Source organism: Lissotriton helveticus, chromosome 7 (genome assembly GCF_964261635.1).
Source record: "Lissotriton helveticus chromosome 7, aLisHel1.1, whole genome shotgun sequence".
Classification (NCBI taxonomy): domain Eukaryota; kingdom Metazoa; phylum Chordata; class Amphibia; order Caudata; family Salamandridae; genus Lissotriton; species Lissotriton helveticus.
The window spans coordinates 1,839,535,121-1,839,823,478 of NC_136068.1; the positions used below are offsets into that span (position 1 = coordinate 1,839,535,121).

At 45.6% G+C, this 288,358-nt stretch overlaps 1 protein-coding gene across 1 annotated transcript; it reads left to right on the forward strand.

The window, feature by feature from the left end:
* Positions 1–132,640: 132,640 nt before the first annotated feature.
* LOC144767755 (C-type lectin domain family 2 member B-like) lies at positions 132,641–216,826 on the forward strand. The gene is made up of 5 exons (XM_078651142.1): positions 132,641–132,886; positions 133,504–133,623; positions 139,029–139,258; positions 156,694–156,797; positions 216,575–216,826. The coding sequence occupies exons 1-5, from the start codon at positions 132,778–132,780 to the stop codon at positions 216,675–216,677; spliced, it is 666 nt and encodes a 221-aa protein (XP_078507268.1). The 5' UTR covers positions 132,641–132,777; the 3' UTR covers positions 216,678–216,826.
* The last annotated feature ends 71,532 nt before the right edge of the window (positions 216,827–288,358 follow it).

Here is a 288,358-nt window from a genome sequence, read left to right on the forward strand (position 1 = left end):
CAGATAGCTCAATAAAATAAGAGTCAAGATTCGAGGTAGTAGGAGTTTGCAGGTTTATTACAGCATAAAGGACAGGAACAGGACAACCTGCACAGGAATAGGATGGCAAGCGCTTGCCTGGGGCAGGAAAAGGATAAGGACAACTTTTAATAACAGTACATCAGCATATATACATAACGCAAACACATAGCATTACATTGCAGTAGGCGTAGCAGTGGGTGGAGCAGAAGGCATGACGCGTAGCAATCGCGAAAGATAAAGGTGAAAGTGGGTGTAACAGGGCGTATACATAGACATGTGATGCAAACGTAACGGAATATGTCATGAATGGGGCGGAAACCATGGAGGGGGCTACCTGAGGAGCCGGGACCTTTAACCTGGTGGTGCGCGCAAACTGGCAATGACGTATCACTAGGAGAAGCTGGGGGCTATGAACTCTGTGCTAGGAGCAGAGACTGAAGTCTGGAGAGTCAGGGCGACATGTACCTAAACAGTATCTAGTATCTGATGTTTAGAGAACATGTTGATATAAACTAGAAGTCAGGAGAGGAAAGGCTAACTTGATTCTAAGACTGGACCATGCATTATTCTACATGTAGTGCGTGATGAAGAATATTAAATGACCATTAAATGCAGTATTTCTCTAACGTGGAGACGTGAAGGCTAGACAATGACGGAAACTATTGATGCAGTTCAGTAGCTTAGGAATGCAGAGGAGGAGGACTGAACTGATAACTGGAACTATAACATACTTTTGGCAGACTCAGAGGCTGAGCCAGGGTGAGCCGGGCACTGCGAGGCAGGAAGTAAGTGAAGGGTCGAGGATACAGGTGGGGGCTGTATCGCTCCTCAGCGAGGCTGTAGGAGACAGGAGCTGAATCTGGTGTCCAGGCCCTTTTGAGGCCTAGAAACGGGGACTTTATAATAGAATAACGTGCACACTGAGAAACGTGGCAACGTAGCTTTACATAGGCCTGATATTCGTAGTATTCACGAGAACTGGAAACTGGCATACTAGAGGTGGACACAACTGTAATTGCGTCATTAATCGGACATGGGGAATGCATATGCATATTTAATCATGCACACATAACATATGATGGATGACACGTAGGGACACAGAACATGGCAAAATTTACTTTTCCACACCTGGGCAGTCAAAGCGCTCACAGGGCACTGTAAAGCAGGCAGAATAGGAGTGTAACACTCACAAAGTGTTCTTGGGCAGACAGATAAAGCGCTCTTCTTTTCCAGGCGGTAGCCAGCAGGCAGGGCACAGTTGTAGCGCTCACGAGGCGCTAGGTAGGAGAGCAGCAGGCACTACTGGGCAAGATCAGCAGTCAGTGGGCACTCATCAGAACAGGGCTGCAGTTCCTAGGAACCGTCATCCTCTGTAACGTGGCACTCCTCCTGGTACAGCAGTCTTTACTCCAGCAGCGGGCTCTCACTGGCCCTGTAGACAGCAGAGGGGGAACAGATGGGCACAGGGTCCATCACACAGGCCCTTGCGGCGGTACCTCCTGGAAGTGTGTCCCCTCTCATTCAGGTCCACGCTCAGTCTGAGCACATGGCATCCCAGCTCTGCTATTTATACACCCCTCACCCCACCTACCAGAAAGGGCTAGAACCTAGGGCACTATGTCACTTAGAAACACTTCAAACACTAAACCACCAACCCACCTCAGGCAGGCGGCACAAGCAGACAGAAATGGTGTCCATTTTTAAAGTGACATTTAACAAAGGTGCATTCCTACAATGGTGGAAATACAGGTGCGTACACCATTGCACAACATTTATTATTTTCAGTTCAAACACACCTTGTCTGTAAAAAGGCTAGGGGGAAAGGCGAAAAATTTTAGGACAATAAGGGCCAAGTCCAACATGGTCCATGTCGTTATTCCTTTGTTTGGAGTCAATTATTTACTTTTTTGAAATTCAAAGAGAATTTCAGGAATACTCCCCAAAACCTATGAAATAAGCAAATTCACAAGAGAAATTCTGGAACTCTTGGTGAATTTAATCTTACTTATATGCAAATGCATGTCTAGTAAGTGTACATTTGCATATTCATAAATGAGCTTCCGTAGTAAGATTTTCTCTTGCTAGCCCTTTTGCTCTTCTTCAGAGTACATTTTATCTCTTCTCCAAACATTTTTAGGTCAAGCGTAACAGCACATGCAGTCAGTTAGCAACCTGTTGTAGATGATTTGTGAAGTTAAACTCCGCTCACTGTTTGCCATTGCTTTTTATTTGTCGTGCTACTGTCCTTTGGAAGTCCTTGCTTGGATGTTCAACCCTTAGAACTAGGAGCATCATCCAATAGTGCCTTGAGACCCTCACGGGTGAAGCCGCTGTGCTCTACAAATCCTGATTGATTGATTGATATTGGGCAATCATTCCTCTTTACCCTCCTTTGTGTTTCCACTTTCCTGCTATGCTTCGCCGGCCAAGTACTGTCTCCTGCTGCTTTCAGTGTTTAGGTATTCCTCTGAGCACTACTTTGTTTTTTCTTGGACCAAGTTTTGTATCTAGACAACACGCTGTGCTTTGCTCTTTCACTTTAAATATGGTGGATGCCTGCTTTTGTTTACTTCTGCATATCAGCGCAGCACGCCGTGCTTCTTTCTTTTTCAGCTTGCAAGCTCTTGTTTTTTCAGCCAATCTTCATTTAATTTCCAAGTACTTGTGTATTCAGAAGATCCTCGTTTAGTTTGCAAGCACTGTGTTTTCACCCGATCCTTGTTAGTTTGCAAGCACTCGTGTTTTCAGCCGATCCTCACCCCCTTCCCTCCAGCACCTGGTTTAGTTTGTTTTCAGCAAGCGCGTGTGTTTTCAACTGATCCTCGCCCCCTCCAGTCCCTCTCTCCTGGTGAAATGCTATCCTGCATTTACAGGTGCTTAAGACCTAAGGACACCAGCGGTTGTCTGCTCTCTGCAGAAACACCTACTTTACAGGCGAGTACACTACTGGCTGCTTGCTTCCCGTACCCCTACAACTGACCCATGGCAGGTGTGAGCGATTAACTCGACCATACCCATTTCATTGCGCTCTGTGTCTTGGGGCTTTCATTGCTGACGTAAATCCAGGACTACATGCCCCAGAATGCAAATAGACATTGAGTACTGTGCACTCTGCTGACACCGCTCAACATGTGGTGGCACTCTCGGATATTAACTACTCTCTGTAAGGTACACTAAGTTTGTACTGCACTTAAACTGCCTTTGTAGGTACCAGAGATTATTGTGTTTGCCAGCTATAAACACACCTAATGAACCTTTGCAATTCCAAGGTTTCACAGGTTAGCGGCTGCTAATAGTTGTGCTGAAGTCTTGTCGTATTTCTCTTTCCATGCTCTATTGTAAGTACTCACTGCGGCCTGGGAAAGAAGGGTGGAACATCAGCTGCATCCAGCCACAGCCTCTCTATCTTAGCATCATGTATTACTGCAATGGGGACAACTGCAACCTGACTGACAACGCCAAGGTAGATGACCCTGGTTATTTCTGTCTGAAAACTCCACACGAGAGCTGTGATTTTACAAACTTTTTCCCACCCATCTAAGAGGTCTCTCCCTGCAGCTTCCAGAAAGTTTGCCTGTTGTGCCCTCCCTCCCCGTCTTCCCCCCTCCCCGTCCTCCTCCTATTTCCTTCTCCAAGCAGCTTTTTGTTTCAACCTGTGATAGTGTCCCTGCTCCTCCATGACCACCACCGCTCCCGTCTCTGGCTGTCTGTTGTCTTGCTGCCATTTGGGGAGTATGATATGTGGAGGGTGACCAAATGTTGTAAACCAAAAACCAGGACAGGTCACAAACATAGAGGTAGAACTAATTATGCATCGGCTCATGGGCACAGAAAGTCTTAAATGACAGTGCAAACAAATATAGGAAAGACAGACAATAGGTACTACAGGGAATTAAAAACAACTTTTACTCACAGTAATATCTGAACTAACCAAATTGCTTTCTGATAAGGGTTAATAATTCTGCTCCAAAATACATGAACACTTTCCTCCCTTTGTACTATCTATCCTCTTTGAACTCCAAGACATGAGCTGAAACTTGCAGGGAAATTTTGTGAGTACACAGGCCTGCCTCACCAAATCCTGGACACCAGGTCACACTAATTATAATGACTTCACGTATTGCCATGGAAGGACTACACTGGCACCTCCCATAAACCATTTTGTTAAGCTTTACCTACCTAAAAGAGGACATTACAAAGGTCTAAAGTTGCCTCAGAGTAAATCATTGAACCTGTTGGCATTCTGGGACTTGTAGTCTTGGCTGCACCTATAAAAAGTGACTTTAGAAGTTGTACATTTGCAATTTTTCCCTCCTTTCACTCCACTTGTATATATAACTCTAACCACTAGTATGTGTAGTAGACCTTTGTACTTACTACAACTCCTATGTGATTTTAGAGTTTATCTGTTTGTATCTCTTCCTTCAGTGACTTTATAACTTGTACATTTGCAATTTTTCCCTCCTTTTACTCCACTTGTATATTTGCAAACATTGTTTTTTTCTGTTTGTATCTCTTATGTAACTCATGTACTCCAAAGTCCTTATGTAACGCAAATGGTTCTTTTGTAAAGTGCTCTGACACCTTTGGGTAATGTTTGCGCTATATAAAATCGCATAAAATAAATAAATAAATGAAATAAACAGAGCTGGAAGTGAAAAAACAAATTATTAAACCAAGACTTGATGAAAGAACAGACATGCCTACAACATCTAACATGGAGATGCACACCGATTCTTAAAAATATATATATTTGCCTTTTCTAAAATAAAGAATCAAAAATAAAACATGCATAGTTTCTTTTTGAAGGTGCAATAGCATTAAAGTTGTGCCCACGTCCAACAATCCAAACAAAAATATTGTAAACAGCGTATTCATTAAATAACCCATTGCCTTCCTTTCCAAATGTTGTAATAAATCTAAGGGGACAGCGCAAAAGCTTGGGCATCAACTGAGGGTCTTTTCAGATTCTGGTGTGCACCTCTGTGATGCTTCAGTGACACCTCAGCAAAGCAGGAGAGTCTTTAAAACAAAAGGAAAACAGTTAACGTCAAATGTGCATGCTGCCTGGCCCTCTCCTCAAAACCAGGACATTAGTCAGTTTTAATTTAAACTGTTGGACGCCGGGACTGTTCGGGGAAATCCAGGACATCTGGTCACCCTAGTTATGTGCCCACAGCAGGCTTTAACACCCCCCATGCATCCCTGCCCGGACTAATGCAGGTTCCAGAACACACACACACACAGTCCTTGAGCTGCTGTGGGCTCCATCACCATTATCTGGGTCTTATCTCAGCCTCACCTGAGTATTTCCCAGGTCTTTAAAAGACCATTAACATCCCTTTGGAACTGGTTAACAAGGCTTTGTAATACATTTGGTGAACATCCGCAGCCTTTTAAAATGATGCTTCTTTCACAATGCATGTTTATTTTGTTTATTAACTTTCTGCATGTCTCTGCATTCCCTAATTCAGCATTGCCATTGCTGCTTCCGTTCCTCCTCCACCTGCCTCCTCCCAGCTCTTTCCGCTTTCTTTCGCACCCACTCCCATAATCCTAGTAGAATGTTGAGATCCAGCACAGAACACATGGTTCAGATCCCGAGAATTAAGCGATTAAAATGGGGCTGGAGGACTTTGACATTTCAGGGGGAAAGTTATGGAATTCCCTCCCTCTGGCCCTCCACTCCCAACAAAACCTGCAGCTGTTTAGAAAGCAGCTGAAGACCTGGCTGTTCCCGCCGATTTAGCCCTAACGTCTGGTGACTCACCTTCCTGGTTGCTGTTCTCTCCTTTCGTCTTGTTCCGCCTAGTGCTAAGACCCACTTGGGTATTGCGTGCTTTACAAACTCAATTCAATTCAATTCAATTCACTCCCACACCAGTGCTTTAAACCGAACAAAATAAGTGCAGGTACTCAACAAATTGAGATGTTAACTAGGGGGCGGGGCTTGGGGTGGGTTTAGGGGGCGGGGCTTGGGCCAGTGTTAGGGGGCGGGCTATTGGCAGTCCTATGGGTGCTACAAGCGCACCCTTCCACCTCCTCTTCAAGTGCAGAGTGTGGTAATGTAGGGCTTATCGGGCTTGCAACTATATTTCTGCCTTGCTGGACACTGCAGCCAACACTCACTCATGCAAGAACATGCACAGTGACATAACATAATATAACATAACATAGAAGCACTCGTGCACGCAGACAGACAGGAGCTTTGGTACATGTTATAGAAACGCTTACAATCGCTCTGGCACACATTACTAAAAAACCTTGATTCCCACGTGCTGTGCTATAAGCATCACTATCACCACTTTTCTCCTCACTCTGGATTCAAACAAGTGCTGCCCTACTCTGATATGCCAGCAGGAAGACTTCTCTTAGATTTCCTGAGACACACGAGATATGCCTGTTAGCAGGCCCTGTTCTCACACCTAAAGTGCTATGAACTACACAGAGCCTGAGTGCAGTCCTTCCAAGTGTTACGCATCATGCGTAAGCCTAACCCATTTGAAGGCAAGTCCCCGCATTGCTGCATTAAAAATAATTATCACGCATATTGCGCCTCTTGTACTTAGATGTAAGGCTGGAGGACTGCAATTTTATAATTAGCACTCTGAGCAAAGCCGCTGTTCACGCCAGTCCGCACTGCTGGCGGAGGGGGGCTGGCTCAGCTGTGGAGATACATTCACCCTCAGCATTTTGGATCATGTGCGCACGTCTGGAGAGTGGCTGCAATGATTCGACCGATGGCTGCACAGCCGAGACATGGCACTCAAAGGCGGGCCGGGTTGGCGCTAGTTATGTGCAGTTTGGTAGCAGCAAGTAAATCCTGCCGCTGTAGTGCTCGCACCGTTTGTGTTGTGCGTTGTGATGTCAGTAAAATATATACCTTCCTTTATCCAGCCGCCTGTCCGATTTATTGCCTGCAACCATACCTCTTGAGAATGCAGGCAGCGCAAATCTGACCTTACCGGACCCTACAGTGATGATTGCACATGCTCTGTGATTTAAAGTAGGGTCAACGTATTTTCCTCCTTTGACACACTTACTTTTTAAATCAGAATTTCCTGCTCGCCCTACCTCCAAGAGTTCATTGCCGCCCCTGTGCCCAGTTAGATAATTACAGGAGTAGGCCGGTGTTCGGCCTGTCACCTCCTGACCTCGACACTTCCTGACTTTTTAGCCCCTGTCGTGGGGATCCCTGAAGTTTGTGTCCCACACAGCGTGAGTCTGAGAGCAGGTGCTGCGTGTCTTTAAAAGACACCACAAGCACGGCTCTCGAGACAGCGGTGCCACTTAGCAGATTATCTCACAGTCATCACTACCTGAAATGGGCACTGCCTCAGGCATCACAGTGTGGGTCTGGCCCCTTCCATAGTGCCAATATCGGCCCATACCCCGGACCGTTCCTCCTCCAACTTTCCCAAATAACAGACACCACACTCTAAATTGTTGGAGAAAGTTGTTGCAGCTTTATTAGCACATACATTATGCCAACATGTTGGGTTATCTTACGGGTCGATCCAGAGCGGGCGCCTCTCGCGACCCGCCCACCTGATGAGCCATAACCCCCCGGGGTGTTACCCGCGGGGGCGTTGTCTGTTTTGGGGGAAGGACTAACTCCTCCCCTCGGCGGACCTCTATTCCGCCCCTTGCTCTCGCCCCTCCTCCTCCGGGGGGGCAGAGCGTTGTTGGCAACCCCCGGTTGCTCAGGTCTACAACCGCCCGAAGGACTAACGGGGCGCCGTCACTCCTCCAGGATCCATCCCAGCGTGGATCTCCCTGGGGATAATTTGCTCTCGCACCCTTCCGGTGCTCCTGTGGAGGGTACCCCTCTGTACCTTCCTGCATTGGATCGCCCTGTAACTCCACCATGGCTCTGGGTGTGGCAACCGCCGTCCCAGAGTCCCCCCACATACTAGCTACCTCTTAATTACAACCGGCTGCTACCAGTGCTTCCGCTATATCACGCAGAAAGCTCGCCATCTCTACTTTGGATACCGCCTTCATCAAAGCACCCAGTGCATTTAGTATGTAGCAAACCATGTCTTGTGAAACCAAATCCCCTTTGCTACAAGGTATACCAATGTATGTTGGGCGACACTATCCACCATATCCTCGTCGCCTATAGACCTCGTGACCTACAGCCTGTGCATTCCCAGGCCTCCCTTGGCTCAAGCAAGGACATGTCCGCTCATCCTCAGGACAGCAAGGCTATCCCGCAACCAAAATCCCTATCAGTTCTGCCCCTCCTCCGAGCTGAGAACTGTAACGTAATGTCCCTGAACCTCTCAACTAACTGCAAAATGTGCTCTGGAGATGGCCTTCTTCTTGCTCCATCCCCCCCAGTCCTTTCCACTCTGGACAGCTGTGCTCATCTGCAGCCAAAAGCCCCTATCCGGCCAGCCGTTCTACTGCCTGTGTAATTGTGTCCCCTGTCTGGCTCCTGGACTCTCAAACCGTAACTTTAGACATACCGGGGTTAATATCCCACCTATAAAGGGCCAGCCAGCCAGCTCACTCCTAAAAAGCCGACCCTACTGTTAGCTGACCCTTATCATAATGCTTTGCCTAACTGAAGCTACGGGTAACATTCAATCCATTTCGATCAGGGAAAAGAGTAAACCTATGAGTAAAGTCCCTGCACGTCCCAAATATGCCTGCAAACTGCAACCTGGGGTTGACTGAAATGGAACCCTGTCCCCTCCATTTCTGCCCTTACAGGCAAAATCGCCCAATCCTGCACATAACTAAGTCACACCCCTTTTCCAAGAAGGCAGATATTATGTTTAGCCCAGAACCGGCATATATTCCATAAACCAGGGTTCTGCAGAAGATTTGCATGCTTGACTGCGGAGGTTGCATTGCACCTACGCGGCCATGAATTTCTTCCAGTTTCCGGCCGCCAAGCTGCTGACCTTGCCCGCCCTATCCCTGGGCGAACTAACAGAACCACACTGCTACACCTGTGCGCATCCGCTACAGCTAATGATGGTTCCCTACTGAACCAGTGAAATAGATGCTGTACTATGCCTTTATTCATGTCGCAGCGCCCATTGACCCATACAGAACTTGCCAACTCGCAACGTGCTCGTTTGAGACTGTGTTATTACTTGCCCACATGTGAGCCCTGCCAGTAAAGCCTAGGCAAATAAATCGCAGGCCCTCCTGTTACGCACCCTAAACTGGGCGTAAGCGCGCCAATAAGTGTCCCAGTTAATCTGGGCACCAGATTTAAACCAACCGACAAAATAAATGCGAGGTCACCTGTGATCTTGGCTTACTCCGTGGCTGAGTAGCGGTCCTCTCTGAAAGACAGACAGTGCTGAAAATGACAATTGAGGGACGGTGTCGCGCACCAGACACACCACCCTATAAAGCCAAAGCGCAGGTGCGCTAGCTGCTGAAAATGGCAGTGGCGGGCCATAGCCGCACCTCCGGACGTTAAAGGGGGGTGTAAACGGTACCAGTTTGACAAGTGTGTACCCCGCAACTAACTAGGTTGGAAAATTACTGAGGGCCCCTCCCCCTTGTGTGACACAGGTGTATGCCATGACAGAAAATTTAACCAAAATTTGTTGTAAGTCCAGGTGTATTTCCGCACAGCAAGTTGCGGAGTTCAACAATCGCTGAATTGAACAAATCCAATAGCTTCTAACACAATTCTACAGCTGTCCTTAGTAACGTAAGCATTCCTACGAGCCCTATCAAGTGGATGCAAAAGCGTTGCCTGCCAGTACATGTGCATGAGCTAGTTTGCCACTTATATCGATGTAACTCCCCTTTAGTCCATGTCAAAAGGACATGCCCCTTAACACTATAGTGCAATCAGTTTATATCATGCCCTCATAGTGAGGCTCCCTGGTGCAACCGGGCCAGAGCAACAAACTATTTTGCTATACAGGAAGCTGTAACTAACGTGAATGGTTCAAGTAACACAATGGTGTAATGCTGGGTCTTACAAGGCAGGGGTAAAGAAAGATTGAGTCTCTTCCCTGCAACATTCAAAATCATTAATTATCGCTGGAAATGCATGATTTGCCCTTGCTCTGCCACTGCATCCCGAGAGAACGCCCCAATTATTACACCGTAAAACAACAAATTGTCCAGACTCCACAGTAAGAGAGAACCTTCAAATACTGCACAGGGGCCACCTAATGTGCCCCGGCTCCCAGTTAACTACCCGATGTATTACTTTCATGAGTGAAACCAGCGCACAGCCCACACCGCGGATAGTAATGACCACTGTTGAGAACATGAGAATCCCGGACCCTAGCACACTGCCCCCAGTGTGCTAAGATCCTTATACCTGTTGATAATTCGGGTGGCCCCCCATGTAGGTAGGGCGGTTCTCCAGCACGGTTCCTGCATGTGATACAGAAAACATTAATTAAAAGCTCACCCCCCCTATGTACCAATCTGCATTCCCTGCCATATGACAGGGCCTTCACTGCCCCACAAGCTACTCACGCCAGGCCTGTTATGAGTTACAAGAAATAATTTGCCCGCATTAGCTGCACACTTCGAAAACTAATAGGGGTCCTCTCTATTGTCTTGAAGGAAGACCTTTCATTAAAGAAATACTATTCTCCTTGACTCAGGAAGTCTTCCCAATGTGTTCAAGTGAATTTAAAGTCTGCCCATTATTGCAGTATTAGCCCTCTAACTGAGTTTGGTCCTCTTTTGTAGCCTGCACCCTTCACCAATCACTGGCAACGCAGTTTGCTACCGCTTACATTCTGTTTGGTTCCGGTACTTGCACGAGTTGCACCAATGCATACATAACTAATTGTTCTTATGTATGACTGTCTGCCATGATTGTACTAATTTACCTCACTTGTACTATATACGCTTTAGTAACTTGCACAAGTGCCCTATTCTCCTCCTGTAATGCCCAGTTACCACCTCTTGTACTGTCTGCTCATGTTCGCCACTTTGCTTCACGTAACTTAGCGTTTGCTTTTGTAATGAGAACACTTAACGTACTACCGTGCCTCAGTTCAGTCCCCCCAGTGAAGCGCACTGACACCATCGGGTAAAGTCCGTGCTATTTACGACCTGGAGCAAAGAGCTGCCGAGACCTATCAACAAGGTTCCTTTCACCTCTGCATATTAAACTAACCAGTATAATCGACTGCGGTCCTCTAAACTTGCAAGGTTAGTTCAGTCATTCAACGCTTTACTGATTGGTTTTGATCTATGCTTGCCCCCAAAAGAGTTTCGGCCTCAAATGGTTATGAGTTCTTGCATTAATATCCTCATGCCAAGCAAAATATATCCTAGTAAGCCCGCATTTTTCTGTTTAAACTTTTATTCATACCTGGCGTGGTTACCATAGTCCCAGCACTTCCTGGCAGAAAAGAGGATGCTGGCCACTATTTCCGACACACTAGTGATAGCCTTTTAAACTGTTCACCGATGATAATAACCATCGGTTATTAACGCACTAATTCATAAGTTAGGTCATATACAAACCACCTACACAGAGTTTGTGAGGACCTTAAATGCTATGAAAAACATTCAAGCTAAATGAATTGCAATAACAAAGTCATGCACACCCTCGATTTACCACTTGGGACGCATCCCATACCACAAAACGGGTCACTCCCGTGACCAGCCATGAAGTGAGCCACGACGTCCTCACTGACCGATTGCCTGCATGGATATAAAGCACAACGTCAGCCAAGCCCGACCCCTCTCCTCCCCCTCAACAAACAGGCCCTGGGGGAGGCTGGACAGGCTCGAGAAAATTGCACAGGATAAAACCCCATGGTAATGTGTTACCTTTGGCATCGTAACCGTATAATTGCCACATGACATCTCCCCCACATGCATTGATTCATAAGGCATGCCTAATGCCTATTTATTTAATATACACCAACTAGAAACAGAGTAAAAGCATTTAATTGTTTCCTTAAGAGTGCAATACTAATCACAATGAGCAACAATAACCACTGGACTACAATTAACATTGGGTGCAGCAGCAGTGTGTCGCCTGGTATAAAGATCTCTACCTAGTGGCAGAAGCGCTACAACTAGAGGCTCCTGACATCCTACCGGCGTTGTGGCAGACGTATGTAGAAAATGAATATTTTCTCCTCTCTCCTATGTCACCCTTACTGAATGGTTTTCAAAATTGTACATTGTGAAGACTGGGGAAGCAATCGGGAGATTCCAGTTGTTGAGTATAGTAGGCTGCACTGTCCACTGTACGAAATTAGCTCTCCATGCGTAAATATGTTATGTGAATCACCAACTCAACAGGAGCATAGATGCTTACTTCGACTCAACCTATTTGTTATGCTCCCTAATTTACACCTAACCTACTCGACTCCCTGACCCCTATAGAGCCCCGTCGCAGTAGGAGAAATAAGTATGTTTAACTCAACCATCAACTACCTCATCCTTGGGTCGAACATCTAGGCTACCTGACCAATACGCGGGGTGTACCGCATTAGCTATCCATAAAATTGACACTAAATATGTACTACTACTTGCAGTTGTACCAATAATATTGCCAATATTTTAATTTATTTATTGTTATCTTTTAATGTACTTTTATAACTCACGGATTTTACTCAGAAGTCAGGGCACTGTACAATTATAACCAGTTCCGTTACATGAAAGAACTGTTACAGGAATAGCACCAACAAAATTATCAAGCCATAGAGTCTAAGCAACGCAGGCAGAAGTTACCCCATCTCAAGCACAGCAAGCACGGACTGTACAAGCAAAAGTGAGAATAAATATGACAAAATGTACAATGACAAAAGAACTTGCTGGTGAACAATCATGCAGCAACTATTTCCATTATTGCCGGCCCACTGACCACAGTGGGACAAACCAAATTACCCATGCGATTTCCTCCACGATGTGTGATCCTACTTACTCCTCTTGCTGTTGTCCTGCAGTAATGAAATTAAAGATATAAACTCCTTATGGCCGCGCCCCACAACCCAACCCTGCACAGCTAATTATCGTCCCAGATCTGTTCCTTAAATTAAGCATGATATTTCTTGTGAAGTCCAACTCCTGTACGTTTTTAATTACATAAAAGCGCTACATTGATTAACTTTGCTGCATCACAATTCATGCTCCACATCCAGTGTGAGCTAGCATCACGCGTGTCGACCTTCTCTGTTGCATCTGCCCTGCAGTAAGACAAAACCAAAACATAAAAATTCCCCCAAGCCCCCCCCCCCACCCATCATCATTGCACCGGTAAATTTCAGTACCCACCTCTGCAACCACAAGCTTATCCCCCCATGTCAAATACTTCTTCATGTAACATAACGTCGGTTTATGTAAACTGTTTACGTGCAATGTTATCCTCTTGTATAACTACTGCACCTAAATGCGCGCTGACGCCTTTGTGTAAAGTTTGCGCTAATAACATTGCCAAAATGACAATTCTATGCGAATTGCTAATCCCACAAGACCATCCATCGCTTCGCGAGAGGGAAAGAGTGACACCCCCCCCCCCCGCGGTTAGCGCTGAGGGGAAGGCGGGGAGTGCAAACGCAGCCCCCGGCCACGTTGCACTTGCAAAATTTGAGACGTCCTGCGTGGGCCCCAACCACGAGGACAGCGACACCAGCGCGTCGACCCAGAACAACGAACGGGCACAAGTCACGAGGCAAGGAAGCCCCAGAGAGGCCCAACCAATGACGCGGCCCCCCCCTCCCAGCCCGGGGCCGAGGGAGGGAGCAGGAGGTTCAAAGCCCAGGCTGCCCCGGCGTCCCCCCAACCCTCTGACAGACCCCAGATCAATGACGGAAGCCAGGGGCCAGCACGAGCAGCCGCAAGATCCAGGCAAGTCCCCCCCCCCGCGCGGTACTGCACAAACGCTCCTGGAAGCCTAAGCTCCTAAGCAGCCCCACCCGCAGCAGAGGACAGTGGTGCAGGGGGACAGCCGCAGGACCGAGAACACCCTCCCGCCCGCTCGCAACAACAATAAAGCCCCCAGGAGCCACCAGGCCCTCTCTCCCCGGGCAACGAACTAGAGACCCGCCGCCTCAGCCGCTACTGCGCCTCCCTCACCCTCTCCTCCCCCCGCGACAGGAGGGTCAACAATAAAGTACAGGGCGCCCCAGGGCAGCGACCTCTTGTCCCCAGCATAAAGAAAAGACCCCCGGCCCCATGGAACGTACCCCCCCTCCCCGCACTATACCCATAAAACCAACCAGCCCACACACCACGACAACGAGCCTCCTCACCAAAATGCGCACGGGCAGCCACCCGTCCGAAGTCCACGGGGGAGGAGGGGGGCGAGGGTCAGCTCGCCACTGCGTCCAGAACAAAGAGGGCGCCTGGCCCTCGCCCCCCTGGGTCATATAGCCTAACCTGCTCCTCCCCCCGGACGAGGAAGTGACATCACAGGGGGACCATCTGGTCCCCCAAACACTAGACCGCTCATGGGTCTGTGCCATCCTATGGCACTAAGGGTGGCCGCCCTCGTAGGTGGCCACCTTTGGTGTCCCGGGGCAGCCAGTCAAACTTCCTGCCAACTCTGAATGCCTACGGGCCGGCCGCGGCTCTATTAGCACATTGAAAGGGGAGAGATTAGCACTCGATTAGAGTGCTTCAGGAAAACGGACCCACTCCTTGTCAGCTGAATTGCTCTTCTTTTTTGTAAATGTCAATATCAATGAGCTTGGCTTAAAGCCTATGAGTACCGGTACTCTCATTGGACAAAGAGAAGTTCCGGCACTCAAGCGCCGAAAATTTAGAAGTGCCGGTACTCAGTACCGGTGACTACCGGCCCATTTAAAGCACTGTCCCTCACCACCATCAGTCCTGCTTTAATTACCACCAACATGCCTCCCTCGTGTTACTTGTTTAGTTCTTTGTGAAGGTCAGTCGAAAATGAGTGCCTGTTCGGCCTCACACATGAATGGGGCTCGTACATTCAAATTCAGCATTCTCGTGTTCCTGTTGACCTTCTTTTTTGTGCCAAAGGTCCCTTGCTCACTGTGCCACTGTTTTCAAGCTAGCCTGGCTGCTGCAGGGTGACATACCCTAAAACCAGTCCCAGGATGCTTGTTTCTGGTCCAGGGAGAACCTGGCTTGTCAGTTCATTCTGGACTGTTCCCATGAGGCACAGGGCCAAGACTGATTTGCATATGGCTTGGGTCCAAACTGGGGTGGCTAAGTGGGTAAAAGAACAATGTATTTAACCCAGATCTCTTGACTGGGGGAGAATGTCTGAATCATTCAACTTCTGTCCATTATTTGTTGCAGTTACAAAAAGGTCGGGCCCAGCATGGGGAAGCCGATGTGAACAGTACAGCATGGCTGCCCCTCAGACACACATGAGGAGTGGAGTGCCCCCACACCTCTCTGTGAGGCTCCCTGTATCTGCAGGGAGCCACATTGTCTGCCAGTGCTGTTATGGTTTTTAGGTCGAGCCTGGGCAGCGCATGCGCTGTTCTGCAAGGCATGCAGTCTTGGAGTATGCACTTGAAGCCCCACCCACTCTCCGCCCTTATTTGTCATTGGCTTGTGACATTGTACTTCATGAATGCTGGCTTCTTATTTGTAAATACGCTTGTTAGTCCCTCCTTAGTACTGCCTTGTCTTCATTTCTGACCTCCCTTGAGGACATCACCTTTTACATGTGTTGTTGCTCGGTAAGCCTTAATTACAGCCTCTGAGCACTATTTTGTTTAATGGTTTTCGCATGCCTGCTGTTGCAGGCAGGACACACTCTCTCAAAACTGCTTCATTATTTTTTTACATAGCATGGCACGCTATGCTGATAGTGGCGGCCGTGCTTTTGTTTTACATGCCACACCAAACGCAGACGCATTTAAAAAAAAAAAAAAATGTAATTGTTCAATGCTGCACTTACACTTTTAATGTTGGCCGTGCCCCTTTCCTTAAATGGCGCACAAAAGGAGTTAGGTCCTTAGCGGGGCCGAGGAAGGGCTGGACCGTTATACAATGTACACACTCAAAAATGCCCCCCTCTCAAACTGCTTCCAATATGACTTTTACAACGACCGCATAAACACATTCATTGTATCCGGTCTGGTATGTTTATTTATACCTTCTATTCATATATTTTTAGAAAAGTTTTTCAAATGGCAGAGAAAAATACACATATATCAGAAAGTATTTACATTCTTATTTGATTAGCAAAGTGCATTACGATCTAACATAAACATACACAAACATAATTACAAACAACTCGAAAAATCTAAAACATCCAACAAACATAACAATTCATCAATTTGCAATTTTTGCAATTCACTAAATCAATTAATAAATTCCAATTCCTAAACAGAGAAAAATTTCATCACAAGAGCTACAATGTCCATTTCATTCAATCAAAAGGGGCACTGAATGCGATACTTGGCTCTTGATAAGTATGCCGCATTACGATCTAACATAAACATACACAAACATATTTACAAACAACTCAAAAAATCAAAAACATCCAACAAACATAACAATTCATCAATTTGCAATTTTTGCAATTCACTAAATCAATTAATAAATTCCAATTCCTAAACATAGAAAAATTTCATCACAAGAGCTACAATGTCCATTTCATTCAATCAAAAGGGGCACTGAATGCGATACTTGGCTCTTGATAAGTATGCCGACGCGTTTCAGGTTCGGGTCATAAATCTCCAAACCCTCATCAGGGCTCTGTTAATCATCTGTTGAGGATGCAGAAAAACATAAAGTTTTAATGAACCCTTAGTTCCCTCAATCCTCTACTGTTCCATTCCCCATGCAGGTTGCTTCTCCCACCCAGTCAGGGCGTATCTTTGTATAAGCTGCTGAAGTTCCATGCAGCCCAAAATACTTTATTGCTCTCCCACCTTTTAGCCCCTCAATGGCTACAGCCCATTCTGGCTTTGACTATGTCCACTGCTCCCATTTCCGATGGCACCCCAGCCCCTCACTGTTGGCTTCTTTAAATAAAGAAATAAAGAACATATTGCCTGGATTCTAAAGGAAGTTGAAGGTGCCAGTTCAGTAAAGCGAATGCAAACAGAGCCCTGGTTCCGCTCAAATAGCGCTTAGTTAAGAAATGAGAGCCTATGTGCTAAAGGTGGTGATTAATGCTCATTTTAAATATATTCTCGTGTTTTGTGCCAAATATGGTAGCTCGAATTGAAGGCTTGCAGAAGATTACTTTTGACACCACTGAGATCCGTATCCCTGCATCTGCTTCTCTAGAGAAGTCACTGTGTGTTTCAGATCATGAGGCATCACTACACTCAGAGCGCGGTTTAATATACAACATTCCCCGTGCCTTGCAGTGTCATAATTGAACTGCAAGTAATATGGGTTATAGTCCAATTATTGACTTCAGAAAGATGAAAACCTAAGTCAGATAATTGAAATGTGAACAGACACCTCCAGGCTACAAAGGAGTATCTGCAAGGATGTATTGTTACACTTTCTCTGAGCAAGCCTGCCGCCTAAAAGGACTACTAAGGGGCTTACAGGCTGCCTATTGCAGTGTAATGTCCTTGCTTCTCTTTGGTCAGTGCGTACAAGCTTCATCTTCTCTTCATGTGTTTGTCCCTCCCCCGGAGCGTGACCCAAGAACTGCTTCCTTACCGAGTGACATTCCACTGCTCACTCTTTTGGAGCTACTTTTTCATTAAGTTGCAGCACTACATAAGAGTGCCTATGTTTGCTAGCCATCTCTGTCTAGCTGTACATTGCTGCTTACCCCCTCCCATCCTGTCCTTGCTTGTCCATTCCATCCAGTGCTGGTTCCGTCATGTTGCTTTTTTTATAACTTGACTTTTAGCCATGCCGCACAGCCACGCGGCTCTATAATAATGCTAAAAGACACTGGCAAAGCCAAAAGCTCTTGCATTGGCAAAATAATTAGATTTGCCAATGCTTGTTGTTGTTTGTTAACGTCCAGAGAACGGCACCTAAAAATAAAGCTAAATACAGTTTTCTTTTAGTAAATGTCTTGAACTTTTCTGGATAGTTCTCCAGTGACCCTGTCCCCCAAGGCAAAGTAAGTATGGGTTTTCTAACACAGCGACCCCGCCTCAACAGTACCGGTCCATCCCATCCCACGCAACCGTCATTAGTCCACTCAGGATCCAGTCCTCCAGCAGATATGCTTTCTTATTATGGTAAGCCACCTCCTTTGGGCACACATGACCCTTTCTAAGCCGATGTTACAAGAGGAAAAATCCTGCACGGGATATACACTAATCACGGTGTACAAAGGTCCAAATATCCCTGTCGAACACTGTAATAAAGATGAATGGTAGGAACTCCAGACGTGGTCATGAGGTAAGCTTCATGTAGAAGTTTATTCAACTATAGATTGAAGATAGTATATTCAAGTATATTGAGTAATTGAGCAGCTAAGAACCTGCTCCTGGTGGGGCCTTGAATTATACTTGAATATACTATCTTCAATCTATACTTGAATAAACCTCTACATGAAGCTTACCTCATGACCACGTCTGGAGTTCCTACCATTCATCTTTATTACAAACACCTCTGAGGTTGACCTGTGGCAGCCCTGTGAAAAGTTGGGTTCAATTGAGGAATTTAAAAGTTTGGTGTGCCTGAACCCACATTTCTTCTCACATGTGCAACAGGAAAATGTGCGTTTCCTTTACTTCAGGTTTTGATTTTGGGAATTGTTTTGTGGGACCTTTTGCAAGAAAAATAAAACAAGCAATTGGATTTGAATAACTAGAAAGAAAGTGCAAACATAATTCACGCAACAACTACTTCAAATTTCACAGCAAAGTGTTCTAGCACAATTCCCGTAGTATTTGGTTTTAGGCAGTCTTAATCTTAAACAAACTTCTCAGAAAGATTGTGAATGTAGAGAAAAGTACTCATTGGGAAAGAACTGCCTTCTAAAATATATAAAAACATCCAGCATTCAAAATGCTCCCCCCAAAAAGTACAAATATTTTTTCTTTGTGGAAGGGTCTGGAAACCTATAGGTTTCATAGGATAATGAACCAGGAGGAAAACTGGCATTTCAAGAATTCTGGGTGATCAAAGTCATATAATTCCAGTGGTTCTGTTGGATTTATTACCGATGGGGATTAAATACAAGGAGCTATACTGAATGATAATTCCAAAAGGATATGAGGCAAGTTGAAGACACAGAGGACCGTCCAAAGTAAATATAAGACAATGAACTGAAGAACACTATTTTTGGTAAGTAGAATCGAAACAAGTGCTAGACATTAAAGTGCTGCCTCAGTGCGCATGTGAGGTGAATAAAGAGTGAAAACTGTTACTCAAACAGAGAAACGAAACAAAAAAGCAGAAATACAGCTGTTAATATCTGTTGAACATTGGAGCATTATAACATTTCAATAATTCCATTGTAGGTTTAGTAATTGAATACAATCCAAAACAATTCAATTATTTCGACACAAGGGAAATGACTTATGAAGGGTCTTCATCAGGGCCAGTCTCAATGGGCTTTTGCCTAGCACCCTATCAATAAAAGGTCAAAATAGTTTGTTCAAGACAGTTGATGACCAGGTACCCAATTTTTAGCACAAACCCATGGGCAGTTCATTATTCACTACAAGCCGGGCGTCTGATGAAATGTTTGAGACTGGACTTAGTCTTAGACTCAGTCTCTGGGCAGCCTCAGAACAGGTGGTAAATGTGACCATTACAACACATAGAGGAGAGAATTCCATGCAGAAACGGGTCAGCATGGTTATTCTCCATTTCATGTGGATTAACTTGTAGCAGCCACATTTATGGTATTGACAGACATAAATCACCATGAATTGTAATTGAGGAGACCTTATGTTAATTGGCATTTTGTCATTCTTGGCTCAGTTGCTCTGGAGGACATGTAGCAGCTGCAGAAACATGTATCTGCCCACTTGTCATCATCCTCTATTTGAATTAAAGTAAGAGCCTTTGTTGTACGTTGTGCTTGTTGCATTAGTTGCCTTCTTCAGGGTAGTGAGTAGGACAGATAGGTGTGTTTACAAGCTGCGGTCTCTTGTCTTCAATGAAATGTAGTAGTATGGTGATGTGCACTGCAGAGTCTGACATGGTGCTTGTCATCATGAGTGGTGAAGCATCTCTGTGGATTATTGAGACAAACATGCACAGTGCTGAGTCTGCATGTGGCCCTTGGGAAAGCAGGGGAGGAGCATCCAGTCAGTATGGATTTCTTGTTGGTTTTGTTTCTTGGCTGGATGTGGGGTTTGCAGATACTTGTTTATTTTGGGCTCTCATGGCAACGTCATTGGTATTGTTGGAGTATTATAAGCAAGTCAGTGTTTAGGGTTCTTAAATTTCATAACTTTATGGTTGTGCTGTTAGTGTTGGTTTGTTGTGAGTAACTGGTGTGTCGCCCATAGTTGCATTTTGCTCTGTCTTTGTTTGGTAGATTGAATTCCTGGAAGAGTATTAGTGATGGAGTTTTGAGCTAGTTCTAGAAGTTGTGGTAGCTGACAACTAGTTGTGCCCTGGTCTTTGGTAATCCTGGGCATGGACAACTGTATTAAATGTATCTATCTACAGTGGACTGTCATTGATTGGGATGTTACTTCATGTTTTGGGGGGAACTTGACTGGTGGGTTTCAAGGCAGGCTGCGGTCCTAATGTAATCTGTCAGGAGGTAGATTAGACTGTTAGTCATAAGGATGCCATTCCTTGTTTTTGGAGAGGGGATGTTGGGTGAACGTGCGCAGCTGGCTGTATGACAACAGTATGGCTTTCATCATGACAAAACAGCAGCGATTATTGTGCTGCTCTTATTTTTGGAGGATGATCCTGCTGTTGCTGATGAACAGTTTTTCTGTATAAGGTGAGAGTCACTCGGTTGTTCTCAGGATGTGTGGTTGAATGTAGCTGGCTTCCTGAGGAGAGATCACGGTGCAGAGTGTGTGAAGCAAGTGAAGTGTTGTAGTTTGGTTGTAGGTGTTTTATAGTCATATTGTTAGCGTTGCGCAGAACTTATAGTGTTTTACAAAGCGGAATTTCGGGGAATAACATAAAAACTTTGCAAGATTTCATGGAATTCCACAAGCAGGCGGAAATTTGCACATCACGCTGCTTACACTGTTTTATATTGCTGGGAGTTTGTTCTGTGCTGTAAAATAAGTGCGACTGGCACCATGCGGCATGCCAGAGGGCGCTGCATCTTTCTGCTGCTCGAGTACATATACTGCTACAGCGGCAGCTTTCTCAAAGTGAATGGCCGCAACCTGCCACAACGCCCCTTGCTGAATAAATATCTCGCAGGGTAGCATTCTAGCTGTTAAAAGTTGTGCTAGGAGACACAAATTGTCAAGTGCACTCACCAACTTAACATTGCACTCGTGAGTAAACGGTCTGCCAGTCGCCCTTTGTGGAGATTTGCTGGGACACCGTGATACCTGCGTAGTACGGAGTGGGCAAAGCTCCGTAAACTCTGCTGGTGGAGTGGAATTTTCCTTCCACCCCTACATATTGTATGGGGAGTATGCCAGTGCTTTTAGTGCTGTTAACTTCCATAGAATTCAGACTTATTAATCATCTATCAATTCACAAAGGGAATTCACTGAATACATTTCCAGATTGCTAGGTATGTTCCATTTCATGCACATTATTTGGAGCATCTGAAAGCACGTGATGCAATGAACCAAGTCCAGGATCCACACGACGAAGCTCCAAACTTCCAGATCAGCTTTGAAATGTTGGAAGTAAAAAGACTCACTGTGGCAGAGAAAGTGACTCACCGGGCAGCTTAAGGTCGCCTCAGGGCCAATCCCTTAGGTAGCCTTTTAGAAAGAAAGCTGTTTAGGACCACAGCAAGCCTTTATTTTGGAAAAAGTATTGAAAGCACCAAGGAGGGCTGTCAGTTGTGAGATGAATTCTCAAGGGCTTATAATTATGTGATGTGTTGGAGAGGGAAAGAAAGGGCTCATAGGTATACCCACGGAAGCAAGGATTGGATTCTGTGGTTCACTGGGCCACAAATGGTGAAACACGAGAGGGCAGGATTAGTAGCTGATGTGTGAATTGTGAAAACATAAACCCTTTCGAACTGTTACTGGCTCGGAGTACAGTATCCATTTACAAGGAGGATACCATTACCTAGGAGAAATATTATTTTTCGGTCATTTAGAAGTCGGGTGTGCACGTTTTAACAAAGAGAGTCCAATTGTGCAATTGAGATTACCCACATTGGATCTGGCATGATGAAGAGCTAACAGGTTTATTCCACTTGTTGATAAACATTGAAATAGATGAGTGGCTGGTGATTTCTGTAAATTTTCGGTCCTGCCTAGCAGACAGCGCAAGTTGTCTGGTTACAAAATAACTACTCGAGCATACCTAGAACAGGGGGTTTAAAGCCTGCCTATTGCTTAGCTTTAGTGCCTCTCTCATGTCCTTGCTTCTTATTTGATGGTTTTCCTTGTCCATCTTGTTCCATCTTGGGATCGTTTCATCTTTACCATTCTCTTGATTTGCTGGCTTGTGTCCTTACTGGAATACATTTTTCTTTTTGGTTAAGCACTTTATTAGAATACATGTGTTTTGCAGCCGGCTCCCTCCTGTGCTTCTTTCATCCCCACTCGGTGTCTTGTACTCTCTTGACCATGTGTTTCTCCTCGACCCACACGGCCCATGTTGCCCTCTCCCCACCCCAGTGAAGCTTTCGTCCTTATGTGCTTCTCCCCCATCCTCGTGTTCCTCTCTTCTTTGTGTGCTGATTTCCCTTCTTCTCCTTCTTTTATTTTCGCTTTAACCCCCACCCTCCCCAGATCCACTTTCCTGTTGCCGCCTAATGCATGAAGTCTTATGTTTTTTACATTTTTGGGGTGGGGAGGGGGCTGGCAGCACTATCCTGCATGGCTCATGCAGGATAGTGCTGCCAGTCCCTCTGATTTTAAAAACGAAAGCTTCGTTTTAATATTTTGAATTTACTGATCCCTCACAGACCATTAAAATAAAAACAACGGCACCTATGTTATTTCATAGGGGCGTGCATGTTTGATGACACATGCAAGCGCATACACCACCATTCATGCACGTGCTTACAAAGTGAGGCAGCCACACCCTTGCTCCTTTTTTTGGTGCAGCATTGTCAAAAAATGTTTTTGGCCAATGCCCTACAGCACCATCAATGGGCATTGTCAATGCCACTAGGTCCCAAGGTGATGCCTACTAGCTTTGCTAATGTTTGTTTGATGGATGTTTTTAGGCTCTCACACAGCTTGTGGTGCCACCATTTCCACGGTCTTTGGAATTTTCGGGTTACCAATCTGAACCCGATGGCAGTGAAATCCCTAACAGTGGATAATGGGTGGTGGGATGAGGTGAGTATCGAATAAGTGTGAATGGAAGCTTTTTGTACGCATATAATTAGGCACATTTTGAACCACTAATGGTAAGCAACATTACAGACCCCACAAGGAATCTAGTTGCAAATGATCCAATGGAATCAAGCGATTGCAGGCTGAAGGAACGCAGAACAGGATTTACGATTCCAATCTCTCACTTTGAAAAACTGGGGAAAGGAGTGCCTTTGTGAAACTGGAGGCTTTGAATGACTTGGGCACCAATCAACTGCGGGTACTTTATGAGGCAACATAGAGCACTTATTCACAAAGAAATCCAGGCACTCACATCCACAGTTTTACTAGCTAGTATATGATTAATGGGAGTTCACAAAACCATCCAGTGTTACACATGTACATTTGCACCAATTGCAGCTTTTCGGGCATAATAAAGGGACAGTGTGGCGAATTCCTAATTTTTTGTTGGTGACATTCAACCAGCGTAGGATTGTATGCGTAATGCAGTTGCTCAATTTGCAAAGTCAGCACCTGGGTTCAATGGCACACTTTTGTTTCATTAACCTATGGGAAAACTGCTCTCCACCTCTTCTCCTATAGACTCACTAAGCTTAGGAGGTTCGATTGCCCTTGTGAAAATTAGAGTATGGAGTTCCTCAGCGGGTCTTGGAACACAAATGAAGGTGATGTATGGTGAAAGGTTGTACGGAGATCCTCTGTGTAGGGGAATTCCTCCTTTCTGAACTACCGCCCTCACACACCCAGCAAGCTAGGTGTGATGCTTCATCATATGGGCCTGCTTCTCATCGGGTCGGTGCTGCGATACCCGACGGGCACCCATAAAGGGGCTCTTTGGCGAAGATCTTTTGTTCCTTGCCATATAGGTGCAGTGGGTGTAAGGGACCTAGTATGTGTAGTTGCCACAGTGAAGTGTGCAGATTAAAACAGGGGTGGTATTCCTCTAAATGATTTTATTCAGGGAGGACCCTAGCCTGATTAAAAAGAATATATGAGAGGCGACAATCTGGCTACAATGTGCAGGAAATGCGCTCTAATCCTAGGTGGTTGACATGTTTCTCGCCTGGTAGTCACAAGGGATCTGTGGCGATTCCTCAGGACCGTGTGTGAAGAACTATCTACAAATGAATGGTAATGTGTGCAACTACATACCATACAGTGGTTCTACGGGAGTATTATCCGCAGGTAAGAAGCCAACCTTTGAAGGAGACATAGGGAAAAAAAAGATGATATGGTATTATGTGCATAAATCATCATACATCAGGCAACAATTCATTAAATGTGTCATGACCTCATTATCAGTCATATACGGTGTGATCAATATGGCTTTATTTTATTTATTTTATTTTTATTTTAAAGGTTTTATATAGCACGAACATGACCCTTGCGGTTATCAGAGCGCTTTACAAGTAAGGTAGTTAAACAAAAGAAACAATGTACAAAAGAAACATCGTTTTTAGAGATAAAGACTTATGTTACAGCTAGTTGTTCCAAGAGTCAGAAATAATGTTCATGTGAATTTCATCATGAGAAGAGATTTAACTTCTTTTTTGAAGGGGGCAGATGATGGGTTGAGTCTGGTTTCTGGGGGTAGTGCATTGAAAATCCTTGGAGCAATTCCAGAGAAGGCGCAATTATATGCTTTCTTCTTGGCAAATCTTTGAGGCTTCAAAAGAAGGTTTTTGGCGCTCCTGGAGGATCCATTTCCACACGAGAGCTCCAGTTTCTGGACCAGGTACCTCGGGGTGTTGTGATGTAGGGCTTTCTGCATCATGCAAGCAATTTTTTGTTGAATTCTTTCTTCGAAGGGTAGCCAGTTCAGCGTTTTGAAGGCGGGGAAATGTGGCAATGTCTTTTGGAACCTGTGATGAGCCTGGCCGCTAAGTTGAGTAATGCTCTTAGCGGGGCAGTTGTCGATCTAGGGAGTCCACATAGAGTTGCACTACCATATTCTAGTCTGAGAAGTACTAGTGCTTGGACTGCCAGTTTGAAGTCATTTGCTGGGAGGAAGGGTTTTAATTTTCTCAGGGTGTGCATCTGAAAGTTTGCTCCTTTTGCTGCAGCACTGATATGTTTTTGCATGTTTAGGTTGCTGTCCAGAGTTACTCCCAGTGATTTTGCTGTATCGATTATAAGAGGTTGGCAGTTAAGCTGTCGTAGTTTGACAACGATTGGGTTAGCATTTGCTTCAGCTACACGAATTTTCCACTATTAGCTTGACTATACTCTGGAGGCCATTTTGTATTCCTGGCTTCCATTTTGAGTGAATGCGCTGCCTCGTGGTCAGTATGCCCTTTTGTCCTTCCTCTCTCCCGATGACCACTTGATCTGCCCAGCAACAGGTTATTTTTAGTACTGGTCAAGCTTGCACATGCGCATTTAGGCCTTCAAAGTTAATGATCGGTCACTGCTTAGGAATGTTCTCCAAACTGACCAGTGGTACTAAACTCCTCCCACGAGTTGGCTGTGTTCCAAAAATGCCCTTATATGTACCTAAAGTTGTATAAAGTGTATACCGCCTACTTTTCAAATTCCAGTAAACTGTATAAAAGAAACTACTTACTCAGTGTTCGACGTGATACTCCTTGCATTGCCGAAGGGTGCTGTAGGATGGTATCACCACCCCATGGGGTCTTAATAAACTTGTCTTTTGCATTTTTCAGTTTCCGTGCCAACTTCTAATCTAAGGTATCAAGAGTTTATGCAGAGTATGTAGGTCTGTTGAAACCCAATACCACAAATTGGCGCTGGAATAGGGACTCATCGGCGACTCGGATAGCCGAAGGATTGGCCGTGACGAAGGATTGGAAACTCGCCCTGGACGCGCGTTGCCACTAAGTGACCAGAGTCTTGGCACCCACGGTGTTTTTCCTTTCTTCCGATCTGACCTTCCAGGTGATGCCGGTCCTCGACTGAGATCCTGATCGTTGGGTTGCCGTGCAGTGACCGTTTGGCCGATTCAGGAACTTGGCAGTTGGAACCTGGACATTTGGAATATTTGGTAAGCTTTGGATTGGTAAAATAGTCTACGGACACTTACTGTGGCTTTTTGGATTTGTTTGAGTTAGCTAAGATTTGGATCTATGATTTGTACTATATGTGAAGTGCACCTCACATAGGCAGGTAGGTGGAGATATTTCTCTGACTTTGTATTTGTTTGAACGACACACCATGTGTAAAACATTTTAAGTGCCACTTAGTGTAATATTACGTTTTCGTGATATTTTTGACATGTCTGTCTTAGCACGCTTCGAGGGATGTGCTGTCTTGGCAATGGTACCAGTTATCGATTAAATGAATCTCTGCCGGCTCCCCCAGAGGGAACACCTAATCGTGAAATGTATATAAAATTTGGCCTCCCCCCTATTATGCATAGTACATTATGGCATAAGTATACAAAGGCCGATTGTGAATTGCAATGGCAACTACATTGGTCGTTTGATTTACTAAAGGTTCAGTATGTGGAGCAGTGTTTGTTTCAGCACAGGTCTAGACAGGATATGTTTGATTGTGTGCGTATGTGGGAGAAAGCGGTGCGTTAACGACTGAAGCGTGAACAAGCCTTGGCGGACAAGGAACAGCGAAAGGCTGCCCAGGTTAAAGCTTTACAGCTACAAGATAAGGAATTGCAGGATCAGAAAGATAGGGAGATACGAGAGCGTAATTTACAAATTAATGGTCAGTTTCCTATTTGACGTCCTCTTTATCCTGTCCTCAATAATGAATCTGATGATTTTTCATTGCTAGATCGTTGCCCGCCTCCATACATTATGCCTACGGTTCCAGAAGTGGATCCTGATTCATCTGACGATCAGGATAAACAGAAGGATACTCGTTCTAGGCTTTCTACTGCTCGATCTGCGGACTTACGCGCCCTGACTTGTAAACTTAATGTTAATGTTATTGATATTTCCGAGATTGACGATCATATGCATAAGTGGTCTGAAAAAGAGCGATTGTATTTTCTGGAACATTTTGGAGAAGAAGTTGTTGAACGGTTTAGAAAGTATTCACCTGAGCTGGAATCTAAAGATATAGCAGTTGGTTGTGAACATTTAGGTAAAGGTGTTTTTGTTCTCGCAGACGCAGATGTTTTCTTTCGGCGTTTGGTTCAGCTACGGGATGAGACGTTACGACTACGGGAGTTGAAAAAAGCATCGGGTTCGACTACGTCTGGATCGACGGCTGAGTTCAAAGAGTGTCCTATCTTTGACGCAGATAAGAGTGATGCAGTTCACGTTATGCCTATGCGAGAAGCTGCGCCTTTGTATGTCCCTCCCAAAGGTCAAGGTACAGATGATAATAAGTTGTCTGCGGATTCGAAGGGCTATTTTATATATAATTGGGTTTATACCCCTTGGAATAGAGCGGATGTTATGCGCTTAAAACTGCTCTGCCTGACCCGCGCAAAAATCCGGCAGCTTTTTATGAGGGAGTAGACGGAGCTATTTCTTCATGACATTGGTTGACATTGATCTTTTCTTTGGGTTAATATTGCTTCCCGATATGTGGAGGGCAATTCGTAAGTTTGATGATCGTCAGATATTAGGTGCAGATTGGAGGACCCTAGCACAGGCCGATTTGGATAGAGAACCTGCGTGTAAGCCATGCCAATTAATTTTAGACCTCCCGGCGGCTATTTTGAATACATTAAAAACGCTTATTCCACCTAAAAAGGTTGATTGGACGATGTTGGCTTCTTGTAAGCAGAAGCCAGACGAGTCAGTTTCTGATTTCTTTACACGCTTCAAGGAAGCGTTTCATGATTACAGCGGCCAATTATTAACGATGGACACGGGCAGGCATTTGTTTGTTGATAAGTACGTGGCTAATCTCCTACCGGAGATGCAAAGCGTTTGAAGGCTAGTGAAAGTTCATGGACCACTGCAACTCCCGCTTCCCTCCTAACTATGGCTCAGTATTATGAACGACAGGAATTGGAGGCTAAGGAAAGTAGTGATAAAAAGGCAACGCAGCCGAGGGGAAATGATAGGGGTAGACGTGGGTCTTATGGCCCGCCTTCTTCCCGCTCTGATCTCTCTGCAGATCAGTGTGCATACTGTAAACAGTTTGGACATTGGCTTGCAGATTGTCCGGTACTTCGAGAAAAGCATATTCAGCGTGGTCGAGGGAATAATAGGTTTCGGAATAGTTATTCAGGGTTAAGGGGAGAAGCGAATGATCGTGGTAGGATTGAAGCTAGGGGTCGTGGTTCAGACTGACTGCAATACTTGTGATCGTCGGAATCAGTATCAGATAGTTGAGGGTGAGTCTTCTGAGTTTCAGGACAATACGTATGCATAGGATTGCGTAGGATGGGGTATGGAATTGGTTGAGGTACCAGTAGATCAAAGGGGTCCATATATTTCAGCGCATGTTTTGGGTTCTACTGATCAGTTATGGTCGATACAGGATCTACTCGTAGCGCTCTGTCCAAAAAATTGGTTCCAAGGGCTCCCCTGTCTTGCGAAACGATTACATCAATAGAGTTCGATGGAACACCTTCCCTTAGCCCATTGTCTCAGCCCCTTCCATTTCATATTGATAAGTTCACTGCCCCATGTCCATTTTTGTTGTCTCCAAATACACCAGACAATATTGTGGGACTTGATATGCTCAAGTATTTTCGAGCAACCATACGCTGCGCCCCTGAAGGGGTGTGAGTTATTTTTTATGAGAATTACCCGGAGTTTGAGAGGTCGTGCCTCCTTCAGGAAGCCGATGCGTTAGCCTCCCTTCCAAGCACTTTATGGGCCACTTCTGATACTGATGTAGGACAGATGAATATCCCTCCTGTACACATCACTGTAAAGGAGGGAGTACTTTTGCCCCGTGTACCGCAGTACAAAATATCTAGAGAAGGAGATGCTGCTTTGACCCATATCGTAAATGACTTAATAGTTGTAGGAGTGGTGGAGGAAGTTCCCTATAATGTTTGCGACAGCCCTATTCTTCCGATTCTAAAGAAAGATACAGATACCAGGATTTATCGTTTTATTATTGATTTGAGGGAAGTCAATAAGATAGTAGTGCCCCAATACCCTGTAGTGTCCGATATTACCACTTTACTCACTTTGGTCCCACCCACAGCCACCACCTTTTCTGTAATAGATTTTAAAAAATGCTTTCTTTTCGATTCCCATTCATCCTGACAGCCGGTATCTCTTCGGCTTTACTTTAAATAATAGATCATCCAGATTTTGTCGAGTTCCTCAAGGCTACACAGAAAGTCCCAGTATTTACAGTCATGCTTTGAAACGACAGCTTGATTCTTTTGACCTACTGTCTGGAGTGGCTCTTATTCAATATGTTGATGATATTTTGTTAGCAGCAGACACGCCTGAACAATGTGAGGAGAGTACTCTCTCCTTGCTTTCTTTCCTTGCCAAGAATAATCACATGGTGTCCAAAAAGAAATTGCAATATTGTAGACCGAAGGTGACCTACCGCGGTCATCTTCTGTCTAAGGAGGGGCGTGCACTGACATCAGATCGAATTCAAGCAATTTTAGACACACCAGTTCCTTGCACTCAGAAAGATGTCCGTGCTTTCATAGGCCTGACGTCCTTTTGCAGGCAGTGGATATTAGGATTCTCATTTGAAGAACAGACACCCGTAGTGAAGCAAGGCTACAGCAAAAACAGGGGATACGACTATCCAAAATACCCCGTTTTCAACTAGAACAAGGCAGCACACCGCGCCTTCGTAAACGTTTTTTTGACAACAAGTGGTCCACATATATTGAATGGTTCACTTAGCCCATCCCCAGAATTGGCCCAGCAGCACTCCCTGACGTTTGCCAGATATAACGGTCGGCTAATTATACAAAAACGTCCACAGATCGACGGACCTGAACTAAATTCTACAATCGTTATTGGATAGGAATGACTATAATAGTCCGCAGATGGTAAAAACATCTTTTGATTACCTGAGAATCACAGCCACTACAACTTATAAGAAACAATACGTTAAAGAAACATACAGGAGACCTATGAGGATCCAACTGTATGACAGACAACGAAAATTACAGTCTTGATAAAGGTGGCACCGAATCAAACGCAAATCCACCGAAACGCGTCGACGCAAGCTTAAGTACAATTCATGTTGTTCCTCCCTGATGCATATAAGATTGTGAGGTTATAACACCAGGGCAGTTTGAAACTTTTTCTGTGAATGTATGCCTTGTAAAACTTTCAAATTTTATGATTTACATTTTAGTTTTGTCTGTCCTATATTTTTGTGCAGGTCACAAAAAGATATATCTGTTTTCAATTGTGTGTTTATACTATTTTATAAATGTATTGTAAGCTTTTTTAATATCTCAATAAATTGTTATGTACTTTGAATGTTGTTTATATTCTTAATTTGAGGAGCAAAATTTCACTTTGTTATAGCTAATGTTTTAGCTTTTTATGCACATTACCCAAGGGAATCAATCTGTTTCTTTATTAGGATTTTCACACATTATAAAACCTTTGTTAGCGTTGTTATCCAAAAATACACCGACTCCCCTTGAATGGACAGATGAATGTCAAAATGCTTTTGAACAATTGAGTCAGGCCCTTTGCTCTGCACCAGTGTTAGGTACACCAGATTATACAAATATTTTTACATTATATGTACATGAGAAGGATGGGTGCGCATTATCAGTTTTAGTGCAGACACACGGAGATAAGCAGCGACCTTGTGCGTACTTCTCAGCAATACTTGATCCTGTAGCACGAGGATTACTGGGGTGCTTTCGAGCAGTTGCAGCAACAGCAGTATCTATACGACAGAGTGAGGGAATAGTTTTGTCGCACAAATTGTTGGTGTTAGTGCCCCATGCAGTAGACGCCTTATTGAACCAAACAAAAACACAGCATCTAACTAGTGCTCGTTTGACAGGATACGAGTTAACGCTGTTGGCGCCACATATTACACTAAAGAGGTGCACCACTTTGAACCCTGCTACTTTACTGTCATATCCTGTTTCTGAGTCCCAAGAGGGAGAACAACATGATTGTGTTTTCCTGACTGAGGAACAAACGAAGGGTTGTATCGACTTACAGGATACGCCACTTCTAGATGTGGATGGGGAACTGTGGGTTGATGGATCGTGTTTAAAGTTGCCAGATGGTACAACTTCCGCAGCCTATGCAATCACGACGCTTAAGACAGTGGTAGAGACAGCTAAAATCGGGCCAAGCAGCTGAATTGATTGCTCTAAGGAAAACATGTGAGCTAAGCGCTGGATTATGTGTGAATATTTACACTGATAGTCGTTATGCTTTTGGAGTGGCGCATGATTTTGGCCTACTCTGGAAGGAACGAGGGTTTTTGACTTCGCATGGAGTGCAAATTATGCATGGAGAGTTAGTACGCGATCTCCTGAATGCACTATTATGTCCAAAGAAAGTAGCGATAATCAAATGCAGTGCACATAAAAAGGTGACAGATAACATAGGGCAAGGAAATGCCTTTGCAGACCGTACAGCGCGAGAGACTGCAATGTTAAAGAATGTCTCTCCCATGTATGTGGTGAAATCACAGGCCGAGCGATGGCATGACGCCAGAGACTAAATATTAGATATACAGAAATCAGCTTCTGAAGCAGAACTTGCAAGTTGGGCAACAGAGTGAGTGTTGGATGATGAGGGCTATTGGCGTAGCAAAGATATGGAGAGATGGAAATTGCCTGCCGCTTATTTGCAAGCAATGGTTCAAATGACACATGGGCTGGCACATGTTGGAGCTCTTGCAATTACTAAATTGCTTACACGAGTTTGGGAGCATCCTGAGATTGCCAGCACGGCTAAGAGAGTAGTGCAGACATGCTTGATATGCTTACAGTACAATCCTGCCAAAGGGACGTATACTCCTAAAGGAGGGTTCGCTCCACCGATTGCACCATTTGAAGTACTACAGATGGATTACATCCAGCTTGAGCGCTGTAACAATCTCAGGTATGTCTTAGTGGTGGTGTGTGCCTTCAGTAAATGGATAGAGGCCTACCCCACGAAGGACAATACAGCGCTGACAACAGCTAAGGTGTTACTCAAGGAGTACTTCCCGAGATATGGTGTTTGTAAATTTTTATGGAGCGACAACGGTCCCCATTTTGTTGGGAAGATTGTGGAGTATGTCCTGAAAGGATTGGGGATAAACCAAAAATTCCATGCTGTGTTTCATCCGCAGTCAGCAGGTTTGGTGGAGAGATACAATGCTACTTTGAAGCTGAAGCTAGCAAAGATTGCGGCATCCACGTCTTTGAAAGGCCTATGAATATTTGGGGAGTTCCTAAGCCCCGCCCAGTACATGATGTGCCTTGTGCAATGATGAACGATTATTTGGCGCGATTAACAAATGATTTACTTTCTATTCATCAACAGGTTCGAGAAGCGCTTCCAGATAATTCGTCAGGAGAGGCTCATGATCTCCGACCTGGGGAATACGTGATGGTCCGAGCATTTGAGAGATCTAGCAGCCAAGAGCCAAGGTGGCGTGGCCCTGAACAAGTGTTACTTGCAACCCGAACAGCAGTCCGGATCACGAACAAAAAGCGGTGAGTGCATTCTACTCATTGTCGCCGTGTCTCTCCGGATCTGGTGAACCCTGCTGTGCTGTCTGATTATCGGGATATTTTGGATGCAGAGAAGAGCCCAGCCACTACGCTCAGCGAATCTGAGGAAGCGTTCCTGGACCATACTGTCCCTGGTGCAGCGAAGTATAATCTGAGATCGAAAAAAGCTGATGTTTTGTGCGAGACTGGTTGAGTTACCGCCCTGAGGTTTGTGAAAACGGAAGCCGAGAATATCAAGGGGGGAGCGATCAGTTCTGTCCAGTGTAGAGACACCCGTCTTGAATCTCGGAGAAGAAACCAGCGGCTACCTCGGGGCTCAGCACTCATTTTACTTTTAGTTTTATTTTGATTATTTTGTTTTTGAGACTATGGCATTTAATACGATGAGAAACAAGAACATTTTTGGTGCTGTGATTTTTGTTGCTATAATAGTGGGGACAGCTATAATAGCTTGGGTTGTAGAACGAATGGCCCAGGCGAGAGAATATTTGCTGCCTACTACTCCAGTTCCATCTGAGCATTTTCATTTTACTTTGCCTTATCATGAAGAAAGTCATAGACAAACTTATTTGAATAATAGTTTCATCCAAATTCTACACCACACCCACAACATGACGAATACTACAAAGTGTTGGGTATGTGGAATGTTGCCTGGACATCAAAAGAGAGGAGGATCGCCACTTATTCCTCTTCCATTTTCTCATAATGGTTCCTGCAATGCCTGGTACACTCTCCTCTTCACCTTGAGATGGCCTACAAAAGGTGGAATTCTTTTCCAGCTTAATAAAGTTTGTCATAATGACAAAGATGGTTACCCATAAGCAGAAGGAACTAAACTTGAATGGGAAGAATATCGACCGGACAATGTGTCTTCACCTCGTATTTTTACTAATCAAAGAGCTGTGAATATGTCTAGTTTATTTGTGATTATTGAAGCAAAAGCTGATCTTTGTGTAAGAAATAAAGGTACTATTCCGGTAGGGAAGAGCGAATGTGCTACTACTTTGGCATTTGATACACCAAATAATATTGCTTTTGTAGCATCATGCAACACTTATTTTATTTGTGGGAATAAGGGCTACCACCGCCTTCCGATTGGGTGGTTAGGAACTTGCTACATATCTTTTGCATTACCTCCTGTATTTATTGCCCCACCAATGTACCATAACAATTTTGTGTTATATCATGATTTTATATTGAATAGAGTAAAAAGAACATTACATATTGAGGATGTTGATCAGACCGATACTGCTCTGCAGCAATATGTTGATTTCAATTTAGGCCTGTTTTCGTTTGTAGGAGCAGCTCTAAACAGTAGAAAAATAAGACGGCTAACACGTGTTGGGGAAGCTGTTGCTAATCAAACTGCCTCCGCTTTAGGGAACTTAACTGAGGAGCTACAAATTACCAGAATTGTGACGCTCCATAATCGAATGGTTCTAGACGTAGTATTGGCTGATCGTGGGGGTGCATGTCGCATTATCGGTAGTAGTTGCTGCGTGTACGTCCCAGACAATTCGCCTTCTGTATATGATGCTATCTCTAAATTACACAAAATTGCTGCTGAAATCCACCCCGAAAATGGTACATGGAAATTCTCAAGTTGGTTCTGGACTTTGCCTAGTACCTGGGGTTGGAAACTCTTAACTATTCTTTGTATTTGTATTGGAACACTCTTTTTCCTTTGCCTATGTATTCAATGTGGCCCTACATTATGTTCCGTATGTATTACTGCTTGTATTCCATCCAAACGAATTACTGCTAAAAATGAACAAATGATTAGCAACGAAATAGCAAACATAATGCTAATTAATGTTGATGGCGAACACCCTGATTACTCCAGATATGAGGTAGCTTCAGCTAAATGCTAAAAGGGCCGTCTGTCGTAGTTTGACAACGATTGGGTTAGCATTTGCTTCAGCTACACAAATTTTCCACTATTAGCTTGACTATACTCTGGAGGCCATTTTGTATTCCTGGCTTCCATTTTGAGTGAATGCGCTGCCTCGTGGTCAGTATGCCCTTTTGTCCTTCCTCTCTCCCGATGACCACTTGATCTGCCCAGCAACAGGTTATTTTTATAACTGGTCAAACTTGCACATGCGCATTTAGGCCTTCAAAGTTAATGATCGGTCACTGCTTAGGAATGTTCTCCAAACTGACCAGTGGTACTAAACTCCTCCCACGAGTTGGCTGTGTTCCAAAAATGCCCTTATATGTACCTAAAGTTGTATAAAGTGTATACCGCCTACCTTTCAAATTCCTGTAAACTGTATAAAAGAAAACTACTTACTCAGTGTTCAACGTGATACTCCTTGCATTGCCGAATGGTGCTGTAGGATGATATCACCACCCCAAGGGGTCTTAATAAACTTGTCTTTTGCATTTTTCAGTTTCCGTGCCAACTTCTATTCTAAGGTATCAAGAGTTTATGCAGAGTATGTAGGTCTGTTGAAACCCAATACCACAAAGCGCTGTAAGTTGTTTAAGCCATTCTTGAATGATGTCTATTTGGTTAGGGGGGGCGCTAAGTAGGAATTCGTTTTTGAAGGACTTTAGTTTGAGGTGGTTATCAGTCAACCAAGACTGAGTTTTTTTGTAGAGTTGAATTGAGAGATTTGATGTTATCCAGAGAGTTTATCTTTAAATATAGTTGTGTGTCGTCAGCGTACATGTGAAAGTGCATATTTGATGAGTTGAGGATCTCAATGAGTGGCTCCATGAATAAGTTGAACAGTGTAGGTGAGAGGGAGGAGCCCTGCAGGACTCCTAATGTGACTGGGACGGTCCTGGACAGGGATTGGTTGACCTTGAACCTTTGTGATCTATTTCGGAGGAAAGAGGTAAACCAATTTAGAACTGACCCTGATAAGCCCATTCTGTGTTGCAAGAAGCCTAGTAGATTGTCGTGTTTGACGGTGTCAAATGCCGAAGATAAGTCAAGTAGGATAAGTAGACAGGCTTCGTTCTGATCTAGGATTTTTAGTGCATCATCTACTATGTGGGTCATGGCGACTCCGTACTATGCCCTGCCCGGAAGCCAGATTGAAATGTATTACTTCTAATTTATCAACATGTGGAGAGTAAAATAGTGCGATTGTAGCACTACCGTGACTTAAAATATACTAAATCCAGCAAAAATTATGAATAAGCTGTAGTGTTGAGAGTTGTCTAAACCTCACCTCAACTCTGTGAGAACGTGTTTCATCAGTTGCAGCAGAAAAAAGACACACGTAATGGTGTGTCTAAGCAAGAAGAAGTTTAAAGGTAGTTATTAGCAGGTAAGTATAAAAGAAGGCTAACCAACAATTCTAGAGGCCCATTGGGTCGCCAGTCATGCCATGCAGTGGCGATAGGTGGGCATGGGAGTGTGCATCTTTGACGCCCTGTCCTACTCGTAAAAAAGCCCCCTGTATATCCTATTCTGGGGCTTCAGACGGTAGCTCAGAAAGCACTGCAGCAGGGGGGGGGGGCGTCTCAACAAGGTCGGGCCCGGAACAGCAATGTAATAGAGGGCCCTCTTGAGCTTGTATGAATAAGCGGGAGGAATTAATAGTAGTCAGGACTAAGATAGTTTCCCAACGGCACTGCTCTCCACACCCGATTACCTACGCTGCTGGTAGGAGATGTGGGGCGTTTCCTACCTTAATTGCAAACGGGGGTGGGGTGGGCACTCAATGGTTTTCATCTGTGATTAGCTGGTCAGGTGGTGAACAAAAATAGATGGGTGGATATTATTTATATAAACCAGCCCACACCGAGGGACATTACCATCCCGGTTGCAGAGGAGCGGTGTAGGTCAACCACTGGGCGAGTGCACGCAACGATAGTCGTTTTATTTATTTTTATGTTTACTTACTTACATTTGCCAGTATTTCGTAGTTCACTAGCCCCCGCCCCACTTCACTGGCAGGCAGCACTGCCAACACCGACCGCTACTGGTAGGGTGATTACATTTTGTAAAAAAAAAAATGGGATAGGTCACAAACATGGAAGTAGGACTATAATTTTGCATAGACTCACGGGCACAGAAAGTCTTGATTGATAGTGCAAACAAACATAGGAAAGACAGGCAATGGTTAGTACAGAAAATTAAAAACAACTTTTACTCACGGTAATATCTGTGGTAACTAAATTGCTTTCTGATAAGGATTAATATTTCTGCTCCAAAATACATGAAAACTTTCCTCCATTTGTATTGCCCATCCTCTTTGAAACCCAAGACATGAGCTGAAACTTGCAGGGAAATTGTGTGAGTAAACAGGCCTGCCTCAGCAAATCCAGAAGGTATGTAGAAAACATTACATGAAAGAAAAGGAGACTCTGTGTTTTTTTAGGAATGTGCACATAGCATCATATATTTGGGTACAAATTACAATAAAGAGAAATACAGTTGTGACAGCACAGTAGGTTAAAAATTCAGTGAACAACCCGAATTGGACTTGGTGCAAGTTTGTGTACGTGACACAAAGGGTGGCGACGCAAGTGACAATGTGTGATCAACAAGGAACGGCGCAAGGTGCAAACGTGAAAAGATATGTACAGTGAATAGGGTGGTTCAAGTCAATGATTCACAATCTTATTAGACAATTTGTTAACAGTTTCTTTTGAACCACGAGAGGGCTGCGTCATCAATTGCGCTGACAGGTCGACGACGTTTCTATCCAAATACGTAGGATCATCTTCAGGACAGGGTTGAACTGTTTGGACGGTGCTGGATGGAAATTCAATTGCTGTAGGAAGGCCGTGCCTCAAAAGACATCGGCGAAGTAGGAAGGTGCAGGGTAAGCCACAGTCAATTATGTGGGCTCCAAGTCTGAAAATGCGTAATTGCCGAAATGAAAGCCGTGTCCCGGAGGACATCGACGATGCGGTAGGTATCTTGAAGACACTATCAATAGTGTGTGCTTCGGATCTGGGTATTATAGGTGTATCCAGCACGGGACGGCATGGTACTCAACCTAGACGGTTGAGTAATGTTTCCTACATACGTATATAACTGTGCTGCCGAATGATACAGGTTGAGATATTGTTGCTTTCTTAATGTACCTGCCCAAATCTCAACTTGGTTTATGGGTTTTACTCCTGTTGTCTAATACAAAATCAGCAAATCCAGGACACCAGGTCACACTAACTATAATGACTTCACTTATTGCCATGGAAAGCCTGCACTGGCACATCCCATAAACCATTTTGCTAGGCTTTACCTAGATAAAGGATGACATTACAAAGGCGTAAAGTTGCCTTAGAGTAGATCGTTGAGCCTATTGGCATTCTGGGACTTGTAGTCTCGGCTGCACATATAAAAGGTACACACAGAGCTGAAAGTGCCAAAAGCAAATTATAAAACCGAGACTTGATAGAAGGGTGCGGAGCAATAGGAGTTGCAGTCAGGGGTGGCAGTGCACCATAAAAGAGAACAGGGCGCAGGAGGTGCAGTCAGAAGGGGCTGTGCACCAGGGAATGGTACAGGGCATAGGAGTTACGAGGGGCAGTTTACCGGGGAAGGGCATGGGAATGAGGAGGTGCAGTCAAGAGGGCAGTGCACCAGGGAAGCAGATGGGACATAAGAAGTGCAGTCAGTAGGGGCAGTGCCCAAAGGAAGAGTAGAGGGCACAGGTGTTGCAGTCAGGAGGGACAGTGCACCAGGAAAGAGAATAGGGCATAGGCAGTGCATTCAGAAGTGGCACTGCACCAGGGAAGGGTACACAGCACTGAAGGTGGAGTCAGGAGGGGCAGTGCACTGGGGAAGGGAACTGGGCATAGGAGATGCAGTCAGCAGGGGCAGTGCATCTGGAAGGGTACAGGCATAGGAGGTGTGGTCAGGACGGTCAGTGCACTGGGTAGGGTATGGGGCATCAGAGGTGCAGTCAGGAGGGCAGAGCACTGGGAAGGGTATGGGGCATCAGAGGAGCAGTCAGGAGGGCAGAGCACTGGGAAGGGCACTGGGCATACGGGGTACGATCAAGAGGACCAGTGCATCTGGAAGGGTGCAGGCATAGTAGGTGTGGTCAGGAGGGGCGTTGCTCCAGGGAAGGGTACAGGGCACAGGAGGTGCATTCAGGAGGAGCAGTGCGCAGGGGAAGGAGATGGAGCATCAGAGGTGCAGTCAGTAGGGGCAGTGGCCCAGGGAAGAGTAGTGGGCACAGGAATTACAGTCAGGAGGGGCAGTGCACCATGAACAAGTGTAGGGCATAGGAGGTGGAGTCAGAAGGGGCTGTGCCAGCCGCGGCCCGTGGAGGGAGTTCCGGTGGGGCGGGAGAGGGGCAGGGTGGGGGGTGCTAAAAACCAGAATATGGATAATTGGAGGTAAGTAAACAATTTAACAAATAAAACGAATTTCGTAGTGTGTCCTTCATCTTAAAAGGGGAATGCAGCACGCGCTACAAAATTCGTTTTATATGGGGCATAAGAAGTGCTGTCAGTAGGGGCAGCACCCTGAGAAGGGTACAGGGCAATGGATGTGCTGTCAGGAGGGGCAGTGCACTGGGAAGGGTATGGGGCATCAGAGGTGCAGTCAGGAGGGCAGAGCACTGGGAAAGGGCAACGGGCATACAGGGTACAGTCAGGAGGGCCTGTGCATCTGGAAGGGTGCAGGCATAGTTGGTGTGGTCAGATGGGAGGTGCACTGGGGAAGGCTACAGGGCACAGGGGTGCAGTCACCAGGCGAAGAGCAGCGCGCAGGTTACAGGGCATAAGAGGAAATGAAGACAGGCAATGCACTGGAGAAGGAGCAGATAGAAACAGATTCAGGTTGGGAGCAGGCCAGGACAGATGCTGCTTGGGATAGCTGCATGCAGTGACAGGCACAGGCAGGGTTAGGCTCAGACAGGTAGCGATACAGACAGGAAAAGACGCAGGATGGTTACAGGCTGGGAGCGGCTGAGTGCTTAAAAACCTGTTTTTTTTAAAAACAGGAAGAAAACTGTCACAAAAGTGGAGGCTAAGTATTAATAGCGCTGACAGTGTAACGTGCTACTGGAACACAGGTAATAGCATTGTGTGTTTAAGGTGTAAATCCAACAAAATATTATCATGAGACCAAAGTGAAAGAAGCCAAAGAGCGAGGGAGATAAGTGTTTAGCGCTGCTAGTGCTTAGTACTTTGAATTAAAAGATGCGGGTCACATCCCACCTGCACTCCAATAAAAGCACCAAATGACACCCCACCCCCACGATCGAATCTAATAGGAACACAAATGCAGCGTAATGCACATATCCTCAAAAAGCCTTGGCTTTGACGGATATCCTACCCAAGCATTTTCAAAGCACGGAGAGCACAGAGGCATCAGTGGTCAAGGGCGTCTGACAGAAAGCCTACGTTGTCAATCTTCTTATTGGAAATGTATAGAAGAAATAACACCATGAGATCTTGCACACAATTACCGCCGCCTACAGGCAGACCTAAACTTTGCTAAAGGGACATTAGACGCCGAAGGAAGCCCACCCTCCACCGTCTGGCCCCCAGTGCCAGCTGTGGTTTGTACACTGGCACCTGTCCCTCGCTGACATCTCACACTGTGCAGCTGGTTACTGGCTGAGAACTGCAGTCAGTAATCTCTCAAAGTTTTGAGATCATGCGAGCTGTCAGAAAGCATCAGTAGAGCGTTTAGGAACCACAGTCTATGGTAGATGCCTCTCTGACAAGCCCTGTTCCTTATTCCTTGAAAAAAATGCAATATTAAGTATGGAAGGTTCAAAAACACGTATGACTCGCACGGTTGCCATGGCTAGTCAATTGTTCTGCTTTGACACTCCTGAGTCCTCAAAGACCGTTTTTGAAACATCTCGAATATCAACATTCCTCGGTGCAAGCGGAGCCCCGGGTCAGAAAGAGCCGGATACTCTGTTCAAGGAAATCTCAGGTCCTGCTCTTGTACTAGCTGAACAACAGCGACTTGTGCGGTTCTCAAGTGTCATTTCCCTGGGGTGGCTCCTCCCCTCCTACTGATGGTGACATGTTCGGTGCTTTCCGCTCAGGGTCATCTCTGCAGTCGATCTGTGCTCGTGTTGTGAAGGCGGCAGGGGCAGGGCTTTCTCTCCACTCTGTTCCCACGGACAGCAGCCAATTAAACCTACTCCCGCCTTCCTTGGAGCCCCCCCTCCGCCCCCTGAATGATGTTATGTTCAGCTCGGCTCAAAAATGCCCCGGGGTTTGGTGTCTGCTCCGGAAGCAGAGACACGTCCGCGGTGTTGTGCTTTACAGAATTTGCTGCGGTGAAAACCGCTCTTTCTGCAGAAGCACTGAGACCACACAGTATGACCCCAAAGGCCTGTGATGTTTAGTGTTAGCTGTTTCAGGCCTCCTCTCCTCTTTACTCCTCATAAGAGGTGTCTGTGGGAACCAATGTGGGGCCCGTGTCCCCTGGCTCGCGTTCACCGTGAGAGTGGATTTATGCATACAAGTCACTCCACCAGCTTGAGAGGCCTTGAGCTCAATCCACTCTAGGGCGGCTCTAGGCTCATGGCGGCCCTGGGCAGGGAGCGTAGGTAGGGGGCCCCGGAATGGGGCTCCGGAAGAGGAGGCACCGGAAATGGGGAGGAGGCCAGTGAAGAGGGGGGGGGGTCAGATTGTTTGGAAGTGGAACAGAGCCGGAGGCTGCCAAATCCCTGCACTGGAGCCGCCACACAAATAGGATTATTATATTAAGCAGGGCACAAGTCCTAAAAAAAAGAAGTGGGGGGACGCTGACGTCACGACAGGAAGTGATGTCACAAAAGGTGACTTGCACCCTCAAACTCATTGCCTCCCCTCGCTCACCCCTTAGATGCGATTGCATCAGAGAAGTCATCGCGTGAGCAGCGTTCTGAATGGGCTCCGATCTCGCCCCAGAGAGGCCAAAGAGTGAATGTGCGGCTCCATTTGCTCCAGTAATCGAGCTCCTGGTAAAATAAGTGGGGGGACGCCGTCCACCCGCATGGTACCCCGACTCGAGCCCTGATATTAAGGATATATATTGGCGTGGCTGCCCCTGGGGTTTGGCAGCCCTGTGCAGGTGCACAGCGTGCACATGCCTAAAGCCGGCCCTGCTCAACCCGTTTCACTGTGTGCAGAAACATGTGACCTAAACTTTCCAGCGGGTAATTTGAACCGAAAAATCTGATGGGATTTTGGCTTCAGAAGCAGCAAAGGCTCATTCTTCAGATGTGATCTTACAAAGGTTAGCAGCAATGCCCCCTGCTACAAAAACCCTTGGCCTTCCCTCCACAGCTACCCCCACAGCCCCCACCTCCTTATCCCCATCCCAACCACAGGCCAGCGCATACATTTAACATTTGCTCTTAGCAGGTGGTACATTTATGCAGTAAAATCCCTCGGAACGGCAAATTCCGTCCCACCCAGTAATTACCCATTCCATCCGGTTTAACTCACAATTGCGCTGTACAGCATGGTAATAGTAATATTGTGGTGCGTTTTACTCTTACACCAGTACTGTGCAATTTGCCATCAGATCCAAGGTGTTTTAATGTCTCCACAATATCGCCTACCTACACATTGTCAAGGTAAGTAGGTGTGGTGCTAAGAAAACTGAATCTGTACTTCCATACATATCCTTAACTTGATGACATGGACGTCATCAATATTGTGGAGCCAATATATGTACAGATCAATTATTCATCTTGATATTGTTTGATACAACCTACAGAACCAAAATCTGCAGGAAACATCAAAATGAGAATAGTAAGTTATTTCCATGAAGATACTCAAAATTTGCAAGTCAAAGTCATGACTGTCAGGACCTGTGCCCTGTATCGAAGGCTGGTTAGTGACTCTAATCCTTGATGGTGGATTGTTGTTTACATGTAGCATCTGAACAACCTCTATAGCCAGTTATTGCTCACTTCTGGTCAGTTCTAGCCTTTTTGCTGGGTGATTGTTTTTTTTGGTAAACCACAAGATAATTATCTTTCCGGAACCTCTATAATTGAGACCTTCTGGATGGTAATTTTCTTCCAGTACATCTAAACAATCTACGGGGCTGGGTGAGTTGGTGGGGCAAAGCTTAGCTGCTACTGCAGCCCAAACCTAAAGCAACCTTACTGGCTGGATTTCCCAGCCTGTAAAATTGTGTCAGGTGTTCCCACACCAAGGAATACTGAAAGTGTAAACACCAGCTCATTTGTGATTAGGTGGAAGGGAATTCGAATCCCCCTGCTCAAATCATGGTTGTGCCGTAAGTGGAGACAATTGAAGAGATGCGGGCTCACAGTGTGAGGAGTGAAGAATCCCTGATTGGGCCCAAAGGAGGTCGGGCATGCTTGTTTATCTAGTGCACTACAGAAGGACCCTGATGGCAAGGTCTCCATCATGAACGTCAAGTCTCTGCCGAGTTCCACCTTCCTCTATGCCTGAACAGAAGTTGGAGAGACACCATAGTCACTCAGAGGTAGGGTCACACTTCACAATGCGGTTCAGGCCCCCAAAGCACATACCCAGAAGTCACCCTACGACCGCCCAGAGGAGCACAGCCAATCCATGCATCTTGAGCACTGATCACAAAGTTCATCAGGGAACCAAAGGATGGACTCACCAGCCTGTGCTCAGGATCACCAGCACACGACAAAAGGCCAAACATGCTTTTTGTCTTCTTTGTTTCTTGATCCTTTGTGTTTGGAGGAAGTGCAGCTACACACACTTCATGTCAAAAGGGGTTAAATACATCTGACCAGAATGTTTTCTTTCTGTCTTTGGTCTTCTCTTACTGCCCCCTTTCAGGAAGCAAATGATGACTCAAACTGTCAGTGATAACTTTGATCAGTGGCATGGTTAGAATTTTGAATTCAGCACACTGACATTAGAAAGTAACATATTTAGTATAAATTAATTTTTGCTCCAGAGTATAAATCAAACATTAAAAATTCAACGGAGACGAGTGGGTTTTGCCATCATTAACTTGTTGCTCTATCTCATCCTTAAGGCTGCCAACATGTATTTTGGCCCGTACTTGTGAGGAAAATTGAATTTTGCCCTGTTATGTGTCCCTACGTGTTCCCCTTCATATGTTATATGTGCATGATTAATATGCATATTTCCCCCCCTGACCGAATAAAGACGCATTTACAGTTGCGTCCAACGTTAGTATGTCAGTTATCCAGTCCTCCTGAAAGCAACGTGAATTAGGCTTTTAGGCCTATGTTGCCAACGTCTTTACATTGTGCACGTTAAATCATCGAGTTGCACCCGTTTCTAGGCCTCACAGGGCCCGGACACCAGATTCAAGCCTCAAGTCTCCTGAACCACTCCGAGGAGAGATGCAGCCCCGCCCGCATCCCTGACCCTTCACTTACTTCCTGCCAAGCAGCGCGGTGCCCGGCTCGGCCTAGTCTGCCTGCCTGCCAAGAATATGTTATGCCTACAGTTATCTGTTCAGCTCCCCGGCTTCACATTCCTAGCTAACGAACCGCATAAACATCTTCATCTATAGTCTAGTCTCCCTGTCTCCATGCAAGTGAATTACTGAATTAATATCCATAGAAGATCCATAGCACACGCAATACATGAAGAAATATATGCATGCCCTAGCCTTAGTGACAAGTAGCCTTTGCCCTGATGACTTTTAGAATCAAGCAACATGTACTCTAAACACAAGATATCAGACATGCTATAGGTACAGGTCGTTCTGACATCCCAGACTTTAGTCTTCTCTTCTAGTGCTAGAAGTCAGAGCCCCCAGCTCTCCCCAGTTACACGTCATGACTCGTTTGCGCGCACCAGTAGGTTAAAGGTTCCAGCTGCCCATGAAGCCCCCTCCATGTATCCACCCATTTATGACACTTCTGTGACGTTTACATCACATGTCTCGGTGCACGCCCTGTGCACGCCTTCTTTTCACGCCCATATGTTCTTATCTTCCGTATGTCACTTGTTACGCCTACTGTATTCAATGCAATTGTACTGTTTTACTATATATACTGTATGATGTTAATAAAAGATTGTCTGTCCCTTCCTGAACCTTAGCAGGTGATGGAACCCGATGTCCATTGGCTCGAGCCACTTAATTAAAGCCCGTAGGACTCAGATACCACGGATTCTGCCTCTTATTTTTGAGCTATCCTTTTCAGTTAACGCATAGAAAAATAGTACCGGTAATTATTTATTTATTTACCACATAATGGCGCCCGAATAGGGACGAGCCCCTTCCCCACGCGCCGGAGATGTAACGCAGGCCCCCTGACCCTTCTACAGCCGTGACGGACCCCTACTGTGCACCTGCAGATATTTCTGCTTCAAACTCCCTCAGGCCCACAGAGGAGACGGAGACTGCGGTCCGGCATCCAGACGAGGCGGTGAGGAAGGCGGATCGTCCCGACCAGAGCCCAAGCCGAGAGAGCAAGGTCCGAGGTATCCTGAGGCCCACCTGTTTCCAAAGCCCGAGGCGCATGCGTAGTGCGTAGCAGTAACCAGACGTCGTAGCAGTCCAGTCCAGTCCGAGGCCTTCAGTTTTGCTTCCCGGTGAGTACCATTGCTGGGAACGCATCTAGACGGGTTCATTAATTTGTGCCCGGTCCGACGGGTTTGGGTACACAGATCCGGTCCGACGTGTTCACCTAGGTGGATACGGTATGACGTGTCTCTTTATGAGACCGGTATGTTCTGTACTGTTTTAGCAGTGCATCCAGTAATTTCAGTAACTCTGTTTCTAGTATCGTTTCTCGAGAAGTTCCAGTATTATGTTTTCGAAGTATTGTGTTTTCAATGTACTAGGTAGTATCTGTTCGAACTGTTATTAATGTGTTTTTGATGTTGTGGTATGAATGATTTGTTCGCTATTGCAGTACTGTGTTCATTGTGTATTGTGATCAAGTTCAAAGTACGTTCCAATATGCCTCTGTTTTCAAAGTTACGTCAGATAAAAACCAGAAAAGCGTTACTCGAAGAATCAGTTCCTTTCCCTCCCAGGGACAGTCCTGGACATTTCATGTATCATAAACATGGCTTAGATGCCATACTGTATCTAGACTTATGGGTAGATTATACCAAGGATCTCGAAGAGAAATATAGATGGCCTGTTTCAGGAACATGGGATGCCGAGTGCATCATGAGAGTAGAGGAAGCATTATGGAAAAAGAAAGCCAGACAATCCCAGAAAGATGCCATAGAATTGTGGCGTAAAGAATCACATAAAAGAACAGAAAAATAATTCAGAAAAGCAGAACTAAGTAGGGAATCCTCAGAAAAAGCCCAAGAAAGGGAATTACTAGAAGAAGGTGAACGAGTTAGAGCAGAACAGTCAGACAGACAAAGAAATGCCCTTATTAAAGGTATGTATCCCCTTCTCGCCGAGGGTTTGCCGAAGGCGACCCCGGAAACACCCTGTAATTTACCGCCACCATTGGTCCCGACTAAGCTACGTCATAAACCGACCGCAGCTGAAATATTCTTTTCTTCCTATTTAGACGATACTGTCCCAGAATATGCTAATACGAATCCTACCCCACCTGTTCAGCCTCAACACCCTGTTAATAACGTAATTACTGTGCCTCCAGTCGTTGGTCCCGGGAATCCTCCTAATCCGCCAGTACCCCAGGACCAACCCACATTACGTACGCCTACTTTACCAGTCACGTTACCAGCAGCCGCACATTCAGTATTAATTGACGATTCTAGTTCAGGAGGAGCAGGGGGAGGTATTCCTATCACCCCGCCTCAAACAAAACGACTGACGCTGAGAGACGCAGCATTACAGCGTACGCCAAAAGTGGCTACGTACGAAGCCCTCAAAAAGTACCTTACTGATTGTAGATATGATCCAGTGCCAGGCGAAGATCACATGATATTATACTCCGTACGTTTACGACGAGTTGCAAACTTTTTGACTACCATGCCAGATATGAAGGAACACTTAGACAGAATATATCATTTCATCCGAACGGGGGAGAAACCAGAAAGTATTCACGAGGCTATGGCACAGAGGAAAGTCGAGATTCAAAGTATGATTTTGCAGTTTTTGATAAATTGTTTAATAAGAGAACAGGATCATCCTGATAAAGACAAAGATGAGATGGAGGTCCTGACAAGATGGAGTGATAATATAGCAGAAGGAAAACACCGTAAACAAGCTTGTATAGAAACCATGTACAGAAAGATTCGTAAAGAAATTCTAAGCATACACGAAAAGGAGAAAGCAATGAGGGTAGCCGAGAAAGAGAAAGACTCTTCAGACGAAGATATAGACAGCGAGAATCCAACCAGAATAGCGTATGTAGGTAGGACGAGACCTTTTGACAGACACACACGCCTAGACTACAAGAAAGCTTTTCCTCCTCCCGTACCAGAACAGTGTTCTCTTGAACATTTATTTCAGGCTACCGATAAAGTTCTGAAACTACGAATAGGTTACAGTGAGCTTGGTACCATGCATGAACAGGAACTAGCCCGATCAGCAGTCCGATGGACTAGTGATTCTACCACGTATTCAGACGAAGTAGTGGCTCAAATGTTTCTGAAACTTCCCCCAGACGAACAGCGACTGGTGGGTATGTACATGATCCAGCACCTCATTACACTGTATGAGGATCAGCATTCTGATCCAGGTCCCTTATATAACGTATTGAACGAGTTACTCCTAAACAGATGGAAAGGTCTAGGTACCGATTTACTTAATGTCATTTTAGAACAACGCCACAAATACAGAACGTTCCTGACTCCACATTTTGTTCCTGTTCCACCCCCATTCTACATAGACAGACAGAATCCCTTGCGAGAAGTGCATCCTGTTAAGGGAGCGGGGGGTGAGCTCGAACGAGTATTTGTTTACACCCCTATAATGAAAATAGAACTACTAGAAATGAAAAAGTTAGTGCCCTGTCACGATAAAGATCCAGCAGGGTTCCACCGTGAATTAAAAGACATGCTCCGTATGGGAGAATACACGTATCCTGATATCATTAAAATGTTAAAGGTCCTGCTGCCTGCGGGCATATATGAAAAACTCAAAGAAAAAGAATGGGAGGTGGGAGAGAAAAAGATTGACTGGACAGCGTTAGAGAACGAAGATAACACACGAGTTCCTGGTACTGGTCTCGGGGAAAAAGCCAAAGAGTTGCCCGAGTTATTAATACAAGTCTTGCCAAGATTACTAGCTACGAAAAAGGAAGACTGGGATGCCATCTCAGCCTGTAAACAGAAACAAGACGAAGACACTAGTGATTTTTATTCCAGATTTGAGAAATGTTTTATTATTAATAGCGGCCTGAAAACAAGTAGTGAGTCGTATCCACATCTTTTTGTTACCAAACTAGTTGAGAATTCTTTACCACAAGTTAAAAATCGAGTACTAAAAGTCGAGAGTACCTGGCAAGCTAATACCCCGTCCCAAATGCTACAGATGTTACAGTATCACCAGAATCGAATCAGAGAAGAACAGGAACACGAAAGGAGACGTATGAAAGACACGAAAATGAAAGTACTAGTTGCACAGTCTGTTCCAGCAGATGGTCAGAAGAATGGTACGAATCAGACTAGTCATTCTGCAGCTCCCGTTAAAGGGACATGCAATTACTGTAAACAGCCAGGTCACTATATAAACGAATGTGCCGTTCTGAAACACAACATAGCTACTGGTAAGACGAAAGAGAGACCGCGTCCTCCTAGACAGGAACAGGTTCCGCAAAACACGCAACCACCGCAGAACGCACAACAGACAGTTACAGTACCGCAGCCTATAGCTGCCACACAACACGTTACACAGCAGATGTACTAGTACGCACAGTCAGATTATCCAGAATATCAGCAGTATTCATGAAACAGCCTAGAGAGGGAGGTTGGCTTGCCTCTCATCGAGGTTCCTGTAGATCAAGAGGGTCCCTATATACACAGTCAGGTATTAGGGAAAGACAGAAAGTTTCTAATTGATACAGGGGCAAGTAGGACTACCATCAGTCATGACGAGGTTCAGGGGTTCCTCTCTCAGGCTCAAGAAATGTTTCCCTGGGATTTTCAGGAAAGCCTATTGTTAATGAAATATCGAAACCAGTTTCCCTAGAAGTTGGTCCATTGTCCCGAACTACAGACTTGTTACTTACGAAATCATGTCCTGAAAACTTACTTGGTATTAAAACATTGAAAGAATTGGGTGCCGTAATATGCTGTTCTCCGGAAGGAGTGAGATTGTTTTTACGTGATTTTAAAGGACATTATGTGTTAAGAGATTTTGATCCAAGATTACTGAATGTACCACAGCATTTATGGGCGCAAGGTCCAACTGATGTAGGTTGTATGCACATTACACCATATCGTGTCACTCTGAAGCAAGGTGTTGTATTACCCCGAATCCGACAGTACAAGTTACCCCCTGAGGCTGTAACAGCCTTATCGAAAATCATTGACAAGCTCATTGCTCAAGGAGTAGTTGTAGAAACTGACTCCAATGTATGTAATTCTCCTATCATTCCGATTCTTAAACGTACTGACCCAAATGCACCTCCAGTTTATCGATTAGTGATTGACCTTCGAGAACTTAATAAATGTATCATACCCCAGTACCCAGTGGTTCCAGATATCTCTTCCCTATTGACTGCCATTGATTCCGAAGCTACGTTCTTTACTGTTATTGATCTCAAGAACGCATTCTTTAGTGTCCCCATTCATCCAGACAGCCAGTTCCTTTTCGGATTCTGTTTAAATGGACGTAGCTATAAATTCACACGTGCACCTCAAGGTTTCACAGAAAGTCCTAGTATTTACAGTCAAGCACTTAAACGACAACTAGACAGTATTCACATGCCAACTGACACTGCCCTGCTTCAGTATGTCGATGATCTATTGATCACAGCCCGTACAGAACGTGACTGCGAACGTGCGTCACTGACAGTCCTGTATTTTCTGGCAGAGATGGGGCACAAGGTGTCCCCTTCGAAACTGCAATTCTGTGTCCAGCAAGTGGTATACCTTGGACACTTGCTGTCCAAGAGGGGTAGACAGTTGACACCTGACCGTATCCAGTTAATTGCACATCTTCCACAGCCCAAGACACAGAAGGAGGTACGAGCTTTTATCGGCCTCACTTCTTACCGCAGACAATGGATTCCTCAGTATGCATATCTAGCCAAACCACTGATACAGTTGACAACACAGGAGGCAGCCGCATCGACTGTCCTCCCTTGGACCCAGGAACATACACTTGTTTTCAATGAGTTAAAGAAAGCTTTATGTAACGCACCTGTATTAGCGACACCAAACTACAGTAAGCCTTTTACACTTTTTGTCACTGAACGTGATGGTACAGCATTATCTGTTCTCACACAAGATCAAGCAGGACAACACAAGCCTTGTGCTTATTTTTCTAGCACATTAGACCCAGTAGCCCAGGCTTTGCCTGCGTGCCTCAAATCAGTAGCAGCCACAGCTCTAGCTATCAGACAAAGTGATTCCATAGTGTTAGGACACTCCCTGACAGTACAGGTCCCACACTCCATGGAAGTTCTTTTAAACCGAACACAGACTCAGCACTTGACAATTGCACGATTAACAGGATATGAACTGACACTGTTCCAGCCACACATAGAAATCAGACGCTGCAACATATTAAATCCTGCTACACTGTTACCCTCGATTACCTCAAATCCTGCCACACATGACTGTGTGGAAGTTATTAACACTATGACGAAGCCAAGACAAGACTTGACGGACATTGCATTACCTGATCCAGACCTGACACTTTATGTGGATGGTTCATGTATGAGAACAAGTACAGGAGAGTTAGTAGCTGCATATGCAGTGACTACTGAAACTGAAGTTATAGAAACACATCGTATTGACACCCTGTCTGCTCAAGCAGCAGAGCTCATCGCTCTGACCCAAGCCTGCATACGAGCCAAGAACCTGAAAGTAAACATATATACAGATTCACGTTATGCATTCGGAGTCGTACACGACTTTGGAGTCCTCTGGCAAGAAAGAGGTTTCATGACCTCTCATGGAGCCAAGATTCAGCATGGCCCCCTCATTCAAGCTCTGTTAGAAGCAATACATTTACCGACAGCCATTGCCATTATGAAGTGCAAAGCACATACGAAAGTCACTGACACCATTTCCCAGGGTAACGACCTGGCAGATCGAACAGCTAAGCTTACAGCTCAGATTCCAGACATTCCAGTTAACACGACAAAGACAGACGTTCCAGACCAGACGACTTGTATGACTGTTAAGGACCCTACACAAGATGTACTAGACATACAGACACATGCTACCCCAGATGAAATCAAGAAATGGTCCGAACAAGGAGGGTCCAGACAGATCAGGGATGGTTGACGAAGGGAAAAGCCACATGGTTTCTCCCCGACTCTATGGTTCAAGCCATCATTAACACAGCACATAGTCCAGCACATTTAGGAGAAAAAGCCATGTTAGACAGCATCCAGAACCTCTGGTTTAACAAGCATTTACGAGCAGCAGCGAAGCAGAAAGTGCGTACCTGCATGATCTGTTGTCAGTTCGATCGAGGTAAAGGGGTTCCGGTGGAACAAGGTGGATTCCATCCTCCTGACCACCCTTTTGAAGTCCTCCAGATGGATTATATCCAGATGGATCGATGCCGAGGTTTCAAGTATGTCCTCGTAGTTGTGTGCGCTTTGTCCAGATGGACAGAAGCATATCCAGTCCCAGATTATACTGCCGCGACCACTGCCAAGCAGCTGGTTCGTGAGTTCTTCCCACGCTATGGTTTGCCCCGGGTCGTGTATTCAGACAACGGACAGCCATTCTCGTCCGAACTCATGAAGCAAGTATCACTTCTGCTAGGGTACCAGTGGAAATTCCACTGCGTACGACATCCCGAGGCAGCTGGCCTCGTCGAGAGACATAATCAAACTCTGAAAATACGAATAACGAAGGTCTGTGCAGAGAAAGGTGTAGATTGGATGGTAGCCCTGCCGGTTGCCCTCTTCTACATGAGAATGGTCGCTCACTCCCGATCAGGTTTGTCACCTTACGAGGTAGTGTTCGGTCGTCCCCCAAACATGTGGGGTACACCTATGCCACGTAAAATCACCGATGTTGACAGTAATATGCTGACAGATTACCTAGCTTCCTTGATGTCTGCACTACTCTCTTGTCGTTCACAGGTCGCGGCTGCCTTTCCAGACAACACCCAGGTGAAACCGCACGAGGTCGTTCCGGGGGATCTTGTTCTCGTCCGCAACTTTGATCGTTCAAGCCCTCTGGAGCCCCGCTGGAAGGAGCCGAAACTTGTTCTGATGACCACAAGGACCGCCGTAAAGCTGGAAGGACGCAAAGGCTGGCTTCACTCCAGTCACATCAAGCGTTTCCATGGACTGCGTCCAAAGACTTTTTTCAAGGACTGCCCCGATACTGACTCTAAACTTCCCCTGTTAGAGAAAACTCCGCAGCAGGAGTATAAACTTAAGTTGAGGTCTAGCAAGTCAGACAGCGTTTAATTGTTTAAGTCCCTCTCGGGTGAAGCGGTTAGACAGGTTCCTGACATGTATAAGATAGACCCACATAGTGAGAGAGATAGACGAAACTCCAAGAAAATGAGATACTGTAAAAGTCTGCGAAGCAGATGTGTTGTTACGTTATTGTTTATGTTATTTCTGAGTCTTATGATCACATGTATAAGTTATATGCTACATGTATTTTTTCCTCCTCTTGGTTCGCATGTACAGTTTTCCTCTAATGATACTGTAGAGCACACATTTAGTGAACTACCCCCTCACGAGTTATCCTATCGACTGGCAATGCGCAACAATACTTTTATTCGTATGTTACACTATTCACACCAGACCAGCAATGCCACTAATTGCTGGGTGTGTGGTCGACTCCCCCCTTACCAGACACCGAAGGGAGTTCTGCCACTCTTTCCCTATCCGTTTTCACACAATGGTTCGTGTGGAGCATGGTTTACATTGACATCATCCTTAGACGATAAGTCCCTTCTGAATAGAACATGTTTTCCAGACAAGGAAGGTCTTTCCCATAGGACAGGGTTAGATCTAGAAAATGAAGTATATGATCTAGGTAATTTCTCCTCCACCTTTATGGTTTTGAATGTTCAGTCCGAGACTACTCCAGATTTGCCTTCTATAACAGTTCTACCAGTGAAAGGCGAATTATGTGTTAGAAAGAATGGTTCAGTACATCTAGGACACAGTGATTGTACTACTGTGGTCGAGTATGGTGACAGTGGGAAATCTACTTTCAAAGCCTCACGTCATTCCTATTTTATATGTGGTCAGACCGCATATGTACGTTTGCCCCTAGATTGGGATGGAACATGTTACATTGCCTTCCTACTGCCACCAGTTTTCCTGGCCCCATCCGATTATCACCGAAATACACATCTAGTACACGTCAGACATAGGAGGGAGATTGAGTCCCCAATTGTCGATCAAACTGAAACTGCCTTAGAACAGTATACAGATTTCAATAAAGGTTTCTTTTTCTTCATAGGTCCTATCCAGAATAGTAAATTAATACGCAGGTTAACCAGAACCCTTGAAGCAGTAGTGAATGAGACTACTTCCGCCCTAGGTAACTTAACAGAAGAGCAGTCTGCTATGAGACTTGTTGTTCTTCGGAACCGCCTTGTTCTTGACGTCATACTGGCCGATAGGGGAGGAGCTTGTAGAGTCATCGGATCTAGTTGTTGCGTTTTAATTCCTAATAACGCACCGTCCGTGTATACAGCAATAACAAGACTTCATAAAATAGCCCATCAGCTACACCAGAATCCAGGCACCTGGACATGGTCCGGTTGGCTCTGGGGTATAATATCTGCCTGGGGATGGAAAGTACTGTCATTCCTGGGAGTAGTAGTAATGATCATATTCAGTTGTTGTCTCTGTTTACAATGTGGCACTGCGATTTGCGGCTTGTGTGCTACATCTTGTATTCCACATCCAAAGTCCTATTCCCAAAAGATAAAAGACGAGCAAATGATGCTGTATGAACAGATAGATGGTATCATGAATATTGATGTTTCCTGAAGGAAACGTAGGGAACAAGGAGGGAATGAGGAAAATTGAATTTTGCCCTGTTATGTGTCCCTACGTGTTCCCCTTCATATGTTATATGTGCATGATTAATATGCATATTTCCCCCCCTGACCGAATAAAGACGCATTTACAGTTGCGTCCAACGTTAGTATGTCAGTTATCCAGTCCTCCTGAAAGCAACGTGAATTAGGCTTTTAGGCCTATGTTGCCAACGTCTTTACATTGTGCACGTTAAATCATCGAGTTGCACCCGTTTCTAGGCCTCACAGGGCCCGGACACCAGATTCAAGCCTCAAGTCTCCTGAACCACTCCGAGGAGAGATGCAGCCCCGCCTGTTGCGTAGCCCTGTGAGCACTCCTGACGTTTCTTCCAAAGCTGCAAACTCCCAACTCCCTCCGGATTAAATCAAAGCAGTCAGGAAGCCAACACTGACCGATTTACCTTTCCCCGAAGGGAAAGGGGAAGTGGACCGAGAAAACAAACATACAACAAATAAAGAAATGTTGTCTTCGGTAATTGTTTTCTCTTGGTTGTGCTCCAGGCCGTCTACTGTCTACTTGGTACGAGCTACTAGTTTTGCATAGTTCCTGAAGTTAAAAGATTAACCATCAATACATCAATAACTTGCTAAATTACCTCCTTAATGCAGAGATGATCTTAAAAGCTCTATTACTGACCATAGACTCTTGCGGCCTTTGTTCACACACTTTTATAACTGTATTGCTCAGCGTCACTCTCTTGACCCTTGAAAATAAGATTTATGTCAAAATGTGACCTCTCTTAAAAAACAATGCGTTAGTTATTTAACTGGTTAGTGAACTTAACAGAAAATCTTCATGCAACACTTGTACCTGAAGTCTTCTGCAAACTCTTCTACATATGGATATCTGCAGTAGGATGATAAGAAGGAAAGAAAACCCCTCCACCACTACTTTACAAGTTGCTCAAGGTTAAAACCAGCAATCAGTGATAAACAGTTTGTTATTTGTTCATACATTAAAACTCTCTCTCTTAATTTACACTGAAGCTTCAGGTACCACCTATTGAACAATTGTCTTCTTAGCTTTGCCAAGGTTTGTTTTCTACTCAGGTAAGAGTCTCAAGTCTCTTGGCTTTCTACTAACTCCCAGGCGCATACCTTATATTCGCAAATGTCTTGTCTTGGCTTTACCAAGGTTTGATGTCTAGCCAAAAAACTGTGCGCCTTTTTAAAACTCTAACTTGTGACTTCTGCTTTTGTTTTAAAACGTTTGTTTGCTGAGTAATTGTTTAATTAAAACAAAACATAAATATCAAGAATTGTTAAGGAATAGAAAAATCTTACTGTCCCTTTTTAAAATGTCTGAGGAGACAGGAGTCTCGAACTGCCTTCCGACATCAACGAAGGAAAATGCTCTTTCCCGACTTCTAGCCGGTGAAGATACGGAGCTTCGTTCTTCAAAAGCTTCCGCGCTGAAAATACTAGGACTGGAGTCCTGAACTGCCCCCTGGCATCAGGGAAGAAACAACGCCACCCCAGCTGGCCTGCCGGTGAAGACACGGAGCTTCGCTTTTTACCCAAAAAGCCTCCGCGCAGATACACGTCGTCTGAAGGCTAGAAGCGCCCGCAGGCGCACGGAAGGAAATGCGGTGACAATTACCGCCGGGTCTGCTGAGGGGAAAACAGAGCCTCAATGCTGGGAACAGGAAGGCAACACTTAGGGATGGAGGGCGGGAGAAAACAAGAGCCGAAGGCTCGAAGGTTTGAAGAATCACCCGATCACAGGCTGAACACCCAAAAGGACTTTCTCAGCTGAGCGCGATCAGAAGCGCTCATCAGGGGAAACAACATGAGACGAAGCAGTGACAGTTGGGAAAGGCATCTATTTATAGATGCTCTCCTGTCACGAGAGCCAGCCACGAGGAGTTGCGCGAGCCCTGCCCTCAAGGGGCTTACAATCTAAACCTCTCAGCAATGAAGTCTGTTAAATACTTAATTACACAACAAACATTGTCAAAATCAATTTTAACACTCTATTTTCACATCAACAAGATTTACTGGATTAAACTGGAGTTATTAACCCTTTGTTTTGAAATTAAATATTTAATAATTTTTCTCCATGCTAAGACTGCCATAACTACCTGAGTTAAGTAAGACGAACTGTAACACCCCTAACAGTTCCTCCCCCCAAAGGTCGTCTTACAGGGCGAGGTTTATCAGGATGTAAAGCATGAAAAGACCTGACAATTCTAGGAGCATGAACATTCCTTTCAGGCTCCCAAGATCGTTCCGAAGGATCATACCCCTTCCAATCAACCAAGTAAAATAAGGTACCCCGAATTCTCTTTGAATCCAAAATAGCTTTTACCTCATACTCAACATGATCACCTATAACCACAGGCGGGGGTGGATTATCAGGTCGAGTAGATGGTTCAAAAGGTTTCAAAAGAGATACATGAAATACAGGATGAATAGTATATTCATCAGGCAAAATTAACCTTAAAGACACAGGATTCAGAATTTTCTCAATTTGAAAAGGCCCAATAAATCTAGGTTTCAACTTTCTGGGACCCTCCAACTGAATATTCCTTGTAGACAGCCAAACCCACTGACCTTCCACGTAAATAGGTGAAGATCTACGATGAGAATCAGCAGTTCTTTTCATAGTTATTTTGCTTTTAATCCATTGTTTTCTAGCCTTTTCCTGAATATTCAACAATTCTGTCAATCTATCAGACACAGCAGGCATGAATTGCTGGTCTTCTGGTAAAAGAATAGGAAGAGATCTGGGATGTTGACCAGTGAGAAAATAAAAAGGGGAACAACCCAAAGCAGAATGGGTGGTGTTATTATAGGAAAATTCAGCCCAGGGCAAAACTTCATCCCAATGACCAGAGGAATTAGCTAATAAACATCGTAACCCCTGTTCAACATGCTGATTAACTCTTTCAGTTTGACCATCAGTTTGTGGGTGAAAAGAAGAAGACAAGGCCAACTCAATTCCCAGTTGTTTGCATAATTGCGACCAAAATTTTGATATAAATTGAGGGCCTCTGTCAGAAATAATCTTAGAAGGAAGACCATGAAGCTTAACGATGTTTGATAAAAACACAGTACTAAATTCAACAGCTGTGGGAATTTTATGTAATGGAATAAAATGTCCCATTTTTGACAACAAATCAACTACCACCAAAACAGTAGTAAAACCATTAGATTTAGGAAGATCAGTAATAAAATCTAAACTGATGGTATGCCAAGGCTGAGGAGGAATCGTCATTGGACGAAGTAAACCCATAGGAACTGCATGTGAAGATTTTTGTCTTGAACAAACTGGACAAGATTTTACAAATAGCTGAATTGCAAGAATCATTTTTTCCCACCAAAAATGACGCTGACATAGATCTAACGTTTTATTAATGCCAGGATGCGCAGCAATAGCCAAGTCATGATTCCAATGCATAACTTCATCTTGCAATTTTTTAGTGGGAACAAATAATTTATTATCATGAAAAAACAAACCTTCTCTGACTGAATTTCCTTTTTGAGATAACCATTCTTGAGTGTTAAATTTTTTCAATTCTACTTTAACAGACTCTAAAAAACTTTCAGAATGAATTTCAGCAGCTATTTTTTCCTCAGGTAAAATACTTGGTGGTTCATTTACAAATATAGAATCTTTCTGACAAACTAACCGTGACAGAGTATCAGACAGCAACTGCTTATTCCCTGGCCGATAGGTTATCAGGAAATCAAATTCACTAAAAAACTGTAACCACCTCATCTGTCTAGGAGTGAAAGCCTTCACAGTGGAGTAAAACTGTAAGTTTTTGTGATCAGAAAATACTGTGATAGTATGTTTAGCACCTAAAAGATGATGTCGCCATTCCTGAAATACATCTTTAATAGCTAAAAGTTCTCGTTCAGCGATAGTATAATTCTGTTCCGCTACTAAAAGTTTTCTAGAAAAGAAAGCAACCGGGTGTAAATGACCAGAATTTGAATCCTTTTGAAGCAACACACCACCAATAGCAGTCTGAGAAGCATCAGCCTCAACGAAAAAAGGCCTATCTGGATCCGGATGAACTAAAATTGGTGCTGAAGTAAAAGCCTTTTTTAACAAGGAAAAGGCTTGATCTGCTTCTTCAGTCCAAGAAAATTTTCTCCCTTTTTTCAATAACTGAGTAATAGGAGTAACGATTTCAGAAAATTTTGAAATAAATCGTCTATAAAAATTAGCAAAACCCAAAATTCTCTGTGTATCCTTAATAGTAACTGGAATTGGCCAGGTTATAATCGCCTCTACCTTTTTAGGATCCATATGGATACCTTCTGGAGATAAGCAATAACCCAGGAATTCCACCTTGGAAGCATTAAATACACATTTTTCGAATTTAACAAACAGGGAATGATCTCTTAACCTCTGTAAAACAGCTTGAACATGTTGCACATGTTCCTCAGAATTTTTTGAATAAATTAAAATGTCATCAATATAAACTATACAACAGACATCCAATAAATCATGTAGAACCTCATTAATAAAATACTGAAAGGCAGCAGGGGCGTTGCAGAGACCAAATGGCATGACAGTATACTCAAAAAGACCAAATTTCGTACGAAAGGCGGTCTTCCACTCATCACCTTCTTTAACTCTAATCAGGTGATAAGCACCTCTCAGATCGAGTTTGGTGTAAATGCTGGAACCCTTGATTTGGTTAAGAAGTACAGGAATTAATGGTAATGGGTATCTGTTTTTAATTGTTGCTTTGTCAACAGCTCTGTAATCGATACAAGCTCTCAAATCTCCAGACTTCTTAGCTACAAAGAAGAGCGGAGACGAGACGGGAGAAGTGGAGTGCCGAATAAAACCTAACTCCAAAAGCTCATCTAAATATTTTCTCAAATAATCATTTTCAGGCTCCGTTAAAGCATATATCCTGCTACAAGGTAGAACAGCTCCTGGAACCAGATCTATTCTACAATCATAGACTCTATGAGGTGGGAGCTTAGTTGCTTCAACTGGATCAAAAACCTTAGCAAAATTCTTATACTCAATAGGGAGACTACTAATTTCCGCATTAAGAGTAGCACAAAAAAGCGGCATTACTGGATCTTTAGTTTCTTGATAGCAATGTAACTTGCAAAATGAAGACTCTAGGGTAACAGTTCTTTTAATCCAGTCTATCCTGGGATTATGTAATTCCAACCAAGGAATGCCCAAAATGACTCCAAAAGTCGGTGCATCAATTAAATCAAAGACTACCTTTTCCGTATGACCATTGTCTGCCACTAAAGTCAATGGTTCTGTGTTACATCTAATCATTCCAGAAGATAAAACTGAACCATCAACAGCCCTCACAGGCTCTGGTTCTTTCTTGGCAATGAATTTTAAATTCAATTTCTCAGCAAAACCAATATCAAAAAAATTTCCAGTGGCCCCAGAATCCAATAGAACAGGAATACTATGTCTCTGAAGAGTAGTTAAAATAAACACCATCCGAATAGTGAAATGTTTAGGAATATGTGTAGCAATATTAGTAACAAACTGAGAGATCTTAGACGAAGAATTTCTCAAGGAAACGACCTCGGCTTTCCTCGAGAACTTTAGTTTTCCGACGGATTTACCACAGAAGTTTCGATTGCTAAGATTTTTTTCTTAGTAGGTTTGACAGTACAATCTTTAGCAAAATGCCCGGACTTGCCACAATACAAACACAAATTACCCTTTCGCCTACGTTCCTTTTCTTCAGGAGTTAATGGCCCCTTAAACCCACCCGATAGAACAGGTTCAGCTAACGTACCCTTAACTTCTGACTCTTTTTTCTCCACTCTAAAAGAACTTCTTGTCTTTTCGTTCTTACGTTCACCCAATCTGTGATCGAGCTTCACCACCAGATCCTGAAACTCTTTAAAATCCTCAGGTAGATTAACTATGTGTGCCAAAGAATCCTTTAATTCGTCTCTTAAACCTCTATAAAATAAAGAAATTCTTTTTTCTTCAGGCCAATGAGTTTCAGTCAGAAGTCTATTAAAAGTAGTTATATAGGAGATGAGCTCCTTTGACCCTTGACGCAGACTCAACAACTCATTATCAGATGCCTGAACCAAGGTATGTTTTGCAAACAAATTGGACATGGCTAGCTTAAAATTTTGCAAATTATGAAGTAGCGGATCATTATTATCAACCAAGGGCATTGCCCAATTTGCAGCTACCCCTCCAAGATAAGAAATTATAAATGCTACCTTAGAAGAATCTGAAGAAAAAATTTGGGGTTTACACATGAAATGCAATTGACATTGACTAAAGAAGGTTGCAAACCTACTGTTATCCCCAGAAAACCTTTCTGGATTTGCCAACGGAACAGGTGTAGGAGTAACTACAGTGACCTGAACAGGTTGCCCTTCTAACTGATCTCCCAAGGGATGCGACTGACGAGCATCAGCTCCAAATCTTGTAGGCGCTAGGACTGGTCTTTTCTCCTTAGAAGGATCTCTCCAGACTGAAAAATCCGCTTTAGTTTTTTCCAATTCCTGGCGGAGCGAAAGATTTTCCAATCGCAAATTCTCCATTTCCCCAGTCATCTTTTGCACTAACTGCGACAACTGTGAAACATCCATGAGGGTGAGTTTGCAGGCTCTGAGAGAAACGTTTTTTTTTTTATTTATTTTAAATTTTGAGGCTTCGTCTTCTGTTGCGTAGCCCTGTGAGCACTCCTGACGTTTCTTCCAAAGCTGCAAACTCCCAACTCCCTCCGGATTAAATCAAAGCAGTCAGGAAGCCAACACTGACCGATTTAACTTTCCCCGAAGGGAAAGGGGAAGTGGACCGAGAAAACAAACATACAACAAATAAAGAAATGTTGTCTTCGGTAATTGTTTTCTCTTGGTTGTGCTCCAGGCCGTCTACTGTCTACTTGGTACGAGCTACTAGTTTTGCATAGTTCCTGAAGTTAAAAGATTAACCATCAATACATCAATAACTTGCTAAATTACCTCCTTAATGCAGAGATGATCTTAAAAGCTCTATTACTGACCATAGACTCTTGCGGCCTTTGTTCACACACTTTTATAACTGTATTGCTCAGCGTCACTCTCTTGACCCTTGAAAATAAGATTTATGTCAAAATGTGACCTCTCTTAAAAAACAATGCGTTAGTTATTTAACTGGTTAGTGAACTTAACAGAAAATCTTCATGCAACACTTGTACCTGAAGTCTTCTGCAAACTCTTCTACATATGGATATCTGCAGTAGGATGATAAGAAGGAAAGAAAACCCCTCCACCACTACTTTACAAGTTGCTCAAGGTTAAAACCAGCAATCAGTGATAAACAGTTTGTTATTTGTTCATACATTAAAACTCTCTCTCTTAATTTACACTGAAGCTTCTGGTACCACCTATTGAACAATTGTCTTCTTAGCTTTGCCAAGGTTTGTTTTCTACTCAGGTAAGAGTCTCAAGTCTCTTGGCTTTCTACTAACTCCCAGGCGCATACCTTATATTCGCAAATGTCTTGTCTTGGCTTTACCAAGGTTTGATGTCTAGCCAAAAAACTGTGCGCCTTTTTAAAACTCTAACTTGTGACTTCTGCTTTTGTTTTAAAACGTTTGTTTGCTGAGTAATTGTTTAATTAAAACAAAACATAAATATCAAGAATTGTTAAGGAATAGAAAAATCATACTGTCCCTTTTTAAAATGTCTGAGGAGACAGGAGTCTCGAACTGCCTTCCGACATCAACGAAGGAAAATGCTCTTTCCCGACTTCTAGCCGGTGAAGATACGGAGCTTCGTTCTTCAAAAGCTTCCGCGCTGAAAATACTAGGACTGGAGTCCTGAACTGCCCCCTGGCATCAGGGAAGAAACAACGCCACCCCAGCTGGCCTGCCGGTGAAGACACGGAGCTTCGCTTTTTACCCAAAAAGCCTCCGCGCAGATACACGTCGTCTGAAGGCTAGAAGCGCCCGCAGGCGCACGGAAGGAAATGCGGTGACAATTACCGCCGGGTCTGCTGAGGGGAAAACAGAGCCTCAATGCTGGGAACAGGAAGGCAACACTTAGGGATGGAGGGCGGGAGAAAACAAGAGCCGAAGGCTCGAAGGTTTGAAGAATCACCCGATCACAGGCTGAACACCCAAAAGGACTTTCTCAGCTGAGCGCGATCAGAAGCGCTCATCAGGGGAAACAACATGAGACGAAGCAGTGACAGTTGGGAAAGGCATCTATTTATAGATGCTCTCCTGTCACGAGAGCCAGCCACGAGGAGTTGCGCGAGCCCTGCCCTCAAGGGGCTTACAATCTAAACCTCTCAGCAATGAAGTCTGTTAAATACTTAATTACACAACAAACATTGTCAAAATCAATTTTAACACTCTATTTTCACATCAACAAGATTTACTGGATTAAACTGGAGTTATTAACCCTTTGTTTTGAAATTAAATATTTAATAATTTTTCTCCATGCTAAGACTGCCATAACTACCTGAGTTAAGTAAGACGAACTGTAACACCCCTAACACCGCCCGCATCCCTGACCCTTCACTTACTTCCTGCCAAGCAGCGCGGTGCCCGGCTCGGCCTAGTCTGCCTGCCTGCCAAGAATATGTTATGCCTACAGTCATCTGTTCAGCTCCCCGGCTTCACATTCCTAGCTAACGAACCGCATAAACATCTTCATCTATAGTCTAGTCTCCCTGTCTCCATGCAAGTGAATTACTGAATTAATATCCATAGAAGATCCATAGCACATGCAATACATGAAGAAATATATGCATGCCCTAGCCTTAGTGACAAGTAGCCTTTGCCCTGATGACTTTTAGAATCAAGCAACATGTACTCTAAACACAAGATATCAGATATGCTATGGGTACAGGTCGTTCTGACATCCCAGACTTTAGTCTTCTCTTGGTATTGGTATTGTGGTATACTTATATAGCGCACCTGTCACCACCAAGGGCATCCTGGCGCTTTTGACCCATGATCCAAGCAAAAGCATTAGCTCAACCCGCCCTAGGGAAAAGGTAAGTTTTCAGATCCTTTCTAAAGGCTGAAAGATCCTCAAGACCTCTCAGGGATAGGGGCAGGGAGTTCCAAAGTTTGGCCGCCGCTACTCGGAACGAACGACCACCCATCCTCACTCTCTGGAAACGCGGGACAACAAGTAGCCTGGACGACGAGGAACGCAGAGCTCGAGATGGAAGATACCAGGCAAACATTCGCCGCAGAGGAATTGGGCCCAGGCCATGAATCGCCCTGAACACAATACACACTGCTTTATAGCGTACGCGTAAATGGACCGGCAGCCAATGGAGTTCCTGCAGCGCTGCCGTGGAAGAGCTGTGGTAGGAGCGGGAAAGGGCGAGTTTGGCAGCCATATTTTGCACCCTTTGAAGTTTGGCCATAAGTGTTAACGGGGCCTCCAGAAGCAGTGCGTTGCAGTAGTCGAGTCGACTTAAGATGGTACTTCGCACTACTTCTGGTCTGGCTTGCTCAGGGAGAAGGGGTAGAACCTTACGCAGCATGCGGATCAGCATCATATACGTTGAGGTGGTCTTATTCACATGCAGATCCAGCTGCAGGTTGGGCCCAAAAATGACGCCCAGATTGCGCGCCGATTGTGCGGCTGACACCGTCTCTGAAAAGGACGGGGGCCAAAAATCAACAGGGAGATCTCGGGGAACTCGGTCAGTGGAGCAGTGCAAGACCTCTGTCTTGGTTCCGTTGAACTGTAACGAATTCAGACGGAGCCATTCCGCTGTAGCCTGCATGCACCGGTGAAAAGTCTCCAATGGGACTGCATCCTGTCCCTCCAGGGAAAAGACCAGCTGGGTATCATCCGCATAATTAAATGCGGAGATACCAAATGATTTAATGAGCTGGACTAGAGGGCGGAGGTAGATATTAAAGAGTATGGGGCTGATGGCTGAGCCCTGAGGTACTTCTTGTCCCACTCTCCGCTCCTCTGAGCTGAAGGGAGGTAGCGAAACCCGTTGCTGACGGCTGTCCAGGTAGGAGACTAACCAGTCCCTGGCCTTGTCTTTGACCCCGCATTCTTCCAACCTCGAAATCAAGGTAGGATGGCTTACCGTGTCGAACGCGGCCGACATATTGAGCAGCACCAGAAATGCTGCCCGACCACTGTCGACACGCGCCCGCAGATTGTCTAGTACGGTCACCAACGCGGATTCCGTCCCGTGAGCAGGGCGAAAACCGAATTGCGTCTCATCCAACCAGGTGTTCCCTTCTAAGAAGCCGGACAGAGTGCGGGTAACCAACTTTTCCATGATTTTAACCGGAAAAGGAAGCAGGGAAATTGGCCGGTAGTTAGAGAGGCATCCAGGGTCGAGCGTAGGTTTTTTTTAAGAGCGGAGAAACCACTGCCTTCTTCCAACAGCCTGGTACAGTCCCTGTTTCAAACGACTGGCAGCAGATGGCATGCAAGGGCTGAAAGAGATCCTCTTGGAACACCTTCCATAGTTTTGAAGGAAGAGGATCCAGAGGCGAGCCAGATGAAATCGTGAGGGCTAAATTGCCAAACTCCTCCAGAGAAGGGAGGGGAAAACTACTCAGCTGGGGTCGACTGGCCTCCATCGCCGGAGCTCCCAAGTTGAGGGCCGAATCCAAACGAGGGGAAGGGGAGTTACTCCGCTGGGATCGACTGGCATCCAACGCCGAAGCTCCCAAGCTGGAGGGCTGATCCGCTGGACGGGGTCGACTGGAGGGCGTGGCCGGAGCTTCCACACAGAGGAGAGCGGCCCTCTGCGGGGGTCGACTGGCCACAATCGCCGGAGCTCCCAAGCTGATAGCCGGATCCAGAGAGGGAGAAGAGAGGCTACTCAGCTGGGGTCGACTGGCCACAGACGCCGGAGCTCCCAAGCTGATAGCCAGATCCAGAGAGGGAGGAGAAAAGCTACTCAGCTGGGGTCGACTGGCCACAGTCGCCGGAGCTCCCAAGCTGATAGCCGGATCCAGAGAGGGAGGAGAGAGGCTACTCAGCTGGGGTCGACTGGCCACAGACGCCGGAGCTCCCAAGCTGATAGCCAGATCCAGAGAGGGAGGAGAAAAGCTACTCAGCTGGGGTCGACTGGCCACAGTCGCCGGAGCTCCCAAGCTGATAGCCGGATCCAGAGAGGGAGGAGAGAAGCTACTCAGCTGGGGTCGACTGGCCACAGACGCCGGAGCTCCCAAGCTGATAGCCAGATCCAGAGAGGGAGGAGAAAAGCTACTCCGCTGGGGTCGACTGGCCACAATCGCCGGAGCTCCCAAGCAGAGAGCCGAATCCAAAGAGGGAGAGGGAAAGCTACTCAGCTGGGGTCGACTGGCCTCGCTGGCCGGAGCACCCAGACTGAGGGCCAACTCCAAAGCTGGGGGGGAAGAGCCACTCAGCTGGGGTCGACTGGCCTCCATCGCCGGAGCTCCCAAGTTGAGGGCCGAATCCAAAAGAGGGGAAGGGGAGTTACTCCGCTGGGATCGACTGGCATCCAACGCCGAAGCTCCCAAGCTGGAGGGCTGATCCGCTGGACGGGGTCGACTGGAGGGCGTGGCCGGAGCTTCCACACAGAGGAGAGCGGCCCTCTGCGGGGGTCGACTGGCCATCTCCTCCGGAGCTCCCGCCTCAGTGGTGGGATTAACTGGATCCTGCAGACCCGCTAAGATTTTACAGATTTTCTCCTCAAAGGCATCCACAAGTGAGTCACAAAGAGTTTGCGATGCCGGGACTGCACTAGCCACACACCTAGGGTGGGCAAGGTCTCTAACGATTTTAAAGAGGGCCTGGGCCTTATTTGGAGCCTGATTCAAGGTAGACTCAAGAAAGGTCGCCTTGTACAGGAATTTATATAGCGCAAATCACCAAGCGGTTTCTAAGCGCTTGCTTAGGGAACCCGTCCTGGTATTCCCCTGTGAGATAACCCCGGCAGGGTATCCGCAAGGTGAAAGCCAGGCATCCCGCCGCGAGGGGCCGGTGTGGAGATTAAGCAAGCTATTGCCCAGAGTCGCAGAGTGTGAACCCGTGAATCGAGTAGGCACCGGAGCGAGAATTGTCAAGTCCATGGACATTTTAGGACTCAAGACCCCGCCGAGCCGGGAATTGAACCCTGGTCCCCGGCTGACCTCTGCTTCCAGGTCTGCCTCCTCTAACCAGTGAGCCACACTTCTCCACAGCCTTAGCCATCTTGATTTGAGCCTTGTATTTTTGCATAGCAGACCTAAACACCATCTTCTCAGAGTCCAAATACTGTTTCCTCCAGACCCTTTCTGTGCGTTTACAGTCAAGTTTAAGCTGGCGTAATTCACTCGTGTACCATGGGCTGGCTCGGTTCACCCTTCCTCGTGACTTCCGAAGGGGTGCCAGCTGATCCAGCGAGCTCGATATGGACTGGCAGAAGAGGGTATAACTCTCTTCAGCTGTGTTGCCGAGCTTAAAATCCTTACCTAGGATGTTCGGTAGTGGAGAGGTTTTAAGGATTCGGGACCAAGGTCTCTCTAGCTTAGCTAGGGGAAGTCCGGCCTTACGCGAAGTGAGGTCCTCAGAGCAGAGGGAGAACATAATCAACGAGTGGTCTGTCCAATACTGGCACTTGATGTCGGCTAATGATACCCACTGTGGGTCCGCAAACACTAAGTCCAGGATGTGGCCTTTTTGATGCGTGGAAGCGTTCACCAGCTGTTCTAAATTGATATCTGTACAGGCTTGACTAAGGGAAAAAAATGCCTTGTCCAGCGAGCTACCTGCCCACAGATTAAAATCTCCAAGAACCAGTAGCTTGGAGTGGGAGCTAGAGAGTTCATAAATCAGATCAATGAGAAGAGATATGGAGGGTGCCGGTCCCGGGGGACGATAACATAAAACACCCGAGCAGCATATCACCTCCTGCTGTTTGACTGAAAAACCCATCAGTTCAAATCCCGGTACTTCACGATCTTTAGCTGGGAGAGGGTCAGCGAGTCTCTATAGATGTACCCGATTACCCCTCCTCGATTGAGTGGGCGCGGAGTATGGTTGATTTTATAGCCTGAAGGGCAGGCTAAGCCCAGCTCGACCTCACAATCCGCCCGCGTCCACGTTTCTGTGAGAAAGAGGACATCGAGTTTTTCCGAATCGATGAGGAATGCTATTTCCGTGTAGTGCTTGCATAGGGATCTGACATTAAGCAGGCCACAAGAAATTGGCCTAGAAATTAAAGGCCTGACCGGGTCCTGACATGGTCTGAGTCTAAGTAGCTCAGCCCGAGTATAAACTATGCGAAATGGGCCAGAGGGGCCAGAGGTAGCGGCCCTAAGCGCGTCCGTTGCGCGAACGGGCGCAAACGGGCTTACCTCTGGCGCACCTCCGGCGCCCCTACGGCGCCCCCGCTGCGCACCGTCGCTGCGCACGTGTCTAGCGGCCATCTTATATGGCCGACGGGGTGTCGCGTGGGTCCTGGCAGGGCGAGTGTCTCTCCCTCACCCAAGATGGCGCTCAGAGTGGAAGGACCTTCTCCCCACTCCAAAATGGCGCTCGAAACCGGCGCGATGATACTATAGTGCCCGCGAGTCCCTTCTGTCCCACAAAATGTGGGTGTGCAGCAGTTACAGTGCAGGTGAGAGCTCCCTTATTTCCCCCTAAGCGGTACTAACAATATAATGTTAAAAGCGCGAAGCGCTCGGCGCAAACTAGATAAAAAACGAAGTAAAGCAATATTTTAAAAATTACAAGGCAGGAGGAGCGTTATGCACGCAGCGCTAAAGCAAGGGTTAGAATCAGACTGGGACGAGGTGGGAGGTCCTACTATTATTACCTCCTCCTCCAATGCGTGGGTCCTGGCAGGGCGAGTGTCTCTCCCTCACCCAAGATGGCGCTCAGAGTGGAAGGACCTTCTCCCCACTCCAAAATGGCGCTCGAAACCGACGCGATGATACTATAGTGCCCCCGAGTCCCTTCTGTCCCACAAAATGTGGGTGTGCAGCAGTTACAGTGCAGGTGAGAGCTCCCTTATTTCCCCCTAAGCGGTACTAACAATATAATGTTAAAAGCGCGAAGCGCTCAGCGCAAACTAGATAAAAAACGAAGTAAAGCAATATTTTAAAAATTACAAGGCAGGAGGAGCGTTATGCACGCAGCGCTAAAGCAAGGGTTAGAATCAGTGCTAGAAGTCAGAGCCCCCAGCTCTCCCCAGTTACACGTCATGACTCGTTTGCGCGCACCAGTAGGTTAAAGGTTCCAGCTGCCCATGAAGCCCCCTCCATGTATCCACCCATTTATGACACTTCTGTGACGTTTACATCACATGTCTCCGTGCACGCCCTGTGCACGCCTTCTTTTCACGCCCATATGTTCTTATCTTCCGTATGTCACTTGTTACGCCTACTGTATTCAATGCAATTGTACTGTTTTACTATATATACTGTATGATGTTAATAAAAGATTGTCTGTCCCTTCCTGAACCTTAGCAGGTGATGGAACCCGATGTCCATTGGCTCGAGCCACTTAATTAAAGCCCGTATGACTCAGATACCACGGATTCTGCCTCTTATTTTTGAGCTATCCTTTTCAGTTAACGCATAGAAAAATAGTACCGGTAATTATTTATTTATTTACCACACTTGGGTTGCAGATTTACAAGCCCTTTGCACCACTTTTGCGTCATTTTTAACATGGAAAAAGTGACGTAAGGGTGGCGCAAGAGGGTTGTAAATAAGCCCCTCGGTGCGCAGGCCCAGGGCTTTTTCAAAGCAAAGAAATGCTAAAAAATAAGATTAGGATATGAAGTAAATGATGAGGCAGGATACCAAAAAGGTATGGCAGCTTGAAGATTTATTCTTAGAAATCAGCACCCACAACTGAGGGCTCCCGCTGCGTACCAGGATCTCTGCCAACTGACAAACGTTCGCAGAGTCCTGGCGCGCATCGTTCTGAACCCGATCGTGGAATCGCAACTAAACAATGCCTTCCATGCTAACAGGTCGGAGACATCCACGCGCTGGGGACACCATGAGATGCCGCCACAAGACGCTACATACCACAACTTTTCCCTCCCCAAAAACAACAAATCCCAGGAGTGAATGAAAAGTAACAATGTGAACAAAATGAGAAAAACATTGAACATGTTTCAGCAGTGGTGAGCATAACTTGTGAGTAAATGTGCCGATACCTATGGTAGGTCTAGGTACAAATTCATGACAAAACATAATCATTAAATCTGGAAGGTAATCTTCTTTGTCAGGTACCTAAATCACCAGCAGCAGCAGCCTTTGAAACAGGACTGTCGTGCTGACTGACATGTGGGCTTAAACACTGAGAGACAGAAGTTTTTCCCAGTGTTACTTTCTTTTTCAGGAAGTGGCACACTGGATGAAAGATCACACAACCAGCTAGTTCTGTTATAATGTTCAACTTCCTGTTTGGACAATTTCAGCAAGAACTAACCTGAGAATCAGAGAGATGCACCAGCACCGCATTGTTAATTTTTATCCACTCTCAGGCTCGAGGGTGACCACTCCGGCCCCGGCGGTGGGTGCAGGGGAGGCTATTCAGGCAACTGCCCAGGTAGGTGTTGGGTTGGGGGGTGTCACTTTGTTAGGTGGGGGCTTGGCGCTAGGGGGGCCACATGAGTGGTTATTGCCACCTGGAGGTGGGACCAGGGCTATTGCCCACCCCCACCCTGCCGAGCTGGGGGGGACTGGCGTCTGAGGACAGGATCTGAGAGCAGCGTTTGCTGGTGCAGCTGAATGAGGCAAGATGGGCTGAACAGACTGCGGCCCGGGTTGGCGCGGTTTGGGGGGATGAGTTGGAGGGGCCCCCCACTCCTACATCTGAGGAGGAGCAGTGGGCAGAGCAGGAAAAGGCGGACAGGGCGACGAAGAGCAAGAAGGGGAGCGTGGCGCTCAGCAAGGTGCAGCAGGCGAAGCTAGGGACGGCCGGGATGGCTTTGAGGCCCAATGCTGACGGGACCCACTCAGGTTGGAGCGACCTGGGGGGTGGGTGGGGTCCCAAGCCGGCGGCTGTCGGCAGAGTCTGGAGTGGCATGGCGGGGCACAAACCGGCTCCGGGATGCTGGCCTGAAGCAGCAGGGCGGTCCGCGGCGGCCATCACTCCGGCGCGGCAGCGGGCATCGGCAGCGGGCATCGGCAGCGTGTGTGTCTGGGGGATGGGGAGCGACTGCTGTGAAGAGTAAGGGTGTGAAGAGGGCTGCGAAAGAGGTGTTGTGGACGCCTGTGGACATGAATCCTGCCGTGTAGTTGGACTATGAGGATGAGATTGAGGAGCTTGAGGACGGGGAGGTGAGGGATGATGATCACTGCACTGGGGAGTGCAGGACAAAGTGGCATTGGTGTTTTACAGGTTCGTGGGCCATCGAAAGGCAAGGAGAAGGCGGTGGTGGCCAAGGTTTCTACACCCAGAGGACAACCTGGAGAGCTGCACTCCTCGCTATCAGGTGAGGGGACTTGGTGGGCAGCGTGGGACGGTGGGCCAAAAGGGGGTAGGAGGAAGGAGTGTAGGTCAGTGGGAGTTGGGGATGGGTCTGTCCGGGATTTCAAAGGGACGCCTCAGGGCGGGCTGCCGCTGGGGGGCAAGCAAGTGGATGGAAAGTCTGTTTCTACTGCTGGGGCCCAGACTGACAAGGTGGATGGGAAGGACGATAAAGGGGACAAGTCGGATGACAAACATCAGAAGAATCTCCCCTACATGGGGCTGGCTATGCCTCTGGGGTCTCACCTCTCGGACAAGATCAAGGGTAGGATTTGGAGCCACGAGTATGTGGACGCATTTAAGTTGTTGCATCAGGAGGTGCAGGCGAAAGAGGGTTCCAAGGAGGGCGAGTGGGAGTTGACTAGACGGCCTAGGGTCCCTGTGACTATGGATAATTGGACTTCGGTGTTTCTCATCTACGCTAGTATTTACTGCGAGAAACACCTGGATAGGGCCATAGCTTTAATGAAGTATATGGACATAATAAGGAAGGCTCAAATGCAGTTCGGAGTGTTCGCTTGGCTGAGCTACGAAGAGGAGTTCATGGCCAGGGTTAGCACTAATCCGGACAAGCATTGGGGTAAGGTGGACCAGGAATTGTGGCTGCAGTGGATGGCATCCACGCACTCGTCAGCATCTACCCACACGGCCAGCAGTTTACCCGTCGCTTATCGGTCCTTTCCGCCACGTCCCCCCCACGGTGGGGCGGGGGAGCTGCTGCCGGTACAGTTACCACTGGTCAAGTCACCAAGCTGGGTAGTTATAACAGAAGGGCCTGTTGGAGCTACAACCGAGGCTATTGCTCACGCTACCCTTGTAAATTAAAGCACGAGTGCTCCAAGTGCGGAGGGAAGCATGCCCTTACCCAGTGTCTTACCCTGGTCACCCCCTCGGAACAGTGGCAGGACGCGAAGGGAAGGGGACATGCTGGCCAGAAGGGCGCCTACACCGGTTAAGGTGGAGGCGATGGCCCCGTGGCTCTCGAGTTACCCGGATCAGGAGGGGGCGTTGCGCATTCAGTGGGGTTTCACAGAGGGCTTTAGGGTGGGCTATCAGGGCCTAGAGTGAGGAGGCGGGCAGAGAATTTAAAGTCAGCTAAGGAGTTGCCAGGAGTGGTGGCTGCCAAATTGAAGAAGGAGGTGGAGGAAGGGAGAATAGCTGTCCCGTTTAGCGACCTGAAGGTCAATCTGTGAATTATTTCATTGCCGAGGAAGACTCGAGGGTGCTGTATGTGTCGGTGGATGATGTGATCCGCCTAGTGAGGGTGTGTGGGCCGGGGGCGGAACTGGCAAAGTGTGATTTCAAGTCAGCGTTCTGCCTACTGCCTATACACCATGTGGATTTCTCACTCCTAGGTATGCAATTCGGAGGGGCCATCTATGTGGACAAGGTTTTGCCCATGGGGTGTGCTATTCCGAGTGCGCTTTTCAAACTCTTTAGCACCTTCTTGCAATGGGCCTTCACACGGTTCAATGGGCATTGGGACGTCACTCACTATCTGGATGATTTCCTGTTCTTGGGGAGGCACACTCTGGGGATTGTGGCAGGGCTCTGTCACGTTTCGGTGTTCTCCTGGCCCCAGAAAAGACAGCTGGGTCCAGTTGCAGCCTGACTTTCCTTGGGATTGAGCTGGATTCCATACACTGGGTGGCTAGGCTCCCTAATGCGAAAGTGGCGGAAATTCAAGCGTGCCTGTCGTGGGTGATCGTCGAGAAGAGGATTGCTTTGAGGGCGGTGCAGCAGCTCCTGGGTTTCCTGAAGTTTGCATGCAGGGTGGTCAGGGCGTGACAGACAGTCTGCAGGCGGCTCGGCATGGTCATGTTGGGGGCAGTGCTTCCACACCACAGGGTCCGGATCTCCAAGGGGGTTTGGGCGGACTTGAGGACATGGCTGACGTTTTTGACGGATTTCAACGGGGTGCCACTGGAATTTGATGATGAAACGGTGGTTTGGCAATGTCAAATTTATTCTGATACAGGCCGGGGCAGCTGGTTTGGGGACTTTCTGGGATGGCAGGTGGTGCGCAGAGAGCTGGCCGGCTCATTGGGTGAGGCAGGGGCGGAGCATTGCTTTTCTGGAATTCTTTCCCTTACTGGTGGTGCTGGAAGTGTGGGGCCCTGAGTATCAGAACAGATCTGTGCTTTTCCACTTGGACAATATGACTGTGGTTGAGCTGGTTACCCGACAGAGGGCCAGGGACCTGAGAGTGCTGAGAAGTTTCATGCTGAAGTGCTTGCGATTGAATGTGGTTTTTAGAGCCAAGCATGTCCCTGGAGTGAATAATGACATTGCGGATGCTTTGTCTCGTTCGCAGTGGCAGCGGTTCCGGCATTTGGCACCAGGAGCGGATCAGTGCAAGACCGATCTGCCGGTCGGCATCTGGGCCTTGGGGAGTGAGAGTGATAGGCCTGGTTGAACATTCTTATGCTGATACCACGAGGAGAACAAACCAACTTGCCTGGGCGGAGTTTGGCTCATTTATGGGTTGGTGTGAGGATTCTGTTGTGGGGGACCGCGCTTCGGTGGAGCAAGGTGTCAGGCAGTTTCTATTACTTGCATCGATAGAGGGTTGACAGCTGCGACTATCTCTGGAAAATTGGCAGGAGTTTCCTTTTACTGTAGCTTGTTTTTAGGTTTTCATCCTACGCAGGATGTGATTTAAAGTAGGATGCTCAGAGGTTGGGGTAGGGAGAGACAGACGGGTGGTGGGGTGTTGAGGGAGGCAATAATGTTTGAGTTGTTGGTTCGGCTGGTTGGGGTTTTGCCATTTTGCTGTTATGACTCCGTTGAGGAGCGGGTTTTTCGGTTGTGCGTGGTTTGGTTGTTTTTTGGGGCCTTTCGAGTGTCTGAGTTGTTGGGCACGCGGTCGCGGTGTGGCAGGCTGTACGAGGAGATCAGGTTGGATGGCTTGCACCAGGGGATTTGGTTGGGGCATTCTAAGATTGATCAGTTGGGCCGAGTGGGCAAGTGGGTTTGGCTGTGCGAGACGGGTGGGGGTTGTGTGTCTGGTGTCTGAATGGAGGATGTTCTTGGCTGCATCGCGGGGCGCGGCTGGCGAGATCTTTTGCCACAAGTCTGGGTCGAGGGTGACGTCTGGACAGTTGTTGGCGGTGTTGCGTATGGCTTTGCGGCATTTGGCACTGGAACTGGCTGGTTTTGGGACTCATTCTTTCCGCATTGGGACTGCGACAGCGGCGGCCCATTTGGGGTGGTCCTGGGCTAGGATTCGGCAGATTGGGAGGTGGAAGTCTAGGTGCTGTGAGCGGTATGTGCGGAGGTGAGAAGTATGGGGGTGTAGGATAGCAGTTTGAAGTTTGTGTTGCTTTTTGGCTTTCTTCTAACATATTTCTCTTTTGTAGGTTGCGTGGGTGGACCGGGGGCCAAGACAGTCACTTGGATTGTGGGGCATTCCTTCGTTCACTGGGCATCCAAGTACGCAGAGCAACAGGTGTACGGCCGTAGCCTGGGACTCAAAGGACAAGAGCATGAGGTGCATTTGCCGGGTAAAGGGGGGATGCGATGGGAGGCACTATTGCCCTGGCTCGCAAAGATGATTCCCCAGAAGGATGCCCGGACTTACTGATCATACACTTAGGGGAGAATGATTTGGCCCGGCTGTCGGGTTTGGCGCTCTTACAGCTGATGCAGAGGGACTTGGAAGTGCTAAAACACAGGCTTGCAGGGACTTGCATTGCCTGGACTGAGTTTGTCCCCAGGAAAGTATGGAGGGGTTCGATAAAACATGAAATTGAAATTGAAATTGAAAGTACTTGATAAAGCGCACTGTGACCTAGCAGTTTCCTGGCGCTAATGTAGGCAGAGGAGGGGAATGAGTTTCTACTGAGGAGGTCAGAAGGAGTACGCTTGAGAAAATAAGAAGGTCTTAAGGGCCTTGCGAAACAGGGAGTAGGCAGGGGTTGATCTGATGGGCAGTGGAAGACTATTCCAGAAGCATGGGGCTAGTACGGAAAAACGAGTGCCTCCAGTCTTGGATCTGCGAAATCGTGGAACACTTAGGAGGGCTAGGTTAGAGGAACGGAGGGCACGGTTGGGGACATAAGGACAGATGAGAGAATTAATAAAGACCGGGGCAGTGCGAGCATGGGCCATGAAGGCTAAACAACCAATTTTAAAAAGTGCTCTCTGGCGGATAGGAAGCCAATGGAGAGATTTCAACACAGGAGTGATGTGAAGGGACTTGGGAAGGTGAAAAATGAGACGGGCGGCTTGATTCTGAATAGCCTGAAGACGGCGAAGTTCGTAGGCTGGAATGCCTACGAAAAGGCTATTCCCGTAATCGAGACGGGACAGAATCAGAGCCGAAATAATAAGTTTGAGGGCATCAGATGAGAAAAAGCGGGACACTTTCCGGATGAGCCGGAGGGAAAGGAAGCAAGAGGATACCACTGAACTGATCTGGGCATGCATGGAGAGGTCCCGACTGACTTTAATACCTAAGGTTTTAGCAGAGGCCGCTGGCGTGGGCGGGGGGGCCAAAGGTGGAGGGCCAAAAAGCAGCGGACCAAGGAGAGATGGTGTGGCCAGTCAGGACCAACTCCGTCTTGTCCAGATTCAGTTTGAGCTGGTTGGAGTTCATCCACCCGGAGATGAAAGCTAGGGTGGAATGAAATTTAGGTAAGGAGTCGGAGGGGGAGGAGAGATCGAATACCAACTGGAGGTCATCCGCATAGTTATATACGGAGACCCCCATTTCAAGAAGAGAAAGAATGAGGGGGTGAATGTAGAGATTAAAAAGGAGGGGGGAAAGGGAAGAGCCCTGGGGGACGCCACAAGGGACCAGGCGGGAGGGGGCAGAAAAACCAGAAAGCTGGACCGCCTGAGTCCGTTCGGTGAGAAAAGAGGTGAGCCAAGAGAGGGCAGTACCTCGGATGCCCGCTGCGTAGGCACGGTCAAGTAGAATGAGATGGTCAACCGTGTCAAACGCAGCGGACAAGTCGAGGAGCACCAAGGCTTGGGGCAGATTGGAGTCAGCCTTGCTCTTGAGCTCATCTAGAACGGACAAAACCACTGATTCTGTGGAGTGGGCAGGACGTAATCCCGCTTGGTGTGAGGCCAAAAGATGATTTCCCTCGATGAAGGTAGAGAGACACGTTGTGATATGGCTCTCTAGAATCTTCCCGAGGTATGGAAGGAGGGAGATGGGTCGGAAGTTAGATGGGAGAGATGGGTCCAGGCCGGGTTTTTTCAAAATAGGGAAAACTATAGCAGACTTGAAGAATTTTGGTACTAAACCAGATGAGATGGAAGCGTTGAGAAGAGAAAGGGGGGGAGCAGGACAGTGGGTAAAGAGCTCTCTCAGGATACGAGCTGGAACGCAATCGGTCAGAGAGCCCGTTTTGACTTTCTGAAGAAGTTCAAAGAAAGAGTGCTGAGAAATGTGGGAAAATTGATGAAGAAAGGCAGAGGGTGGGGGGAAAGCAGCAGAAGGGAGTGTCATTGCGGTTGAAAGGATGTTGGATTTAATTTTTTGATTTTCTCTAGAAAAAAATTATTCAGGGAAATGCAAAAATCCTGAGAGGGGATGGGGTTAGGGTTGGCCCTATCCGAAGAAACTAGGTTGCGAATAGTGGAGAAAATCTCCTTAGGCTTGTTAGCTGAAGAGGTGATTATTTCAGAAAAATAGGTCGTTTTGGCAGAGAGGATGGCCTTCTTGTAGTTGGCTAGTAGGGACTTATATTTAGCCTGCAACAGAGGACAATAGTTGTGCCTCCAGTGGCGTGCAGAGCGCCGAAGGTCCAATTTGAGAATTTTAAGTTCATCTGTGACCCATTTTTGGGCATCGTAGGGGCGGCAGGCCTTAACTTTCTTTAGGGGAGCGACCAAATCACAGGAAGAGGATAACCAGTGGTTCAAGGTGCCTACTTGCGAATCAAGGCAAAGATTCACCAAATCAGGAGGGGAGAGAGCGAGGGAGGCCCCGAGAGAGTTCAGATCAACTCGATTCCAGTTACGGGCCGAGATGTTCCTGGGTATGAAGGGTCTCTCAGGGGGTACAAGCTCAACGGAAAAAGAAATCAAAGAGTGATCGGACCATACACAGGGAAGGACAGTGGGGCAGGGTATAAGACATCTGGCCGACCAAATTTGGTCCAGTATGTGGCCCTGGACATGAGTGGGAGAGAGAACATGAGGAAGGAAATTGAGACACTGAAGGGTAGCTGAAAAGTCTTTGAAGAACTGATCTTCCCTAGGATCACCCGGCCAATAGTTGAAATCGCCTAAAAGGATGACAGATGAATTGTTGACCACGAGCGTAGCCAACATTTCCTGAACGGTAGAAACAAAGGAAGGCATGTTCTGAGGGGGCCGGTACATAAGGACTATTGTGAGGGGAGTCAGAAGGTTAGCTGAACGAGCGACTAGGAAATCAGCACCAGGAATGGGAGGGTGAGGGAGAAGCGAGAATTAAAAAGTGGAATGAATTATCATCGCCACCCCCCCACCGGATTTACCTGCTGGGCGATCCACCCGAAGAGCATAGTAGGAGTCAGTAAGGTGGATAGTAAATCGGGAAGAGAGTCGGCGGAGAACCAGGTTTCTGTTAAAAACAGGAAGTCAGGAGTCTCAGTGTCCAGTAGGTTAAAAAGTTCGAGCTGGTGCTTACCGGCCGATCTGGTATTTAGCAGGTAGGCAGAGGCCGCAAGAGAAGGCAAGGGGGGAGAGTGGGCAGAAGAGGAGAGGGTAATGGGCCGGGAGATGACCGGCATAGGGCTGGGTAAGGGGGGAGGAAAGACAGAAATACCCAGAGAGATAATACGCTGAAGAAGGGGAGAGGTGATGGGCTGCGGGTTGTCATATGTATATAGCTGGGCAGAGGTGTAGGTTGGAGCAGGGGCAGGGTGCATGGCCCCTGGTCCCGGGCGGTCGCGGGCGGTCGCGGACGGGCGCAGACGGGCGCAGACGGGCTTACCTTTGGCGCGCCTTTGGCGCGCCCGCTGCGCCCGTCCGCTTTGCCTCCGTTGACAACACATCGTTATATAGATAGGGGATGGGGGCGTGGCCTAAGATAGTGGGCGTGGCCTACGCTCCGGGGATGACAGGGATCCTCCTGCGACCCGCTGCAGCACCTTACTCGGCTGCGCGGGGAGAGGGATCAGGGGATGTCGGTGCCTCAAGAGGAGGTAAGAGAAAGTGCCACAGGTTGTATTTTAAAAGCACAGAATACACAAATTACAATTTTTTAAATAAGCGTAAAGGCTCCCGACTTCCGCCTCAGGAGTTCGTTGCACCAGCGTGACAGCGAATGCGCGGCTTAAGTAGGGGATGGGGGCGTGGCCTAAGATAGTGGGCGTGGCCTACGCTCCGGCGATGACGGGTATCCTCCTGCGACCCGCTGCAGCACCTTACTCGGCTGCGCGGGGAGAGGGATCAGGGGATGTCGGTGCCTCAAGAGGAGGTAAGAGAAAGTGCCATAGTTTGTATTTTAAAAGCACAGGATACACAAATTACAATTTTTAAAATAAGCGTAAAGGCCCCCGGCTTCCGCCTCAGGAGTTCGTTGCATCAGCCTACAGCGCGTGACAGCGAATGCGCGGCTTAAGTAGGGGATAGGGGCGTGGCCTAAGATAGTGGGCGTGGCCTACGCTCCGGGGATGACGGGGATCCTCCTGCGACCCGCTGTAGCACCTTACTCGGCTGCGCGGGGAGAGGGATCAGGGGATGTCGGTGCCTCAAGAGGAGGTAAGAGAAAGTGCCACAGGTTGTATTTTAAAAGCACAGAATACACAAATTACAATTTTTAAAATAAGCGTAAAGGCTCCCGGCTTCCGCCTCAGGAGTTCGTTGAATCAGCAACATGGGGCTATTGAAAAGGCCCGGAGGAAGCTCAACAGAGTGATGAGACAGTTTTGTGGGGACAAGGACATTAAGGTTATTTCTCATGCTGGACTACGACTTGAGGAACCATTACTGTTCAGGGACGACGGAGTGCATCTTTCAAGGCTAGGGAATGCGTACTATATGATGGAGATGAGGGATGTGGTCAGTAAGTTGTGGAATGAGGTGATTTGGTGTTGTAGGAATGTGTGAGCGGGTGGTTGAAAAATGCACTGTATGGACCCCAGAAGCGGGGGCAGGTAACTGCCCTAAAGGGGGTTCCCTGGTTGGCGATACTTTGGAGGTAGGGGGGTCAAGAGCGGGCGCACCCATCCCTCGGGGGGGGGGGGATTGAATGTTGTGGGGAGATGAAGGCATGACTGGAATGCCGGAGGATGTCGTGGTAGGATGCTATGCGTTTTCTGGATATGGATGAGGTATGGAAGGGGCATGGAGTGGTTGGAGACATGAGTCAGAGTGGGTGAAGAGAGGGAAGCAAGGAAGAGTTGATTTGGGGGTTGCTGTTATTGATGTTGATGTATTGTGTTTACTGTTCTGTTGTGCAGCCTGGTCCTAATAAATGGGCTTTTACGCTTCAACATCTGCGTGGTCTGTTTATTGTGCGATGCCGGGCCCCGGGGGAAGCAGAGTCGCAGACTATTTTTTCCCCGGGGTCATTCGCGCGAGGGTAGGACCAGGAAGGGGGAAGGGGTGGAGTTAGGGGGTTGGTATAAGAGTGCAGGGGAGGAGGGAAACTTCCTCTTCCTGCGCTGGGCACGATCGGGAGGGTCATTTTGAAAGGCCACCCACCCACCCTTCAGTTACTAGGGTTTCAGGGTAGGGTTGGCGTAGCGTGCCAGTTTAGGCCGGGCTGCGGGTAGACGATACTTTGGAGGGGTAGGGAGGTCAAGAGCGGACGCACCCATCCCTCGGGTGGGGAGATTTAATGATGTGGGAAGATGGAGGCATGACTGGAATGCCCGAGGACGTCGGGGTAGGATGCTATGTGATTTCTGGATATGGATGAGGTACGGAAGGGGCATGGAGTGGTTGGAGACATGAGTCAGAGTGGGTGAAGAGAGTGAAGCAAGGAAGAGTTGATTTGGGGGTTGCTGTTATTGATGTTGATGTATTGTGTTTACTGTTCTGTTGTGCAGCCTGGTCCTAATAAATGGCCTTTTACGCTTCAACATCTGCGTGGTCTGTTTATTGCGTGAAGCTTAATTGAAAAGCTAATTTCACAAATCAGGGAGCAGAGTCCTCTTCCAGCAGCCTCTGGCAGGAGAAGCAAAGTTGTGCGTTTTACAATGAAGGAGGGGCTTCCGGTGCTAAACAACAGAGCTACCTTGCTAGCTTCCGGGCGAAAGGTGAAGGGGCAAATACTGGAAGCAGGCATGTGGAGTTGGGGCGTGAAGTGTAGAGGTAATACCCGTGACTTTAGTGCACTAGAGAGGAACAAATGAAGGCTTTAACGATGGGATGGGAGGGGGGAGGGTTTCCATTGCTACATGAAAGGGCCAATCAATGGGTTAATTGCCCACTGTAGGCAGTTGGAAGGGGCCCTAAAAACAAGCATTGAAAATGCAATAGGTCTCACCTTTTATTTATTTTTAAGGTTTTATATAGCGCTGGCTAGTCCCGGAGGTATCAGAGCGCTTTACATGAGCATCAGATCGTAGTTATAGGTTACATAATTACACAGTTATTAGAGCATGGCAACATAGTTACTTGTAAGGTCAAGATAAACAATAAGCACAAATACGAAAGGGTAAAAGCAAGCAGGGGGAAAGATTCAGGGAAAGGCGGAAGGAGCTGGGGAAGTAGATAGGTAATGAAGGCGGGAAAGAGGAGGGGAGGGTGAAGGACACAGCATGGAGAGAGGAGGGGAAGGGCGACGGGGACACAAACCGATAGACGAGTCAAAGGAACGTCCAAAGTCCAGTAAGCTGTGATCCCAGGGGAAGTGGTATCATTTCCCTATCTCTGTTGCGGGAGGCTCCCTTTACGCAGTGGACTCTTTCAGAGGGGTCTCTGAGACTCCAGGCCTACATATTGGATCCTTCCCCAAAAAGGGGAGAGGGAGTGCTTTGGCAAGGGGTGCCATACCATAACTCAGCTGTGAGTGGCTCCGTTGGCGCAGTGGACTCCCTCAGCGGGTTCGCTGAGACTTCAGAGTATAAATATTGGATCTTTCCCCAACAAGGGAAAAAGGAGTGCTTAGTCAAAGGGCACAAAGGACAGTGGACTAGGCAGACTAGCAGGTACGGTGAGAGATTCAGGGAAGAGAGGATAGGAGCTAGGATCTAGGGAGGAAGACAAAGGGAGAAAGAGTACTAAATGGGAACAAATTTAATTAATGAGTTATTATATAGCGCTGGCTAGACCCGATGGAATCAGAGCGCTTTACATGAGGGACAATAATGTTGCAAATTACACCAGTTAAAAGTTACATAAGTATCAACAAAAGCACATTTAAAGAACATAGGGGAACAAGGTGAATGGAGCAGGAAGGGTAAGGGGATAGGGTAAAAGGGTAGGAGGAAGACAGGACGTAGAGACGAGGGGAAAATAGTTAAAAAGGATACCAGAAAAAACTTTTTAGGAGCATAGAAGAAAAGGAAAATGGGGTGAGGAATGAAAAGGGGGTGAGGTCAATAGGGGTAGTCCAAGGTCCGGCTGGGAAGGTGACGGCCGAGGGGGAATCCTCGGTCAATCTCCTCTTCAGCTGTGAGGTGGGTCCACCGGGCATCTGTCAAATGGATAGGTCTCAGCAGAAAAACATTAAAGGGGAAGAGGGCGAGAAGAAGGGAGCGTAGAGAGGGAAGGAGGTGGGGTGAAAGAGTAGGAGGCGGAAACGACAGAGAGACGAAGGAAAGTAGATGATGGCCGAGGTTGAATCCACAACCCATCTCCTCTTCAGCTAACAGGTAGCTCCACCGGACATCGGACAAATAGCAGGGTCTCTATGGTCGAGGGAAGGTTCAGAGTACATGTCCAGGAGGGAGAGCAGGATCAAGGTCAGGTGAGGGATGTGGTTAAGCTCAGGACGCTGACCAGTTCTATTGTCCGGAAGCATTAGAGCATCGTGGAGAGACCGACTGAGGCTGCTAACTTGAGGTCAGGCAGGTGGGTTGAGACCTTGGTGTTAAGTTCCGTCGGTCCCCAAAATTCCCAAAGCATAGGGGGTGTAATCTATGTCGTGAAGCGGCAGGAGGAAAGGGCCAGTGTCCGCATGTCTTCAGAGGGGGTGAGTGGCAGATCTGGCGTGGAGACTCCAGAGTCATTCTGCAATAATCAGGGAGCCCTCCCGTTCTGCAGCCCCATCGAGCATACCAGCTACTCGTGTGCATAATTACATCGAAGAACAGGCACAGTAGCACATAAGGCGAGAACTCTATTCTGCACTAACCTCATAAGCCTAAATCTAGTAGACCACAACTCCTAAACATTACTTACATTAGGAAATAAACTTAAACTTAGTAACATAACATGCAGTAGGGAATAAATCAAACCTAGACCACAGTAGAAAACATAAGACAGTAGGTAAAACCTAGTAAGTATAAAAGCACATCTATAAGCATAAATCAAGGTGCATAAATCACACTACAAACATTAGATTTCCTAGCGCCTATAAAAAGTACAGTAGGGCCTTGCGCCCTACAAACCTAATAGTCCCCCGGGCCTACTGGCCATCTATAAGTGGCTCAAATGCCCTCTGTCCAAAAAGTCAGGGCGCGCTGCCAATGCAGGTCATGCCAGGTGATCGTTGTAGGGGGGGGGATATCCAAGCCATATCGTCAAGCCATAGTTGCTGCTTATTTATCTTATGCAACTAACAACCATTGACAAAGCCAACAGTCCTGACTTGTTGTAGGTATGATGTTACTTGTGGTATCATATATCTGGATGCAGTGACAGAAACAGCAAAATACAAGTCAGGTGGTACAAGATGCTAAGCACAACTGTTTATAAGCCACGTCCTTAATTACAATGGCCATGCCCCTTTGAGAGACCCCCCGTTTTGTTGTCCCACTTAAAGCCCTGTGGAATACGATCGCTATTCCACCTTCTGCCAGTCCCCACCACAGACGTGCACAGGTTGGGGAGAACACTGCTCTAGAAAGAGGTGGATTTTCAGGTTTTTCTGGGTGGGAGGGGGCATCGTTCCTCGAGATGATGTCACTCATGATGAAGGGCTATTAATGGGACATCTCACCCCTTCCCCTCGAGACAGATGTGCTGCTGAGGAGCCTTCCTGAAAGTATGTGGAGCTCATTGTTACAACCCCCTGGGCTTGTCTCTCTCTGCTTTGAGTATATGTTGGTTTTAGTCTCGTTTCCTCAGAGCTGCCGCTAAAGCGGTGATGCTAGACCTGCCTGTGTTGTGTTGCTTTCACCTTGTACTGTGTGCTTAGTGCTTTTCCAGCCCTGCCCTGTTTGTTGCTGTGGTTTCTGCAGCTCCTTCCTTCCTCCCTGGACGGCCTCCAGCAGAGCAGGTTCTCTCATTCTGTCTCCAGAGAGAATGTGGTGTGACGACTGCAAGATTCAGACTGCTACCGATGTATCTGGTTTCACGGGCGAAATGCATCGTTGGCGCTGATGATCGTTAGCATATTGGACAACAGGCATCGGTAGAAAGTCTTTACGTACGTTTCACCTATGTGTGTGGGTGGGCAGTGCACTTTAGTGAAAGGCGACCCTCTGCTTGTATAATTGCCATATTTTGCATTTCACACCGAAGAAGGTACAGTTCATGCTGTAATTTCATGTTTGATACTTTTTTTGTGGAGTTTTAAATAGCGCGGCCATGGCCCGAAGGTCCTGGTGCGCTTTACATGAGCACCAGTTGTTACCCAAGGATGCCTTCATTTTTTTGGGAGACACGGGGAGATTGAGTTGCCTAGAATCACAGGATGTTGAGCCGAGACTCGAACCTGGTTCCCCAGTTCCAACGTCGGCAGCTCTGGCCGTTAAGCCACACCATCTCCCTTTTACCGAACATTCTATATATTGTATTGTGTTATATTATAATTGCAATTATACAGCGCTTACTACCCCTGACGAGACGTTGAAGCGCTTTTACGGCGAGTAGCACGCTACTCTGCCGCTGCCCGCGTCCCCCACAGGGGGACATCAGCAGGGCAGCTCCCTAGTCCAACTAGTCAGAGCCCCCCCCCTTCCGTCAGTCCTCGAGGAGGGGGAGGCTTGGGCAGTGCACCTGCCCCTCCCCCGGCCGGGTGCACCAGTGACGTGAATCCGGGGGAGGGCCCGTTGGGGGCGGGCCGGGTACTTAGGCCCCTGCAGCCCTGCATGCGACCTCTTTTCCGGTCGTCTGCCCTCCCGGCGGCCCCTGTCTGGCCACGGTGCTGGTCATTCTGCGCCTGCCTGCCTCGCTGCACCCACCCTGTCCTTGTACCCAGCATTTAAGTTATGCAACTAAGAAGCATGCAGTAAGCAAACAGTTGGCCTGGTTGAAGATGTGTGCTCCGGGTCTAGATGTGGGTAGGTAACAACAACGGTCTTAATGCGAACTGCAGGGTCCTCAAGCTGTGGAGGGTCCTGGGCTAGGTGCATCAACACGCGCGCAGCCTGAGTCAGATTTAGGTTTGATTATTCAGGTTAAAGTAGGGAGATCTCAGGCGGTATTTACATGCTCGAAGGGGCATAGGGAATACGTAATAGTGTCCCTAGTTGCCCAACTGGTTTTTTCATCTGGACGGGGTGCTTGTCAAACAGCCGCCTGGGATCCAACGAATACCCATTAGGGGTTACGGGTCACGTGACGGACATACCAGTCACCCTGCACGGTGAACGTGAAGGGAGATTGGCTAAGTAGTTCCCATAAGAGGCTTCAACGCATGATGGGGACAATTAGTGACATGCCTGGAGTGGTAAGCCTGGTAGCTAGGGGCAGGACGCCTAGGGAAATAGCTGGAGGGGCGTGCATAGGCAGTTTATTTCAATGGGGGCCTTAGCCAAGCTTGCTGCCAGGCTGGGGGCCCACACAACTAAGGTGATTCCCTAAGGTTGCAAGCATGCACCAGGAAATGGATGCTCAAGCACAACGCCAGAATGGCGAGTTAGTCCCCAAGGTGGGAGATGGCCATTGTGCGCCTCACTAGGTCAGGGACAACCACTACTGAGGGCTGATAGCAGGGACATGACGGGTCCTCAGCGAATTCTGGAAGCCTATAGCTAGACATGTGACCTACTCTAGTAGTCAATACCAGTACTGGTATAAGTATCCAGGTTCACAGGTGTATAACAGGGTCCGGCCATCGGTAGGTTTGCACCCCACAAAATGTGCAACGACTTAGGTGGGACACCGTGCTTTATTCCTTCATCCTGTGGTGACCCCATTGTCAGGGCGCCAAGGATAACGTGAACATAACTTGAAAGTGTCTCGTCAAGGTGGCAAAGTCAGGAATGATATGTTTCTCCTTGACGTGCGGAAGGCACTAGAAGCTGCGAGACGTAACTGAGGAACTCTGAGGTGGGGGGCTCTGTCATCGACGGTAGCCTCCGCCAGAGCTGTGGCGGAGTTACAAGGCGATCTGGAGGCAGAATGGTACAGTAAGGGTACCTCTGCGGCAGACGGGTACAGTAAGGGTACCTCTGCCTGGCACAGTAAGGGTGCCTGAGCCAAAGACCTGGAGCCGCAGGGAGGTTCCGGGAAAACCACGACGGCGCCCCGTTAGTCCTTCGGGCAGTTGGGGGTCCTTACCAACCGGGGGTGTGCCACACCACGCTCCGCCCTGAAAGGGGGGGCGGGAGTATAAGACATGATCATGTGATCCGTAAGGGGATCAGCAAAGGCTGCACTGTCTGGGCGTCGACCCACCGTGCCGGCTGGCTCATAAGGCGGGCGGGGCAGCGAGGGGCTGCCTGCCCTGGATCGCCCGTAAGATAACCCACAAAAAACTTCATACTTTTTGTTGTATGAAAATAAACCTGCAGCAGTTCTTTACCCGTAATAATGTGTCTTGTGTAATCATTACATGGGCAAGTGTATAAAATGCAGGGAGGAGCGGATGACGGTGTGGGCACTATAGGACCCATAGAGGATTAGTGTTGGATTAGTATAGTGAACATGCAAGTACATTTTAAGTGGTGGATAGGTCAATCAATCAATCAATCATGCCATTTGTATAGCGCACTACTCACCCGGGAGGGTCTCAAGGCGCTTGGGGGGAGGGGCATGCTACTGCTCGAACAGCCAGGTCTTGAGTTGTTTCCTGAAGGCGAGATGGTCCTGGGTCAGCCGAAGGTGAGTCCGTTATTTGGATTTGGAATGATAGCAGAAGGACAGAGGAGGAAAAAGGTTTGTATTTATATAGCGCTTGTTGACGCACGCTATTCAGGAAGCCTATAAAGGATTAGTGGTGAATTAATATGGTGGAATATGAAGTAACTTCAGTGGTGGATATTAGTCAGTTCTTTGGAGTGAGAAGGATAGTGGAGGGATAAAAGGGAAGAAAAGTTTGCATTTATAGAGCACTTGTTACCCCTGATGGGTGTTGAAGCGCTTCTCTGGTGAGTAGCACGCTACTCCGGAACCCATAAAAGATTACTGTTGAAAACTGTATATATACAGTGATACCCTGAGGCAAGCAGCACTCCTTTCAAGCAGATTCCTTGCTTCCACGTGAAACCTGTAGGTGAACAGCACCGCAAGTGTAACCTATTTCAGAGCTTCAGGGGATTTCCTATCGAGTGCACCGCCGCCTGCCCGAGTCGTGCGAGACCGGAATTAGCAGAACGGGCTCCCTGCCACGTCGAGCCGTATTTACTGTGTCCTGTGTGCACTCGTGAGTTGACTTGGTCTGCTCAGCTCGCCTCTTCCTATTGGACGGCCTCCAGCAGCCAGACTCGCTTCTTTCATCGACTCCTTTCTGTGTCTCCAAAGAGAAGCTGCTGCTGAATAACCTCTGTGACCCGCTCGGAGTGGGCTCTACCCCCGCCTGCGCTAGCGCTTAGAAGCCAACACAAATTGGATAGGTCGGCTTTTCAATTAGCAGCAGAGTGTAACTAAATGGTGGGGGGAGGGAAGGGGGCAGTTTGGGAAACAAGCATTGAAAATGCAATAGGTCTCGCAATAGAAGAGTTTGACCTTTTTTGTTTTGCAAATGGATGAGTGGCGTTGCGTGGGTGAGTGGCGTTGCGTGGGTGAGTGGCGTTGCGTGGGTGAGTGGCGTTGCGTGGGTGAGTGGCGTTGCGTGGGTGAGTGGCGTTGCGTGTGTGTGAGTGGCGTTGCGTGTGTGTGAGTGGCGTTGCGTGTGTGTGAGTGGCGTTGCGTGTGTGTGAGTGGCGTTGCGTGTGTGAGTGGCGTTGCGTGTGTGAGTGGCGTTGCATGTGTGAGTGGCGTTGCGTGTGTGAGTGGCGTTGCGTGTGTGAGTGGCGTTGCGTGTGTGAGTGGCATTGCGTGAGTGGCATTGCGTGAGTGAGTGGCGTTGCGTGTGTGAGTGGCGTTGCGTGTGTGAGTGGCGTTGCGTGTGTGAGTGGCGTTGCGTGTGTGAGTGGCGTACAGTGCATAGAGTGGTGGATAGGGTGGTGGCACATAGAGTGGTGGCGGATAGAGTGGTAGAGTGATGGTGGAGAGAGTGGTAGAGTGGTGGCGGTAGAAGGCTGTACTGTGTGTGAGAGAGAGTGTGTGTGTGTGTGAGAGAGAGTGTGTGTGTATGTGAGAGTGTGTGAGAGAGAGAGTGTGTGTGTGAGAGAGAGAGTGTGTGTGAGAGAGAGAGTGTGTGTGAGAGAGAGAGTGTGTGTGTGAGAGAGTGTGTGTGTGAGAGAGAGTGGGTGTGTGAGAGAGTGTGTGTGTGTGTGAGAGAGTGTGTGTGTGTGTGAGAGAGAGAGAGTGTGTGTGTGAGAGAGAGTGTGTGTGAGAGAGAGTGTGTGTGACAGAGAGTGTGTGTGAGAGAGTGTGTGTGAGAGAGAGATAGAAAGAGAGAGAGTGAGGTAGTGAGAGAGAGAGAGAGAGATAGTGAGGTAGTGAGGGAGAGTGAGGTTGTGAGAGAGAGTGAGTTAGTGAGGTAGATAGAGAGAGTGAGGTAGTGCGATGGCAGTTAATGCCCATTGCTCGTAGGACCTCAGCTTTGTGCGGATACAGTGAGTTACTTAGACATGGAGAACCGCACTGGATAATTAATGTTTCTGCTGACAGAAGGCAAAGTGTTGTCGAATATATTCCGTTTCTTGTTTGGATTGTTTCTTGAATCTGCAGCTATAAACTGGAAAAGCTTTATGATGAGTCCTGTGTTAACAGTGGAAGAAGGAGAAGTGAGGCCACTGCATCTTTGTTATATTCATAAGATCAGTTCAAAAAAGATTTATTGTTTTCTCTGTATGTAACACACCTGCGCATGGATGTCAGTTTTCAGGACCTGGTCTTACTCAATATTCACGCATATGTTTGAAGTAAACTGTTTAGCCTCCTTTTGCCAAGATTTGCAGGAATTACACAAAGTGGGGCATATTTAAAACTGTTTTCACATAATCCAATGTAGCATTTCAGTTGTCTGGCATTACATGTTATATGGCCATTGACACAAATCGTGGAAAATTTGCTGGTGACATGCAACACCAGAGAATTCCATGGACACCAGCTGAAGCCGATACAACAAGGACATTAATATGGGATTTTCCTATTTAGGGTCAACAATAGGGTTATAAAGACCCAGATTTAAAAGTAGCGCAATAGAAAACCGACACAGACTGCGTGTCCCTTTTTCTGTAACCATTTTGTAGCAAGTAATGCTCCATTTCTCAGTGAAAACTCTCCAAGCTCTAAGGATAAACGTTTAAAAATTAGCGAGGGGCACGACAAAGGCTGCTATAATTAAGCAGGTGAACTGACCGCCAGTATTGATTAAATTACTCAATTGAACTCATGAGATAATGCAAATATGGGTGCTGTGTAAAGATAAATTGCCTGAAAGTAATTATATATTAGAAAATGTATCTGGCCCCAAACTCAACGATTCTTTGGACGGACTGTTTCTCTGTTTGCGTTTTTGCAATGTGAAACGCTGTTTATCTTAGAGTGTTTAAATTTACATTTACCGTACTCAAATAACATTTAGAAATAATTGATGCAGCCTGCAAGAGGGAAAAAAAATCAAACCTTAGGAAAGGGTCCCAGGAAGCACGGCGTGTCTGTCTGACTGTAGAGCAGGGAGGAAGTGTTTTTAAAAGAGGAAATATCTACAGATGCTGGAAACAAGAAACACGAGGGAGGAATGTTGGGGTAATTAAAGCAAGACAAAAAGTGGAGTGGTGTGCCAGGGGGTGGTAAAGCAATCAGAAACAGCTGGGAGGAGGCAGGGGAGGAATGAAACCAACACGAGAAGGAGCAGCAACGGCAGGGGTGAATTAGGAACTGCTGTGTTTGGTTGCCGATAGAGTAAACCAGGCTAGAGGGGCTGGGGGGAGGGCCGAGGATAGGCTGAAAACAAGCTGCAAGCGGTTGGGATTTCAGATGATCCTCATTAGTTTAAAGCAGTTAACGCCGATCCGCTGAGAACACAAGCGCTAATTAAGCAAACACACACGTTTTAAAGCCTTCTACAGTTATTAAAATAGGGACTGATTTCCTCACCCGAGCCACAGGGATGTTAACAGTGACGGATCCTTCCTTTCCCTCCTCATGGCCGGGGTACTATGTGAAAGAGGCGAAAGCAGCTGCCGGGAGCAGCTGATGGATGCTTCCGCTTTGATATGGCGCACTCGCACATTTCTTTTGTTGTGTACTCGGCACGCAAACTTTGACGGCGCCTGTGTTGTCAATTTCAATAAGAAAACATGTTTGTGCGCCGAGTAGGTGAAGGAAGAGGCACAGAACAAAAGAAAAGACAATGTGAACTAGAAGGGATATAAAATGTGAGACGGGTCAGAGGCATAAAGAAGGGCACAGTAACAAAGACGGGCGTTGAGAAAAAAAAACAAGAAATCTTTAAGTCCTGTGGTTGAAAGAAAACCGCCAAATAAAAGCGTGGCTGGTGCATCCAGTTCAGAAGCTTACAAGAGCACAAGCCTCACTCGTTGCAGACTGGCAGTCTGGGCCAAAGCGCGCACTCTGCAAGTTCAACCCTTCTGAACTCTACGGTCCAAACAGCTCAACAAGAAGCCCATGCCCCCTTTCGGGTTATGTGGTAAACAAAGGCTAAACGATTTAAACGAAGCCTGCAGAACAGGCAACTGAGGAAGGGCTTCAAGGCTGTGGTGAGAGCCTCAGAAACATAAATTAATGAGACGACCCGCAAGCAAAGGAAAGCGGCCCGAATCAATACCAAGCAGCAGGGAGGAGCTGCAATGTTGCACTACAGGGACAATGCTTATCAACAAGCAGCAGCCACAATGTAAAGGACCCAGCAAATTCAAAACCGATGGCAAGCTCTTGAAAGGTTGCAATAGAGGGAGCCTCTTAGCTGCTCATGTCCCCGAAGAGACTGCTGCGTGCAGGATCTTTATAATGGTAGTCGATAAACACTACATATGCGAGGCTTGTAATGGACGGGGATTAGGACCCGAGAGAGAAAAGGAAACAAGCAGAAACACGAGAGACGGCCTGCGGCCGTCAAAGTGAAGCGAACACGGCGGGCAGGGGAGGGGGCGGAGCGGGGAGAGCGGCATGAGGGTGTGAAGAAGCCGGGGCCTTTGAAGTGAAGCTAAGCTTCACTTCAAAAGGTGTCGGAGGAATGCGGCTGAGGGAACAGACGGCGATTGCGGCTGAGGGAACTGATGTGCACGCGCTTTTAAGCTCAATGCACATGCGCATTGAGCTTAAAAGTCACGGGCACTGCAAGGAATCACCACGATTCCTTGCAACTTGGTTAAAGACTGTTTAAGCCGCAATAGGCTCGCAAGCTCGATGCGCATGCGCATCGACAGGCGAGACCTAAAAAGTAGGACCAGCACTGAAAGACAAAGTCCCTACATTTGTGGATAATGACCTTTCACGAAAGGCTGCTTACAATTAGGAGTACTTTTGGGAGAAACCTCTGATGAATTAAGCTCTCTAAACTCGTGGGGTCAATGGTATTGGCAAAGACTAGACACACCACCACACTCACCATTATTCCACTGCAGCTCGCACACAGGTCGCCTCACCTAACCTTCAGGCCAATACATTTCTCTGCCTCGGGTACCTGAATTTGTGAATCACATATTGATCCCTTAGTCTGTGCCCCCCCCCCCCCAAAGATGTATGTCCTGCCGTATATCCGGCCACGAGTCAGAGAACCCTGCGCATCCTTCGCGCCTCGAGGCTTCTGTTCACCCTCTAGCGTTCGTATTCTCGCTCCTCTACCTTTTCTTTCTTCCTCCCTTGATTTACTTTCCTCTTCCAATAGTTTTGTCATTCTTCCCCACTCTGCTGTCTCACTTCTCCATGTCTTGCTCCACATTGCTCTCCTTGCTCAATCCATTTTGTTACTCTTTTACCATGTCTATTATTCTTTTCTTTTCTTATTTTGTCCCAGAATGAACGATTTTTGCAGTAATGTTTTTTTTAAGTAGTTTTGCGTTGGGAATTTTTTTTTTCTGCTTGCTCATTTTGCTTGTTCGCATTGTTTCTTTTATTTCTTGTTCAGTGCTGAACTGGAGTACCCTCCCAGTTTAAGTTGATAATGAGGGGCTCGTCTGTCAGCTGCTACAGACAAAAGTAGGGCCTTTCAGATGGCCACCACTTATATATAATCTGTTTCACTGCACAGGCCCCTTTCACCCCACCCCCAGGTAACATTACTGCAGCTGTGATGCTCAAAAAGCTGGCCCTGGCCCAGGCCAGTGAGACTTTATCTACATCTCAGGCCCCTCGGGCTATGACCGAGTGCCCCCTGTCAATCCGATGCTGGGGGGGCGGGGGGTTCGACTTGTTAGGGGCCGGGGTGGAAGGCCAGGAGTAGATGTTTTATGTCTCGGGACAGACCCGTGTAAACCTGGAGGCCTCGCAACGGTGAAGGAGGAGACAGCCCTGCTGTGCAGCTGCTCCCTGCTAGCTGCTGACTCCGCCCCGAGAAAACCTCTTTGATTCTGCCCAGATTGTGCTCCGCCTGCACAGTCCTTAGCCCGGGGCCCAGAGCTTTCCTTGCAATCACGTGCTCTGGTTGCAATGACACTACTCTCTGGGCTCTGGTTGTTATTGCAGTGGGGAGGGCGGGCCTTTGACACCACACCTTCTCACCCTCCTCCTCTTCTCTTGTGCACGCCACACTAACTCTCTTTGCGCTCAGAGTTCAGGATGCTGAGATCTCTGCAGACGCCGAAAGGCAATGAAAGCTCAACAATGACTAATTCCTGGGACTTTGACCGCCCGCTCTCTGGTCTCTTGTAACCAAAGACAACCTCAGTTGTGTTGACGTGATGTCAAAGGACCTCATATTCTCTGTTTACTTGCTCAAGGTGTTATGGGGCAGGTCATGGCTTCAAATTCCAGCAAAACACCTCCACCGTTAGCGCTGCTTCTTACATCTGTGTATATTGTTAGAAATACATTTGATAATCAATATGATTTGCATAAGCGTATTAGAATTACAATTTAGAATGCAATTACAACTGCTGAGAACGGCATAAATAAATCACACGTAGGGAAAATGCGTGTTCTTTAAACGTGTAGGAAATTAACGTGAAGTGTTTTGACGTTTGTTTCCATGGTGGATGGAAGTAAGGGCTGCTGGTGAAAGACGTGCAGAAAGAAGATGTTTTTAAAGCAGCCCCACAGTGTACGACGCCGGTAGAGCCTACCTCCAGCTTGTCGAGGCTCTCCTAAGGCGTGTTGGTTGTCTTCCAGGACTGAGGGGCGGCCGGGCTTTGCTCCGCCGCTGCAGCGTCCCACCCTGCACTTCCGGCTGGCTGGGCTTGGCTCCGCCGGTCGGGAGCTCGCCAGACTACAGCCCCCAGCAGCCCTGTGGTCAGGTCACCTCCCACATCGTCAGCACGCAGCGCCAGGAGGCGCATAAGGCAGCAACTCCTGCCGAGGACCGAGTGGCAGCCCCAGAGTGTACGACGCTGGTAGAGCCTACCTCCAGCTTGTCGAGGCTCCCCTAAGGCGTGTTGGTTGTCTTCCAGGACTGAGGGGCGGCCGGGCTTTGCTCCGCCGCTGCAGCGTCCCACCCTGCACTTCCGGCTGGCCGGGCTTGGCTCCGCCGGTCGGGAGCTCGCCAGACTACAGCCCCCAGCAGCCCTGTGGTCAGGTCACCTCCCACATCGTCAGCACGCAGCGTCAGGAGGCGCATAAGGCAGAAACTCCTCCCTCGTCCCGCGAGGACGCGCGCGGGACGCGCTTGGCCAAGGCCGGGCCCTCTGAGGCCCTCAGAGACCGCAGGAGACTGGACTGGGCCACCTCTCTTGGCATTGCCATTTTTTGTTCTATTAAGGTAACCCCATATTGAGCCTATCTTAAAAGTCCAATAGCTTGTACTATTCCTAATGGAGGGCAAAAGTAAAAGTAGAGCGGTGGTAAGAAAAACGCCTATGCATACACGTTCCGCTTCGAGAAAACAAACTCTGATGCCAACTCCTTTACCTACCCTAACCGCAATCGATAGAATCCTGCAGCAAACAATTGGGGTTGTTGTTAACGCTATCGAAAACACAGAAAGGAGACTCTCTCTACCAGCTAGTATGTGTTTAATTACTCAATCACCAAAAGTTACCAACACACATGTTAGCGTTACAAACGAAACAACAATATCACATGATTCCCTCTTGTTAGAATCTTTTGCAGGTTTACCAAGTTATGACCCAATCAATCCTGTTGTACCACAGCCTTTAGAACCCGCTGTGTTCTGCGTTAGGGAGAGCAGACTGTCAATAACACCAGACCTGTCAGCTAGTGTAACACCTCAGCCCCTAACGCAGATTGATGTGCCTACTGATATAGGGGACTTGGATGGTTGTGACACTAATGGTATTAATTCAATTGAACAAACTAGTGACATCAGTGTGTTAAGTAGTGAAATCGATTGTGGTTCTGCCCCGCCTAAAAGTAAATGTGATAGAGCGCGCGAGGTCACCCAGCCAATGATTCCGCCGTTTCCGGCTTCAGGGCCCATATACTTTCAATTCACACTATTCATTGACCAGGCGACTTCACGGGCTGCTACCAATTATGTGTGTTCCCTACTTGTTATGACTCAGTGTACCCGACTTACCATCCACCGACACGGGTACCTATGACTTCAATGGATCAGGGGCCTAGCTGTAAAAGGAAAAGGTAGCAAATGCAATTTTCAAAAATGACATTCAATATTGTTTAAATGACCACGGACAACTGGAAGGTTTAAAATGTTTATCTAAAGTTCGTTATCATCAAGCATCAGATACACAAGAATGAGGCAATCAATAACCAAGATAATGTAAATTATATAGCTATAGAGAAATAACGACAGGGTAACCATTCAAATGCAATATGGAATGCAAATGGGAAAAATACTAGAAATGTTTAAGCATGGACAGACTATGCATGGGTAACTATAGGAGGGCCTATAAAGAGTAACACGCTAAACTTAAAGTGAAGGGGCCTTTGAATAGTCTAGGTAAGGAGGTTCTAGACCATATTAGAAAATGACAAACTGCAATGCAAAATATAATTTCTAACAAGTGAGAAGACATAGGAACAAAACTTATGGAAAAATACAAATGACTTTCAATAGTTGCGGAAAGACATGGAAAAATAACATATGCAATGGGAAACTTTATTGAAGCAAAAGTTAGAAATTCAGAAGGTGCAAGATTTAAGAGTTTCAGGACAGTATTTACCTAGAATGGTGTGGAAACCAAACCCTGGCCACGGGTCAGTTAAGGACAGGAAACCCTCAAGGAAGGATACCCCTCAAAGGACAGCAGGTGCAGAATGGACACCCAAGACAGGACAGGATACCCTCGGAATAGGAATCAGGACAGGACCTCAGGACAGGACAGCAAACCCTCAGGACAGGACCGCTCAGGACAGGACCGGAACCCACAGCTCGGAAGCAACGCCTGCGCTCCACCCGCTCTGCAGCTATCGATCAAGACCCCGATTGGGTCAGCGAACTCCCAGCAAAGTGCTTCGCCAGCACTTTAAGGTTCAGTAGAACCTTAGTCTATGGTTAATTTCGGACAGAGTGCTCCGCAGCTCTCTGTATCTTCAGTCACCTATTGAGTGCGATGGGTCAGTGACAGGTCAGCTAAACCAGACAAGTCGGACGATTCCCTAGGTGAACCCAGGGTAGATATACGTTTTAGGGCAGTGTACCACCCCCCAATGTTGCAAAGTGTCAGAATCCTTCAATTCGGATTGGTCCTAAGGTAGGATTTGGGTAACTGTGGTCGTGGGGTGTTCGCGGGCCGGTAAAGCAGGCAAGGAGGCCGAAGATAGTGTGCTATATTTAGGGTTTTTATTTGTAGTACAATAGTCGCGCAAGATGTGAATACAGCGGTCTTCTGATCTTTGGATTTGGCGTCTGTGGGGCGTAGCTCTCTTCAGATGGTCCTTGCCGGGCTCCTGGTCGTTGCTGCTGGTGGAGGGACCTCGGAGGGCAAGAAGAGAGAGAGGGACCGTTAGTCCGAACAGGGACTTGGCAAGTACGCCACTACCAACACCGGGAGGTGAAAGGGCGGAGCGGATGGTGGTGAGGGAAGGAGGGAACGGGGAAGAAGGACGGCAGGCAAGGACAAAGATAGTGAATGAGAAAGGGTGTTCAGGACGTGACGAGGACCGGGACAGTGCACGGTGAAGATGCTGTACAAAAAACGTTACAGTGCTTATTCACAGTGATTAGTGCCTATAAGTGCGGAGACTATGTACAATATATACAGAGAGCACCTAGCGCGCTCCAGGGGCGGTTACAGGTACTCACGCGGTCTGCCGTAGCTCTCCAGGTGAGCTACGGCCGCTCTTCAGCTTCCTCCTTAAGGGTTCCACCACTCCTCCGACCACTCGTCTACTTCGGTTAAGTCGTCTCCTCCGTCTCCCGCTCCAGCCTGAGTATCCTGCCACGATTCTCCGACGCCGACTCCACTGGTCGAATGGCTTTTCACTATTTCCGACGCTACCTCCGAGGCGGGACTTCTGGGTTCACGGCGTGGTGCTTCCGGTGCTTGCAGGTCTGTGATTGGCTCCTGTATTGGAGAGAGAGGCGGGGGACTGTGGGTCACTGTTATTGTTCCGGTTCGGGGGCGGACCCGAGGATTTGACCGGCCTGAGTCCGTGTGGACGACCCCGGGAAGAGGTAAAGGCGCAGGGGGACAGTATCCTGGGGGGGCGGACACCGGGACACCGTCACATCAACACACCAATCACAATACAATATTTCAAGCCTGTATTTGCATACTTGGGTACCGCCTATTAAGATTGGGGTTCCCATGAGAAGCTACACGGCAAACAGTAGCGCAACATTACATTGTATCATATAAGGAGCCACATTCGCTGTTCTCGCGGGGCAGAGGTGACTTTCTCAGGAGCATCTTGCCCATCACTGCCAACTGGCTGTGTTCCATCAGTCAAGGTCCACTGTGCCGCAGAGAGTTGCGCAGGCGCAGAAGGGACCTCCAATATGGCTCTCCTCTCCCTCAGACCCCCATTCCCCGCGGTACATGAAAAGTAAGCGAAAACAAATTAATACATAATAATGTCATCATGAAAACACATCACAGGGTTTGTACTTTCTACTTATCATCATAAAATATACTTATGCAGTTTAAATGTTAGCTACATGGATACAGGCACAAGAGCAGTGGCACGAGCAGTACCACATGATGGGCACAGCTATGCATTACGCATGCGCATAAATTTCCCTCCACTTCTGCAGACGCGTCAGGACACGTGAGTGTGGCTGACGCATGCGCAGTAACTAAAATACAAGCGGCGGCCATTTTTAAGTACACGGATTAAATGCATTAGAAATACACATAGGCAAGCTTCGTACCTTTACTCAAAACTTAATATAAATGTTAGTAAGACGTACATTTGTTACCTTATTACACATACACGAGGTTCATGACTTCAGCAAGTCCGCAAAATATGCGAAGCTTTGCTTCATCAATCCCCTCTTTGATGATATTTACTATCATCACAAACTAAATGGAACCAGATGCCAACTTTCTTTCACACTTTATACAGCTCTATCTCTTCCAACAATCGTTCCAACTTCTCTCTTTCAGTTCTGGTAGGGTGAGAAGTCTTCACCTTCTTGTATATCTGATCATTCACTTCTTCCAATTCAATCTCATCCACACTCCGTTTCAACCCTCTTGCATTTACCTCGTGCTTCTTAGTGCGCTTGCGGCATTTACAACAGATAAAAATGAGAAATATGATAAGACCTATAATACCAATTGGCATCAGTATTTTGAACAATAAGCTTTTACCTACGCTAGCAAGCCAATGACCTACATTTGAGAGACCATCTACCAGTCTCTTCCAGGCACTATCAACTTCGAGTGGTTTGAGTTCCTTTGTCAAATTAGTAATGTTTTTCACATATCTTTTGATCTGTACACTTTTGTCCGGAATATAAGTGCAACAATGTTGCGCCTTCAACATCCGGCAGACTCCGCCCTCTTTCGCTAATAAGGTGTCAAGAGCAAGTCGATTCTGCAAAACCATTGATCTGATCGCAACCATTTCGGTATTGACCAGCAGAAATCCATGAGCTGTTTCAGTAGACAGCACATCCACTATAGTAGACAATTTGCAAATTCTGTGAGTGTTCAGAACCACTCCCACTCCAGGTATCAGTGCACTGAAAATACTACCCATAATTTCACCTATACTTTCTCTTTTACTACGCACTAAGCCATTAGTATTTTCATTGCTTCCAGCTTTTCCATTCACATGGTATATTTTCGGGAAGACAATGCCAAAATAGCAGCTTCCATACCAGTGATCCGGCAATTTGAAATAAGCCTTGTCCCCACAAATATAATAAATTCCAGGAAACACAGGCTCTGACCCATTTTTGAAACCCCAACCCCCAATTACCTTGTAATTGTGTTCGCATTCACTGGAACCAATGAAAACATTATTATAATAGCTAGTCTTCTCGCGGTGAAGACATAGCTTGCCTTTCTTTTCAAAATCCAGCAACAGAGCAGGTCCCGCCCCACCATTTGAGGTGCCTTCCATGTTCTCAGCCCACTTTGGCTTTTTCTGACTTTCGTCATTAGCCTTCTTTTGTATTTTAATTCTTCTTTTCTCTGCCATGTTCAGGAACATCTTTTCCTGCTCACGCAAAGAACAAGTCAAGTTATCTTTGTGTGCATCAGCTATGTCAATGTTACCTATAGTCAAAAAGTAGTCTCCCATATATCTTATGGTGTCGCTTTTGGTATGTACAGGATTCAAGTTCCCACGTATAGGAAGTTCAGAAAAGATCACGTCATTATTAGAGTAATAGTACTGTAACGGTCCTCTTTTGTAAAATAAACTAGCTAAAATGCTACAGCAGATTCCATATGTCAATGGCAAGTGATGGTATGTCACGCCTTCAGCCACAGAAGTAGGTAGCTTCATGCAGACATAGCAATCTTCAATTTCCATAGTCTCTACGTAGTGTATTAACAAGTTTGCAAAAACATTTAAGTGTGTCCTGTTCTTAATCCCATGATAATGTAGTCCTCCCTCATCTGATGCTTCTAAGTCTTGTTTTGTTTGTCTCAGTGCTCTCTCATGTCTCGCTACACTCTGTGTTGTCAACTCCTCACTGTCAGTATTTACAATTTCAGTAGGGACAATGTTAGTATCTTTACTTACAGTGAAGGGTATAAAGATTGTTAGTCCTATCCAAATTACTATCAGCACTACTATACTGCATATACACACCTTGCAGCACGTCTTGCAACGACTGCAACTAGGTCTACCATTCACAGTTGAATCAGACATTTCGGCTCAGAAGAAGTTTCTCGACCCCTCTTTGTGTCTTTACACAGCTGGCTTACTTTGTGCAAATTCACGGTGGTTCGTCTTCTTCTTCAGCAGAGTACTCAGGGACGGGCTCTCCGTCGCTTACGTCAGTTATATCAAGGTCTTCAAGTTCTTCCAAAACGAGTGTCCATTCAGGTGCCTTGTATTTTTTGTTTTGTCTTTTTATTCGTTCACTCCTTCTTTTGGAAGAGTTTTCTTCTTGCTCTGCTATCCGTGCACTTCTCCTTGCTTCTGCACGTTTTTCTTCCACCGTCTTTATCCTTAGCCTCAATTTCTTTACGAACCTAGGCTCAAGGTTGTTTCTTTTCTTGAGTCTCTTAGTTGGTACTTGGACTTCGCTTTCCTCTCTTATCCTCTTGTTCTCTTTAGCTTGTGGCAATTCTGCTTCACTTTCTTCTTCTTCCCCTATCTGGCTAGTTCCAGGGCTAGCATCTAGTTCTTCTGCCTGGTTACTAATCTGGCCTTGTTCAGGAATATTTTGTTTTTGGCTTTCGATTGTCTCTGTTTCTGTTTCTGTTTCCTGAACCCGTTCTTCTAACTCTATCTGATCCTGTTCAAGCACTTCGATCTCTTGATTTTCTTCTGCTCGAACTATTATTCTATGTCTAAGCTGTCCCTTATCCACATCAGGAGTTAGTGGAGGTGTATCGAACACCTGTTCTGTTAATATAAATGTTAGTAAGACGTACATTTGTTACCTTATTACACATACACGAGGTTCATGACTTCAGCAAGTCCGCAAAATATGCGAAGCTTTGCTTCATCAAATGTACCCAAAATAGGAAAAGGTTGATAATTAATAGGCAGGGTAAAACATATAGAAGGAAAAAGAAGAGATTAGTACAAACCCCAGTAACATATGAGAGAGAGGGTGAGATACACCAGTGTAGCAGAAGTATACATCTAAAGGATGCACACTTAAAGGAAATATTAATTCCAACTAATGTTGATGTACTCGTAACATATCTGGATAAAACGATCAAATCCTACATTGTACCAGTGATGGAATCTCTAGAAATTTTAAATAAAAAAGTAGAGAACCTAGAAAAATTGGGTATAGCCAACTTGGATGTCCTAGAACATCTGGGCACACATGCCAGACCCCTTTTAACTAATGGACTTTCTGAGAGACCGAGTAAAAATACATCAAGTACAGTAACTCGAACCCCAAGTATGCCAACCATGGTGGCAAATTTGGTAACAACCAAAAGTGGAACACATAGGCCAGCAACCACTGCCTCCTATACAACAGATGGGCAGAAAGTAGTTGGGGGTCAGAGGAATATCAGCGACCGTGCCCATAACAATAAGAGTTTGCTAGTATCAAAGCGTCACACTAATAACATCCTTCCAGCCACAATCAATTTACCTCCAGAATGCAGACCATATGTAGCGATTCTCGCTAATGTTCCTAAATTGCTACCCACCCAATTTGAAAACCAGGAAACCTTAAAAAACAAAACCCTGCATTGGTTGGTGAAAAACTGTGGTTTCCCAATACGAGGGGCTAGTGAGATTATTACTACACAGAGGGTAGGTTGGGTGGGACCAAATAAAAAGGAGATACATGGGGACTGTATAGTTATAAATATTAGGACTACTGAATGGGCGAGAGATTCGATTTTACATGCACCCATGCCATCGAATCATGAATACAACACTACTCTGTTCCCACTTGATTATTTTTACAGGAATCAGTCAGGAAGACAAATCACTATACACCCCTTCCAGCATCCAAGGGCTACTCCTGTTAATCATCCTAAAGCTGTCCCCATTCCACCTCCTTCATTATCTAACATCTATGACAACTTTTTGATCCCAACTACCAACAGATTTCAGTTGTTCAACTCACTAGAGGAGAACGACTGACTGGATGTTTTACCTATGGCCCCTCACTTCGATAGTGCTGTAGTGGGTGATACAGTAACTATGGAAAAAGAGTTGGGGGACCAAAGCTGTGTAAAAGTTGTAATTGAGCCACATTTAATTTTGTCAAACATTGTGTCCCATATAGAAAATGATGTAACTGTAACAAGTGTTAATGCTATGTATGAGACTAATATGACAGTAAATCTAGAAGGATCATCCTCGCCTAACCATTCTGAGGGTACAGGAGGCAGTCATGCTGATTCCCTTATAATTACCACCTGGAACGTAGCGGGAATTGCTACAAAATTATGTACCCCGTTTTGGGATAATTTTATTACATGTGGCTATGACATAATATGTTTACAGGAAACGTGGCATATAGAACAAGTACAAGTTGAAGGTTATACCTCCTACAGTGTGGCAGCAGTAGCATCTAAGGCGGGTAGAGCAAAGGGCGGCCTATTGACCCTGGTATCCACAAAATTAACAGAATTTAATGTTGGGGGACATGCAGTAGTGTGTCAGCATGCGTCAGTCCTGCGTCTAACACATAGCCATGACAGGGATTTAATTATTGTGAATTTTTACAATAATATTGTGGGCCCCAACAGGGATAAGATTGTACCAGATGTCGAGTGTGCAATTGAAGCGGCAATTGCACATTCAAAAAACAGTTTCACAATACTCTGGACAGGAGATTTTAACATCCAAGCTTGTAGTCACGCCCGGAAGGGGATTTGTGGACATCATGAAGGACATGTGGGTGGTGACAGTGCCTTTGTCAATCATTTTCCGCACAGTAATTATGGTAGCACACTGAATAATTTGATAGCCAAACTCAATCTGGAGCTGCTTGAATGCATTAAGAATAAAAACAACGAAAAATGCCCGACATTCAGAGGGAGAGATGCTCACTCGAACATTGACCATATTTTGATGTCTAATGGCTCCGTTTACTCCAACGTTTGGGTAATAGAGCAGCCTGTGAGTGACCACAATAGCATTTCAGTGGAGCTAATGGGTTGGGGCTTAAAAACAATTGTGCATGGTAGGTCTATCCAAGGGATTGCAGCTGTGAGACCAAATGGCATGAGAATTAAATGGATTAAGATAGATCCTAACAAGATAACAAAGGATATAATTTGTAAATGTATCAGAGAGGTCGATTATTGTTTAGCACCAAAAGTGACAGCGCCCACTGTGCTCTCTAACTTTCTGAAAATAACTTGTACTGTTGAGAACTCTTTGGCATCAAGAAATAGAAAGCCCAAAAGATATAAAACTGTGTGGTTTGATAAACATTGTGCTCAGACCCTAAAAAAGTTAAAAAGAGTGCTTGATGATAAGCCAAGAGACAAAGAAAGAGTTAGAGAAGAATGTACTAATTATAAGTTGGCCCTAGCAACCAGGAAAAAGGAGTTGCAAAATGATGCCTGGAATAAACTTGATATGGCCGCTGTAACAAAAAATCATAAACTATTTTGGGAAACTATTAACGGCCCTTTCTTAAAGAATGATAATACTCCTGAAGTTAGTTCTCATGTTAGCTGCCTTGCATGGATCACCCATTTTTCAGAGATTTTTAACTCTGATTTTAATTTAGATGGGTCTATTTTTAATACAGACACAGTATCATGTTTTAAATGGCAGAAAATACAACTGTTTTTAACCTTGGATGAAGTTACAGAGGCGATTAGAAACAGTAAGGGGGGTAAAGCACCTGGGCCCGATGGGGTACTGATGAGAAGGAGGTGCAACGTGGTAGTAAAGGCACAGTCCTTTATTGAGATCCAGTCAACAGCTCTCCCGGCAGCAACTGCCGTCCGGGAGTTCCAGGCATTAGAACACAGGAGACTCCACGAGCGTCATGGTGCTCGTGGAGAAACCTGTGTACTTAAAGAAGCAGTACATCACAGAACATTACATCCCCCTTCCCTCAATTAATAACAATAACAAAATTAAGCATACAGCAAAATTAAGCATAAAACAAATAATAACTACTAACCCACCCCTTCCCCAAAATGAAGAAATAAAAGCATTGATTCAATAAGTCACGAAATCACGAAACTTTCCAGGAACAGTTCTACATCTGGTGGAAGATCGTCTAGTCAACATGTCATTTGAGACAGAACTGGGGTCATGAGCGGGCAGAACTGGAGGAACGGTACTAGCAGGCAGTAAACCTGAGTCAGAGGTGGGTAAAACATTAGATTTCAAACCAAATTTGCTTTTTACAAACTCAACCTTGTGCTTAGGAACAATGGAAACCCGAGACTTGTTCCAAATTTTACCATTCTCCAGAACAACTACATGATCCTTCACTTCCTTGACCAAGACAGGAGGAGAAAATCGAGCCAATCCTTTACGCAAAAGTACCGTTTTTTTTTATCCTAACCCAATCCCCCGAGCACACAGGAGACGGTCTACAACTCCCTTGAGCATATTTGGCTTGGGTACAAGCCCTAACATCAGCCACCCCAGCGAGTTTGAGACCGTCAATGTTTTTCCTCGCCATCCAATCCTTATTTAATTCTGAACCAGCTACTCTTCCTCTGAGTAAAGTAAAAGGTGAAACACCTGTGCTAGAATGGGGAGTGACCCTCAATGCCCACAACATGTCAGAAATGACCTTCTTCCAATTCAAACCATTTACGTTGGCTAACTGCAACTGATCCTTAATCACACGGTTCAACCTTTCAACTAATCCATTGCTTGAAGGGTGATATAAAGAAGTGAGAATGTGCTTGATCCCAAGAGATTTTAAGAAATTTTGCATCTCACTCGACACCAATTGAGTGCCATTGTCAGATACCAATTCTTCTGGCACACCCTCCCGCAAGAACACATTTTTGAAGAATTCAATAACAGTAGTAGAATTTATGCACTCAACAAATTTAACTTCCGGCCACTTTGACATGTAATCAATTAAAACTAATGCATACTTGGGAGTTGCTCCAAGATTGTAAAATGGACCCCCAACATCAAACGCCAATTTGTGCCAAGGCAGCCCCTTAACTTGTATAGGAGTCACAGGAGAAGGACTAGTAACTTGTGACTTGTCACTAAGGACACAAGCGCCACAATCATGCACACAATGCTCAATCGCTTTGTCTACTCCAGGCCACCAAAAATCTTCACGCACCCTCCTTTTCATAGCCCGAATGCCCAAATGACCAACGTGAGCCAACTCCAAAACCTTTCCACAAAGAGCTTCTGGAACAACCAGTAAACCAGCCCTACGTAAAACACCATCAATCAAAGACAATTCATCACGAATTTTCCTGAAGGGCACTAAATCTGAAGAGAGAGACTTGTCATCAGGCCAACCATTTATCAGGTAATCCATTACACAAGACAATTTTTTATCCTCAGTCACCGCTAATTTCCACTCAGTTTCCGACAACGTGATGCCAACCTCCGATACAGAACTCACTGCACATACCATCTCCAAATCTTCATCACACTGCTCCAACTTATCGTGAGGAAAAGGCAATCTAGACAAACAATCTGCTACATTGTTTCTAATTCCAGGAACATATTCCAGGTGATAGTCAAACTCACTAAGCCTGTATTGCCATTTAGCAATGCGAGGAGAAGCCCTCCCACCACCTTTCGTAGTAAAAAGATCAACAAGAGGCTTGTGGTCGGTTTTGAGTGTTACGTGATTACCCCAAAGAAAATTCCTGAAATGCTGTACACCCCACCATAAAGCTAACGCCTCTTTCTCGATGGTAGAATACGTGCTTTCAGCTCCACGTAAGGTTCTGGAAGCAAAGGCAATTACTTCCACCTTACCATCCATCCTTTTCTGCGAAAGAACTGCACCAAGACCCACATTGCTGGCATCAGTAATCACGATATTCTGATCATTAATATTAAAAAGCTTGAGGGGATGTGCTTGTACAATAGCATTTTTCAGTAAGGTAAAATCATTTGCACATTCTTGTGTCCAAACATACTTAACATTCTTTTTCAATAAATTTCTTAGAGACACAGTCTTATCGGAAAAATTCCTAACAAATTTGGCGTAATACTCAATCAGTCCTAAAAAGGAACGTAGTTGGTTCTTGTTGGATGGTTCTGGTGCATTCTGAATAGCATCTAACAATTTCATTTTGGGTTCCACCCCTTTGGCTGAGATGTAATGACCCAAATAATCCACACTATCCATGAGAAATTTGCATTTATCTTTTCTTAATGTTAACCCAAAATCCTTTAAAACTCCCAAAACCGTTCTCACTCTGCTATTGTGTTCACCCACAGACTTGCCATAAATGAGAATGTCATCTTGAAAGAAGACGACTCCCGCAGTATTTTTGAAAAGATTGCCCATAAGGCGTTGAAAGACTGCGGAAGCCGACGCCAGTCCAAACGGCATCCTCAAATAGCGAAAAGCACCCTCTGGAGTTACAAAAGACGTAAGGTGTCTTGAATCCTTGCTTAATACGACTTGGTGGTATGCTGAAAAAATGTCTAGTGTAGTAAAATAGCTGGCACCCTCCAACGTAGATAACATCTCATTAATATTAGGTAATGGTTGCCGATCAATCCAAATGCAGGCATTCAAGTCACGCAAATCCACACACATCCTAAGGGACTTATCAGCCTTGCGCGCCAAAACTATAGGAGATAACCATTCTGATGCCTCTATAGGTTCAATCACACCTAAGAGACACAATCTCTCCAGTTCAGCCTTTAACTCACTTCGCATACTTAGAGGTACTTTGCGAACTTTGTGTGCAACTGCTTTAACTCCCTCTTTTAAAATAATCTGGTGCTGAAAACCTTTAAGTTTGCCCAATTTGTCGCAGAAAATGTCTGGAAACTCATGCACCCATTCACTTTCACCAGAAACACTTAGGGAATGTACGGGCTCCAAATCAGGCAAGAGGCATAATACTGCTTGGCTTCCCGTCTTGATAAAACCATGTCTTGGTGATTGGGATCAAGGATCATGCCAAGCTCACCCTGTTCATGCCAACCCAACAAATTGGTACCATCTTTTACAACATAAATAATAGAGGATGTAGAATCTCCTTTAAACTCAATTTCTCCTCTAAACTTTCCTAATACTTCTACTCTTTTGCCCCCATATGCAAACATTTTAATAAAAGATTTTGATAGAAGAACATTTTCTAGCATATCCAAATCCTTAACATTAACTATGGAAAAAGGAGAACCCGAATCTGCTAGAAATTTGCTCGGCACGCCATTCACACCAATGGAACAAACCGGGGATTTTCGTCTTCGGGATTCATCCATAGTTGCTATCTCAACAACACCATCAGCATTCATGGGAGAGGAAGACAACATTAACAATTCATAATGCTCGTCCTCATCATCTACGTATAAGTGTTCATCAATACTCTTCACCATTTGTGAAGAACCTTTTTGCACTCCAGTTGCCTTACACATACGTGCTAAATGACCCTTCTTGCCACACTTAAAACAAGTTTGATTAATTGCAAAGCAAAATTTGAAATTTCCTAAATGAGATCTACTCCCACATCGATAACAAGATAATCCTTGCGCATCATTCCTAGGCTTGATGGAACTGGAAAACGAAGGAACATGAGAACGATTCGGATTTGGTGTTCTCCGTTCCGAAGTTTTGATTGCTGCTTTGGTGGTGATGACATTGATGTCAGAAGATTCTGTTGAAGATGCTAGAGTTGGTGCAGGAGTACTCATTTCTTTTAAACAAAATTGGGAATGTTCAACAGATTTGGCAAGAGTCAAAGCAGTTTCTAAATCAGGATCACCAGACGATAATAGTTTTTCACGCACTTTCCTATCATGAGTGCGTTCAATGAGCTGATCCCTAATGATTTCATCTCTAAATTCTCTGTAGTTGCAGTTAACTGCCAGGATCCTCAAGGCTGCAACGAAATCATCTATGGACTCTCCGGGTAATTGTGCACGTTGCAAAAACTTGTGACGTTCCAATACAGTGTTCCGTTTGGGACTAAATCTTTTGTCTAAAGTCTTGACAAGAGAAGCATATTCGTCTAATACTTGCGCATCGCCATCATCACTTGAAATGGATATTCTCACTTCTTCGAGTGGTAATGTTTCCAGAATGGACCTTCCTTCAGGTCCCAAATTATAGACTAATAGCGCCTTCTTCTTTTTTGATGTGAAAGTATCACCATCGATGGCTTCAATATATGCGTCAAATGTAGCTTTCCATTGTTTCCAGGGCATGGGTGGAGGACCTGGAGATTGCAAAAAAGGAGGTGGGGAGGCTACCTTTTCCATTCGCGTGGGGAGCTGCTGCCACAAAACCAAACAATAACTTCGTGTAGCTTGAGGTATTTAGTAGTTAATCTTCTGTGAAAATGCTTGTTGCGCAATATTTCTTTTGTCAAGAACTCAAGAAATGTTTCCTCTTGTTAAGCGTTGAAAAATGACATCACAATGCAGGCTGCAATCCGCTTTGATCTACCGTGGCAATGTGCATCACAGAAGGTAATTCAGGCTTGGCAAAGTTGATGCGCGTCACAATGCGCTTTGGGTTGCCATGGTAGCGCAAGAATGCTGACGTGTAAGAGACTCGCGCTTGATGTCTGGAAGCGGTGCTCGCGCTAAGCGTTCAGAAGCAGCGCTCGCGCTGAGCGTTCAGGGGCAGCGCTCGCGCTGGGCGTTTTAAATGGCTATAATGCGCTTAATTAACACCCTTTTTGAAGGTGAAGGCACACACAAAAGTCAACAAACTCACGTCCCAATGTCATGCTAGATCGGCGTCGTTCAGCTTTCCGTCTTTCAGTCTTTCCGCTTTCCGTCTTTATTCCTGGAAGCGAGCTTTAATCTTCGCGGTTGCCTCGTCTTCCGAATTAAGCTACAAGCAACTCTTGGGAGAGGTGGAGTACTGGATCATCGTCGCCAGTGATGAGAAGGAGGTGCAACGTGGTAGTAAAGGCACAGTCCTTTATTGAGATCCAGTCAACAGCTCTCCCGGCAGCAACTGCCGTCCGGGAGTTCCAGGCATTAGAACACAGGAGACTCCACGAGCGTCATGGTGCTCGTGGAGAAACCTGTGTACTTAAAGAAGCAGTACATCACAGAACATTACATCCCCACAGGTACTCATGGATTTTTATAAACACGAATCGACCCTATGGGCCCCAATTTTAACTCGTTATTTTAATGCTGCGGTGGAAGATAGTTTACCACTGACATGGGGACAGTCAATCATTATACCCCTCTACAAAAAAGGATCTAGGTCGGAGGCCCGAAATTACCGTCCAATCTCACTTTTGGACTCGACAGTTAAAATCCTTAGTCGAGCCCTTTTAGTGAGATTGGAAGCTTGGGCTGAGGAAAAAAACATCTTGTCCCCAGTCCAGTATGGGTTCCGTAGGGGAATGGGTACAATGGAGCAGTGCGTGAACCTGGAACTCATAGTCGGCAAGCATACCAAAGCTAAACCCGGTAATCTTTACCTGTGCTTTGCCGACCTGAGTTCAGCATTCGATCTGGTGGAACACGCACTGCTCTGGCCTACTCTATTGGCATTGGGTGCCCCCATTGAAATTATCCATCTGCTTGCCCGCCTGTACAGCAATTTGGCATGTAAAGTTAGGTTTGGTACAGACGGAGAGTGCACTCCTTTCTTCAGTGTTAGGAGAGGTATCCGACAAGGATGTGTATTTGCCCCCCTACTGTTTTTGCTTTTTATCAATCAGGTTGATGAAATTTTAAGACAGTCTAATGCAGATGCTCCTATCATCAATGGTAACCCGATCCCAGTCCTCTTATACGCGGACGACGCGGTACTCCTTTCTAGGACCCACAATGGACTACAACATTTAATTAATCAATTCCACGCTTTTATTGAAAGTAGGAAATTGAAAATTAACAAAGGGAAGACGGTTACAATGGTGTGCGGTAAGAGACCAAGAAAATGTAAGCCCTTTTTTCTGGAAGGGGAAAGGTTAGAATCTGTTAGTAGTTTTTGCTACTTGGGTATTACCTTTTCAGGAGACGGGAGATGGGTTAATGAACAAAAAAGCGTCCTTTTTAAAATGCTCAGGAACATTAGTTGTATCTTTAGATTTGCAGCCAAATTAGGTGGTCGTAGAATTCACGAAATGTTATCTATTTTTAATGCAAGATGTATTTCTTCAGCCATATATGGGGCCGGGGTTTGGGGGTATGATGCACAGAGTGCCAAACTGGTTCAGGGCAAGGAGAATGAGTTCTTAAAACGATTAATCAGTGCCCCGGCTACGGCTTCAACTGAGTTAATACACAGGGAACTAGATATGAACCATGTTAATGATTTAATTGCCCTCCGTCCTTTGTCCTTATGGCGCTCAATTTGGGCAAAAGAGGAGACAAAGTTTACACAGGATGTAATTACTGATTGCATTAAACTTGACCACCGATCGAATATTCCTTGGCTGAGCCATATACAACACTGGTACAAAATATTGTATGGCTTGAACATTTTTAAAGATCCTATAATAGGTTCCACATTATCGAAGCGGGAGTTGAAAGTCTCATTCCTTAAATATACAGCTGAGATTAGAATGGAAAGATATGCAAAACAAAGTACATTCAATCTCTATCATCAATATAACATCAATGAAGGCTTTCAATCTTATCTTGCTGTAGTTAGTATTAATTTCCATCGATTTGTATTGACCCGTCTCCGCCTAGGAATTGTGCATCACCTAGTGGCATTCCCTGTGGTCAAAAAACCCGGCACTTGTTTGTGTCCTTGTGATAATAAATCCAAACAGACCACGTGCCATTTTATGCTATCCTGTAACTTTTATATCTCTTTTAGAAAATTTTATTTGAAACCCATCTTTTAAAAATAAAATATGCGTGGTACACAAACAGCGATGCAACTGATTTTTAATCTAGAGACCCCAGATGTGTGTTTTTATGTGGCCACTTATATTTTAAAATGTATCTCTGCAAGAAAGTCAATTATTGTATAATTTTCTTTAGCTGCTAAATGTACTGTGCACTTTGGGAATGATGTTATTGACATTTTTGCATTTTATTTTGCTAATTTGCACCTACATGAATGCTGTATAAATTGCTGCTATTTTATAATAAGTACTGTTAGAATGGTATAGCACTTGCACTTTGCTTTACTTTAGTCAAACTCAGTGCTGCTAGATGCATATTGCACTGTAGTAAGGATGATATTTAATCTTTGCTCCAATTAAGCGTATTTGCACATATATCAATACGGTACCGACATTTTGCACTTTATCGGCATTTTTGCACATTTATGAAGTCTGTACAATTGCTGCTATTAAAACTTATACATTCTTTGTATGGCATAGTGCCTACACCCTATAAATGCTGCTATTGTATATTACATACAGAAATATTTGTACATGTTTTTGTGATTTATCCCGAAACATTGTGTATACATTTTTAGTGGAAGAATGTTCTACAATGGTGTAATTTTTTTATTAATGTTTATTATGTCTGTTGCTATATGGTTGTATTTTTACATACCGAATAAAGCACCTTTGACTTTGACTTTGAACGTGAAGTGCAGAATGCAGTAGGCTGTCATTTTCAATGTCCTTCTGTAACCGGCCCTGCCAAGTAGACAGTGGCGGCTGGTGAAGTTTGATAGTGGTGAGGCTGGGCCTGGCTGAGCTGAAGAGTTAGGAGTGGCGTGGGACGTTAAAGGGTCATGATAAGGCTGGGGCTTATTTCCTGCACGTGGGCAGGTTGGCTCAGCTCAAGAGGAACAATGTGAGTTTGCTTTGGTAACAAACATTATACCAGTGAACTCTGTACCCCAAGAACTATGACTGTCCCCATCACTCGACTCTCTTTAGTAATAACACGAAGCCCCACCTCTTCCGGGCTCCGACGGGAGCACTCCCTCCCTGCTGCTGCGCAAGACCGTTGGCCGTCGCAGCCCTGCCCACCCTACCATAGGGTGGTTTTATTCAAATGCTCAGATAGCGCACACCATATAAATTATTATAAAAAATAAATAAGTGAAGGGGTCCAGTTAGATGTTCGTGTCCGGTCGAAACCTGCAAAGCATCCAGATTGACCTACACTAACCTTCAGGCCTCCTCAGGCCTCTGTGGACAACCTCTGGGGAGAGTCAAACCACTGGAGCCAGAGGAAGAGGAGGGCCCATGCGGCGATGGGATACAGAAGAGGGAGAGAAACACCAAGAGACGCGGGAAAACCACTGAAAATAAACCTAGGAAAAGAAGAAACAGATCTCTATAAAATAAAATAATAAAAAAACACCTCTTTATTTAGCTTTGGGAAAAAGGCAGAAAAGCGTGAGATTTCGAAACCCATCTATCTTGAGACCCATTTGTGTTAGTAAGTCCCATTCTGTATGAAATTTTAATTGTAATTTTGAATTTCCATAAATTTTTTACATAACTCATTCATAAGTGCTGATGCACTAGGCCCAGACGAGATGTAGAGATATTTGTCAGTTAATAAAATGTATGTTTGTAATACCCAGATAAAGAAAGATAGGCAAATAAATATAATTGGAGTTTAATAAAGATCTATTCTTCTTTTAAAGATTCTTTCACATGGAACCCTGGGGGTGTATTTAAAAAAGTTGAATGCCAATACCAAAGCTGAGAAACTCAATGTAAAGTGATCTCTCACCCTCATAGTGATTTAACCAGGTCAGGGTTTGAATGACAGGCCTTGTTGGTTTTAAATGCACAGTCAATTTCAAATATTTATAGTCAGACACATAAATAATAAAACAAGGCCATATAAAGACAGGGTGCTTTACCACAAGTGCCCTAATTATGAATCCGGCAGAGATGATTCATGCATGGAAGTCACTCCACCCGCTCTGAGAGGGCCTGAGCTCCTCAACCAGTTTCACGTGACCTGAACTTTCCAGCGGGTAATTTGAACCGAAAAGTCTGATGGGATTCTGGCTTCAGAAGCAGCAAAGGCTCATTCTTCAGATGTGATCTTACAAAGGGTAGCAGCAATGCCCCCTGCTACAAAAACCCTTGGCCTTCCCTCACCTGCTACCCCCACAGCCCCCACTCCCTTATCTCCTTCCCACCCACAGGCCAGCACATACATTTAACATTTGCTCTTAGCAGGTGGCGCATTTATGCAGTAAAACCCTTGGAAAGGCAAATTCCGGCCCACCCAGTAAGTTCCCATTCCATCTGGTTTAACTCACAATTTCGCTGTATAGCATGGGAATAGTGATATTGTGGTGAGTTTTACTCTTACCCCAGTACTGTGCAACTTGTCATCAGTTCCAAGGCGTTTTAATGTCGACCTGCACTAATATTGTCTCCCCAATATCGCCTACCTACACATTTTCAAGGTAAGTAGATGTGTGTTGAAAGCAAGTAAAGAATGCTGAAGTAGTAATTAATTACAGGTTTATTATAACAGCCCCACCACACCTGGTGCGGTGGGTAGGTAAGGAAAGTAAACCAGGAATGCCAGTTGGGCAGATGGAGAGGGATAAGAGGATGGGTAGAATGTTGGGGAACCAATCGGAAGGATGGGGTGACAATGGGTGCTCTCGCGCAGGAGAGGTGGTTTGTTATCATCACGCACAGGGGCGCGAGGGAATGCTGAACTGGGATACAACACATCTTCCTCTCTTGAGAGTTTTGACTAATAAACTGTATATTGTGATATAACAAACATTCATGTGCATTTAACTATTAACCTTTAGTCACAAACAAAGTCTTCATAACGTTTCGGTTTATGGATGGTTCTCCCAAACCTCTCCGTGACTAAGGGGGAATCAGGGACACTTTCAGTGTCGGAGTGAGGATCATTACTGGTTCTACCGAACCTACCACTGAAGCTATGACTGTCAGACATGACTTCAGAGTCAGAGTGTGAGTCGCCGGAACAACTCCGACTTGGTATCGGAGTGCGAGGACTGACGTCAACAGACTGGTCTGATGAGTGACAAGTCAGTGACAGATGGAAGATCGTGTGAAGTCTCATTTCTGGGCAAGTAACTTTGTTCTAAACTGGTCCTATCAACATCAACCCACAGATCTTTGCAATACGTATTCGATTGCAGTTGGTTGGGTACATTGACACAATGATGATATCTGGCCAATCTACTCATGTGCCACACTTTCCCATCACTGAGTCTTGCAGCATTGTTATAAAGTTCATCGATATGAAGAGGAGCGGTGAATCTGCTTTCTCCTTTTCTCACTTTTTTTTCTAAACAAACTTTTACCAGATCCCCTACCTTAAATGAGTGTTCTTTTGCACTATGTTTTGAGTCATACCATTCTTTGTAGTATTTTTGCTCCTTGATTATGTTATTTCTGATGACATCTGGTGACCATTCAAGTTGTTTTGAAGTAGACATCCAACCTAGATCTATACTCAGGGGCTGTCTGCTTCTCATGAGAACAAACTGTGCATTACGGGTGCTGGCACAAGGAGATATCCTGAAGGCCCAGATGAGTTTGAACACTTCTTCCCAGTTAAGGTTAGCATTTCTTGACAATTGTATGTGTCCCTTCAAGACACGGTTGAAACGTTCAGTGAGGCCATTACCTTCCGGATGGTACAATGAGGTAGTGTGGTGGGTGATACAATTCCTCTCAAGAAATGACTTGAATGCCTCAGAGCAAAATTGTGGACCATTATCAGTGAGTACATATTTGGGTAATCGTTCACTTAAGAATAACTTATCCAGGAAGGATATGACTGTTGAGCTGTCTATTTCTGAAACAATTTCTATTTCCGGCCACTTTGAGAAGTGGTCTATGACCACTAAAATGTACTTGATCTCTCCATCATGTCCTTCAATGGGTCCCGCGATGTCCAGACCTAATTTCTCCCATGCCATTAGGGGGGGGGGGGGGTTTGAAGTGGAGAGAGAGAGACTTTGGATGTTTTTTTAATTTTTTTTTAATTTTTTAGTCCTCATTCACGCCCTTGGTGCCAAATAGTAGTGCATGGAGATAAGCGTACTGTCACAGATAAACTAGTAGGGACACTGAATAATACGAGGTGGATCGCCCCTCAGTACATTTATTATACTCCAACAGCACCACACTAGAACAACCAATGGGGTAGTATGCTGCAGTCAAATACCCAATCTTGTAGCAAGTCGCCCTATTGGGTATACAAACATTAAAAAGAAAAGAATGCCAAACAGCGTAATCATTGGACTTTGGGAAAAAAAAAAAAAAAAAACCATGGTCAAGTACTCAACTGTAACCAGGTAAATAAAAACCAGAAGTTTCTCTTGTCTGGATTGCCCGATCTTAATAGGTCCATTTTTGATGTTTGTAGCACTGAAGTGCACCAGTCCAGCAAGGTGGGAGGTAACGGGTCTTTCCATTTCCTACTAATCTCTCTTCTGGCTAACAAGATACCATAAAAGAGTAAGTTTGTGGCCAGACCCTGAAACTCTGGTGCGACCCCAAAAATTATAAGAGCGGGACATAGCAGGACTTGGGAGCCTAAGGCAGTAGTGAGTGTGAGGCAAACCGCGTTCCAAAAAGGCGATAACAGAGGGCAATCAAGGAACATATGCAGGTCAGAAGCCGGCGTCAGACCACATGTAGGGCATGCCACTGCTGAGTAGTTTGGAAATTTTGAAAGTCTCTCTGGCGAATAATAGGCCCTATGAAGGGTAAAAAGGTGGTTTCGGCGCAGCCAAGAAGGTTTCACTATATTTCACATGATCTTAAAGGACTCAAACCACAAGTTCTCCACATTTTGATTGGTAATATGTGCTGCCCACAGTATATCGGGCAGATGGAACTCACTCTTGACCTCGTCCAATAGTAGATTGTACCAAAATGAAACCTCTTTCTTAGTTGGAGGCTTATCTATTTAGAGGGAGACCATGTTGCTATCACCCCCTAACAAAAATCTGCCCTTAGCAGAAACCTGTGAGTGTGCCCAGCTTCGTACTTGCAGGTATTTAAACCTGCAGAGTCCTGACCCCATTCTAGAGAATAGCACCTCCCACGGGAGTAAGCTACCCTCCACAAAAAGGTCCCCCCACACCTCCAGTCCTGCCTCTCTTAGTGGTACTGCAAGACTATCAAGGAGACAACTCGGAGACCCGGGTGAATTCCACAGTTGAGATCTACTAGAAAAATAATCAATTTTTATGGAACGCCTGAGTTTCACCCATGTTTTAGATATATCTTGCAATACCTTCAATTTAATTTTTTTTTTAAACTTGGGGTCGCCAAACTTAAACAAAAACGCATGCTCAGCTATTTTTTCCCCTCTAAGCAGTGCTGCAAACATATACCCACAAGCAGAGTTAATGGGTGATTTTAGCAACATCCTAGCATGGGAAAATTGAAAAACCCACACGTGTAGCTGTATATCAGGAGCCACCAAACCACCCTTTTCTCTCCGACGCCTACGTTTCTTCCAGGCTATTCTAGGAATGTGGTCATTCCAAATAAAAGAACTTATGTAGCTTTGAAGTTTGGCTATTATAGAAGGTTCGAAAAAAAGAGGGATGGTATTAAACAAAAACGAAACTTTGGGAAGGATGGACATTTTTATTAAATTGGCTGTACCCAATAAGGATAAGGAAAGTGAAGACCATGATTTCATCAACCTACGACACTCCTTGGCAACGAACGAAAAATTTGATGAACTATTTCGTTTATATCATTATATATATTTAGGCCCAAATAGCGTAAAACAGAACTCAGCTGAGCCCCTGCCACCGGCTCAGGGTCGTTCCAGACCATAATATCCATCTTCAAGGCATTGATTTTGTACCCAGACACGTTGCCGAAGTCCTGAGCCAGAGCAATTACAGCTGGAAGGGCCGAGCGGAGTTCAGAGGAGAAAACGAGGACATCGTCCGCATACAGGGCTACCTTCTTCTCCCATCCTTCAAAAATAAAGGGCTTGATGTTACAATCGTCCCGTAGCCATTGAGCAAAAGGCTCAATATATAGGTCGAATAGGAGGGGAGAAAGAGGGCAGCCCTGGCGGGTACCCCGCGTGATGTTAAATGGGTTAGTTAATTCACCATTGACAAGTAAAGAGGCAGACGAATTCTGATACAAAAGTCTCACTGCACGCCTAAATTTCTCGCCGATGTTAAATTTCCCCAGGACCTCCGATAGGTAAATCCAGTTGACCCTATCGAAGGCCTTGATGGCGTCTAGGGTGAGAACAGCCAGGAGGAGTGATTTTACAGAAGCCATATCGATGGCTCCTATGAGATCATAAGTCAACTCATAGAGCTGGCGACCCCTTACAAACCCCTTTTGGTCTACGTGCAAGATACTTGAAGCAACTGCCCCCAACCTGTTCGCCAATACTGACGCAAATATTTTATAGTCAGCGTTTAAGATAGAGATTGGTCTATAAGACCCACAGCAGGTTGCCGGTTTTCCTGGTTCAGTATCAATGTTATTGAAGCACTGTTCCAAGAAATGGGAGGGGGCATTCCATCTTGAAGGATATCATTAAACAGCTCAGTCAAAAAAGGGAGGATTGTTAAGATCAAAGCCTTGTAAATTTCCGACGGCAAGCCATCTGTGCCAGAAGCCCTGCCCTTTTTACTACTGATAATTGCCAGTCTAACTTCTTCCTGGGAGATAGGATCTTCCAAAACAGCACATTGTTCTAATGACAGTGCAGGAAGAGAAACTCCCGCCAGCCAATCTTCAACTTGTTTGATTTCAATATTTTTGTCCTCACGGTATATTTCACTGAAAAATTCCCGGAGAGCCCCCCTGATATCTGCATCGGTAGAGTATGTTATATCGCCAGAGATAATTGAATAGATATTATTTCTAACCTGCTCAGTCTTTGTCTTCCAGGCTAGCAACTTTCCAGCCCCCTCACCATACTCGAAATGGGCTAATTTACTTGCTTCCCATCTCTCCAAGACCCAGGCGTGCAAAACTGAGCCCAACTCCCCTTTTAGAGTAACTATTTTATTTTGCCACACCTGTACTGTGGTCACAGGGGCATCCGGGTGCATGGCTATTTTTGTCTGCACTCTGGCTATTTCCATTTCCAGGGAAGTCACAGCTTCTCTATAGATCTTATTCTTATATGTAGCTTTATTTGTTATAAAGCCCCTTAAGAAGGACTTTAGTGAATCCCATACGCCCCCAGGGGAAGCTGTTCCAACATTATCCTCCAAAAAGTGCTGCACCTCCACATTAAGAGTATTAATAATATCCAACGAGGAGAGCAATGAACGATCAAATGACCAGTTTCTCAGACGACTCTTAGGAAACCCCTCCAGTTCTAAATAAATAGCCGCGTGGTCTGATAAATGAAAGGGGAGGTGAGAAACTGATTTCACCAAATTAACTAAAGGTTGACTAATCAAAATAAAATCGATTCTTGACTGATGGTGGCATCTGAAGTTGCGGAATGTAACACCTCTTTGTTGCCCATGCAATGATCTCCAGATATCGTTATACCCTAACTGCTTCATACTATCCTGCAGAAAAGACCTAGTTTTAGATAAGGACCTGGCTCTGTTAGAAGGAGACTTATCCAATAGAGGATCCAAAACTATGTTAATATCTCCTGCAAGAATAACAGGCTCAGGAAATAGATACAGGTGAGAAAAAAGGGTCTTCAAAGCTGACGGGTCGTCCTGATTTGGACCATAGTATCCTATTATAGTAATTGGGGACCCCGCTATGATCACTGATGCAATTGCCCATCTACCGCCAGGGTCAACCAATTTAGACACCAACCTCGCTTTTATTGATTTTTTAAAAATTATTACCACACCTCTAATGTGTACAGATTGCGACGTCATCATACATAGATCAATCCACCTATTTGTTTTAGCCAACAAAAGCATTTCAGATTCAGCAAGATGAGTCTCCTGGAGTACTATAATCTGTGCATCTGAGTCGCGAAGGTACTGCATTATATTATTTTTTCTAGGATTAATACGCAATCCATTAGTATTCCAGGAGAGAATCGCTAATTTACTCATTGTAGTAAAGATCCCACGCCAAGACTTTTACCATCAACAGCGACACAATAATATCTGTAGCGACACTGCAGAGTTTATAAGGGCAAGCCCACCAGTATACATACCACCAGAATGAAGAAAAAACAATCGTATATTCTTCAAACAGCAGCAACAAACTCAAAGCTAAACTAGAGCGAAAATGAGGACGTTTTTTAGGTTTTTTCCCTAGCACGCCCCCCTGTGCCCCAAACTACCCTTCCACCCCCCCCGGGAAACCCTTGCTCTATCTATCTGGAAAAATCAGAAGATAGCGCCCCATCATGGGTTCCCACCCTACCCGTGGACGTGAAAAGCCAAGACATTAAACCTATACTATACTATACACCTTATACCTATACTGAAACAGTCATTTTCTATTCCACAAATCATTTTTTATTTTTTGTTGTATATATAAATATTATTTTTTTATCTAATCTTTTACACTTTCATATTTAAGCTAGCGTTATCTTCCGGGTCTTATCAGATTACAAAAGGGTTTCTTGCTGTACTCACATACATTATTAAATACATATCTCTCTTTTAGCCTAATGCTCCTTTGTCTTTGCCCGTAGTTAGTAATAGCTCGTCTGCTGCCTGCACTGATCTGATATTATGCATATTATTTTTGTACATTACTCTCATTGTTGCCGGAAAGACTAGTTGAGCAACTCCCCCATAACTTCTAAAAGCCTCAAGCCTCTTCCCAAACTCCCACTGCTTGTCAAGTGTGGTCCTAGACAAGTCAGATCGAATCTGAAAATTTAATCCCTTACCACTCACAGATTTCTGCTTTAGGGCCAGATTGAGAATGGTCTCCTTAAGTGAGTAAGTGTGGAAATTGACCAATATTTTTCTTGGTTTGGTCCTTTGGGGGTTCTTCCTGAAAGGCTCTCTATGAATGCGTTGGATGTCTAAAGCTAATTCTTCCACAGACTGATCCAAACGTAATGCCTCTTTCAACAGTGAGATGACAAACTGCTTGATATCTGAGCCTTCCTTGTCCTCCGAAATATTCAAGATACGAAGATTATTCCGTCGTGCATTGTTCTCAAGAGTCTCCATCCTCTCTGCCAACGCTTGGTCTTCTTTCCTGAGCGTTGTGATATCCACTTTTGCTTGATCCAAATGTATGGACAAACCTGTTACCGTGTCCTCTAGTGACTCTGTTCTTAAGGTAAGATCACTTAACTTCTTATCCAGGGACTCACAAAAACATCTAATGTCGGCCTGATTAGCTGCAGAGGTCTCAAACCATTTTTTTATGTCAGCAGACAGAGTTGTGAACATCCCCTGTATGGAAGCCTGCAGGGAGGTGGTCAAGGTTGCACTATCACAATTAACCGGTAAAGCACTGGCACTGGAAAAAGGAGCCGGTGCACAACCTTGTGTGCTATCTTGTGTACTATCCCCTTGCGTTGAGCCATCAAGGGGGCCAGCAATCAAAAATGGAGGAGCCAGCAAAAGTGGCGGAGCCAGTGGTGGAGCCAGAACCAAGGCTAGAGGCGGGGGATGACCCGAAGAACCAGAAGGACCCAAAGTTTCCAACACAGGGACCAAACTCTCAGGAACTTCAGTGAGGGTAAGAGTGCCGGCAGTCTCGTCCCCTCTATCCCTATCCCTATCCAAGTCTAATTCAGCTTCCATGTTAGCGTCTAGAATTTCTGGGCCATCCACACCACCCATCGCCATGACAATTGGGGTGTTATTAGACGAGACCCCAGTATTCGCTGCCTCCTCAGGATCCACGACCTCTAATAGTGGCCTTTCTGGACAGGCCTGGGGAGAAAGTTTATCCGATAGGAGTAACACTTGGGGGATCGCCTTAAAGTAAGACCTAAGTGATGGAGTTATCCTGGACTCAGCACTAGCAAAGCTAGTGGATTTACATTTAGAATTAGAGTCTTTAGGCTCTTTAGTTGTTTTACACGTGTACGCACGCTTAGCCTTGACCTGCCCTGTCAGGTAGGAGGAAAGTTTCTTTTTCACGCTATCGGCGTTGCCAACACTAGCAGAAACCACTGGCTTGGACACCTCTAAACTTAGGGCAGGGGTTGGGTTAGAGCAACAAGATGCGGAGAGTGTAATGTTATGGGCTTGTACTCCTTTACTTTTTTTCCCTTTATTTTAAAAATGGATTAGAGAGTCAGCAACACAATAGCAAATATCATTTTCACGCGAGGCATATCACGGAATATCTAGCCCGGAACCAACCAGAGGTATCACGGACGGGAACCCAGGAGCGGAGCACTGCCGCAGCTCAACCGGCTGCCGCCATGTTCCCTCCTTTGGAAAGCAGGAAATCCTTCTACCCACCAGACTGAATGAGACTTTGGATGTTTTAAGGGTTTTATCTGAATCACAGCATTCAACACAGTTTCTTATCTGGATTTCAATTTGCTTGTCAATACCAGGCCACCAATAACTGGTTCTGACTCTCTGCTTTGTCTTTCAAATGCCCAGGTGACCTATGTGGCACAGTTTCAGAATTTTATCTCTGAGTGTAATGGGGGCAATGGCTTTGCCAATTCTGTACAACACTCCATTTTCACAACTGAGTTCATTTCTTATTTCCCAATAAACTTTGACATTGTCATGCAGATGGCGTTTCTCTGGCCAAGAGTTGTTGACGAATTTGCATACGTCTTGAACTGTTGAATCTTGAGACATGTGTATTTCCCATTCTCCCGCAGATATTCCATCAAAATCCGTGTTGAAGCGTAGAGCCACTTTTTCATCATCCTCTAGTGCATCATATTTTCATTGTGTGGAAGAGGTAGTCTGCTGAGGAAATCAGCAACTTTGTTCTTGATTCCAGGCCAATATTCAGCTGTGTAGTTGTAATCCAACAATTTAATAGACATTTTACCTAAACGTGGTGAAGCATTTTGCAGACCTGAGGCAGACAAGATTTTAATTAAGGGTTTGTGGTCTGTACGAAGATGTATATTGTATCCCCAAATGTATGCTCTGAAATAATTGAGCGCCCATGAACAGGCTAGCATCTCACGTTCGATTACTGAGTATTTCTCCTCAGCAGGGGTGAGCGATCTTGAGGCAAAGGCCACAACCCATTCTTGGTTTGAAGTATCCTTCTGCGCTAGCACAGCGCTAGCAAAAACAAAGGTTTTTGTTGCTAGCATCAGTTGTTACAAAGATTTCTGCTTTGGGATCAAAACCTTTGAGAAAGGGTGCGTCGCTGATTTCTTTTTTGATTGACTCAAAGGTGTTCTGACATTCCGGTGACCACTCAAATTTTGTTCTATTTTTTAGTAGTTGTCTTAAACTGTACATTTTTTCTGAAAAATTTCTAATGAATTTTGAATAATACTCAGTTAATCCGAGAAAGGCTCTAACATCTTCTTTGTTGGATGGGCAGGGAGCATTGAGAATGGCATCCACTAAACCTTGTTTTGGTTTGATACTATCGTGGCTAATAGTGTGCCCCAGATAAACCACTTTGTCCTGGGATATTTTACATTTGTCTAACTCAACGGTAAGTCCATGCATTTTCAGTTTGTCAAAAACTTGCTTTAGGCGTCTGTCATGTTCCAATTGGTTGCTGCCCATGACCAAGATATCGTCTTGGAAAAACCTGACACCATCAACGCCTTCAAATATGGAAGTCATGACCCTTTGGGAAAGTGCTGCGGCCGAGGCTAAACGAAACGGTACTCTGGTGAAACGGTAACAACCAAATGAAGTAATAAATGTGGTGTATTTCTTGCTGTCCGCGTGTAGGGGTATTTGGTGATACGCGGATTTTAAATCAATAATGGAAAACACACACATATCATTGGTGGCATTGAACATTTCAGAAATTCGTGGTAGCGGGTACTGATCAACAATAATATTTTTGTTAAGATCCCTAAGGTCAATGCAAAGTCTAATTTTCCCATTGGGACGTTTGACCACCACTAAGGGAGAAACCTACTCCGCAGACTCAACTTCTTCAATAATTCCATCTTTGACCAGTCTATTCAGTTCGACTTGAACATCATTTTTTACCGACACTGGTAAGTGTCTTACCTTGTGAATGCATGGGACGGCCGAGTCTTTTAGTTCAATTTTGTGTTCAAAACTGTTAAGGAGACCTACTTTACCAGAGAACACTTCTGGAAAATCTTTTTGGATGGTATTCTTACATAACTCGTCAACTGACAAAACAGGATCAGCGCTGTTTGGGTTGAGGATAATTCCAAGATCGGCTTGATCACTCCAACCAAGTACCGAAGGTCCCCTCTTGGCCACAAAAAGCTTACAACATTCTTCCCTGTTTTTGAATTCGAATTCTAATTCACTTGTTCCTAAAAATTCAATGTTGTTGTCAGTGTAACTTCTAGCAATGGTATTGGATTTTTCTAGGGATGTACCAATCTTGTCAGTGAGCAGTTGTTTCCATACATTCTCATTGATAATCGTGAAAGGAGAGCCAGAATCAGCCATTAAGTTCACAATTACCCCACCCAATTTCACATCACACATGGGTTTTTTTTTCTTTGTGGGTGTGAGTTCCAATACGTCATAATCAATGGAGAATATATAGTTGATGCTATCAGAATCTGAGTACTCCGAATTTTCCTCAGAAGAGTCACTCTCTTCATGTTTGCTTTGTTTGAAAGATCTCCTATTACATGCTTTAGCAATGTGACCCGTCAATCCACATGACATGCACTTCTGATGTCTGGCAGGACATTTCGTGGAATCTGCTAAATGGTTAGGAGAACCACATCGAAAACATTTGAGTTCAGGGAGATCATTGTATTTCATGCTGTGACTCTTCTCACTTCTGTGTTTGGATTTGTATTGTTCACCTTTCTTGTGATAATCATGCGTAACTTCTTTATTGTTGACTCTTTGCCTCAGTTTATTTGCATTGGATGAATTTATTGCTTTAACTACAACAGGCTCATCTAAAACTGCTTTGGCACATCTGCCAGTAAGTTCTGCCTTTTTAACCAGAGCGACAACTTCCTTTAAAGAAGATTCACCATTCACCCAAAGTTTGTCTTAGATATTTGGGTTGCTAGCATGCATGATAATTTGATCACGAACAAATTCCTCTTGTAATTGACCAAACCTACAGGTTAATGCTAAATTGTTCAAGGCCGCAACATAATCATCAATGCTCTCATCTTTACCCTGTTTTCTCCTAGAAAATTTGTAACGGTCAACAGCAACGCATACAATAGGCTAAAAATGAGCATCAAGATCATCTAAGGCATGTTGATAAGCATTGTTGCCTTCTCTCACTTTTTTTCTATGTTGTTGTAAGTTTTGACACCACCAGTACAAAAGCACTTTCTTTTTCTTTTCAGCTGTGAAGTCCTCATCCTCAACAGTTTCTATATAATTTGTAAAATACTCTTTCCACTCTTTCCATGGCATACATGGAGCACCTTTGAGGGGTAGAAATGCTTGAGGCTGCGCAAGATTCAAAGAACTTAGAGCACACATGGCAAATTCAAATTAAAGAAGAAATTGAAACAGCCTCTTGCCTTGCATGCAAAGATGAAGGTTAGCGTTGCAGTTGTTGTAAAATTAACAATTGTGTCCTTCTTCACTTACTATTAAAATAATGAGTCACACAGTGGCCCATAACGTGGAAATGAAATCTGACTCGAATCACTAAGAACATATGTGTAACGATATTTGAGACACTTTTCTCTAGCCTTTCGGTTGCAGGAGGCACTGTCTTTCCTATAGTTGTACTAGCAAAGTTGTCTAATGCACTTCACACATGACAGTTTTCAATTAAAGTCGTTTATGCTTGCATAAGAATCAAAAATTGCAGTTAAAAGCGTTTTAATAAACAATCTCAAAGGTGTGCACATCACCGTGAACGTGCTCAAGTCAGGTTCAAACTCATCAAATTTCCGACAAAAGTTGACTCAAGATGGCGTTTTGCGCTGCGTTCCAGTGACGCAATATGCACGTAGACATGCGCAGAAGAAGCACTTGATAAGCACGAAATCGCTGACAGGAATTTAACGAAGTATTCGCACGACTCAGCCAATTGCCCCAGGGAGATGAGCGGATGCGCAAAACTGTACCTTTGACCAGGAGAGTAGGCAGCCGCAGAGCAATGCAAAGTTCATGAACCAATTGCGCCGCAGAATCAGAGGACGAACCCAATGGGCACACGTCCGTGCATAGGAGTCAGAAGATCGATCGACGCTTTCAGGTCGCACAAAAGCACTGCGCCGTGTGGTCAGAAACGAACACAGGTAGGAAACCAGATCTTCTGTTCCTCAAGTGAAGCGTCAGAAGTTGACTGTAGATTAAGTTGGAATTCACGAAATCCGTGGTGAGGGGCTGTGGTTTTCCGTCGTCGCCACTTGTTGAAAGCAAGTAAAGAATGCTGAAGTAGTAATTAAGTACAGGTTTATTATAACAACCCTACACCTGGTGCGGTGCGTAGGTAAGGAAAGTAAACCAGGAATGCCAGTTGGGCAGTTGGAGAGGGATAAGAGGATGGGTGGAATGTTGGGGAACCAATGGGAAGGATGGGGAGACAATGGGTGCTCTCGCGCAGGAGAGGTGGTTTGTTATCGTCACGCACAGGGGCGCGAGGGAATGCTGAACTGGGATACAACAATGTCGTGTTAAGAAAACTGAATCTGTACTTCCATACATATACTTAACTTAATGACATGCTCGTCATCAATATTGTGGAGCCAATATATGTAAAGATCAATTATTGATCTTGATATTGCTGGATACAACCTACAGCAGCAACATCTACAGGAAACATATCAACATGAAGATAGTAAGTTATTTCCATGAAGGTACTCAAAATCTGCAAGTCAGAGTCATGACTGTCATGACCCATGCCCTGTGTCGAAGGCTGGCTAGTGACTCTAATTCCTGCTGGAGGATTGTTGATTTCATGTAGCATCTGAACAACTTCTATAGCCAGTTATTGTTCACTTCTGGTCAGTCCTAGCCTTTTTGCTGGGTGATTGTTTTTGGGTAATCCATAGCAATATGATAGATCCTGGATGATCTTTCTTTCCGGGACCTCTATAATTGAGACCATCTGGGTGGTAATTTTCTTCCAGTACATCTAAACAATCTACGGGGCTGGGTGAGTTGGTTGGGTAAAGCTTAGCTCTGACTGCAGGCCAACCCTAAAGCAACTTTACTGGCTGGTTTTCCCAGCCTGTATAATCGTGTCAGGTGTTCCCACACCAAGGAATACTGAAAGTGTAAACACCAGCTCATTTGTGATTAGGTGGAAGAGACAACCAATGAGAGCTATGCATAGAATGAGCTTTCACCACGTTTAGTTAAAGTCTTAGGGATTGGAGCGGCATCTTGCTAATGCCGGTACCTTTCGTGGAAGAGAGAACTAGAGAGAGAAGACGCTGTCTTCACGTCTTTTAAGTGAGTAACGTGGACAGGCAAACAGGATGAAATAGGAACGTAATGATTCACAAAAGCGGTTGCTTATTATGATTTTGTTCGTTTTTTTCTTAACCATGTTCCTTACAGTGTTGTGTTCAACGTGAGTAGAACAAGCAAAAAGTGAGTGCCTCACAGGCGTTTTTTCCTTATCACAACAGAGCACCAGAGCATGCACACACTCGAGTGTCAGCACAGATGGTCACAGTTTTGTATTTGATTTAACGAATATTATGAACTGACATGAATGTCTCAGGTTTATTATTTATTATTGTATTACTGACATTAAGTATTGTCATGCCTTGTTTCAGCTCATGGTCCCAGATGAAGGTCATAGCGACCGAAATGCATTGGACTGGCTTAAGAAATTTAAATGCATTATCAAGATGTTTAAATGATGAACACAAATAATAAACGAATGAACTTTGTGAAAAAATAAAAGATATGAACAGTGAAAACTTTTTGTGAAATAAACTTTAGAGGAACTCTGGGTAGTCCCCAGCAGGATTTCACAGCAGTGCATCAAGGGATGCTTTCACCCTTTTAGTGGATTGCACAACTTTGGATATTTCTAGGACGCCTAAGGCAAGAGGCGCCACCTTGTTTGCACGCATACAGAAAAAAGAGGAGCTTTTGAATTGAGGAACCTTGGTTAAATATTATTAAGCAGCAGTGCGCTCACAGCGCCTCAACGTTATAGTTTAGAAAATCCCCATCAGCAGTGTGAGGCGTGCAGCAGTGTGAGGCGTGCAGCAGTGTGAGGCTTACAGCAGTGTGAGGCGTGCAGCAGTGTGAGGCATGCAGCAGTGTGAGGCGTGCAGCAGTGAGGCGTGCAGCAGTGTGAGGCTTACAGCAGTGTGAGGCGTGCAGCAGTGTGAGGCATGCAGCAGTGTGAGGCGTGCAGCAGTGAGGCGTGCAGCAGTGTGAGGCATGCAGCAGTGTGTGGTGTGCAGCAGTGTGAGGCGTGCAGCAGTGTGTGGTGTGCAGCAGTGTGAGGCTTACAGCAGTGTGAGGCGTGCAGCAGTGTGAGGCATGCAGCAGTGTGAGGCGTGCAGCAGTGAGGCGTGCAGCAGTGTTTGGCATGCAGCAGTGTGTGGCGTGCAGCAGTGTGTGGTGTGCAGCAGTGTGAGGCGTGCAGCAGTGTGAGGTGTGAGGCAGTGTGAGGCGTGCAGCAGTGTGTGGTGTGCAGCACTGTGAGGCGTGCAGCAGTGTGAGGTGTGCAGCAGTGTGAGGCGTGCAGCAGTGTGTGGTGTGCAGCAGTGTGAGGCGTGCAGCAGTGTGAGGTGTGCAGCAGTGTGAGGCGTGCAGCAGTGTGTGGTGTAGAGCAGTGTGAGGCGGGCAGCAGTGTGAGGCGTGCGGCAGTGTGAAGCATGCAGTAGAATGAGTAATGCAGCAGTGTGCAGCAGTGTGCAGCGTGAGTAATGCAGCAGTGTGAGGCGTGCAGCAGTGTGAGGCGTGCAGCAGTGTGCGGCGTGCAGCAGTGTGAGGCGTGCAGCAGTGTGAGGTGTGAAGCCGTGTGTGGCGTGCAGCAGAGTGTGGCGTGCAGCAGAGTTTGGCGTGCAGCAGTGTGAGGCGAGCAGCAGTGTGAGGCATGCAGCAGTGTGAGGCGTGCAGCAGTGTATGGCGTGCAGCAGTGTGCAGAATGCAGTAGTGTGAGGCATGCAGCAGTGTGAGGCGGGCAGCAGTGTGAGGCGTGCGGCAGTGTGCAGCATGCAGTAGAAGGAGTAATGCAGCAGTGTGAGGCGTGCAGCAGTGTGAGGCGTGCAGCAGTGTGTGGCGTGCAGCAGTGTGCAGCATGCAGCAGTGTGAGGCGGGCAGCAGTGAGAGGCGGGCAGCAGTGTGAGGCATGCGGCAGTGTGCAGCATGCAGTAGTATGAGTAATGCAGCAGTGTGCAGCAGTGTGCAGCGTGAGTAATGCAGCAGTGTGAGGCATGCAGCAGTGTGAGGCGTGTAGGCGTGCAGCAGTGTGAGGCGTCCAGCAGTGTGAGGCATGCAGCAGTGTGAGGCGTGCGGTAGTGTGAGGCGTGCGGTAGTGTGCAGCATGCAGCAGTGTGCAGCAGTGTGAGGCGTGCAGCAGTGTGAGGCGTGCAGCAGTGTGCGGCAAGCAGCAGTGTGTGGCGTGCAGCAGTGTGTGGCATGCAGCAGTGTGTGGTGTGCAGCAGTGTGCAGAAAGCAGTGTGAGTAATGCAGCAGTGTGCAACAGTGTGAGGCGTGCAGCAGTGTGAGGCATGCAGCAGTGTGAGGCGTGCAGCAGAGTGTGGCGTGCAGCAGTGTGAGGCTTGCAGCAGTGTGAGGCTTACAGCAGTGTGAGGCGTGCAGCAGTGTGAGGCATGCAGCAGTGTGAGGCGTGCAGCAGTGAGGCGTGCAGCAGTGTTTGGCATGCAGCAGTGTGTGGCGTGCAGCAGTGTGAGGCGTGCAGCGGTATGAGGCGTGCAGCGGTGTGTGGCGTGCAGTGGTGTGTGGCGTGCAGCATTGTGTGGCGTGAAGCAGTATGTAGCGTGCAGCAGTGTGTGGCGAGCAGCAGTGTGTGGCGTGCAGCAGTGTGAGTATTGCAGCAGTGTGAGGCGTGCAGCAGTGTGTGGCGTGCAGCAGTGTGAGGCGTGCAGCATTGTGAGGCGTGCAGCATTGTGAGGCGTGCAGTAGTGTGTGGCATGCACCAGTGTGCGATGTGCAGCAGTGTGTGGCGTGCAGCAGTGTGTGGCGTGCAGCAGTGTGTGGCATGCAGCAGTATGCAGCGTGCAGCAGTGTGCAGCATGCAGCAGTGTGAGGCGTGCAGCAGTGTGAGGCGTGCAGCAGTGTGAGTCGTGCTGTAGTGTGCAGCATGCAGCAGTGTGCAGCATGCAGCAGTGTGAGTAATGCAGCAGTGTGCAGCATGCAGCAGTATCCATCATGCAGCAGTATGCGGCCTGCAGCAGTGTGTGGCGTGCAGCAGTGTGAGGTGTGCAGCAGTGTGTTGCGTGCAGCAGTCTGTGGCGTGCAGCAGTGTGTGGTGTGCAGCAGTGTGTGGCATGCATTAGTGTGAGTAATGCAGCAGTGTGCGGCGTGCAGCAGTGTGAGGTGTGCAGCAGTGTGAGGCATGCAGCAGTGTGAGGCGTGCAGCAGTGTGAGGCGTGCAGCAGTGTGTGGCGTGCAGCAGTGTGAGTAATGCAGCCGTGTGAGTAATGCAGCAGTGTGTAGCGTGCAGCAGTGTACAGCGTGTAGCAGCGTGAGGCATGCAGCAGTGAGCGGCGTGCAGCAGTGTGAGGCGTGCAGCAGTGTGAGGCGTGCAGCAGTGTGTGGCGTGCAGCAGTGTGCAGCATGCAGCAGTGTGAGTAATGCAGCAGTGTGCAGCAGTGTGAGGCGTGCAGCAGTGTGAGGTGGGCAGCAGTGTGAGGCAGGCAGCAGTGTGAGGCATGCAGTAGTATGAGTAATGCAGCAGTGTGAGGCGTGCAGCAGTGTGAGGCGTGCAGCAGTGTGAGGCGTGCAGCAGTGTGTGGCGTGCAGCAGTGTGTGGCGTGAGGTGAGGGGGTGTGAGTGTGAGAGGGTTTGAGGGTGAGAGGGTGTGAGGTGTGAGGGTGAGAGAGGGTGAGAGGGTGAGAGGGTGTGTGAAGGTGAGAGGGTGTGTGAGGGTGAGAGGGTGTGTAAGGGTGAGAGGGTGTGTGAGTGTGAGTGAGGGTGTGTGAGGGTGAGGGTGTGGGGGTGTGAGGGTGTGTGAGGGTGAGAGGGTGTGTGAGGGTGAGAGGGTGTGTGAGGGTGATAAGGTGAGTGAGGGTGTGTGAGGGTGATAAGGTGAGTGAGGGTGTTTGAGGGTGAGAGGGTGAAGGTGTGTGAGGGTGAGGGGTTGTGAGGGTGAGGGGGTGTGAGTGAGGGGGTGTGTGAGTGAGAGGGTTTGAGGGGGTGGGTGAGGGTGTGAATGTGAAGGGGTGTAGGTTCTGGGGGTGTGTGGGCTTGTGGGGGTGTGTGAGGGTGAGGGGGTATGAGGGTGATGGTGTGAGGGTGGGTGAGGGTGAGGGGGTGTGAGGGTGGGTGTGGGTGGGTGAGTGTGTGTGTGAGGGTGAGGGTGAGAGGGTGTGTGAGGGTGAGGGTGTGTGCGAGGGTGGGGGAGTGTGTGAGGGTGAGGGCGTGTGTGAGGGTGAGGGGGTGTGAGGGTGAGGGGGTGTGAGGGTGTGGGGGTATGAGGTGGGGAGGGTGAGAGGGTTGTGAGAGTGAGAGGGTTGTGAGGGTGAGAGGGTTGTGAGGGTGAGGGGGTGAGGGTGAGGGGGTGAGGGTGAGGGTGTGAGGGTGAGGGTGTAGGAGTGTGGGGGTGTGGGGGTGAGGAGGTGTGTGAGTGTGAGGGGGTGAGGTTGAGGGGGTGTGAGGGTGAGGGTGTGTGAGGGTGAGGGTGTGTGGGGATGTGAGGGGGTGAGGGTGAGTGAGGGTGTGAGAGTTGAGAGGGTGAGGGGGTGTCTAGAGGCAAAGCACGGCGGATGTAGCATTGCAGCTAACAAGTCGAGTGTTTTCAAGCTGAGTGCCCCTAGAGAGATGGCAACACAGCAACAGTATTTGAGGAGCAAGGCTTCTGTAAACATTGTCGGCATTGCTGTGGCGGGGGGCGCGGGGGAGCGAGAGAGCATTCCTTTGAAGTCTGATGGCGGGGGGCGGGGAGCGGCTTGGGAGCGGATTCCTTTGAAGTCTGATGCGAGGCTGATGGGTTTGACGTGCACGGGCGTGTCTCACACGACTGCATCACATGAACTGGACGTAATCCGCAGTTGGCAGAGATTTTGTTTTGCCTACTATATACTCGCCTATCTATCCCTGTGGGATATAATAGTCGAGACCTAAAAAGCATGGTGTGTGTCAGATCATATTGCATCCCTACACTCAGAACGTGCTGTAATATATAACATTCCCCCATGCATTCTACTGGTAAGCATCCACTGGTGTACTGAAGTGTTTGGTCTTGGAACTATTTTTTTCCTGCTTGTGTTGAACATGTATGTCTTGTTTGCAGCTCCACCTTGCTTAGGGATGAAATGTAATAAATTTTTGTGTGTTTCCAACATTTTCTGTTGGGAAACAAAGTGTTTAAATATTTAAAATGTTTGCGCAATGAATGACTAACTTTCTTTGTAATTATGTTTCATCATTTTTAAATTTACTAACACAATCCAAAGCATGCTACATAATTCCAATCAGCATAATTTCACTCAATGCCACACACTCCCACGCCACACAATTTAACTCTTCAGATTTCCATTCCACACCAGATAATTCTACAACAAAGCACACAATTCTACTCAACAACAATTACACAACACACCACATTCATCAAATCCATACCACAAAAATCCACATCACACCTCATATTTAAACTCCACTACATACCACTCCACAACACAAAATACCATGTCACATAATTACACCCTATGACACACAATACAACTCTACATCATTTCTGTACACTATACCACATAATTACGACCCACTTAATTCCATTGCACACCATGCCACACACTTCCATTACACTAATACACTGCACACCACACAATACCACAACTAACAATACCAATTCAACCCACATAATTCCACTCCACACCACATACATCCACCCCACCAACTGACACATAAGTAAAACACATTGTCATTTACAACGCCAATAGCTCAAAAATGTGAGACCTATTGAATTGCAAATGGTTTAGTTTGTAAGCAGTATTTTCTTTAATGAGTTTCTCCAACTACAGGTAGACATGCTTTCCTGCAAGCACACAATGCATGATTTCACTTTCCGAGCAGCTCGGGACAATGGCAGGGGCTTCTTTGAATAGGTCTTGTATTTACAAGAGTTTGACCTATTGGCATTGCAAAATGAAAATGCCTTTTTTTGTGTCTTAATTAACAGATAAATTAAAGGCATTGTCATTTACAATGCCAATAGCTTAAAGTCTCGCAAATGTGGGACCTATTGGAAATGCTTGTTTAACGCTGGAGGACTTTGCTGGGGAATGTTTTCGTTTTATCTTGCCGTTGCCATTGTTCTCAGTTAAAAATAAGCGAGCATTTGGTTTTTTACTTTTGCTCTGTAGGAAAGAGCTATCACCAGACCTAATGTGCGGCGTGTATTGGAGGCAGTGGTAGAAGTGGGCGGGATCGGAAGGGCACGGCGTGCCCCTACTTAAAAAAATTATTTCAATCCGTTCCCCTACTTCTTTCTTTCAAAAAAGCATCCCGGGACGGCAAAAAATAGTCCAACTTAAAAACGATAACTTTTTCTTTCAGCTTTCAGGGGCGGCTCGCACTTCTCTGTTGAACTCCAGAGGCTGCAGCAGCCCCTCGCTGAGCTCTCAGACTGAGGGCAGGCCCATTGTCATTCCGATTGAGGCTGATGATCCCCTTTCGAATGACAATGCGCCGCCTTCTGCCTTTAGCATATCATGCTGAGTTAGTGATTACAGAGGAGCTTTCCCCAGACAGAGTACTGTGGGGAACTTGCCACCATGTGAAATTTATCAATGTTATACACAGAGTCAACTGGGCAAGAGCAATAAAGGGACAGAAGAGGAGACAGGAAATGAGAAGTAATGGGCAGGAGAAGTTACGGGGCAGGAGAGGTGAAGGGGTAGGTAGAAGTGACAGGGAAGGATAGGCAACAGGGATGGAGAGTTGACGGGCAGAAGAGGTGACAGGGCAGGAGAGGTGTCAGAGCAGGAGAGGTGACGAGGCAGGAGAAGTAAAGGGCAGGAGAAGTGACGGGGCAGGAAAAGTGACGGGCAGGAGAGGTGACGGGTCAGGAGCAGTGACGGGACAGGAGAGGCGACAGGAAAGGAGAGGTGACGGGACAGGAGAAGCGATGAGGCAGGAGAAGTGAAGGGACAGGAGCAGTGATTAGGCATGTGCAGGAGCGGTAACCGGGCAGGAGCAGTGAACGGACTGGAGCAGTGAACGGCAGGAGCAGTGAACGGGCAGGAGCGGTGACCGGGCAGGAGTGGTGACCGGGCAGGAGTGGTGACTAGGCAGGAGAAGTGACGGATCCAGGAGAGGTGACGGGGCAGGAGAGGTGTTGGGGCTGGAGAAGTGACAGGGCAGGAGTGGTGATTAGGCATGAGCAGGAGCGGTAACCGGGCGGGAGCAATGAAAGGACAGGAGCGGTGAATGGGGCAGGAGCGGTGAATGGGGCAGAAGCAGTGAACGGGGCAGGAGCGGTGAACGGTGCAAGAGCGGTGAACGGGGCAGGAGCGGTGATCAGTCAGGAGTGCTGAGTGGACAGGAGCAGTGAACGGCAGGAGCAGTGAATGGGCAGGAGTGCTTATGGGGCAGGAGCGGTGATGGGGCAGTAAAAGTGACGGGGTAGGAGCGGTGAACAGGGCAGGAGTGGTGATCGGGCAGGAGCAGTGAACGGGCAGGAGCGGTGAGTAGGGCAGGAGCGGTGAACGGGGCAGGAGCGGTGATCGGCAGGAGTGCTGACCGGACAGGAGCAGTGAATGGGCCAGGAGCAGTGGACGGGGCAGGAGCAGTGACGGGGCAGAAGAAGTGACGGGCAGGAGAAGTGATGGGGCAGGAAAGTGACAGGGTAGGATAAGTGACGAGGCAGGAGAAGTGACCGGGTGGGTGCAGTGATTGGGCAGGAGCAGTGATTAGGTATGAGCAGGAGTGGTGAATGGGTAGGAGCAGTGAACAGGCAGGAGCGGTGAATGGGCAGAAGCGGTGAACGGGCAGAAGCGGTGAACGGGCAGGAGTGGTGACGTGGCAGGGGAAATGACAGGGAAGGAGCGGTAAACGGGTAGGAGAAGTGACTTGTACTTATGTTTCTTGCCTCTTTATTTGTATACTATTGTACGACATCCACTTATGTGTCTGCAGAGCATACCTGTTGCCCCGAATTTTTGTCCCGAATTTTGACCACCTGTCCTTAATTTTTGTCAATTTTGACCACCTGTTCTGAATTTTTTTCTTGAATTTTGACCCGCTTGTCCTGAATTTTTACACACACCATCCTGAATTTGCAACCATGCCATTGTTCCTGCTTATATTTTGCGCGCTTTACATAAACCTGTATTCCCTATGAGTATTTGGTTTTTCCTGAATTAAACCTCAAATAAACATGTTTATCCATTGTTTGAATTAAATAACGTTATAAGCTGTAACTGGTCAGTAAAATGCTGAAGGTACTAAACATTTGTATGTTTTGCGATTTCTAGCCGCACCCCTGACTCCGACCACTGATCCAATTTTCGGTTAATCCCGCCCCCTGATTCTCCACCCACAGTTCCCGTATTTTTTATTCCCCACTTCTTCGACCACTGATTGGAGGACTTGGAGTGAGGGCGTGGAGTAAGAGTTAGTATTACAATGAGATTCGCTGAGACTGAGCCCGCACTGGACGCGGTGCACTGGGAGGGGGCGGGGCTGCGGACTCCGGCGTATTTGTGACTCGCAGCTCAGTGTGGGTGGAAGGGGCCGCCCATTTGAGACAAAATCCGAGTCCGCGTTTCACCCATGGAAAGGACTACATCTCGTTGCCGGACAGCGAAGCTGCCGTAAACATGGGGCCGGGGGGGGCTTTAATCCGTCTCACCCTTCGTCCCGGGTGGTCTTGTGAAAAGTGAGTCCCTCTCACTGCTCGGCCATGGGGCCCCCCGAAGAGCGCGCACCCGCAGGAGACCCGGAGCTCGCGACCTTGAACGGGGCCTGCACTGAGGAGGCAAAGCATCAAAGGACCCTCAACGCGCTGCCAGGTGAGCCAGTGCCCCCCTCCCCGCAGCACTCAGTGCCAACCTTTCACACTCAGCCCTGCACTTATGGACACCCTTCACCAGGACAGTTTAGTTTAAGGAGAGCGGCTGCCTGCAGTTCTTCTTGTTTGTAGGGTTTTAGCGCCCCCAGGAGACTTCAGGCAGATCGAGGTTTCAGGATAAAGATCGAGAAGGTGGGACAAGCAGCATTTCAGGGCGGGGCCATTTTAGTTTGAATGTTTGTCTCGTCACTTTCATACTCGCAGATTATACTTTAATGTTGTTGGTTTACAGGCACCGAACGTGCCCAGTTAAAGGGCGCCAGAGAGTTTTGCCCGAAGACCTCAATAGTGTTTAAACAAAGAGTAGAAGAAAAGACGGGGCGGGGGTTCAGAATGTGTCCCCTCCCGCACAACACACGCATAGTACAGCACCATGAACGCGTCCGAATTCATGTCCTACAGATCCCATCAGGGCGAGCTTGTGTGCATGCGAAGACCCTTACAGTGTTGTTAACTCTTTAACGTCAGCCACCTCGAAGCCCTGTTCAGACCTAGAATAGCCGGACATCTCATATCTTTGCTCTGCATCTCCTAGAAGGACCTCTGTTTCTTTTGTAGATCGTGAGGGGGGCGGCCGTGCGAGAAAAGCGCTAAAAGGAGTGACCCGAGTCCACGCGGCGCTGGCGCTGTCAGCTGCTCTGCTCATCGTCACAACGTGTCTCGCAGTGTACATCATATGTGAGTATCGATCCCTTCAGTTCATGGTTCGCCTCCGGTAAGCGGACATCGTTGATGAACGACGTGCGACACCTAGCGGCCTTTGCTGGCTCTGCTATCAATTTATACAATGCACGTGTTAAATAAACATTGTGTAAAATTATTTGGAGGAAGCTTACATATGTACATTCTTTTGTAATATGTTTTTTAGGTAAAAGCAAAACGCACCCTATCTGCTTTGTCCCCCACCCCCAAAAAGGCATTTTAGAATACTGTAGGGTGACCAACTGCATGTGTGCAAATTCAGGTTGGTCAGTGGATTCAGGACAAAGTGTCAAAATTCAGGACAAAAATATAGGACCAAACATCAAAATTCAGGATAAAACATTTGGGACAAAACCTACGTTTCGTCACAAAATAATATACAAGTAAGTAAATAGAAATAAGTACAAGTCAAAATAGCTTTATATAAGGTTGAGACAATTGTGCACTTCACAGTCCGTATGCGCGCAGCTTTGCAAAGCGACATCAGGCCCTTGCTGCAAACCAGATTTGTGCTAATGTAATAAACATTAAATAGTATTTTTTTATTTGTATGTTCAAATCTGACTTTAAAATGTACAGTGAAAACGCTGTTGACTTTAAAATGTACAGTGAAAACGCTGTTAGTTATTTTATTTTTATTTTCTCCAGCATTGTGCCAAGACAAAAGCACAATGCCTTGCCCTAGTCTGATGTAGGAGAAGGCACACCACATGCTCCACAATAGGGCCCATTGTCATTCTATAAGTGCTAATCCGCTGCACTCAGAATGACAATGGGTCACTCCACAGTCTGCCCGAGGTCCAGGAGGGGCCGCTTCTGGCAGCCTCTTCAGTTTAAAAGATAAGTGCAAGAGGTCCCAGGTGAAAATGTTTAAACTCATGGGGCCTCTCGCAGGAAAACAGCATAACTACCTGAAATTTCCCATTGTGATTATAGTATGATGTCCATAAGGCATCCGTGAATTAGGAACCCCAAATTCCAGACGCCTTGCTCACATCATACTAAAATAACGAACGGTTGGTCACCCTATCCCCCAGCATGCACAAACCATATTTTGAATATTAACATACAAAATCACGCAAAATTCCAGTACACCTGGATCGGGGTGAAAATCCATTCCCACGATGTTTGTGGCTCCTTTCGTGGGGGATAGTCAGTACTTGAGTTGAGGGTAGACGCCGTCTACCCACTATTTTCTGAGCGTAGATGTGGTCTACCCTGCTGCTACTCTCAGGGAGTGCCACGCTTCTTTCCTACTTCTCCCCTAATTTACAGAAATATGTTGAATTTGTTGCTGTGTAATTCTCTAACACCAGGACACTTTCAGCAGGCCTGCAGTTGTCTGCCTTTGTTCCGAGCAGCAATGGGTAGGCAGGGAAGGAGCTCATCAGATTCCAGCTACACCCCTAACAAAAGCCAGAGTTAAGGTGCCGTTAGGCTGTGGCGGCTGGCACGGATTCGGGGTGGCGGGCGGGTTGAAAAATAAAAAAAAATCCTGATTAATGTTAGATCGTTACCAAAGCATTAAGTGGAAATTCAATTGTTGTTGGGAGGCTAATGAACTTGAAGTTCTGTTCATGACAGAGACCTGGACCTGTTCTGATTGTGAGGTGGCTTGGCGTGCATTTCTTGCTATATCGTATCTAATTCCCTAAGGGCAGGTTTTCTTCTATATACCCTATTTTTGTCTCACTATATAACTGTCAGGCGGATAAACCTAGCCAATGATGACGCATGACACCAACCAGGTTGGTGTGTGAGGGGTCTTTTAAGTACACCTAATGGTCCATGTACTTACCACTGTAGTGATTGTATCGCACCAACATAGTGGGTTCGTTCACACTGTTTAGTCTAGCAGGTGCCTTAACCCCACAATATATTTTAAAATACAAACATTGCAACTAATTGAGCAGAACAGATTTACTGCCACGTTTCTCTTTACTGCCAATTTCTTTGTGTCAGGGTTTAAAAAAATAAATGTATAAGTTGAGAACCAGATTTTGTGTTGGTGATGCGTCAATATTTTCGCACAAAATCTAATTTGTTAAATGATGTAATGCACTCAAATGTACTCATGATAGACCTGCTGAACATATGTACAGTCTTAAGATCTGACGTCACTTCTTGTGAGGTCATGGGTTATGCCACTTCCTGTAATGCCACATGCGATGTTACGCACTTTGATGTCAATTCCGGTGATGTCACATGCAGTGATGTCACACCCATTCTGCCTAACTTGGTGAGTCCCTCCCATTCTTTCTTGAGGACTTGAGCCCTGGGATAGTAAAACTGTAACATGTTATGTTACGCTCGTGCATAGCGTTTACATTTGTATCTTCATGCTATGTAAGAGATGGACACAAGCGTGGCACCCTGTGTAACGCTCGTTTCCATTTCAGAAGATGTCTGCTATTGTGCAATGAACCTGATGCTCGTAGTAGGCGATGTTTGTGTTCAAGTGGGGTACGTTTTGTATATATGGTGAAGGCTGGCAGTTCGGTGATAATTAATGATGTAGACTGGATGTGTAGCCATGTCGTCAGTGGAATAAAAGGGATTTCCTGTAATGGAACGCCTACCCTGGTTTCTGGAATATTCATGTGCCGTCACACTTCCTACACTGGCGACAAGCGGTAAAAGAGTACAACATTTTCCAGCTATCGCGACAAGAATTTTATATTCTATTAAGGAGGCGAGGATTATGCTTACTCATTTTCCCAGGAGGGTGAACATGTTGCAGTGTTACAATGACTATGACAGTATGTATGATCATTTTGAAAAGGATGGCAACACTGTATTTTACATATGTGGGGAGGTACCACCAAATTTCCTTCATGAGAGACTCTTGACAATGGAGTTAGGCTACAGGTGCTGGTGGACTCTTGTGCTTGGTATACGGTTATGGTGCATGATATTGCCAAGAACAATTGGCCTAATTAAAAGCTACTGCCTCGTGACGTAGAACCTGGAGTGTATACAGGTCCTAAAATTGATTTAGGTGTGTATTTTTGGGGCAATTATGGTTTAGGTGGAGTGTTAATGCAAAAGGATTGTTGCTTATGCGTCAAGAGCTAGGTAGGATGCTGAGAATAATATTTGCGTGTTGGCCGGCGTGTGGGGGAGGGGTGGGGCAGAGCATTTTTAGAATCTTTCAATGGGATACAAAGTTCCTCATTAAATTGGACCACAAGCTACTGGTGTATATGATGGCTCCAGGTGATGGATGTGCTATGTCTGCAAGGTTGGCCTCTATGTTGCAGAGTTTTCAGTATCAGTTGGAGTTTGTGCATGTTAAAATGAATGTGCATGCTGATAGCATGTTCAGGCTTCCTGTACCAGTCCATGATCCCAACGAGGCAGAAAGAGAAGAGTGTGAGGTAGCATTTACATTACAGGATATTAATGTAGTTGGTGTGGAATGAGGAGATGACGAATTACGTTGATCTTAACAAAGTGATAGCGTATTTTGCTGATTGGCCAGAGGAAAGGAAGCTGTCAGGAGAATGTTTGTGATATTTCAAGGTATGGGAGTGACTTGCTGTAGAAAATGGTATCGTAGTGTGAGCGGTCTAATTTGTACCTTCTTTTTTAATTTTTAGGAAAATAATTGTAGATTTGACCCATGAAGGTCACATGCCTATTCAAGCACTAGAAGGCATGTCATGGAAACTTTCTGGTGGACAGGGACAGATGTATTTTTTTTACACACCTGGTGTGCATTATTGGCTTCCAGTGATAAATCAGCTAGGATATGTCTACCGATCCGCAGCCTGTTGATTTTCCTGAAGCACTATGGCAGACATTGGGGTTGGATATTATTGGCCCATTTGCTGTTTTGCCTAGGCTGTGAGTAGGCTTTTGGCATTGTGTTAGTTGATTACTGCTCTAAATGGCCGGATGTTAGGATGGTAAAGGAAGGTACTTCCATGCAAGGTATGCTCCGGAAGCACTCTGCCCTGAGCCCGGACACTCTATTTTATAACTAATATCCAGTACTTATAGGACGGACTGATTAAGAATTGAGAAATTAGATGCTTGGAGAACCCTTGATTTCAAGCCGAGCTTTGAATTACTTTATTTTAACCTTGACAAAATCTACTGCTATACCACGTAGCATAGACGAAACACGTGTTTGCAGAAGCAGTTAAAAGTGCATAATACGGGTTGGAAACGAATAGGAGATTTATGACTATCAACGGAACAAAACATGAATTTATGTGAGTGTGCTTGGAAAACTCTGTCACGACATGCTTCCCTCCTCCCACCCCAACCCTAAATGTGTACAGTAGCCCTTAGGTCTCCAATGTCTCGCATATATTCATTAGCTTTGGTGATCATGTGTCCCCTCTGAAGGGTTTGAGGGCCCCTGAAGCGTTGTGACCCCATCCTGCACTGCAAAGGCGTGCGTTACTCCCCTGCCAGATGCGTTGCCAGCTCTGCTGTGTGTACTTATAACCCGTTATGGGAGGATGCCTCTGGGGTCAGTCACTCCATTAACCCAAACATGCTGTTCTTTGAGCACCTAGTCACCCACAAAGTTAGCACAGGTGCGCGAGAGTGGATATGAGGCGGACTTCAGGTGGTTCTCCCTGAGCTCTGTGTGCCTGGGGCCTGACCCGTGAGGGGACCGTGATGCCACCATCAGACTGGATGCAGAGGCGCAACTAGAGCCAAATTTCGGGGTGGGGAGCGAATCTTTAAGCAACATGCAGAGTGGAGCTATAGGGGCTCTTAGTAGGGATGAATAAGCGAGGAGGGGGGGGGGCTGAAGCACGTTGAGTCCAATGGGTGTTGCGCGCCTGGGTGGGTGTATCCCAAAACTAGATTAATGCAAGATTGGGTCCATGCACCCTGGCATTTCATCATGTATACGAGATATTTCCATATTTTAAGGAGGATCTGCAAAAAAGAAGTGTCACTAAATTGATATCCCAATTTTCGACTCGATATTTGCAACAATTGTAAATCTCACACCAATGTGCACTCTACAAATGTCGTTGCTTCTCTATTTGGTGTCGGTAATCCCATTCTTTGTGAGCTATTTTACCAAACATTAAGGTTGAGTAGTGGGGCAGCTTTGATTCTACCATGCACCTTGCCAGGTCCACACATCGTTGGTTTAGGGGCCCCATCTGCTGAAGTATCTCATCTGCTACATTTGCATGAGTGTGTGCACCCTGGGTCCTTGATGTTCCATTGCTTGTTCCCAGATTTTACCGCAGAAACAGCCTGTCCTGGTGACCTGAGGTGCCAGCCCGACCCTACCCACCCTAGACAATTTAAGTACAACGTCTTTGCCAATATTTTATAGAGATGCTCATTGTATTTAATCACAAATAGTCTTAGGCACATTTTTTTATTTCAATTTCTACTTCTACCAGTTCTAAAGGGAAGCCAGAGCACCGAACGACCCCAGACAAAAGACACACACAGCAGTGCAACAGCGGATGGAAAGGACGGTGAAGTGCTGCCCCCTTGTGGCGAAGACTGGGTCTGGTATCGGAACAAGTGTTTCTATTTCTCTGAAGCAGAAGGAAGCTGGACGAAGGCCAAAGACTCGTGCGCTGCACTGAACTCCACCCTGGCGATGATCGATTCACACAAGGAACTGGTAAGAACTGGGGAACTCTGTCTCACCTACTTTCTTTAATTAGGAAACCATGACTGGAGGAAGCCGTTTTTTGGGGCAGCCGGTGGGAGTGGAAAGAGCAGGTAATGTATGACAGCATGTACCAATGGCGGTGGGGGATGGAGGAAGGAGGGGGGGCTAGGCTAATGAAAAAAATATAATAATAATAATAATAAAATAAAACACTTATCGTGAGGAGCGACGTCCCCCTCCACCGGTCGTCTCACTTCCGCGGGACCCAGCCAGCCCATCTAACCATTACAGACCCTGTACTCTCCAGCATGAGAGAATCGTCTGGCTTGGAGGGAGGGTTCTCACTCCACACTCGAGCACTGGAGGCAGAGGTGCAACTAGAGCCAAATTTCGGGGGGGGGGGGGGGGCTATTAACAATACCAGGGGTGGGGTGGGGGCGGCTAAGTCTTCCAGCAATAGGCAGAGTGGAGCGGCAGGGGCTCGAAGATCGGGTGAAAACACAACAAAGCCTTGTTAACAAGAAAATGGTCTTTTAAAGACCTGTGAAATACTCTGGTGCAGCTTCAATAAGACGGATGCCAGCCCGGGAAGGGGTGTCAGCCCGGGAAGCTTTCTCAGCCCAGCTGACACTCACAACGGGAGGGGGGGGGGGGGGCTGAAGCTCTTCGAGCCCAATGGGCATGGCACGCCTGACTGGAGGCCGGCACTTTCTCTAACCCAGCTGTCCCAGATAACTGGGTTAGAGAAGTTTAAAATGTGCATGTCTGACTGGCTGTACCAAGACAGCCGGCCAAAGAGACACTCTCATTTTAAAGCGCACAGATCCCTGCTGCTGCCACTCAGCAGAGCTGGTTCTGCCCCTTCCTGACACTTAGTTTGGAACTGGTTGCTGGAAAATAAACGCTTGTGCAACCATGGCCTCGCGCCATTGGAACTCCCACGCATATGACGTGCTCTCTGTTTAAAGCCTGCAGTGTTTAGGCTGGCGGAAGAAATGTTTCAAAAATGAAACAGACTCTCAAATCATAGCTTTGAGTGTACTTGCAAGCATTTGCAGTGCATTTTTCACCATTATTGCTCTTCTAAACATACAAAGATAGCTGTAAATGTGGTAATGTCCACTAATATTTCTATTTTAAAGAGTTTCATTTGAAGCAAATCTTAAAAAAATGTACAAATGACATGTTTCATAACCTGGAGAGGCGGCAGCCAGCCGGCCCATGTAAGTTCTTAAGTTCTTTTTTTTTTTTTTTTTCATTCCCTCCCGTCCACCCCGCCTGCTCCGTCTGCTTCCCCACCAACCCCCATCTGGTAGCAGCCCCTACTGCTTGGGTGGCTGGGCAGCCCCACTTGTGCATGAATGTAACCTTGCGTCATCACGGTTTACACAAGCCGGGGATTTTCCCATCCCCATGCAATGTAATATGTTCTGGTTGTAATAAATTTGGTGCAGTATCTTGAGCTGAACAATCGCAACCTCGTCTTTAAAGCCGCTCCAAACGGATGCATCAGGACTGCCTCCTAGTTTACATCCTCAAATCTCCCATGTCTCTTGACCACCGGTCTCTCAACCGACCCAAATTGTCCGGCTTGTTATTAAGCGTTGTGTAAGTCACTGAGATCACCTTTGACTCCAGCTCTTCCATTAACTACCTACCCTACAGAGGAGGCATACTCAGGGGATCTCTAAGTCTCCCATTCCCTCTATGTGCCAAGTGGGCCTCAGATGTGCGTATTTCACATTGTGGGGTTCAGGTTCATTTGATACACCGTCTGTGGGGAGGTAAAGGGCGTCAATTTACCATCCTCAAGGTTTCCTATGTGGGCAATCCCCAGCAAGTCCCATGTTCCGAATTACCTTGTTTCCTGAGTTCCTTCATTCAGGGGCAGCACTCATGTCACTGTACCTACCCACCCTATGCATCTAGCTGCTTTCTTCCAGTCATCTAGTGTCATCTGTGTTGCTAGCAACAGCCGTCGGCCTCACGCCATTGGAACTCCCACGCACGCTCAGTTCTTTTACAGATAATTAATGTGCAAGTTCCGGGCTCTGCAGGAGGCACAGTGATTAGAGCTGCCTTGAACGTTTCCAGAGGCTTCAGAAGCAGACCTGCTGGCTGAAACCCTCTTGGTTACTCAGCGAGTCTGTTTCATTTTTGCAATATTTAGTCTTTCAGCCTGTTTGTAAATGCATGAAGACGAGGGGGGAGGTAAGATTCTTCTTGTTTCTAAAACTATGGCCGGCTCTACCCCTCCTCCTCGTCCAATGTCTGGCCCATGGCTTAGAATAGAAACAGAATTTTACCTTCCCTCTCCTTGTCTTCATGCATTTACAAATTAACAGGCTGGCGGAAAAAATGTTTCAAAAATGAAACACTCGCTGAGTAACCAAGAGGGTCTCAGGCAGCAGGTCTGCTTCTGACACCTCTGGAAAAAAATGAACAGGACTGGGCTGCTTTCAGCTGCATGATATCTCACAGAATTGTTCTGTCCCGATTTATTTGTTTGTATTTATTTCACAGGAAGCATTTCTACTAGTTCTCACCATTGCACACACGTGGATGGAGACCAATATGTTGATGTTCGCTCCAATAAATTGTCTGTTTTCAGAGGCGGCCCGAGTTTTGATTGGAGCCCAGTTTGGGGCGTAGGGGTCATAGTGCAATCTGAAGGCCCACCAACAGAATATCTGCTCTATTCTTAATTTTTGTACTGTATTCTGAGAAATAAAAGTGTTTTTCGCTACTGTTAGAAGCCCCGGTAGGCGAAGTACACAGACTGCAAACGAAAACAAAGTCACACATGCAACTAATGTACATATTTCTTGTTATCCCAAATTTTTTATGCAGATGACGCGCATTGATGTGTGTAATCAGTATTACGGGTGCAAGGAAATATTCTTGCCGGTAATCACCTGCTGTCTTTCATTAGCACTGAGAGAGATTTGTTTATAATCAGAAAATCACTGTTGGTATTGGTTTTCTGAAATGCGTGATGTTACTTCTTGTTTGTATCAGTTGCCAGTTACATGTTTTAATCTCTTTCCATTTACACCTCTCTCTATATAATTTGTTTAGACACACCCTTCCTTATTCTCTCGCCTCCTTATTACCTCATTCCTCCCTCCCTTATTTTTCTCCATAATCCCTCTTACTTCTTTCCTTCCTACCTTTCTTTTTTCCTTTCCTTGCCTTTTCCCACTCTTCATTACTTCAACCATCTCTTCCCTTTCCTCGAGTCCTCCTTCCCACAAACCCTTCCTTCCTATTTACTTCCACTGTCCCCTCTGCCTATCTTTCTTCAGTACTTCCTTTCCTCCCTCTTCATTCTTACCCTTCTTAATCCCTCTCTTCACTCCTTAATCCTATTCCCCACCTTATTTCCTAAACTTTAATTTCAACTTCACTTATTCCAGTCACTCATATATTGCATTTCCACCTTTCACTAAGTCCTTTCATTGTTCTTCTTGCTTTCTCTCCTATCCTTTTTTCCTCTCTCCCTCACTCCATCCCTTCCTTTCTCACGTCCTCTCTTCCTTCTCTTAATTCCTTGCCTTTTCTTCCCTTCCTTCCCTTATTTTCCATCACTTTGCTCTTTCACTCAACGTCACACAGTTCCACACCACACAATTCAACTCCACACATTTCTATTCCACACCACATAATTCACCAAAAACCTAATTGCATAACGCCACATACATCCAATCCAAATCACATTCCATATCCTGCTACAAAATTCAACCGCACACCACATAATTAAACTCCACTCCACTAAATACCCCTTCCCACCATGAAACACCATTCCAAATGATTACACGCTATCACACCCAGTCCTACTTCACATAATTCCAAAACGCTCAATTCTACACAATTACTATCCACATATTACAAATATGTACACTGCCACATAAGTCTACTACGCAAATCCACTCCACACAATTCCATGCCACACAATACCTTAACTAACAATTCCAATCCAGCTCACATAATTCCACTACACACCACATACATACACTCCATAACACATAGATAAAAGACAGTTTGAGGCATGTGAGCTGTAGATCGCATGCTTTGCATACTCCAGACATCTAGTTTTGGGCCCGGATGTTTGCAAGTTGTTTCTCTTGGAAGAAGTTTTTCCAGTCACAAGGTAGGTGACTCCTCCTTTTGGTGATAGTGCGCATAGATATTGACTCCATTGTTAAATAGTTTTTTTTTCGCCATAGGATCTGGATGTGAATTGCTGCTCTCCGGTTCGAAACAGTTTCTCTAGTTCCCCTCGATGTTTAATCTGCTTACCCTCAACTGTATTGTTTTCAATCGCCTATCCCATTTTGCGTATCGTGTCGGTTACATAAAAAACCTCTTTTGATCAGGAAATCCGTGGAAGGCCGTCTGGCCTACCCACGTCGGTCCACCTCACAGTCGCTGAAACGGACTCAGTTTAAATTCTGCCCTCAGTGCCACGTTAAGTTCCCGCACACCGACTCACATGAAGTGTGCAACTTGTGCTTATCTCCGGAGCACAACAAACAGGTCTGCGACGCCTGTAATTCTTTCTGCTAGAAAAAACACTCTGCGAGCTTCTGGCTCGACATCACAACATGCAGAGCCAAAACAATGGATCCATTCCCGACCTCTTTGGAGAAGATTCCGAGCAGGAGACCGGCGATGCATTAGGGGCTGAAGAAGATCCTATATCGCTCTCAGAATCCGGCTCTGATTTGGACGCAGATATTATGCACGGTTAGCGTTTCGGGAGTACTGATCCTCCCTTGCCCCAAAGTCCTGTCATGTAGATAGGCCTTGCCTTCACACTGTGTTATGTTAGCATGAGCTTATTAGAAGTTTAAACGCCGTTTTCCTTTCCTGCAGCCTCTGCACCAGGCACATTTGGTAATTATAGCTTTTAGCCCAGTAGGATACTTTGCTTCACACAAGAATAATATTTGCCTATAATATCAGCTTTGCTCGGTAAGCTATGTCTGTACAGTGAGTGCAGAGGCCTTCAAGGTTATTTCAACACAGCGCTTGTTGTTCAGTTTTGATCAAGCGCACAGTCTAGACATAATACATGTGCAGCTGTGGCCAACTCTGGGTTTAGGCACGTTTAATAATGCACTGCACAGAGCATGCAAACACACTTTGATGAATATTCGCATGCAGAGAGTTGGTGCAGAAGAGATGTGATCCATTTCTACTATGACCAGAGGTATGGGCCCACCCTTCTAAACCCAAAGAGACCTTCTGTAGATATAATATACTAGCAAGGGAGGGTAACCTGAGGTTCTATTTAGATCTTTTGCCTTTAGCATTTTAACATACTTCCACCCTTTGTATTTTATGGATTAGTAACTATGCTGATAACCTTGTTGCTTATAATATGTTTGCTTGTATTAGCTTAGATACTGCGCTTGAGAACATCGCATTAGAAATAAACATTTCAAACCTGCACGTGTCTCCATTCACTCCTCGTTTTGGACTGGTATGATAGTATAACGAAAGTGTTCATGTGTTCCACGTTACCTGAGGTGTTCTAAGTCCATGTTCTGGGTTGTCTAATCATTGGGAGTTCATAAGAACCAATGAGACACTGATTGCTAGTCTGGTAGGGGATTTTGGGTACTAAGGTGAGTTTTGGCACACCCTAATTCACTGAGGTTCCAAGTCTCTCTGCACAGTTCTGTGTGAGAGCAGGATCCCTGCGACATGGCGCCCAACCGTTGGTGAAATTATTATACCTTTGACCTGGTCACTCCACGGCCCCCGTGTGCCCGGATTCTGCTGCCGCTGCCTGCTTGGCCCTCTTGCTGCTGCCTCTCCTTAGGGCCCCTGCTCTCCAGGCTTGCCCTCGCTCTCCAGGCTTGCCCCGATCTCCAGACTTGCCCTCGCTCTCCCCTGCTCTGCTTTCCCGCTCTTTCCCCTCCTCTGCTCCCCGCCGCTGCTCTCCTGCGGCCCCGCCCACCTCCTGTCTCCTGCTCCCTATTCGCCGCCCGCTCCCAGCTGCTCCTCCCTCCCACTTGGCCATAAATGGCAGGGACCGCGCGGCAGTGAGCTGTGACCCTTGACCCGGTCACTCCACTACCGCACGGCCCCCGTGTGCCTGGATTCTGCTGCCGCTGCCTACTTGGCCCTCTTGCTGCCGCTTTCTCCTTAGGGCCTCTGCTCTCCAGGCTTGCCCTCGCTCTCCCCCGCTCCGCTTTCCTGCTCTTTCCCCGCCGCTGCTCTCCTGCGGACCCGCCCCCTCTCCTGTCTCCCGCTCCCCATTCGCCGCCCCGCTCCCGCCTCCCAGCTGCTCCCCCTCCCACTTCGCCTTAAATGGCGGGGACTGCGCCTATGCGCAGCGGCCACGCGCAGCGGGCGCGCTAATTGCGCGCCAAAGGCAAGCCTGTCTACGCCTGGACCGCGCCCAGCGCCTGGACCCCGCCAGAGCCAGCCTACCCGACTGAGCTACGACACCGCCACCCTCCACGCACTCAACACCGGCCGACATCCATCCTGCTACCAAGCCACCCCGAAACGCACCCACGGAGCCATCACCTGTCACAAAATACAAACATACACCCACCTTTCAAACCACACAAAGGAAGAAACTCCAATGCCAAGCTTTCTCTCCTCCACCACACCTAACACAGATACAGCAGCACAGCAACTCTCTTCTAACCGCCTCCCATCCGTTGGGATGAGAGGCTGTTAGAAGCTTTCTACATGACCCACATGCTGCACCACCTCCCCTGACTCGTACACCTTCCACCTTAAACACACGCAAAAAATATAAGCAACATGCCAAACCTCACAACTACGCTTCCCATGTGTACTTCATAACAATGTTACACCACAAAAACAGCACTCCAACTCCCTCTCATACACCATCTCCACCACATACACACGCAGACCCATCAAAGTGCCTTCTTAGCATGCTGGATGGGGAACATGATACAGAACATCTACACGGCTGCGATCCTAATACAGCTAATTCCAGCACTAAAAGCACACCTGCTACAAACCCACACAATACTGATCACTCTTCTACAAAGCAAAGTCCCACTATCACCAAAGGCCACTCTCTAAACTATCTACTAATAAATGCTCGATCCCTATCTAAAAACAAACCTCACATCTACGACCTTCTCACTGATGCAAAACCAGATATACTATTCATAACCGAATCATGGTTGGGAGAGGATATGGCTCCAGTCCTGCATGAAGCCATTCCTATAGGCTATCAAATAATCACCCAAAATCGTATAGCCAAAAAGGTGGTCTAGCTGTTGTATTCAGGCAAACAATGCATATCACTAAAATTGACAACATCTCCATAAAGAATTGTGAGGCTCTTCTAACAAGATGCAATCCTACACCGTCTTCCTCCTGTAACTTCCTGCTCCTTAACAGACCTCCACCTAGCAAGGTGACATTCCCAGACGCTCTTCTAGACACAATTTCGAACCGAATAACCATACACTCCAACCTATGCGTTCTGGGTGACATTAACATTTGGTTTGACAAACCCAAAATGACCCATTCAAAAATAATAATCACTGGCCTAGACTCACTGAACCTGCATCAGATTGTCCACAAACCGACACACACCACTGGACATATTCTAGATTTCATTTTTTCGAATACTGAACTAGTTACCTTTCAAACTATAACACCACCAACATAAAACAACACTAAGCGACTCACCTAAAACTACCTTACATCCATTCACCTATCGCCCGTGGAATAAATTCAATTTGGAACATTTAGAAACATAACTAACATCAAGTACAAATCTGGAAAGAATAAATTCTGTTCAAAATATATCTGAATGGCTAGAGGAAGCTTTTGACATCCTGATACCACTCCAAACCACACAAAAGAGCAAAAGTAAAAAAGCGCATTGGAGAAACATAGAAATAAAGACATAAAAGAAATTTGAAAGCTGCAACGTACCTGGCTTAAAATAAATGCCAAGCAAGACAAACCTCATCTACAGAAAATTAACAGATTATACAAGTCGGCTATCAAAAAAGCTAAGAAAATGTACTATTCAGACAGAATTCAAAATGCTAAATGTGCAAATAAAGAATTCTATAAAATACTCAATGAATTTCACAAACCAAATTGCCTAGAAGGAACTCATCCTGTTACTCAAGATTTCACAGACAAACTGGCAAATTATTACACGGACAAAGCAGACATGTTGGACTTGTACTTAAAAAGAAACAAAGCACCAGCACTAACCCTTGTACAAAACAACAATCCAAGAATACTCTAACCAAGCCTCTCCGTTCCTTCCAACACTTCTCACACAATGAATTTTTGGACCAAGCAGGCCTGCCGGCAGCCCTTCTGACTTATGTCCCCCGCAAACTTTCAATACAATTCTTTTAACAACTTCTGCTGCCACTTCAGTAAGAAGAATCCTCAACGATTCCTTCACTACCGGAATATTTCCAGAAGAACTAAAAAAATCACATATACGCCCTTTACTGAAGAAAACAAACTTGGACCCGCTGAACCCCAACATCTACAGACCCATTACAAATGGACCTTTCCTAGGCAAACTGGTAGAGCAGCGTTCGCCCAGATGTCACAATTCATTGAAGAGAATGACTTACTTTCAGACTTCCAAACAGGATTCCGTCCGGGAAGAGGCACTGCATCTGCCCTCCTTGCCATCTGGGATAACCTGAAGAATACAGTTGACCGCAACAGGGTTGCTGCGCTACTCCTCTTGGACCTCTCAGCTGCCTTTGACACGGTTGACCATGACGCTCTGAAACAAAGACTCTATGAAGCCTGCATAGAGGGAACTGCTCTAGACTAGATCCCGTCCTACCTTCAAAACTGAACTGATGTCATCCATGCCCCACCTTTCTCGTTCAAACCGTACTCCACAAAAGCAAGGTTCTATCATCTCGCCCATGCTTTTCAACATCTACATGAAGTCATTACCAGTACTGATCAATAAATTTCACCTCACGTGCTATAACTATGCAAATGACACTCAAATACTCCTGCATCTGGAATGCCCCAAAGACATTGGAAAATCATCAATTTTCAGCTGTCTCTGAGCCGTGGATCAATGGATGACTTGGAGCCATCTCAAATTGAATGCTGCCAAAAACTGAAATTCTCACGTGTGGCGATTGGAAACATTACAACCCGCTTGCCGCATGGCCTAATGAATTGGGATCACCACCTAAAGTATCGAAGGAAGTAAGAAACCTCGGAATGACCATGGAATCCAAGCTGTCAATGAATGCCCAAGTGGACAAACTAGCAAGATCAAGCTTTGTCACTATAAAAACGCTGCAACAAATTTGCCCTCATTTGGGATTTCCACACAAGGTCCAAGCTGCCATCTCCCTTGTTCTGTCCAAACTCGATTAAGCCAATAGCCTCTACCACGGATCACCTTTAACGACCATGAAAAGACTACAACAGATTCAGAATTCGGCTGCCAGACTACTCTTGCATATCAAACTGCGAGGCCACATCTCCCCTGCATTGGTTACCGGTTGCCAGATGGTCCACGTTCAAGCTGCTTTGTATCACCCAAAAAGCAATACATGGAATGGGACTGCTCTTCATCAGAAATAAAATCACCAAACACATTCAACAAAGGAATCTCCGCTCTAAAGGAGACTATCGCCTCAAAATCCCAAGATACAAGAAAAAAAACATGGTTGGCACATCCTTATCTGTTCAAGCAGCCAAACTATGGAACTCTTTACCCCCCAACATAGGGTCCACCGACAATCACCCTATGTTCAGAAAACTACTCAAGAATTCCCCACATAAGCAACATACGCAAACAGAAATTTACAGCATATCCCTCCGTATATAAGCATTTGTTTTCACTATAGATAGGTACCTATCTTTGTGTATTGCTTTGTATAAACATGTAAAATAATTATGTTGGAAAGAAAAAAAACAACAAAAAAAACATTAATATTACATCAATAAAATTAATTTTTGGTCTACATGTGCATACTTCCATTGTGCATCTATGTACCTTCCATGTACTTGGATCTGTGTGTCTGTTACTTTTCTTCCGAAAAAGCATATCAATGCACTACCCTATTTCTCATCCTGTGCCTCTATCAATATCTTTAATCTACATATACTTACCTCCTTTATGTATCTATATACTTTCAATGTACTTATGGATCTATATATTTATCACTTTCTTCTAAATTAGCATTTCCAATGCACTGCCCTATTTCTCAGCCTATACTTCTCTCAATATATCTTCTAGCCCAAGCTGATGACTCATTTCAAACTTCTTTCTACTACTCTTTCCAATGCACTGCCCTATCTCTTATCCTATACATCTATCAATATATCCTCTACATCCACTCTTTCATTTATGCCAAACCCCATACCACTACTATGATCCCCCCAAAAAACCCTTTCTAGACTCTCTCCTATTCCACCCCTACTTGCATCATCTGACCTCTCCTTCTGCTATACCGATCCCCTAAAACAAACCTTTCTAAACTCTTCCCTCTGACTCCTCCCCTCCAAAACTCCTTTTTACTCATCCAAAAGCCTCCTCCTACTGCTAAGACCCAAAATAAAAAATCCTTTACTCTTTTATTCCTCAACTATCTTTTTCAATCAAAATTAACATACTAACATGTTCCTTATCAATTTCCATATTCAAATATACTAATTCACCACTAATCCTTTATGGGTTCAAGAGTAGCGTGCTACTTGCGCTTCAAAACCCATCAGGGGTAGCAAGCGCTTTATACATACAAACCTCGTTCCCTCTTCTATCCCGCCACATACCCTTCTCTACCCAAATAACTGAATAACATATCCACTACTCAAATTACTTCATATTTTACTAGACTAATTTTCAACACTAATCCTTTATGGGTTCCGGAGTGGCGTGCTACTCGCCAGAAAAGCGCTTTAATATCCATCAGGGGTAAATAAGTGCTGTAGGAAAGCAAACCTTTCTTCCCCTTTTATCACTCCGCTATACATCTCACTCCAAATAACTGACTAATATCCACCACTGAAATTACTTTCATATTTCACGATATTAATTGACCACTAATCCTTTATGGGTTTCCTGAATAGCATGCTTCAACACCCCATCAGGGCTAACAGGCGCTATATAAATACAAACCTTTTTTCCTCCTCTATCCTTCTGCTATCATTCCAAATAACTGACTAACCTATCCACCACTTAAAATTTACTTGCGTATTTCACTATACTAATTCAACACTAATCCTCTATGGGTCCCGGAGTAGCGTGCTACTCGCCGAAAAAGCGCTTATACGCCTCGTATGGGGTAGTAAGCGCTATATAAATGCAATTACAATAACATACAATGTATAGCCATTGAAAGGTATCAATTACATCCGCTCCACCTCAGCCATTTTCCCAGAACTTCACAGTTGCATGGTATAACATAAGGCAAGTAGGAAAATATAGGACTGGTGGAAATGGACACTGGGATCAGTAACAACAACACCTTCTGGTCTCTTTCCTTGATTAGAGCAGACTCTACAATGCAGACATGGTCAAGTCTTTTTAGCTGTTGCTGGAAAGTGGTTGGTAAAGTGTCAGCCCTGCAGCCTTGCTATATCCTCAGGAGCAGATTAAGTGTAGGTTGCTTCTTCTTTAACAGTAAGACGTTCAATGAAAGTCAACTGAATGTCAACTGTGGTGGTCTGACGATAAACAAAAACACATTGTAGGTTGCCGTCTGGATCAGGTGGGTAAACCGCTTCTGATACCAAAGGAGAATTTCATGGCTCTCATTGTTTGGCTGAAGAACCTGGTTGTTCTTATCCACTCCACCAATGCACTTGTAGTCAAGTTTACAGGTCAGCTTGTGAACTTCGACCGTCCAACCCCAAACCTTGACTGGGGAAGTTCTCTCATCATGAATTGTAGTGAGCATGTACACGTCACATATATTGGCGAATTTGACTGTGAGCAGTTTGTTGGAATGTAACACAGTGCTCTCGGATTTTTGGAGCTTCTTACAGACCAGCTTCTGTGGGGATAAATTACGGCTGCAACAGGCTGTACCAAATGCCACAGTGCCACCTTTTACAGCTCACTGAATATCTCTATTCCAGCATAGAAGCTGTCCACATAAAGGGTCTAACCTTTGTGAATGAGTGGCTGGACAGGCTCCCATGCAATCTTTCCCTTGACTCTAGCTTAGGAGGGCAACCTAAAGGGTTTAGAGTGGAGTCCTGGCATATACTCTCTAGCGGTACACATAGCCAGTAGAGCTCTCACACAGCATGAACAACTTGAGGTCATAGCAAGCTCTTTTGCTCACAATGTATTGCCTGATCAACAGTCTCAGGACTGGCTATATTCTGGAAACTTAACAGACGAATGTTCCACAACAGGCCAATTTTTGAACAACCTGTCATGGTTTGTGAAGTGATTGAGTCAGGTATAAGTGATGAGTTTCAAGTAGCTTTATTCAGGATGTTACAATAGACCCCACCAGGAGCAGCCAGCATGCTGCTCAGCCCAGTCAACTGTGAAGATTTGACTCCTAACATTCTGTAGGATGTCATCCTAGCAATTTTCCACAGAGAGAGAAAAAAATAACATTGGAGTCAAGATACAACATACAACAAGTATACAACATATCCCCCTTTCTTCCATATATAAATAAAACAACAATGAGAGACAAGAAAGAAGAACCACAGATGAGGAGAAATGGACGAAATCAGAAACCAGTAACAATTGAAAACATAGAGCATCAGAAAAGGAAAGAAGAAGCAAAGACAAGATATAAGAACCAGAGAGGCAAACCAAGATATAAGAACCATCCTCCCTTCTGTACATAAAAGAAAATGAACAAAATAACAGTCAGAGAAAAGAAGAAAGCGCCACTAATAACTTCCCCAAAACATACCCACTGGCCAGACCAGGAAGGTAAGAAGTCAGAAGAGGAAATGACCAACAAAACTCTGGACACCAGGATGTGGAAAACACAGAGAAAGTCCCCACAGAAGAAAAGCAGAGTAAAGCTCAAAATCCACACGAGACACACAATGAAGAAAGAAAACAAGGAAGATAAGGAAAAGTATAAGGATAATCCTCACCCAAGAGAAACTGCATCATCAATACAAAATTAAAAATATAATGTAAAGACAACAATGTAGAGAGTTCAATAATATAATAACAAACCATGTGAAGGTTGGGAGGACTATAACCCAAATGCAACCCTTAAAAAGACAAGGGATTATAGAAGTAACAGATGGGACTAAGACTCATAGAAACAATAGTCCTTGTAATGTTGACATAGTGAAAACTAAGAAAGGTTGAGTGATGTAAAAAAACTGAATATGGATAGGGACCCATATAATAATGCGAAAAGGACTGGAACCCTCGTATAGCTCCCAGGAGGAGGACAGAGTAAAGTTGTGCACATGTAACGTGTACAAATGTACAAAAAAGTAGATAGGACTAAAACCCTCTGCAATACCCGTGTAGGGAAACTTAAAACATGCATGGCCTCTTGCCGGCGTGTACCATGATAGGGTGTACCTACATGGTGTATACCTAGGGTCCATAAACCAATTGGAAAGCAAAAACAAACCGTGTAGGGGCAACCCTCGTGTAAGGGATAGTGAGCGCACTGTACAAGTGCAAACCCAACACATTTTGAAGATAGTATTAGACACTTCGTGAAATGTACAAGAAAACAAAACCTGAATCTACCAAAACAAAATGTGATATAGATAACTTGTGTTCAGGTGACGGCGAATGGAGAGCCGGAAGGCTTTGAAACAAAAGTACAAAATGTTGGCAGAAAAACAAATAGAACCTCCTCTGTAAGACATGCGAGTTGATGTTCCTCTCCAACACTCATGGTTCATCACAAGCAGGCGCTAATTCTCTCTTGAACACGACCGGGTGTGAAATATGAAAGTCAATGTGCACAGCTCACCTTATAATAGCTTGTACCCACACATCAGATTGGAAACGGGCAATCCGAACTAAGGTGAACTATTCAGAGGTACGCAAGTAAATTCCATTTAAAGGAGTTACTGTCCCAAAAATAGCAGGATACCATAGCAGGAGAGGGATAACTCTTCCTTCACAGCTTGGCTGGCGCACACATGAAAAAGCACACTTCTTCACCAGTCAGTGTAGAGGTCAATGTGTGGCACTGAAGACAGAATTACAGGCTTACCCTCCATGAAAGCAGAGCGCAAAACACGTACTGTAGACAACCCTTAACTTAATGGCAGCTCCTTAAGTAGCACTTCCCCCAGATGCCCTGGTACACAAAAAACTGGCAGACTGGTGTGGGAGACGAATGTAGAGGTCACTGGTGGGATCAGGGATGCCAGTTGCCATAGGTTAATTTTATTTGAATCTGTACCTTACTGTTGCTTGAGGTTTGATGAGGTGATAGATGCAAGTTCACTTCAGGATCGTCGCCAAAAACTTGTAGTGATTGAGTCCGGTATAAGTGATGAGTTTCAGGTAGCTTTATTAAAGATGGTACAATAGACCCCACCAGGAGCAGCCAGCATGCTGCTCAGCCCAGTCAACTGTGAAGATTTGACTCTTCACATTCTGTAGAATGACATCGTAGCAAGGTTCCACAGAGTGAGCAAGAATAACATTGGATTCAAGATACAACAGTTTGGATGGTCCCAAATGCAGGAGAATTATCAATGAAATGCAGCATATTCTGCAATAGCAAAACGATCTCTACACATGTAAGGTGGGAACACGGGTGCTACCCAAACTGTGCGAGTAGACCTGTAGGACTGCAAACACTAATCCCATTTTGAGATTAAGGCCCAAATATTTCGTCAACTCAAGTGAAGTAGGAGTCCGCCAGTGTGCCCTAGAATGAGGTCCTAGAGTACCGTCCGTGCTCCATCAGAAATTGTTCAGCATGCAAATCCGTTTCCTGCACACATTGCTCAAGGAAGTCAACATCCAAAAAGCGATGGGAGGTAGTCCATCGGCAAAAAATGCCTGTATCAACTTTACACCCACTGTCATTAGTGAACGGGAGAATTTGAAGCTGCACTAATTTGGGGGACTGCCATGACAGCACTCCTTCTGTGCTTGCTCTCCGGGATGGTCCATCATTTGCCAGTATAAAACGAATTTCCTAAATCCAAAAATCTACCTTTGATCTCAAGAAGCACACATGCACATAGTATCCCCTGCAACGTTGTGCACAGGAGTGCTTCTTTTGAGAATGTACAGTGCTGGTACCATGGTCAATGGAATTGTGCAGAGGGAGAGCACCCAATTGTGCTGCAGGGTTGATTGAATTATGCATCTAGAAAAGGTACATTTTTAGATGGTATTACTTCAAATATTCACTTAATCATCACTATGTAGCAACAAAATAAAGAAATAAGTAACTGAAAGATAACCAGTCAACCTTTGTGCACCACCTTCCATTGCATGACAGCACATGTTGCCACTACTATATTTTTAGTAACTTTTGGTCTGTTTGAGTTACAAACATTTTAATATGCGGATTATGCATTATATAATCCAGTGCGTACATGCAGATAGATCCGCTTGACATTGCCTTTTATATAATAAAGTCAACGGGGAAATACTTTTTCCAGTTCGTTTTTTGACAAAATCTCCCACTTTCCTCTTCTAAAATGCTGCACCGTATAGGTACATAGTGGCATTTTTTTTAGGCCTGGGCGGTGACATCTGCTTTGTTCGCGGCTTGCAGTTTTCTGCGCTCTGCGGAGCTTGCAGAGTGCAGAAAACTCCCCTTTGCATAGTGCAGCGGAGTTTTTCCCCCTCTTGCGATTTCAAATGGTAAGTTTGCGATGGCGAACGGTAAGTTCGCACTGCACTATGCCACTTGCGGAACGCCGCTGAGTTTTTTTGTAACTTTGTGAAGTTCCGCGAACAAAACTCAGCGAAGTACGCCCAGACCTGCATTTTTCTCTATAAATTGGTGTTTTCCTCTGGGTAGGTGGACACAATTGCCCCATCAGAGGAAATCACACATTTATACAAAAAAAAAACAATGACCCCAAAGGGGTTTTCTCATGTCCTCGGGGCTGACCCCACCTACGTTTCTTTTATATATATTTTTTGTGATAAGTGTTCTCCTCTGGGGGTCACAATTGCTCCCCACTGGTAAAAGGCACCTTCCCAAAAGAAGGTCTGGCTGTATGTCAGGTGCGATGATCGCTTTTGGTGGCCTAGTGCTGGTTTCCTGGTTGTGAATTGCAGCGCAACCGCAATCAACAGTCAGGAAACCGAGCCAGGATGGCCTCATTGGCTGCTGCGGCCCGTGCAGGTAAGAGCGCTGGGGCCGGGTGGGAGGGATTTCGACAGATGATGATGAGGGAAAATTAAATAAATACATTTTCCCTTGTAGTTATCACCCCTCACCAGGCCCCACCGCTCTTACCTGCACGGACTGAGGCTGCTCATTGGAAGCCTGTGGAGGTCGCTTTTGGCATCTTTTCCCCATCAGAGTGGGAGACCGCACTCACCTGCTCCTGTTCGTCACTCCAGTGAGGAATATGTGACATAAGCATGCCCTGCGGCACCCTGATGTCATAGATATATGGGGGAGTGCGGGGATGAGGTGGAAACGATTCTGTATCTCCCCCTCCTTTTGTTACAAAAAAAAGAAGGAATACTTCAGTGCAAGCACTGGACAGCTCTTTCCAGCTCTCCCTAGAGTCGGCCAATGGCGACATCGGTATCAAATGGGTTAATGTAGGTGGGTTCATTTATTTTTTCTTCGTGCTTTTATTTTGTATTTTAATGTACTGTAAACCTAATCTTTATGATATTTTTTATTTCTCAATTTAATTACCCCAAGACTGTTGCCTTCATAAAAAAAACTAGAAACAATTGTAACAGTAGAAATGATAAATGCGTCTCGGACCAGCTCTATTTGAGGACTCTTCTCCAGATAATTACAGCTGTTCTGTTTTCTTCCTGTTAATCCAGACAGTATTGCGATGCAGTGATCCAGGAAATGCTCATGGTGGCTGCTTTCTATTCATAACATCATCATTGTTGTGGTTATAGATTGTCCCAAATATATGGCAAAGTGGCTATCGTACAATTTTGTACAGATTAACTTTGAAATTTCCACCACCTCTCCACCGTTCTCTTACAGCAATTTAACAAATTAGTTGATCAGTCTTGTGCAGAGGGATATAAACACTGCAGGGCAGTACTGTGAATCAAATAATCTAGTTTTTCAACGACCAACTAGTATTTTTGTATGAATGAAGTTGGCCAAATGAGGCATCAAAAAATGAATGTTCCAAAGCAGGTTGCAGTCTTGTTTCTCTTTGCCAGTCACAAAAGTCTCCTAAATGTATTCTTAATCCATTTTGGAAATCTCTCTGTCAGTCTGCACTTGGCAACTCCACGAGCTACTGCGCTCAACTCTAATCTGTGCATTTCTGAATGTCCCTTTGTTTTGTTGTGTTTACAGGATTTCTTGCTGCGTTACAAAGGCTATCGCCATCACTGGATTGGTCTGCAGAGGGAACATGATCAACATTGGAAATGGGTCAATGGCACCGAATTCAGCAACTGGCAAGTCCTCAGTCTTTTCCTTAACTCACTGCCCAACATGTTTAAGTCACTAATGTCATATAATGAACTGATCACAGAAACAACTTACTCAAATTACACACTTTCTGATGCCTGAGCCACCAGTTACAGGTGGACTGCCTGCAAGGAAGAGAGAGAAAGACCAGTATTTGTCTTGAATTAAGAGACTAGGGCTGCATTTTTATTCTAAATTCACTTTATAAAGACTGGAGAAGACAGAGGTCATCAGTGACCCTTGTGCCTCGAGGCACCCACCTATCTCACCTTATGCCCAGGACCAATGAGGGTATGGCAAAAACAATGTACAGGGTGTCCGTGCCAGAACAACTTTCACAGGCCACAGGGCAAGCTGGAGCTACAGGGCCCAACCGTGATGATTGAGGCCTTTTACTCCTGATTTCCCAGGGTTTGACGTACTGAGCCCTGAGCAACTGGGCCAAGTACTCTACTTCACTTAACTCTACATAAAATGTAAATTGATACTTGTATAGCGCACTACTCACCCGCAAGGGTCTCAAGGCGCTTGTACGAATACCGCTGTGGAACCCATCCTGGGTTTCCCTGTGAGGCGTCCACTCCTGGGCACCCCCAAGGTGAAGGCCAGGCATCCTTAGCGTTGTGGGGGCCGTTGTGGAGATTAAGCAAGCTATTGCTCAGAGTTGCAGAGTGGGACTCCATGATTGGAATAGGCACCGAGGCGAGAATTATCAGGTCCGTGGAATTTTGAGCCCAAGACCCGCCGAGGTGGGGAATTGAACCCTGGTCACGGGCCAGACCACTGCATCAGGGTCTGCCGCTCTAACCATTGAGCCACACTTCTCCCACATAGTACCACAACTAGAGCAGTTCAAGGCTTCTTGGAGATTAGGTAAATGAAGGGGGGAAACACAGGCTCACAACTTAACGTACATTCAGCAATTTCAATAACTGAATGCCCAGAAAGTGAAATTCAGTAAACACTAACTAATAACACACTCTTCATAAGATCTGAATCCTAACACTGTGCGTGGGGACATCAGTGTCTCCCTTTTTAGGTCTCGGCCTGATTCAGCGCATCGCTGGTCTGGCTGAGACATTAAGTTGCTGCTTTTAAAAGTGCTACCAACGCGGCGACCAGCTTACTATCACGCGCACAAGAGCGTGCGTGACGTGCACAGCTGGCATTTGGCTTCTTTGATCGCGCCCATGCCGGCGTCACTCTGCTGACCTTCACGTCCGTCCGTCCTTCCTCCCTCCCTCTCACACTCGCCCTTCCCGCTCCCGCACCACATTTCCCAGGATGCACATACTGTTAACAAAAAGTCTAGGGCAGGGGACGGTGTCACGCTTGATAATGGGTCTCATTGATAAACGCTCCGCTCAAACACATGCTTCCAGGTTTAAAATGTGTAAATCAATGTTTATGTTTAAAACACACAGAAGGTTATATTTTAATACGTTGGTTGGAAAATTCACAATGCTCAAAAATGTCAGGTTCATCCATGGACCTTCCCCGACTCCACTGCGGATTGTCTGACTTCTGGCATTCACCCTAGTGCTGTCTGTCCTCCAAAGGCCTTCACTCCTTACGATTATTCCCCCCCCCCCCCACAAACCTATTTGAAACAGTGAGATCTCTGCATTCCAATGTCTCTCGCCAGCCTCTGATTGGCCCCCCTGCAGTCTGTCACGTGTTTCCTGCATACTGCAGTCACTCACCAGTATCGTCAGTTTCCCTGCAGTCTCTCTCGGTGGTCTCCCTGCAGTCTTTTGTGGGCTCCCTGTACTCTGCAGTCTCTTTGTCACCTTCGCATTCCATAGCCTCCCAGACGACCCCTGTATCCTATTTAGGGGTCCCTGCATCCCTCCGTCACTCACCAGCCTCTGATTGGTCTCCCTGTATTCTGCAGTTTGTCACCAGTCTCTCACCAGTTTCCCCTGTGGTGAGTTCCCCGCAGTCTCGCATCACCTTTTTTACTGGTCTCCCTGCAGTCTATCTTGGGTCTTACAGAATTCTGCAGTCTCGCCTTTAACTCCTAACACTGTGCAGTCCCTTCGAGGTACTGTGCGCCATCTAAATTGTCACTGCTCTTTCCGTGGCATGCTCTCTGGAAGCTCTTTTGGGTTTCTGTTGTATTTAAATATTGCTTAAATTGTGCCTTCCACTTTAAGTGTTATGTTCTATGTAGATTCCTAGTTATGATGGTGTTCTATACTTTGGCATTCTGGTGTCTGTTACCTGCTAGCTTTTGTGGGAACACCAACTATTCTCTGTTGCTCTTAATAAATATAAATGATTGATTTACAAATCATTAGTAGCAGTATTCTTCCCCTACAACAGATGGCGACGAGGATGGGACAGATGGCGACGATTGACTAGTGGGGTAAGGAGCACAGAGTGAGGCGGAACCTTTGTCGGTGGAAAAGAACGAAAACGCGTGGAAAAGAAGTTATTTGAAAACTGATTCAACAAGCAAAAGTATGGATTGTGGCTTTGTAGGCTTAAGGAAAATATCGGCGAGAATAAAAGAAGAATCGTAGAAGACAACACTTATACTAACGAACCGAGGAAAGACGATAACTTGTTAGATGTAAGTGCATATTTACTACATCTTAGCTGGAAGTATCACAATCGGTCGGAAGTATGTTGCGATTTTGCAGAAAATTGGAAATTTGAAGTGTTTACGGGAGCAGTAGCGTTAAAAAAAGAAAAAATTTAAAGGATGCATACCGTGAAGTTTGTTTGAAGATATATTGTTTCCAGGCTCGAGCTGAGTCGGGTGCCAGTGGATTTGCAGTAGCGTCTTGAGATTGACGTGGAACGCAGGAGCGCAACGCAACGTGCGTGGTGACGAAAGACGCTGCAGCCATTTTGAAACATCAAGGAGGAGTAACCAAGCAATGCGGAAGGGTTTCTCGGAAAGTATTGGAGCGAACTGTGGAAAGTACGGACAATAGACATAATGTCACACGAAGCGGCAGAGGTGAAAGTGTAATTTGACGTTCCGCTTATTCATTTTGAAGTAGTGTGTCGAAGTGGAGGATATTTACGACACGTAGCAGCAGTAAGAGGCTGTTTACTACAGTTTGCGGCAAAGAAAGATTGTACTTTTGGGTGTTGCGGGTGCAAGGGAATTACACTTTGTACATGGTATTGCTAAAGAAGGGTTTATTTTGTATTGTAAAAGAAGATACAGGAAGTCATATGTATATATAGTGTGTGCACTGATTAGGTAACATTATCGCTAGTATGGAGAATCAGAATGTCATAATGCCTCCTTTATTTTTACAGCAGAGTGGGGATCCACCAATAGAATGGGATGAGTTGCTTGAAATCTTTGAGAACTACATTGAGGCACTGGATGGCAAAGACTTCAGTGCTGTAAGGAAGAAGGCATTATTGTTAAGCACTTTAGGAAAAGAGGGTCAGCATGCATTTAAATTCTTACCCACAGGTACTAATGCTGAAGGAAGGGTGAATACAAAAGTGTATCTTGAGGCTAAAGCAAGGCTAAAAAAACAGTATTCAAAAGAAGTAAATATTGTAATGGCTAGACATAAGTTTTATACGCAGCCACAGAGACAAGATGGGACAATAGACCAATATGTTACACGCTTACGTGAGTTGTCAATAAAATGTAATTTTAGGGCAATAAGGGACGAAATGAGATCAAAAAAGAGATCAACTTATCGTCCAATGTAGGAATAAGAAAATCCAGGAGAAATTATGGGCAGCAAAGAACCGGTCCCTTCAGAATGCAATAGATATAGCTAAAGTAGTAGAAGAGTCGAGTGTATGTATGAGAGAAATGGAACGGAAAGAAGGTGTAAAGGAGACTCTATCTTGTGTAGAACCGGATGAAGAGGTAGCTGCGATAAATATTAGGAAGACTAGTGAAAAAAGTGAGAGTAGTGTTAGGAAGTACTATGGGAATGCTTCTAATAACTTAGACCAGTATAGAAATCAGGGAAAATGTGCACAAGGTGTGGTAGTACGCATCACACGGCAGAATATAAAAAGTGGTTCGCATTGGATAAAGAGTGTAAAAAATGTGGGAAGAAAGGTCACTTTTATAAGATGTGTAGGTTAGGAAATAGAGTGAAGGTAGCAGTGGTACAAGAAGAGAGAGAGTATGTATCAATTCAGGTAGTAAAGTTGATGGAGCAAACAAAATCTTGTGTGTAAGTGACGAAGAGTCAGAAATGAAGCAAGGTCGAAGGATGAGACCTAAAGCATTATTTTTTATAGAGGGGAAGGAAACAGAATTAATGGTGGACCCTGGCTCATTTTGGACTATTATTCCAGAGAGTTTGTTCCGACAAAATTGGCCAGATGCTGTCTTGAAACCAAAAGATATAAATCTGTGTGGTTACCAGGGTGAAAGGATTGATATAATAGGTTACATGTTTACGGACATTATTTTTAAGAGCAGATCTGTGAAGGGAAAACAGTATGTGGCTCAATCTGGACCACCAGTTTTAGGCTGGGGATACCAGTATGACCTTCATATTATAATTAATCTGAGGGCGAAAGATCAAGTAATGGTGGTGAATGCAATTTCAACTGCGTCTATTGTTGAGGGTATGCCTAACTTATTTAAAGAAGAAATTGGTGAACTTAAGGGGTATGTGCACAAAATCATGCTCAAGCCTGATGCTGTACCTATGCAGCATAAAGTTAGGAAGGTACCTATTATAGCTAGGGGTGAAGTAATTAAAATGTTGTGTGAGATGTTGGAGCAATTAGTAATTGAACATATTGAGACGTCAAGTTGGATTTCGCCAGTGGTTATCACGACCAAATCAGATGGCAAGTACAGATTCTGTGTTGACTTGCGCACTTTGAACTAAAATATAATCGTGGATAGTTTTCCTTTACCAAATATGAATGAATTAATTTTGTTATTGAAAGGTGGAAGATTTTTCACGAAGTTGGATTTACGCAGTGCGTATCACCAAATCAAGTTACATGATGAATAAAAGCCATTTACAGCGTTTATCACCTCTATTTTCAAGATGATGTTTTATTATTGGTGAGACGAAAGAAGAGCACAATGTTATACTTAATGAGGTGTTGAATAAAATAGAGAGTGCAGGTTTGACTTTGAAGAAAGAAAAATGCAATTTTGCAGTCGATGAGGTTGAGTACTTGGGTTATACACTGTCTGCCGAAGGTGTGAAACCAAAACGTGACTTACTAGAATCAATAAGAAAGGCGCCATCCCTGTTGACAAAGAACAGTTAAGATTGTTCTTGGGTCTTATAGAGTATTACGCAAAATTTGTTCGCAACTTTTCAGATAAAACAGAGCAGATAAGGGAGCTGCTTAGGAAAGGATGTACGTTTCTGTGGGGTGTGGAATAGGAGAAGGCGTTTGTTAATATAAAAAGAGATTTGTGAGGCAAAAATTCGTACCCCTTTTGACACAAAACTGGAGTCTATTTTAACTGTTGACGTAAGTGCTGTGGGTTTAGGCGTGGTTCTATCACAGCTACATTCGACAGGTGTCAAAACTGTAGCATTTGCTTCAAGATCTTACTAGTTCAGAGAGGAACTATTCTATCATTGAGAGGGAAGCATTGGCAGCTGCGTGGGGCTGTGAATATTTTAGGATGTATTTATGGGGATTCAATTTCAGATTGCAGACGGACCATAGACCTCTGATAAGAATTCTGTTGCCGGGTGGTGCAGGAAAGGGTTAGGCTAGGTTGGCGAGATTGGCAGGTAGAATGCAAGAATTTTTGTACAAAATAGATTATATTCCTGGATGGAAGAATTGTCAGGCAGACGGATTGTCGAGACTTCCCTTACCATGGGATGAAGTAGATAAATCATGAGTGGAATTGTTTCTGTGTGAAGGTTCTGTGGCAGCAATTGATGAAATGGTAGAAATGTGCAGTGGTGCTATTGGAAGGACACAGTGGAATGAGATTATGACTAAAGATGAGGTGATGCGCAGTGTAAAGGATTTAATTGTTTAAGGCACAAGACCTGAAAGTACACTTGCATTTGGTGTCAGACCGTATCTAAAAGATTTGGATGAACTGTCAATTTATGACAAAGAAGAAAACATTGTGATGAAAGATAAGTTTATTCCACCGCATGACTTAGGATTTTTGTTGTTAAAGCTGGCGCATGAAGGACACCTAGGTCAGTCACTTACCAAGAAGAGATTAAGGGAATATTTTTGGTGCCTGCAATGGATCAACACATTTCAGAATGGGTTGAGAGGTGTGTGGAGTGTTTAGAGAGTGAAAAGAGATTGAAGGTGGGCAGTCAAACATCACATGGGAAAATTGAGGATCCAGAATCGCCTTGGCATACGGTGTGTATGGATTTTATTGGGCCATTTAGCGGTTTTGGAATTTTATTTTATTTTATGTAGCTTGTAGAGCGCGCAGCTACCCCCGAAGGGGTGTCCCGGCGCTGAAATTCAGGGGTTGCCAAGGGAGAGGGGGAGTGAAGAAAAGGAAAATGGATAGACTAAAGTCCGGAGAAGAGCCAGGTTTTAAGTTTGGCTCGGAAGATTGCTTCGGAAGGACAGAACCTCAGCTCGAGTGGAAGGGAGTTCCACAGTCTGGCAGCAATGACACTGAAACCTCTGCCACCGGTTCTAGAAAGTCTGAACCGGGGAGAGATCAGGAGGCGGAGGTCATTGGATCTCAAGGATCTGGAGGAGCAGGATATCGAGACCCGTTTTTTCAAATAGGAAGGTCCATAGTTGTTTACGGCTCGGTAAGTAAGAGTAAGGACCTTGAATTGAATACGGCTAGCCACTGGTAGCCAATGGAGTTGTCTCCGGTAGGCAGAGATAGATTGGCGGTACGGGATATTACCGATCAGTCTGGCTGCAGCATTTTGGACAATCTGCAGCCGGCCGATCAGGTACTGGGGAGCCCCAGCATAGAGACTATTAGCATAGTCCAAGTGGGACGTGATGAGAGCCTGGGTCACTGTGCGACGGGAGGCCTGAGGGAGATAAGGTAGAATCTTTCTTATCATGCGTAATTTCATAAAGCAGGCGGAAGTAACTTTATTAATCTGGGTTTTGCATGACAAGGAATCATCAAATTGGAAACCAAGATTCCGCGCCGAATGGACAGGGGACGGGGCAGGATCAAGCGCAGTGGGCCACCACCAGGCAGAGGGGATAGGGGTTTTCTGATTGAAAAACAGAACCTCAGTTTTATCAGCATTCAATCGGAGGTGGTTCGCAGTCATCCAGCCACTGATGTTATTAAGACATTGGCGGAACTTGAGGAATGCGGAGTCCGAGTGGTCCCTAAAGGAAAACACCAGCTGAGTGTCGTCAGCGTAAGAGACCACCCTAACTCCGTAAGACTCCACAACGTCAGCCAAGGGGGCTAGGTAGACGTTGAAGAACAGGGGGCTGAGGGCAGAGCCCTGCGGCACCCCGCATGATAGAGGTTTTATCTCTGACCTAAAAGGGCGTAGCAGTACCCTTTGACTTCTATGTGAGAGGAAGGACTCGATCCAGCCAAGGGCAGTGCCACCTATGCCAATCTGCTTGAGTCGGTCGAGGAGGATGGGATGAGAGACCGTATCGAATGCTGCGGACAGGTCGAGGAGAACCAACATGGCCTCCTCGCCCCTGTCCACGCATTCTCGGATGGTTTCAGATACTTCCAGCAGGGCCGTCTCCGTGCTGAATCCGGCTCGGAAACCGGACTGGGATCCGTGTAGCAGAGAGTGATCTTCTAAGTATTCCGTAAGTTGGAGCTGTACGGCTTTTTCCAGGACCTTGGCGGGTTTAGGGAGGAGGGAAATGGGACGGTAGTTAGTAAAGACAGCGGGGTCTGCGTCTGCCTTTTTCAGAATTGGGATCACCAGAGCCTCCTTCCAGGGGGTAGGGAAGAAGCCATGGTGGAGGGAGGCATTCCAGACGGCAAGGAAAGGGCAGGCAAGTGAAGGTGCCAATTCTCCCATGATTTTCGCGGGAACAGGATCGGAGGGGGCACCCGATTTGCAGCAAATGAGTAATCTGATGGCCTCGTCCAGGTTGAGCTTATTGAATGAATGAAAGGACGGAGACTCTGGGGGACTGGTGAGAGAAGAGTGGGTGACCAACTCAGTGGGGAAGGAGACACAGAGTTTGTTGATTTTTTCCAGAAAGAAATCTGAGAGTCCCTCACAGAGAGCCTGACTAGCGGTGTTCTGGGGGGCCCTGGCCGGAGGATTAATAAAGTCTTTAACAATGTTAAAGAGCGTTTTAGATGAGTTTTTTTAGCTTTATTAATTTGAGCGGCAAAGTGATCTTTCATCGCGCCTTTTTTAAGTTTAAGAAATTGTTTTAGGGCCGTTTTATAAAGATGTTTGGCTTCAAGGTCATAGTTAAGTCTCCACTTGCGTTCAAGAGCCTTACATCTGCTTTTCTCCTCCCGAAGGGGAGTGGAGAACCAGGGAGCAGAGGGTCGCGACCTAGAGGAAGAGATGGATATCTGGGGAGCAATAGAATCAATTGCTTTAAGGAGAGTGGAGTTCAGCCTAGAAATAGTTTCATCGATGTCCGGGGAGAGGTGCTCCGATTGAAAGTGGAATATTGGGTCTAGGGTAGCGCAAGTAACCTTATGCCACTTTCTTCCCAGCTCCTTCCTAGGGGCCATTGGGGCAGATTTGCGTCCCAAGGTAAGAGAGAATGGGATGAGGTAGTGATCAGTCCAGGTAAGAGGGAGTGGCTGAAGGACCGTGATGAGTGGAAAATTAGCGAATACAAGGTCCAGCGTGTGACCTGCCACATGAGTGGGACCTACAACCAGTTGTTTAAGATTGAGGCTCTCCATAGTATCTACCAGGTTGGTAGCCTTAGTACATAGCGGGTTGTCTATGTGGAGATTAAAGTCGCCCAGGACAATAAAGTTTTGGTGTTTAATAGATAGGTCAGCCACTAGATGAACAAGGGCAGTGAGGGAGGGGGCGGTGACGGGGGGGGGGGTAGTAGACTAATATGCCAGCCAAGATAACTGACGCAGAGTCAGAGACAGAGAAATACATGGCTTCGATTGTGCCTATATCAGCAAGTTTAGTAAAAGTCAGCTGGAAAGAGGATTTAAATATGATGGCTAGACCACCTCCAGGTTTACCTCCAGCCCGATTCAGGCATTTGATGTCATAACCTGGGGGGATAGCCAAGTATATATCCGGCGAGGAAGAGTCTGTGATCCAGGACTCTGTTAGAAAGAGAAAATCCCATTCGTCAGACGAGATGGACATCCATATGTCATTGGCATGGCAGGGAAGAGATCGACAATTAACCAACCCTGTTCGTAGAGTGTACTGATTGGAGGATGATAGTTGTGGAGGGGGGCAAGGGAAAAGGCGAGGTTGGCAGGGCGGGAGGGAGAAGTTGCATTGTGAGCAGTGGTAAGAAGCAGATTCCAAGTGTATGGGGATACAGCGAAGGCTGTTCGGGCATAGGCACGTATTGAATGAGCAAAGTTGGGCAGTAGTCCAACAGATGCGGGGAGGGCTAGTGGGTGAAACAGGGGGACTGGCCCTGGGCCCGGTCCAGGCCCGGACGGGCCCAGACGGGCTTGCCTTTGGCGTGCCTTCGGCGCGCTGACGGCGCGCCCGCTGCGCCCGTCCGCTGCGCTTCCTGGCGAAACACATCTTTTATGTCCGTGTGAGAGGGAGCATGGGGGGTGTGGCCAGCTGAGGTGGGCGTGTCCGCCGTGGCGCCTCGCCCTCAGTGATGGCGGCAGGTAGCGTTCGTTGCAGCGCTAGGAGCGCTGTTTAGGTGCACAGGTAAGTGTGGTTAAAAGCAGAGTATTACACAGCAAAGTTTTTAAAAGAAATGGATTCACTCCCGGCTTCCGCCTCAGGAGACTCCCAAATTATAGTGACGCGCTTTTCCAGCAGCGCGCGCTATATAGTATCAGAGGGGGGCGTGGCCAGCTGAGGTGGGCGTGTCCGCCGTGGCGCCTCGCCCTCAGTGATGGCGGCAGGTGGCGTTCGTTGCAGCGCTAGGAGCGCTGTTTAGGTGCACAGGTAAGTGTGGTTAAAAGCAGAGTATTACACAGCAAAGTTTTTAAAAGAAATGGATTCACTCCCGGCTTCCGCCTCAGGAGACTCCCAAATTATAGTGACGCGCTTTTCCAGCAGCGCGCGCTATATAGTATCAGAGGGGGGCGTGGCCAGCTGAGGTGGGCGTGTCCGCCGTGGCGCCTCGCCCTCAGTGATGGCGGCAGGTAGCGTTCGTTGCAGCGCTAGGAGCGCTGTTTAGGTGCACAGGTAAGTGTGGTTAAAAGCAGAGTATTACACAGCAAAGTTTTTAAAAGAAATGGATTCACTCCCGGCTTCCGCCTCAGGAGACTCCCAAATTATAGTGACGCGCTTTTCCAGCAGCGCGCGCTATATAGTATCAGAGGGGGGCGTGGCCAGCTGAGGTGGGCGTGTCCGCCGTGGCGCCTCGCCCTCAGTGATGGCGGCAGGTAGCGTTCGTTGCAGCGCTAGGAGCGCTGTTTAGGTGCACAGGTAAGTGTGGTTAAAAGCAGAGTATTACACAGCAAAGTTTTTAAAAGAAATGGATTCACTCCCGGCTTCCGCCTCAGGAGACTCCCAAATTATATGGATTTAATGGATTTAAAGTTTGCACTGGTGATGATTGATGTCACTTCAAAATGGTTGATTGTGAAGTTTTGTAGGGAGATAACTGCTAAGTCTACAATTAATTTAATGTCAGAAGTATTTAGAGAGGAAGGTTTCCCAACCAAGCTAATAACTGATAACGGTACACAATTGACGTCTGATGAAATGATGAAGTATTTGAATTCGTATGGGATTATACACAGTAGAACATCTTTGTACAACCCACAAGGAAATGGTATTGTGGAAAGAGCGAACCGCATGGTGAAAGGTGCTATTCAGATGTCCATATCAACTGGTGGTATTGTTAAAAATATGGTAGATGAATTAGTGTGGGCTTCTCGCACCACCGAGAACAATACATCAGAGAAGGTACCTTTTAGCATGATGAGGGGACGTCAGGCAGGCACGAAACTGATTCCTGCATGGATGAAGGATTGCATTGGCATGGCTGATGTGAGTGGTGTAAAATCTAGTAGTGAGGAGGTCTTGTGTGGGGGAAAAGCAGAATTTCAGTGAATGATTTAGTGAAAGTTAAACCAGGACGTATTGCAAGTGGTTTAACAAAATTTAGAGGTCCCTTTAAAGTAAAATCGGTTCAGAACAGGTTTGTAACATTGTATAATGGAGAACATTGGAACTTAAGAAGAGTAGCATTGTACAAAAAGTATAATACAAGTAACAATGGAGAAACTGTTATAACGGATAAGGAAAATATTTGTTCAGATAAAAAAAAAAGCATTAATAGAAATAACATGGTGTCTTTAGAAAACACACCGGATCATTTGAATGACCGGGTTCAGAGACACAGACGACTTCCTAATTATTTACAAGATTATTTCTGTGAAGAGGTATGAAATTATGTTTTTGTTAATATTATATTATTTAGCTATTTTTTTTTCTTATTTCTTAACGGTTTATTAGGATTATTTGTAGGTTGCTTTGCTCCTTTATTTTAGTATAATTGAAAATTTAGTTTGTTACTGTGAGTGAATGAAGGGAAGAGCATATGTTGTATTTACATATTGCTTAAATTGTGCCTTCTACTTTGAGTGTTATGTTCTATTTAGATTCCTAGTTATGATGGTGTTCTATGCCTTGGCATTCTTGTGTCCGTTACCTGCTAGCTTTTGTGGGAACACCAACTATTCTCTGTTGCTCTTCATAAATATAAATGATTGATTTACAAATCATTAGTAGCAGTATTCTTCCCCTACAACAGTTTCCCTGTATCCTGCACCATCTTAGGCATTCTTTAGACTTTCAGGGGTCCTTGAGTGGAACTTACTATGGGGGTGGTGTGTCTGTCTTTGTGGGGCTAGTCTACTGTGATGGGCTGTACTACAGATTTAGTACCATACCACCTCTACTCCAAGCAGAGGCTTGCTAGTCCTCAGACATAAGGAGTTCAGCTACAGCCACACAAGGCTCCAAGCTTGCTTAAGTGCATCTTTCTTCCACTAACCTCAAGCCTACTCTGAAAACAACATTGCAAGTGGTGAATATAGCGAAATAATGGAGACTTTGCAAGAAATTCTGTCTTGGCACTCATGATGCGATTAAATTCAGCAAAGGCTACCCCTCCGTAAGTGATATTGAAGGGGTGACTCCTTTCAAAGAAAATTGAGGAAAATAGGGGCATATTATGAGTTTTGTACTTTTATATTTCCTCCCTCGGTTTTCATCCCTCCATCCATCCTTCTCTCTATCAGTCCTTTCTTCCATCCTGGTCTTTGCTTGCTCATTGTTGCTTGTTTTCATTCATGTTAACCTATGCTTCTGATGGCATACTACCTAAAATGGTCTCACCTTACACGGGTCTATATTTACTTGCATGTGTCTTCTGTATGTGTTCCAGTGTCTTATGTTCATCATGCTGCACAGCAGCCAGAATGCTCCAAAACTTAGCTTAGAGACATTGGCAGAGCCAATAACTCTGGCTAAACACTTATAAGGTCCCAATGGCGAGACCTATTGGCTATGCCAATGCTTGTTTAACTAGTGTACTAAACTGGTTTTATTCCGCATTTACTTGAGCCATCAAACAGGTTAGGCCCCACCAGAGAATTCAAGTTTTAGAAGCACCACAGTGGCTAATCAAAGTCAAGTGTCTTTGCACCTTTGGCACGCTAATCAGAGCAGATTCCCCCCCCCCCCCCCCCCCCCCAAAGGTTTTGCGATTCGGGGTGCAGTCTTACTCGCCACTAGAGGCAAAACAGAAGGCCTGGGAGCTTTCACCTGTCCTGGGTCGAGGTTGACGCCGTCACGGGGTCTGAACTCTGTGATGCACCTCCGTTGTTGCCGTGAGTACTATCTGTCTCCGATGGCAGACCAGGGGTACTACTCAAGTTCCAATGACAAAGTAGCAGTTCTGAGTTCATTGTTGCACACTGATCAGGGACAACGGCCGTCCGCTTCCTCTGTGTTCCCCCACACCCCCACCTGGCACCCAGGGGTCTCACTCCATGCTCTGAAGATGGCGTCCCTTTTCAGATCACATGACTGCACAGGGCATTGGCCCTAGCTTCACTACAGTACTGCACCAGGGGGATGGCCCGTAATATTCACTGTACCCCCACCTGGCATACGGCAGTCATGAACAACGCACACGTGCAGATGACTCTGATAGGTCCGGCAGTCCTGACAGAGCAGAAGCTGCTCCAGGACCCACTCTGCAGGATCCCCCTTGGACCCTTCTCCCTCCAGGCAATCTCCATCCCCTAAGGTTCTCTGGGGTCAGGCTTTAGTTCATGCTCCAGGTAAGTGTTCTTGATTCTCCTGGGTAACATTACCTTACCCAGCATGGGAGACTGGCAGACCCTCAGTCTCCAGTCCTGGTCACAACTAGCAGAACTCATACTGAGCTTCCCCATGCTGATGTATAGCACTAAACATGCCTCATTTTCACCATGCCGTGTTCCTGACTAGGGTCCTCCGGGTCAGAAGATATCCAAAGTGTTCATCGTGATAAGCCAAAGAAGAAGTGCAACAATTGTTGTTGGTGTACTAATGGATTAGAGTATTGTCATATTGGGAAGGTGGAGCAGATATTCAGATGATTTGAGAAATGATTCTCCCTATTGTGACTCACTGGACAGGGGATGAGTAATTTGGTCATACAGAAAATATGCCACTCAAAATTTGCTATATAATTTTGATATTGGACCAACATTATATTTTAATTTAATATCCCAGTTCAAGAAGCAACAATGGAAGACTAATGAGGAGTGGTCTCCTTGGTTGTTTGTTGAAGAACATTGTTTTAAGGGGCATGGAAAATGTGTATGGATTGTGTATTAGTGTAGTGGTGAATGAAAGAAGGCTATATATAATAAATAGATGAGGAGATAAAGCATTCCACACAAAAACACGAACTACACACTCACACCCATAAGCCAACAGGCACAAGCTAGAGAATATCATACTTTGCATTCTGATTTATATTGTAGTTTTCTATGCGCTGCCTGTGACGATTTGATATGTTTTTATCTCGACGCTATCTTGAGATAAGGTTTAGGTTAATTAAATAAGCTAAATTAGATACACACAAAAAACACAAATGTGAGAGGGGCACAAAAATCATAACAGATGATGTGCTACAGTAACATAGTTAATTACTATGTCATTGGATGCAAACGCGGATTACAAGAAAGTGATTAGTTAGCCACCATTCCTTAGGGTCAGGAATCCTCCGAATAGCATTGGCGTGTCCTTTTGATTCTGTGAAATGTAGCACTAGAGAGATGGGCCTTTTTTTCTAATAGGTGAAACAAGCATTGGCAATGCCAGTAGGTTTGGTTTATGAATGAAAGTGCCTTTACTGTTATTGATAGGTTTAGGCACCCGGTAAGTCCTCATACATGCTCTCACTCACGCACCATGCATCTATTCACTTACTTGTTCTTGCATTCACCCACTGACACAACCGCAATAAACTCCATTCAAACTCCAAATGCAAAAAATAAAACCTACTGCCTTCAAAATACAAGAGCTATATGCTTGCAATAACAAAACTAAACATAGCAGTGGGGTCTGCCTTGCAAAGGTATTGTAAATAGTCTATCATTGTTTTGAAGTTCCAGCACAGCCACCTTATTTTGAACCACTGTGTCGGTAATCTTGTAATGATAACACAAAGATACCCTGTGGACATTAGCATTTCATAATGCCATAATGGCCTCCTGGTTTAGAGGAAGTGGCTATGTGGGATGTGGTACACTGCAGATTAAATCCGTGGTAAGCAAGCGACCAGTTAGCACTGCCTGGAGAGCTGTAGTATCCTTTCAAACATTAAAATAAAAAGTGCATAGGAATCAAAATGAAAGAGGAACTATAAAATAAGAAAATGTAAAACTAAAGGACTATCCAACCAGCCCTCACACAGAAGAGCACCAATTATCAGGAGGAGGTACAGATGCAATCAAAAAATGCCATCATTAACAGGGTAAGAGTCAATGACTGATGCGGAATTAACCATTACCCCATGCAGTTTGCTGTCGGAGAAGCAGAGTGTAACAATACTCAGACAAACCAATGGCAGAACTTGGTGGATACAAAGGCCCTCTATGTATTTATAGAGACATATCTTTATAGATATACATGAGGTTGTATTTCATTTTGTTTTATTACAAGATTCTTACATACAACTAAGAAGAACTTTTAGCAAGAATTGTTACTGTAAATCTTCTCCCTTAAGGGGTTGGCCTAGGTAGCAACATCATTCCCTACTAAGGTAATGTGGACATTTCATTTAAATAAATACCTATCTGTAGTCTTTAATACACAGTAATAACAATTCACACATTAATGCCTGTTGGTTCTCAAATCTGCTTTTCACAAGAAATATGTCTGGCCTAATTTGTTTATTATATCTTTTAATAATAATCAGATCAGACCTATGGCAACAGAAATATTTTTCCTAGTGGACCAATCGGGCCTGTAGCTGTTTTAATTGGCCTGTCACCATAACCAACTGAGGCCTCCTGTACTGAGTGCAAGTTCTTTAAAAGGCATCCATCAGGCATGCAGTCATAACATTGCATAGTATACAGCGTCTCAGTTGGCAAAGTAAAATACTGCATCTCCTAAGGGTGCTTTTATAACAAGTAAAGCAAAGTGTTCCCTTGAGCAATGATAACCGGAAGAGCCGGTAAGTCAGATAAAAATCATAACAAAATACAAGTAAATATAAAGAATTCTTACAATTTATTAGAGTTACAAATATTAAAAGAAGAGTGGTCCCAATGGAACCCACTCAACACAAATAAAACATTAAATTTTTTTTTCTTTCTGACATTCAATTTTGCCAGCAAGTTTGAATCACAAAGACAGAAAAGACGGTAAGACCTAAAATTAGTACAATACTTTTTGTATATTCGGACTCTATTGTTAACATTTTGTTATGATTTTTATCTGACTTGCCGGCTCTTCCGGTTATCATTGCTCAAGGGAACACTTTGCTTTACTGGTTAGCTAACCCTATTTCCCTTGACTACAGTTAAGGGGTACCTCTCGTATTTACTCCCCCTGCTTTTATAACAATCCTGACAGTATAACCCTTCTGTACCCACAGGTTGTTCAAGGGGCTAACCAGCACCAAAGCCCTTGTCTATTAGGTAATTTATGAACCAAAATGCTAATCTCCAGCTTTTAATGCAGAGTATTAACAATCTATCCTTAAATACCGACTGACTGTAAAGTGTTTTTCACAAATGTATTAGGCCAATTGCCTTTACCGCAACTTGTCATTTAAAACAATCTGCCCTATGACCTTGATCACTGACTTGCCAACATAACAAAGTCAGACCTGCTGTGTTGGTTCATGAACCTTCCTACAAGGCAATCATAAGGTATACTTTAAGAAAATTACAAATATGTACAAAATTCATTTGTCGGAACAGTACAAAATCCCTACTTATAGAGCCTAGTAAGGAATACCGTCTTGCAAATAGTCTATCCCCACGAATGGCGGAAAACCTATGATGCCGAAAAAAAACGCACAGTACTTAGCTAAGACCAAAATTTACCATAGGGCCATTTGTAGGGCGCGTGCGGCCTACTACTCCCTAGAGTTCAAGCGCAGCACTAATCCTTCGAAGCTGATCTTTAAAGTTCTTAAAGACCTGACAGCTAAAAGAGCCCCAGCAGCTGAGATATGCTCAGTATCCCACTGTGAAGAGCTCGCTATTTTCTTTTTGGAAAATGTGCATACTATCTACCGCTCCTTTCCTAATACCACCTCTCAGAGTGAGGACCAGAGGTCTAATCCCGCTCCTAATGTGGTCCTATCTAAATTCCCTGGTATTTCAGAGGTAGAGTTTGATAGGTTGGTGGCCAAAGTAAAATCCGGATCTCCTGCCGACCCGCTTAGACCTGTGCAGTTTAGAGAGTCGGCTGCACTTTGCCTCCCCCGCCCCCGTGCGCCAACTCATCAATCTCTCATTTTCCTCAGGGACTGTACCTATTAAGTGGAAACAAGCCTATGTCACTCCTATCCTGAAGAAGCCCATGTTTGACCCTCTCAAACTGGAGAATTATCGTCCGATTTCTCTTCTCCCATGGGCTGCGAAGATTGCGGAGGCTCATGCCAATGGTATCCTGACTAAACACCTTCAGACTGCCAATACCTTGGATCCCTCCCAGAATGGATTTCGGGCAGGACATAGCACTGAGACTGCTCTCCTTGCTATGACAGAACATCTGCGCTCCGTGCTCGACTCTGGTCAGACTGCGGCACTGGTGTTACTTGACCTCAGTGCCGCGTTCGACACGGTCTCACGAGCGATTCTGCTGCAACGTTTGGCTTATCATTCGTGCCAACCATATGCCCAAACTTTGTGGACGCACAAACTGACCTTCTAAGGTTTTTTAGAAAAGTTCGCCTACACAGCTTCTTTATTTTAAACCCATCTCAACCAAAACACTGTAACACCCCCTTTAAACCACCATCCAAATTTTCCCCTACCGCATGTATGATACCCCCTGAGATCCCTACATTCGAAAAACTTGTTCTGAAAGACCTTGCAGACCTTGAAACTAAACGATCTCTTGTACCTTACAACATTACCATTCAAGAAAAAAATGCCTTATCCACTCTAAAAAATAACCAGTCCATCGTGATAAAACCGGCGGACAAGGGCGGAGGGATTGTCATTCAAGAAATAGACTCCTACAAAAAAGAAATCTTGCGACAACTCAATCACACTGAACATTATTGCAAACTACCTCGCAACCCTACCAATGAGATCCAGAAATTAATTTCTCAAGTCACCTCAGAAGCCTTAGAAACAGGCTTTCTATCAAAAAAGGAACACGAATTCCTCAACACAAAGTCCCCACGCATACCAGTGATCTATTGTCTTCGTAAGATTCATAAGAACGCAGAGTCCCCACCCGGCCGTCCCATCGTCTCGGGATGTGGTTCCGTTCTGGAACCCCTCGGACACTATATAGATTACTTCATAAAACAGTTTGTCCCGGGTACTATCTGTTACATAAAAGACAGTATGGATATGATTAACCTCATTGAGGAGCTACCATTTGACCCCACATCCAGCACCATGTGTTCGCTGGATGTGGAATCGCTGTATACTAATATTCCCCAGTATGAGTCCCTTCGTGTCATCGAAAAAGTGCTAGAAACACGTCCACGCCCACACAATGTTCCTACTGTGTTTATTCTCCAACTGCTCGAGATTTGCTTAACTAAAAACTTTTTTGTCTTTGAAGGACAGTTCTACGACCAAGTGCGTGGAACTTCTATGGGAGCGATTTTCGCCCCTAACCTGGCCATACTCTATATGGACCACCTTGAGACATCATGTGGAGAAGTGTGGCTCACTGGTTAGAGGAGGCAGGCAGACCTGGAAGCAGAGGTCAGCCCGGGACCAGGGTTCAATTCCCGGCTCGGCAGGGTCTTGAGTCCTAAATTGTCCATGGACTCGACAATTCTCTCTCCGGTGCCTACTCGATTCACGGGTTCACACTCTGCGACTCTGGGCAATAGCTTGCTTAATCTCCACAACGGCCCCTCGTGGCGGGATGCCTGGCTTTCACCTTGCGGATACCCTGCCGGGGTTATCTCACAGGGGAATACCAGGACGGGTTCCCTAAGCAAGCGCTTAGAAACCGCTTGGTGATTTGCGCTATATAAATTCCTGTACATTTACATGTATCCTAGACACGTCTAACCCTTTCCACACAGGAATCACCTTGTGGAAACGGTACATAGACAACATTTTTTTTATTGTGGAGTGACTCCCTAGAGAGCCTCACACAATTCCATCATTGGCTAAATAATAACAGCGGAGGCCTGAACTACACACTCAGTACTAGTAAAGAATCACTTCCCTTTTTGGACTTCGTGATAAAACACACAGAAGGCCGCTTGACCACGAGTCTCCATCGCAAACCTACTGAGCGGAACACCTTATTGAACTACGGCAGCCATCACCCTCGTGCACTCAAAGATTCACTCCCTTTCTCCCAGTTCCTGCGCCTAAGGCGGAATTGCTATTTTAAGGAAGACTATTTCAGTGAGGCCAAGACACTAAGCCATAAGCTTAGAGCCAGAGGTTATCCACGGAAATTAGTGCGCCATTCCCTTAAACGCGCCTGGTATTGCCCTAGGGAAACCCTCCTAGAACCCAAACCTAAGAAAATGCAGGAACGCCTAATTTGTGTCACCACATTTTCACCAGCATCACATGCAATCAAAAAGAGTATAGTCAAGCACTGGCCTGTGTTAAATGCTGGCCAACTGAATCTTGAACGCCCATTGTTCGCCTTTAAACGGGCAAAAAACATTAAAGATCATCTAGTCTGGGCAGCCCTGCCCCAAACCCCCCAAAAAACAACTATCAACGATGCATGGGGGTTACCGACTCTTACAGGTCATGTGAAATGTGGTAGCTGCATATGTTGCGATTACACTGTTGAAGGCAAAACCTTTGAGCACGGAGCAATCAAATTTGAGAGAAAATATTTTTCTAACTGTAATTCAACAAATGTTGTGTATGCAATTTTCTGTCCCTGCAAAATGATCTACGTTGGCCAGACAAGCCAGAAAATCAAGCTTAGGATCGGACAGCATCGCAGCAGAAATCGGTGTAAAACGGCGAATGCATCCCTAGTGGAGCACTTCACGGACAATGGACATACTGAGAATGATCTCAAATGGACAATTATCACAGTCATCAAACCACCCCCAAGAGGGGCAGGTGTGGCGCCGCGGCCAGGGCGACTGACGCTGGAATCTGGGGACCACGGTTCGATCCCCGGCTCCGGCGGCAGGTTAGCCCAGCACCATGTGACTCTGGGCAATAGCTCGCTTAATCTTCCCGACGGCCCCCCAGCGCCTAGAGACCCTTACGGGTGATTGTGCGCTTTACAAATGTGGACTTTACTTTTACATTTCACAATTACTCAACAAAGAAGAGCTCCATTGGATTCTGAGAACCAATAGCATCCACAGTGGCCTCAATCGCCTTGAAGACTGGACCTCCCTTTTATAAAGATGTCCCTTTTATAAAGATGTCTCTTTTAACATGTATTCAAGTCACAAACTGTGCCACTCTGCATGTACGTGCTCGTGTAATCACACTATAAGTCACTTACTCTACACCTTTCCTGGGCAACCCACACCACCTTAAAATGGCCGCCTCCTTCCCATCCTTTTAGTCCCTCTTCGCTTTCTGCCGATAGTGTGCCTTAACCAGTCCCTCTTCACTTTCTGCCGATAGTGTGCCTTAACCAGCTCTGCCTTAACAAACCAGCAGTCTCCATTGAAACTCCGAAGCAGATGCGGCGATACTCCCCACACTCACTGAAGTAAGTAGCATGGCCAGATCCCTTGGACACCACTTCTTTAACATGGCGAGTTCACGCCTAACCCATTTTTACCCCTCTCTGCTTCCAGGTAATGCGATTGTGCATTCTCCAACAGCTGGCACACAGCACCCAACAGGACTTTCTGCCATTAAGCAAACAGAATAGGTAATTAAATTATTCTGTTTTACACTCCATTTCCGTGTCAACTCCACCCCTTCTTAAATTTAGAAACCTCCACCTCTGCTTCTTGTTTATTTAGATCCCGCTGGTGCCACCAACCCCCAAAGTCCAGATGCTGAGCGCCCTTGCACCTATAGTGAACCGTTGATTCTCTGCCACCTTAGGTAATTTCCCCTTTGCCCCCTGGGTTTACCCAGGAGAATATTTCTTTCACTCTCGCACCATGCCGTTTTTGTTCCTCCTGACTCACTGGGAACACCTTGCTCATGATCGGGCACTGCGCCGGTTCGTCGTCTTTTAATATGCCGACTGGTTTTTATCATGCTCACTTGTCTTTTCTCCGTTGAATCACTGCAATAATTCACTATGTCATGACGAAGCTGTACTAAGCACCATAAATCAGCATCAATTCAACCAACTCCTTTTTAACGTCGTCACTGCGACACGCATTTCAATCCTCACTCAGTATAAACTAGAGAAATGTCACCACTTCTGCATGAAATTCAGTCCACACTGATCACGCAAATCCAAGCACCTAAGTCACAAACATTATGCTGAAAACATGCCTAGTATATTGTAGTCCGATACTGTGCGTCTCCTGAGGCGGAAGCCGGGAGCTTAGCTATTTGTTTTTAAAATCTTAGTTCACAATTGTCACTGTTATTTTAACATTAAGAGCTCACCTGACCGCATTTTGACTCTCTTTTTGCAGCTCCGTGCAGCGGATCGTAGCGCTGACCACGGAAATCGACTACAACCAACCCAGCCCCGCCATTCCTGGCGCGAAGCACAGCCACGCCCCTTTTCCCGAGGACATGCCCACTTTCCACCTAATATAACGTCGCTGACTACAAGCGACCTTCAGATACTGTGTGTCTCCTGAGGTGGAAGCCGGTAGCTTAGCTATTTGTTTTTAAAGTCTTAGTTCACAATTGTAACTGTTATTTTAACATTAAGAGCTCACCTGACCGCATTTTGACTCTCTTTGCATCTCCGTGCAGCGGATCGTAGCGCTGACCACGGAAATCGACTACAACAAACCCAGCCCCGCCATTCCTGGCGCGAAGCACGGCCACGCCCCTTTTCCCGAGACCATGCCCTCGGTAGTCGACCCCGGGTCTCATAAAAAATGTGCCATTTCCGGACGCGCAGCGGGCGCGCCGTTTGCGCGCCTAAGGCAAGCCCGTCTGTGCTCGTCCGTGCCGAGACCGGGCCAAGGGCCAGAACCCCTGATCAACATCCTCGACAGGTTCCCCTTATCTATCCCAAAATCTACATTGATGGCACTGCGCACGACTAACGCCGACTGCGCTCAATATAATCCACACACTTGTTTGGATACCACAAAATCCTCATTGAAACGTTAAGCTACAGATAGCCAATGATAAGGTCAAAACACATGCTGCCACTGCATTTAAGTCCACCGACATCTCCGCTGCACTTATTAATGCACGATCCCTTGTCAAGCACCGGCAGGAAATACATGACCTCATCATCGATAACAACCTAGACTGCCTCTTTCTTACTGAGACATGGACGGATGAAGCATCCGATCCTGATATGACCGTTGCAACCCCCCCAGCCTATAACGCCTATCGCCTAGATAGAGTAGGGCAGCGCGGAGGAGGACTAGCTATCATCGCCCGCGCCCACATAACGGTAAGAATATCACAAATCCCCTCTACCGCCTGTGAAGCCCTCCTTTTCGACCTTAAACTCACTTAGTCGTTCCATTTTAAAGGCATCCTCCTATATCGACCCCCCCAGGCTCTCGCACCAGCTTCCTAGCTAACCTAGGCGCAATACTAGAAGCCCCATCGCTGGAAGACTCATTGACAGTACTGGGCGATTTGAACTTCCATCTTGAGAATGCTTCTGACAAAGACACCCGCACCTTGATATTAGACATGGACACCATGAGTCTTCGGCAACTGGTTACCATCCCTACCCATATAGCCGGCCACACTTTAGACGGCATCTTTACTAACATGCAAGGCGTAAATATAATAGACACCTTACCAATGCCATGGACCGACCACTTCGCCATTTTAATAAAAATACCAGTCAAACTAAATAGAATTATACCCCACTCTGCATGGAAACCACAAGCCATCAAGGTATGGAAGGACATCGATCAAGCGGAGCTAACAGCCTTACTTGAAAGAACCCGACCTTATCCATCCTTTGATCCTAATTCGGCCACCCGACAATTTCAGGAGTGAATAGGTACTGCTACCGACTCCCTAACCCCAAATAAAAAACTCTCTAGGAACAGAACAACGCCATCAGCCCCGTGGTTCACAGAAGAACTACGTATCCAGAGACAATTCTGCAGAAATAGGGAGAGACACTGGCGCAGATCCTATAGCGCTGAAAGCAAGGCCAGATACAAGGCAGCGCTTGGACAATATAAAGCCCTCATTGTCGAGACAAAGAAAACCTACTTTACCGAACAGATCAACACTGCAAAAAACTCAAGTAAAAAACTCTTTGAGATAACTAAGGTCTTAGCGGGAAACGCACCGGACTTGAATCCACCACAATCCCAAGTCTTTTGTGATTCACTGGCCAATTTCTTCTTCACAAAGGTGAATGATATATACCAAGCGTTCTCCACGAAAACAGTAATCTACTCACCCATATCAAACAACGGGATTAATAATACCGAACTATCTCAGTTCATAGACCTTGGAGAAACACACATCAAGGAAATAACGGCCACTATTAAATCAGGATCAGCACTAGATCCCTGTCCTCTTAAAGTCATTCGTCCAATCATGGACTATCTCGCCCCTGACATTGTCTCAATCTGCAATACTATGTTCAGAACAGGGATATACCCGGACTGCCTGAAAAACACCTTGGTCAAACCCCTACTTAAGAAAGCCAATCTGGACAAGGACCAACTAAAAAACTACCGCCCCATAGCCAGTCTCCCCTTTCTAGCTAAGGTAGCGGAAAAGGCTATGAGCATACAACTCTCAGAGTTCATAGAGAAACACCAACTACTGGACAACACCCAATTTGGCTTCCGCAAGTACCATGGAACTGAAACTGCCTTAATAAAAGCAACAGAGGACATAAGAGTGGTCCGGGACCAGGGAGGTACAGCAATACTGGCATTGCTCGATCTGTCTGCAGCCTTCGACACGGTCGACCACAAGATCTTGGTCGACCGTGCCGAAAACCTGGGCATCCGCCACATGGCTAAAAATCTGCTTTTCTCCTTCCTGGCGGGGAGATCACAGGTGGTCACACTGGGGCCCTTTCAATCACACAAGCTGTCACTACCGTGTGGGGTTCCCCAAGGCTCATCCCTTAGTCCGACACTATTCAATATCTATGTGTCGGACCTGGCCTCTGTCATAAAGGCCCATGGGATGAGCCTTACCTCATACGCAGATGACACGCAGCTTGTGCTGGCCATCAATGGAAATGGAGAAAAGGTAGCAGAAAACTTCCAAGAGGGCATGCAGGCGATTGGAGAGTGGATGGCCTCCAATTGCCTAAAGCTAAACTCTGAAAAAACGGAGGTCGTCATTTTTGGAAATCTCTCCCCCGGATGGTCAACCACCTGGTGGCCCCCTACGCACGGAACCCCACCTATACCAGTCCCCACCGTTAGAAATCTAGGGGTGAGTTTTGACGAGAAACTAAATTTCATGGCCCACTCAAATAAAATAGCAACAACCGCCCATCATAAACTCAGGCTGATCAAGAAAATCATGCCGTTCCTACCAACTACGGCATGTAAGACGCTGGTAAGCGCCCTCGTGTTGTCATCTCTTGACTACTGTAACAGCTTATTCATCAACGCCCAAGCAAGAGTGACCAACAAAATGCAGACCATCCAGAATGCTGCAGCCCGTCTCCTGTCTGGAACCCCGAAGTTCTCACCAATCTCTGAGACAATAAGGGACCTGCACTGGCTTAAGATTCGGAACAGGATCAAGTTTAAAGCACTGTGCATACTCTACAAAGCATTGCACAACTATGGTCCGCACTTCCTGAAATTCCAACTCAAGTTCCAGTCCTCCACAAGATCGCTCCGATCCAACAACCTTAAACTTCTGCATATACCGCAAACAAAAACAGTCAACTGGGGCGATAGACGCTTCCTAGTGGCAGCTCCCAGATTATGGAATTCTCTGCCAGCCTCTATCAAAGACAGCCCGTCCTTGATGCATTTCCGCAGGAAAGTAAAGACCTGGCTGTTTGATCAAGAATAGTTACAGGCTCAGCTTTCGGGAATACATGCACAGTTTCTAGCGCCGAGACGCCTACGGGCAATTTGTTCGCGCTTTACAAATTATAAAAATAAATAAATAAATAAATAAATGTGGTTAAAATTCTTCCTTTTCATTTTTATCCCCCCTTTTTTCTCCCCTTCCTTTTTTGTATGTAAAGAATTGTTAAAAAGGTGTGATACATTATTATCAAGACAGCAATGCATTATTTGTTTGTCCTGAAGATGATGCCCTAAATTTAATGTTGGCATCGAAACGTCGTCGACACCCAAACACCCTATGCACCAGACTCAAGGTATAACACATTGTGCAACGGTGTTAAATGATTAATTTGTGTCTGCCTATACTGAGTACAAGTGTACAGACCCATTTTGGCTTGCCTTTTGGCAAATTCTGTGTTCATTGTTCTGTCTTGTGTTCTGTGGGTCACGGCTGTGCCCACTTGTCATTTGAATGTTTTATTTGATACTACTTTTGAAAAATACTATGAAAATAAATTCTTGTCCGGCTGGACAAAATACATACATTCTATTCTAGTGTATGGTTATCTATCACACTGTATTCCCCCTGAATAGGGACCACTGTTCTCTATAACACGCAACGTTTGGGAGAAGCAGGTGTCTCGGACTTAGCACTTGAATGGTTTAGATCATTTCTAGCGGATCGCTCATTTCGGGTTGGTACTCCTCCTTTTGAGTCTAAGCCCTATTCCATCGAGCAGGGAGTGCCCCAGGGGTCGGCATTTAGCCCCACGTTGTTTAATATCTATGTGCAGCCGCTGGCTGTGGTCGCCAAGCAGTGGGGCCTGACCATGGTTTCATATGCTGACGACACGCAGCTGGCGGTTGCACTCAGTGGGGACTCCGACTCTGAGGCCCCTAGGTTCAGGGAGGGTTTGACTGCAGTGGCCGACTGGATGACCGCTAATTGTTTACAGCTGTATGCTAAGAAAACGGAGGTCCTTATTGTTGGCAAGCATAGCAATCTCTGGGGCGTTCAGTGGTGGCCGCCAGAATTGGGTCCTGTACCCATCCCAGTACCCGAGATTAAAAACGTTTGTGTCTGGTTAGACCCCTAGTCAGCAGCAGACTACACTACGGAAACGCCGTCTACGCAGGAGCCCCGACCAAGCTCATCAATCAACTACAACGCATCCAAAACACCTCAGCACGACTGATCCTCGATGTACCACAACACGGCCACATCACCCCCCACCTGCGAAACATACACTGGCTCCCCGTCAACAAGAGGATATCCTTCAAGCTCCTCATCCACGCACAAACGGCACTCCACAAGACCGGCCCAGCCTACCTCAACAGACTGCTCTCCTTCTACACCCCCAACCACCAGCTACGCTCCGCCGACCTCACTCGCCACCAACACACGCATCCGAAGAACAACCACCAGCGGGAGATCCTTCTCCCACCTCGCCGCCAAGACATGGAACACCCTTCCACTGAGCCTACGACAGACCTAAGACCTGCTGACCTTCAGGAGGAGACTAAAGACCTGGCTGTTCGATCAGTAGTGGAAACCCCCAACTCCCTCCCACCCCTCCCCCCCCAACCCCCCAGCGCCTTGAGACCCTCGCGGGTATGTAGTGCGCTTAACAAACGACTGATTGATTGATTGATCCTGTAGCCCAGGACAGGCCAAGTCACCGTAGCTAATAGCTGGTAAAAGATTTGCTTTTGGGACAGTTAGTATTGGACCAGCAGACTGACTAATAAGGTGGTGGCTTAGTTGTTTTAGTAGGTGTATGACCTTCCTGGCCTTGGAGCTCTGCTGTTTCAGGTAAGCCTTCTCCTTGGCCCTTTCCGTCAGCCAAACTCCTAGATAGTTATATGAAGCCACTGTGTTAATTTGCAAATTTTCCATTAGCCAATGTGCGTTCTTCTTCTGATTATGGTAGGTCCCAAAAATGACAAACTTGGTCTTTACTTGGTTGACTGTCAAGGTGTTAGAATTATTGAAACAGTTTAATGCATTTAGGGCTCTTTGTAATGTTCACCTTCGTGTGATCCATATGGCTGTATCATCAGTGTATTGTAGCACCGGCAACCTCGCGCTACCTAGTCTAGGAGCTGCTAGACTTGCACCTTTTACGGCCACCCCCAGGTCTGCAGTATATAAATTAAAAAGAATGGAGGCCAGCACACATCCTTGCTTCAGCCCGTTCTCCATTTTTATTTTAGGGGACACTGGGCAGCCATTAGTTTTAACCCACACCCAGGTGTCTTCGTAAAGTGATCTGATAACCTTCAGGAGATTTAATGGAATACCCCAATTTTCTAGCTTCCACCATAATCTTTTGCGGACAACTTTGTCGAAGGCTGTGCTGTAGTCCACAAAACAGCAGAAGAGGGGAGGGTGATTCTTCAAAGTTACCTGGGATGATAAGTACGCTAGTGCCAATACGTTGTCCAGGGTCAATGACTGTGACCCAAAGCCATTCTGGTAAAAGGTTATTATACTTTTCTCTTCAGCCCACTTCTCCAGATCCTTCAATAGTAGGTGGGCATAAGCCTTAGCTTCCAGGTCAAGCAGGGCGATAAGCCTGTAATTTGATGGCTTAAGGGAATCCCCTTTTTTTGAAAATGGGGAACAATATTGAGCCCTTCCAGGAATCAGGGGTTATAGCGGTCAAGAAGGTGTAATTGCAGAGCGGAGTTAGGGTTGCTGCCCAGAAATCGGGGGCCATTTTAAAGACCGTGCTGGAATCCCGTTGGGCCCAGGAGCCCCATCGTTCTTAATGTTCTTAATAGTCTTAATGACCATTTGGGGGAGTATCCAGGCTGGTGGAGTGCGGTATACAACAGCCTGGGATTTAATTTCCGTAGGCAAATTGCCTGCGCTAAGGGTCGTGTCTCCTGGCTTTGTGCTTACTTGCCAGGCTTGACCCTCTCCACATCTTGTCCCTTCTGTGCTGACCATGTTGATGGGTGCGGTTGCATATAACTGCTTCACACGTATCATCCAATCTTTTTCGGCTACACCATTTTCTCTGGTGGACCCTTGACTACTCAGCTGATTTATGTGTCTCCATAGTCCCGCTAGATTCTTTTGCTTTAGCAGGGAGAAAATTCTGAGCCATTCCCTTTGCATAATGGCCTTTTTATATTCCCATAGCTTCTTCCATAGTGCTGCCCTCAAGGATGCAACGGGTTGGCCCTCTGTTAGGCCACCCCCTCTTTTCTTTATTGCGAGGGCCTTACGCAGGAGCCGTTTGCATTCTCGTATGCCTTTGTGTGGCCAGGTGCTTCCAGATCTAATTTGCCCGTTGGCCCTGGGGCTTTGGAACTGGGGGTACCCAAACTTTGCTTGTAGTCCCTCAACAATATTCTCCCAGCCTTTTGTGGGTGAACATGTAGGAGACAACCACCCTTCCTGCTTCTGTTCCAACCATGTTTGGAGTGTGTTCCCTATCTTATCGGACCATTTAATCATCCTCAGGACAGTGAATCTTTCATCCCCTTGTGACTCACCAATAATTTGTAGGGTGTTCGCTGACTGGACTTCCAGCTGGAACACTGCTCTCAGTGGCCTATGGTCGCTATCTGTCCGATCTTCAACTACAAATCTTCCAATCTGGCCGCCATCCCTTCGCTGGCCATGATATAGTCGATTCTTGAGGAATCCTGAAAGGTGGGCTGGGGCTCCCATGAGTTTGAACAGGCTTTTTTCAGTATGTAGGTTGAAATCAGCTTATAGTTGTTGAAAAGGTCGTGGAGGGGTGCTGCCCTGCCTTGTCCCTGAAGAGGGGAGTCTGCTTTATCAAGGTCCTTCAAGTTAAAATCCCGGCTAGAATAACCTGATATGATTGATGCTTGTTTAGGACGTCTTCTATTTTCCATGACAGTGTCTCCAGCTGATTTTTCATGGCGGTCTGCACGGGATTGATATAACAGTTTACTATTATTATTAGGCGCGTTGGGTGTAAATTCTGGTTCGGGCCTCTAATCTGTAAAGCTTGCAACCCTGATGAGTTCAGCGTAATGTCTGTGGCGTCGAGGGTGCATTCGTGTTTTATAAAAACTGATAATCCACCAGCCGGACGGCCAAAAAGATTCCTTTTAATGGCTGGGACAAAATGCTCATGAAACCCGGCCAGTGGAGTTCTGGACAATGCCCAAGTCTCTTGGAAGACAGAGTATGTCCCCGGATTCCAGGAACTGCTTCAAATCTTCGTTTCCACTGATTTTGCGGATCCCTGCTATATTCCAAGAAATTATAGTTCATTTCAGCTAGCAGGAAGCTCCTCGCCTGACCTTTTCCCTGCCGGGCTGGCGTTCTCCGCCATTAGGAGTGCTGCAGCATCCGTCTTGGAAATCCGGTGTGACCTGGAATAGAGGGGGCTACACAAATGTCACGATGGTTATTTCGGCATAAAATCCTAATGCCCATTGAGTCCCTAGTGCCCAACTGACTGCCGCCCTGGGGAAGCTACACTGTTTGTCCCATGCAGAACTGACCAGGGTGACTTGCCCCCCGTAACTGGTGCTAAGACAAGTGGATATTTAAGATATGGCACCAGGTGAACGTCAATGCCCCACTCTGCGAGTTGTGTGGTGTTGTTCAAAACGGCTTGTTGTATTTCTTTGTGCTTCAAGCCTACCACTGTTGAGTTGCTGTGTCTGTCTTCCTCAATACTCAGAATTGTCACCCATTCTACATCCCCCGTTTGAGTCTTATCTAGGTTAGCCAGATGTTTGAAAAGGCGTAGGGTGTTGCTCCTATTCAAAATATCGTGCTGTCCCGTGCTACGAAATCTTGGAGTTAAGACTACCTAATGGGCCACTATTGTTGCACCCGATCGTTGGGCAGCCTTTCCCCTTTCCGAGGCGGACTCTGCCGAGGTTGATCCTGTACTGGTGCTTCCTTGACTGGTTGTGACTAATCCTACTTGGGGCCAGCTGCTATAGCCTTGGTTGCCCCTAGAACTGGACTGATGCCCAGGACTTAGCTGTGGTATATTTAGAGCGTCCGGCTGCTGTGATGTTATAGCCGACGCTAACTCAGAGAGTATTTCAGGAGGTGCCGTGCTTGGTCCTATGGTTGCGTCGTTACCTATGGGCTGATTTGGTCTTACTGGTGACTTTTGGCCCATCGCAGTGGAGATAGTCCATAGTAATGTGCGTTACCTTGTTTCCCAAGAGCATGGGCAGCTGAGAGTCCTTTTTGCCCCAATTTTTAGCAATAAAAATTGGTTAAGGTTGGGTAGCTTTGGTGTCCCCTTGTAGGGGTGGGTGATCAGTTTTCCGTAGCTGGAGATATCTCCCTTTTTGACTTTGTTTTTTTCAATTGCTTCATCAGCTTCTTTTTTGCTCTCTTTGATAGATTAGTTCCATGTGTGGCCGTTGTACTTGGAGTATGTTCCTGGAAGACTGTTACGGTGGCGTCACTGCCCTCTCTGCCCCCTCCATTTGGGCTTTGTGTGCCTTTGGCTGATTTAGAACTGCTGGTGGGGATCTTAATCGTGTGTGCCACGCCTTAGCCCCGTTCGGCTATTTTCATCTGTCACCAGGGGACCCCTGCTGTCTGTCTTGCTCCAGGAGATGATTCTTGGGCAGCGCCCTGTCGCCTATATTGCTTGGAGTCAATACCTCCCTACGACCTTTGGCTATCTCCACTTTGTCTGCTAGGACCTTGGAGAGGGAGGCCCATTTCTCCATCAGAATTGAGCAGTCCCCCGGGTTTGAGACCAAGTACTGGGAGATCCTGTTGTCCAGATCCTTCACCCTGGATCCTAGGTTGACTAGGTGGCCTGCAATTGCCTGTTGTAGGAGGTCTATTTGAACTTCCATCTTCGTTGCTTGACACAAAAAGGCTTTATTGGTGGCACTGTTTGCCTCAGTCGGGGCGTATTCTCCAGTTCCGCGTCTGCACTGATGATGCTGACGTAATGGTCTGCTTTTGCATTAGGGACCTATGGGGGTGCCGATGGCCAAAACGGATTCGGGGTTAATTTGGGAGTTCTTTCGATCGTTTGGCTAAAATCTTGAAGGAACGTAGCTGTGAACTCCCCAGCCAAGGGCACGCTAGGCCCAAAGTGGCTGAATGTAACCGGGGGATCATAGGATTTGTCTCTGTGGTCTCTTGTAGGGTCTTGATGATCTCTGCAGTCTGAGGATCTGGACCATGGGCGTCGGATTGATGGATTTGCGCCCTTGTCAAAGCAGTGGAAGTGTTTTTTGCTTCATCATAGGTCTTGCTAATTGAGGCGTTATGCCCCTTGTCTATAGATGACTAATAATAAGAATAACTGCAACAACCACAGGTGTCCGGGGAGGAGGGAGGGCGCATGTGAATCTACAGCTCTACATGCGAAGAACAGATGCTTACAGGGTAAGTAACCTTATCTATTTGAGTCCTGTGTGGTGTAGATACACATGCTTTGCATAGAGTGTATAGCAGTGATCTCCCAAAGCGGTGGCTAACCAGTAGGTGTTGCAGTTGTTTGAAAAAGTGTTTTTAGCACTGCTTGTCCTACATTAGCTTGTTGATGTGCTAATTCATCCACACAATAATGGTTGGTAAATGTGTGGTGTAGACCATGTAGCTGCTTTACATATGTCGGCTATGGGAATGTTACCTAAAAAGGCCATAGATGCTCCTATTTTACGAGTATAATGTGCTCCATAAGGTATAGTTAACGTTCTTTTAGCTTTAACATAACAAGTTTGAATGCATTTAACAATCCATCTAGAAATAATGGATTTAGATATTTCCTTTATGAGCTGGAGCAAATGCAACAAAAAACTTGTTGGGTTTTGCAGAAATCTTTTGTTCTATCCATATAATATAATAGTGCTCTTTTGACAAAGTGTGTCTAGAGCTCTTGTGCTACTGAATCAGGTTGAGGGAAGAACACAGGTAACTCAACTGATTGGTTAATATTAAAAGCATTTCACTCTGATGCACTTTTAATGGTCTACCTCAAATCCTATGACTTAACTACTTTGTGTAACCTAATTATGCACTCTCTATCTATAGCCCGCACTTTATACTCCTGTTCTTAATGTGAAATTGTTTTTTTTTCTCTCGTTTACTATTACTACATTGATCTGTATAACTTCTAATCTTCACTAAGAATTTATTTCCTCACCCTATCCCTTTGGCTGTAATGAGAATCTTGTTTATTTTTAATTTGCCCTTATTTATTCTCACTACCTCTGACCTCATCGAACTCTCTTGCAATAATATCACCACTCCCCTCTAATAGTCTCTCTCCTCGCTGATCCCTTCCCCATTCTCACCTTTCTCCCTTCACTACCACTTTACCTACTACTTCTGCTCAGAGATACTCCCCCTCTCCCTCCATCATATTGCTCACCTTCTCATCCTTTCTTTCTGCATGACTTGTTTTCACCTTACTGATAATTGTACCTCTCTCAGACAACCTCCCTGCTCTACTCACGGGCTCCTACCCCCTTCCTAACCTCGCGCCTCCCTACTCTTCCCCCGCACCTCTTCCTCCCACCCTTCACTCTAACTGAGTTGACTCACCATGCCTCCCCTCACACTCACTCCCATGATTTCAGAATCACTTATCTCCAGACATGGCCCTAACTCGGGGTCCATCCTCTACCCACCTCTCCAAACATGGTAAAAAAATGTTAAACACACACTTCTTATACTCCATCAGGAAACTCTATTTGTGGACAATTACAACAGCCTAACCTCCTCCATAATAACTAACTACATCTTCTTTACCAAATGCCCATCTAAATGGAAAATCATCTTTCTCCGACACCTCCCTATCACAAATTCCCGCAAAATCCCTTATTGTCTGAAACTCTCCACCACTCCCTCCTCCTCTTTTCCTGGTGAAATTGACATCTCTATATTCAAATCTGGTAATATACTTATTCAAGCGTCTGAAAAACACCTCAACATTTTTGAACACCACTTCAGCTCACTATCCAAAATCGTATTCCTACTCTAACCTCCCGCCCTCTCAACATCAAGATACCTTCCTATCCCCTCATTCCCCGGCCCTCTTACATCCTCTTCCTGACTCATTATCCTCAACCGAAAACCTTGATTCCCATGTCCACTCACAATTGACTCCGCTAGCTCTTAGTACTCACCTCCCAATTTCATCCATCGACTACTTCATTAGCATCCCTCCCCCCAATAATTCTCCCTCATCTCCCTCTGCCTCCTATTCCATCTCTCCTCTATTTACTCATGATCTGCGAGCTACCTCACTCCCCTCCTCTCCCATGTCCCCATGACCCCATCTCGCCCATTTTCGGACACATCAACCTTATCTGAAATTCCTGTTTCCCATACCCATGCATGTGTGACTTCTCTAGCTCTCAATTCTACAGTCTATATAGAAATCCCCATTCTCCTTGATCACCCCCTGACTACCTCGCCAACATCCCCTCCCTCTAGTGATCTACCCTCAACTCTCTCAGCCTCCCAAACATTCCCTCCTCTATCCACTCCTCCCAGAGATCTACGATTTACGCCAATCCCCTCCCCTCCCTGTTACCTTATTAAATTGCCCCCATCTGCACAAAATCCACTCCCACCCCGGGTAACACCCCACCATATTCCACCAACGGCTCATCCAAAAACATCTCCTATTCCTCCACATTTAACACCTCCCCATAAAGCTCCAGCAAACCCCATTATTCCTTCTCCTGTTATCCCCTCTCCCCTTCATCTAACCAACACTCCCAAACTCCATACCCAGACCATCCTGACTTCCTCCGACCCCCCACTTTCTATGAACCAAACCTCTGTCCCCCCCCATCCGACTCCACTGCCTCACCTTAACTCCCAACTCCTCCCCCCTCCAGGCTTCCCCCCTCTCCCTCATTCCAGACCTCCTCCCCTAGCCAACTTGGATTCTTCACACCTCCTTCCCGATCCACTAGCCCCCCTCCATTCCACACTGCTTACCCAATCACTCCTCAACATTGAACTACACCTCTGGACCATTGTTTTAGAACTCTCTTTCCTCAGAAACGACGTCTCTCTCCTCACCATTAACTACACCCCTAATTACTCCTACCCCTCAGTCCCTTCACAAACCTTCCATGCACCTAATTTCCAAGGTTTTATTTCCCCCACCATCATCTCTCCTGCTATATATACCAACAGTTATACTCCACTCAGCCCACCCCCTCAACCGAGCAATCCTCCCTCCATGACCTCTTTGACCAAAGTAAAGTTTACCCCCTCCGCACCTTGATCTTGAACTCCACCCCTCCCCCTGCATCCATCCCAGTGATCTTGGGTATTAATAGAACCACTGCCTCCCCTGTCTCTTCTTCCTCAACGACTGACAATTTTTTCTCACTCGGCCCTCCCCTAGTCATTTCACCCCGTGACTCAACTGACCACAATAAAACCCACCCCTACTCCACCTCTTCTGCGATCTCCTCCTCTCATCACTCAGCTATCCCAGTAATCATGGGAACTAGTAGGAACCCCCTTTACCCAACGTCACCCAGACTCCCTCAGCAACTAACTTCTATCCACCCCTGTTCCTCAACTAAATACATTGACTCTAAACCCCTCAGCTGCATATTGGTTAAGTGCTGATCTGCCTCCTGTCATGCTATGGAAATTGCCGAAACCATTCTAAGCGAAAGCATTGACATCGCCTTCTGACTGAAACATGGCTCAACCCCCACTCTGCTTGAATCCTGGACATGCTTTCCCCACCAGGATACTCTATCCTCAGGAAAGACAGAATTGATAAAATAGGAGGAAGCCTCGCTGTAATCCACAAAGATGAACTTGTAGAAAATAATTGGGGGGCACTACCAACCAGAATATAAGATCCTTAAGTATTGCCCGGCGGTGTCGCCTCTTGAACCCACAAAGAAGTTAAACTATTGAAGAGGCAGGCGCTGGAGACTGGAAGGCAGGAAACAAGGTTTTTATTCTCTCCGGAGGAGAACACAACGAAACGGACAGAAGGTATCGTTCTGAGGTGCTCTAACTGCATCCCTGAGGCCCGGCCTCTTATACACAAGTTTATCTTTTTATTGCATGTAACACATTCTTGTCGATACTTTGATGTACGGAAAGACATCCTCCGAATCCCCCCTTCCCAGCCCGTTCCCACGCAAGGTTACAGTGGGAGTCCCCGCCCCGTTCACAACAGGTGATGATCATCGCGCAGCTGGATATTCCGCCGATTCACGGAGTGTGTGGGGTTTGATCGGATCTCGTAGGGCGGGGGGCTTTGATCAACCCGGGGATCCCTTGCTGGGGGGAAACTTTCTATTGCACGGGGAGGGGCAAGGAACAGTATCGGCAGAGCTGGGTGTCGGCCTGGGAACGAGGAAGACAAACGGGCACACGGGGAAAAGGGGTTTGCATCAAAGGGCCGGGGATCATAAATGGGAAGAAGGGAGGTGTCGCGCTGGGAACAGGACGAGGGCCTGGCGCAGAGCAGCGCTGAAGAGGGGTTTTATGATTCGCGGCAGGTGCAGGCAGGGGGGTTGTCAGTATGTGGGGGATGCCGGCGAAGCTAGGAGTGGGAGAGAGGCGCGCTGGCTCTCGGCGGGAGCAGGGAAGCCATGGTGTTCAAAATGGCGGCCGTTTTACGCGCACAAAAAGGTTAAGGAGAGCAAGAGGGCGCCGATAATGTTGACGGTCTCAGTCCAACTTTCAACAGTCCCCCCTTTTCAACATATCTAGCCACCTTGCTTTACTCAATGTCAATTTTCATCAAATTTCTAACTTCGGTATCATACAATGCTCTCATATGTTCGCTTCCAATGTCCACAGTTTTGGGAAAAATGCAACTCGCACATAGAGAACACACAGGCGGCAGACATTGAATTCCTAAGCATAGGCCACATATTACAACTACGGGAATCATGATAATGGTGAGTAGTCTCCAGCCCCAGCTTTTGACGGTGTCCCAGAACCAACCACCAAGCGACCATTCTTCTTGCTCTTGGTGAACTTCCGAAGAGAGTCTGTGAAGATGTTCGATGGCTTTGTACACTGAGGGTGAGTTGTCCGGTATGTATGTACAACAGCTGGACCCAATAATGCGGCATGCTCCTCCACGGTCCGCCAGAACCACATCTAGAACGAGGCGGTTCTGGAGAGCCACCAAACGGACCGCTTGGAGTTCGGCAGTGTTGTTGGCAAAGATGCCCGCTGTGATGTTCATGGTTGTCTCGACTGCCTGAGTCAAATGTCGGATGGCACGGCTGTTTGCCATCGGGCCCCAGAGGGGGACGAGTCCTTTCATAGCATCGAGGAACTGCGCCCCTGTTGAGTTGGCTTGCTCAACGTCTTTGGCTCGTTTTTGCCTGTGGTGATTCGCTGGGGCCACATAAGTTGGAGGAAGGACGAAGGAGATGTAGCAAGTGCCCCCCCAGCCTTTGGGGAGCCAGGTGTAGGCCCTCGTGCCGCAGATGAAATACATGTTTGGGGATGACACAAAGGAAGGTGGATCCGTGGAATCCAGAGTTCTGGTAAAGCGGCAAGCGCTGCGACCCACCAGCTGTGTCCCAAGTCCTTCTACACACATGTGGCCTGTGACGTTGATGACCGTCAGGGCCACAGTCAGAGTGGCAGCCGTTCGTTTCCGCAGATAGGAGAAGGTGGGTCTGGTTGGATTGTTGAACACCTGCATTTCGATTCGTTCTTTAGCCGGGATGTCCATTTGGATCGAGTCGCTGGGGGTCAGCGGGCAGAAGTGTGTCTTTGTCTTGTTTCGCCCGGCCCCATGAGAAGAATGTGCTGCAGTTCTGCTGGAGGTGGCATTGCCCGTATAGCTCTCTTGCAGGAGGATCAGCCAGGCAAGGCAGGAGCCGTGGACAGAGAAGGGTGAAGGGATGAATGGTATTGAATGTCCAGTGGCATGGGGTAGCAACCCACAGATCCAGCAGTTGGTGGTATTGGTGGCAAGATTGTGCTGGTGAAGTAGCTGCACGAAAGAGTTGTTCCAAAACTCCTTTCGCCTCTCTCTTAGTTGAGGAGAGAGCGAAATTAGATAATGTTCCTTCATGGTGGTAGGCTGAGCAGTGGTTAGGAATCTTTCGTGAGCAGGTGCGTGTTCTTCCATAATCCAGAGCGTAGTCATGAGGAGAAAACAGAGGAGGATTACGATGAAGAGTGCAATTGTCTTTGAGCTATGGAGTCTGTCTATTCTCGGATTTCTGTAGTGGGTATTTCCTGCTGTCTCCGTCGGCTTCTTATTTGGCGCTTCCATCATCTTCTTATCTGGCGCTTCCATCATCTTCGTCTTCAAGGTGCTCGGTAGTGGGCAGGACCACAGACTTAGTTTTAGCTTCTCTCCAGGTAACCCTTGGTAGTTTGGGTCACCGTTCTGAGATCCTTTAACCTAGTCCGTGGCCTACTTAGCCGAAGCTCCCTCCTTTCGACGCAGGAAATACCCTTCTCGAGATGGCACAGTGGGGTCAGGATGTTTTGAAAGTTCAAGTGTCTCAGTGTCAGGGTAGCAGTTCAACGATGGTCGGTCCTGGTTCAGGAGCTCTTCTTGGGTGTTGACGGTGTCTGTCGTGGCCAGGGCTGGAGAGACCTTTTTGCAGTGATGAGCGTGCAGCCAGTGTTTCTTCCCCTCCACTCGAAGTGCGGTCCGAGTGGTGATCAGCACTTGCCAGGGGCCCGTCCACCGGGGTTCCAAACTCTTTGATCGCTGAAAATTTCGGATCAGCACGAAGTCCCCCGGCTGGATGGCGTGACCCGGACCCCTGGAAGCATCGGGGATGGCCTGCTGCACCTGCTGATGAAGGACAGACAAAGTTTCAGTCAATTTGTACAGATAATCAGACATTAGGACATCCGGAACGTCATGAATGGAAGATGGTTTCGGGGCAGACCAGACGCTCATGGGTCGACCGAAGACAACTTCGTAAGGGGTTAAGTGATGTCGGGTGGGGGTAGAGCGCATCAATAGCAATGCCAATGGGAGGGCGTCTGGCCATTTCAGGCCCGTCGTAGCCACTATTTTGGCCAGTTTAAGCTTTAGTGTGGCATTGTGTCGTTCGACAAGCCCAGCAGATTGAGGGTGGAAGACTGCGTGGAATTTCTGTTTAATACCCAGCCCATTTAGGATGAGCTGGATAACTTTGGCTATAAAGTGGGGGCCATTATCACTCCATAAAACACGACAGAGGCCATAGCGGGGGAAAAACTCCTTTAACAGAACCTTTGCCGTGGCCATAGCGGTGTTGTCACGGGTTGGATATGCTTCCACCCACTTGCTAAATGCGCACACCACGACGAGTACATATTTCAGGCCTTGGCATCTGTCTAGCTGGATGTAGTCCATCTGCAGGACTTCGAATGGGTGGTTTGGGACCCCAAATCCCCCCCGGGGTACTACAGTTCCTTTCCCGGGGTTGTGTTGTAGGCATATTAAGCATTGTTGGACCAGGCGTTTGGCGGAATCTGGGATCTTGTCATTGTGCCAAACCCTGGAGACAAGTTCGATCATGGGGGCTGATCCTATGTGGGCAAGGGAGTGTGCCATGGTTAATATGGGAATCAAGTACGAATCAGGTAGCAACCATCTGTTCGTGTCTTTTGTCCGCCAGCAGCCTTCATCGTCTTTCAATCCCACCCGTGTCCATTCAGTCAATTCGTGTTGTGTGCTAGCCGTTTGTATGTCTCTAATTGTGTCCTTGGCGTCAGTCCAGTTTTCTGCTTGTGACCTGGTCACGTACATATGTGTTGTCGTTCTATTTTCAGCTGTCGTTCGGGCGGTGATGTCGGCTAGTGCATTTCCCTGTCCAATAATGTCTGTCACTTTCTTGTGTGCCTGGCATTTGATAACGGCAAGTTTGTTGGGGAGGAGGACAGCTTCGATTAAGGCGGAGACTAAATCCCCGTGCAAAATGGGTGTGCCGTGTGAGGTCAAGTATCCTCTCTCCCTCCAGAGGAGCCCAAAATGGTGAACCACCCCGAAGGCATACTGGCTGTCAGTGTAAATGTTCGCTGTGGTTCCTGTTGCCAGGATGCAGGCTCGTGTCAAAGCAATCAGTTCCGCTGCCTGGGCAGATCGCTGGGTGATGCGGGCTGTTTCTACTACAGTTCGAGCCGTGGTGACTGCATAGGCAGCGGAAGTGGTACCATCGGAGAGTTTGATGCAAGAACCGTCCACCCACAACTCCCCGTCGGGGTCAGGGAAAGCTGTGTCTCTGAGATCGACCCTACTCCGGGTCTGTTCGTCCGTAAGAGTCACGCAGTCATGTACGGGGTGCACATTGGGGTCGTTCTCTGGCAGGGGTAACAGAGTTGCTGGGTTCAGTGTGGTGCATCTTTTCAGGGTGATATGGGGGGCAAGCAAGGTCAGTTCGTATCCAGTCAGTCGTGCACTCGTCAGATGTTGTGTCTTGGTTTGGTTCAGGAGGGTGTCGACTGCATGGGGTACCAGTACCGTGAGGGAATTCGAGAGTACAATCCCCTCACTCTGTCGGATAGAGACTGCAGCAGCAGCTACAGCTCGAAGGCAGGCAGGCAAGGCTCTGGCGACAGGGTCAAGAGTGGCAGAGAAGTAAGCGCACGGTCGTTGCTTAGGGCCGATGGCCTGGGTCAGGACAGATAAAGCGCACCCCTCCCTTTCGTGAGTGTAAAGGGAGAAGGGCTTTCTGTAATCAGGGGTACCCAGGACAGGGGCTGAGCAAAGAGCATCTCGCAGTTCTGTGAAGGAAGTTTGACACTCAGGAGTCCAAGGGAGTGGGAAAGGGACGTCTTTGTTTAGCAGAGAAAGCAGTGGTTTTACAACGAGGCTGAAGTTTGGTAACCATTGTCGGCAGAAGGAGGTGAGGCCTAATAGGGAGCGAACCTGCTTCTGGGTTTTAGGGACAGGGGTATCTAGAATGGTTTGGATTCGATCAGGGGTGAGTTTTCTTCCATCTTTGGACAAAAGGTGGCCTAGGTAAGTGACCTGGGGTAGGCAGAATTGCAACTTCTTCTTGGAGACCTTGTGGCCATTTTCCGCAAGGAAGTGCAAGAGTTGAATGGTGGCGGTAACCGCTAGAGGGGTGGTGTCGGCTGCCAAAAGGATGTCATCAACATATTGTACCAACACCACCCCGTCGGGTAACTGGACTTGGTCTAGTTGTCTTTTGAGGGCCTGGCTGTAGATGCTAGGGCTTTCCGTGTAGCCTTGAGGCGCTCGGCAAAACCTATATGAGCGGGCTTTTAGGGTAAAGCCGAAGAGATATCGGCTGTCTGGGTGGATGGGGATGGAGAAGAATGCGTTCTTGAGGTCGATGACGGAAAAGGTGGTGGCAGTGGATGGAATCAAGGTCAGGATGGTGGTGATGTCTGAGACCACAGGGTACTGGGGTACCACCACTTTGTTGATCTCTCGGAGGTCGATGATGAAACGGTATGCTCTCTCATCTCCCTCTCCCTGCTTCTTGATAATGGGCAAGATAGGGCTGTTGCAAACGTTGCTAACCACTTCCTCTACCACTCCTGCGTCTATCAGTGACTGGATAATCATTACCAATGCCTTCTCGCCCTCTGGCGATATCCGATATTGTGGGAGTTTTGGGAGTGTTGCGTCTGGTCGGACAGTAATGTGCACTGGGTCAATTAACATACGCCCTACGTCCGAATCCGCTTTGGCCCACAGATACGGAGGTAGAGTGTCAAGCAGGGACGCGTCAACGTCGGTGATGGAAAACATGTGTCGGGGGGAACAATGTCTAAGCAGAACGGGGTTGTCGTAAAGAAACACTCGAACTCCATCTTGAGAACACCTAATCGTCGCTCGGAAGTGTTTCAGTAAGTCAAGTCCCATAATGGCGTCAGGGCTATTGGAGGAAAGCAAGAACGTGGTGTCGGTGGTGTTGTTTTCTACGTCAAAGAGAATCGGGGCAGACAAAGGGTTGGTGGAGGGCGTTCCATCGAAACCTGTCGATGTTATGAGTGAGCCAGACAAGGGTGCCCTTGGAATCAGTCGTTTAGATAACGCACTACGTGTTGCGCCAGTGTCTACCAGAAATGGAGACTTGGTACCCAGGACCTTAGCAGTGACGTAAGGGCCCTGCTGGTCAACATAGAGCTCGACTGGATCCCTCCCTCGCCCTTGGCTGTCCTATGCGAAGGTGTGAGCGTCGTCATAGTCAGATTGTTGATATTGGTTCTGTCGGGGTCGATCGAACGTATTTGGTCTGCTTGATCTGTCATTAGTTGCGTCATTTGGGGGCCCTCGTTGTTGTCCCTTAGGTCTCGGTCCGTTTGCTACATCCCTGGGGTCTTTGTTTCTGATCATTTCCAGAAGAACTGGGCACTGGGATTTCCAATGGCCAGTCCCTTTGCAGAAAGCGCACTGGTCTTCTCTAAGGTCTGTGCGTCCACTGTAGGAAGTCACAGTGCGGTCCTGGGGAAATGTAGTCTTAGGGACGTTTGTCTGGTAGTTTCCCCGGTATTGGTCTCGTCCTATAGTCACCCCTTGCAGTTTGGCAATCATCACCCTCTCTTTTAAGTCCTTCTTCTTTTTCTCTGTCGCCCTATCGTTTTCATTTTTCTGATGCTCATAATATTGGGCCATTTGGAGAATCGCTGTAGGTTTGGAGGCTGCCCAACTACTCTCGCTGGCCTGTAGTTTCTGGGAGATTTCCGATGATAGGCCCTTAACATAATTCTGGACAAACAGATGGTGTCCGGTTGCAGTGGTCATGTCCTGGCCGCTGTAATCGGAGAACACCGTTTCAAACCGGGAGAAGTATTCCGATACATCCTCCTGGGGTTTTTGGCGACAGGCTGTTACTATCGACCAGTCCACTTTCTTTTCTGGGATTAGGGTTTTTAATTTCTCTACGATTTTATCTGGGAGGTCTAGAATGGATTTCAACGGCTTTTGTCCTGGTCCCCGTTGTTTGTCCAGGTCATCGAGTTGTGACCAGGTATGTCCAAACAGCTCAAGGTGGTCGACTTTCCGGATTTGCTTCCACACATCAGCTGGTAGACATAACCCGAAGAACAAGTCGATGTCAGCCAGGGTCATGATCGTTGAACCCAGGGCTGTACCCAATTCAGTATAGAAGGCAGTGGGGTTTTTACGTAGGTCGGGTAGAGATTTCCGGAATGTCAGTATCTCTTGCCGGTCCCATGGCTGGTAGACCCAGTTGTATACTACCCTTCCCTTCGCATCTTGGTTGTTTGCATCATCGTGAGTCCCTGTACCCCGAGGAGGAACCCAGTAAGGGGCAGCCTCACGTATCGGCATCATGGTGTTAGATTGCTCGGTTGGTGGTTCGGTCACTACGGGGGCTGCGGATTTAGCTCCCGGGTTTCGTTCAGTGAGGTGGCGGAAAACCTCAAGCGTACGCGTAAGGAGGTCCGACACATCACACTCGCCCTCATCCCCGATATCGACCTTCCGGTACAGAGTCCTTAGGCTCTCGGGACCTTTGTCTCGATATCGGTCCTCGTATGCATTCAAGACATGATAACACAGTCGTACGGTAAAATGTCGTCTGTGACTCCCTGTATACGAGCTGAACATATCTGTGATGTACTCTTCATCATCCTTCCTTTCTACCAGTGTCCTTGCTATTTTGTCGATCCCCGCTCGCTCATCTTTGGCTAGTCTGTTTGTTCTTGCAGGGCCAGCCCCTCGAGTCTCATGGTCGTCTATCGTTGTTGTGGATGCGGGTTTTAACACAAGGGGTTCGGCTGGCACAGAGGCCATTGGGGCCGACGCTGTGGCGGTACCTTCGTTTGTACCTGGGGGTGGCGCGTGCTGCGCCACGGGTTGAGAAGGGGCATATGGAGGGGGCATGTAGATGATAGGAGGACCTAACAGCAGGTCCTCATTGGCTTGTCGTTTCAAGGGTAAATCAGGGTAGAGCATGGAGGGGGTTCTAACCGGACACTGGCTTGGCGTTTCCATTTCTAGTTTCTGTTTAGCTTTCTCTCTTTCCTTTATCTCTTTTTCTAGTTTCTGAGCAGCTAGGTGGGCTGCTTTTCGCAGCTCTTTTTCCAACCTACTCTCAGTTTTCTTTTTACGTTGTTCAGTTTCTTTTCGCCACATGCCGAAGCTGTCAAGCATAGTAGGTGTTGTCTTGTTTTTACCCAGGGCAGTTTCTAGCGTTTTTATTTTATCATCATCGAAGGATCCTATCAGGGGCCATTGACTTTCTTGACCCTTTTTTGTATATTTATGCCATAGTCTACTATAGGCTATAGCGGTCAATCCATGCTTCATGAACATGTCCTTATTAGGGGTGCCTTCCAGTGGGGCTGGATGGTCCATCTCTAATAGGCGGTCCGGGCTAAACAGGCTACTAATCAGTGGGGAGAAGACAGACATGACGGCTCGTAACGAGGGACTAAAAAGTCAGCACTGCCTATCTTATCACTAGGTGCAAAGACTGGACAGAATATTTCTATTCTACGTTGTTTGCAGGCAGTGAATACCTCATGGATCAAAATAACAAAAGACCAATAAATAACAATGGGGAGAATGAGTAGGTCCGCAAAGATCTGCGTTACCTACCCTTTTCACTATCTGCAAAAAGGGTGGTCTCTTCCCTGTTTGCAGACAGGGAATCTCCAGGAAACAAAAGTTTTGCGAACAACAGTTCAGTTTCAAGTGATTATTGAGTGGGGGAGAAAAAATAAGCACGGCTGCTGCCCTACCTATCCTCCACTGCTTGCAAAGAGAGAGCCCGTTATTTCTCCGTTTGCAGACAGTGAATCTCCAAATAAATAAAAAGAGCAATACTAGTATTTTTAAACAAACAAGCAATCAAGCAATTATTTCGCGACTTGTCGTGGTTACACGACCTTACCCGGACCGCATGGACAGTTTCCTGTCTTCCGAATCCAGCGCCCGATCGTCCTCTCTTCTCCGTTATCCTCACGGCACTCCTGATGGTTCCCAGTCAGGACCGTAGATCACTCGAGAGAGGTCTGTTCGGAACCAGTGAAGTTCGGATGATCGGCTGTCAGACGAGGGTCTATCGGACAGACGCGTTCCCGATCGTTGCAGTCGTTCACTTTGTCGTCAGGACCTCTCCCACTGGATCCATGGGTCGCTGATGGGCCCCACGCTTGGGACGCCAATTGTAGAAAATAATTGGGGGGCACTACCAACCAGAATATAAGATCCTTAAGTATTGCCCGGCGGTGTCGCCTCTTGAACCCACAAAGAAGTTAAACTATTGAAGAGGCAGGCGCTGGAGACTGGAAGGCAGGAAACAAGGTTTTTATTCTCTCCGGAGGAGAACACAACGAAACGGACAGAAGGTATCGTTCTGAGGTGCTCTAACTGCATCCCTGAGGCCCGGCCTCTTATACACAAGTTTATCTTTTATTGCATGTAACACATTCTTGTCGATACTTTGATGTACGGAAAGACATCCTCCGAATCCCCCCTTCCCAGCCCGTTCCCACGCAAGGTTACAGTGGGAGTCCCCGCCCCGTTCACAACAGGTGATGATCATCGCGCAGCTGGATATTCCGCCGATTCACGGAGTGTGTGGGGTTTGATCGGATCTCGTAGGGCGGGGGGCTTTGATCAACCCGGGGATCCCTTGCTGGGGGGAAACTTTCTATTGCACGGGGAGGGGCAAGGAACAGTATCGGCAGAGCTGGGTGTCGGCCTGGGAACGAGGAAGACAAACGGGCACACGGGGAAAAGGGGTTTGCATCAAAGGGCCGGGGATCATAAATGGGAAGAAGGGAGGTGTCGCGCTGGGAACAGGACGAGGGCCTGGCGCAGAGCAGCGCTGAAGAGGGGTTTTATGATTCGCGGCAGGTGCAGGCAGGGGGGTTGTCAGTATGTGGGGGATGCCGGCGAAGCTAGGAGTGGGAGAGAGGCGCGCTGGCTCTCGGCGGGAGCAGGGAAGCCATGGTGTTCAAAATGGCGGCCGTTTTACGCGCACAAAAAGGTTAAGGAGAGCAAGAGGGCGCCGATAATGTTGACGGTCTCAGTCCAACTTTCAACAAACTCAAACATTCTCCTGTCCATCACCAGGACTTTTCCACTTTCGAATACCTCTGTGCTGAACTTACTACTGGTTCCCCTACTATCGGCCTGCACATCATCTACCATTCCCCTGGTAATCCTCTCACCTTTGCTGAGGTGCTGTCTGATCTCATTATTCAAGCGTCACTCTCCAAATCCAAATATCTATTCCTAGGGGATTTTATTATCCACTGGAATAAAACTGATAACCCCGCAGTTAACCTCAAGGACTTTCTGGACATTAGTGACTTGACTCAACTCTGCCAATCTCCAACTCACTCTAAGGGTGCCACACTTGATGCTATTATCTCTAGCAAGGAACTGGCTTCTCTTTCCAACATCATCCCCATTGACTGGTCAGATCACTACCTCATCCTCTCCACCATTAACAGCTCTATAACTCCTCCTACCCCTTGCCCCAACAAACAAATGAAACAAACCCGTAATATTCACCTCATTCCCCCAGGAAAGTTGGAATCTACAATTAAAGCTTGATTACAGCTCCCCTCTCTCCGAAAGTACCATTGACTTAACAGATCATTACAATAATTCTATCCTCGAAGCCCTTGACCAAATTGTCCCCACTAAATTAAAAGTCCAAAAAATATTCCGTCCAAATCCTGGTTCAACCCTGACCTAAACACTGGGAGACGAGCTCTCATGCAGTCTGAAGGCTCTTGGAGGAATCAACCTTCCAGCTCTAATCTTGTACTCCACAGAGCTGCTAGGGCAAATTACAAAAGACACATCTTTAACGAAAAAGCCTCCTTCCTATGTTCTCAACTTGAAATCGTCCCAGAGAACTTTTCAACATTGTCAAAAAACCAACCACCTCAGTCCCTCCAAAACTACTAGCTACTGTTGAGAGGTGTGAAGAAATTGCTTGCTTCTTTTCTGATAAAGTCACCAAGATTGATCAATCCTTCACCCCTACTCCCCCTCTACGTTGCCAACACCCCCTCATTAGCATTCCACTGGTACCTTTTTCCACTTCCCTCCTCCCACCTGACCCTTCACAACCCCTCCTCTCTTTTTCCTAGTACGATCCTAACTCTATTGACCCCCAACTAAAAAATAATGCACCATGGAGTGAATTTTATCCAATATCCGAAAGTGTTGTTCTCAACATCCTCTCCAAGCTTAAACCATCCTCGCATACCAGATATCCCCTTCCTGCTCAGTTGGTTCAAGAACTTAAACACATCATTGCCCCACTATGGACCATTATTATCAACTCTTCCTTCGCTACTGGTATTGTTCCTGCTTCCCTCCAACTAGTCCAAATTACCCCCATCATTAAAAACTCAGCGGCGAACCCCAACGACTTAAACAATTCTCCAACCTTCCTTTCCAAAGCCCTAGAAAAATGCGTCCTGACACAGCTGCACAATCACATGAACACTTTTAACCTCCTTGACGTTTTCCAGTCAGGCTTTAGAAAGGGATGCAGCACGGAAACAGCAATGCTCAACATTATTGATGACATACATCGCTCCCTGGACAAAGGCGAATCCTCCCTCCTCATTCTCCTTGACCTCTCCGCTGCCTTTGATACTGTTAACCATGTCACCTTACTCAAGATTCTCAAAGACCGTTTCGGCTTTGACCGCAATGTCCTCAAATCGTTCACCTCTTATTTCCTGAATAGAACTCAACAAATTAAACTCAGTGGCTGCCTCTCTAAACCTCAACCTGTCTCCCTGGACGTCCCTCATGGCTCCATCCTTTCCCCAACTCTTTTCAACCCCTTCATGGAACCCCTCACCCTTATTCTTAAACAAGCTAAAATCAACTACCACCTCTATGCCGATGACACACAATTATATTACAAGATCAAATCCCACAATGACATCTCTCATCTTAACGATGCCCTGACCAAGATCCAAGTTTGGTTTAATCAAAACCACCTCAAATTAAATCCCCCAAAAACTGAAATCATCCTATTCTTGCCCAAAAACAACTCGCTTCCTATCGAACACTGGATCTCAGACATCAAAGCACTCAACTGCTGTCTCACCATCTCCAACTCGGTCAAATCCCTCGGCATTAGCGTCAATCAGAATCTCAATCTCACCCCTTACATCACCTTAAAAAAATTAAACCCTTCATTCCAGCTGACGACTTTAAATCAGTTGTACAATCACTGGTCCTTTCCAGAATAGATTATGGCAACTTACTACACACAGGTATCAAAGGGTCTACAAAAAATATGCCTAAAGTGATAAGGACACCAAACATATACACTATATTTATCCTATACCTCAAGGTTGATTCCCTGACCTCCAGAATGGTCGGTAAAGGATACCCATCAGTCACCACACAGAACCGCCCTTCATCATTTGGGATTCGTTATTGACCAAAGGATGGAATCCCTGCCTGCTGCAGATGGGGACAAGATGAAAAAAGCCCTCACCTACTCAGACCGGTCTCAGTATGTTCTCGGTACTTGGTACTAGAGTTCATGAATGAAACAGAGTGACTGATCACACCTAGGCAGCTATTTTAATAAACTGCCTTTGACTTTTTTAACATTGGAAGAGTGAGTAGCACCAGAATAAACCTTTTCAGTACTCCCTCACCCAATTTTAAAACACAATTTTTTCCACACTTTTATTATTTTTTGCACTGCTACATCAGTCACTCTGCAGCCAGGCTTATCTCTGACTGCAAGTGATACGATCATATCTCCCCTGTCCTCAAAACCTCAAATGTCTTCCTATCGAAGGCAGATCCACCTACAAGATTGCCTACATCACTCACAAAGCCCTTCACCAAAATACCCCTTCGTACCTTTCGAACAAACTCCAAAAAGCTGGGTGTACTAGATCTCTGAGGAGCACTAACGCTCTTGTCCTAATCCGTCCCCAGCTAAAAAAGAAAGCAACTCAATCTTGCTCATTCTCTGGTAACGCACCTTCCATTTGGAATACTCTTCCCAAAAATCTTTGTTGTAATGCTTCTTACCCCCTCTTAAAAAAAACTCAAGCTGCTTCTCCTCAACAAATATTGGGGTTCTTAATTATAATTGACCTCTCTGGCCATTTACTACCTTATTCTCCTCTCCCTTCGCTTCCACTACTTTTCCTAAAATCTCTCACCTTCTTCCTTCCTAAGTCTAACTATACAATCTCTTCTTTTTCTTCCTGGCCTACTATCCTCAATTTTTCTACATACTTTTTTAATGTCTCTTATCCTTATCCACGCTGAAAACTCGAATGCCTTATTTTATGTTAACATTTGTTCTCAGTTTGATCTGTTCTTGATGTTTAATTTATCCTGTAAAGCTCTCTGATACTCTTGGGTCTAGCTAGCTCTATAGAAAACCATTTAAATAAATAAAAGCAGAAACTACTTTTTGAAGGAATTTTGGATTTGTACGAAAAACCACTCTATCTTTATGAAGTTGAAAGGAAGGTTCTTCTATGGTTAGTGCCTGTAGCTCACCAACATGCCTTAATGAAGTGATAGCAATGAGAAAGGCAACCTTTCAAGAGAAATTGTAATTGTCAATTGTGCAATGGCTCAAAAGGTAGACCCATTAGCCTTGTGAGAACAATGTTAATGTTCCAGACCGGTGCAGGTGGGATTCTTGGGGGGATTATTATTTTAAGGCCTTCCATAAAGGCTTTCATTACTGGAACTCTAAATAAGGATAAATGTTGTCTGTTTTGTCGAAATGCAGCTACTGCCGCCAGGTGTAGTCGAATAGATGTATAGGCTAAGCAAACTCGTTGTAGATGCAAAAGGTAGCAAATAATATTTTGCATAGATGCATCTACAGATCAATTGTTATTACATGATATAACTAACCTTTTCCACTTTGCGGCATAACATGCTCTAGTGGTAGGTTTTCTTGCTTGTTTAAGAATTGTCTTACAATCTATTGTTAGGTTTAAGTATCTAAACTCTGACCTCAGGAGCCAGATCGCTAGGTTACGCTCTTTGGGGTTCGGATATCCGATTTCTCCACAGTTCTGTGTGAGAAGGTTGGAAGTGAGATGCAGCTTTTTGTGTGGAAGCACTGACAGTTAAGTAGTGTGGTGAACCATGGTTGGCGAGCCCATGTGGGAACTACTAGAATCATTGTGAGAGATGTCTGCCTGAGTTTTTAGAACCAGAAATGGAAGGAGAGGGAGAGGCGGAAAAGTGTAAGCAAATATCCCTGACCAGTTCATCCATAGGGAATTGCCTTTAGATGGATGGTGTAGGAATCTGGAGGCGAAGTTTGGACATTTTGAGTTCTGTGCTATGGCAAAGAGATCTATCTGTGGAAATTCCCATTTTTTTAAAGTATTGAAGGAGAACCGGGAGATGAGTTCCAATTTATGTACTTGTTACCGCATCCTGCTGAGGAGTTTAGAAATTGATTGTTCATGCCTGGGAGGTGTTCTGCCAGAAGATGAATTCTGTTGTGTATTGCCCAAAGCCAAAAGGTTCGAGAGAGGCATGACAACTGTAGAGTATCCAACCCCCCCTGATTAGTTTTTTTAAAGCTATCCATTTAATGAGATAATACACAAGGCAGTGGGTCAACCGAGCAGTGATAGTGTATTATATAGCAAATGCCATACCCTTAGGCCAGTAATAGTTCCAAGACTCTTCCAGTGGACCCCAAAACCTCCCCGGCGCCCCTACGAACCATACCCCTCAATCAGTCAATAAATCCCCTGGAAAGCCATCCATGCCTCCCATGATCTTTTCTCATTTGCGGGGGCATCCTCTGCTCTGGTATACCACATGTTCAGCTCATTGACACAAATCAAGATCCCTTTCCCATCCTTCAATTGACGGCACCTCTGCGGCCCCCACAGTCTAGCTCCATTTCGTTTGGCCACCACTCCCGCCAGTGCTAGCCAAATAGTAGCCCATTTGGGCCACACTACCTCCCCTGTCACTCCCAGAAGAAACCATCTGGCATCCAACAGGACCTCGGAGCCCACCACCTCAGACATAACCCACGCGATGGCTTCCCAATCCCTCTGTATGAATGAGCACGCCCACAGGATGTGAAAGAACGTCCCTGTCTCATTGCAACCCTTCATGCATTTGTCCGACCCACAAATCCTTATTCAATGCTGCACAGTTCTGGGGACATAAGAACAATGGAGAATCCGGAGCTGAACCAGGCGAAACCGTGCCCTGACTGCTATCTCTCTGGGGCTCTGCAGGGCCTCTGCCCAGTCGTCATCTTCAAGAAGCCCAATATCAGATTCTCATGCCTCTCGTAACGTTCCCAATGGATCGGGCGTGTTATTAATGAACTTTTTATATGCAAGTGAGATGCCCTTGTCCACCAGGGGATCGAGTAGGAGTCTATCTTCTAGCAGAGAGTACTCCGTCAATCGCTCCCCCCCCCTTTAGATGGCAATGTAGGGCATGCCTGACCTGCAACTATTTCAAATTCCTCCTCGCCCATCTGATATTAAGTTTGCATGGCTGAGAAGTCCAGCATCTTCCCCTGTTTCCAAACATCCCCCAGCAGATCTATACCAATGGAACTCCACCCACGAAGGCTCTTCAGGCGTGCAGTCTCCGACATGAAATCCCCTTCCCACAGTGGGGTTTGTTCCGTGAGCCTAGCTTCCCACCCCATCATCTTCGTTGCCTTCCGCCAGGCTGCCAACAGTGTCTCCGTGTGAATCGGGAGACCCGAGTTGCCCCTCCTCTTTCTGTACAAGGCAGCGAGATAGGTGCCCTTCCCCATGGCCATACGATCCACCCGATATGCAGGTTCTTCAGTGGGGGAGAAGACCCATCCATTAATATTGACCAGTTGCGTCACCCAGTAATATTTCCTGAGGTCTGGTACTGCCAACCCTTCCTCATAAATCCAGAGTTGCAATTTACTTGGGGCTATTCTGGGGCACCCCCCCCCCCCCCCACAGCAAAACTCTCCAGATCCACAAAGGGAGTATTCTGGAGGACATACAAAAAGTGCTGCAGGGCCATCATCTTAAATAACACTGCACGCCCCATGAGTGACATTGGTAGGCCCCACCAGTGGGCAGCATCCCCTCTCAATCTGTCCAGTTGAGCATGAATGTTCAGGCGCGTAAAGTCCGAGACGAATTTCGTAATCCATATGCAGAGGTACTTGAACGAGTCCCTGAATGTCAGGTCTGTACAAGCCGATGTCGGCACCGGTGCCTCCCCCGCAAGTACAAATACCACGGACTAGTCCCAATTGACGTGGTAGCCGGAATAATTCCCGAAGGTTCTGAGAATATGTATAAGTCCATGGAACGTTTGTCAGGGGCGATGTGCAAAGAACAGGACATCGTCAGCATATTGGGAGATGCACTCCTCCCAACCCCCTCCTGTATCAATACCCTGCACCGTCTGGTCGCTCTGCACCCAGGACGCCAGTGGCTCAAGCGCAAGTGCAAATAGGATCGGGGACAGCGGACACCCCTGTCTAGCCCCTCTACCAAGGGCAAAGACTTGGGGCATAGTCCCATTCACCCTGACCCACGCCATCGGTGCCGTGTAGAGAAGCCGGACCCATGCCCGAAAGGTCGGCACAAAGTCAAACGTGGTCAGGACCGCAAAGAGATACTCCCATTCTACACTGTCAAACGTCATATGAGCGTCAAGGGACAGAAGTGCTGCCGGCGTGTCCTGGTGTTGGGACACCACGTGCATCATGCCATAGAGGCGCCGTAGATTCTGCCTGGTGCTCCTATGAGGCATGAACCCAGACTGATCCGTGTGTATCAGGAATTGAATGACCGGGCCCAGCCAATTGGCCAGAACCTTTGCAAGCACTTTGGCCTCAAAGTTAAGCAGGGTCTATAGGAGCTGCATCTCTCCTGTGGCTTACCCTGTCCCCCCCCTGTTTTTGTACATAATACATAGCTGTCACACTGTCTGTTCGGACTAAGACAACTTTCGCTACCAGGTGAGACTGGAAAGCTTTTAGGGCTAGATAAACAGCTAGAAGCTCCAAGTAATTGAGAGATAACTGTACTTAGCATACCAAAAACACTGAACTGTCAATTGCTGAAGATGGGCACCTCAGCCTGTGAGATGCATCTGTTAGCACGATTTGTGGAATGGGGTCGATGAACGACCACCCTTTTAATAGGTTTTTTTGTGCTCCACCACTGCAGAGAGCGATGTGTGGCTGTCTACCAACACTAGATTGTTTAATTGACCCTGTGCTTGATTCCACTGACATGCTAAGCATTCTTGTAGAGGACGCATGTGTAATCTTGCATGGGGTACTATGACAATGCATGGTGCCATCATCCCTAACAATTTCATGAATCTTTTGACTGTTAGGTATTGACCATTTTGAAACTGTAGTAGTAACGTATGAAAATGTTGAATTCTGGCTGCACTGGGAGAGGCTAAAGCTGTGCAAGTGCTTATCGCTCCCAGATATGGTTGCACTTGTGTGGGTTAAAGATGGGATTTTTGTGCATTGACTGTAAATCCTAATTGATAGAGGTTTATGGTAGCTTGAGTGTGCGGTAGACTCTTTTGCTGTGTGCTGGCTTTGATAAGCCAGTCGTCCAGATATGGAAAGAAATTAATTTGTTGTCTTCTTAAATGAGCTGCTACTACTGCTAGAGATTTTGTAAATACTCTGGGTGCATTAGTTACTCCGAATGGGAGTAATTTGAACTGATAGTGATTTCCTGCTATCACAAATCTTCGATATTTGCAATATGCTGGGTGTATAGGAATATGGAAGTTTGCATCTTTTAAGTCTAGTGTGGACATAAAGTCGCCTTGCTGTAGAAGTGGAAGCACTTGTTGAAGGGTAACCATATGGAAGTGCTCTGTCAATATGTATAGGTTTAACATTCTGAGATCTAAGATTGGTCTTAGAGACCCATCCTTTTTGGGATTAGGAAGTAAAGTGAGTAAACTCCTGATCCTTGATGATGTAATGGAACTAGTTCCATAGCTCCTTTTATGAACAGAGCTTGTACTTCTTGTTTGAGGAGCTGTTGGTGTGTGGCAAGAATTTGTGAATGTGAGATGGAATATTGGGAGGATTGCTGGTAAGCTCCAGGCAATAACCATGTTGGATAATATCTAAAACCCATGTGTCTGTTAATGATTGCCAAATGGGAAGAAACTGTTGTAATCCTCCTCCGACAGGTGATGAATGGTTGGGGGTGGAGTACTGGCAAATCACTGTCTGTTAGTGGACTGAGAGGTGCGGGTTGGTGTGCCTTTACCTCTTCCTTTAAAATTGTTTCCTCTATAACCACTCTTGTAGAATCCTCAAGAAGGGGAAGATTGTTTTGTATGAAGACATAGCCATATCTGTGGTATTAGTTTTGAAGCCTCCTCTGTAAAAGGAGCACCGAAAGGAACCTCTGCTGGTAGGAGATTGAAGTGCTCCCATAGATTTCGCCACTTTTGTAGCTTTCATTTTTTCAAGGGATTGCTCTATTTGAAGCCCAAATAGGTGTTCCCTATCAAAGGGTGCATTGAGATTGGTTTGTTGAACTTCTGGTTTGAAACCAGAAATTCTGAGCAATGCTTGTCTCCCTAATAGAATGCTTCTGTTGTTTCCTCTTGCTGTGGTACCTGCAGCTTCTAATGCACACCTGATTGATGAATTTGAAAAAAGTTTACCGTCTTGCACTATTTCCTGCCCTCGTTTTCTATGTTCTTCTGGAAGATATTGCAATAATTCTTCCATTTTGTCCAAGTGAGCTCTGTCGGATCTGGATAACAGATCTTGCGTGTTAGCTATACGCCAGTGGTTGGCTGATTAAGCAGCTATCCTTTTCCCTGATGCATCTATAAGTTTGGATTCTTTATCTGGAGGTGGTGCCTCTGCTGATGTCTGTGAATTTGCCCTTTTATGAGCATCAGAGACCACTAAAGAATCGAAAGGCAACTGACCCTTAAAAAAACTGGGTCAGATGGTGGGGGTTTATATTTTTTGTCTACTCTAGGTGTTCGGATACGTGCTCTAACTGGGTGTTTAAAAATATCATTAGTGTACCTAATCATCCCTTTTAACATAGGCACCATTTGTATTTTGCGTGTGTTTCCTAAGGTTTCAAATGAGGAAATCCTGTTCTTGGGTACTCCATTATCATTGGCTGCCCTAGCAATTAATTCCTGATATGCAGTATTATCATCAGGAGGAGAAGGTTTTGCTGGATATAGACCAGGATCTGTATCTTGAGGCAGATCTATATGGTAGTCATCCCAAGGATCAGTTGGTGGCTAACTACAATTATCGTCATCTCCTAAATCTGGATTTGTGTTAGGAGAACCTGGTGGTGTAATGTGTAGAGGATCCATATCTGGTATAATGGGAATTGGTGAAACAGGTGGAGGGGTTTGAGGAACGTTAATAGGGCTGAAAGCCAAGTCCCTTTTCTTCTTCAAAGGGATTTTGTATTCAGTGTCTGCCTTTCTTATTGAAGGTACAACCGGTTTAGCTGTTATTTTCTAATTTCCGGATTTAAATTTAAAAAATGTAAATCCGTATTTGTAAAGCGCAAACTACTCACCCTTATGGGTCTCAAAGCACTGGGGGCCGTCGCGAAATTAAGTGAGCTATTGCCCAGAGTCACATGGTGTTGAGCTGCTGCCGGAGCCGGGGATCGAACCAGGAACCCGGTGTGCCGAAGTCAGCTGCCCTGGCCGTTGCACCACACCTCTCCCCTCTATATGAATCTTCTTTTGTTTAGTATCCAGCTTTTCTTTTATTTTCTCTAAAAAATGCTCCGGTGGTATTAAGAGAGCGTCTTTTTGTTTCAGTGCCAACATTATCGGTACCGAGCTCCATTTATTTATTTATTTTCCTTTTTTAATCCGGAATGTTGCGGAACCGACTGGGTATCATCTTGACACTGGCCCGAGCTGGAAGACTTGCTTGTCTGTTTCAGCGCCGAGCCCGAGGGCGGGGCATTGGAAGCAGTCTCTCAGTCCCAACCATGGCCAAGAGGCAGTGGTGGCCCAAAGCCTTTTGTATGGTGGAAGGAATTTTGAGAGGCAAAGGGGCTTTATTACTCAGTCCCCTGTCCCACTTGTAATTCTTCAGACTCGAACTCGACTTCCAGTTCTGAGTCCGATTCTTGGATATTGAAGGCTTATGCTGCTTACGCCTCCATTTCCTCTTGCTCTGTATCATCTCCGAAGATATCCGGGGTATGTTCTGCTGCTGCATGTACCTACGTCGAGCCAGACGGTCCTGCAAAGTCTTTTTCGATTGGAATGATCGATAAGCATCGCAGTTTTATTCTTTGTGCTCCGGTGAGAGACACAAGTTGCAGACTTTATGCAGGTCGGTGTGCAGATACTTGGCGTGCACCGAAGACAGAATTGAAGCGGAGTCCGTTCCATCAGCAGAATCCTGGGTTGTACGGAATGTAGCGTAAGTCAACCGACGTGGCTAGGCCCGAAGGCCGCCAATTAAGTCTTCTATACCAATGGCAGAGTTTTCAGATTTTTTTCAACACACAGAGAATGGTGAAACGCGCACAAACAATACCGATGAGTGTACAGTGGATTGCGCACCAAGGGGATCCCAAAGAATGGTCTTGAGCCAGAACGCCGCAACCCACGTCCAAACCCGTTGGCAGAAAGAAAATAATCTAACAATGGAGGCAATGCCCATGCACACTATCACCGAAAGGAGACGTCACCTTACCTCGTGACTGGAAAAGACTTCTTCGAAGAAAAACAACTTGCAAACATCCGGACCAAACACTAGATGGCAGGAGTATGCCAAGCATGTGTATCTACAGTATACATGCCTTGAACACTAAATTTAAGGGCGTTACTGGTGTTGGAGGGCAGTAGCCAATGGTTACTGTCCCGTAGGGTGATTACACCCTCCAGGTGTCCGTTTCCTTTGGGAACATGGGTACAGCCCTATTCCTATTGAGCCTATTCTTCAAAGCAAGATGGAGCATTTTCAGCCGGGGTGAACACTCCCTTCTGTTTACTAATTTTCCCGCCTGTCCTGCCGCCAAAAGTTGGGCCAGGACAGGAGGGCGGACATCTTCACTAGTTGGAACTGCCCAAATCAGCATGACACCCAGTGGCTCATCACCAAGGTTGCTGTTCCTGCCAGGGGGAGGTGTGAACCCCCTCCAGCCAGTGTATGCTTTGTTTCTGACCTCCGAGAGCACAAAGGCTATCACCCGATGAAGACAGAAACCTGTCTGCTGGTGGTCTGGCTGGCAGGGACCACAGCCAATACACTAGACTGTGGTCGTTTTTCAGGGGGCATCTATTAGATTTCCACTGAGTGAATTTTATAATAAATCCAACACTGGCATCAGTGCAGGTTTATTATGCTGAAATGTTTTGTACCGAACATCTAAGGTTTCACTAAAGCCATCATGGAGTTGTGTAGTTCGTGATGACAAACTCCCAACCCATGTACTCAATATGGCTTCACTGCACTTACATTGTCTGTGAAGGGCTCAGACACTGTAGGGGCATATTGGTCACCCAGCTATGCCCTCACCTGTGGTTTAGTGCACCCTTCCTTAGGGCTATGAGGCATGCTAGAGAGGTCACTTAACTATGACACAGGCAGTGTTCGTGGGCATTGCACACAGAGGTGTGTGCCAGGTCGAATCTTTGGTTTGGTCTTCACCAAAACACGCAGCCTGCAATGGCAGTGTTTGGGTGTTACGATGAGGGGTCTCTGAGGGTGGCACAATACATGCTGCAGCCCTCAGAGGCCCTCTCTGGTCACAAGACCCTTGGTACCAGGGGTACCTCTTACAAGGGACTTACAGGTGGCCCAGTAGTGTGCAAATTGTGGAGACAAATGTACAATTTTGGGAAAAACACAGGCCCTGGGAACCTGATTGGCAGGGATCCAGATCACACTTTAGTCAAGTTAGCATCAGTTATCAGGCAAAAGGTTAGGGGGTAGCAATGCAAAAAGGGGCACTTTCCTACACCCCCCGCCCCCTCAATGAAAAAGGATGAGATTAACTTTTCCCAAGAGAGTCTTCATTGTCTAAGTGGAAGGACCAGGAAAGTCCATCTGCCTTGGCCTGGACAGTCCCAGGTCTGTGTTCCACTTTAAGGCCCATTCCCTGCAGGGAGATGGACTACCTCAAAAGTTTTGGGTTTTCACCTTTCATTTGCATTAGCCATCTGAGAGGTCTGTGTTCAGTTTGAATAAGGAAGTGAGTACAAAACAATTATGGTCTCAACTTCTTCAGGAAACAAATCGCAGCAAAGGCCTTTCTCTCAATGGCACTCCAACACTGTTCCCTGGGGAGTAACCTCAGCGGAGCCCGGAGGACAATCCTTCTTGGTCTACGGAAATGCGGTTTGTGCCTGCCGACTGCAGGGGTCTAGTACCTCTAGTCCTAGGGAGTCCTGGTGAAGTCTTTCGATTGCAGAGGGGTTCAACTTCATTTTCGACTCGGTCTCTGGTCCGGGACGAGTTATCACTTATCAGCAGCCTTTATAACAATCTCATGATTACTTTTTGAAGACTCCAAACTCTCTCCATCAGTTTTGGTAATATTTGTACTTGATGTATTTCTTGTTCTTGAGTAAGTCCTTAGTCTCTAAGTACTATCTGCTCATAGGCCAGAATTTTATGTGACTAGGTGAGCTGGCGGGGTAAACTTGGACGGAGTTCTAAAATTGGTGGCTGCATTATGTAACCTAGGAGATGGATTATTAGCAAAGTAATACCCGAATCGTATTTTTCTAAAGAACTGCTGTAATTAAACCTTGACATTAAAAGAGTTAGGGGGTGTTTTGGGAACAGAAGACAGGACCTTTCCTAAGATATCTTTCTCAGATTCAGTAAGGGTATGGCTCCCAAGATTAATAATGGAATCTGAATGGTCATAGAATTGGTGTAACTGTAAGAAGTCATCATCCTGTGGAGTTAGTATGGATGATGACTGTGTACTTACCATCTGTAGGTTTGTCTCCAGGTCTCAATCTCCCCATGGGTCTCTTGTCGGTAAAATCAGACCCTCATGTTCCCTCTCTACACGTTCCCTCCTCTATTCCAACCTCTGAGTCTGCCCCAATTCCGATCCTTACCCCGAACCCTGTTGGGCATCCATGAACTGTCCCCTAAAATAAGTTGAGCCGCTGTTTGGGTCTTGATAAGAGGCACCTTGTTTGTAAGTACGATTGGTGTTGCTATTGCTTGCTCATTCTGTGTCACTCTCAGAATCACTTCCCATTGAAGAATCCGAGAAAGTGGCTAACCCTCTAGGGCCTTGTCCACCCCTATTTGTAAAGTAACCCTTCCTATCATGCTGGTAATAGTCTTTGGATAGATAAGGGTACATAACCTTCTTGTCGTATGCTCTGATGTCTCTGGCCAGTTTATCTAATTTCCTGTTTTTTATGAAAACATTGAACTTTGTTTTCTATGCACATTCCAGGGCTTCTTTTGCATTCCCTAATGCTTTGTCATCGATTATTTCATTTTTCAGATCAGCTTTTTAACATACTCAAAGGCAGTCTCTACTCCAATGCCTTGAGCAACAAAATTAAAGCCTTCCAAAAATTAAAGGATGTCAACAAAAATTGATGGTTCGTTTCTGCCTTGGAGTCATTCAGGAATAATATTAGATTTTAGGTACTTGGTTAAGAGATGACCATTTAATCTAGACCGTACCAGTTTTTTCTCTTTCCAATTTAGATAGTTTCTCATTAAGAGTAGTGTCCAAAGATGGTGTTCTAAATCCTAGGAAACAATTGTCTCCCTGATCTTGAATGAGTTTGTTGATCTGTTCCTCACTGTATGAAAGTCTCTTTCTGACATGGTTTTAATACTCAGATAAAAAAAATAATAATAAAAAAAAATATATATATATATATATTTATTTTATTTGAGTATTAAAACCATGTCAGAAAGAGACTTTCATACAGTGAGGAACAGATCAACAAACTCATTCAAGATCAGGGAGACAATTGTTTCCTAGGATTTGGAACACCATCTATGGACATATATATATATATATATATATATATATATATATATATATATATATATATTTATTTATTTATTCAATGTAAAAGCAAAAAATCCTTGCAGGTAACTACCTGCCCTGGTAGACCATAAAGTCAGTGGGGTAACCCTGTGTTCCTCAGAACCTGGCTGATATTGATGTATTCTACAATGTGTTCTGTTGGGTGAAGAAACTACTTAACTGACAAGTGACTGACAACCCTTATTACTGAGTCTAAATATAGATCTGGGCACACAACTCTACTAACTACATTTGGACAGAGGTCTTGTACATTTATGTTGTCTATGTATTATTGTAATCTATGTTAGTCTATAACCGTTATAAAATTGTGTTGCACTACATGTCACATCAGTCATTGCTAATTGTTGGTTTGTTCATTTCATGTCTGACAGCCCAACTTACCAAGTACAATATACATATGAAATGTTGAGCTACGTTCATATTCTGGTGTGTTCAGATCTATATTTAGACTGAGTAATAAGGGTTGTTAGTCATTTGTCAGTCCGTTTAAGAAGTTTCTTCACCCAACAGAACACATTGTAGAATATATCACTATCACCCAGGTTTAGGTTTTGAGGGACCTGTTATCCCATTGTCTTTAAAGGTGCTTTCCGGAATTTTTATCAACGCCCCTCAAACTCTGTTAGGCGTTTGGGAACATAACTTGAGGCGAGGTGCCTATTTCAGTCAATCTGAAGCAGCTGGAAGGATGCACAAAGCTGGAGTACAAGTAAAACAAAGTGCTGCATTAAGGCTGCAAAATGTCCATTTTTATGCTGCATAATTAGCAAATCTATGCCGCAATATCGGGGGGGGGGGTCTGCTTGGAAGCCCACACGCCACTTGTATTAGCAGCAGTGCATCCAGTCATCTCTGTCCAGTGACTAGCCTTCAATAGCTCCCATTCGCAGGCTGGTGCGTTTGTATACTGTTTTTTCATGTATTTCCAAACACGTGTTAGTGTCTACGCCCTTCAGCAGGATTACATCTGTGCCAATCGTAAAATTGAAATCTGAAATTGTTTTCTTTATATTGTAGGTTTGCGGTTGAAGATTTCTCGGAATGTGCTTATCTGAGTCACCAGAGAGTTAAGAGTGCGGAATGTTACGTCAAGCACAAGTGGATCTGTACCAAAACTTAATCTAACAGCACTTTAATTAGTGACATTGAGAGAACATGTTGCACACATTTATCGACAGTTATTTGTGATTCTGCCCTTCCCAAAAGCTGCCTTGGAAGATAATTTGCACTGTGCTGAGTGATGGCACTCCACAAAGCCGTCATGCCTGTGTGTCTGTTCATGTGTATACTAATTTAGATTGCTGCATTACAGTCTTCGTTGACTGATAACTGTTAAGTGAGTTTTTCATCATTTTCTTCTGAGAAGCCCGCCGAGGGCGAGGTGATGGACTACGGACACTTGATACACTCGGAGGGGCGGTCTGCCCACCCATGCATCCTTTGACCTGCTCTGATGGGGTGAGAAGATTGCAGCCGCACCTGACGTTCCAGAGATAGTCTGGAAGACAATAACACGTCTGGATGTGACAGCTCTGCAGTGGCTGCTTTTCCTGAAGTGTGACTCGTCTAAAAGAAAATCGCACTTTACCCCGATTGGGCCTTCATGGAAGTTTGGGGCCAACTTTGAATCTGAGCGGTGAGCTGGAGTGCACCAGCCACAGGACTTGTCCTAAGCGGAACCCATGGTTTACCCAGTGTTCATCTTTTACTCAGTGGTAGAAGTGGGCGGGATCGGAAGGGCACGGCGTGCTCCCACTTTTAAAAATTATTAAAGTCCGTTCCCCTACGTCTTTGTTTTCTGTGACTGGTAATTGCACTATTAGTCTTCAATAAAGAAATTAGAGATCAGTTATAAAGATTGCAGGCCCCCACGTATTGTACTGGAATAAGCTCATTTGCCTGTTTAAATCGCATCAGCATTTATTTTGACAATATTGTTAAACTGCAAGTCACATGTATCAAATATCACAGCTGTGCACGTGATAGAAATAATGTGGGAAGTTGTGTTGTCCAAATAATTCCGATTCTGTGGTCATAGCTGCCAAAGTTTCAAATTCCTATGTGTGACATTTTAATATTTTCAGTGTAATAATGAGTGACATTTCAATGATTATGAGTGACACTTTTTCACGAGCGAAATCAAGCAATGAAGATGAGGGACACATAAATATCAGAAATTACACCCATTTGAGCAACAAAAAACTCCAGGAACATCTTAAAACTCCTGCAAAGCACCAGAAATGTTCTCTGTCGACGTGGGACCTGGCCCAACAGGAAGGATGTGTGAGGCCTCAACATGAACAAGTTACACACAGAGGCATCTCAGCTGGGTAAGTGCCACACTCTCAGCTGATTCACGCGCAGACAGGCTGACGAGCACCATTTTGCATTGTCCAGTCACAGGCTGAGGTTTGTGCAGTAATCTCCAATACAACATAGCCGACACCTTATTATTGTCAGAAACCTGCTTTAAATTACCCCCGGCGGTTTTGAGAAATAAACCGCAAACGTAAAGGAGGAGACAGAAACACACACCTGGTCACAGCTCTAACCACGGCCGTCAGAAGTCAGCCAGTTGCCCATTAGCTATTCTCATTCTTTTAGCATTAAATTTACAACGACAGTGACATTGCAGACTATACTGTCCTGTTTTGAACATGCTGTAGATTACAGGCTGTTCATTAAGACATCACATGCCATTAACTGCAGACTACACATGTATACATTTGTAAAAGGTGGAGGGAGAGGGATGAAAAGAAAGAAGAAAATAGGAGGCGGTAGAAGAGAGGGAAGGAGGGAGACAATGGGAGAGGGGGAGGAGGTAGATAAAAGGAGGAGAGAGTTGGTAGAGTGAAAGAGATAGGAAAGGGTATAGGTGATATTGGAGGAGCGAGAGAGATGGGCAAAAATCTGAAATGGAAGTGGAAAAGAAAATGTGAGGCTTTTGACATGGCTATTGCAGAAAGTAAATATAGCCAGAGGTGCGCTGGCCTGCTTGGTTAATTTATAGATACGATCTCGGTTATGGGATGGAAAAGGAATGTGCTACTCTGCTGTGAATAACTGTACTGTTGCCTGGAAGCTGGACGAGCAGCCTGCACCTTCCGATAAGTAGTGTCTGTGGACCCCCAAATGTGGGTCATACAAAAAGTGTTCCATCTTTGCTGAAGGGACCCTGTCTTTATGGGCTCTACAGGTTCCGCTGTGCATCCTAAAGTAAATGATCATTGAGCATTGAGGTTGCCAGGGAGTGGTGAGCAGAAATGGTTCAAGTGCAACAAGTAATCCTTTATATGTTTGCTTTGTGCTGTACATTTAAAGAGACAGTTGGCAGTGAGTTTTCTCTCCTTCGAGCCGGTGGAAATTGCTCTAGCACTGAGCTCATTCCCAGCTTCTGATTGAAAGATCCGGGGTTACCAGACCACAGACAGAATGTCGATTTTTTTCGGAAAGCAGGCTGCATGCATTAAACAAAATTCCTTCGCAGCTCTGTGGGGGTCAGTCAGGGTGAAGGGGTAGTGGCTGGATGACAGGTAGCGATGTGCAGGCACCAGTGGGCACGCCGCCCATGGCAGACGTCTCACCCTCAGACTGCACCCCGATTCTGTTTCTCCGATTATTATATTTTTGAGCGGGAGGCGGAGGGGCCGGCTGAGAGCTTCCTTCTGTTCTCGGCCTGTGACTGTGAGAGGCCTGTGAGAGGCAGCCCCTGGACCATAGTGCAGCGTGATCGGCTCTATGCCTACGGAGCAAAACTGGAGGGGATCACGGGGATGGGTCAGAAGGTACAGGTCAGCTCAGAGGCATGGGAATGAAGGTTAGTAAATAGGGAAAGTCTCCGGGAGGAAGACAGCGAGCAGGTACCGGTCAGCTCAGTGAGCCTCCCCCTGGGCATGGCAGTTTTAGTAATTAGGGAAAGTCTTCAGGGAAAAATCCAGCTGGGCCGGTATGAATGCACGTGTGACGGAGCAGAGTAAAATTATATTATTTATATAATAAAGGGTGTCGATCGACATTAGATCATGCAACCACGCCAGGACACTACAGATCTTCTGAGCCACTGACTGCAGGCAGCTGCTGATCGCGCGCTGCCTGAAGGAATTGTTCAATCGCACATACCGTGTTTTAGCTGCATTTCACCACTTTCTCACGTACTTCTCTGCCAGTAATTCTTGCAGCGACTCTGCTCTGCGCGGTAGGCTCAGGCGGCAGGCCTCGAGCCACCATGCAATTGCCGTTTGCCGCCCTGCTTACTGAGTCCTCCGAGCCAGGCCATTCAGGTCCTCCAGTGACAGTCCTTATCACTGCTGCTGCAACGGTCACTCCTGTATGGCTCTCTTTGCAATTTTATATCACCGCGGGCGGCGCGGCTGAGGCTCAAATATTTACTGCAGCTTTCTGACTGAGAAGCTGGGCCACGCGGCGGCCGACGGTGCCCACAGACAGCGCTGCTGCGCCGTGACGTTTAGACGCAAAGTAGTCCAGCCCCCTCCCTCAAGTTAACTCTCAATCAGCAGGGCATGACCCCCCCCGTCCTCAATGCACACAAGTAAATGTTTCACTTTCAGCCACTAATAATTCAGGCAGCCGCGAGCTAGCCCTAAGCATGATATAATGAGAGCATTGCGCGCTGCCACTCCATTTTAATACTTTTAGGCAGCGCTAACGGCTTGAGTGACAGCGGTGGGGCTATGCTTAAATGCGTGACAACACATTTCAGTGCGGTGATGCGGAGCACCGCACTGAAATGCGTTAGTGTCACACACGATGCGTGATACTTGGCAGAACTGTGTGGTGGAGGGAAGCTGCCTCAAGCATCTAATCGGGGCAGGCTAACATCCTCCGATTCTCTGATACCGGCAAGAGGTAGCGAGGAAGCGAGGAAGAAGCACAGATGGGATTTGCATAGCAGCATAAAGGGCAGTGCAGAGATATTGCTGTAAATCAGACGAAACCAAATGAAGCCAGCGGAAAGTTAGATATGTTCGGCTTGATCTCATGGGACACTGACAGGGCCATCAGACTTAGGTTAGCGCGAAAACTGCTACCTCTGATGGCCCTGCTGCTGCGGTGATTCCCACTTCATTTAGTGAGAATACTGCCTGCCTGCCCCCACCGTGACCATTTCAATGGTCACAACAGGATGCAGTGAAGTAGTGTGGCTCACTGGTTAGAGGCGGCAGACCCGAGAGCAGAGGACGGCCCGGGACCAGGGTTCGATTCCCGGCGCGGCAGGTTTCTGGACCAGGGTCAGCGGACTCGATAATTCTCTCGCCTCGGTGCCCACTCTGATCAGCGTTCACACTCGGCAACTCTGGGCATTAGCTTGCCTCATCTTCACTAACGGCCCCACCAGACTGCCGGGGATGCCTGGTCTCACCCTGGAGATACCCATTAAGGGACCATCTCTCAGGGAAGCCAGGAAGGGTTTCGCAGCGGTCAAAGCGCCTTGGGACCCTACGGGTAAGTAGTGCGCTATATAAATGCCTATACATTTACATTTACATTTACTTTGGTGGCCCCGCCCTTGACCACCTCTGCCCTTCATCTTCGGGCTCAGGCAGACTGAGGGACGCCACCTGAAAAAGAAGAAAAGGGGAAAGGTGAGGAATTCGTGGCTTGCTATAAATCTGCTCTCCAGCCAGCCAGAACTGGAAAATAGGAGGAGGGCGGCTGCTGAAGAGGCCCTCCGTTGTCCCCACAGCTGACCCAGCCCCACCAGCCTCTCCTGGAAATTGTTCTGCGTGCCTGCCCCGAGGTCCCCAGCCCCTCCTTTACAGCTCTTCCCTTTTCGCTGCACTGGGGTCTGTAAGAGGAGCCTAGACTGCCTCTGAACTCCACACTCTTAAATAAACATCCAGTTGGGAAAATGAAAGATTACCTGGTGCATTATTTTTTAAATAACTAGAAAACGTGAATGTCTTATCTGTTTTTCATGTTATTTTATTAAATGTGTACTACTGCATTGTCTGTGTATAGGGTTTGTGGTCTTTTAAAAACATACTGTTTACTTAAAAAAAAATATATTGGATATAAGTAGCACAATAAGTCCAGTTCTGTAACAACCCCCTCCCCCCAGCACCAGAGCCCCTTTCGGACCGCATCCAGGGTCAGACTATGAAAAAAATAGGCCCTTGCATAAGGTCAGACTGACCTACACAGCATGGGACGGAGGGGTGGGAGGCTGGTTTTGTATTGGGGCCTGGTAAAATCGGCCCCCAGGAACAAAACCAGCAGAGCTGTGCAGTCTTAAGATTGATATCTCTGGTTGTTTATCTTCCTGCTGGAGAGAGATTGGCGTTTTGTTTGTTGGCAGTTTTGCGTTTTGACGTAGCGCACAGGATTAATATGCCTGCTGCAAAGAACGTACATCACACAGATGGCAGAAATGTATTAAATGTTCCAAAGTTCCAATTAAAGAACGGGCAATGGTAAAGCTCGAACTGTAGATTGCAGCGGTCAGTAATTGATTAATGCTGATTAAGCCCATATTTTATAGGGACCTCTTGTCCGTATTTACTGCTCATACTTGTTTATTTGCAATTAGCATAGCGCTCGCATTGTACCTGTAATCTTTGCCTGATTGTACCGGCGCCACTGGCCATAGCGTAATTCAGTTTTGTTTCCCAAATCTCGCCCAGTTTCAATTCCCCTCTGCTGCCATTTTGTTTGTTGTTCTCTGAAGCCAGCCTCTCCGCCCGCACCCGCCTCCCAGCTGCTCTCCCTCCCTCCGCCCCCCCACTATCCACTTATACCTGAACAGCATACGCGCAGCGGCCACGTGCAGCGGTCGCGCCCCATGAGCGCCAAAGGTAAGCCCGTCTGCGCCCGTCCGCGCCTGGACCGCGACCAGCGCCCGTCCCCCTGCCCTATGCCGCTCCCAATCCCCCAGAGTAACTTATGATGCCGCCACTCTCCTCGCCTTCAACGCAGGACGCACCCCACTATGCTGCGTAGCTACCCCAGGACGTACCCACGGCCCATTCTCCTGCCTCTCCTGTAAGTTCAACTGCTTCAGGACCCTCACCAAACACACTTCCTCCAAACTCGGCTCCGAACCCAACGACTTGAAATGCATCCTACTGAACACCCGCTCGGTCCACAGACACGCAACCGAACTCTGGGACCTAATCGACACTGTGTCACCTGACATCGCCTTCCTCACTGAAACTTGGATGAACGCATCTTCTGCCCCCGACATCGCCATAGCCATACCGGACACTTACAAGATCATTTGAAAAGACCGCACCATTAAAAAAACGGGAGGAGGCATCGCCATCGTCCATAGAAACACCATCAAAATTACAACCAGCTCTGACGACAATCTTGCAACCGCCAAACACCTCCACTTTCAGATCCACACCGACCCCAGGACCACCCTTAGAGGCACCCTCATCTACAGACCCCCAGGCACCCGATCTCAATTCAGCTACGACATCACTGACTTCGTCAGCCCGCACGCCCTTGCCTCCGAGAACTACATCCTTCTAGGAGACCTCAACTACCACATTGACAACATTCTCGACAAAAACACCACCACCCTCCTGGACAACCTGTCCAACCTCGGACTCAAACAACTTGTTGACACCCCCACTCACACAGCCGGACACACACTCGACCCTATCTTCACCTCCAGCAAGCACATCTCCTTCGATCACACTACAGCTCTCCACTGGACGGATCACAGCTGTGTTCACTTCAGCTACAAAACAACCCTGACCCACAACCGGCCACAACCCATTCCTCGAAGAAACTGGAACAAAATCACCACCGACCAACTCCTCGCATCCCTCAGCCAAAACACTCCCACCCAAACAACGGACCCAGACCAAGCGGCCACAAACCTCAGGCAATGGATTACACACAGTGCGGACGAACTAGCACCCCTGAAAAAACACCAGGTGAAATCATTCAGCAAAAAGGCTCCCTGGTTCAATGATGACCTTAAAAAATCCAAGAAGCCATGCCGCACCCTGGAGAAGAATTGGAGAAAAGAACCAACCTCAGACAACATGACCTCTCTCAAGACAGCCACCCGCAAACACCACCAACTAATTCGAACCGCCAAGAAATCAGCATTTAAGGACCGTCTCGACAACAATTCTCACAACAGCAAGGAACTCTTCAATATCGTCAAAGAATTCACCAACCCTCCCACAGCATCCAACGACATCACTAACTCCCAAGACCTCTGCAATGCGCTATCCTCCTTCTTCCACAACAAAATTGCCGACATCCACAACAGCTTCAAGAATATTCCCAATGACCAACTCACCCCACCCCCTTCTGATTCCACCCCTCCAACTAACTACCTCAATTCCTGGAACCCAATCACCATCGATGATACCATCCGCCTCATGAACTCAATCCACTCTGCCTCACCTTCTGACCCCTGGCCCCACTACATCTTCAACAAAGCTGACTCCATCATAGCTCCCCAACTCCGCGATGTCATCAACTGCTCCTTCAACTCAGCCACCTTTCCAGAAATATGGAAACACGCACACTGAAAAAACCAACAGCAGACCCCTCAGAACTGAAAAACTACCGACCCATCTCCCTCCTCCCTTTCCCGGCCAAAGTCATCGAGAAAGCCGTCAACAGCCAACTCGCAGCCTTCCTTGAATCCAACAACTCCCTGGATCCTTCACAGAACGGCTTTCGAGCCAAACACAGCACCGAAACCGCCCTCATTGCGGCGACCGACGACATCCGAGCACTCCTGGACAACGGCGAAACAGTGGCCCTCATTCTACTCGACCTCTCCCCCGCCTTCGACACTGTCTGTCACAACACCCTCATACAACGCCTCAACAACATCGGCATACAAGGAAAAGCCTTGAACTGGATCATCTCGTTCCTATCCGGGAGAACACAGAGAGTCCGACTCCCCCCTTTCTACTCCGAGTCCACCGAAGTCATCTGTGGCGTACCTCAGGGCTCCTCACTCAGTCCCACCCTCTTCAACGTCTACATGAGTCCCCTCGCCTCCATCGCACGTCGACACAACCTCAACATCATCTCCTACGCCGACGATACCCAGCTGATACTTTCCCTCACCAAAGACCCCAACACCGCCAAGGACAACCTTCACGAAGGTATGAAAGAAGTAGCCGAATGGATGAAACAGAGCCGCTTAAAACTCAACTCAGACAAAACTGAGGTGCTCATCCTTGGATCCTCCCCCTCAGCTTGGGACGACTCTTGGTGGCCTTCCGCTCTGGGATCAGCGCCCACACCCACTGACCATGCACGTAACCTTGGCTTCATCCTAGACTCCTCGCTCTCAATGTCCAGACAAGTCAACGCCGTATCGTCCTCCTGCTTCAACGTCCTTCGCATTCTCAAAAAGATCTTCCGCTGGATCCCCCTCGAAACAAGAAAGACTGTCACCCATGCACTGGTCACAAGTCGACTGGACTATGGCAACACTCTCTACGCCGGAATTACAACAAAATTTCAGAAAAAGCTCCAGCGCATCCAAAACGCATCAGCGAGACTCATATTAGACATCCCGCGCCAAGAGCACATCACCGGTCACTTAAAAAACCTCCACTGGCTTCCCGTCAACAAAAGAATTACTTTCCGCCTTCTTACCCACGCACACAAGGCCCTTTATAATCTAGGACCAGAATGCCTCAACTCCCGACTGTCCTTCTACTATCCCACCCGCCAACTAAGATCATCCATTCAAGCCCTCGCCGCAGTCCCGCGCATCCGAAAAACTACCATGGGTGGCAGATCCTTCTCCTTCCTGGCTGCTAAGACCTAGAACTCACTCCCCACCCACCTTCGCCTGACTCAGAATCACATCTCCTTCAGAAAAGAACTGAAAACTTGGCTATTCGATAAACAATGAACCCCTCCCTCTAGCGCTTTGAGACCCTCTGGGTGAGTAGTGCGCTCTACAAATGCCTGAACTTGAACTTATTTAGAAATGTCATATTATTTATTGGTTTAAGTAACCATTGCCGCTACTTCTCAATTTTTGCTTCTAAAATGTCAAGCGCCAACCAGAATTGAAATCAATAGCTAAACTGCCGGTTAGTTTGGTCACCGATTGGCCCCTTTGCATATGCCAGATGACTGGTAGAAATTGCAATAGTATTATGGCTTCTGTGTATTAGTAAATGAGTTTACAAAGAGCAACATCTCTCCGGCTTTGAAAGTGACTCAAAGTCACAGGACTACAGAACAGATGACTGCTTTCTGCCTTTACTTCAATTCTGTACAGCATGGCCCTAAAAAAAGGCACAACATTGTTTAGAAGTTAAAACAAATTATTGTATTGCTTGTTAGAAAGTTTATGTTAAAGGTGCACACTTTCAACCATCTGCCAAAAAGATTACACTCAGTAAAGCACAGGCCGGAACTGTACAGCAGATCAAAAAGGCAAGTGGTCCTGTGTGAGGGTCCTTAGGTTAACATTAATGTGCTTACCTCAGAGGTCTACCCACAGGCCTTGTTTTATGTACCAAACTGCTCAAGTGTATCATTCAGGCAGGAACCCAATTTGTGGAAAAGTAAATTTTGCCGTGTTCTGTGTCCCTACGTATTCCCCATCTTATGCTATATGTGCATGATTAATATGCAATATGTATTCCCCATGATCGATTAAAGACGCAATTACAGTTGTGTCCATCTCTAGTATGCCAGATTCCAGTTCTCGTGAAAGCTAAGAGTATTAGGCCTATGTAAAGTTATGTGGTCACGCTTCTCAGTGTGCACGTTATTTCATTGTAAAGTCCCCGTTTCTAGGCCTCAAAAGGGCCCGGACTCAGATTCAGCTCCTGTCTCCTGAACCCTCTCCGAGGAGCGATACAGCCCCCACCTGTATCCCTGACCCTTCACTTACTTCATGCCTCACAGTGCCTGGCTCGGCCTGGCTCTGCCTGCCAGTCTGCCAAGAGTATGTTATGATTCTAGTTATCAGTCCAGCTCTCCTTCTCTGCATTCCTAAGCTACTGAATCGCATCAATAGTTTCCGTCATGGTCTAGCCTTTACGTCTCCATGTAAGAGAAATACTGTATTAATGGTCATTTAATATTCCTCAACACGCACTACATGTAGAATAATGCATGCACCAGTCTTAGAGTCTGTTAGCCTTTACCCTGATAACTTTTGGATTCTATCAATATGTTCTCTAAACATCAGATACTAGATAGTGTTTAGGTACATGTCGCTCTGACTCTCCAGACTTCAGTCTCTTCTTCTAGCACAGAAGTCATAGCCCCCAGTTCCTCCTAGTAACACGTCATTGTCAGTTTGCGCGCACCACTAGGTTAGAGGTCCCGGCTCCTTAGGTAGCCCCCTCCATGTTTCCGCCCCATTTATGACATATTCTGTTACGTTTACATCACATGTCTATGTACACGCCTCTTGTTACACCTACTTTCTGCCTTATCTTTCGTGACTGCTACAAACCCCGCCCACTGCTACGCCTACTGTACTGAATGCTATGTATTTTGTTTAACTATATATACTTGTGCACTGTTATTAACAGTTAGCTGTTGTCCCGATCCTGCCCCCGGCAGCTGCCATCCTATTCCCGTGCAGGTTGTCCTGTTCCTGTCCTTTATGCTGTATTAAAACCTGCAAACTCCAGCTACCTCGAATCTTGACTCTTATTTATTGAGCTATCTGTTATTATAGTATCCTGAAAAATAGTACCGGTATTTAATTATTTATTTACCACATAATGGCGCCCGAATAGGAACTTGCCCTTTCCCCACGCGCCGGTGAAGCCACGCAAGCCCCCTGACCCTCTGCAGCCGTGACGGAACCATACCGTGCACGTGCAGATATTTCTGCTTCAAGTATCCCTCAGGCCCACGGAGGAGACGGAGGTTGCGGTCCAGCATCCAGACGAGGCGGTGGAGGAACGCGGCGAGTCCCGACCAGAGCCCAAGCCGAGAGTCCAAGGTCCGAGGTATCCGGAGGCCCACCCGTAACAGAAGTCCGAAGTTCGTCCGTCCGTCGTCGTAGCAGTCCAGTCCAGTCCGAGGCCTTCCGTTCTTGCTGCCCGGTGAGTACCGTTGCTGGGGTAGTATCTAGACAGGGTCAATTGCATTGTCTCTGGTCCGTGGGTTTGGTTACACAGATCCAACACGAAGTGTTCACTTAGGTGGATGCGGGTCCTGACGTGTCTCTTTATGAGACCGGTAAGTTTCGTACTGTTTTAGCAGTGCATCTAGTTTCTGTTCTAGTCTGTTCTGTTCTCGAGAAATTCATGTATTCTGTTTTCTGTTTCCAGGTAGTATTTTGTCCGAACTATTATCTTAAATGTCATTCATGTATTTCAATGTCGTGGTATGAATGTGTTGTTCTTCAGTAATTATCGTGTTCATTGTGTATTGTATTGTGTCTAGACTCCAACCCAGTCATGCCTCTATTCTCCAAGTTACGTCAGTTAAGAACTAGAAAAGGTCTATTAGAAGAAGCAGTTCCTGTCCCGCCTAGGGACAGTCCAGGTCATTTTATGTATCATAAGCATGGCATAAGTGCCATATTATATCTAGATTTATGGGTGGAGTACACCAAACAGTTAGAAGAAAAGTATAGATGGCCCGTATCGGGTACATGGGATGCCGAGTGCATCATGCGAGTAGAAGAAGCATTATGGAAAAAGAAAGCCAGACAGTCACAGAAAGATGCCATCGAGTTATGGCGCAAAGAATCTCATAAAAGAACCGAAAAAGAAATCAGAAAGTCAGAATTAAGTAGAGAATCCTCAGAAAGAGCCCAAGAAAGGGAATTAATCGAAATAGGTGAACGAGTTAAAACCGAACAGTCAGACAGACAGAGGAATGCCCTCATTAAGGGTATGTATCCTCTTCTTGCCGAGGGCTTGCCAAAAGCAACCCCGGAGGCATCCAGTAATTTCCCGCCACCCTTAGTTCCGACCAAGCTACGTCACAAACCGACCGCAGCTGATATTTTTCTCTCGTCCTATTTGGACGACACAGTCCCAGAATATGCAAATCCTGTTCCACCAGCTCCTGTAAATAATGTAATTCATGGTCCTCCAGCCACCGGGGCACCTGTTACAGCACCTGTTACGGTACCCCCGGTCCAGCCCGTAGTACAAATTCCCGCCACATCAGTCACTTTGCCAGCACGAAGAGTATCAGTCGACGATTCCAGTTCAGGGGCCGCGGGAGGAGGTCCTCCTGGTACCCCGCCACCAAATAGACGTCTAGGGGTAGTCGAGTTACATGAACGTGCATTACAGCGTACGCCCAAATATCAGTCCATTGCAGAAATCAGGCGAGCTCTTACTGAATGCTGCTATGATCCAGTTCCAGGCGAGGATAGAATGGTTATATATTCCGTACGTATAAGGCAGGTGTCCGAGTATTTGGTCACCCTACCGAATATGAAAGAAGATCTAGACAGAATGTATCGTTTCATTCGTACAGGAGACGATCCAGAAAGTATTGGTGAAGTCATGTCTCTCAGGAAAGCTGAGATCCAGTTCATGTTATTAAAGTTTCTGATCAATTGTTTAATTAGGGAACAAGATTCCCCGACTAAAGATCCGAACGAAATGAAAATTCTGACAAGGTGGAGTGATAATATAGCCGAGGGTAAGCACAAGACACTCAATAGTATAGAGAGTATGTACAAGAAAATACGTAAAGAAATAATAAGGTTACACGAACAACGCAAAGAAGCTCTAGGAAGCGAGAAAGAAAATGACTCTCCTACTGAAGAGGTAGACGACGAGAATCCCGCCAGAATAGCGTATGTAGGTAAATCTAGATTTCCAGACCGACATTTACGCCTAGAACACAAGAAAGTCTTTCATCTTCCAGCACCAGAACAAGGCTCTCTAGAACAAGTATTTCAAGCTACCGATCAAATTCTGAAATCACGAATCGGTTATAGTAAGTTAGGTACCATGCATGAACAAGAACTAGCCCGATCAGCAGTCCGATGGATTACTGATTCTACCACTTTTCCAGACGAAATAGTGGCACAAATGTTTCTGAAACTGCCCCCAGCCGAGCAGCGACTGGTGGGTATGTATATGATCCAGCACCTCATTACACTGTATGAGGGTCAACATTCTGATCCAGGCCCGTTACATGATATCCTGAACGAGTTACTCCAGTATAGATGGAAAGGTTTAGGTACCGATTTAATTAGTGTCATTCTAGAACAGCGCCATAAATATAGAACGTTTCTGAACCCGCATTTTGTTCATGTCTCACCCCCGGAAAGTAAACCGTTTTACATAGACAGACAGCATCCGTTACGAGAAGTACACCCAGTTAAGACAGCGGGTGGTGAAATGCAACGAGTATTTGTTTACACCCCAGTTACCAAGATGGAACTCTTAGAAATGAAGAAGTTAATTCCCTGTCACGACAAAGATCCAGCAGGGTTCCACCGAGAATTAAAAGACATGCTCCGTATGGGAGAATACACGTATCCAGATATTATTAAAATGTTAAAAGTCCTGTTGCCTGCGGGCATATATGAAAAACTCAAAGAAAAAGAATGGGAGGTGGGAGAGAAAAAGATTGATTGGACAGCTCTAGAAGCTGAAGATAAGATACGAGTACCAGGTACCGGTCTTGGAGACAAATGTAAAGAATTACCAGAATTATTGATACAGGTTTTGCCTAGGTTATTAGCCACTAAAAAGGAAGACTGGGATGCAATCTCAGCCTGTAAACAGAAACAAGACGAAGACACTAGTGATTTTTATTCCAGATTCGAGAAATGTTTTATCATAAACAGTGGTTTAAAGACGGGTAGTGAGTCATACCCTCATCTTTTTGTTACTAAATTAGTCGAGAATTCAAGTCCACAAGTTAAGAACCGAGTTTTGAAAGTCGAAAGTACATGGCAAGCTAGTACTCCGTCCCAGATGTTACAGATGCTCCAGTACCACCAGAATAGAATCAGAGAAGAGCAAGAACACGAGAGAAGACGTATGAAAGACACGAAAATGAAAGTATTAGTTGCACAATCTGTTCCACAAGACAGTCAGAAGAGGGGTCCGAATCAAGCCAGTCATCCTGCAGCTCCCGTTAAAGGGACATGCAATTATTGTAAACAGCCAGGTCATTTTATAAACTAATGTGCAGTTCTGAAACACAATATAGCCACTGGTAAGACTAAAGAAAGACCACGCCCGCCTAGACAAGAGCAAGTTTCACAGACTTCTCAGCCACCACAGAATGCACAACAGACAGTTCCAGCACCGCAGCCTATTGCTGCAACACAGCATGTTACACAGCAGATGTACCAGTATGCCCAGACAGAGTATCCAGAGTATCAAGCGTATTCATGAAACAGCCTAGAGAGGGAGGTAGGCTTGCCTCTCATCGAGATTCCTGTAGATCAAGAGGGTCCCTATGTTCACAGTCAAGTATTAGGGAAAGACAGAAAGTTTCTGATTGATACAGGGGCAAGTAGGACTACTATCAGTCATGACGAGGTTCCAGGGGCTCCGCTCTCAGGCTCTAGAAATGTTTCCCTTGGATTTTCAGGAAAGCCTATTGTAAACGAGATATCAAAGCCAGTTACTCTAGAAGTTGGTCCATTGTCCCGAACTACTGATCTATTGCTTACGAAGTCATGTCCAGAAAATGTGTTAGGTATTAAGACATTGAAAGAATTAGGTGCAGTCATATGTTGTTCCCCAGAGGGAATACGTTTGTTTTTGCGTGACTTCAAGGGTCACTATGTTTTACGAGATTTCGATCCGAGATTGTCTAATGTTCCGCAGCATCTATGGGCACAAGGTCCAACTGATGTTGGTTTTATGCAAATCACACCCCATCGTGTGACTCTCAAGCGAGGTATAGTCCTACCACGAATTAGACAGTACAGATTGCCACCTGAGGCTGTAGCAGCCTTATCCAAAATTATTGACGAGCTCACGGCTCAAGGAGTAGTTGTAGAAACTGACTCCAATGTATGTAATTCTCCAATCATTCCAGTCATGAAACGTACTGATCCAAATGCACCCCCAGTATATCGATTAGTGATTGACCTTCGAGAACTCAATAAATGTATCATTCCCCAGTACCCAGTTGTTCCAGATATCTCATCCCTGTTGACAGCCATTGATTCTGAAGCTACATTTTTTACTGTAATCGACCTCAAGAATGCATTTTTTAGTGTCCCCATTCATCCAGACAGCCAGTACCTTTTCGGATTCTGTTTAAATGGAAGGAGCTATAAATTCACACGAGCTCCTCAAGGTTTCACAGAAAGTCCTAGTATTTACAGTCAAGCACTCAAGAGACAACTAGACAATATTCACATGCCAACTGACACTGCCCTGCTCCAGTATGTCGATGATCTACTGATCACAGCCCGTTCTGAACGTGACTGCGAGCGTGCGTCACTTACAGTTCTGTATTTCCTAGCCGAGATGGGGCACAAGGTGTCCCCTTCAAAGCTTCAATTCTGTGTCCAGCAAGTGATCTATTTAGGCCACTTACTGTCCAAGAGGGGTAGGCAGTTGACACCTGACCGTATCCAGTTAATAGCGAGTCTTCCTCAGCCCAAGACCCAGAAGGAGGTACGTGCTTTTATCGGCCTTACTTCTTACTGCAGACAATGGATTCCTCAGTATGCATTCCTAGCCAAGCCACTGATACAGTTAACGACTCAGGAGGCAGCCGTATCGACTGTTCTCCCTTGGACATCTGAACATACACTTAGTTTTAATGAGTTGAAGAAAGCCTTATGCCAAGCTCCTGTTCTAGCTACGCCGAACTACAGTAAGCCTTTTACACTTTTCGTCACAGAACGTGATGGTACTGCATTATCTGTTCTCACACAAGATCAAGCAGGACAATACAAGCCCTGTGCTTATTTTTCGAGCACATTAGATCCAGTAGCTCAGGCGTTGCCTGCGTGCCTCAAGTCAGTTGCAGCCACAGCACTAGCTATTAGACAAAGTGATTCCATAGTATTAGGACACTCCTTGACAGTACAAGTTCCACACTCCGTGGAAGTTCTTTTAAACCGAACACAGACTCAGCACTTGACAATTGCACGTTTAACAGGTTATGAATTGACACTGTTCCAGCCACACATAGAAATCAGACGCTGCAACGTTCTAAATCCTGCTACACTGTTACCGTCAGTTACTTCAAATCCGGCCACACATGACTGTGTGGAAGTAGTTAACACCATGACAAAGCCAAGACAAGATCTGACAGACATTGCCTTGCCTAATCCCGACCTGACACTTTATGTGGATGGTTCATGTATGAGATCAAGTACCGGAGAACTAGTAGCCGCGTATGCAGTGACTACTGACACTGAAGTTATAGAGACACACCGTATTGACACCCTGTCCGCTCAAGCAGCAGAGCTAGTCGCTCTGACACAAGCCTGCATATGTGCCAAGAACCTTAAAGTTAACATTTACACAGATTCACGTTATGCATTCGGAGTTGTACACGACTTCGGAGTGCTCTGGCAAGAGAGAGGTTTCATGACTTCTCATGGAACCAAGATTCAGCATGGTTTCCTTATTCAAGCTCTGTTAGATGCAATACATTTACCGACAGCTATCGCTATCATGAAGTGCAAAGCACATACGAAAGTCACAGACATTATTTCTCAAGGAAATGATCTAGCAGATCGAACAGCCAAGCTTACAGCACAGACACCAGACATACCAGTTAACAAGACACCGACATCCACTCTAGAACAGACTACATGTATGACAGTTAAGGACCCCACTCAAGATGTCATAGATATCCAGTCACATGCTACTCCTGAAGAAATCAAGAAATGGTCCGAACAAGGAGGGGTCCAGACAGATCAGGGATGGGTGACGAAGGGAAAAGCCACATGGTTTCTCCCCGACTCAATGGTTCAAGTCATTATCAATACCGCACATAGTCCAGCACACTTAGGAGAAAAAGCCATGTTAGACAGTATCCAGAACCTTTGGTTCAACAAGCATTTACGAGCTGCAGCCAAGCAGAAAGTCCGTACCTGTATGATATGTTGCCAGTTCAATCCAGGTAAAAGTGTCCCGGTGGAACAAGGTGGATTCCAGCCCCCTGACCACCCTTTTGAAGTCCTCCAGATGGATTATATTCAGATGGAGCGATGTCGAGGTTTCAAGTATGTCCTTGTAGTTGTATGCGCTTTGTCCAGGTGGACAGAAGCATATCCAGTCCCAGATTATACAGCCGCGACCACTGCCAAGCAGTTGGTTCGTGAATTTTTCCCCCGCTATGGACTCCCTAGGGTCGTGTATTCTGATAACGGCCAGCCATTTTCATCCAAACTCATGAAGCACGTTTCCCTTTTGTTAGGGTACCAGTGGAAGTTCCATTGTGTACGCCATCCAGAAGCAGCAGGTCTCGTAGAGAGACATAACCAGACATTGAAAATCCGCATCGCCAAAGTCTGTAAAGAGAAAGGTGTTGACTGGCTAGTAGCCCTGCCAGTCGCCCTATCTTATATGCGCATGGTCGCACACTCCAGATCAGGTCTGTCCCCTTATGAGGTCGTATTCGGCCGCCCCCCGAACATGTGGGGTACACCTAGACCCCGAAGTATTACAAATGTTTCCAGTAATATGCTGACAGATTACCTAGCTTCCTTGATGTCTGCCCTACACTCTTGTCGTTCACAGGTTGCCGCTGCATTTCCCGACAATACTGAAGTCAAGCCACACGAGGTCCTTCCCGGCACCCTGGTCTTAATCAGGAATTTTGATCGTTCAAGTCCGCTGGAGCCTCGCTGGAAGGAGCCGAAGTTAGTCCTTCTGACCACCCGCACGGCCGTGAAGTTGGAAGGCAGAAAAGGCTGGGTGCACCTGTCTCACGTCAAGAAATTTCATGGACTAAGAACTAAAACGTTCAGTGATACTTCTACGGACACTTCCGAGTCTAAAAATTGCCCTATTCTCAAGGACTGTCCCGCTATTGACTTTGATTCCAAGCCCTCCCTGTTAGAGAAAACTCCGCAGCAGCAGTATAAACAGAAACTCCGGTCTAGTAAAATAAGTCAGCCAGTTTAATTGTCTAAGTCCCCCTCGGGTGAAACGGTTAGACAGGTATCTGACATGTATGAGATAGACCCCCATAGTGAGAGAGTTAGTCAAAACTCAATCCGATGTATCGTTTTTCTAAGTTTTATATTGTTTCTGAGTTTGATGGTTACCTGCACAAGTTATGCATTTCATTTATGTTTTCCAATTTCTCATGTAAATATGTTTTCTAATGCTACAGTAGAGCACACCTTTAGTGATCTGCCTCCTCACGAACTATCCTATCGTCTTGCTATGCGCAACAATACATTTATCCGTATGTTACACTATTCACACCAGACCAGCAATGCCACTAATTGTTGGGTGTGTGGTCGACTCCCCCCTTTCCAGACACCGAAGGGAGTTCTGCCACTGTTTCCTTATCCGTTTTCACATAATGGTTCGTGTGGAGCCTGGTCCATGTTAACGTCATCCTCAACAGATATGTCCCTTCTGAACAGTACATGTTTTCCAGACAGGCAAGGTCTTCCCCACAGAACAGGGTTAGATCTAGAAAATGAAGTTTATAATTTAGGTAACTATTCTTCGAATTTTATGGTCCTGAATGTTCAGTCTGATCCTACTCCAGACTTACATGCTATTTCAGTACTACCAGTCAAAGGCGAATTATGTGTCAGAAATAATGGTTCCGTATATGTAGGACATAGTGATTGTACTACTATTGTCAAGTATAGTGACAGTGGGAAATCTATTTTCAAAGCTTCACGTCATTCTTATTTTGTTTGTGGTCAGACCGCATATGTTCGTCTGCCCCTCGATTGGGAGGGAACATGTTACATTGCTTTCCTACTGCCACCAGTTTTCCTAGCCCCATCTGATTATCATAGAAACACACATCTAGTACACATTAGACATAGAAGGGAGATCGAGTCCCCAATTGTCGATCAAACTGAAACTGCTCTAGAACAGTATACAGACTTCAATAGAGGTTTCTTTTTCTTTATAGGCCCTATCCAGAATAGTAAGCTAATACGTAGACTAACCAGAACCCTTGAAGCAGTAGTGAATGAGACTGCCTCTGCTCTAGGTAACTTAACCGAAGAGCAATCTGCTATGAGATTTGTCGTGCTCCAAAATCGCCTCGTTCTTGACGTCATACTGGCCGATAGAGGAGGAGCATGTAGAGTCATCGGATCTAGTTGCTGCATTTTCATTCCTAATAACGCGCCGTCTGTTTATTCAGCTATAACCAGACTTCATAAAATTGCCCATCAGTTACACCAGAATCCAGGCACCTGGACATGGTCCGGTTGGCTCTGGAGTATAATTTCTGCCTGGGGATGGAAAGTATTGTCATTCCTGGGTATAGCAGTAATGATCGTTTTCAGTTGCTGCCTCTGTATACAATGTGGCCCTGCGATTTGCGGCATTTGTGCTACATCCTGTATTCCAAGTCCTAGTCCTAAATCCCGTTCCAAGACAATTCGAGACGAGCAAATGATACTGTATGAAATGATAGATGGTATCATGAATATAGATGTTTCCTGATGGAAACGTAGTGACAAGGAGGGAATGTGGAAAAGTAAATTTTGCTGTGTTCTGTGTCCCTACGTATTCCCCATCTTATGCTATATGTGCATGATTAATATGCAATATGTATTCCCCATGATCGATTAAAGACGCAATTACAGTTGTGTCCATCTCTAGTATGCCAGTTTCCAGTTCTCGTGAAAGCTACGAGTATTAGGCCTATGTAAAGTTATGTGGTCACGCTTCTCAGTGTGCACGTTATTTCATTGTAAAGTCACCGTTTCTAGGCCTCAAAAGGGCCCGGACTCAGATTCAGCTCCTGTCTCCTGAACCCTCTCCGAGGAGCGATACAGCCCCCACCTGTATCCCTGACCCTTCACTTACTTCATGCCTCACAGTGCCCGGCTCGGCCTGGCTCTGCCTGCCAGTCTGCCAAGAGTATGTTATGATTCTAGTTATCAGTCCAGCTCTCCTTCTCTGCATTCCTAAGCTACTGAATCGCATCAATAGTTTCCGTCATGGTCTAGCCTTTACGTCTCCATGTAAGAGAAATACTGTATTAATGGTCATTTAATATTCCTCAACACGCACTACATGTAGAATAATGCATGCACCAGTCTTAGAGTCTGTTAGCCTTTACCCTGATAACTTTTGGATTCTATCAATATGTTCTCTAAACATCAGATACTAGATAGTGTTTAGGTACATGTCGCTCTGACTCTCCAGACTTCAGTCTCTTCTTCTAGCACAGAAGTCATAGCCCCCAGTTCCTCCTAGTAACACGTCATTGTCAGTTTGCGCGCACCACTAGGTTAGAGGTCCCGGCTCCTTAGGTAGCCCCCTCCATGTTTCCGCCCCATTTATGACATATTCTGTTACGTTTACATCACATGTCTATGTACACGCCTCTTGTTACACCTACTTTCTGCCTTATCTTTCGTGACTGCTACAAACCCCGCCCACTGCTACGCCTACTGTACTGAATGCTATGTATTTTGTTTAACTATATATACTTGTGCACTGTTATTAACAGTTAGCTGTTGTCCCGATCCTGCCCCCGGCAGCTGCCATCCTATTCCCGTGCAGGTTGTCCTGTTCCTGTCCTTTATGCTGTATTAAAACCTGCAAACTCCAGCTACCTCGAATCTTGACTCTTATTTATTGAGCTATCTGTTATTATAGTATCCTGAAAAATAGTACCGGTATTTAATTATTTATTTACCACAAATTCAAAGGATTTTCAGGAAGAATCTGTGCTTTACACTAACAGTGATTTGTGACGTGTACATTAAATTAGCATACATATCTGCAGTATTGCATTGAAAAGGGCTTTACAGTACCTAGGCCGGACTGGCCATTCCAGGCATCGGGCGTTTCCCGGGGTGACTGGAAGTGTAGGGGCCGGTTTAGTTTGGAGGGGCGGTTTTGTAGCAGTGCAGGAGTTTTAAAAACACTGCAAAGCTCTTTGTATATTCAGCAGGTTTCGGGCAACAATAAAAGTGCTAAGAGAACTCAGGTGCTCAATGTACCTGCCCGAGAGAGATGCGTGGGGAGTTTTGTCTAATGGCTGTTTTGACTCATCTAAGGTAGCACAGAGGGTTAATACGCCTGCTGCAAAGAACTTGTACCATGCATATCAAAGAGCAATATTTCATGTGCATAGCTCAGTGGGTTACTGCTTTTTGTCAGTTCCAGAATGAAAATATAATTGTGCCTTTTACTGTCAAGATCGCTTTTGTTTTTTGTGAGTAGAAGAGTTGGCCAAGTAGTACAATTCAAAAGGTACCCTTTGCAGGACACTTGAATACATATGTACTGTACTATGTTTGAGTGGCTAGCTGGCTGACATGAATATGAAGGAGCCCTTGTGGGTTTCTGTGAGTCAGATCAGATTGCCCTTAAGAGTCCCTTTCTCTTTTGAGCCCTGTTTAACACTTGTGTACAGGATGAGCCCTGTATTCATGTCCTCAATGTTTGAGACAAAAAAACTAATTGATTTCTGAACAATGAGAGTAAAAGAATTAAGGTAACAGGTTGTTCCTGCTTATATTTTGCACGCTTTAAATAATCCTGCATTCCCTATGAGTGTTTGCTTTTTACAGAAAGTTGTTACTTTTTTTCAGGCAGTGCATTGGGTTGTAACTGGAGACTGCTAGTTTCACTCAGTGGGGTAGAAGGCTGTTTGGGGGGGATACGATGTGACACTATGGCCAGAGCTACTGAATTTGGACCTAGGGAACCTGGTCCAGCCTTCGCGACTAGTTCATCAGACCACTCTCCTAAGAGAGCACAGTGCCCTAGTAGACTAGAAGGCCCTACTAGATCCTAGAAGGCCCTCCTAGACCATAGAAGCTCTGGTCTCTTAGCACCAGCAGGTGGACCCTACCTGTGGCGATTGTGGGTTAACCTTGAAGGCCTGTCCACCACAATCCATACTGCAGTTCACCTCCAGTCTTGCAGGCAGGCTAACGAAGAGGCACATCCTAGAGCAGCAGTGACTTTGTCACGGAGGTCACAGGACTCTTGAGGCCAGTCCACCTTACCCATTGGTTTCTCCATTGGCCTTGTTCCAGCAGTACTAATGCAACTCAACAGGGACTCGAACTGCAGAATTTGCATGCACACAAGACTAAGGGCATGATTACAAGGGCCTTGCATCATGCTTGCACCATGCAACATGGTACATGCACAACACAAAGCTCCAATTAATAATTTAAAAGCCACGTTAAGCCACTTTGCATGGCTTTATAAATATGGAGCAATGCAACGCAAGCTACTGTGTTGCCTTACTGGGTGGTGTTGCTGTGGGTGTTGCATTGGAGAATGCAGCAAAATCGTCCCCCATTAACAAAAAAAACAGCAGAACTGCGCAGCATAATGACTCACTCTTAAAAACACATAAATCACTGCAGAGTTCGTTGTAAGCCCAGTAGTTTTGTTACAACAATAAAAGTCTCCCGCCCAACTCCCACGGTTTTTGATACAATCACAGATTTACAGGGACTTGTAATCCTAGGAATGCGTCAAAATCTTGCACCTCCCAGGGAAGGCATAACAAGGAGAAATATCTTCTATAATGTTCATAAAAATCGTAGGGCCTCCTGGCATAGAATTTAAACCTGAATTTTATGTTCAGAAATGGTTTGAAAAAGGGAGAAGAAGTGCTGATGAAAGAAACTGCATGGCTCGGAGACAAATGGCTTACGATTCCACGTATAAGCGTATTTGGGACATTCTGTGATTGGAAACATGTCCCACATTGTAAATGTATGTTGATGTAAACAACTTATATATTAAACCTCAAATAAACATGTTTATCCATTGTTTGAATAAATAACGTTAAAAGCTATAACTGGTCAATGAAATACCCAATGTACTCAAAATTAGTATGTTTTGCTATTTCTAACCACACCTCTGACTCCGCCCACTGATCCAATCTTTGGTTTATTCCCGCCCCCTTATTCTCCGCCCACAGTTCCCCTACTTTTTTTCCCCCACTTCGACCACTGCTTTTACTCCAAGATGCTGTGCACACCGGCGGGGTGACGAGGGCTGGGGTCAGAGGTAAGTCTTTGGGTTCCTGCCCTCGCGGTTAGAACTGGCCACGGGGCACGCAGCGGGGCTCCCAGTCCTTGGACAGGCTGATTGTGTCAATTAGGCTGGCCCAGGTGCAGTTGTTGACGCAGTCTCAGATTGGCCCGGCCGTAGCGCTGCAGGAGGACGCCTGACGTCGTCACATCCTGCTTCAAGAGAGCGCGAATTAAATGTTGCGAGGTCGGAGGACTTACTCTGGTGCGGACTGGCCGGGCTCACCTGTCCCGGTATCTGGACGCACAGTGCACTGCGCGCATAACTGTCAGCAGCATCAGCATGGTCCCTGAGAGGCCTCTGCTGCAGAGTGTGACGATGTGGCTCACTGCCGGGACCGGCGCTGGACCGAACTTGCCCATACAGTGGAGGACTCATAGGTGTGTCACGGGGTGTGCAAATGCGTGCATATTTAGCCTTAGTATATAGTCTTTATTAATGTAAATGTTACATTTAATTTTACAGTGTCAGGATTATCACTGCTGGGAGCTCTGCTCACTGCTTAATTTTCTCTTTTGTTGGATGCACGTGACGTGACTAGACCCTGCCTCAGTGTCTGGTGCCCCTGTGTTACCAGTTATGCAGTTAGTTCACCGCTCTTCGCTGACATATGCGGTGATCTAAGGGTGCCAAGATTGAATCGCGCAAGACCGGCTGACTCATCCTTACAAATACGGTCGGTAATTTGGTCACCCTAAATCAGGGAATTGTAAATAATATCTGCTGTGTACGTACACACTGCTTACAAATGGCGGGAAGGAAGTATGCACCGAGGCTGACTTTGTACAGCTCTGTCTCCTGCATTACCTTTTCTCTGAGTGACACCTATCCCCTCGAACATGCCTTGTGCAAGCTGCCCTGCCCTTGCTGTAGATTGGACGGATCCTTTAACACCATGATGGTGCCCTTCCAACTACTGCAAATATCCTGGGAGACTTCAGACGGTCATGTGAATACATCCCGCTTCTAGGCGCCTTGTGATCATGATCGGCGAATAGTGCTCAAGGCGCGGTACATTTAATGAGCTGAACATCGTTTCCAGCAGGCGTTCGGGTGAGAGGCCACGGCAACTTTTCCCTTTTAGGGTGAGGGTGCCCCTGGATTCTTATTAGTAGGCGCTGAAAATCTGTTAAGTGTTCTGTGAAGGTGTGGAGCATGTGTGCGGTTTCACTCGCCAGCAACACAATGAAAGGCTGCTACAGTAAAGCCCCGCCGATTTTTACAATTGTGACTCATTGAAAAAAGAAAGGCGAGACAAGAATAAGGAAACTGGAATGACCTTTACACATGAATAATATTCCAATATCATTTTCGGTTACATCACTTATCTATCGTTTTTGTGTAGGATGCCAGTGGTATAATTAACCTCTTAGGCTTAAGTCATCTGGAAGAAAACATTTTATGGCACAAAACTAGTCGAGGTAACCATAGCTTGCAATATTAGTGTAGTGAATACACAAAATGTTAATACAAAAACATGGAAAACACAAATAATTACTAAACAATCAATTTTTGTCCATAAAAACGCCAAAAGAATTAAACCATCGCTCACACCATATAACACTGACAAACCATAACATCATTAACATATTTTTGTGTTGACCTGGACCATTAAGAAGAAATGGTTATTACAATTTCTTGAAAAAGCTGTCCCTTTTTCGTCCTTCTAAAATAATTCTTAAAATGCCTTTCAGGGACCTGGATATACAGTGCATAATGATTAATTCCTAAGATCAAACTCTTCCCAGCGTGCACAGGGTTCTTTCCAAATAAAGATGTAGTGCAGACTTATCTCTGTATAAAACTGAAAGGAACATTGCGATTGGCAGAGTAGAACATGAAGACTGTGGAGTTTCCAAGCCAGATCTACGGGCTTGGGGGGCAAGTGGCCAATCCTTGCAGTACATGTTTTTGGTGTTCCGCACAAATTACATGCAATCACTGAGATTCATTAGTCTTTGATGTTCTAATTGTCAACAGTTAGGACTAATCGTGATTTTAATGACTGAATGTGGAGGTATACGCCTGTGCGCCTCATAAGCTGTCAGTAATGACTGTGATAGAGTGATGGCTGTGTTCATATGCTTCGCCTGTTCAGGAGGCCAACCTGCTACAGGGAGTTTTGTGCATGAAGTGCCAGCTGTGGTTTACATGCAGTCTTGCTCCACGCCTAGTGTGTGTGTGTCACCTGCAAAGGTTTTAGTGAAAGAGACGCACTGCCCACTCCTGCTTAATTGCACAGCAACATTTCAGTGGACACAGAGGGAGACCGGAACATGAGGCTCATTTGCAGGCAGTATGGCCTCCCACACCCTGTTTGGTACAGTCTGGTCTCACCGTTACCTTCCAATCTTGGTTATTTGCAGCAGGTTTAAGATCTTAGAGTTTTTGGTTGCTCAGTTGGGTGTAATGTTTGATTTCTATATGTTTTCCTCAGCTTGATTTTGCTCGCGAGAAAGTGTCACTCATAGTCGTTGAATGTCACTCATAATTGCACTTAAATTATAAAAATGTCACACATAAGCAATCTGAAACCTTGGCAGCTATGGAGCTGCCCACTAGTTTGCAGGCTGCCGGAAAATCATGGTGCTCGCCCCGCAGCACACTGCTATTTGCACCCCAGTAAGACCTGCCCAGCTGGGCCCATATTGCGCTGTGGGACCAGGCCATGCACTAAATGGTCATGACGCCGCCCGCCAGCATATTATTTCCGGGAGCACGGAAGGGCCGACTCAAAGCAACATGCAGTCAGTCAAGTGAGAGGCTGAAGGCCGGCCATGATAAGTTGGTCCGCTGCAAGACTGTGGAGTAAGTACTAACAAAATTATGACTGTGTAAGAAACTTTAATAAAGTTCTTGGAATGAGTTCTGCTGTGAACCATAACTGAATCCGTTTACTTTATGAAATATTGTTTTGCCCATAAAGTTTAGATTTAATTCAGATTAGTAAATGTAGTTGGTGTCGATAGTCTGTGCAGATGGATTGCAAGGAGTCGTCTCCAGTTAGTGCCCTTCCAGTTCTGGTGATTTGAAGCAATATTCAAGATCTCCTTAGAGTTTTTCATTGCTCATATGGGTGTAATTTCTGATATTTGTATGTTTCCCTTGTATTCATTGCTAAAATTTGATCGCAAGAAAGTGTCACTCATAGTCATTGAAATGTCACTCATAATTACACTTAAATTATGAAAATGTCACACAGGGCATTCTGAAACCTTGGCTGCGATGCAACACCAATATTGTTCTGAACTCTCAACTATGCTCCTCAGGATACAGGAGGCAGGAATGGCTAGAGGGGGTGATTCCTTAATATATGTGGCCATGGCTGTTTTCGTAAGTGCATCGCATCAGCAATCCACAGCCTCACACGTTTCAGCAATGGCAGGGGTCTTGTTTTGTCTATCCGGAATTTAGAAATTGCATTGTATGAGCACAAAGGAGGAAGGTCCAGGCAGAAGGGAAAAAGAATATGGGGGCCTCTGTCGGATTGGGTTTATGCTCTCTGGCTAGCCCCGGATCCTTGGGTAGAATGACCTGCTTTTGAGCCTAAATGCAGGCATGGTTTTTGCACTGTAAGGATTTTTCTGCTTACACATGTACGAGTACAGCACTTTATGATCAGATTAGTTTAGTTTTGATATTGGTTATATTATATGGGCAGGCTGCTTGAATCCTTTGCATAGGTATATATTAGACTCTAATGGGGATTGTACTGATGTATTTTGTTTTGTTGCAAATTTTATTCATGTATGTAGTCTCAAAAGTCCATGGTTTGATAAATGAGTTCTAATGTCCTCTACAGTTTTTTAATACAGTATTAATTTCGCTCAGATGCTTTTTGTAGTTCTATTTTTGCTTAGTGAGTCTTTTGTGTGCTGTTTGATAATTGATTACTTACTGATTATGATTCGATTCTTGCGGAATGTGTACACTCTCCCGTTTACTTACTGTGTTAATAAAGTAAATGTTGAAAAGCTTTAATAGAAATTATTGGAAAACAATTAAAGGGGTATTCAATTGAAAAAACAAGAGACCTACGAAGTCGAGGGACAACAACTCAGGTAGGAGATGGTTCGAATAAAAAGTGGTAATAGAATGGATAATTAAAGGAGTGCGGAGGCAAATCGGACAAGGAATAATTGAAAGAGGATACTCTACCAGCCACACATTTTACTTCAGCTTGTTCAAATGTTTTAAACTGTTGATGTTGACGTCTGCATGGTGTGACTTGCTTGATGTAAGGTTGACCATTGGCTCGATATGTAAAGGATCGTGAGTGGGCCAGCTGGACCATTTGGTGCGGATTTGAATGAATTGAACTCTGGGTGTTAGTATGCTGGTGAAAATGTGGTTGAAGGCCTATGACTGACTGCATGGTCTTAAATATGTCCTTGACCCTAAATTTCACAGTGGACTGAGCATGGTAAAATTATCTAGATGGCATGATGGCACTGTTAGTAGTGATAGTTTATGGCACATTTTCGTTCTCTTGGATGCATGCCAGCAACTCTAATGTATGATTTGGAATGTTTTATGTAACCTGCTTTGGTTCATACTGGTTTAGTCACACCTCATAGCCAACTACACAGCGTATCTTTATGAGGGATGCTCTCTGTAATGTACTTTATGTGTTGTCTTTTGTTGACAAGTTTGACATGATGTGATAGCCAGTTGTAAGGTATGTAGTTATGTGTCTGTCTCTGCACGTACTTGGATGGCATGTGCAGAATGTGATGAAAATGCATGGATTGTTGGCACCCCTACCACCACTCCCCGATGACGGTGGGTGAATCAGCTATAGTGCCTGACACCCCCCAGATAGGACCCGTTTCCTTGAAGTGTCCTACTGTGCCGCAGGTGGGGTGGTGGGTAGTGGGAGGGCATGTGGGATGGCTTCTACTGAGCTCTCATGGGGGGCGTCGGTGGAGCGAGAAGGCTTCCACTGCAGGGCTGCTACTGCCCCAACTGCATTACTCAAGTTAGTCTAGTGATCAGGTGCATTGGACTCACCTGTAGTATCCTGAAGGTGCTGCCAGGGGAATCATGGTCAAACCCAGTGTGGTGGACCGGTCTGCAGACATTACTGAGGTCATGGACGGGGCAGATAGGGGACAGGGGACAAGGGTCCTGCACAAGCTCTGTTGTTACGAGTGAGAAGTCACAAACAGGGTAGGTAGAACTAATGTAAGTTTTGGGGTTCCTTCTGCTTTTCCTTCAGCGGTGTAGCTAGGTGAGGGCGGTCCGCCCCAGGTGGCACTATTTTGGGGACGGGGGCTGTCTAGCCCTGGACCGTGTCATATATGTGCATGTAACTTGCATGATCAAGGTAACTATTAGCGGCGATACTATGTGTCTCTCGGACCTCTTTCAGGTGCTCGACGTCCTTTTTCCCCAGCACCCCCCAGGGGGGCGGCAATCTGAAGGATAGCCCCTGGCGCCACAAGCTCTAGCTACGCCCCAGACTGCCCTCCCACTGGAAGCCTGCGGAGTGCGGCCACCCTGAACAGGGGTCTCCCTTGCGAGTGACTCTTGCCAGGGTGAGACCCTGTTGTTCTTCACCCCCTCCCTGTTATGGGAAAAATGTCATCTTCAGCAGCGCAGTTGTTGGCTTGAGTGGCTTCCCCCGGAGCCTCTCTTCAGTGACCCCGGAGCCTCTCTTCAGTGATGTTAATCTCAGCCGGCAGAGGCGCTGAACCCACGAGCTGTGCTGTATCTCCACTTAGGGGAACCGCACCCGCTTGTCGGGGAGTCACGGGTGCATGAGAGCCCGCATCCTCTGATTGTGACATTACATCTTCTCTGACTGTTATGGACTTTTCTTTCCCACAACTGGTATTAAGACTGTGATGCTGCACCGATCTGCTCTGCAAATTACGTCTAAACGTGTACAAAAAACCGCCCCCTGGTTCTCAAAGGCCCTTGGAGAGAAAAAACGTCTCTGTAGGAGATTAGAGCGAAAATGGCTTCTGGACTATGCATCGGAAGCTAAGACTCAATACAGAGAGGCAATTAACTCTTATAAAAATTACGTAAAATCCTCCCAGTCCGCCTATTTCTCAGGAAAGATTATGGAGGCTAAATCTAAACCTAGGGAAATCTTTCAAATAGTTAAAAGCCTCACGAAAATTTCCATACCTCCTACACTCACAGCTAAAACCACAGCTTACTGCAATGATCTGGCAGAATTTTTCCATCAAAAGGTAAATACAATCTATTCCTCCTTCCCGGTCACAGCAGCTAATCCTAGTATTATGGGACAGGGGAGCCGGGAGACGGTACCTTCTCACTTACTAGCGCTTTTAGACCATTTTCCCTTGCTAGATCCCAAACACCTGGAGCAATTAGCTCTCCAAGTTAAATCAGGATCACCAAGTGACCCAGCCCCACCGGAAATAATACTACTGGCTCGACAAGTTGTGCTTCCCATCATTTTGAATCTTTTAAATTCCTCCATCATTTCATGCACAGTCCCGTCTGCCTGGAAGAAGGCCAAGGTTCGGGCCTTGTTGAAAAAACCCAACCTTGATCCTGAGGATCATGGGAACTATCGTCCCATCTCTCTGCTCCCATGGGTGAGCAAAATCCTCGAGAAATACGTCAACATCCATTTCATGGATTTTCTCGAGAAGAACCAACTATTAGATGCCACCCAAACTGGCTTTCGACCTAAGCATGGAACAGAAACCGCCCTGTTAGCGGTCACAGAGGAAACTCGAAGGACTCTGGATCAAGGGGGATCAGTGGCAGTGATCCTCCTTGACCTCAGTGCCGCTTTCGATACGGTCAGCCACATCACCTTGCTGGACCGTCTAGCCGATGTAGGAATAACAGGTGGGGCACTACAGTGGCTACAATCATTCTTGAGCTCTCGGTCCTTTCAGATTTTCGAGGGAGATGCTGTCTCAACTAGCAGGCCTCTTAACTGCGGAGTTCCGCAGGGATCCTCGTTAAGCCCTGCGCTTTTTAACATTTATATGAGACCACTAGCTGAGGTCCTTCATTTGGCATTAAAATTATATCATATGCAGACGACACCCAGCTAGTGGTTTCTCTGTCGCAGGAGGGTGATCAATCTGTTCCATCGAGGCTACGGAACTGTTTGGAAGCAGTGAAGGGATGGATGACAGCATCCTCCCTAAAACTCAACGGGACAAGACGGAACTGATGCTCTTGGGATCCTCTTCCCCGGCACACTTCAACTCTCTCTGGCCCCCCTGCCTAGGCAGCCCCACACCCCCAAAGGATACTATAAAGAGCTTGGGCGTCTGGCTGGATAAGGCTCTCTCTTTTAACATCCAGGCCACAAAACTCTCCGCAACCTGTTTTGGCCTCCTTCGGATGCTGAGGAAAGTCCTCCCTCTCCTGCCGATGGAGGCCAAACAGGTAGCCGTCCAGGGCCTTATTCAATCTCGCCTGGACTGCAATAACGCGCTGTATCTCGGTGCCCCGGACTACACTTTACGAAAGCTACAGATTGTGCAGAACTGCAGTGCCCGAACCCTGCTCCAGCTGCCTCGCAGGCAATCTGCCAAACCAGGGCTGATTAAATTACATTGGCTGCCTGTACGACAGAGAATTATCTTTAAGGCGATGTGCATCGCCCACCAGTCTTTCTGGGGCTCGGGCCCAGCAATTAACCGCCAACTGATAACCCAATATCACCCTACTAGAAATCTTAGATCCAGTCAGTCCTTTCTAGCTGTGGTCCCCAGAATTAAGAGATCGAGAGCAGGTGGCAGGATGTTCTCCCTCAATGCTGCCAAACATTGGAACTCCCTTCCTTTGAAGCTTAGATCCAATCCTAATCTTCTTTCGTTTCAAAAACAATTAAAGACCTTCCTGTTTTCTGTCCACCTGTAAGCTTTCCCTCCCTGCTTCCCCCTTCCTTTTTTTGTTGCAGTAAATATACCTTTCATTTAGCGCTTGGACGCCTTTGGGCAGCAATCGCGCTGTATAAATACCTTTTTCATTTAATTTCATTTCAGCTGTGTGAAGCCGTGTGTGATGATTGTATTCAAAAGAGCCGGATGCAGCCCTGCTCTCTGGTGTTAATTCTACTGATGCAGGGCTCGATTGATGCAGGGCTCGAGTCGGGGTACTACGCTGGTGGACAGCGTCTCCCCACTTATTTTACCAGGAGCACGATTACTGGAGCAAATGAAGCCACACATTCATTCTTTGCCCTCTCTGGGGCGAGATAGGAGCTCATTTAGAACGCTACTCACACGCTGGCTTCTCTGATGCAATCGCATCTAAGAGGTGAAGGAGGGGAGGCAATTAGTCTGTTGGTGCAAGCCACCTTTCGTGACGTCGCTTCTGTCGTCACATCCGCATCCCCCACTTTTTTTTTGAGGACTTGTGCCCTGTACTGGTGGGTTCTCTGCTAAAAACACACAATCCTTCTGCACAGTTTAGAGTAATCACAACAGTGCAGAGTACTACACATGTGAGGCTATACCATAAAACGTATAGTAGAGAACATTTGTTACTAAATATAAATAACATTTTATTTTATTTAAAATTTACCTTGAGTGGACATTCACTTATAAATTATGACTGATGTATGTTTGGGTGTATATGCTAATGCAAGAAGGGACTGCAATGAAAAAGTAGATTGTAAGGCCCAGATTTACACAAATCTCACACATCGCAGTGCAGCACCCAAAGTAGCTGCATTGCATGAGCAGGAGAGAACAGGACAGAGATATGACCACCTCCTCCTGCTCCATAGTGCAAGGTTGTCTGCATGAGTCAAACATAGATTTTGTACTAGAATGGTACTTTGTTTACTCTAATTTCCCACATTGTGTGCAGTTCAGCACACATGCAAAGTGGGAAACGTCAGGACAAATGGAGGCATTTACTATTGTAAGTAGGTAGGGTTTTGCATCAAAAACGATGGGTAGTTCAACTAGAGTCCCCCCTTCACGTAGAATAACAAAAAGCAGCGATTTGCCCTGCTTTTGCATTCCTTTCAGGCAACTTTCTAGCACATAAGAAGTAAATAATTAATTTTTTTTACAAAGGGTTCACATAATTTTTGTGAAGCATGTCCATCACAAGACACTTGTACATCTGCCCCTCAGGGTATTGCATATCTGTCTAGCTTCCACTGTAATGAAAACTGATAAAGATCCACCTGAAAAAAAGAGTGATATATGTTTGGCTGATCTAGGGTTTCTCTCTTTCAGCACTGTCCAGGTCTTGACTACTAACCTTGATTCCCCATTATAGATAAAGCCTAAATAACAGTCCATCCAGTGAGCTCTCAGCAGCACCTCGTTCCTGTGCGCCTTTTTTTAATTAAAAGTCTTGCATCGCTGCGTGAAAACAGTGACGTGACAATTTTCAGTGCACCCTCCTTGCGACACCATGGATGCAACAGATTTACTGTATGGCACTCCATTTCACAAGGAGTTCCAGATACGTCAGTATTTCTGATGTATCTGTAGATGCAGTCATGAATGCATTGCTGCAGTGTGGTGCAAAAGTGACGCAACTCCAGCAATGGGTCATTACAAATGGAGAAGTCCCATGTTAAATACGCCTGCATCAGTCTCACGCCTTTTGTGAGGCAGGCATACGTTTATGACACAGTGGCATCCTAGAATTGGTGCAGTGAAATCTACACCACTTCTATGAGGCTTTTTGCAGGGGAACACCCCCCTCCATACATTATACCTGACATGGGTATAAAGTGATGCATCTGCTTAGATGTGTCACTTTGTAAATAGGGCGCAACGTGGCGTGTTTGATATGCCGCCTGTGTGTCTCAAAGTGACACAACAGTGGTGTATAGGGCTCATAAATAAGCCCCTGTGTCTCCAAGAACAGGGCCAATTCTTGTGACAGGAATTCCCTAAACAGTCACTGAGTCACAAGGGTCCTGATGAACTGACCTGGCTCTTTTACATCAATTTCCTTGAAATGTTTCCAGCTGTCTACCTCACTCACAAAGAACTATATGAAGCTTGCTACATTATATTTAGATATTCTTAACTCGGTTTCAGATTTCAGCCACATCAATAACACTCAGCAGGAACTAAAACTTGTGTATGTCTTAATGGCCAAACAAAGGTAAAGCGCAGGTGCTGAAAGTCCTATCATCCCAGTGTGAAATGATCAGATTTGCCCACCACTTCTGGCTGGGTACTCCGGAAGTTAGGTGCTTTGGTGATCTTCCACACCCATTCAGGTTTAACCACTGCAGTAGTTACTAGGCTCCTCAGGTTTACTGAAGTAAAGGGGAAACAATACATACACACATAAAGCAACCAGGCACCCCATAAACCCTTAAGCCATATCTACACAAGGCATAAAAGCCTGCCCATTGCATAAAAAAAATCACACAATTTCTGGCAATATACAAAGAGGAGCTAGTGGTTGCTAAAGACCATATCAAATATAAGGATGAATGGGCCTACAAAATATAACTATTTCAATATACATAGTTTAACCACTAGCTGACAACTGTAAAAGAAAGGGTTTTTCGGTGTCGCGTCTATTAATGTTTGGCACATATGCATAAATGTGTATATATATGTATACTCTACTGAAAGTAGAGTTATATGGATACATATTATGTACACACAACGGGAGAACACACCATTTTTGTTTTTTGTAGATTCACTTCACTCCCTCCTCCACAATCACTAAATACCGCCACAGAATCTATGCACAGTATGTGAATCTAGAAGACGTCTATGCTGCAAAACGAAACTAGTCACTTACCTGTGAGAATAGTGTTGCAGCCTAGACTCTTATAGATTCACATATGACCCTCCCCCCTCCCCTGTGAAAGAGTAAAAATTAACTATCAATAAAATGATTACAATAAAGATTTTAAAAAAGAGACTCAAGACTTTGTGCCCGATTCACAGAACTAACTTAAGACAAAATCCTAAACTTACTACTTTTGGTATTCACAGAAGCCATTTAGTAGTAGTAAAGTTAGTATTTTGTCTTAAGTCTGTCTTAAGTCTGTCTTAAGTCAAACTTAAGACAAAATCCTAAATTTACTACTACTAAATGCCTTCTGTGAATACCAAAAGTTGTACGTTTAGGATTTTGTCTTAAGTTAGTTCTGTGAATCAGGCCCATAGTCCCTAAATAAACATAGTACATAAATACTTACACAGGCTAACAAATAGCAAAAAGCTATACGTCTCGTCTTACAAGAGAGCACACATAACATATAAGAACTAAACAATAGCAAATGTGCTACACCTGTCCTATTATAACAGCAGGTGACCTTTTTGGAAAATGTCACACCAAGCTACCTACATAGTTCATAAACAAATGAATACAAGTTATTATGCTTGTCCTACTGATCCCTCAAAATATATACACAGCAACGTTTTTAAAACCTACCACAAGTATAGCTTGAAAGAAAAGAAAGGAAAAAAATATATATATATATATATATATATTACCTACCTGCGGTCGCCAGTAGGTAGTTATAGTTAGGACCTAGTTTCTATTCAAAAAGCATTTTTTCTTTAATTTTTTTCTTTTTGATGAATCGTCGCAAAATGTCCAAACTAATGACCAGCTCAGGGCAGCTCCTGTCTTGAAAGTTTGGGGGTGATTCGTCAAGCAGGGGCCTAGAAAATAGGGGGGGTCCCAAAACTTGTTTTCCCCATGTTAATTTCCATAGGAAACTTTAGACAAAACTACAGCCCAAACTGCTAAATGGAATTACACCAAATTTTGCAAAAAGGTAGGTCCTGGCCTAGAAAGAGTGCTTTTTTTAAATGGTGTAAATCCGTTAAGTAGTTGCTGAGAAATTAAAAAAATTAAATATTGATATTTGAGCACCGAGGGGGATTTGCAAATCCTCCCGACCACGAGCTTCATTCTGATTGGCTGCCAGTACTCCAAACCAGAATGTGTTGGCAGCCATCTTGTGACTTGGTAACCCAGTCACAAGAAAACAGTAGAAAAAACATTGAAAAACAAGAAAAGGGGGCATGGTAGAAACACCCTTACCCCTAGGCCTGCTCAGGGGTCCAACAAGGACCCCCAGGGCCAAAATAAAACAAAAATCATCCAAATTTGCACTGGTGCACGAATCCGGCCGAGAAAATAAAAAAAATGAAGCGCAGACTCCCGCACTTTGTTTTCTATAAGCCCCTGGGTGGGCCAGGTCCCGGGGGCAATGCCCAATTAATTAGCGGGGACCACCACCTCCCTGGGGCTTTATTTATTATGCACAGGGGGCTTGCAGCAGCCCTAGGAACCGCCACCTCCCGGAGCTGAACACTGAACATGTGCTGGAAAAACACAGGAACACAACTTAGCCAAGAATTAAAATGCCACTTCCAAGCTGCATTTGTGATGTATACTTTCCTCTGTTAATAGGCAGCAAAAGAACAGGGACTCAATTTCAGTGATGCAATAGAGCACTCTAGTGTTCGTTGTGCGTACTCACAGTTACCAAAATATGGTGGTCATAGTAAATTCCTGTGATACGATATTAATATGGAGGGAATATTTTTATGTATAAAAGACATTAATTCTATCAGGCTCGGCTTCAGACTTCCTCGGGGCTGTGTTGAGAGTCCAATACCCTTCCCTACCGAACTACCTCAGAGTTCAATATACATTGAAACGAACAACCGAGATAGTACAGCGGGGCGCGGGAAAGGAAGGGGACAGCGGGGAGGGAGATCTGTAACAACAAAGAACAAGATTTAGAACACCCTATCTCCCTTAATCTAAAACAGTTGTTTTCCAAACATCCCGTAACCCAAAAACACCCCACTGTGGCTAAGCAATACCTGTAAAGAAAATACACAAAGATCAAATCCAATGGAGACAGTGGTTGGAGGAGGTATGAGGAATTATACCCAGCTGTGAAGACAAAGCAAACACCAGTCAATGCCCTCTGATATATGTGAACGGTTGTTTCTGTTGTAGTTCAAAGGGTACAATACACATACCATAAATAGTGCATCAGTTCCTATTATATGGGTAATCCACAATTCCCTTTCTCCAATACCCCTCCTGTCTCCTGTAGAAACGAGATAATGAAATAATAATGAACCCTGCTCTCCAAGGGGACCCCTCATAGAAGAACAGAGAAAATGCTCCTTAAGTTTTGTACACAGTGTTGAATTCACAATATGAAACAACTTCTCCAAAGTAAGTTCTCTCACATGAAAGTTCTGTGGGCTTACTCCTTCTTAGGTTTGAAATAGCGAGGCTCAGTAATATGCTTCAAGTGAGTCCTATCGCAACTGAAATAGTTATATACAAATATATATAATAATGAACATTCAATGTATTTACTGTGCTTGGCACTGCACCAACAAAGGTCTCTGTTCCTAAGACCAAACGCAATGCCAGACAACGTCTATGACCGAAGGCGAAGGTCTAGGAACCTTCGTGTAACACTCAGCCGAGTGAAACTCCACACTGAATACTGCTGGCTGGGTGTGCTGTTGGGATCGATGGAACCAACGCCTCACACCGCCAAACACCAGTTTACTCACGGTCTCGTTGGACTTGGGACAACAAGTCTACTCCTACCGCTTCCAGTCCTGGACTCCAGAAACGCCACCGCAAAACGGAATTATCGGCGTCTCACCGCCGTCTGCAGCGTTCCTTTATTTCCTGGCATGCGCGCGCAGCTCGCGTTGTTACGTGACGTATGCGCGGCATGCCGGGAACTGTAGTCTTTGGTCATTTAGGCTGCCCGTGATCGTTTTGACGCTGCGGAACCTGACAAATTCCTTCGGTGCGCAAGATGGAATGGTACCGTCGTGAGCACCAGTGCTCCTGTGCTACAAAACCATTTGGTCATGTGCACAGGCGCACAAAATCCCTCAGCTGCAGACAGCAGAGAAATTTCCTTTTAAAATGTTTTGCCTTGGGAGGTAGGGAAGCCCAAGGCTTATTTTCTTTTTCAATGTAATGACGTTTGCGCGCATGGCGCAATGAAAACATTACATTGATAAATGAAACTTAGTTTCAGTTTCATTGTTGAGGTGCTCATGGGGCTATCTCAACCCCAGAGCACCGACTCATGGGAGAGGAGGGCGATCCCCCACGAAGGTATTTTTATGAGGGGGCAAGGGCCCCTCATAAATTGATTGATCCCCAAAGATTGGGGATCTGGTCAGAGAAAAGATTGCGGTGAAGAAGGAATTTGGGCCTTCTTACAGAAAAGCAGTACCTGTCTTAGCAATCCTCGGAACAAGATCAGTAGTACTACCGCCACTTGCTGGAAAAAAGGAGAACAGAGTTGTATCAATCGACCTGGTAAAACCACAATCATGTGGCCAATAATAAGTAGTAGGCCCAGTGGACTCCCAAGATGTAGCAGAAGACCAAACCTTGCTACAATTCAAGAGGTTCAAACTGAGAGACTAATCACATTTGATAAACCTGCAGTGAACAAAGAAGGACTATGCAACAAAGCCATGGAACTTGTGCCTCTTGCAACCCAAATTCCAACAGTTCATCAAGAAACACCAGTCTACAATGATGTAGCATCTGACTATACAAATATGACAAAAGAAGAAGCAACAAAGTCAATAACAATCCTGATGCGATTCCAACAATTGACAGAACTGCCTCTGGCTATTTTATCAATTTCGATGACTTTTCTGAAGATCCCAGTGAACATGAAGAAAAGCCAGCAAACAAAACTTTCAAAGACAAAATAAGAGAACTCTTTCATCAACTTGGAGAAACATATCTGATTTCACCATGGATTGAATTGTGGATTGTGTTAGGTGTACTTTTCCTCCTGCTCTGGCTCATTTTGGTTTTACGCTTGGGAAGAATGATTGATGGAAAATATAGTACAATGGATACAGCAAGTCAGAAAGTCAACTTGGTTCTAAAGCCTCACAAATCTTCTCCCATTGAAAAAAGAGAACTATCATCAGTGAACATGACAGCCATTCCTATACCAGGTGGTGTAGCATGGGACGCTACTGATTACGATATCTATGGCCTGGTTGAACTTTTGAAGTATCCACACCAGTTTAAAGTTTCTTTAAGTGACTTTGTCTCACCAAGTACTTTCTCTTATGATTGGGACTTTGAAACTATTAATAACATGATGTCAGATTTAGAAATGTCAGCAAAATGTACAGAACATGATTATTTAGAAGGTTCATCAAATTATGAACAAATGTACTGTTTTAATCATTATGTTCTCCACTATTTACACATCTGCAAATCCTAGAAATGTTTTTACTTATAATCAATGGGAACATTGTCCAACTCAGCCAAAAGGCAGCTCTAGAACATTTTATGAGAAATTCCCATACTTCTCAGGGTTTAATACCACAGATTCAGAAATGTTTTATTTAAAAAATATGAATAAGACGGGAATGAAAAATATGTTGACCTATACAAAACAGATATATTCTGCAAAATTTTATGAACAGTTGTCTACATTTGGTTTTGAATTCTGGAAAGACAACATTGAAACAAAAACAATCTGTGGTTCAAAAGATTGGCAAGTACAGGGTTTAGAATCATTATTCAGAGCCTGCATGATCCCAGAACAAATAATGTTTCTCAATGACACCATTCAACAAACAACCTGTCTTGGCCTAGCCAAGATAAGAGTTGAACAAACCGTCTATACCAAGGCTCATACCTGATAGTACTCGCACTACAGATGAGGAGATAGACGTATCCCATATTTTACAATAAAATAGAACAAATCCTGATTGGAGAAAATGGTTGATCTGGCCCACAGACACTAATAAATGTCAAGATAGATTCCTGAACAAATCACAGGGGTTCACACAGAACCGATGTGCGTTGTTACCACGCAATGTATTACATTGCGGTACTTTACAACAAGTCTTTTACAACGCAAGTCGTTACCACGACTTGCGCTGTAGGGGTGCTGGACTTAGGAAGAGTTACATTTACTATTCCAACACCAGCCTACGTACAGTAGGGAAGGTGTTGGAATAGTAAATCTACTATTCCTTGGCCTAGAGCGCCCTCCAGCAAAAGTCGTGGTTACGACTTGCGTTGTAAAAGACGCGGCGTAACTGCACTGTGGGGTAACATCCGCGTTGTAAAGGATGTTCCCCCACAGAACAGGCCAGACCCAAGATATTCCCTGAGACAACATCAAGGGATAGTCACCACATACAGTGTAGGAAAACTATGCCTCGAATGGCTACAGAAATCCTCACTTCCTGAAATCAAGCAACACTTGACCTTACTTAAAGAAGGTGCTGACTTGCGAGATTTCTTATTGGGACCTCGCAAACAACGTCAAAAACGTTTCATATTTGCAGGTATATTGTGATGTATTCCTATAGGTCCTGAATCGATACCCCTATTCCTGACCCTATTCTGGTTAACAAACCAACAAGTTAACTAGCAGTCAGCCCATGAGGCAGCAACCCCCATGATGCAGATACCGTTATCTGACGCAGCCACACTACGGCACAGGAACGTGTTATCTGATTAGGTCATAACGCTTGCGATCTAATTAGACAAGCGATATTCCTCCAGCCCCTGATAAGGCATACGGAGTTCTCTAAACAAATCAAACCTATGACAACCTGGGAAAAACCCTGCGGCCATTGTTTTGATTTCATCGAGAACTTCAGCAAAAGAATGTGCTAACGACCTGGTCGTATGACATCCTTATTGACGTATCTATGTCCATCCTTACGTCAATCTCGGCACCTTAAAGGTATAAATATTACCGATATTGCCCTATGCAAACACACGCGGTGGTGACGAGACGGAGCAGCCATACTTGCCGAAGCCCAGAGCAGAGCAGACCCCGCTGGCGCAGCCCCGCCTTCCTGACGCGCTGAGAACGAGACGCGCTGCTTTCTCCTGCCGAGAAACCCAGCACCGGCGCTTCCGGGTAGCCCTCGCAGGCAGCCTGGAATATCGAGACCAGAGAGAGAGATACCATCCCTCATTCATCCTAACTTCCAGGTACAGGTCACAGAGAATTCTTTAGTTAGTCACTTGGCAAAAACAAACTTAACTTAAACTGTAACTTTCTATTCCCGCCCACGTATTAGGCTTAGGTCAGGTACACGGGGTAGGCGTATTTAGAAACACCAGTTGAGTACGTTTAGTCAAATGTATATATGTATGTAATCTATTTTAATCATTTTAAACCTTCATATGGCTTAGAAACCATATCAATGTTTTTACAGTATTATTTTATACTACTGCTTTTAATGTATGCACTTTACTTAACAATAAGTATTGCAATAATATCGATCCATTTCTCTTGTATGAGAAAAGAGACTGATCAATAAATAACATCTTTATTGAACACGCCCGTCTCTTCCTTTTCTCTACAATCTGATGAGACTAAGAATGCACGTACTGACTGAGTAAAATAAATTGCCTTTTGTTCACACGACTCTAGAGATACACTCTTGATTAGGGGAGAGCAAAGTTGTCATGTTCTATGGTTGTCAGAAACTAAATCCCTTCTTGTCTAATCAAGGAAGTTAACTCCTCCTTGAACATTCGAGAAAGTTTCTAGTGAACTCTGAGCTAGCTGGCAAACCCAAAACTTTAAGTCTAATATCGACAGTAGTAGACCTAGTTAACGTCTGGTCTAGGCCTTTACTATTGAAGGTATTATTCCAATGCGCAGAGCCTATTGGGATAATAGGAACTACACTACATGGCGCCCAACGCGTTTGGAAAGGGCGATAAAACTAACGTAAGACATTTAGAGTAACTCAGTCGTGCTTTCTCACTCAGACCCCTTTTCCCACAATACTCCAAAGACGTCTGGAGTGGGTGAAAGGTTATATCCCCCAGACCTCGCAGGAGGGAACTCCTATGTATGGTTCTTGGTTTAGTCAACGTTGAAGGATACACTGTTCCAGAATATTGTGCATCTAATCTTTGTTTCCATAAGAAACCTGATCTGCAAACAAAAGAAATAACCTTCCTGTATGTAAAATGGTAGAGAGTGATGAAGAAAGAGAGGCAGTTAGATTAGCAACTGAACTCGCAGAAGCTGATGCTACCATGCAGGAAGCAGACCCGAATATAATACTCATTCCGGTCATCAAAAGGAGATCTATAACCTTAAAACTTATAGAAAATGGACTGACACCTAGAGGTGGCACAGTCATATTCGTAATTGAGGCACACGAATATCGGCAGACAGAGGTATACTATTCATGGATAAACTTTCCAGCAGCAAATCCTGTAACAAAGTACTTCCACTATTACAAAATAGAGGAACCTCCTGAAATGTACACTCCTTTCGAGGAAGTGGAAGTACCACTCAAATTTCAAGAGCACCTGCTCTTATTTGATGGCGCCCTAATACACAATAATCACATCACCAGGCTCGGTCCTTTAGGTAGACCAGGAGCAACGTGGCCGGTCCTAGCCGGATACACACCACATCCAGACATCGACGGGATGTCTGCACCACACCTGTTAACACAGCTAAAACAATTAATAAAAATACATAGACAATTAGTCCAGTATGTGATGCGGACTTCAACAATTCAACCAGCAATTAAAATTCCACAGCTGACCCCTCACCAGGGGAACACAACTAAAATTACACCACAGAACATCCAGTCCTGCCTAGGCAAAGTACCGACTAAACGGGAACAAATACCATTCTGGCTGGCACAAAAAATCACCCAAATAGAGGCGGTGTTTCCAGACACCACCCCGTTAGAAAAACACAGGATTCTGACTATCTGTCTTCCTATGGGAATCGCACCACACATTGAGGACTGTGACACTTGGGGTACAGTCTTTGCTTCCATCTACACAAAAACGCACGGTGTTCCATCAATTTCGGTAATACGAGATGTGCTAAAACAAATTCAGGACGAATACGGTCCAGAACCCGCTTTAACTCTTGGTATGAAATTACTAAAAGACTTCAAGCAGGTCTCGGCTATATTATTAGCCAACATAAAAGGAGAAGCAGCAAATGTGGCGATCCGCCAGAGGTTAAAAGAGACAGATATAGCAGACCAACCAGCTGAAATTGCCAGAATCATAGAAAAATCCTATGAGGAACTAGGTAGAGACAGTTTAGGTGGCATACCAGTAAAACCACAACTCATTGAAAGTCCTGAAAAAATATTTTTTAATAATAATTCAACATCACAAAAAAAGAGCTGGGATGGAAACAAACAATCCAATCCTAAAGTAAGGAAATTCCAGGCCAGAGGAAGGTCTCCTAGGCGAAGAGAAACGTCTCCAAACCAAAGACACAGGTCACCCCAGAGTGACCCCTCTGGGAAAAGATATAACCTTAGAAATAGGGATAATATAAAAAAGCCTGATAGATATCAAGACATTGATACACGTCCCTCTCAATCTTTTCAGACTTCCTCGCAGAAATCGGAAAGAAGAGGACGATCAGAACAAAGAGAAGAGCACGCCAAGTCCAAAGACAAGGAACCTGCTCATCTAAAAAAGAAATTACAATTTCCAAAAAAGAAGGTAGCCAGCATTAAAATAGTTAACAATGCCGAGAATTCTGAGGACACAACTGAAAAACGGAGAATGGGCTCAGACAATGCTAGACAGCGCAGCAGAAGTGAGCATAGCTCGCAAAGTCCTTATGAATCATCTGGAGACAGTGGACACGAATGAATATCTTCAAGTGGAAACTGCAGACACCAGAGTTAGCAAACCTCACAAAATATACGAAATAACACTGCGTATAGAGGGGGATAAGACTAGAAAAATAAGGGGACTATTTTGGGATAATCTCTCCAAGGGTTATGACATCCTTCTAGCTGAAAAAGACTGGCCACCAGAGTTTGTCAGGGATTGCCCTCATGGCGAAGAAATAATTATGCCTGCCTTCTCAAATCACATCCCAAATCATAAAAAATATACACTTGCTAGAAAGTGGGCAGTAGCTCTAGCTCCTGCTTTATATAAAAATCACGTAGGATGGGATGAGGACTCTCCTCCTCACAAAATCCAGTTAAAATCACAACCTACTGCACAAAGACAGTACCCAATTAAGCAAGAAGCTAAAAAACAGGTAAAAGAAATACTAGATCAGCTAGAATATCAGGGGGTGATTGAAACTTGCACCTCACAAATGAACAACCCTTTGTTTCCGGTCTCCAAACCAGACAATTCATATCGTCTAGTTTTGGATTACCGACACCTTAACTCATGTTGCAAAACCTTTGCAGTGCAAAACTCGCATAGTGCTGCACTAATGAATAACATAGTGCGCAAAAAATACAAAACAACATTAGACATCTCTAATGGATTCTTTTGTCAAAACATAGCACCAGAGAGCAGATATTTGTCTGCAATCTCAATAAATGGCACTCAAAAACAATTCTGTCGGTTAGCCCAGGGGTACAAGAACAGCCCGGGAGTATTCTCAGCGAGAGTAACAGAATTACTATAAATATATGATGATGAAGCATTATCTTATGTCGACGACATATACCTAACAGATGATGACTTGGAGACTCACTTGAAAAGAGTGAACACCATAATACTTGGGTTCGCTGCAGAGGGTTACAAATTCAACTTTAAAAAATCCAGAATTGCCCATCTGACAGTCCTGTTCTTAGGATATGAATTATCAAGTGAAGGCAAAAGCCTGGCTGACAATTTTCTAGAGAAATGTGCCGTACTCCAAGCACCTAGAACACTAAAAAACCTACAGTCGATTCTAGGCTTCCTAAATTTCGGAAGAACATACATTGCAAATTACGCAGAAAGGGTCAAGCCCCTTTATGATCTAATTAAACCAGATTTTAAAAGAACAAATTGGACTCAAATACACACAGAAATTTTGAGATCCTTACAAACAGACATGCTAATTAAAACAAAATTAGAAACACGTGATAACACACGCAATCTTGTGATTCGAGTCATCCCAGGAAGATGCGGATTCACATACCTGACCTCTAATGAGGGAGAAAAGGTACCAATTGCATTCAAATCACACTTGTACACTAAAGCTGAAATGAAATTCAGCCCAACGGAAAAAATTCTAACTGCAACACAGACAGCTATAGCAAAAGAACGAGCCCTGGCACAAGGTAAACGAATAATAATCGTGACACCGATACCAGCCCTAGAGGCTGTAACAAAAGCAAGCATTCCGAATGCTAAAGCGCTCCATCCGAGATGGATACAATGGGCTAATTCTCTTGCTGCAACAGATGTGGCATACGAATTTGATCCTAACTTAAAAACACAAGAATTTCTCCAATATGAATTCGAATGTCCTCCGCCGACCGAAATTCTGCCTCTAGAACATTACGGCTGTATAATATATACAGACGGATCAGCACAACCCGCAGTAGGGGGTAAACAAGCTTACAGTGCTGCGTGCGCGATTGTTAAAGGTCGCTGGCACGAAGGGAAATTTAAACCAACCCTCACTAAAACACAATCTCTAGGAGATTGTACAGCTCAGCGAGCTGAACTACTGGCATTCAAGATGGCGCTTGAAAATACCGATCGAGAATTCCCCACACTCATAGTGTGCGATTCGTATTATTGCGTTCAGTCTTATAATGAATACTTGCAGATCTGGCTTCAGAATGGTTTTAAGGATGCAAAAGGTGGCACAATCAAGCATAAAATGCTCTGGGAACAAGTAGTTCTTTTACAAAAAGAACTACCAAAGACTCACGTGATACATACACTGAGTCATCAGCGTGATGGCGTTCACGTTGCAGGGAATTCATCGGCTGATGAGGCCGCGAAGGCAGCTGTGCAAACGGCTTCCGTAGCTGCCATCACCCGGTCAAAAACAAAAATAGACAGCGAAATATTACAAGCTGTCAGCGCTTCAGAAAAGGATTCGATAGAAACACTCCCGAAAGGCTTTCCAGTAAAATACTCATACATAACTGATGCAAACAATGTTCCTTTTGCTCGAATCCCTGGAGTGGGGGATAGGGCAATTCCAAACATGGAACATAGGTTAGGACTAATAATAGCGGCACACGAAGGGCTTGCTTCTATACATGCTGGCGTCTCAGCCACAGTATCATTACTAAAACAGAGATACTGGTGGCCACAAATGAGAAGACAAACAAGGAACTATGTTCTAGAATGTGAAATATGTCAAAGAATGAAAGTATCAACGGTGAGACGTCCAGCTCAGACGCCCCTTCTAATCTCGGATAAACCATTAGCCTGTGTTTATCTAGACCACTGTGGTCCCTTACAAAGGGATGGTAACTATAAATATATCTTGGTTGCAGTGACTCATGCACGAGATTCATATGGATGTGGCCCCAGCGAACGGCTGACGCCAGAACTGTTATAAAAGATTTGCGAGTCTTTATCGGCACATACGCAATTGGCATGCTGCATTCGGACCACGGACCTGCTTTTAGCTCTAGAGCTTATAAGGAGGCCATGGTCGGCATGGGCGTGAATTTGCGGTACTCTTGTCAATTTCACCCTGAGGGGAACGGAATTGTTGAAAGAAAAAAACGTGACATAAAGCAATCTATAACGGCAAAGGTATTAGGTTCGGGAGCTGGGTGGGTCAAACATCTAATAAGTGTCCAACGTAGTCTAAATAACTTGCCAAGAAATTCTCTGAAGGGATTCAGTCCGTACGAATTATTATTTGGAACTAGGATGTTGATCTCTGACCTTGATAGTCAGACTTCAGTGGTGAAAGAAAAAAGCTTTGATATCAAAGACCGTTTGGCTATTTTGCAGGACTTAAACAAAACAAGAAAAGACCTGAGCAACATAAAGTTGAAACAACAGCCAACAACCACTGAAGAACCACCACCTGTCCCAGCAAGACCTGTCTGGATTCCAAAAGTCGGGGATCTAGTCAGAGAGAAGATCGCGGTAAAGAAGGAATTTGGGCCTTGTTACAGAAAAGCAGTTCCTGTCTTGTCTGTCAACGGGACAAGATCAGTTGTACTACCGCCACTTGCTGGTAAAAAGGAGAACCGAGTTGTATCCATCGACCTGGTAAAACCACAATCATGTGGCCGATAACAAATAGTAGGCCAAGTGGACTCCCAATAAGTAGCAGAACACCAAGGTTTGCTACCAGTACAGAGGTCCTAACAAAGAGGCTCATCACATTCGGAACGCCTACAGAAGAACAACAAGGACTATGCAACAATGCAATGGAACTTAGACCTCTAAAAACCCAAATAAAAACATTTAGCAGAGACACACCAATCTATAATGAAGTACCAAGTGAAAATGCAAGAAACAGTAATCCAGAAGCAATTGGAACAATTGACAGAACTGCATCCGGCTACTTCATAAACTTCGATGATTCCTCTGAAGGCTTCAGTGAATCAAAGACACAGCCATCATCAAAAACCTTTAAAGATAAAGCTAAAGAACTTTTGAAACAACTGAAAGAAACATATCTGATTTCTCCATGGATTGAATTTTGGGTGGGTTTTGGTGCATTTATCCTCATACTTTGGCTCATCATGGTAATAACTTTGGGACGCTTCATTGAGGGAAAATATGCTAAAATGGACACAGCAAGTCAGAAAATCAACTTGATCCTCAAACCACACACATCTTCCCACGTCGAGAAAAGAGAACTTTCTTCAGTCAACTTCACAGCCAATCCTATACCGGGTGGGGTAGCATGGGACAACACTGACTACGAAATCTATGGTCCGGTTGAAATCCTGAAATATCCACACCAAATTAAGATCTCATTGAGTGACTTTGCAAAACCAAGCTCATATGCTGATGATTGGGACTTCGAAAGTATTAACAATATGATGTCTGACTTAGTGATGTCTGCTAAATTTACCAAACATGATTATTTGCAGGGTTCTACAAATTATGATAGTATGTATTGCTATAACCACTATGGTAACCATTTTTTACATAAATCTGCACAACCTAGAAATGTTTTAAATTATAATCAATGGGAACATTGTGCAACACCTCCAAAAGGAAGCTCAAGAACCTTTTATGACAAATATTCATACTTTTCAGGTTTTAACACAAGTAATGCTGAAACATTTTATTTCAAATTGTCAAATAAGACAGGGACAAAGACCATGATAACAAACACAAAATTGATATATTCGGACTCATTTTTTGAACAAATGAATACTTTTGGTTTTGATTATTGGGACAAAAATGTTGAATTGAAAAGTGTTTGGGGTACAAAAGAATGGCAAGTACAGGGTATAGAATCATTGTTTAGAGCCTGCATGATCCCAGAACAAATTATATTTTTAAATGACACTGTTCAACAAACTACCTGTCTAGGCTTAGCCAAAATCAAAGACTTAAATAAACCGTCTATTCCAAAGCCAACAATGTTCAGCAATAACTCTACAGATGAAGAAATAGACGTAAACTATGTATTAAACCAAAACAGAACACATCCTGATTGGAAACAGTGGTTGATCTGGCCCACAGATACTAATAACTGTCAAGACAGATTCCTGAACAAAACACAGGGGTTCAAAATGACCAGGCCAGACCCTAGATATTCCCAAAGACATCACCCAGGGATAATAACCACCTACAGTGTGGGCAAATTATGCCTTCAATGGCTACAAACTTCCACACTGGCTGAAATCAAGCAACACCTAACTTTACTTACGGATGGTGCTGACTTGCGTGATTTCATTATGGGACCACACAAACAGCGTCAAAAACGTTTCATAGCAGCCTCTGTATATGCAGCATACAACGAGGCCTGGAAGGTTACTCAAATTGAAACAGCAGAGAGAATACGGGAAATTGACCGTATTAATTTGGAAAAATCACTTTCTGTAGTGGACAATGGGTTAATGACTCTGTCCTCCAGAATATTTTCTTTGGACAGCATTGTGTCTTCAGCAATCGACATATTATCGCAAGACTTACTGTTGTTACAACACGGTCAGTCTCAATTGCGTTCTATTGTACAGCTTGGCTGGACGTTACAAAATCTGCGTTCAGGCTATGTGCCTTGGCGTTTAATCAACACAACGTCACTATTCCAAATCTTTAACCTTACTGATAGACAAATCAGTATGGCACAAAAGGGTGCTGATTATACAATCTTGAGCACTGAAAAACTCGAAAGATTACCAGTGACAATGTCAGAACGACCTGTCAGTGAATGGATAATACATGGGATAATAAATATTCCAATTTCAACCTTCAGGTTTCAATACTGCCAAAAATATATACAGGCTGGCATGTACGAGAAATTGGGGAAGGGGTACATTAAAACAACATGGAACCTGCCCTATTCACATGCATGTGTCAGTAATAAAGGACAGAAAGTATTTCTTAGTGGCAATAATTGTGCGATGTCACTAAGCGGTACACTTCTGTGTAACGGAATTAGTTTGCATGGAGCCTGTGAAGGGAATTCATACAACCTTTCATGTCACCAGCAAGGCGCACCTGCAACAGAGATAGAACCATTCTTTCAAAGACTCTATAATGGGAGTTACATTCTAATTGTGGATCGCAGATGTTGTAGTCTTATGCCCGGGACTCCTTATCTAGTAACTACGACTGCGAAGGTCAAGTGCTGTGGACGCTCATTGTTCCCCAGCTCCTTTCCAGACAGGGAGGCAAGGGCATGGCCCAACTTGAAAATTACTTCTATTCGAATAGATACTTTAAGCAGAATGAAAACAGTGCTTCTTCAGACGCCTACCAGGCTCTCGTCATCAAAAGAAACATATGATCTCCAAGTCGCAAGGACGACTGCAGAGATACATTCATTGTTATCAACTAATTCCCCCATACATTTCGCGGAAATCCTGAATGAAATCTTAAATATTTCTGATACCAATGGGATCTCAAAGGTATTTAAGACAGTATTTTCGATGGCATTAACACCATTCAAAGCCATACTGGGTATTTTTCCAGATTTCGTCCATTCGATTTTTGGCGGACTTCCCCTCATTTTGGGACTAATTGCAGGAATCCTATTCTTAGTCCTTATTTTTCGTTATGGCAAACCGTGTCACAGACAAAACTCCTGCGACAAGGGAAGAAACAATCCTAGCCATTGGATACCGGGACCGGATATCAAAAATCCTGGGACTCTCCCGGCTTAGAGACCTGAACATGACTTGGTTTCTATCATTTCGACCAATGTGGCAACGATGTGTTTTACCTGTATTAAGATGTCTGCTATGCGGAGAAGAATGCGTGTTAGACACCTGTCTGACGCTACAATCGGATGCGCCAATGGATGCAGAAACATTGTTGAGCCCTATCAAGGTTCACGCTTTGTGCTGCCCTCAAAGGCTACCAATCCTGATGACGGCATTCGTGGAAGCTTCACCACTACGATTGAGGGGTAGTGAAGTTCAAGATGAAAGCAGCATCGATCAGGTACGACCTTCTGTCAGCAATGCAAATCAGAATGTCAATGGAGACAATCATGCGCACGAATGCATGGTTACACCTATTTCCGAGTTAGTGGAACTTTCCCAGGAAGCTGTTGACAGCTTTTTCGAAAGCCTAAATGATATGATGTTCTCACCAGAGCAGAAATAGAGACTTTTGAGCAAGCTCGCACACGGCGTTCCCTGAATTCGGCCTTCAACTTTAATAATAAAGTCACATGAATAAATTTCCCTCCAGTTCACGGACAGCAATTTTTTCAGCAGCCCCTAAATATTTTTGCATATTTTTCGGGACACTTATCTTCTGCTTAAAGTAAGAACTATTCTTAGAGAACTAAAATTTCTAATTTTAGATAACTTATAGACATTAGCTGCCCGCTGGTATGTTCATAAATATTTTATTCTGTGATGAAATGGTCTCGAACCTTTTTTCTGTATTAAGAGCCATTTCATGTGTAAATTCTCATATACCAAATAGCAATAATGTATACAAATGCGTGATTACTTTGGCATTATTCTATAGCTTGAGTGCATACAATACATATGACTGCAATTTTTCCGTATATTTGAAAAATTTCAAAATGCATTTATGTATTTTGGGGTGGTAAGGTATACACAATACTCTATAGTATGTTTTACTATGCATAGATTAGTAATCATGTCCATAGTTAGCGTGGAGTGGGTGTGATGTATTCCTATAGGTCCTGAATCGATCCCCCTATTCCTGACCCTATTCTGGTTAACAAACCAACAAGTTAACTAGCAGTCAGCCCATGAGGCAGCAAACCCCCATGATGCAGATACCGTTATCTGACGCAGCCACACTACGGCACAGGAACGTGTTATCTGATTAGGTCATAACGCTTGCGATCTAATTAGACAAGCGATATTCCTCCAGCCCCTGATAAGGCATACGGAGTTCTCTAAACAAATCAAACCTATGACAACCTGGGAAAAACCCTGCGGCCATTGTTTTGATTTCATCGAGAACTTCAGCAAAAGAATGTGCTAACGACCTGGTCGTATGACATCCTTATTGACGTATCTATGTCCATCCTTACGTCAATCTCGGCACCTTAAAGGTATAAATATTACCGATATTGCCCTATGCAAACACACGTGGTGGTGACGAGATGGAGCAGCCATACTTGCCGAAGCCCAGAGCAGAGCAGACCCCGCTGGCGCAGCCCCGCCTTCCTGACGCGCTGAGAACGAGACGCGCTGCTTTCTCCTGCCGAGAAACCCAGCACCGGCGCTTCCGGGTAGCCCTCGCAGGCAGCCTGGAATATCGAGACCAGAGAGAGAGATACCATCCCTCATTCATCCTAACTTCCAGGTACAGAACTGAATAACCCCTCACAGAGAATTCTTTAGTTAGTCACTTGGCAAAAACAAACTTAACTTAAACTGTAACTTTCTATTCCCGCCCACGTATTAGGCTTAGGTCAGGTACACGGGGTAGGCGTATTTAGAAACACCAGTTGAGTACGTTTAGTCAAATGTATATATGTATGTAATCTATTTTAATCATTTTAAACCTTCATATGGCTTAGAAACCATATCAATGTTTTTACAGTATTATTTTATACTACTGCTTTTAATGTATGCACTTTACTTAACAATAAGTATTGCAATAATATCGATCCATTTCTCTTGTATGAGAAAAGAGACTGATCAATAAATAACATCTTTATTGAACACGCCCGTCTCTTCCTTTTCTCTACAATCTGATGAGACTAAGAATGCACGTACTGACTGAGTAAAATAAATTGCCTTTTGTTCACACGACTCTAGAGATACACTCTTGATTAGGGGAGAGCAAAGTTGTCATGTTCTATGGTTGTCAGAAACTAAATCCCTTCTTGTCTAATCAGGGAAGTTAACTCCTCCTTGACCATTCGAGAAAGTTTCTAGTGAACTCTGAGCTAGCTGGCAAACCCAAAACTTTAAGTCTAATATCGACAGTAGTAGACCTAGTTAACGTCTGGTCTAGGCCTTTACTATTGAAGGTATTATTCCAATGCGCAGAGCCTATTGGGATAATAGGAACTACACTACAATATATGCTGCTTACAACGAGGCTTGAAAAGTAACGTAAATTGAAACTGCTGAAAAAATACGAGAAATTGACAGTATTAATTTGGAAAAAACCCTATCTGTAGTAGACAATGGGTTAACGACTCTGTCCTCCAGAATGTATTCTTTGGACAGCATTGTATCATCTGCAATAGATATAATAGAACAGGATATGCTAATGTTACAACATGGCCAGTCCCAATTACGTTCTATTATACAATTAGGCTGGACGTTACAAAATCTACGTTCAGGCTATGTGCCCTGGCGCCTGATTAACACAACGTCATTATTTTCTATCTTTAACTTAACAGATAAACAAATCTCTTTGGCACAAAGAGGAGCAGACTATTATTATTATTATTATTATTATTATGCGTTCTTATATAGCGCTCGATTACCCGTAGGCATCTCGGCGCTTGCCTTGGGAACCCGTCCTGGATTTTTCCCTGTGAGACACCCGTACTGGGCATCCCTAAGGTGAAAGCCAGGCATCCCGCCGCAGGGGGGCCGTAGTGGAGATTAAGCAGGCTAATGCCCAGAGCTGCAGAGTGTGAACCCGTGATTCAAGTAGGCACCGAAACGAGAATTATCGAGTCCGTGGATATTTGGGCTCAAGACCCTGCCGCGTCGGGAATTGAACCCTGGTCCCGGGTCTGACCTCTGCTTCAGGGTCTGCCTCCTCTAACCAGTGAGCCACACTTCTCCACTATACGGGGCTGAGCATTGAAAAACTCGAGAGATTACCATTGACAGTTTCCGAAAAGCCTGTCATTGAATGGATAATACATGGCACAATAACGATACAGATTACAACATTCCAGTTTCAATATTGCCTAAAGCACATACCAGCAGGCCTGTATGAAAGGTTGGGTAATGGTTACAGGATGTATGACGTTACAACGCATACTATTACAACGCATGCTTTTACAACACATTTCTTACAACGCAAGTACCTTTACAACGCATGACTTTATAACGCATACCTTTACAACGCATAAAAAATCATTTTTTTAAATTTTTTTATTTTGTTAAATAAAACCTGGCACGGGATGCAGGGAAAATAGGGGTTTTTGGGTGGGGAAGTGTATTAAAATGTGGTAAGAAACTGAAGGTAAGTATAACGAAATGCAAAGCTTTTTTTAAAATGAATACTCGAGTATTAAAATGAATACTCGGGTATTAAAAAAAGTACTCGCTGATTTTCAAAATATTAAATTTTTAAACAAATGAATAATGATTCAAAAATAACCTACCAAAAACAAGTAGCAGAATAATAAAATTACTATTGGTAATAACAAACAATTTTCATTCGAAAAGTCGCCATTTTAAAAAGTGTAGATGAAGTAATTGTCCTACAACTCTTTTCATGAAAATAACACCACAACACTAATTACAAAATGGATGCCAAAACGGGACGTGAAAGTTAAAACATCACTTTTTTTAAACAAAATTTTAAATTCTAGTTTTCCACAGTAAATAAAATAATTTAAAAAGCACATAAAAACGCTGTATTTCTCAAAAATTACAATGACACTAACTAAAAGTTATAAATACGAGCAATACACCATTTTGAAACCAGTTGATTATCAACTCCCAGAGTGACCAGACGCCAAAAGCTGACCCTCTGACCTATTCACCGAGCTACGACCCGAATTGATTCGAAAAGCAATATTTAGCGACATTCAAGTAAGTGTAGAAACAAATAACAGCATTTTTAAGTTAAAAGGATTAAAAAGTCAGTATTATTAGTAATACTTTTTTTGAATTAATTTACAGAATTTTCAAACTTCGCAGAATAGAGAAAGGAGTTTCTACGTGCTAAACAACTTAAATAAAATATGTACCTACACATTAATCTTTATTTTATGAAATGTATTAAATTCACAGCATAGCGCTATTAGTTTAAAAATGGTTACAGAAATTAAACCTTTTAAAAGCCACAATATATTTTAGCGTGCCACATTTTTTCACGATAAAGAAATAAAAATGAACAGAGTGTGATGCAAACCATTAGAAATATATTTCTTAAAAAATTAGGAAATGTCAATTATTTTTTTAAACAGCACAACTGAAAGATTAGCAAGGATAACAATTAGAAAAGGCATTTTGAGAAAAGAACCACACTCCTTTTCAACTAAAATGAAAAGGTACTTTTTGTAAATATTTTGGGTCAATACAAAATTACCAAAACGACGAGAACTATTTCTAATACACACACATTTATTATCATTCTCACAGAAAAAAATGAAGTAAGAAAATAACCTGGACTTTCTTCTTAGAGAAAAAAAAAGACGACTTTTAAAAGAGGTAAATAATTTAAACAGAAAACCAATGTAATTCTTCAAAAATAGAGAGCCAAAAAATGAAGCTTTTCAAAAAATATGGAAAAGTAAAGAAACAGTATGATAGAATAGGGGCAAATTTAAATATTCTGAATACAAAAAGTAGCAGTAGTAGGGAAAGTGTGGAATAGTGTAGGTACAGCATTTGCTATTCTAACTCCAGGAAGGTGCAGCAGTAGGGAAAATGTGGGATAGTGTAGGGGCATCATTTACTATTCTAACTCCAGGAAGGTGCAACAGTAGGGAAAGTGTGGGATAGTGTAGAGGCTGAATTTACAATTCTAACTCCAGGAAGGTGCAGCAGTAGGGTAAGTGTGGGATAGTGTAGGGGCTGGATTTACTATTCTAACTACAGGAAGGTGCAGTAGTAGGGTAAGTGTGAGATAGTGTAGGGGCAGGAATTACTATTCTAAATCCAGGAAGGTGCAGCAATAGGGAAAGTGTGAGATAGTGTATGGGTACAGTTAAGTAAATTTAAGCTTTTACACAGAAATGCAGACATTTTTGTTTGTTTAAAATACATTTAAACAAAAAATGACATAATCATACTTTTCTCTGTTTGCAGAATGTCAAAGAACTCTTCAAAAAACCAAAACAAAGTCAAAACCCAGGCAATCTGAGAACAGAACAAGGAAAAAACACCAGACTCTGAAGGTAATTCAAATCATAATTCCAACCTATGAAACAAAAGAAATAACAACAATTCAGTATTATTACTCCAGAAAATTGCAGCAGTAGGGTAAGTGTGAGATAGTATAGGGGCTGTATTTACTATTCTAACTCCAGGAAGGTGCAGCAGTAGGGAAAGTGTGCGATAGAGTAAGGACTGGATTTACTATTCTAACTCCAGGAAGGTGTAGCAGTAGAGAAAGTGTAGGGTAGTGTAGGGGCAGGATATACTATTCTAACTCCAGGAAGGTGCAGCAGTAGGATAAGTGTGGGATAGTGTAGGGGCAGGATTTACTATTCTAACTCCAGAAAGGTGCAGCAGTAGGGAAAGTGTGGGATAGTGTAGGGGCCGGATTTACTATTCTAACTCCAGGAAGGTGTAGCAGTAGGGAAAGTGTAGGATAGTGTAGGGGCAGGATTTACAATTCTAACTCCCGGAAGGTGCAGCAGTAGGGTAAGTGTGGGATAGTGTAGGGGCTGGATTTACTATTCTAACTACAGGAAGGTGCAGCAGTAGGGAAAGTGTGAGATAGTGTAGGGGCACGATTTAATATTCTAACTCCAGGAAGGTACAGCAGTAGGGTAAGTGTGGGATAGTGTAGGGGCAGGATTTACTATTCTAACTCCAGAAAGATGCAGCAGTAGGGAAAGTGAGAGATAGTGTATGGGTACAGTAAAGTAAATTTAAGCTTTTGCACAGAAATGCAGACATTTTTGTTTGTTTAAAAAACATTTTAATTAAAAATGACATAATCATACATTTCTCTGTTTACAGAATCTCAAGGAACTCTTCAAAAAACCAAAAGAAAGTCAAAACCCAGGCAATCTGAGAACAGAACAAGGAAAAAACAACAGACTCAGAAGGTAATTCAAATTATAATTCCAACCTATGAAACAAAACAAATAACAATACTTCAGTATTATTACTCCAAAAAGGTGCTGCAGTAGGGAAAGTGTGGGATAGTGTAGGGGCTGGATTTACTATTCTAACTCCAGGAAGGTGTAGCAGTAGGGAAAGTGTAGGATAGTGTAGGGGCAGGATTTACTTTTCTAACTCCAGGAAGGTGCAGCAGTAGGATAAGTGTGGGAGAGTGTAGGGGCAGGATTTACTATTCTAACTCCAGGAAGGTGTAGCAGTAGGGAAAGTGTGAGATAGTGTAGGGGCTGGATTTACTATTCTAACTCCAGGAAGGTGCAGCAGTAGGGAAAGTGTGAGATAGTGTAGGGGCAGGATTTACTATTCTAACTCCAGGAAGGTGCAGCAGTAGGGAAAGTGTGAGATAGTGTAGGGGCTCGATTTACTATTCTAACTCCAGGAAGGTGCAGCAGTAGGGAAAGTGTGAGATAGTGTAGGGGCAGTATTTACTATTCTAACTCCAGGAAGGTGCAGCAGTAGGGTAAGTGTGGGATAGTGTAGGTGCAGGATTTACTATTCTAACTCTAGCTTGATGCAGCAGTAGGGAAAGTGTGAGATAGTGTATGGGTACAGTAAAGTAAATTTAAGACATTTTTGTTTGTTTAAAATACATATTAACAAAAAAGGACATAATCATAATTTTCTTTGTTTGCAGAATCTCAAAGAACTCTTCAAAAAACCAAAACAAAGTCAAAACCCAGGCAATCTGAGAACAGAACAAGGAAAAAACACCAGACTCAGAAGGTAATTCATAACATAATTCCAACCTATGAAACAAAACAAATAACAATACTTCAGTAATATTACTCCAGAAAGGTGCTGCAGTAGGGAAAGTGTGGGATAGTGTAGGGGCTGGATTTACTATTCTAACTCCAGGAAGGTGCAGCAGTAGAGAAAGTGTGGAATAGTGTAGGGGCAGGATTTACTATTCTAACTCCAGGAAGGTGTAGCAGTAGGGAAAGTGTAGGATAGTGTAGGGACAGGATTTACTATTCTAACTCCAGGAAGGTGCAGCAGTAGGGTAAGTGTGGGATAGTGTAGGGGTTGGATTACCTATTCTAACTCCAGGAAGGTACAGCAGTAGGGAAAGTGTGAAATAGTGTAGGGGCAGGATTTACTATTCTAATTCCAGGACAGTGTAGCAGTAGGGAAAGTGTGGAGTAGTGTAGGTACAGCATTTGCTATTCTAACTCCAGGAAGGTGCAGCAGTAGGGAAAATGTGGGGGGATAGTGTAGGGGCATCATTTACTATTCTAACTCCAGGAAGGTGCAGCAGTAGGGAAAGTGTGGGATAGTGTAGAGGCTGAATTTACTATTCTAATTCCAGGAAGGTGTAGCAGTAGGGAAAGTGTGAGATAGTGTAGGGGCAGGATTTACTATTCTAACTCCAGGAAGATGCAGCAGTAGGGAAAGTGTGAGATAGTGTATGGGTACAGTAAAGTAAATTTAATCTTTTACACAGAAATGCAGACATTTTTGTTTGTTTAAAATACATTTTAATAAAAAATGAAATAATCATACTTTTCTCTGTTTGCAGAATCTCAAAGAACTCTTCAAAAAACCAAAACAAAGTAAAAACCCAAGCAAACTGAGAACAGAACAAGGAAAAAAGACCAGACTCAGAAGGTAATTCAAGTCTTAATTCCAACGTATGAAACGAAACAAATAACAATACTTCAGTATTATTACTCCAGAAAATTGCAGCAGTAGGGTAAGTGTGGGATAGTGTAGGGGCTGTATTTACTATTCTAACTCCAGGAAGGTGCAGCAGTAGGGAAAGTGTGGGATAGTGTAGGGGCTGGATTTACTATTCTATCTCCAGGAAGGTGTAGCAATAGGGGAAAGTGTGGGATAGTGTAGGGGCTGGATTTACTATTCTAACTCCAGGAAGGTGTAGCAGTAGGGAAAGTGTAGGATAGTGTAGGGGGAGGAATTACTTTTCTAACTCCAGGAAGGTGCAGCAGTAGGGTAAGTGTGGGATAGTGTAGGGGCTGAATTTACTATTCTAACTCCAGGAAGGTGCAGCAGTAGGCAAAGTGTGAGATAGTGTAGGGGCAGGATTTACTATTCTAACTCCAGGAAGGTGTAGCAGTAGGGAAAGTGTGAGATAGTGTAGGGGCAGGATTTACTATTCTAACTCCAGGAAGGTGCAGAAGTAGGGACAATGTGGGATAGTGTAGGGGCAGAATTTATTATTCAAACTCCTGGAAGGTGCAGCAGTAGGGAAAGTGTGGAATAGTGTAGTGTCTTATTAACTTTATTAAATTCACATACTAAAAGAAATCTCTTTTTTTCACAGAAAATGTCAACTCAGGAAACAGCAACATACATTAAATCTAGAAAAGGAAACCGTTTATTAAAACATGCAGGATATATATATTGTAAAGAAAGGATAAGTGTACCACGTAATCATTGGAGGTGTGTGCAATACTACTCATCCCATCGCAGCGGCAGAGCGGTTACCCATGATGATATCATTATTAAAACAACAGAACATAACCACTCAGCAATGGAGATTGAAGTAAGGGAAACCTTAAATGAAATGAAAGAAATTGCATGCACCTCCAATGACACTAAAGGATCTATTTTAAGAGAGGTTGCACAGCATGTCCCAGGCCAGGTTGCTAGTAATATGCCTATAATTCCTAATTTGAGAAGAATTATACAAAGACAAAAGCAGGCAAGTAACACACACACTGCAACTCCTCATACCCTTTCTGACATTGTAATTCCTAATGAACTTACTATTTCTTTTGCTGATGAACCATTCCTTCTGCATGACAACAAAACCCCTCAAAAACGTATTCTTATCTTTAGTACACCCCGCAACCTTGTTAAGTTAGAAAATAGTGAAATTTGGATGATGGATGGGACGTTTAAAAGTACACTCCATCCTTTCACCCAAATTTACACTATTCACGCAAAGATTAACCATAATGTGATCCCCTTAGTATATAGTTTGCTACCTGATAAGCAATCTGCAACCTACACTGAAATTTTATCAGTGATTAAAAGCACAATAGCAAAAAGTCCTAGGAAAATAATTGTTGATTTTGAATTGACTATGATCAATGTGATCACTAAAACGTACATGGATACCCAAATTCAGGGATGTTTTTTCCATTTTTCCCAGGCATTCTGGCGTAAACTACATAAAACATCCCTGGTTGCAGATTACTCAACTGATAGCAAACTACAGTTTGAATTAATAAAATTAACAGCTCTTTGCTTTGTTCCTCCCGAAAGTGTAGACGAGTACTACACTGCTATTACAGAATCTGAATTTTTTTATGAAAATGAAGAAAAATTGGCACCCATTCTAAATTATTTTGAAGACACATGGATTGGGCACCTAAGCAGATCGGGTCGCAGGAGGAAGCCACGTTACCATGTGGAGTGGTGGAACTGTTACACGAGCTGTTTAGAGGGAGAAGCAAAAACAAATAATGCCATAGAGGGATGGCATAACTTCTTCAACCATACAATTGGCAAACCACACCCTAACTTCTACTCTTTTTTGGAAACTTTGAAGAAGGAGCAAAGTTTCAGGAAATGAGAATTTCTCAAACATTAACTGGTAGCCTAAACCCACGAATTTAAAAAAAAATCAAAGGAAATGTCTGAAAAACTATTGGGTATTCTGCAACAGTTTTCGTTGTGTGTGGCTCTAGACTACCTGGAAAATGTTGCTAACATTCTACATTTCTAAATATAATTTTCACCTTACTTTCCTGATTTGACCTACATTTAGCATAATACAAAATTCAATTGGCAATAACATTTTTCTAAAACATTTTTTTAAATTTTTCGTCTACCTGTAGTTGCCTTCTTTCTTTTTTTTCTTCTTTTTTCCACCATAATATTTCCATTTTTTCAAAAACAAAAAAACCCAAGTAATCCAAAGTCGAAGAGATAAAAAAAATATTCTTTTTCCAAAGAGGATCTCCATTTCAAAGTTCAAACCATCAGAAAGCATTGTTTATATTTTAAAATTCATTAAAAAAAATAGAAAAACAATCTTCTTGACTTTCCTAAAAAATGTTCTTCCTAACAAAGCTTCTTAAAAAGTACATGTATTTATCTTTTGTTTTTTAAACAAAATCTAAATTGAAAAGTCAAAATGTGAATTGTTGAAAATCCAAAACAATGCTCAAATGCATGTGCAACTTCTTAGAAATCCATGTCTTGCAATTTTTGAAGTCCACGAAATCCATGTTCTTTTGGAATCCTTTTTTTCCCTCAGTCCAAAGACCTTCTTGTTGTAGGTCATGGGTAAAGTTTTTTAAGAGTGATTGATATTCTATTTTTAAAGTAAAGTCCATAGAATGATTTTTGTCCAAACTCCTTCTGGATAGGGCAGACTAATTCTGGAAATCCTTTGTTGTTCTGTAATATTTTTTGCAAATTATCCATTGACCATAAGCATCCTGATGAAAACCAAAGAAATCCAAATGCAAGTTCTTTCGAAATCCTTCTTGATTGATTTCCAAAATCCATCTTCTTCTTGAATACAAAACATTGTGCACAAAATGCCAAAACACCGTAATAGCATCCTAAAATGAATACTAACTCCTAGCAAAACATTTTCTCTCTTTTTCACCCTTGCTAGTTTTCTAATAATTCTCTAATGCCTTTTTTGTGTAATTATGAAAAGCCATGTGCACAAAATTGAAAAACTTAAGAAAAAATTACTACCTCCTTGCAAAACATATTCTCACTATGTCACTTTTGCTAGTTTCTTTTTTGAACAAAAACTCTATTTTATTTAAATCACAAAAGCCAAGTTCTATAAAAGCATAATTTTTTATTTTTCCTTCCTAAAATATACACTAACTCCTAGGAATACATATTCTCACTATGTCACCCTTACTACTTTCAAAAAAGTTCGCCAACCAAAATTTTTACTAATAACAAAATAATTTTCAACCAAATCCATCATAATAAAACAAAGAAGCTTTTTTTCTAACTCGAAAACCATAATTTTTGTCTTTACATGTTTGGGAAAAACAATAAGATATTAAAAAAAAATGCATTTTAAGGTATACATTTGCGTTATCAAAACAAATGTCAAACACCATTATATTACATTTTTTTTCCTTTTATTGTAACATTTAAAACCCTAAATAACTTGTACCTTTTATTTTTGCGACCCGACATAGGCATACTCTACCAACATGATTAGCGACATGCTGTTTTTACAAAATTAACATTACATTTGTAAACCGCAACTTCTCCTTATCCTTTCTTTACAATATATATATACTTTTTAAATTCCTACTAAGTTATAAAAAAGTTTAAAGTGTTTCCTACCTTAGCGCAGATCAACTTCCTGCTACTTCCTCCATCGATGCTCTTCAAAATGGCCGCTTACGTTCACGTTAACGAGTCAACGTCATCGGAAGCTGCAAAGATTGAAAAAGGACTATTTGTTTCACAATTATTATATACTTAAAGAAATATTTTTTTTAAATGTTACATTACTAAATAAAAAATATGTAAAATATGTCAAAAAATGATTACAATTATTACTTTCCTATAGTATTTTTTTAATAAAAAAATAAATTGTCTAAACTATGGTATCTTTGTTTTTATTAATGTATTTTTTTTCTCTTTAACAAAAACTAAAATGCTGCAACATGTAAAATAATGTTTTATTAATCTTACCTTTAAGCTTATTCCATTTTCTACCAAAACTTATTTTTTCATCCTTTTTTTCAGCTTCCAAAGTAGTTCTGCGGGATTCATAGCTTCATCTATGAAAATAAAAGAAGGACAAATGTTCCCATTGCATTCAATACAAAAGCGTGGGAACATTTTTCTTATAATTTATAATAAATTACTTTTTGACATTTTTAAATGTTATAAAAAATCAACATTTAGTTTATAATTGTTTGAATTTTTCCTAATATTTAAATAATTAAAAAATAAATTTTTTTAATTCAAATAATTAATTTTTTTTTAAAAAACTCAAAATAATTTTTCTGTCTAGGTTACTTAATAAAAAAAGTAATACATCCATACTCCATTCTCAAAATTACTTAAGTATTGTTTCCCTCTAAATTAAATTTTTTTATTAATACCTGAGTATTACATTACTTCAACCATACTCCATTTTCACTCTTAATTTTTTTTTTCTCAATTTTCAAAATTCTCTGTAAATTAATACCCTCTTAAAATATATTTTACATTGTTACTTGAGTATTAATTTAATTCTTCTAAACTCCTTTATTAACAGACATATTTTTCTTAAATTTCTTTAAACATATTTTTCACAATTTAATTATTACTTGAGCATTAATTTTAAATACTTTTTTTACATTTACTCATTACTCATAATTAAATTATTACTTGAGCATTCATTTTTATTAAATATTTTTACATTTACTCATTACTCATAATTTAATTATTACTTGATTATTATTTTACGTTTAAAGTATTTTATTGGTGCAACACAAAGGAACAAGCATACAAAGCGTATGAGGCATTAGGTCACTGCGGCTAGGGCCACGCTCTCGGCATTGCGTCTTGAAAAGGATATTTCGACCGCAGACTAGTCCGCAGCGACATCTAAGAGCAGTTAATGTTGCTATAACAGAACAACCCTCTCCTCCCGAACGTCCCCCCCCAACCCCAACTCCCGGATCCCCCTCCCCCCCCTCCCTTCATCCAGTGCACAGGTCCATCCCCTGTCGTCCACCTAGGTCACTTTTAGCAAAGGAGACTAATCTTGTGTCTATTCAAGTGGCTGATTCTGCTGGTGTCGTGAGCCTCAAGAGGCAGAGGTATTTGGGGCAGGTGAGTTCCCTGAATTCAGTGACCAGAAAAGACTCAAACGGCTGCCAGAGATCGTCAAATTGCTCTATATCCCCCGCCACTGTGGGCGACAGTTTCTCCATGCCCAGTACATGCCACAGTCTATGGAGCCAGCCCGTGATATAGGGAAGTTTGGTAGTGCGCCAGTGTAGCAAAATGTTATGAACTGCTGAGCCTAATGCTATAGCTATCTGTCTGCCTCTGCGAGATTTGAGTGGATACATCAATCTGTTTGGGAGTCCCAACAGGATGTATGCTGGGAAGCGTGGCAGTTCAGTGTCGAAATGGGAGTCTACCTCATCTAGCACTTCCTTCCAATAAGATTCTAGCAGTGGGCATTCCCATAGAACGTGTGTCAGTGTGCCCACTTGCCTGCATCCCCTCCAGCAATCGCTGTCCTTACTCCGGTCCATTTCACGTACCCGTTCTGGCGTATAGTACCAGTAGGTAGAGACCTTTTGTCAGTGTTTCAGTGAGTCCCATGTGGTATGCCGAGTGCCTTGCCCTGTAAGATATCTGCTCCCATTCCTTACGGGTCAAGGTCCTGCCTAACTCCCGTTCCCAGCGTTCCCTCCCGGGGTTGTAAAGGTGAGAGGAAGGTGGTTGCAGTAGTTTATAGAGGTCTGTAATCAGTTTCGCATCTGTCTTGCGTGTCATGAGCCACCTCTCATAAGGGAGTAGCTGCCTGTCGGCTGCGCCCCGTATCTGCAGGTGTAATGCCCAGTGGCGAACCTGCATGTAGCGGAGTCTCTCAGACTCTGGAAATTAGTGTACCTGTCGGAAGTGTGGAAAGGGGCCGACCCCTTCTGGGCCATACATATGACACAGGGCCCGACACCCGGCCGCTCGCCAGTGGGTAAAGGCCCCCCTCTCCATCCCCGGAGTAAAGTCCGGGTTGTCCACCAGAGGCGTAAGTGGGGACGGGAATGTGATAAGATTGTGAACGATGTTGGTGGCATCCCAGACCCGCAGGGGCACCCTGGTGATGAAAGAGGCGTATAAATTCACGGGGCGATGAGGCCGGTGCAGAAACGGCACCTCCTGCAGGGGTTGGCCCGCTAACGCCTGGTCCTGGAAGAGCCAGTGCTTATCCGATTCCCACCGACTCCATTCCACAAGATAACGCAACTGCGCCGCTTGGAAATATTTGCGGAGATCCGAGATCCCAAGCCCTCCAGCCTCAGGGGCCAACATAGAAAGCGTCCTTCGCATTCTGGGCTTCGGGCCCTGCCAAATAAAATGCGAAAGGTCTTCCTGTGTCTGTTGGATCCACCCAGTGGGCGGTTGGAGCGGTAAAGCCCTGAACAGGTACAGAACTTGGGGCAAGATCATCATTTTTACTGCCGCTATTCTGCCTAACCAGGGTGCCACAATTCCACCGCCCCAGCTCCTCTCAGATCTTCTTGCCCAGCGTGGTGTAGTTGGCCGTCACCATGGCCGGCAAGGTGGGAGCCAGCTGGATCCCCAAGTAGGGCACCAGATCCGATGACCAGAGCATTGGGAACATGCCTTGCAGGTAAGATCTAGTGGCTGGTGCAAGGGAGACGTCCAGGGCTACCGATTTCCCCATGTTCATTCTAAAGCCTGCAACCGCAGCAAAGGAGTCCAGCTCCTCAATGGACGCCAGGAGAGCAGACCGGGGCTCGTCTAATGACAATATAATGTCTTCCGCGTAGAGGCTTATGGTGTGAGTAAAGCCCCCGAACCGCACTCCCGTCGCTGCCTGATTGGTACGTATCCGTTGGGCGAAGGGCTCTATATAGAGGGCGAAGAGCAGGGGTGAGAGCGGGCACCCCTGTCTAGTACCCCTCTCAATGTCGAAGCTCCGTGAATTGTAACCATTCACCCGTACTACTGCGGTCGGGAATTTATAGCAATTGAGGATCATGGATCGAAATTTCTCTCCTATACCTACCTTCATCAGGACTTGTTCAAGATAGGGCCAATGGACTCGGTCAAATGCCTTTTTGGCATCAACCGCTAACATCATCCTCTCTCCAGGGATTCGGGAGGCCTTCTCTATGAGGTGGACAATCCTCTTGGTGTTATCCACTGTCTGCCGCCCGGGAACAAATCCCGCCTGGTCTGGGTCTATAAGTCCCGGCAGGTGGGGGGGCTAATCGGGCCGCGAGGATCCTGGTGTACAGCTTAAGATCTACATTTAAAAGCGAAATCGGTCTGTAGGAGCCGCAGTGCGATCGGTCCTTCCCCGGCTTGGGAATGACCGTGAGAGAGGCCCTCAGTAGGTCAGGTGGGATGGCCCCCGGAGCGGCGAACGAATTAAATAGGCGGGTGAGAAGCGGAGCCAATGACGTGCAAAACGTTTTATAAAAGAGAGATGTATATCCGTCCCGCCCCGGAGCCTTACCATGCTTAAGTTTGGTGATGACGGAGATCACCTCCTCGATCCGACTTTCTCTTTCCATGTGCTCTGCCTGCGGGGGGGGCAAGGGATGGGAGGGTGACCGAGTCCAGATATGCCGATGTCGCAGACTCATCCGGGGGATCCCCGGAGTAGAGATCCGCATAAAACCTGCGGAAAGTTTCGGCAATATGGCGTTCCGTGACCATCGACCCTGTGGGGTCAGAGATCTCCTTCACCATCTGACGCTGGTGCGTCACTCGGAGCCTGTTAGCTAATAGTCGGCCGTAGCGGTCCCCCTGGTGTAGTAGGTATGGCGCAAACGAAGCGCAGCATACTCCGCTCGGTCCATGTGCAGGGCCGTTAGATGTTTCCTCGCCTCTTTAAGCTGCTTCCAGAACCGGGGGGCCCCCGTCCGGCGGTGTATCTGTTCGAGCTTGCGGACCCGCTGAGTGAGTTCCTCCCTCTTATCCTGTCGTCCTTTATTTTCGGCTGAGGAGATGGCCAGAAACTCTCCCCTCAGGACTGCCTTCAAGGCCGCCCATTGTGTCGCCAGGGAGGTATCGGGGTTATCATTGTGTGATAGATAATCCCGGATAGCATCTTCTATACGTTTAACCACCGCTTTCCTGTGCAATAAAGTGTCCCTAAGGCGCCAGACTCTGGGAGGGCAGGATACCGGCGGCAGGCATAGCGTGGCGGTGACCGGGGCATGGTCCGACAGGGATATCACTCCCATTTTGGACGTAGAGACCAGAGCGCGTACCGGGGCCGTGACCAGAAGATGGTCCAACCTTGCATACGTTTTGTGTGCGTGGGAGTAGTATGAATACCCCCGATCAGTGGGATGCATGGAATGCCAGAGATCGTGGAGGTCCACTTCCGACAACTGTGCTTTACTCCCGGCCGAGAACTCCCCGACCTGCGGGGAGTGTTGGGCGGATCTATCCAGGGCCGAGTCGAAGACCATATTGAAGTCTCCCCCAACGATAATGTGCCTGTCTTGCGAAGCGGTAACGTCTACCAGGGCTGATCGTAAGAAGCGGTCCTGCTGTTCATTAGGGCTATACAGGGACCCAACCGTAAATGTAACCCCCCGACCCTAAACCTATAGACCAATAGCCTGCCTTTGTGTTCTGTATGTTTGTGAAGGACTTCCCCCTTGAAATGTCGGGCCACTAGAATTGCTACCCCCGCTGTCTTAGTAGTGCTAGAGGAAAAGAATTGTATTGGAAACTTATGGGAGCGCAGCCTATGGGAGTCACGGGGCAGCAAGTGGGTCTCCTGAAGAAGACAGATATCTGCGCGGGTGCTCTCTAGGAGAGACAACACCACTCGTCTCTTGACCGGGTTGTTTAGGCCCCTGACATTAAGGGTCACCACCTTAAGAGTTGTGGGAGGCATGAGACGTAGTGTAAGTGAAAGCGTAGAGTCTCCACCAGAGTGGAGCAAGGTGCATGAACGCCGCTGAAGCGAGTAAGACCTGCGTAGTGCACTGGATGGAAAAAAAAACTCTTACCCCTAACCAAAACTCCCCAGTCCCTCCCCCCCAGTCCTCCCCCCCTGACCATAACGTAAAACACACCCACCCTCCCTTCTCCGTCCCCTCGCTGTAAGCCAGAGCCCCATAGTCCCAGTCCGGTCCTCGGGAGGACGAGTCTGTGGTAAGTTTCTGAAGTGGACGTCCAGCCACTGCACTCCCGCCCGCCACCCACTCCCCAGAGCCCCCAAACCTGCGTAGTGAAGGCTGCTGTGTTGATCTCCCTCCGGAGACATCTTAGGCCGTCAATGCAACGTCACTCGGGCCTGTATCCCTGGCCACATCACGCACTGCATTGTCCATCTCAGCCCGGATAGTGGGTGCGTCTGGTCGGGCAGAGGACTCAGAGGAGCGGCGTCCGGGAACTCGTTCCCATCCGTCCCTGGTGGCGCGTCGCCAGCTCGGAGTGGGTGCATCTCCATCTGTCGCGGTGATTCCCAATACTTCGCAAGTGTCCTGGAGAGAGCGAAGCTGGTGTAGAGTGCCGTTCCATCGGAAAATGTGTCGGAAAGGGTGGCCCCAGGAGTATTGTGTTCCGTGTTCCCTCAAAAAGTCCGTCACGATTTTGAATGCTCTGCGCTTCTGGAGCGTGATTGCGGAGAGATCCTGGAAGAGAGCAACTGGGTGCCCTCGGAAGTGCAGCGACTGTTGCTTCCGTGCCTCACGGAGGATCCGTTCCTTAAGTGGGAAGTCCGGTAAGAAGGCCAGGATGTCAGGTGGCGGTGCTGAAGCCCGTCGTGTGAGGCCCACTCTGTGCGCCCAGTCGATTCTGATAGGGAAGTCCTCCTGTTCACCCAGCACTTCCCTAAACAAGGCCTGTAGATACCCAGCTGTGTCCTCACCCTCCTCTTTAGATGGCACCCCCCGGACCCGAATGTTGTTCCGGCGGGACCGGTTTTTGAGGTCTTCATTGTGCGCCTGGAGGTCCAGCTGCTGATCCCTCCGGCGCAGTACTTCCTGCTGCAGCTGCACTATTTCGTCATCTCGCGTGTGTCCCGCTCCTTCGATGGTAGCCACCCTTTCTCCTAGGCCATCGACCTTCCTCCGTACCTCGCGAATTTCTCCAGCCACCTCTTGCTTCAGCGTCTGGAAATCGTCTCGCAGGGAGCTGAAGAGAGATTCCAGGAAGGATCTGGTGACCGGCGGTTCTCCCCCGTTCGCATCTTGTGAGCTTCTTGATGGGCCTGGCGAGTGCTGTCCTTTGTCTCGTTTCGGTGGACCCCTGTTCAACATTTCAGGCAATGTCCGTTCTCCTTTCCTTCCCCCTCTGTTGCCGGCCATCTTATGAGAGGATGCTTCCGGGCAAAAGTTCTGCCGCGCCCGTCCACCAGCCTCAGAGGTCAGTAGCGTTCGACGATATCCCCTAGCCCCGCAGGAGTGCCGTTGCCGTCGCCAAGACCTCGTTCAGTCCTCTGGCGTCAGCCGTGGCTCCTCTCCAGCCGTCTGTGGTCGATAGACTGCCCCGGTCCGGTCGCTGAGGAAGCTCTACGGCCACCCCCGGGCCTCGTCTCTCCAGAATTGTCCAGCCGGTGCCCTCCCAGGCGTCGAGGCGCGGTGTGAAGCCTCTACTACCCCAGTTGCTGAGTCTCACCAGCACGCACCAGGGCGCGGTGTTAAGCCTCTGCTGCTCCCCCTGCTGAGCCTCACCAGCAAACTCCAGGGGTGCATCGTCCACTGTTCCTCCACGCCACCGGCTGCTCAATTCAGTTGCCTCTGTTATCCCTCGATGTCCCCGCGGCACAACCACTAGGCCTCATAGCGCTCACCTCCGGTCATTGCGGTCGGCCTTTGATGCTACAGCCAGCCTCCGTTGCACTTCTGACGGTCACTGTTGGTTGTTCAAGGGAGTACCTAGTTCACCGGGATAAACCGCTTAGGTGCTTCACACTCCTATCTGGTATTCGGCAATCCCCCGCGGCCAGGCACTCCGGATTACCCGTCAGCCTTGGGGCCCACCAGGTCTCCGCCCCATCGGCGGTTTAATGGCTGCCCCTTGTCCCACCGTGCCGAGGGGGTTGCTCTCTCCTGGTCTCTCAAGCAAGGACCTCCAGGGCTTGCTTCGGAGCCGGGAATCCGGCTTGCGTCTCCTCACCTCCGTCTCCGGGGGTCCGGCCGGGTCCTCGGGGGTATTGCCCGCTCCTCGAAGAGCTGCCGCAGGGCTGATGTGTGTCTCCGGTCGCCCGTCAACTAGGCCGCGCTCACCGGCACAAACCCACCGGTTCTCCGATCCTTTCTCCAGCGGTGGGGCCGCGCCTCCCGGGGGCTCTCGCCGCACCGGTCCTTCGCTTCCCCCTTTCAGTGGGGGGCCCGTTTCAATTCAGTCGTTTAATCCCCGGCAGGGGCACAGACCACCTCCAGCAGCAGGCCGCGTCCTCGACCTTGCGTAAATGAGTAGAGCGGTCCCCGTGCTCCGGGACCGCCGCTCTCCACCGTCAGGTGCCTCCTCTCTGCCGGGCACCCCCAGCAGCACCAGCAGGCTCTCGCCCTACACACTGGCGGTGCACGTCGTTCGGGGTTGCTGCAGGCCCGGCCGCCAAGGTGCCTCTTCCGACGGCGGGCCGCTGTCCTCAGCACCTCCCCCGCTCCACTCCGGCCATTGGACGCCGGATAGAGCTCTGTCGTTGCTTTTCGGGGGTTCGTCCAGGGCCCCCATGAGAACCCACCGATGCTCTGTTGCCCTGGTGCAATTCGGTGGCAGACCGGGGAGAGATCTGCTCAATGCACGGCTTAGGGGCCTAGGTTCGCGGGAGCTCGCGGATAGTGCGTCCGCTCACCTCGCCATCTTGGCCACGCCCCCGATTATTATTTTAAAATATATATTTTGACATTAACTCATTACTCAAAATATAATTATTACTTAAGTATTATTTTCAAACAAATATTTTAAATAATACAATTCAATAAAAAAATAACTTACCTTAAAACATAATTACGTTGTAATGGCATGCGTTGTAATGACATCTGTGTTGTAAAGACATGCGTTGTAAAAGCACTTGCGTTGTAAAAGTTGCGTTGTAATGGTAGTGCGTTGTAAAAGTTGCGTTGTAAAGTATGTTTCCCATGGGTACATCAAGTCAACCTGGAGCTTATCTTACACATAGATTTAGAAATGGGGGGAATAAAGAGGTATTTCTTAGTGGAATAAATTGTGAAAACTCGCTAAGTGGTACACTACTGTGTCAAGAAATTAACTTGCATGGAGCCTGTGAAGGTTCATCTAATGACCTTTCTTGCCACCTGCACGGCATCCCAGCTACACAGATAGAGCTTTTTTTTCAGACAACTTTCCAACAGCAGTTACGTTATGTTAAGTGACCACAGCTGTTGTGGCATGTTGCCAGGAATGGCCTATCTCGTTAGTGTTACATCCAGGGTCACTTGTTGTATGCAAGTATTGTATCCAAACAGCAAGCCAGACAAGGAGGCAACGATATGGCCTTCATTGAATATCTCTTCTATTCAAATTGATACTTTAAGCAGAATGAAATCCATTCTTTTGCAAAAAACTGTGCCATTGATCTTGTCTAGAGAGACATATGATCTGCAAGTCGCAAGGACATCTGCAGAGATACATGCATTATTATCAACAAATTGCCCCGTTCATTTCGTAGAAATGTTGAGTCAAATCTTAAACATGTCTGATACCAGCGGCATTGCACATATTTAAGACAATTTTTTCGGGACTATTATCACCCTTTGAAGCAGTCCTGAGCACCTTCCCGAATTTCGTGCACTCTGTGTTCGGCGGCCTGCCTCTCATCTTGGGACTCGTAGCAGGAATTTTATTTTTGTTCCTTCTGCTCCGATATAGCAAGTCCAGTCACAAGCAATACCGAGGTTACCATGGAACAGACGCTCCTGGCGATGCGGTACCGAGATAGGATTACCAAAGTCCTCGGCTTGGCTTGGCTAAGAGATTTGAATACCACATGGTTCCTTTCATTCAGACCAATCTGGCAAGATTGCATCTTACCTGTTCTACGATGCCTGCTCTGCGGAGAAGAATGCGTGTTAGACGTCTGTCTCACACACCCATCAGCAGTACGGAAGGATGCTTGGATCGGTAACGGCTCATGAAACGTGTTGTCCCCAGCGTCTACCAATTCTGATGACTGCATTCGTTGAGACCTCACAGCAACATGCTGGCAGTGAGGTACGAGATGAAAGCGGCACACAGGTACAACCTTCTGTGATCATTGCTGATCTAGACAACGATGACGGCAATGCATCTCACATATGCACTATTTCTACTTTTTCGGACATGGTCCAACTTTCACCTACTGTTGAAGACGAATTCTTTGCCAGCCTATCTGAGCTAATGTTCTCCCCTAACAACGAGAATAACTTTTGAAAACCGGAGCACACAGCGTTCCCTGAACTTTGAATTTGGCCTTCGATTTTGATAAACAGAACTTCCAAACCTGTTTGAAAGTTTTTTTCTTTAACAAACGGAAATTATTTTTTCCCCGTTCCCAAAATATTTACTTCTTTTTGGCACAGGGTACTCTGCTTACAGTAGAACTATTCTTAGAGAACAAGATTTCTATTTTTGAGCAACTAGAGACAATATTTCAACTTAGCCTCTATCGCATGTACAGTCTTGTATAAATATGTGATGAAATGGTCTCGACCTTCTCTTCTGTATTTAAGAGCCATTTTATAAATATACATTTCGTGAATCATTCAGTCAGCATTTCAAATGTACACTATATGCATTATTTGAATGATACCACAGCTTAGAAAAAACGTACAGTACAATACTCATTTTTCGTGTACATACCATTTCAAATGCATTTTATGTATTTTGGGGTGGGATGGAAAACACATGCTTAGATATGTTTTAATTGCTTAGTATTTAGTAATGATGGACATTATACGTGGACGAATCTAGGACTCTAGTTTAATATTCCCGATTTATGCCCTTATATAGTTATAACACATCATATCCTTATATAGGCATAAGAATCATATCCATATTAAGACCTAGCCAATGCAGTCCAAATATGGCAGGGCTACTTCCACAGATTCCTAGAAATCACAACGAGTTCTTGGAGAGACCAAACCTCCAGCAGTCCGGGACTTCACCCTGCTTCTGTATTGATTTGTCCTAGAACTCCTGGAGTCCTAAAAGAACTGCGAGTTCTTAATGACGTATTATGTCCAACCTTACGTCAAACTCGGCACCTTCCAGGTATAAATATACCAGCATCTGCCCTAGCAAAACACACAGTGCTTTGGAGCAGATCGACTAACTACTTGCCCGACGCCCTGCTGAAGCAAATGCCGAAAGGAAGCCGACCCTTCCGCTGACGCACTGAGACGCTGTCTTTTCTCTTGCCGAGAAATCCAGCTCCGGTGTTTCCCTGCTACCCTTGCGGGTTGCTGGGAGATCGAGTCCTGAGAGAGAGAGATACAAGACCTCCTACATTCTATAAACAAGGTACGGAGCTGATTAGACCCTTAGAGAATTCTTGGATCGATTCTTGGCAGAAACTATTTAACTTTAAACTACTTCTCACTTACTTCCTCCCATGTGCTAGGCTTAGGTTAGGTACACCGGGGTATGCGTATCTTAGAAGAACCAGTTGAGTATGTTTAGTCATTATTTATCATTGTATGTATTTTATCAATTTTAAGTACCGTATGGCTTAGAAACCATACCATGCTTTTACAGTATTATTT

What these genes read in the sequence shown, in the direction of transcription:
- LOC144767755 (XM_078651142.1), top strand. Translation starts at nt 132,778, where the DNA reads ATGGGGCCCCCCGAAGAGCGCGCACCCGCAGGAGACCCGGAGCTCGCG. An exon ending in TCTCGCAGTGTACATCATAT is followed by an intron (nt 133,624 to 139,028) that starts GTGAGTATCGAT and finishes TACTTCTACCAG; the next exon opens with TTCTAAAGGGAAGCCAGAGC. An exon ending in TCGATTCACACAAGGAACTG is followed by an intron (nt 139,259 to 156,693) that starts GTAAGAACTGGG and finishes TTGTGTTTACAG; the next exon opens with GATTTCTTGCTGCGTTACAA.